Source organism: Rhinolophus sinicus, chromosome 14 (genome assembly GCF_057876585.1).
Source record: "Rhinolophus sinicus isolate RSI-liver-muscle chromosome 14, RSI-T2T, whole genome shotgun sequence".
Taxonomy (NCBI): domain Eukaryota; kingdom Metazoa; phylum Chordata; class Mammalia; order Chiroptera; family Rhinolophidae; genus Rhinolophus; species Rhinolophus sinicus.
The window spans coordinates 63,128,454-63,416,811 of NC_142514.1; the positions used below are offsets into that span (position 1 = coordinate 63,128,454).

At 38.2% G+C, this 288,358-nt stretch overlaps 6 protein-coding genes across 17 annotated transcripts; 2 read left to right on the top strand and 4 right to left on the bottom strand.

Annotated features, from left to right (window-relative positions):
• The first annotated feature begins 5,902 nt into the window (after window positions 1-5,902).
• RPF1 (ribosome production factor 1 homolog) lies at window positions 5,903-55,582 on the top strand. Of its 2 annotated transcripts, XM_019715228.3 has the most exons (10): window positions 5,903-6,032; window positions 38,420-38,666; window positions 40,098-40,154; window positions 42,091-42,171; window positions 50,763-50,858; window positions 51,444-51,597; window positions 53,570-53,652; window positions 54,040-54,221; window positions 54,412-54,538; window positions 55,336-55,582. In XM_019715228.3, the coding sequence occupies exons 2-10, from the start codon at window positions 38,439-38,441 to the stop codon at window positions 55,375-55,377; spliced, it is 1,050 nt and encodes a 349-aa protein (XP_019570787.2). In that variant the 5' UTR covers window positions 5,903-6,032; window positions 38,420-38,438; the 3' UTR covers window positions 55,378-55,582. The 2 variants fall into 2 exon arrangements, with proteins under 2 accessions (XP_019570787.2, XP_019570788.2); XM_019715229.2 differs by lacking the exons at window positions 5,903-6,032; window positions 53,570-53,652 and adding an exon at window positions 51,848-51,885.
• An 837-nt stretch (window positions 55,583-56,419) lies between these two features.
• GNG5 (G protein subunit gamma 5) lies at window positions 56,420-63,881 on the bottom strand. The gene is made up of 3 exons (XM_019715230.3): window positions 63,630-63,881; window positions 59,967-60,110; window positions 56,420-56,651 (listed from the first exon to the last, which is right to left on the bottom strand). The coding sequence occupies exons 1-2, from the start codon at window positions 63,864-63,866 to the stop codon at window positions 59,985-59,987; spliced, it is 363 nt and encodes a 120-aa protein (XP_019570789.2). The 5' UTR covers window positions 63,867-63,881; the 3' UTR covers window positions 56,420-56,651; window positions 59,967-59,984.
• Window positions 63,882-63,913: 32 nt separating this feature from the next.
• Window positions 63,914-133,113, top strand: SPATA1 (spermatogenesis associated 1). Of its 7 annotated transcripts, none has more exons than XM_088791249.1 (15): window positions 63,920-64,048; window positions 65,221-65,290; window positions 70,276-70,455; window positions 72,192-72,298; window positions 73,680-73,797; window positions 76,097-76,150; window positions 76,266-76,494; window positions 82,327-82,438; window positions 83,185-83,245; window positions 87,642-87,753; window positions 88,446-88,571; window positions 91,316-91,494; window positions 93,349-93,447; window positions 95,718-95,805; window positions 102,983-107,232. In XM_088791249.1, the coding sequence occupies exons 3-15, from the start codon at window positions 70,420-70,422 to the stop codon at window positions 103,009-103,011; spliced, it is 1,350 nt and encodes a 449-aa protein (XP_088647375.1). In that variant the 5' UTR covers window positions 63,920-64,048; window positions 65,221-65,290; window positions 70,276-70,419; the 3' UTR covers window positions 103,012-107,232. The 7 variants fall into 7 exon arrangements, with proteins under 7 accessions (XP_088647376.1, XP_088647375.1, XP_088647377.1 ...); XM_088791251.1 differs by lacking the exon at window positions 102,983-107,232 and adding an exon at window positions 107,546-107,582 and having other exon boundaries at window positions 63,947-64,417; XM_074335056.2 differs by having other exon boundaries at window positions 63,947-64,417.
• On the bottom strand, window positions 95,802-114,363 carry CTBS (chitobiase). Its single transcript, XM_074335059.2, has 7 exons — window positions 114,103-114,363; window positions 111,067-111,205; window positions 110,359-110,567; window positions 102,963-103,134; window positions 101,294-101,391; window positions 100,785-100,946; window positions 95,802-97,783 (listed from the first exon to the last, which is right to left on the bottom strand). The coding sequence occupies exons 1-7, from the start codon at window positions 114,217-114,219 to the stop codon at window positions 97,592-97,594; spliced, it is 1,089 nt and encodes a 362-aa protein (XP_074191160.2). The 5' UTR covers window positions 114,220-114,363; the 3' UTR covers window positions 95,802-97,591.
• Window positions 133,114-134,871: 1,758 nt separating the features above from the next.
• LOC148755704 (di-N-acetylchitobiase-like) lies at window positions 134,872-149,675 on the bottom strand. The gene is made up of 7 exons (XM_088791253.1): window positions 149,474-149,675; window positions 145,845-145,983; window positions 145,134-145,342; window positions 140,862-141,030; window positions 138,787-138,884; window positions 138,260-138,421; window positions 134,872-135,165 (listed from the first exon to the last, which is right to left on the bottom strand). Exons 1-7 carry the CDS (start codon window positions 149,588-149,590, stop codon window positions 134,974-134,976), a joined length of 1,086 nt encoding a protein of 361 aa, XP_088647379.1. The 5' UTR covers window positions 149,591-149,675; the 3' UTR covers window positions 134,872-134,973.
• Window positions 149,676-178,418: 28,743 nt separating this feature from the next.
• Window positions 178,419-221,287, bottom strand: SSX2IP (SSX family member 2 interacting protein). Of its 5 annotated transcripts, none has more exons than XM_088791255.1 (14): window positions 221,150-221,287; window positions 201,934-202,053; window positions 201,141-201,310; window positions 200,170-200,382; window positions 196,688-196,798; window positions 194,748-194,883; window positions 192,806-192,881; window positions 192,546-192,723; window positions 189,213-189,363; window positions 187,575-187,711; window positions 186,476-186,649; window positions 183,171-183,285; window positions 182,546-182,711; window positions 178,419-179,275 (listed from the first exon to the last, which is right to left on the bottom strand). In XM_088791255.1, exons 2-14 carry the CDS (start codon window positions 201,962-201,964, stop codon window positions 179,101-179,103), a joined length of 1,833 nt encoding a protein of 610 aa, XP_088647381.1. In that variant the 5' UTR covers window positions 201,965-202,053; window positions 221,150-221,287; the 3' UTR covers window positions 178,419-179,100. The 5 variants fall into 5 exon arrangements, with proteins under 5 accessions (XP_088647381.1, XP_019565755.1, XP_088647380.1 ...); XM_019710196.3 differs by having other exon boundaries at window positions 186,476-186,646; window positions 201,922-202,053; XM_088791254.1 differs by having other exon boundaries at window positions 201,922-202,053.
• Window positions 221,288-288,358: the final 67,071 nt, after the last annotated feature.

Below are 288,358 nucleotides of genomic sequence, written 5' to 3' on the forward strand. Positions count from 1 at the left end.
GAAAGGTCTACCTCCTACTGGGGAGTTAGACAAAGATGCCAACTATGGGGTGATCTGCCCCTGTGGTAGCTGGTTCCTAGAGATGAGGAAGGGGAACCATAAATATCCATCCACTTTTACCAGGGACAAAATAATTTGGCCCCATTGATAGAAAAACAAGACAAAAATAAAACACTGGTCAGATTTCATGACTCATTTACAGCAGTGCCCAGTAGTAGCTCGGGACCACATACAGATGAGGGTTTAATCACAGCCACCTGATGACTCAGGTCTGCATACCTGCAGGAGAAGGAAGAGAGCCTGGAGACCGAGGAGAGCCTGTGCGAAGCTGCAGGGCCTGCTACTTTTGTCTCCACATCTAAGAAGTCAGACTTGCAGCTCCCTCAACTCCCTCCTGAAGCCAAGGTGGAGACCTGGAGGCAGAAAGGCCTGCATTCCTTTGGGCCAGGTCTCTGCATGAAGGCAGCTGAGTGGCTAAACAAGCTGTCCCTGTGTCCACATCTGCTCTTTGGGGATGGCTGGAGCCGCTCTCAGGCCCTCACCCAGCAGGTGTGCATGAAATGAAGGCAACACATGAGAAGCAGGGAGTCAGGACACACAGACAACAGCAGAGAAGTGACAAATGACAGGGTAGGAAGACAGAAGAGCCCTAAATGTACAGCTGTCTGGAGCCATTTAGCACTGGGCTATCAGCCCTGTGGACCTCAAGTGCTGCTGAGGGCATGGCGGTATTAGAGCACTGGACAGTGATTGATGCTCAGTGTGAGTCATCAAGGAAAGGTCAAATTATGTTCAGAACATTTTGTTTAAGAAGGCGAAGTAAAGCACTTGAAAAAATCACTTTCCAAAGTAAAATTTTAAAATTGGCACTCAAGTTTGAGTTATATTATGTTGGCTATCAATAGTACTTCCACTTAAAATATTAGGTATAGTCCATATTACTATCTTAAAAATCCTACCCAATGAGAATTGATTTTTATCTATATAGTCTTACTGATAGATAAATGTATATACACACATATATACCTATTTTTAAATCAAATTCTATATCTTTCTACCTCTTCCAGGACCTGACGCCATTACTTATTTCCTCGCACATCTTCAGCTACCTGCTTCACACATATGCTAGATCTTTCTCTTCAGCATATGTTCAGGTCTCCCCACCTTGAAAACAAAGTAAACAAAAACCTGTGTGGGTCCCTCAGAACCTCACCCTCTCCCAGCACTAACCTATGCCTTTCCTTTACTTCACAATTAAACTGTTAGGAAAAACTTCAAGTCTTATAACCACTTCTTCAATGAATCTTCTCTTGCTAATTTCCAATACTTTCTTTTTTTAAGTTTTAATATTACTGCTCGCATTTGCACATTTGACTGTGCCCCTCTTAAGCCATGCTTTCCTCCAGGTCCCTTTGATACTACTGCTCTGCTTTGTTTCCTTCCTACTTCTGTGCTGCCAGGATCTCCTTTCAAGTTTCCCTTTCCCAGCTCTGAACGCTCAATGTCAGTACTTCTCAGGGTTCTATCTCTGGGTCTCTTCTCACTTGAAACATTCTCCCTGGACAATCTTCTCCCCTAATGCTTTGATGACACCCATATCTATATTTCTGACAAAGTTCTCACTGTGTATGTATATGTGCACATGAGTGTGTAAAACAGGATAGTGAACATCTCCACCGGCATGTCACTTAAAATGTCCCATAGTCAAGCCTCCTTCCTGCTCATCAGACCTGTTCCTCCTTCATTTTTCCCTGTTTGAGAACCCCTCATCCAGGAACCCAACTTTGTAGACACTATAGAGTCTCCCCTTTCCTACACTCTCTCACCCAAAAAATTGCAACCACTCTTGATTCTGTTTCCTTAATAATCTCTCAAATCTGTCCCCTCCGGCCTGCCTCCTGTGTGCTGCCTTGCCTCCACGTTGGACGTGGTATGTCTTCACTCCTCACCTTCACACTTCAGTTCTTGATTTATGACGTTTTTTCCTGTACTCCTTGGCTCCTTTGGAATTTTGGATTTGGTCGTCTGGACTTATTCTCATTCATAATCCAGGACAGGAGGCCTTGGTCCTGGTGTACACTCCAAAGACCATTCTTCCCAAACTCTTACCACTACCTCCCACAAGAGGGACAAAAGCAGGACACTTTCTCCTGATTGAGTACACGCCCCACAAGCCATAGCGCAATCGTAAGTAATTATTAGTCTGTTTTGGAATCGTTGGTCCCTTTGTTGGCCTCCACTTTATGCTCTGAATTATTTGATCATTCTTGACTGCTGTTTTCAATATCTAGATCATCAGTAGGATTGCTTTACTTATCTGCCATTTCTTTGGATTAGCCGCATTTGATTGCCTCATCACAAGTCTACTCGTTTTATATAATATGCCCGACCTTAGGCATAAAAATATAGTTATAAATGAGATGTCCGAAGACAATACTGAACATACTTAGAAGTAAGGGAAGGGACTTGAGTTGGTTGCCTCTTACTGATGGAGATAGTTTTGCCTTATTTAGAAGACATTTCATTGTCTGGTCTCAGATCTGGACAGCAATAATAATTTGTAGGACAAATGATTAAATAGGATTAGGGATGTGTCTCTGGCCATGGTGATGAGTAAACCTACACCTCATGGGAATTAAATTTATTACTTTGACTTCATTAGCACCTCACTTTGAACTTCTGAGTTAACCAACCACAGATCAAATAGATCAAATAGCATTTTCTGTTGGTAAAAACAAAAGCTATTTCATTTGTTTCTTTAAAATTCACTAAAAAACAACAATTGTAATGTTACATGTTAAATTATTTGTTGTCATTTGAAAAAAGAAAGAAGATTGACTGAAAAATATCGACCATTTTAGAAATTAAGTGAATAAAATGCACATTTTTTATCATGCGTAACTAGCTTTGTCTTTATTCAGAATTGTATATTTTATCATTTATTTCTCTTAAAATTCTTACAAAAATATTTTGATGCCATGCTTTCATTCAGGGTACAAATGAGACAAGAGAAAAGCGAACTGGCAAAGTGTTAATGAGGTATATTATTAGATAAGGATGGGTGTGCGTTATAAGCTTTAGTTAAAGCATCATGTCTAATTTTTTCCTCATGAAATGTGTGTGGAAAATAAGAGACACAAACTTTTCCTCACCAAATAACTTTAAGAAGTAAATGATACAAATAGAGCTCTGGATTCTTTATTATTTCTGCTTGCAAGCTATTATTATTCTAAGTGAGTGAGTGGGATGATTATTATAAACAGTATAATACTTTCAGAAAGAATTGTCTTTACCTGTTTACTTCCTATATGTGTATAGATGTCATATGCAGAGGGTGCCAAAAAAATGTATACAAATTTTAAGAAAGGAAAAAACTGTATTAAAATTGTAATACTCAATATATACCAATAACAAAAGATGAATACAAGTCACATTTGACTTCACTGCTGCAATTACAAGAGGTGCTCAGAGTGGTTACCGTCAGCGTAATTTTAATACAGTTTTTTTCCTTTCTTAAAATGTGCATACATTTTTTGGCCCCCTCTGGATAGCATTTCCTCTTCATACAAGTATGTTATGCTAATAAAAAAAGAAATCATGGTACAAAGAGTTAAGTTAAATGTTTTGTCCATAATCACAGAGCAGAATCCAGATGAGAGCCTGGTCTCCTTTCTCTTCCTTTCCATGATTCTGCCACCCTTGCTTGATAGGCTTCATTCCAGCTAAGGCTAGGAAGGACACCATGTCCCCAATTTGATCTTGAGTCGATTTACTCAAACAAAAGGTCATTTTAGACAGAAATCTGGCTTGACTGATTTCTTTCACTGTATTGCTCCGTTTAAATAAAATGAGCAAATCGGTGTCTTTGTTTCTGTGTCACATACACAGCCTAAACACTGACCAGGTGCTGTAACACTAGCCTCTGTGACCCATTTTAAACCCCAGTCTCCTAGATTAAATAAACACCTCTCTCTCTAATTAGAATATGACTGAAAGGCTGGACAGAGAAGAGGAAAAGACAGCAGACCACCCCTTCCCAAGCAAACACTATTGAATTACAAAGCCAAAAAAAGCTATTTTTAAAAATTGCAACCACGAGGGAGCAAATTTATCGATCGTATCATTGTTTTTTTCCTCCTTGTTGCTAGGATATGGTCTATATTAAAGATAGTTGTTGCCTTGGTGAAAATCTTCCCAGAGAAAAGCAGTAGTGCTCCCCCTGCTGACCAAGAAGCCCAGGTTTTTTTGTTTTGTCTTTTCAATTTAAAACAAAACAAAAATATTAGGCAATTAGATGGCTTTAGTACATAGCTGTGGACTTTACCTGCAAAATTATGTCCCAAGGACATTAGAAACTTATTTAAATGATACTGGAAATTTTATTTTCTGCTACATATGATGAGACATATGGCAATTTCTGACCAAGTGCCAGGTTTCTCCCTGCTTGGGGCTATTTCTTTGTTTCCTCTCTTTTACCACAGGGTGAGCCTACCTATGAAGACCATTTTCACCCTAAAATAAATCATCAAGTTCTTTGGGTACCATTTAAATTTTTTAAAAGGCCCAGGCAAAAATAAAAAAATGCTTATAATATTAACTAGTGATTTTTGCTAATCACTAGTTACTTGTCACAGAGGGCAGGGAGAAAGAAAATTCTACAAAGGTCTTAGTTTCTTTCACCATGGAAACTACTGAAACTACTTAATCTAACATTAAGACTGAGATGTGGTAGGGATGGGGTGGTCAGATATGGCCCCACTGAATTTGAAGCACCTGCAATCTATCCAGTGAGCTATTACCAAAGGGAGTAGAGTTTAGGAGAGGGATTGGGAAATAGAGTTATAGATTTAAACATCATCAACCTATATAGCAGACTTGAATCACAGGTATGGGTGAAATCATCCAAAACGAAAACAAAGAAAATGAAGAGGGCTGAGAATGGAAACTTCAGAAACATAACCAATATTTAAAGAATGGGCAGAGAGGAACCATTAGTGGGAACTGAGACAGAAACCTCAGAGATTTTGGACAAAACGAAGAGAAATTTCCAGATTAACCAAAGGAGAAGAAAATTTCAAGAAAGAAGAAATAGTGTCAAAAACCAAAGAGAAGCCTAGAAGAACGACATAATCCATTGGCCTTGTTACTCAAGAGGCACCTGGTGACCCCAAGAGTGTCCCTGCCCTCCCATTGCTCCCCTTCTCTTCCCTCACCATTAAACATGGAATTTTGTTTTTAAATCAGAGCCTAAACTAAATTAAATTTCCTACATCAAGCCTTCCTGATTATCTTCTATCTGTCCTACATTGTCGTGTGGGCCACGTAAATAAAACAAGCTGTTCTTCTCTAACACGGACCTTTCTAAAAATGATCACCATTACCAGCTTTGTGCCAATCCTCCCTCCACTTCCATTAAAGTAATGAAAATGGGCTCAGATTCCTCTGAGGACAGAGAATTGCTATGAAGAGAAATTCAGCTAGATCTTGTGGGTAGAGAGCTGAAGTGAGAATGGGAAATGTTTTGTGTCTTTGCAAACTCACAGGGAACTGCTCTCACCACAGTCATTGGAAAGAACATTTTCACAAGTCTCTATTTCTGATAAATATTTTTAAGAGTGTAATGCTGTAATAAGAGAAAATCTAGCACGTGTGTGAAGACTCGTGGAATAGTCTAAAGGACCCTTCTCCATCAGCCCTAGCCTCGTGACACACACTATGGCAAAGTGTGGTTATGCCTGTCAGGGAACTGGCACCTCACCCTCCAAGTAGGTTGGGGGCAGGGAAATAGCAAGCTCAGGTTCACGGGAACAGAGATCAGACCTCTACGAGGCAAGAGGAAGTACAAAATGAAGCTCTTAGGCAATCCTCATCTAGCAAATAAGGCAGTTTACAGAGGTCTCTGTGGGAGAGTGTTTCTGTGGTGTCTCTGGGCTGCGGTGGGGAATGTGAAGGGTGAGAAGTTGGAGGACGGTGGGGACTCGTTGCCCCTCCATCTAGCACCGCTCTGCTCATTTTATATACTGGATTTCCAAGTAAGTCTCTTTAAGCGAAGATAATGCTAATTAAAACAAACACAAAACAAAAAACAGAAAAGCTCTGAGGTTCTTTCTGGTTCTAAAATATGCTATGATTATAAATCTATGGAGCAGCTACCCCGACAGTGGAATACTGTTATTTGCTGTGGTTTGAGGAGACCTGTAAGGATTTATTTGCTCAAAAATCCATCCTATAAAAATCTAGACAAAGGACTAAAGGAGGAAAGGTAGCGAGGAGGGATTCAATTTGTACTGGGAAGGGAGGGGCTCTATCAAGTGATCCTGAGGGGACTACGAAGAGCCTAGGGGCATCACGGGGTCCCTGAGGGCCTGCAAGGGAGAAGGACCTTGAAGAAAGCTATGAGCACCTAGGAAAATTCCACGCTTCAGCTAAGACTGACCTTAAGCCCAGCTTAGGCGAAAAGCTTGAAATTTTTTTTTTCTGGTTCCCAAGGAAACATAATTAAGGGGACACAGGTGGTAATTCCTCCTAGAATTGATGGCGAAATTCTCTATAGGCTTGAATTCTGGATTTGTGTCAAACAAACAAGCTTGGCTAATCAGAGGGAATCAGCAGCTATGATCAGAGAAGATGAAATAAATGTTTAAGAACTTTGGGCATGGATGGGAAGTGGAAGGATAAGGGATAATATATCCGTGTCTATTCTAAGCCTGAGGAGGAGAGAATACAGTGATTCTCAAATTGAAGGTCAACATAGAAATGATAATGTTCTATATCTGTAATGTTTTATGTAACTAGGTAGGATTCACTTTTAGTTTATGAATAGTAAATGCCTAAGGACACGGGGTAAAGTTGTTATTAATAAAGCAGTATCAACTGAAGGTAGATAATCCATGTATTTATTAGGCCATTTCTTTTGATTCTTGAATATCTGTAACCTCGTACAGCAGCTTGCACATAGTAGGTATTCAATAAATATATGTTGAATGAACAAATAATGTATGCTTTTTGTATTAAGCCACGGGAATATTGGAGGCTTTTCTTACCTTGAGTCACTTACAGATTCTTCTGGGGACATGAGGTAGGTCCTTGAGAGTCCCCCCATCAGTGTTAGTGGGACACTGTCAACACTATTCTAGACTTTAATACTCAAGTCAACACCTGCGTGGGAGGGTGATGTAAAGGATCCCTGCAGATCTAAAAATGTGCTAACCTCCTTACTAGCAGTGTATACAGAAACCACAGTTTGCTTTCAGGGACTATCTTTTGAGGTAATAATAATGTTTCAATTTTCTAAACATTAATTACAAAACTAACATGAATTGAGTAAAGTGGCAAAGCAGGACATTTAAAGTAATTCTAGAAAAGCACAGAAAGTTGCAATGCAAGGAAAGAATTCGCTGTATTAGAGCTAGTACAATGGCTGAGTTTCTATATATAAAACAAAGCAAGTTTTATTCTGTTCATTGTAAAAAGATCTTCTGGGTTGAAATTTTTAGGTTCAATTAACACAGTCAGGAAGGGGCTCATCTCTTAGAGGATGGACATTCCTCAATGTCGTAAATTTCTTTCTGCAGAAGTCACAATTTTGTAAAATGGGGTAAGTTTCTACAAACATGGAATATGAATTAGAATCATATTAGCATTTCTAATTCCCAAATCTAATCATTTGTTTTAGTAAAAATCTCCTTGATGGTTACTGTTAAATATTCTAAGAAATTATTCCCTGCTTAGTGTTCAACTTTTTTTATTATATGGTAACTCATTATTAATAACAAACCTTAATCATAACAAGTGCCTCTATATGTTACTAATAAATTCTTGATTTATGAGGGTATGCATATTCCAGAATAGATGATGGGATGATTAAAATCAAAATTTAGTCTTCTAGCCATGCACTCTATTTTCACCTTTACTTGCTTTCATTCTATTTTATTAAAGAAGTCAGAACATCTCACCCCTCTGCTCAAAATTCCACAATGGCCTAAAATCCCAAATCCTTACAAAGTCGATAAGATCCTGTCTGGCCTCATCCTCTATGATCCACCACTTGACCACTCTGCTTCAGCCACACCGGCCTTCTCACTGTCACTCAGATAGTCCAGGCACACACTTTCTGCTCAAGAGTTTTGCACTTGTTACCTGTGCATGGAACATTTTTCTTGCAAATATCTTTGTGGTTTGTTCTCTCTGCTTTTCCACAGCTTCACCTATATATCACTTCTTTAGTAAGGCCTTTCCTGCCACCCTATCTAATATTGCAATATTATTCCTCATTCTGGACATTCTCTACCCCCTTTCTCTGTTTTGTTTTTTCTACTTAGGACTCACCACCTTCTAAAATAATATATATTTTACTTTAGAATCTTTCTGATTTGTCCCCTAACTAGAATATAAACTTTATGAGGGGTGGGATGTTTCTCTATTTTGTTACCTGCGGTTTCTCCAGCATCCAAAAGAGTGCCTGGTACCTAACAGATGCACATAGATACTTGTTGAATTATTTGCATGATGCTGGACAGAACCAATCTTCTAAATAAGTAGGAGAAAGAAGAGGAAATATATAAAATATATATTAGGCTTTACTACTTTGGATCAACTGCTTTTGATAATGTTAAAACTATGTATTTTCAATCTTTGGAGTAGTGGATTTTTTTTCATTGACCCAAAGGATTCTATTGTCTTTCCCAGAAAAATTTCCAAAACTGATGTAACAAAAATATTGCAGCAAAAATGTTGCTTTGTATTTCATCCATTTTCTCTATTTCTTTCCACTACTTTAAAGGCACAATGAAAGGGATTAGGAATAAGAGCCAAAAAGTATAGATAATGTCAAATTGGGAAAACTGTCGCTGAAAAAAAAAAAAGATGGTTGGCCTTTTGATAGAAATTATCAAACATGAGCACAAAGGAATTTTCTTCAGTGAGGTTTGGGTTGTTTAACCCACTAAATTTAAATGAAATTACTTTTTTGAAAAATTATGTAGATTAATGGACTAGAAGGTAATTCTCATTACACAAGGAGGCAGTGTTGCTCAGAAAAACTAAAGCTTCCACTTCCTTACCTAAGAAATAACTATGAGTCATCATCATATACCCAAAACCACTACAGAAAGAACCAGCATAATTTTCCATATGACTGCTGGTTCAACTTCTCCAAAACTCATTACCCTCTGAATGAGAATTGCTATTGGGAAACAAAACAAAAAAAACACACACAAATGCATTTCTAAAGCCCCACTGGAAGGTGCTCTATATCATGTTTCATATCAGGATTTTGTCTTCTATAACCGTCTTTAAGATTTTCTTTCAGGAACGCATTTAAAAAGGTACCTTTACCTGAGAAAAGCGGACATTCAAATTATGCAGGTTTTGAAGTATTCAACTTCAAAACTGTTTTAGGAGGAATTCAAGGCTTACTTCATTTAAATTAAGTCTGCAGGTATCCAGGGCTTTGTTGCCTGTGCCAATGCTGAGGACTGAGGATTTCCCTTCTGTGCTCTCAGTATTTTATTAATTCACTCTTAAGAGATAAAGGTATTGAGGAGGTATGCCTTGGAGATTAGAGTTACCGCTGAACAGAGTCACAAATCAACTTGAGTAATGGGTTTTGCTTGTAAAATCAGCTCTCAGTTATTCCCTGTGTGGATTACTGTTTGGTAGATTTTCCACATGGAATGATAAATCAGGCTGACTGTCTCTTGTTTATCAGCATTCTCCCAAAGCCTCTTGGTCCATCCCGAGCTGGTGGGTGCTTCTCAAAGTAGTCATTTTATTTTATTTTATTTTTAAAATTTATTTTTAATTATAGTTGACATGCAATGTTGTATTGGTTTCAGCTGTACCACAGAATGACTCAATGTTTACATACCTTATGAAGTGATCACCATAATAAGTCTAGTAATCGTCAGTCATCGTACATTGTTATGATATTGTGGATTATTTCCCTATGCTGAGTTTTTTTTGTTGTTTTTTTTACTTTTAGCTTCCTTACACTTGAAACTTACATAATTTTATTAACCAATGTCACCCCAATAAATTTAAAAGAATTTAAAAAATAATAATCACCATCAAAAATTTTCATTTTAAATGTTAGCGTTATCGAAACTCTGCAAGTAAAGCATATTAACGATCACATAAAGGTATTTTTAAAACGGTAAAGAACCATTGTGGCGACAGAGCCCCAGAGAGCGGTTTCCAGGCTCTCGGCCTCACATAGACAGGTGCTGGCTCAGGTAGTAAATGGCCATCAACGGTGATTGGATGGCCATCAGCTGTGGCTATCAGCTGTAACCAGTGAGCCATTGGCCACTGATATAACTGCTGTGGCTATGCTAGCAAAAAAGATGGGGGCTAGCAAGAAGATGGTGGCTGAGCGAGCAGGAGCGTATTGCAGAGAGGTAGATGCCGCCAGCGAGAATGTAGTGGTATGACTCCCCCATCTATGGCTCCGTGGGTGTTCCTTTTTGGCCTAGCCATGTCCTGCATTCTTGTGTGGGGAGCGGAAGCAGAGAACCCGCAGGCCGCCCCGCATGACAAATGGCGCAGCAAGCAGGGTCCCCCGCACGACAACCATCAAAATGGAAGTTGTTATAATGAAGACTCTTTTTTTCTCAATCCCCCACCTTCCCCTTTATCCCCACCCCACCCCCCATCTAGCAACCCTCAGTTTTTCCTCTCTGTCTCTAAAACTGTTTCTGATTAGTTACTTCATTCACTTATTCTTTTCTTTAGATTCCACATATAAGTGAGATCATATGGTATTTGTCTTTCTCTGTCTGACTTATTTCACTTAACATAATGTTCTCTAGGTTCATCCATGTTGTTGCAAATGGTAAGATTTCTTTCTTCTTTATGACTGGGTAATACTCCATTGTATAAATGTACCACAATTTCTTAATCCAGTCATCTACCAATGGGCATTTCGGTTGTTTCCATGTCTTGGCTATTGTGTATAGAGCTGCAATAAACATAGGAGTGCATAAAGATTTTTGAATTAGAGTTTTGGATTTCTCCGGATAGATACCTAGGAGTGGAATTGCTGTATCATAAGGTAGTTCCATTTTCAGATTTTTGAGATACCTCCATACTGTTTTCCATAGTAGTTGCACAAATCTGCAATCCCACCAACAGTGCACAAGCGCTCCCTTTTCTCCACATCAGTGCCAGCACTTGTTGTTTGCTGATTTATTGATGATAGCTATTTTGACTGGGGTGAGGTGGTATCTCATTGTGGTTTTTATTTGCTTTTCCCTGATGGTTAGTGAGGTTGTGCATTTCTTCATATGTCTGTTTGCCATCTGTATGTCCTTTTTAGAAAAATGTCTCTTCATGTTCTCTGCCCATCTTTTAATTGGGTTGTTTGTTTTTTTGGAGTTGAGTGAGGTTTTTATAAATTTGTGATATTAACCCCTTATCAGATATATCATTGGCAAATATCTTTTCCCGTTCAGTAGGGTCCCTTTTTGTTTTATGGATGGTTTCCTTTGTTGTGAAAAAACTTTTTAGTTTGATGTAATCCCACATGTTTATTTTTCTCTTACTTCCCTTGCGCGAGAGGATATATCAGTAAAAATCTTACTCCGGGTAATGTCTGTGAAGTTTCTTCCTATATTTTCTTCTACGAATGTTATGGTTTCAGATCTTACATTTAAGTCTTTAAGCCATTTTGAATTTATTTTTGTATATGGTGTAAGGAGGTGGTCCAGCTTCATTTTTTTGCATGTGTCTGTCCAGCACCATCTATTGAATAGACTGTCTTTACCCCACCGTACATTCTTGCTTCCATTGTCGTAGATTAAATGGCCATATAGGCATGGATTTATTTCTGGACTCTCTATTCTGTTCCATTGACCTATGTGTCTGTTTTTATGCCAGTACCATGCTGTTTTTATTACTGTAGCCTTGTAGTATAATTTGATGTCAGGTATTGTTATACCTCCCATCAAAGTAGTCATTTTGAATGCTATCGGCCTGAAGCAAATTATAACTAGAAGGGGAAATCCAGTACAGGACAATAAAGTAATGCATCCCAAAGCCAAACAAGTTATTCATTCCAAGTTTTAAATAATTAGCACCACAGTCCTAATTTAAATAATTAGCACCACAGTCTTGTTTCCTATGATACTGAAAAACTGGTTACTAATAGAATCATACCGTGTCTTGAAGACAGATGATTTTTTTAGGCATACACCTAAAGGCCTCCCTGGGTGACCCAATAATTTGCATTTTGACAAGTCAGTTCTGAAGAAAAACAGGGTATATTTAGAGCTCTCCCTGGATTCTTAGAACACTTACCCAAGTGTCTTAGACCACAAGTCCTAGGAGCACTCTTCCAATTGTTGCTTATCTCCTCCTCAGTTCTCCCCTTTATTACAAATCAAGGTTGATATGATTTAATGTGATGAAAAATAGCTTTCATAAAACTTTTCCAATCTCAGGATAACCTGGATATTAAATCTCAGGATAGCCTTGCTATTAAAAAGCAGAATCTTTTTTTAAAAAATTGAACACTCATTTTGTGCGGGAGACCCTGCTCCCTGCACCATTTGTCATGAGAGGCAGCCTGCGGGGTGTCTGGTCCCACTCCCCACATAAGAATGAAGGATATGGCTAGGCCAAAAAGGAAAACCCATGGAGCCATAGGTAGGGGAGTCATACCACTATAGTCTCACTGGAGGCTGGATCACATGACCTGCAACCTGCTGTCCGCTTCTCTGCCTGCCAACCAACCAACCGACCAACCAATGCAGCTGCGGCAGTTATATCAGTGGCCAATGGCTAACTGGTTACAGCTGATGGCCAACTAGGCACAGCTGACAGCCATCTACTACCCGAGCCAGCACCTTTCCACATGAGGCCAAGAGCCTGGAAACTGCTCTCTGGGACTCTGTCCCCACAACTCAAGATACTACAAAATCTACTGAGGACAGATATAATATTTTTTCCTATTATGCCTGAGTAAGAGAGCTTAAACATGTACTCTTGACTAACAACAAAGACTGGGAAACAGAGGGTTTACAAGGAGACCCCGTGGGAACAGAGCCAGGAGTGCAGTTTCCAGGCTCTTGGCCTCACGTGGAAAGGTGCTGGCTCAGGTAGTAAACGGACATCAACGGTGATTGGATGGCCATCAGCTGTGGCTAGTTGTCCATCAGCTGTAACCAGTGAGCCATTGGCCACTAATATAACTGCCATGGCAGCAAATGGGGGCTGGCAAGGGATTGCGAATTGCAGAGAGGTGGATGCCGCCAGCGAGAATATAATGGTATGACTCCCCTATCTATGGCTCCGTGGGTGTTTTTTTTGGCCTCACCATGTCCTGTGTTCTTCTGTGAGAGAGGGACCAGAGACCCCTCATGACACCCCACGTGACAGACCCAATACTTTGTTTCAACATATAAATCCCTAATACTCAAGGAATGAGCCACTGAGTATAGAAATATCCTCGTGACTACTATGTGAGTCCAGGTTGGTGCCTCATTTTTATTAAAGAATATTACCATTGCCCTTTGCACCAATGAGTATGTATCTGACCATAACTATAACATTATTTGTACTCCTGGTTCTTCCTGGAAATACAGTTTTGCACATGCTGCTGCCAAACTCACATTGGCAGCTCACTGACCAGAAATAATATTTAATAAGAGTTACCCCTAAAATATGCTGTCCATTTATTTCTCTAGATCAGTGATGCTTCACTTTTTAAAGGCAAAGATCATTTTCTTGAAAAGAAAACCTATTTAAAATCACAATTTTTAAATAGGTAAAGCAAGGTTACTCTGGTTAAGATGGGAGTGTAGGCTCTGAACCCTTTTCACACCTATTACTACCAGCCCTCAGAACCCAGAAAAACTTCTGTGCACCCCTGGAGCTGTCCAGGGAAGTGTTTAAACCCACTGGTCAACATTCTTACTATTATTGCTGGATCAACCCAAGTCATCATAAAGATATGTATTTGAACAGGGATTTGGACCTTTATAGAATTAAGTGTCTGGAAGTAGTGAAGCAAATTTACTCAAATTGAATTGATGTTCCTTGTTTTTAAATTAAATTAGACTAACTTAAAAAGTAAGCCAAGGACCAAGAGTTACGTTTAACACGGTAGCCAAAACTGTAGATTTTAGAGCTAGACTGCCCAGGTTTCAAATCCCAGTCCTACCATTTTATTAATGGCATTATCTCATGCAAGTTACTTGACTGCCTGTGCCTTTTCTTCCTCATTTGTAAAAAGAAGATGAGGACAATAATAGTATCTACCTCAGAGATGCTGTGAGGAATAGATGAATTCCAAGTATATAAAGCAAATAGAAGAATGCTACTTAAGAAGAGCCATGGAGATTCTTTTCTTTAGCCCTCAGCATTAAGAAAATTTATCTCTCACCCAAAATTGTATATTTTTATTATGAAAACACTGTGATTCTTACAAATGACTATGACTTTGGCTTTATTGTGGCAAAATACAAGGATGTGTCTTCTACCTCCAAGGCTCACTGGCGGCATGACTAGGGGCTCTCCCACTAAAACCATACAAAGTCTCAGAATGTTTTGCAAATAATCTGGGTAGCTCCTAACTAGTTGAAACTGGCATGTAAGTAAAATCTAATACTCTCCCTGGGCTGCAAGTACTCTTTCCACTAAACTACCCTGCATTCCCCGTGAAAGAAACAGCAAGACCAAAGGAGCAAATACAGAGCATGTTTATGAAAGAGCAAATATAAGAAGCCAGCGTAGGCCTTTATTTATCAAAGACTAATATTGACTTATTGTGTGCCGGGCACTATAAAATATTAACTAATAATATTACACAATATAAACTTCATAATAACCCTTTGAGGTTGATAGAATTATCCCTATTTTAGAGATAAAGAAGTTGACAGAAGTTAAGAAACAGGCTCAAGATCACACGACTAGTAAATGGTAACCCAAACCATCCTGCTACAGAAGACAGCTTTTAACCACCCTGCAATGAGGTGTATCTTTGGGAATATGGAAGAGAAAATGTCAGAGCTGGGCTTTAAGAGGATTAGCCTGCTTGCAGGAAGTAGGATGGGCAAGGAGGGGTGAATACAAATACAGTAATACAGTAGTCTCCCCTTATCTGCGAGGAATACATAGATGCCTGAAACCACCAGTAGTACTGAACCCTATATACAAGGTCAGACAATTAAGTTCATGAACTTGTTGCAATGATGTGGCTAACCTTTTGTGATTATCAGAGGGATTATTCATTATGAATTTGTACCAACTGGACAAACAGTTAACCAAGTTTACTGTTTGGAAGTGCTGAAAAGGCTGCATGAAAAAGTTAGACAACCTGAACTTTTCGCCAACAATTCATGGCTCTTACATCACAACAATGCACCAGCTCACATGGCACTGTCTGTGAGGGAGTTTTTAGCCCCTTTCAATACAGTAAACAAGTAACTGTATTGGAACACCCTCCCTACTCACCTGATCTGGCCCCCAGTGATTTCTTTCTTTACCCGAAGATAAAGGAAATATTTAAAAGAAGACGTTTTGATGACTTCAGGACATCAAGGGTAATATGACGACAGCTCTGAAGGCCATTCCAGAAAAAGAGTTCCAAAATTGCTTTGAAAGGTGGACTAGGCACTTGCATCGCTGCCCACAGTCCCAAGGGGAGCACTTTGAAGGTGACTGTAGTGATATTCAGCAATGAGGTATGTAGTACTTTTTCTAGGATGAGTTCGCGAACTTAATTGTCAGACCTCGTATAGTATATTTTTTCCTATATATGCATACCTATGATAAAGTCTAACTTATAAACTAGGCACAGTAAGAGATTAACAACAATAACTAATAATAAAATAGAACAATTATAATAGTATATTATAATAAAAGTTATGTGAATGTGGTCTCTCTCTCTCTCTCTCTCTCTCTCTCTCTCTCTCTCTTTCTCTCTCCACAGTATTTTTTTATATTTTTTCAGTCCAAACCTATTCCTGAATCTATGTAACCATCCCTTACTTGCAATGAAAGGTTTGGTGTCACTATTTCGGGGATCCTTTGCTGAGTGTTTATATAGGCTCAATGTTTTGGGGCACATGTTGCCATCAATCACATCAATTGTCTTCCACCCACAAATTTAATGCTTTTCCATCTTAACTTATCACGCACTATGGCTGTTAACTTCGCTGTTTGAGGTACGACAGCAAAACTAGCATGGATTTCTTTTTTCTTCTTCACAATTTTATGGATTGAAGATTTGTTCTTACCATAGATCTTAGCAACCTCAGCATACAATTTTCTTTCCTTCTTAAGTCAAGAACTTTCACCTTTTCATTTAAAAGAAATGGCTTGTTTTTGGCATATCTGAATTGCAAGTATCACTACCCTTGCATTTTGGGACCATTATTAGGTAAAATAAGGATTACTTGAACACAAGTACTGAGATACTGTGACAGTCAATCTGATAATCCAGATGGCTACTACTGTGTTTCCCTGAAAATAAGACCTAGCTAGACAATCAGCTCTAATGTGTCTTTTGGAGAAAAAATTAACATAAGACCTGGTCTTATTTTACTATAATATAAGACCGGGTATAATATAATACCCGGTCTTATATTAATTTTTGCTCCAAAAGACACATTAGAGCTGATTGTCCAGCTAGGTCTTATTTTCGGGGAACCAGGGTAAGTGACTAATGGGTGGGTAGTGAATACAGCATGTGTATGCCAGGCAAAGGGATGAGTCACATCCTGGGCAGGATGGAGCAGCATGGCAATGCATGAATTGTTTATTTCTGGAATTTTCCATTTAACTTTTGGGGGCCTAGGTTGACTGTGGGTAACTGAAACCACAGAGAGTAAAACCGAGGATAAGGGAGGACCATTATTTGTTGAACACTGATTATGTGCTCTGCACTCTACTGTGTATTTTACATACATTCTGACATTTAATTCTCACAACAACTCTTTGAGGCCAGTACAACAGTGATCCTCATTTTAAAGATAAGGTAACTAAGGGTCAGGGAGATTAAGCAATGACATGTAGGTACTAAGTGGCAGATATAGGACTCAAACTCTGTTCTGCCTGACACCAAACCTGTGTTCTTTACTGTTCACAAAATATGACTTTATTTGACATTTGTGAAAAATAATAGGAATGAAGAAATAAACCTGATGTAATGCATACTGAAAAGAAGGAATCCATGGAGTTTAGCGATTGTTTCAATACATCAAAGAAAGGGGAGGAGTCAAAGATGACTATAGTTTGAAGTGGGGAAAATGTGGAGAATAGCGACACTGTTCAAAGAGACAGAGGAGTCAGGAAGAGCCTGCCTCTGAGAACACATGAGTTCATACGTAGACAACACTCACTCGCGAGCAGGAAAATAGTGTGTGAAACAGGGTTACCATTTACATATTAGCAGATATTACTCATCCATCACATTCTCCAAAACCCATGAAAAGGCCAGGCTAGACTCTTGGTCCTTGCCTGTCTGAAGACAGTTTTTCTGACATAATTTACTATTAATATTTGAACAATGAGCGTGATTTTAAAAGTGAAGCCAGAAGGAAAAATTAAAGACAGGTGTGAGTTTTTTAAAGAACTGGATGATATTTTTCTCCAGGGTTTCTGGTCTGTGTTTAATCCTAAAGCAACCAACACATGCCTCTGCATAACAGCCAGCGATATTTTGAATTGAGATATACAGGGAATATCATAATAGGCAGTGCCATCTTAGCAGAAATATTAGTTCCACTTTTCTGTGAAAACTTCTGTTTCTTCTACACCTATCACCCCTTCCCCCAACCACAACCAAAAGATAATAAGGGAAATTTTTCTGAGAAAAAAATCATGATTGAAAAAAAATCTCAGGTTTCTGCTGGTTACAATAAAGTCCAATCTAGAACTGAGATCCTGATTCTCAATCTTGTGCTTCTCCCACAATAACCCAGTGTTTTTTCTAATCAGCTGGTTTGGAAATGTTTGCCTTGGATGAACTCAGAGTGAATTATAAGAAAAAGAAAAACACACACACACAAAGCCTCACTTACCTGAGCGACATTTATGTGTCCGACTGAAGGTTCTTATAAAATAAAATCCCATAACACTTCAACTGCCACATCAAAATCTTTGACTGTGTAATGTGCTTTTTATAGCCCTGCATAATAGCTAAAGCTTCAGACAGAACTTCTGGTCTTACCACTGCAGACACAAGTCACTCTGAATTCTCAGCTCCCAAGACCACAAAAGGGAGGTGATGGTGCCTTCCTAGTTAGGGAGTGCCCTCGGCCAAGTTCGCATTTGGTTCCCATTTGGCTTTACTGTTGGAGGAGCAAGGGAGAAAAAAAGATGTTCTGAGCTAGGTGGGTAGGAAAGACAGTGGGTGACAGAGGAGACCAGCCAAGTAAGTCCTTCACCAAAATCCCAGGTCCTCATCTTCAATTCCCCCTTTTCTTTAGTGCTGGTCTTAAGAAGGATACAGAAATAGAGGAACAGCAAATACAAAATGTAAAAATAAACACTCTAGTGAGATCGGCTTGACCCTAAGGAGCTGTGTGCTCTGCTCACAACCTCTGTGCTGCGCTGTGAGGTTTAACATAACCAGCTGAAGGGTACCTTGGAGGGTACCTTGGAATTCCTAAGACATCAGCACTAAGTGAACACTGAAAAGACTAATAAATAAAACCAATTCATTGTTTTTATATATCAGAATCTTTTACCTTCTAAAGAAGAGTAACAATGAAAAGATGAAGTTAAGCACACACCTCCTTCAAAGCAAAAAAAAAAACACACAAAAAAAAACCCACCTGGAACATAAAATAGCTGCCCACTCTGATCATAAAGGAGCATACCTCCTCTGACACGTGGGTCCTTCAAGTCTTTCTCAGGGTCCTTTGCTGAATGATAAGCCTCATGATAGTCACAATTCCACGTCCAATATATTTAGTATATTTCTTACTCTAAAATGATTTTTTTTAAATCACACTAATATTCATTCATTTTTCCAACAAATATTTATTGAGTGCCTCCTATGTGCCAGGCACTGTGTTGGGTGCTAGAGATATAGCAGTAAATGAAGTAGACTAACATCCTGTGCTCATAGAACTTATTTGCTGGTTGAAATCTCTCCTTTATTTTCAAAGGGCCCAATTCAATAGATGTTTGTTGAATGAATAAATGACAAATAATATTTGGGGTAGTATGTGAGAATCAGACAAATTATAGTATAAAGATGGGTGTGAGCCATGTAAAACCTAAGACTATACATATATACTTATATTTATATATATATTTGTATGTATATATGTATATTTTATAAATCAATATATATATTGAATTTAATCTCCATTCTTCTTCAACTCTCCTTTTTCTCTTTGACTAGACTGCTACAAAATAAAATAGAGGTAATTGCTAGTGTTTTTCCCAAGGCACCGAGTATAAAATACCAACAAAGAAAAAGAGTCTCTTACAAACAGAAAAGGAGGGAAAGTCGGTAAATATTCACCCACATTTAGTGAAGCCTTACATCTAGAGACCTCACGCTTCCATGCCAAGCACAGAACCAATGAACTGGCATCTCAAAAACCAACACTAAAATAAGTAATAATCTGGCTGAAAACTTACTGTAAGCATGTTCAGAGAGGACCTTCCACAGCTTGGCCTTTGGGGTTCCGTGTTGGTCTAAGTTCCTCTGAACCCAGCGGAGTATTAATGACCTCCAGTCAGTGGAACTTCATTTTCATAGTGTCCTGGGTGGTGCAGCCTGTGGAGGGATGGGTCAAACCCAGGTGTTTCATAATGCTGTCAGGCACAGAACATGTCCTTTGTCTCTGAGAAGTAAAGTTATGAGGAAAAGGGTTAGGAGGAAAGTCACCTCTAGCATGAAGGAATGGCAACAAATATGGAAACAAAGACATCAAAGCCTGGGGAGTTACTAAAATAAATCTCTAAAGAAAGAGGTCCATCATTGATGAAGCCACCTCGCACCCTCCGTTTCTAAGCTGACTGGGTGAAACAAGAAAGATTTATTGTTAGGAAGAAAGGAAAGAGGGAAGAAGGAAGGAAGGAAGGAAGGAAGGAAGGAAGGAAGGAAGGAAGGAAGGAAGGAAGGAAGGAAGGAAGGAAATAAACACCAGGACACCACAAGCACATAACATTTGCTAGCCTAAATAATACTACCTTCTTCTCAGTGTGGCCTCTCCTTAGAAGGCAAACCTATAATAAAAGGAATGAACTAGGCTTTCTTGCCGTCACTCTTGAGGAAAGTACCATTTGTATTATTATCAGCTACATTCATATTCAAGAAAACAGGTGAAGCCAAATAAAAGTTTTCAAATAATACCAACAATATGGAGGTAAAAAGAAATCGTAAAAAAAATAAAATATAAACATGAAGAATAGAAAATTACTTTATGAGATCCAGAGTACAAGCTCACTCCATTCTGAGGAAGTAGTAAGAGACAGGATGAAACCCTGATTCCCTTTTGGATCACCCTCTCAGGAAGTCCCTTCCAAGAAGGATAACTTCACTACTAAAGCAGGTAGACGTACTTCTTTGCTTAATTAGAAGAACCCAAGTAATGATGAGCAATGGCTCTAAACATATATTGAAAGAACATGTTCAAAACCACTGTGACTTTTGTGACATGTCCAGTATCAGAAAGGCTTTGCTGGATGGGAGGGGGGTGAGGACGAAGGAGAAGAGGAGGGGATTAGAAAGCACAAATTGGTAACTACAATATTGCCACGGGGATATGACAGATAGTGTGGGGAATACAATAAAAAATGTAAAGATTTTGTAGGGTGTCAGATGGGCACATGTCTTATTAGGGAGACCATTTCATGGACGGTGTAGATGCCTGAATATTGTGTTGTACCCCTGAAGCTGAAGCTGAAGCTGAATAATATTGTATGTCAACAATAATTTAATATATATATAGTCATGGGATATGGAGTACAGCATAGAGAATAGAGACAATGGAATTGTAATATATATGACGTCAGAGGGACAATAGATTGGGGAAGGAGGGTTATCACTTTTTGAGGGGTGAAATGTCTAACTAGTGCATTGTTTTGTACACCTGAAACTAATATTTAAAAAAAACTACATTGATTAAAATTAAAAAAAAAAAAAAGGCATGCTTGAGAAGGGAGAGATGGATGGTAATGTGGGTGTAGATATAAAATAAAGAAAGGAGGGATAAGAAGTAACATTTAGTGTTCTGTTTTTTGGTTTTTGTTTGTTTGTTTTTTTACTAATTCTACTCTTTTGCTTTTGAATACTTTCAAAATACCTTATGAGTATTGGTTTCGACTTTTCTTTCAAATTTTCATTTTTCTCTCCAGCTTCCTTTACCGGCTTTTTCTCCTGTTGTTGTCTTTTCTCTTCCTCGTTGCCTCCATCTTCTCTATACTGAAAACCTCCAAGTTTCTGCAGAACAACAACAACAACAAAATGAAATGAGAGGGATAATGAGAGTGAGATCAGGATTAAAGGAAGAAACTTTTATCTCCCTTGAGCCTCGGTTCTATGAAAATATCTAAATAACCTGGTGGAAATTATCGCAGAATATGACCGAGTTGGAGAGTTAGGAAAGTAGGAAAGTCCACCATTGTAAATTCCAGTTGTGAAACACGTCAAACACTCACATTCACTTATGGCACCCCCATACATTCCATCACCTGGATTTGATATTACATAAAACCACACAGGAAGGTGTACATGAAAAAGAGGACTAAGGACTGCATCTTGCCAGTGACCCAGTGTTTAAGTGGACAGGCTGTGGCCCAAGCATTTTGAGGGGAAGTGAGCTTCTGAGAGTTCTTTCAGATGATTTGGAAAATGCATGAAGACTGTTCATCTTTAGGCAGAGGCATAATCATTGCTGGCATTACAGTGACTAAAAAAAGCCACTGTGTACCTAGGAAAACAACCCAATACATCCAGTAAAAAATGTTCATTCTCCATCCTTGAATAAAATATAAAATAACACAAAATATACAAACAGTACAACAAAGAATAATAATGAAGATATCTGAAAGGTATTGTTTTTATTGTAAACTACTGGAGTATTTTGAAGAGCTAGTGTCTTTTCTTTTTCCTCTTTTGTGTCTTTTCATTTTTCTTCTTCCTCCAACGTGCTTCCCAATTCAAGCACGTAGAAAATTATGTGTTTATTGAGTCCAAGTAGCTCTGGGGCAAGGTGGAAAGTAGAAGAGGCCTACAAGTCTTTTATTACTCTTCCAGGACCTTAGGTGAACATCGTGATTTTCTGAAGGGAATGAAAGTTTCTTTGCTAAACATAGGAAAAGGGTCTTGGCCAGAAATATAAACGGAAGAGGATATTCACAAGTAGAGGTTCTACCTGTTCCAGGTTGGTGGCTCAGTGGAGAAGAGAAGGAGAGGGAGGGAGGTCTTCAGGTTTTGAGAGCAAAGCAAATCTGAGCCCACTTGTTGCCAGGACACTAGTGCAGCAGCGAGATCCAGGGAGCAGAGGGCTGACTGCTGTGTCTAGACTGGGACAGTACAACAACCTTAGGACCAAATTTCCAGCTGCTTTCAGTAGGTAAAGATAAGCAGACCATCCCCACAAGTGATTGTAATGCTGGGTCTCAGTTCCCCCTCTCAGCAGGTGAACACAGAATATGGTGAGGCCAAAAAGGAATACAAATGGAGCCGTAGATAGGGGAGTCACACCACCAAACTCGCTGGTGGCTGGGTTGGAGACACACGTTTCGCAATCTGCCATCCGCTTCTCTGCCAACCAATCCACCAATCCCACTTGCTAGCTGCTATCCACCATCTGCTTGCTAGCGTAGCCATGGCAGTTATATTAGTGGCTAATGCCTACCCGGTAACAGCTGATGGCCACCCAGCCACAGCGGATGGCCATCCAATTACAGCTGACGGCCATCTAATAACCGAGCCAGCACCTTTCCACGTGAGGCCAAGAGCCTGGAAACTGCTCTCTGGGACTCTGTCCTCACAGTGATGTATAGATTAACGTTCTTAGTTTGGAAGAAAACTGAACAAAAAGGAATGTAGTACCTCAACCAAAAATGGAACTTATTGGAAGGTTATGGGAAAGTTCAAGGAATCAGAAGCAATCTGGGAACACCAGCTTCAGAAAGGAGTAGACTGAGGTAATTCTGGGCATTTTGGTCATCTGAGTAACAGGAAATACGGGCTTCCTTCAGGGATCTGACATCAAGTGGATCAACTATAATCTTTTCCCATCCTTGAGTCACTCCTCACAAAATTTAAATTCCTAGAGGAGTTGGAGGCACCTTGCTCAGATCCTTCGCTCAACTTTTACTGAAGGAGAATAGGATAACTTGTTTGATAGTTTTAGGAAATTGCAGGCATTGTGGGAGGGTTAATCTCTAAAGGAAAACCAAGGTGCTATTACAAAAAATGAAAGAAAGCAAGAATGGATGCTGGGCAGACATAAATATATGCCCCCTTTATATATATATATATATATATATATACATACATACATACATACATCTCACATGCTTGATTACTTTTTAATACATCATCCATGTGTGATAATCAATTGGAAGAAGGTGGAGTTCAATTTGTCAGAGCATTAAATTCACCGTGGCATTCCCTGGCTTACTATTCATTGACTCACCATTTTCTCCAATGAAGTTCCAAATTCCTTCATATTCTTCTAGTCCTTGCCCATCCCTCCAGCTTAATCTTTAATTCCCTTCTTTCTCTGCACCTCACGTACCCATAATCCCATGAGATGTACAGTTCTTTGAACACATTATCCTAGTACATAATGTGAGTCTTCACACATGTCACAACTTCTGTGTGGAATGGGCTTCTTTATTCCTTGTCTGCCCAGCGAACTCACGCAACCAATTCACACTTCCTCTTTAGGGATGCCTCTCAGATACACTTCTCCCTATTATTGTTTCTTCCGCCACTTCTCTTCTGCATCTCGGTATCACTACTGTACATGTTGCACATGGCCTCTTTTTAAATTTATTTTACCGTATTGTTATAATTTGTTTATACGTTGGTCTCCCCTACAGATCTATGAGCTTTTTGGGTAGGTTCTGAATAAATGGTTGTTGAATGAACTAACAAACTTTCCAATATTCACCAAGGGCCCTCTCTGCTTAGAAACATCTATAGAAGGCATAGTAGGGAGTCACGCAGAATGTTTATTAAAGCAGTAATTCCCTCCTGGGGGGATGCAGATTATCAGTGGACAGGGAAGAGCAGTCTAGGACATAAGGTTTTCACTAGAATTTCCAAATAGTCACTCTTACTTCATCCCCATGTCCACTTGCAAGCATAACGCACCATTTTCTGCCCATTTTATTTGCTGATATTACTTTTGCAAATTTTTATTTACCTTACTTTCTGATCTGTAATGGTAAAGTTTATACTCCAAAATAGTATCATATTTTTCATTATTAATGAAACACGTGGCTTTACATGGTGGATCATTTTACAGCACAGCCCCTAATAATAAGGGTGTAGGAGGCAGGTTGCCTGCGTGTGGATCCTGGCTCTGGTGGGGTGACTGGGCAACATTTATAATCTCTCTGTGCCTCAGATACCTAATCTATAAAAATGAGGCCCTTAATCGTACCCAATGCAGGGGACTGGTGAGGCAATTAAATAAGTCCTGTTGTAAGGCACTCAAATCATTGTTTGGAATGTAACAAGTGCTAAATAAATGTGAAGTCACCATTATCATTGCAATAAAATGTACTCCCAACCACATTACCACAATTTTTGTTCATTAAAATAATACAGTGAATGAGAAGTATAATATTATAACAGAATGCATGTAAACATGAGTTTATTTGTTTCCAGGATTCGGTTCCTTTGGTGACGTAAGTATCAGGACATAAAAAGCTATTCAAAACCACTGCAACAGAGAATGACCCTTAAGGAACTGATCAGTGAATAGGGCAAACAAGATAAACACAAATCCACATGCACCCAGGGATATACTTTCTCACACAAGAACTAAAAAACTGGGAAATAATCAAATATGAGTCCAAAGGGGTTACTTAATTTGAGGTGGCTGAGAGAGGAAGGGGACTGCCTTTCAGTTTGGGAAGAAGGCAGGAGTTAAACTTGAACTTGGTGAAAAACAATTTTGCCCCACTTAGCATGAGGTTCTAGAATGAATGAATGAGTCCAGTTAATTCATGAGTTAGTATTTGTATTTTAAGTCAGTCTTATTTCCTGGGATCAGAGCTACAAGATTTACCAGTCAGTCATGTATCAGAACCCTTAGTCATTTACTCCGAAACTGACTTTTGTTAAAGAACATTTAAATAGTTTACCCACTCACTTAAGTCTATAAGTCCAGTTGAATTTGGTGCCATATAAAACTGGTTTTCTAAGCATGCTGATCACTCAGTAAGTTATGTAATGACATATGTTATTATCCTATTGAAAAGTCTACAAATTGTCACCTTGTTTATATGGTGACCTGCTTGAAAATCCAAACTTACTCATGTAGTTTTTATTAGAAATTGATGAAAGACATTGTGGTTTTGGTAGTCATGATAGTAAGTACTGGCCTTGAAGTCCAATGTCAAAGCCACGTGATCTTAGTGATAATCAAGCCTAGACTAGTGAAATAACTGAAATGCTGGGGGTGCCAAAACAATGTACATACATAACATGTATTCATCTTTTGTTATTGGAATATTTTGAGTATTACAATTTTAATATAGCTTTGGCCTTTCTTAAAATGTGTATACATTGTTTTGGCACCCTCTGTATATTTGCCTCCTCCCTAATCTCTTAGGGTTTAGCTTTGGTTGGGGGGTGTATTAATGAGTAAAATGAGATTACTGGCTATAGAAGAACAACTGTGCTATTTCAGCATGTTTGGGATAATAAGTGAAGATGTTTTGGAGGGCGAAAGAGACATGTTACGTTGGAAAATGTGCCTCTTCACCTGTAAAAACTACTAAAATTGTGGTTACCAATGGAATAGGGTGTAGGGAGAGGAGATAGAGTGATGGTGTTTAAGGGTACAAACTTGCAATGAGGAGTAAACAAGCCACGGAGATCTAAGCACAGTATAATGAACACAGATAATAATATTGTACCATAAAAATTAAAAACAAAACCTGTGTTCCTAATCATTATAATAAATTGCTTCAAAAACACAGGGCTCTCCATTTAACATCATAGCAAGTACTGAAAGATATAACCGTCTAACTTCTACAATACTGTTCTTTTCCAGTGTTATTTAATACCTGGATTGAGGTATAAGGTCTCATGTTGTATGTTTTGATTCTTCATTGTATTTTAACTTCCTTGCAGAGATGGGTCTTATGTTGTGTTTTGCTTCTCTAGCTTCCTCACAAGGCCATGCTTTGTTGTGATGGTTAACAAGTATTTATAGATGAATGAATAAATAAGTACTCGAATCATCTTACTTAATAGCTTATAAGGACTAAATGGGCTATATTCATTAAATACAATTCCAAATTTAGGAAGACTTCTATTTTTAATGAAGATGCTTATGGAGCAATACCATGACTCCTATTTAAATGTGTGCTGTGACAAGATAACATTCTTCTGGAAAAGATAACACACTATTTTTCCTTATCTAGGACATCAAACCCTGACCACGCTATGTTAAATGTTAGTTTCACAACAAATGCCGAAATGTTTATGCTAATTTGAGATAAAATATGAAATAGGTAGTATCTTTTATCAGCTATGTAAAGTAGATTAGGTGTATCTTCATTTTGTATAAGGCACAGTCTCCTAGCAGTTCAAATGGCAAAGCTCTTATTAGCAGTTCAAATATTAAACCTCCCTATGAATGGTTTCAATGTGAAATCTAACTCAGGTATTTGAAAACTATTTTATTCCTGAGAAAGAAATCTGGAAGAAAAATCAATAATTCTCCTGGCCTCTGACCAACAACTTTCAATTGTGTCAACCAAATAATTTTCAATTTATTACCTCACCTCAAGAAATCATAAAGATAATTCTTCCCTACCTCCTATAATTGGGAGCCCCTGAGGTAAGTCTCCCTAGTATAATTATAGTTATGGCAAACAAATACATTTTTTGCCTAAACTCATTTGTCCAAAATTGTGTCAACCTCTACCACCTCTGCAAAAAAAAAAAAAAAAAAAAAAAAAGCAAAAACAAGCATGGATTGAAATAGCAAAATAAAAAACAAATATTGCTGTTACATTTACTGCTCCAAATTTTATGCATCTGCCTCTTTTAAAGGATCTGCATTACACTTCAAGTGCTTTGTTCCTGAACATACACTACAGAATCAAGAAAAGAAAATCAGTATATGAGGTCTGACAATTAAGTTCATGAACTTGTCACTGTGCGCTTACATTGGAAGCATTATACAAGCGGTTCAGTAAGGTTTCATAACCTTGATGTATCAGTGTCTCACAGCTGTGTTCGTGTCCACATGTGGCGGTGTCTTGCTGAGTGGTGTTCATTATTGTTGTTGCATGTTTTTGTGTGCCATTACGAGAATGTCTAAGCTTGAATCAGAGCAATGAACAAACATTAAATTCTTTGTTAAACCTGGCAAGAGTGGAAGTGAAACTAAGGACATGTCAGTCCAAGTTTATGCGGATAATGCCATGAAGAAAACAACAGTGTACAAATGGATTAAATGTTTTTCTGTGGGAAGAGAACGCATCAATGATGAGGAGAAGTCAGGGTGGCCAGTAATGAGCAGAACTGACGGAAATATTGCAAAAATTCATCGAATTGTGCGTCAAAATCATCAGCTGACTGTGAGAAGCATAGCAGACCAAGTAAACATCAACAAAGAAACAGGAAAATCTTACCTGAAAATCTTGGCATGAGATAGGTGTGTGCAACAATGGTCCCTAAGGAGCTCACCAATGAACAAAAGCAAAGAAGAGTTGAAGTTTGCCAAGAGGTTTGGGAGAGGCGAGACGATGTTTTAGGCCGTGTTATCATGGGTAATGAAACATGGGTGTACCAATATGACCCTGAAACAAAGTGTCAAAGTGCACAATGGAAGTCAGACAATTCTCCATGACCAAAAATTTCCGTCAGTCTAAATCAGGAGTCAAAACAATGTTGCTAACCTTTTTTGATGTCAGAGGGATTTATTCATTATGAATTTGTACCAACTGGACAACCAGTTAACCAAGTTTACTATTTGGAAATGCTGAAAAGGCTGTGTGAAAAAGTTGGATGAAAACAACCTGATCTTTTTGCCGACAATTCATGGCTCTTGCATCACGACAATGCACCAGTTCACACAGCACTGTCTGTGAGGGAGTTTTTAGCCAGTAACTAACTGTATTGAAACACCCTCCCTACTCACCTGATCTGGCTTCTAGTGACTTCTTTCTTTACCCAAAGATAAAGGAAATATTGAAAGGAAGACATTTTGATGACATTCAGGACATCAAGGGTAATACGACAGCTCTGATGGCCATTCCAGAAAAAGAGTTCCAGAATTGTTTTGAAGGGTGAACTAGGCCCTGGCATGGGTGTATAGCTTCCCAAGGGGAGTACTTCAAAGGTGACCATAGTAATATTCAGCAATGAGGTATTTAGCACGTTTTCTAGGATGAGTTCGCGAACTTAATTGTCAGACCATATATGTAGATGTATGGGGTTGACTCACTTAACAATTTGCTGTATGTAATACGGATCTAAGGGCATGACACAGGATTAGTTGAAAAAGAAATGGCCTAAGAATTACAATTTGTAGTTTCCTCTGGGTGCTGTTTTTAATCTCTTTGAATTTCCATTTTCCTACTGGAAAAATGGTGATAATTTCTGCCTTGTATCTATTCATAGGAATTTTAGAAGGATTGAGATGATACATTGGAAACACTTTGAGAATCTCTGTTAGATGTATCATAATCCTTGTCATTTTTAAGTAGCTTTGGTTTTAGTTTACATAGATACTACCGAGGAAGATCAGAGATAAACTGTTTCTCCTATTAGGTTACTTCTATCAGAATTTCTCCACACATATCAACAGCCAGAGCAAGATAATATTTGTGATCCTTGATTACCTTAAGAAACAAAATACAATAAAACAAAAAGCATGAAAGAAGACTGGTAACTTTCTTTTCAGCCCAAAATTTATTTTAGAAATGTTAACTTCACCACGAACTATTCACCTCCAATCTTGAGTGTATCTCATATGGATGATTAAAATTTTTTATATTCTGCTTTCCACTGACAAATTCTGCATTTTGACAAGTTTTGATGAAGTCTATTCAATCTAGGAAATTTATGCAAACCTAACTTGAATAGTTGATTTTGACTTTATCCGCTTGAGTTCCCAGAACTGCCCTGATTAAATTTTAAACTATAATTACAGGTAGCATATTGAGTCAGTTGGTTAGTCAGAGAAATCTGAGCTCTGAATGCCTACTTCCTGCATTAAGTGCTCTGGAGGAGGCGGGGGTGGATGGGAACAGTCATGCATGAAATGATTTGAGGATTATTATTAAAACAACATATCACCAAGTGCAAAGTACTGAGTGGAAACTATATATAAAAGTTCAAGTAATGGAGAGTAAAGGAAGCACCTTTCCTGCTGTAATTGCCTGTCCTAGATATTTAGCAAATGTGTTTGTGACGATTAATAGATTTGTTGGCATCCCAGCAAATTAAACAATTTCGGTCTACCTACAAATAGGCAGGTGTAGAGCAGTTAATTTATTTTACTCGGTAATACTTCAACACCTTTGTTAAGTGACGGGTCAAGGAGAGATTTTTTTTAAAGAAATTTTTATTTTGGAATAAATTTAAATTTATGGAAATGTTGCAAAAATAATGCAGAGTTCCTATATACCCTCACCCAATTTCCCTTAATGGTAACATTTGACATTGCCATAGTACATTTTTCAAAACTAAGAACCAACATTGCTATATTACTATTAACTAAATGTTGAACATTATTCATATTTCATTTGTTTTCCACTAATGTCTTTTTTCTGTTTCAGGATTCAATCCATATGCCACATCGCACTTAGCAGAAAGAGGCTTTACTGTTTTACTGCTGATATTCAAAATTCAGCCATGTCTGGGCAATAAAAAGAATCGCTGTCAAAATAATAATGTGAGCAGTAATAAAAATGATTTGAGTCTCCAAGAGCCACCTGTCAGATTCTTAACTAACTTTTAGCAAAAAGCAAACATGATCTATAGCGAGTTATTAATCTTTTATTTACCTAAAGATGATGATTATATCAATACAAACTCTACCACCATTGCTAGAGTATTTTTTTTATGCGAACACTTTGATAAAACAGTTCTTTTGGTATCACCTAGTAGATACCAAAATTTTGGTAGGCCAAAATTTAGGTAGTAGGCCACCTAAATTTCCCTATATATAGACACGGGAAGAGGCCGATTTGGTTGCCAGTTCAGGAAGCTTGCCATAGACTCTAGAAAAACAAAAACCTTAAATAGTCTGCTTGTATGTATCAGAAAATAATGGATCGAGACCAGTGGGTCTCCAACTTGGGTGTGCATTAGATCAGCTGAAGGGCCTGTTAAAATAGATTTCTGAGTCCCATCCCCAGCGCCTCTGATTCAGATACTCTGAATCAGACAACTGCCCTTCTCACAAGTTCCTAGGGGATGTGGATGCTGCTGGACCTGGTACTACACTTTGAGAATCACTTTCATTGATATTGCTTGAAAGAAAAGTAAAGCCATTTTGTTCTCTCGAGGTATAATCATAGGTCTCTGGATTGATATGTTGCTTACCAGTGAGATAAAGAATCTATTAAACCTCATTCCAAGTCCGTGAAAGTTCTAAGTTAGAAAATAAAACAAATACATTAGTTTCCCACAATAGTTCTCACTAATCTGTCTTTCCTTCAAGCAATGCAACCATTTTTAAAATAGTAAAATGCTGTTTTTAAAAATATAACATTGTTATAAACAACCATAATTTTTGGCTCGAAACAAGGCCTCTGATTGATCAATAGAAATTAATAGGGATGAGGGATATAAGACATCTTCTTCAGAAGTGTTTCTTAAACTTTTTACAAAGGTATGACAATTAAGTTCATGAACTCATCCTAGAAAAAGTGCTACATACCTTATTGATGAATATCACTATGGTCACTTTTGAAGTACTCCCCTTGGGAAGCTATGCACCAATTCCAGCGCCTAATCCACCCTTCAAAGCAATTTGGGAACTCTTTTTCTGGAATGGCCATCAGAGCTGTCGTAGTATTACCCTTGATGTCCTGGATGTCATCAAAATGTCTTCCTTTCAATATTTCCTTTATCTTTGAGTTAAGAAAGAAGCCATTGGGGGCCAGATCAGGTAGGTAGAGTGAGTGTTCCAATAGAATTATTTGTTTACTGGCTAAAATCTCCCTCACTGACAGTGCCATGTGAGCTGGTACATTGTCGTGATGCACGAGCCATGAATTGTTCATGAAAAGTTCAGGTCGTCTAACTTTTTCACACAGCCTTTTCAGTACTTCCAATTAGTAAACTTGGTTAACTGGTTGGTTAGTTGGTACAAATATAATGAATAATCCCGCTGATATAAAAAAAAGGTTAGCAACATCGTTGCAACAAGTTCGCGAACTTAATTGTCAGATTGCCTGTGTGTTTATGAATCACCTAGCATCTTTCAGTTGGTCTCGGGTGGACCCCAAAACTGCATTTCTATCAAGCTTCCAGATGATGTCATTGTTGCTAGTCCATTGATCATATTTCAAGTAGCTCTATAGGCCTTTTGAAGGTTTTAGCAAATACAAGATGTTCTAGCATTTAGTGATCCCTAGAGAGCACTAGAACTTCCTAACATGTCTCCATCATAGAAACAATGCCTTTAACTAAGGCAAATTTTGGAATATAATAATCTATATCCTGAACTCTTGGCTTTAGAATACAGAAGGAAAAATTGTAGGGAACCAGAATCAACAAAATCTTCCTTGAGTCTACTGGAACAAGGTGGAAACTTGGAACCTGATCACTTACTAGGGATATTTTATCCCTAATCTCATAGGGACAAAATAGGGAGGATAAGAGTGTAAATCTAATTCTGTAGCTTAAGCCTATATCACTACTGTTAATGCTTATCTCACAAACACATCTTCAATTCTTCAGACTGTTCTTCCATCTTATTACCTTTCTTTCTCTCTCCTAGAGACCCCCTGGGCTCATGATGGAAATTTCAAGAAATCTACTGACTTGTTACTCCCCCTAAAAGTAGCTTAGCTTTATTTCATTGTTTTGTGCAGCCAAAGATCAACATTATTATATAAGTAAGACCTTATAATCTCCATTAGAGTGTAAAGGGATAAAAGGAATCTTTTATCTGTATTTCATCTGGTTGCTATAGGGGGAATAAAAGAAACCAGAAAAATTAAAAAGGTTTTTTGATTACCTCAAGGAGGAGAGGCTGTGAGAATGCATTCTTTTCTATAGTGTGTTGGAAAAGAAAAAAATCCTTAATCAGAATCACCAAATAGTGTAACTTTTACTTCCCAAGATGCTGCTGTAGGATCCATCACATGGTGGGTGGTGGCTTGCATCCTGCACAAACGAGTAGGGTAGAAGGACCCCACAATGCACCCCTCTAATTGCCTCTATAAGCAGACTCCCAGAATACATTCTGGCTTTACGATAAAGTTGCTCTTGCTAACTAATGGTGGCGGTGGAAAAGTAAGCCAATAATCAAGGGTCCACAACCGAAAAGCTAACAGGAAGATGGCTTGGCCTGAGAAATAGCCCTGGGAAGAGTACATGAACAAGAGGCCCTCATCACCCACAATTCCTCACTCTCCTAAACCCCTGCCTCCACCTCCTGCATTGCATTATGGACACTGCCATCAGTGACCCAAAGCCAAGGAAGCCTCTATTAAAAGTGAAAGTCAGAATTTCAGAAAACTTGTACTCATATCCACCACGGTAAGCTTGACAGCTTACCAGTGATTGAAGACTTTTCTGATGAGATTAGCAATGATTTTAAGAAATGTGATTTTTTGATATTATATAATGAAATGCGTCAATTTTGGAAGATATGCATAAGTCAGTGAACCATTATTTTCCAAATAGCCAATGAATGCATGATACCTGTGGGTAAAAGATCCATTCAAAATGCAAGACAGGCCAATAGATTTTAATGTAAGAGCTCATTGATATGATTTCACATTACACATTGCAACTAACCTTTAGGAACCTTACAACTTCTCAAATTTTGGTGTAATATCAAAGAATAGCCAGTTACCTAAAAAGCTCTTAAAGTACTCCTCCCTTTTTCAACTACATACCTATCTGAGGCCAGATATTCTTCATGTACTTCAACCAAAACGGTATGTCACAGGTTAAATGAAGAGGCAGATATAAATCCAGCTATCTTCTATTAAGCCAGATATAGATTTGCAAACCAGGTAAAATAATGTGATTCTGCTCATTAATTTTTTTTGTTTTGGAAGATATGGTCATCTTCATAAAGTATGTATCTTATCATTTAATAGGTTTATTGGTATTAATTTAAAATAAATACATACCTAATTTGTCCTCAATTTTAATTCATATATGGTAATACTGATAGATATAACTCACATAAACGAAAGCTCTTCGGGGTTTTAAGAGTGTATGGGGTTCTAAGAAAATAGTTTGAGGACTGCTGGTTTAAGCTAAGGATTATGCTTCATTACTTTTCATTTTAAATATTGTGTCTCTGATAATTGTATACAATGTTTGCCAGATGATATAGTATGTTTTATTTCATATAGTAATTCTTTGACTCTGGAAAATTAAAACATAAATATGAGGAACAATAGACAGTATTGGCTGAAAACAAAAAAATAACTAAATATTTGTGTCTCTGGCATTGGTGGTATAATCACCACACATGGGTTGATTTCTATGGAAAATATATTCTGAGCTACCAACAGGTGACTTACAAATATACCTACTCTGGCTCTTTGATGAAGACGCGAGGTGTAATTTTAAATTGGGTCTTGATTAAACAACCAGGTAGTGGCCATAGAACCGCTCACAATTTTTAGATTTGCTTTGGTCCTTGTTAGTCTCTTCCCACTGGAGTTCCTTGGGGGCACAGAATGGTTATTTTTTAACTGCTAGAGCCAGAGGATCCGGTATAAAGTATGACTTAATAAATATTAGTTGAATGAATGAATCAACAAAATAAATACTTAGACACACACAAGTCATTCCAGACTATTTATAGTATTTATGGTTCCTTCATAGTCAGAAACCCCAGCCAGAAGCAGCATACACCTTCCAAAGATATAAGTAAAAGTTCCTTTGATGAACTCAACCAGAAATCATTTCAGAAGATGGTACTTTAGTGAAACCAATTTGATTGTGGTATTGCTTTCCCTGGTCAAGTAAGAATCAGAAATGCATATCAATGGAGAAGAAACATGTGGAACTACATTCTCTGCAAATATTAGCAGGCAGAAAAAAATCCTGTTTATCAAAACAGCTCACCTATTGCTAGGGGTTAAGCTACTTGGAAAATATAGTGAGGTCTGTTCTTGCATCTTATACCATCATGGCCAAGTTTAGAGTGTACTTAAAAAAGTTAAATGCCTCAAAAACAATGATTAGAAATTATTCCAAAAAGACAATCTGAAGACTTATTTCTGGAAGCAAACATCGCGCTTCCTAATGTATTTCTGGTTTCTGGAAAGGCCATCCCATGCATTATGTCTATTTCACAGTGTGGCGTACATAGAGATGATGGTATTCACCACACAATGACTCTCCAGGTTTTCAATATCTGAAGTCTTCATATTTCAGTCACTCTAATTCGTTTTGGGGTAGAAAGGTGTGTGGCTCTAATATCTCTTCACAAAATTGGATTAATTCTATTCTTATTGACTTCAAGTTCTTTTGAAGGAAAGTTGACACTGTGAGAATTACTACTGACACTGTAAATCCCTGTGATAACTTTTCAACCAACTTCCTCTGTATAGCCTGGAAACAAACCTCATTAATCATTAGGATAACTTAAGGTACAGAATAAACAAAAAAGAAGAATTTCAAAATTCCATGAGATAAGTAGTTTAAGTGTCAAAAACAGCTCTTGGATACCAGTGAAATATCCACTGATGAGAGGCTAGTTATGTAATAGTTCTGTTGTTCTGTCAAAAGAAGATTCAGAGAGCTTTACTTGATATGAATCTTTTATTGAACAAGAAACAAAATGCTCACAAACAGGGAGACTTAAAGCTGAAAGCAGTTAGAAGCTCGGCTTTTAGCAGCTGTAGCTCAGTTACAAAGCATTAATAAAAGAGTACATTGTTTTTGTCATTGTGACTAGTCAGTAGAAACTTACAGTCTTTTTACTGTGTAAGCTTAGTTGTGTATAGCTGATTGGCTAGGAAGCTATAGGGTCACAATAACATGAAGAAAGCTTAAGTTTGTTTAAGGTCAGAGTCAGCATTTGGGGAAAACAAAACAGTTTAAGTTTTGGTCACATGACTATAATAAAGTTTCGTCTTTAGAAACTGTGTTCTCCATTTTGGTTTTCCTTTAATAGTTCTTACCTGTCCTAACTGTATGACATAATTCAAGCTCAGGAAGCATTCCTTTGCTTTGTGTTTTTCAAAGGGTTATATCACATTGCAAATAAAAAATCTTCCAAGACCAAAACTGGTATCCCTTATTCTCAAGCAGTGGATTAATATTTTTACCTTTGGAATTATTTCAGTAATTTAAAGAGCTTAAGTCATACTGTAAATTAGTAGGTCAAATTTTCCGAACAGAATGTTGGTCATATTTTTTGGTTCACTGAACTCATCTAGTGTCCCAAAGTTGGATTACAGGGTCTCCCAAATGTCAGAACTAAAACAAATAAGCAAAAAATGTTTATTAAGTATTAAAAATAAGTGCTTTACTTTACGAATGGGACTGAAAATACCAATGAAGCAATTAGTGAGAAAAAGCAAATGGATGAAATAGACCGTAAGTGAAGGAGCACTCTACACTGACCACTCACTATTCAATCCTCCACTAGATTGTTCCACTTCTGAACTGTAAGCTACTTGAGGGCAAACATGATGTCTTTTTTTTTCTCCACAATGTTTAGCATAGTCTTTTATACCTACAAGTAATAAAAACAGCTACTTAGTATTTGTTGGGTGTTTCTTTAGTATATATTATCTCAACAACTTATGTGGCAGTGTAATTAGCTCCAGTTTACAGATGAAGAAATTGAGGCTCACAGAGATTATGTGATCTAATTGAGATTTTATAGCATCTAAAGGACTGAGTCAAGATTTGAACACACTGTTTCCATCATATTCATTCACCCTATTAATTTATTGAGTACCATAAATTTGCTGAATTGATAATGGTTTTGTGACTTCTTCAGAAAAGGACTTTATTTGGATCATAGATATCCTTTCATTCAACTCACACAACTGTTATTACAAATAAGCCATAAAGAAAAAAAAGGAAGTCTCTATGTTAAACAGCTTACGGTCTCATTTATATAGCACTTCTGAATAAATTTAAGACAACTATCTAAATCCACTTCAGCATTGAGTTCTTGTGAGAAAACAATGTATTATGTGTAGGGAGATAAAATATTAAGTCTAGAAGAGATTTCCAAAATATTTTTTCAGCCTATATTTTTTAGATAAAGGTTGGTTTGTCTCCTCCTGCTTCCCTTCTTCCTCCTTTTACCCTCCTCCTCCTCGCTGCTTTTGATCTGATTATTCCTCTTTAAATAAACTATATAAAATTTTATGATTTATTGCAGTCAAACCCATATGTCAGTGGTTTTTAAGCTCAACACTATTTTTCCCTTTCTATTATATTGTAAAATTCAAATCTAGTTTTGGTTCTAAACATAATGGTTTCAGTTTTCTAATCAAAATTTTGGAGTAGGGGCTTGAAAACAGGTTTTGATGGGGCTTTATCCTGGAAGACCTAGTATTAATGTTTTTAATATTCTGTTTAAAACAACTTGAACAGGTGAGAAATGCAGTATGACCACCAAAATATTAGATTATCAGAACACTGTGTCAATACTGAAACATGCAATTTGAAATTAAGGCAACTTCTGGAAAATTAACTCCTAATAGTAAGGCAAAAGGAAGTCTTTTGTCTCTGTTTGGAGGGTATTTTCATAAAATTAAAATGAGAAATATAACAAAATTTAACCACTGGGGAAACACTTTCTTCACTTGGCTTCCATGACACTTCTATTTCCCCTTCTCATTCACCTTTACTAGATCCTCCTTTTCTCTCCAGCTCTCCACGTGGGGCTGCTCCTTCTACACGCCTATAATGGTTGAAATACTATCTCCATGCTGATGACTCCCAAGTTTTGATCTCTATCCCACACCTCTTTCTCCTGTTGCAGAATCATACATCCCAATTGACTACTTGAAATCAACAATCAGATGACTAATAAGTGTCTCAAACTTAACATTTCCAGAACTGAAATCTTGAGCCTACCCTTCAAATGTGCTCCACCTGAAGTCTGTCCCAGCTCAATCAATGGCAACTCCATCCTCCCACTCAGTTCACGTCTTGGAGTCATCTTTGACTCTTCTCTTTCTCTCCTGCCCTTCATTCAATCGTCAGGAACTTTCAAAAGAATCTGATCACTTCTCGCCACCTCCACTAGAAACACCCTGGTTCAAGACATTGTCATTCCTCCCGTCTTTTCGCTTTCTCTCCATATAGTCTGTTCTCAAAAGAAGAGTCCGAGTAATGCCTTTAAAATTTAAGTCAGGTCACGTTATTGCTTTTCTCAAATCCTCCAATAGATCTGCATCTCACATAAAATGAAAACCAAAGTCCTTACAAAACCCCACACAATCTGTCATTCCTAACCCCTTCCTCCTTACTCTCCTCCTTTCTCATCTGACTCCTGACCTTTGGTGTTTCCCGAACATGCCAGGCTTGCTATTGCCTAGGAGCTTTGGAGCTGTATGGTTCCTTTGCCTGGAGTTTTCCTCAGATTAGCAGCTCTTTCCCCAAATAACTGCATAGTTTACCCCATTATCGCCTTCCAATCTTTGCCCAGTGTAACTTTTCAACGAAGCCTACTCTGATTTCCTATTTAAAAGCCACAACATGCCCCTCTACCCTCTCTACTTTTATCCTGTTTCATTTTCTTCCATACCGTGTATTACTTTACAGCTCACCACACTGTTTACTTGTGAGCTCATTTAAGGTCTTTCTAGTAGAATGTAAACTCTATACAACAAAGATTGTTTTGTTCCAATGTTTTGAGGGCTCGGCACATAGGAAACGCTCAATAAAGGATTCCACGAATTCAACCTTGCACTACCCATACCGCTGGGCAACCCCCTTAATTTTCCTCAAACTTAAGTTTCAGCACCTTCTTAAACGACTACAGCTCTCGCGGCGCTCCGCATTTTTCTTTAAGACCTTCCCGCCCCGGAAGTAAAAGCCTAACAGAGAAGGTCAGAAAAGGGAGCTATTTCCGTTTCCGTACAGCTGCGAAGGAACAAACACCATGGCGGAGGCCGGGAATAAGAGCGGCGGCAGCAGAAAGAAAGGCCTGAAACGCAAAGCCGCTACCGAAGAACTTCAGGAGGCTGCAGTCGTTGAGGATGGGGCGACGGACAGCGGCGTCCAACCCCGGAAAGTGGCTGCCTTTCCTCCAGGCTTCAGCACTTCGGAGATTAAGAACAAACAGCGGCGACACTTAATGTTCACGCGGTGGAAGCAGCAGCAGCGGAAGGTATGAGAGGGGCGGGAGCGGCAGGGTGCGTGCGCACTGTGCTTAGCTCGTGGGAAGTGGGGCGGGGGGGGGCGGGTTGCACATGCGTGGTCACCCCTGCCTGGGGTCCCGGGCGGTGGTGATTAATCCGGGAGGCTTGAGGCGGAGGCTCGTTTATCTGCATCCACTCTCCTTGCTTTTTGCCTAAGCCTCAAGGATTCCCTTCCTTACCAAGCTCTTAGCTGGGGTTCCTCGGCTGAGAATGAAAGCAAGAAGTCGTGCTTTCTTAGTAGTGAAAATTACTCCCTCCTAACCGTCTCTCCACTTAGTCGGGTCCACCTAGCACTGATTAATTCCTAGAATCTGTAATACAGGCAATGTATAAATCCAAAGTGATGCTTCTGTGATTCCTGCAGCAGGTCTTACCGAGATTAGTACTGTAAGGTTACTAGTCATTGTATTTTCTCCTTACGGCGTTATCCCGGTACTGTTCTGGGAGGTAAACTAGAAGACACACACACACCCCCACACACTCACACTCAAAACCCCTAGGTCACAGCGCTTATTTGTGGTTAAATTGCAGTTGGAAGTAAGCATTGGCTTATTCTTAACCATCGTAAAAGTTCACACACATAATAAATACTCTTACATCCCTGCCTCTTACTAGTCTTTTTGAGGCCCTATACTGAGTTATTCATCTTAAGTGCCAAAGTGCTATTGGAGTACATGGAGCATCTAACCATTTGTGGTGTGTGAGTGTGGGGGAAGGGTGTCCTAGAAGACTTCTTGAGACTATAATTTCTCATCTGAGACCTGATGGATTATGAGTTTTATAAGCACTGGGGGAAATATTTTCTCTTTGATCAATCAAGCATTCTGTTCAGAAGTCTCCAGAAGATACACATTTACAATACAAACACTCCTAACTCACCTTGCAAGTTCTTAATAATTGTAAAAGCATATTTTGATTATAAAATATATGGATAACTAGTGATGGTTTTTTGGAAGCAACCTGAAAACCCATCTCCCATTCCCATTTATTTTTAGTACTTTCCAAGAGAAGCAACCAACACAGCTATGGTTTTCTTTAGGACACAACTTGTTAGGAATGTAAAACAATACAACAAAAACTTGTTTAGATGTACATTTTGCACATTTCACTTAATTTAAGGTTTTACAGTAAAAGATAAAGTTGATGATATTTTAAATATTCAGACTTGACCATTTTTATTTTTTTGAAGGAGCAAGACCTTTGTTGATATCTTAGTGATTGGCCAGTTCATTTGTTTTACAATAATTTAAGTATGAAAACCTCTGTCAACCTATTTATTTTAATACATTACAAAGACTGCTCAGTGTAAGTATTCATAGTATTGGTAATTTGTGGTTTCAGTATGTGTGCTATAACTAGTGGTTTCTCAATATTGTTCTTTTTTTTTTTAAACCCTTTAGGAAAAGTTGGCAGCTAAGAAAAAACTTAAAAAAGAAAGAGAGGCCCTTGGTGATAAGGTAAATAAAATTTAGCCATCTGCTTTCTAATATTCAGGAATGCTCCCTGATACTTATGTTGAATGACTTGCTCTTAAAATTTATTATGAAATATTTCAGATGTATAAAAATAGCATAACAAACTCCTTTCCTCCCTTTTACCCAACCTAAGAAAAAATGCATTAGCATATAATGTTCAAAGTCCCTCGTGTGCTTCCAGATTGCTTTTCTCTCCAAAGATAACCACTCATGAATTTGTCCTTTATTGTTCCCATGCACTTCTTTATTACCTGTAATATGCATGTTTGTGTCCCTGAACAGTAAACACAATGGTGATGTTTTGCATGTTTTTAAAATTTCACATAAATGGTATGTGTACTTCAACTTGCTTATTTTACTTAACTTTTATGTGTTCAAGAGGCAGAGACACATCTCCCTGACTTTGGAAATGGGCAAGCTCCCTAGGATAGGTCTGTAGCTGGAGTTCTTAGGACTTGAAGCAAAGGCTCTTTGTCAGGCCAGGCTAGGGAAAGGCAGGACAGAGGCTCTTGTGTAGTAGGGTTGGGTATGTAAGAATGAGAACTGACACAGTGTGAATCTGAAGAGTGAGAGTGGGGGGTGGAAGGAAGGTGAGATACCTGTTATGGCAAAGAAGAGAGCAGAGAAAATGCATCAAAACAAGATTTGGCTATTTTTCTGGTATTGACCAGAAGTAAAATCTTTCTATTGAAAATTTTAAAAAGTACTAAATACTTCCATATTATTGCACAACTAAGTTATTTTCATTTCATTTCACTTTATTTATAGTTCTGGGTTATGATTTATACTTGCAAAATTTTGAAAACAACTCTTCCCCACTCCTGTCTCTTAAGAGGCGATACCAACTAAGTGTTTTTGAAGAAGGGAAAAATATAAAGACTGTATACAAATGAAACACTCTGCTTTTTCATGCATTCTTTTACTAGTATTAGGTTAAATAACATGTAGTTGCTAATAGTAGACGATTTTGACCTGTAAAATTCTATCAAGCAATATTAGTCTCTTTTTAACTCTCAGTAATCAGTCAATTACAGCAAATAGATATTATTTTGATCAGCAAATAGCTGATCATCATTTGAAAATATCACCATTCTTGTTTTTTGGACTGAAAGATGACTTCCTAGAACTAACTCCTTCAAAAAATTATTTATAACTTAATATTTATTTCATAGAGGAATGAAAAATAAAATCCTGAATAGCTGATCAGCTCGTATTTTGTCATATCTCTGCTAGTGTACACATATTTTGAATTCATTTTAGTGTATACTTACAGTTCTGTTCCTGCTCCGTTTCATTCACACAGTTTTTGGGTCAAAGCTGAGTATGCGTGATTGCTGGTTCTCACAGTATCCCATTAGGTTGAAGTGCCATAGTCACTACGCTGTTGGACATTTGCCCTGTTTGCTGCTCATTTCTACTAACAATAGTGATACTACATATTTCTTTATGTAAATTGCTCCCCCCTTTCCTTCCTTACTGTAGATCTCCCAAACTAGAATTACTAGTTCAGCAGACAGAAACAGATTTGTAGCTATTAAATATTTCTGAATAGCTTTCTGGAAGTATTGGAACAAAGCTACATGTATTTGTACTTACGTAATTTTTTCCATTTTGTTTGATATTTTTCTTAGTGGATAGTTATTTTGATCTCAATTTCTTCTCTCTGTTACGTCTGTCTAGTTTTAAGCCATTTTATCAAATGTTGGCAGTTCTTGCAGTATGTGTATGTTTCTGCTTAGAGTGTTAAAAAAAAAAGCCTTTTACTCAGTAGTGTTAGGATTGATGGAGCAGTGGATTGAAATGAGGAACAGATTGAGTTTTGAGATTGTTTGCAGATTTCTATTGTTCTTCCCTAAATATAATGCAAAATTATTTATGTAAAATGCTTCTACAACTTAACCTTTTTTCTTTTATTTAGGCTCCACCAAAACCTATACCCAAGACCATTGACAACCAGCGAGTGTATGATGAAACCACAGTAGACCCTAATGATGAAGAGGTAATGTTAGAAGTCTTAAATAAATTTGGATGACCACACTTGAGAAATGATCTATTCATATGTTGATCTTTAACTTAAAGTACTGGCTGTTGAATTTGTATTATGGACTGATTCAGCTATAATGTTGGCATATTATGTTATTTGCTATAGAAAAAGTCAGTGATTTCTTTTTCTAGAAATGTATTATATTTATGCCTAGGTAAACTTTCTATCATTTAATCTCTGTGTAGTACTGGTTTTATATCATTTCAAAAGCACTTCTCATATATAGAATTTTGTAGTATTTGTTAAGACATTTTGATGCCTAAGGACAATATTTGATGGTATTTTTTTGTGTCCTCATAAAACTGGACTTCAAAATAATCTAATTTTCACATTTTCCCTTTAAGTACTTTGTAAGCATACAATGAGAGAATCAACATTTTAAAAACTTTGTATATGTTTTTTAAATTTTTATACAGGAAACTTGGTTTTGTTACGTTTACTTTCAAACAATGCTGCTATCAACATTCTTTCATGTCTCTCCTGGTATAGTCATTCATTCATTGTGTCTTTCACAAAATGTTTATTGAATGTGTATTATGTATTGAGATCTTTTTTAGGAGCTTGGGATCCATCAGTGCACAAAACACTCTCACACAAATGCACACAAAATTTCTGCCCACCCAGTGCTTACATTCTAGGAAGAGAGACAAACAATGAACATAATAAAATAAATAATTTATTATATGTTAGCAGATGATGGGTTACTAGAGTTAACAAATAGGTAAAGGAGATTCAGGATTACCTGGAGTAGAGTTTGCAGTTTTATATATAGGCGCTTGTGTGTGTATGTACATTCTATTTTGACATAATTTCAGACTTAATAGAAAAATAGGAATTCATATATACCTTTCACCCAGATTTCCTAAATGTTAAACTGTGCTACACTTGCCTTTCATTTGTATTCTGTCTGAAAGGCTTGAGAGTAAGTGGCAAACATGAAGGAAGCCCCTTTTACCTATAAACACGTGTGTTTTTAAAATAAATACAGTATAGTTATCAAAATCAGACAGTTAACACTGATATACATTATCTTTACAGCTTATTCCGATGTCATCAGTTATTCCAATGATGTCATTGTTTAGCAAAAGAAAAATCCAAGCTCATGCATTATAATGACTCTTTAGCCTCCTTTAATTTGGAACAGCTCCTCAGACGTCCTTTACTTTGAATGACATTGACATTTTTGAAGAGTACCCACTAGATATTTTTATAGAATGTCACTAAGTATGAGTTGGATGTTTGCTCATGATTATATTCAATTTACGTACTTTTGACTGATGTTCTTTATAGCGCCTCTTATTCGGAGTCAGATTTGTTGGTTTTCCTGTTATTGGTTATGTTAACTTTCATCACTTGATTAAAGTATCTGCCAGGTTTCTGCATTATAGCTGTATTTTTCCCTTTATAATTAATTAATAAGTATTGGGATACGTTGAGATTATATAAATATGTATTTGTTACTTTTCAAACTTTCACTCAAGATTTTGCAATTACAAATAATTTTTTCTAGTCTGATAGGTGAGAAATTGTATCTCAGTATAGTTTTTTTTGTTTTTTTTTTAAGATTGTATTGAGGAAGGGGAACAGGACTTTATTGGGGAACAGTGTGTACTTCCAGGCCTTTTCTTCCCAAGTCAAGTTGTTGTCCTTTCAATCTCAGTTGTGGAGGGTGCCGTTCAGCTTCAAGTTGTTGTCCTTTCAGTCTTAGTTGTGGAGGGCGCAGCTCAGCTCCCGGTCCAGTTGCCGTTGCTAGTTGCAGGGGGCACAGCCCACCATCCCTTGCGGGAGTCTAACCGGTGGTTGAGAGGACGCGCTCCAACCAACAACTGAGCCATCCGGGAGGCAGCTCAGCTCAAGGTGCCATGTTCAATCTTAGTTGCAGGGGGCGGAGCCCACCATCCCTTAAACGGGACTCGAGGAATTGAACTGGCAACCTTGTGGTTGAGAGCCCACTGGCCCATGTGGGAATCGAACCAGCAGCCTTCGGAGTTAGGAGCATGGAGCTCCAACCGCCGGAGCCACCAGGCCGGCCCCCTCAGTATAGTTTTAATTTGCAGTTCTCTTGTTATGAATGGGGTTGAACATCTTTCTTTTTCACCAATTATTAGTTCATGCCCATTTTTGTTGGTTAGGGTTGCAATTTCATAATACAGTGTTCAGGGTAGTCTTCATTGAGAAGAGCTTTTAGCAAAGACTTGAAGGATGATAAAGAAATTAGCCATCTTTGGGTAAAATGTGCCCTAGGATGGGGCAACAGCCAGGGCAAAAGCTCTAAGGCAGGAGCATGCTCAGCATGTTTTTGAGGAACAGCAGAGAATCAGCATGCTGAGATAATATGAGCAAGGGGGGAGAATTGTAGAAGAGGTGCCAGAAAGGTGTGGAAAAGGGGAGAGGCCAGATCAGTGACTTTGTTGGCTATTGTGAGGACATTGGTGTTTCCACTTAGTGAAATGAGCCATTGATGGTTTTGAACAGAGGAATGATGTGATTGGACTTAATTTTCTAAAGTAATTGATTGCTGTACTGAGTATTATTAAGGAAGTAAACAGACTAGTTAGGAAGCTACTGAAGTAATCCAGGAAAGCATGACGCTGATGACTCGGACAAGAACGGTTACAATGAGTGTTGAGAATTGATGGGATTGAGTTGGTTTTTGTTTGTTTGTTTTTTTTGTTTTCTGGGTATATTTTGAAATTAGAGCTACTAGAATTTCTTGATAGATTGCATGTGGGGTGTGACAGACGATCCGAAGATGATATTGAGTTTTTTAGCCTCAGCAATTAGAAGGATGGAATTGTCATTGAGGAGATATGGAAGAGGTCTTGACTGGAGATAAATTGGGGATCATAGGCATATAGAGGCTACATATATGTAAAAGATTCCCTAAATATTTGCCTAGGGGAGAATTTGTTGGGTCATGGGGTGTGTAAATGTTCAACTTTACATGATAGCGTCAAATGTTTTGCAAAGTAGTGTGGTATCATTTTGTACACTCATAAGAACTGTTCCTGGTCATCCACATTCTGACCAATGCTTGGTATATTCAGACTAGTGATAAAGGGCTAACTCATTTTGGTTTGAGTTTGCATTTCCCTGATTCTTAATGTGGTTGAGCATCTTTTCATATATGTGCTGTGTTTTCAATAGAGATATGCCATCTTACGTCTTTTGCCCAATTTTCTATCCTGTAGATTATTTTACTGATTTGTAGAACTTCCCTTTGTAATTTGGATACTAATGCTTTATATGTGTTACAAGTATCTTCCAATTTGTAGATCCTCTTTGCACTTTCTTTGTATGCCTTTTGATGAACAAAAGTCCTTACGATAGTTGGGTTTTTTAATTTTTTAATATTTAATGCTTTTTGTCATATTTGAGAAATCTTTATCCTTTGATCATATATTCTCATTTTTTTCCTAAAAGAATTGAAGTGTTGCCCTTCACATTTACATAATCATCAGGAGTTGATTTTTCTGTTTGGTGAGAGAAAGGAAACCAATTTCTTTCTTCCCCTGTCCTCTTTCCCCACTGTATACAGAGGGTGCAAAAAAAATGTATACACATTTTAAGAAAGGAAAAAACTATTAAAATTGTAATATTCAATATATACGGTAACAAAGATGAATACAAGTCAAGTTTGACGTCTGCAATTACAGGAGGTGCTCAAAGTGGTTACCATCAGGTCCACACACCTCTGATTACAGCGAACTACTGCTTGACTGACGTTGACCAAAGTGTCCACTTGTATCGTTGTGCATATCATTTCAATTTCTTCCTGAAGTACTGCCAGTGTAGCTGGTTTTCTATTGTACACCACATCCTTTAAGGCCCCCATAGGTAGAAGTCAAGGGGTGTTAAGTCAGGAGAACGTTCTCGAGTTTCAAACACCACTTCAAAATGGTGTTGCACTCCTCAAACGACAACCGTGCTTCCATCATTTTCTTTGACTGTCCTGCCTGTCACATTCATTTGATTAACACCATCTTTTGAGCAAACATCATACTACAGATTGTTGTCGTAATTCAATTCAACTTCGAAAAGTAATACATAGATAACATCTCTTATAATATGTATACATTTTTTTGGCATCCCTGGTTTAACCAGTTTGCCCAGCACCATTTTTGGAGTAGTGCAACCTTTCCCCAAAGTGAATTGTAATGCTGTGTCGTATATCAAATATCCATAAATGCTTGGCTTTTTCTGGGCTTTCTATTTGCTTGGTGAATTTGTCACTGTATCACTTTAATTATTTAGCTTCATGGTAAGTTTTGATATCTGTTAGAGCAACATGCCCCACCCAACCCCCATCCCCAAATGCCTATCTTTAGAAGTGTTCTTTTTCCTGCACTTTTGGTCTTCCATATAGAATTATATAAATTGCACCCCCAAATCAGGTTTGGGGGTCTCTGTATATATTGTTTTTATTTAGGTTGTCTTTAAATGCTGAAAATGTATTTCAGTGAATTTCATAATTTTCTTCATATAAATTTTACACATAAATTTGTTAGCTCTATTCCTGGTTATCTTAGGTTTTTTCTTGTTAGTGTAAATCACAACTCTGAAAATTGTTTTATTTGATTTATAAAAATGCAATTGATTTTTGGATAGTGATCTTCTAACCACTTTACCAAATTCATTTATTTCTAATTATTTGTCTGAATATTGTTTTCATGTTTAGATAAATCATTTCTGCAAGTGTTTTTTCTTCCAATCCATTGTTTGTTTTTATTCTCACTTTGTGCTGACTAGAATGTACAGCATAATGTCAAATAAATAGGAAAAGCAATAGTGCCATCCTGATTTTAAAGAGAGTGCCTCTAATGTGTCATCACTAATATTTGTGTCATTAATGGTATATTCCTTATGCCTTAAGGAAATTCAATTTATTTTTTTTTTTTGCTGGGTTTTGCTTGTTTTATCATGAATGAATGTAGAATGTTATCAGATGCTTTTTCCGCCAATGATGAGATGAGTGTACAGGTTTTCTCCTTTGTTGCATTAGCACAGTAAATGAAATAGATTTTCTAATGTTAAACCTCTTTGCATTCTTGGGATAAGTCCAGTTTAGGTATGATGTTTTATCTTTTTTTATATATTGTTTTTGTTTGTTAATACTTTTGCTAAGAGATACACATCTATATTCATGAGTGAGTCTTCAGTAATGTCCCCTTTTCATTCCTAATATTATTTATTTGGGCTTTTCACCAATGGTATATCTCTTTTGATATTCTTTTTAAACTACTTGTTTTTCTTTGATCTTCTCTATTGAATCTTTGTTTTCTAATTCATTTGTATCTCCCTTTATTGTTTCTTTCTACACTCTGAGTTTGTTCTGTTTTTATTTATTTGATTTTTCATCTTCTAATATATGAGCAGTTAAGGCCACAAAATTCCCTCTAAGTACCACTTTTGGTATATCCCACAAATGTTAAAAAGATGTTTACTTTCATTATTGTTCAAATCTTAGCATCTCTCTTAATAGAGTTGTTGATTTATTCTTGTAATTTAATTAGTTTTTTGCTTGATGTATTTTTATTTAATTAGTTTTCCCCCTGCTTACTTAGGGTTTCATTTGCTCTTCTTTTCCTAGCTTCTAAAGATGAAAGCTTAGATTATTGATTTTATACTTATTTCTATTATAAGCATATATAGCTCTGGTTTTTCCCGAGCACTGCTTTAGCCACATTCCATAAATTTTAATAGCTTTTTTCATTTCCATTCTGTTCAAAGTATGTTCTAATTTCTCTTGATTTCTTCTTTGGCTTGTTTATTTTTAAAATGTGTAATTTCCAAATATTTGAGGATTTTCCAGATTTCTTTCTGCTGTTGATTTCTAATTTAATTTTCATTGTGGTTGTGGAACATACTTTCAGTCCTTTTTAATTAAAGAGACTGTTTTATGTCCTAGCCTATGATCTGCTCTGGAGAATGCTCTGTCATATGCATTCTGCTATTTTAAGGTGGTTATAAAAGTTGTTTCAAGTTGACTATGTTGTGTCTTTTATTCTTGCTAAATGCCTGTGTACTATCCGTTACTGAGAGAGGAGTATTGAACTCTCCAGCTATAACTGTTGAATCGTTCATTTCTTCCATTTCTTTTAGTTTTGCTTCATGTCATTTTGGGGGTTTTTATGTGCATATACATTTATGATTATATATATATCTTCTTGGTATAATATTTTTCCATGTTTTTACTTTCAACCAATTTGTGTCTTTGAGTTTAAAGTGTCACTTACAGAGAGTGTACAGTTGGATATTGCTTTTTTATTCAGTCTGACAAACTTTATTAATTTTTATGTAGATTTAACATCTGCCATTTTGCTTTTTTTCACAACATACTTTATACCTTTATTTTTATTGTTCCTCCTTGACTGCTTCCTTTTTTATTAAACAAATATTTTTAATATGCTATTTTAATTGTTGATCTTTTGAGCTATAGTTCTTTTTTTAGTGGTTGTTCTAGGAATTACAACATGCATTTTTATCACAGTCTGCTTCAAGAAAATACACAATTCTGGTAAAATACAATAAGTTTGTACTAGTGTAGCTTCATTTCCTCCACTATTATTCGTGCTGTTATTGTCATATGTACCACTTCTGTTTATGTTGTAAATCCAGTGTTGTAATAACTGCTTTAAACAGTCTGTTATTTTTTAAAGAAATTAGGAGTGCACACACACACACACACACATACACACAGTCTTATGTGTTTACCTTCATATTTACCATTTCTTTCTTTCCTCTAGATTCAGGTTACTATGTAGTGTCATTTTCTTTCAACTTGTAGGATTTCCTTAAGTCTTTCTTTTTATAGTAGGTTTAATAGCTCATTATCTCAGTTTTTGTTTATCTGAAAAATACGTGCTTATTTTGCCTTCATTTATGAAAGACAGTTTTGTAGGATACAGAATTCTTAGCTGATATAAAATTCGTTTGTTTTTTTAGTATTTGAACAGATTCCATTGTATTTTGACATGTATTATTTCTGATAAGAAAGTAGCCATTAATCATTACTGTTCCGCTGTACATGATTCATTTTTCTTTTTTCACAATTTTCTCCGATTTTGGCTTTTAGCTTAAACTGCTGAAAGTTAAACTCTCTGATATGTTTAAGTATCATTTCTTTTTATCCTACTTGGTGTTGCTTGGGCTTGGAGAACCAAGTTAGAGTTTTTCATCAAATTTGGGGAATTTTCGGCCATATTTCTTCAAATATTTTTTTTTCGCCCTGTTCTCACCTCCCTCTCTGGGACTCCCCTTTCACACATTGCTGAAATAATTAACATTGTCCTACAAATTTCTCCAGCTCCGCTCCTTTTTCTGTGATTGACTTCTGTTATTCAGATTGGATATTATTCTTTTTTCTAGTTCATTGATTTTTCTGCCATCTCCGAAGTGCTAGTAAGTCCGTATTTTCAACTCCTTGAATATTATTATTATAGTTACTTTGAAATTTTCACTAAATTTCAACCTCTGGGCCCAAAGTCAATTTTTATAGACTGCTTTTTTCCCTTATTATAGGTCATATTTTCCTGTTTCTTTACATATCTGATTTTTTGGTTGAAAACTGGACATAATAGACAACATATTGCAGTAACTCAGGATTGTTTTATTTTTAAGGGTTATTGGTGTTTTTTGTTGTTGTGCTAGTAATTTGCCTAGAATTGTAATCTGTCTTCCTGACAGTAGCACTGTCTCTACGCGGTTTTTTGTTGTTGTTTTTTTAAAACTCTCTCCCTAGGGATTTCTCCTGTTTGTGTGGCTTATTGGCCTGCCAGTGATTTGAATAGAGGTTAAGATACCTTGAGCCACTAAGACATACATAGCTTCTGCCAGCTAAGCTGTGTGTGGGTTAAGGAACGTATTCAAAGTTGCAACCAGTTTTTATGTCTCCCTTGCCTTTCATGTGTGCTGGATTCCTTCCCAAGTCTCTTGCAGCTGTCAGCCAAGGAGTTGTGGAGAGATTATGTAAGCCTTTCCATGGCTCTTTCCCTTCCAGAGCTCTCCTTTAAATTTCTGGCTCCTTCATATTTCCACACCTACCCTCAACTGAGCTTGTAACCTTGGACTGGCCAAGCTAGGGTTTTCACACACACATACACATACACCCTGACCCCCTCCCCGCCCCCCCGAATTGAGTCCACCACCTCTGGATTCAAGATTGCTGGTTCTTGCCTACTATCAGACTTGAAGTAGGTAAAGTTACTATTTTCACCAACCAAGTTGATGGGGGAAATGGAATAGCTCTAGCTGAGATTCCTGATACTCTTGGCTAGAGCTACAGCCATTTTTCAAGAATAAATGCATTTCAGTTTATGTCCTGAAATTGTTTTTGACAATTTTTTCCAGTTTTATTGTATTCTATAGAAAGGAAAACAGCCAACTTCTTCATGATGCCATTAACTTAAGTCCCTCCTAGGCCTTCTTTAAATCTCCTACCAGCTAGGTAATCAGTAGCTGGTAGATCATAGAATCCTTCTAGAACTACTTTAAAAATCCTGGCACAGTAGCATATTCGATGTAAAATTATCTCTTTCTGTTCTTAGGTTGCTTATGATGAAGCTACAGATGAATTTGCTTCTTACTTCAACAGACAAACTTCTCCCAAGATTCTCATCACAACCTCAGATAGACCTCATGGGGTAATAAATATATTAATTAGTATAATTCTTGAATTCTTAATTTTCTTTTATTTCTTATAATATTTAAAGGAACTCTATTCAGAAGAGTTAAATTATTACTAATTGCCTTAGATGATGCCTGTAAATAAGCTAAGTAAAATGTAATAATGGTGATGCAATGTAGGTTCACTATGCATGATTCTTCAGGATAGGGTTTCTCAACCTCAATACTATTAACATTTTAGGCTGATAATTTTTTGTTATGGGGTTGTCCTGCTCAATATAGAATGTTTAGTGAGTATCCCTAGCCTCTGTCCACTAGATACAGTACCAGCCATCCCCTGCCCCCAGTCATAATCACCAAAAATGTTTCCAGACATTGCCAAAGGTCTCCTGGTGGAGCAGAATCACCCCCAGTTGAGAACCACTGCTTTTAGGATTATCATCCTTTGGTAAAGGATGAAACACTATTCAGATTTGATTCTTTCCCTAGCCTTGCTCTCTCTTAACAACATTATCTTATAATAATCATTACTCTTTTCCTTATAAATATGTATCACGTGAGATTTTTATTTTCACTTTGAGGGTTTTTATTTTGTTTTACAGAGAACAGTACGACTCTGTGAACAGCTCTCCACAGTTATACCAAACTCACATGTTTATTACAGAAGAGGACTGGCTCTGAAAAAAATTATTCCACAGTGCATCGCAAGAGATTTCACGGATCTGATCGTTATTAATGAAGATCGTAAAACACCAAGTATCCTTTGTTTTTTAAAGGACTCCTATTTTGCATGGTTTAAGAGATGAGCAATAACATAAGCCTTTTTGTACAGTGCAGGTACTTAGGAATTGATGTTTGGATTTTGTAGTTTGCTTTCGACACAAATCATAATTTAGTAGGAATGTTTTAGAAAGGATTCAAGCCTTGATTTAGTTTGTAAGAAATCACCTTTACCTCTCTTAACCCCCTTAAGATTTTATGATTTCTCAATGTGTAAATGATGCAGAAATACTTCTAGCTGTGCCTCATGAAGTTGAACTTGTGGTGAGTCTTTGGGAAATAAAGCAAAGAATTCTAATGTTTACTGCTAATCTGCTATGTGGACGGCACTAATATCTGTCAGAAACAGATTTGTCTTCTACGAGCTAAGATTAATTGAGAAGAATTTACACGACTATAACTCAAATAAATGACAAGTGCTATAGTAACAGTAAGATCTGAGATTTAGAGCTTAATATTGACTGTAAAAAGAGGTAACATTTGAAGTGGGCCTTAATGGATGAGTAAAATATTGCAGGTATTTGAAATAGCTCAGGCAAAAAATACGTAAGATTAACGTGTGTGGTGTATGAGAGATGGTGGTCAGTGCCTATCAGTTAGGAAACAGCATAGGGAGACATTAAGGGAAGACAGGTTAGAAATGGTAGTTTGGAGCTACATGAGTGCCATACTGATGTCTATTCTGTAGGTGAGTCTGTGGTAAGAGTGGCTTGAAATTAATTATAGCTGTTAAGACTCAAAAATTAGATATCTAGTTTTTCACTTAGCACATGAGAAACTGGTACAGATATAATGACACAGCCAAGTCCCATAGCTTATTACTTAGAGAACCAAGGCCTGAATCCAGTCTGTATTAGAAGATGTCCTTGAAATGGTGAAGAGGTCAGACCAACCAGGATACTGTTTCAATAACCTAGATAGAAAAATCTCAAAGCCCTCAACTAAGACAATAACAGTAAGGGAGAGGAGATATAAAAGTGAGGAACTTATGAAAAACAATGAATAGGATTTAGTGGGTGAGGAGGAAATTGAAGATTACCATAGCTTCTACTCTGGATGAATGGGAGTGTGATCCCATTGTAAAGATGGTGCTGTGTTTTGTAAAACTCTTCGTGTATGCAGATATACTTGAAAACAGTCCAATTCTGATCTCCTTTTAAGGTTCAGTATTTGAGTCAAGTTGAACTACAAAGACTTCAGGAATGTTGTATAGGTAGTAAATCTTATTTTGCTGCATCCAGGATTTTTAAAGCCCTGGGCTGCTGCTAACCCTGCTGGGTAGGTAGGTAGGTGTCTTATATTTTAATTGTAGTGTAGACTGTGTGGCATTATTCTCTGTTTATGGTAGACAATCAGTAAATCATTACTGATTAGTTGATTTTAATTTGTGGTACAGTGGTCCCAAAAGTAAGAGCTTCTCTTGAGAAACACTAGTAACTTTAAGAAGAGAGTTTAGAAGTCTCTGGTTTTGTGGGATGATACGCAAAGTTGACAGAATATCCTAACCTTACAAACACATATACAAACATAAAGTGTGCATTTTCAGTGTTTATAAGGTCTCTAACATGGAGGTAAACTTACATTGTTTACAATGCTAGTTACTCTAGAACCCCGTTCTGTCTTAACCATTCCTGCTATAGTGGACATTAGATAGTTCACTGACTTTAGTTGAATGCTCAGATACCCTAGTGAGAGTGATGATGAACTGTTTATATTATGAAAAGAGAAAAGGGACATGGTTAATCTGTTTTTGTGAAAGATTTGGGTTGCCTTTTGTGTCTCGAGTTTGGCGTATGGTAGGAAAATGTCCATTAACCCACAGGAATATATGCATCCACCTATTCACCGAACTACAGATTTTAGGACCCTGAGGGCATATAGAGGACCAATTATTTAAACAATTTAAGATATAGATTACAGTTTAGTATGTTCTTAGCTTTATAAACAGATGGATTAATACTGAGTCACTTGCCAAGTGGACCAACTGCTCATTTTAAAATGAGCAGTGTTCGTCTGCGTAAAGAAATGAAGGTAAGTTTTATGCATTCCTTGATTGGCATCGGTCTCATAGTATTTGCCAAAGTAGATGTTGTAACTGATTAATTTTAATATCCTGATTAAAGCAAAGTTTTATCTACTGACAGTTTCTGAGACTGTCATAATTGAATTATGTGTAGACAGGCAGTAATAGCCTCATTACTATGAAACATTACTTTTCTAGTAAGACTTTTTTCGTCCATCCACAACATATTAAAATACTTTTAGATACATCTTATGGGTTTGATAAGCTATCTGTTGTCTTTAAGATAATTTAAAATTTTTCAAATTTGTCATATAAATTATAAAACTTAAAATTGCAATGACATAGTTTTGCCCATTAAGTTAATTCACTATTGTGATTTTTCATCATTTTTGTAGAGAAGAGGCAAAGATCCTACAGAACACATACCTGAAATAATTCTGAATAATTTTACAACACGGCTGGGTCATTCTATAGGACGAATGTTTGCATCTCTCTTTCCCCATAATCCTCAATTTATTGGAAGGCAGGTTGCCACATTTCACAATCAGCGGGATTATATCTTCTTCCGATTTCACAGGTGAGGAAGGTACTTTTAACTCCTTGGACTTGGACATCAATCATGAAATACATTAACGTAACCTGTTTTCTAATGTATTGTGACAGGTATTGTAGATAAGAAATAAATTGTTTGAACCCTATCATAATGTTAAAGAAATAACATTTGGGTTTATGCCGACTAATTTCCATAACTTTTTTTGTCTTTGAAGATATATATTCAAGAGTGAAAAGAAAGTGGGAATTCAGGAACTTGGACCACGTTTTACCTTAAAATTAAGATCTCTTCAGAAAGGAACCTTTGATTCTAAATATGGAGAATATGAATGGGTCCATAAGGTATGTGCTTACTCTTTGAGAAGCCATTTAGATGATTTTAAAAGTATGTAATCGGAAGGAAACCTAAGCTTTGGGTGTTTATGTCTTAAGTTAGGCTTCTGAATTTCTTCACCCATGAACTACCCGTGTTTCCCCGAAAATAAGACCTAGCCAGACAATCAGCTCTAATGCATCTTTTGGAGCAAAAATTAAGGTATTAAGACCGGGTCTTACAATGTAGTTAAATAAGACCAAGTATTATATTAATTTTTGCTTCAAAAGATGCATTAGAGCTGATTGTCCGGCTAGGTCTTATTTTCGGGAAAACATGGTAGAAAGAATCATTCGCTGATGTGGTGTTTGGTCTGGTGATTAATCCTGGTTTGTTTGAAGTATCCTAAAGATCAGTGGTATCAAAGTGGGATCAGCAGCATCACCTAGGACTTAAAATGGAAAATTGCTGGGACACAGACCTACTGGATCTGAAACTTAAGGAGTGGGACCCAGCAATCTGTTTATAAGCCTGTATTACCCTGATTCTGGTGCATGCTGGAAAACTATTGCTATCAAGTTTTTATAGAAGTTGGGAGATGATCATAAGTCATAAATGAAAACATCAATATTTTAAAATATATTCTTTTCTACCTAGTAAAAAGTTATTCACTTAAGTGATTTTTACTTTAAAATTATATATATGTATATATATATATATATATATATATTAATCACACATACATATATTTGAACCATAAGTTCTAATACCTTTTATATTAGACATGAAAACCAAGATTGTTTACTAACTTTTTTTCCCCTTTCAGCCTCGGGAAATGGATACAAGTAGAAGAAAATTCCATTTATAAAGAAAGACTGAGGGAATAGTATTGGATTTTGCTGAACAGGTCTATCTTGAATTTGTGACAGAAGACCCTTTTTAAAATGGCATTTACTGATTTCATAAACCTTCTTTCATGTCTGGACAAATTACCAAATGCCATGAATTGCCACTCACTATTTCTGGAGGAAATACAAATAAAAGTCATTTTGGTAAGAGTTTAGAAGTTGCAATTTAGGTTTCCTGAAATTTAGTTCTTTTATTTTGGGTAATTGTGAATAATTTAAGTTGGAATCAAGATTCAAACTAACTTTCCTATTTGCACTTTCATGGATCACATGGGCTAGAGAAAAATACAGTGCTTGGTAGATTACAGTGGAACAAACCCACTCGTTTTCTACCATACTAATCTTGCATCTGGCACATAGTTTTTTAACTCCCATTTCCTGAATGATTGGAGGACAGGTTTCTGGGATGTTTTAACATTCCCTTAAGCCTTTCAGAAGGGTAAAGATTTTAAAGTAAAATAGTTTACCAAGAACTTAAAGCAAAGTTGTAGATTATAGAAGCTAATCTTCAGTGTTTTTTTTTTTGTGTGTTTTTTTTCCTGGCTCCTGTGTGTGTACTTCATTACATTGTACTATATATTCCATTCAGGAATTGTCTCAAGCTCTGCAGTTATTCTTAAATCTTCTAATGCAATTCTTACATCTAGTCTTTTCTCTACTATCTTTATTAGGAGAGCCATCTGTTATGAGGTAACTTTAAAGTGTAATGGTAATACCCCTACAAAGGAGTTTATCATAAATATTTATTAAAACAAAGTTAACCCTATAAATAACTCATGAACAGAAACTAATAGCCTCCTCCTGACCCTTAAAAGAATGAAAGTTGGCATCTCACCTTTATTTTCTCTCGTAGTCTTGCAAGTGTATGGCATAAAATTGTGTGAGAAGAGTTGGTAAAACAAACACTAAAAACTTAACCCATTGGACAATGGGAAAATTGCCATTTATCTTAGGTGTTCAAAACAAATTGTGTATTTAATACCAATAATTAAGCAAAAAAAATCCATTTAATACTATTAAGTATTTTATTGTATGCTGCTACCAGTGTATATAAAATAATTTCCCTTATGAAATAGAAATTCATGAAAATTCAGAGAGGTAGATGTTAAGGACTGACAAAAGCAGAAGTTTGTATATAGTATGGCACATGTTATAGGCAGAAGCTTTTTGTACAGGCATCAGATTTAGCTCTCCGGTGAATATTCACTGGTTCATGAAAAGTGGTTTAGAAAACCTGAAATGGAGAAACAAAGGGAATTAGGGTAATGTCAAAGAACAATCGTTTTTTCTGAGTAGCAAGCAGTACATCTTGTACTACTTTCAGGGCATTCATCTGAATGTCAGTTATAAAGTACTTTCAATTAAGCTACACCTATTTAAAAAAAACACAGCATTTCTAGGAAAAAATGAAAAAGAGGATGGGACATGACTATGGTGTAAAATGTAACTTTCTCTTATTTTTCACAACCAGTCTGAAGTATATATATATATCATTCATGGTTCATAAATAAATAGATTTAAAGATTAACTTGCCAATACCATTGCCAAAATACACTCTGTATCTTAATAAAACGGTTCATATAAAAATTTCTTTAAGTTCAGAAAAATCTGAACACCCCTAGAAAATGAGCAGGAGTATTTCAGAGAATAGTTTGGCAATATCTATTAAGGTAGAAGATGCAAACCTATACAAACACTACTGTTTACCTATTTACTTCTATTTACCTATACAAACCTATACACAAAAAGAAACGTGTATAGGATGTTGACTATAGAAGTATTAACAGCAAAGAACTGGAAATAGCCTAAATGCAACTCAACAGGGGAATGGATAAGGTTTATTATACATGACGGAATACTATATAGCTATTAAAATGATAAAATCTACATGAATCAACATAAATCTCTCAAAAGTAATGCAACAGTGCCTTTAAAAAAAAATGAGTTATGTTTTGGGGGCGTCCAGATGGCTCAATTGGTTAGATCACAAGCTCTCAACAACATGGTTGCAGGTTCAAGTCCCACATGGGATGGTGGGCTGTGCCCCCTGCAACTAAGATTAAAAACGGCAACTGGACTTAGAGCTGAGCTGCACCCTCCACAACTAGATTGAAGGACAATGACTTGGAGCTCATGGGCCTTGGAGAAACACAATGTTCTCCAGTGAAATCGAAAACAAATAAAACTAAAAAATAAATATAAAATTGTTTTAAAACTACAAAAAAATAAATATATGTCGTAAAAAGTAAAAACGAGCATACCAACTTCAGAATAAGTTACCTATGTGGAAAGGTAGAAAAAGTATCTTTTATTTTTAAAAATTAAGGTAAAGCATTTAATTCAGGATGGTAGATACAGGGTTCATCTTTTTTGTTCAAGAGTCGTGTAAACAAATCAATGGTGGGAAAAAATATTTAATCTCACTTAACAAATTTGAATCAGTGCAAATTACAAAACACAAGATAGGCAGAAAATAGCAAATAGGCTGAGGTCGGTTTGGCCAGGGCTCAGCAAAAAAGCACTTTCAAGCTCCAGGTAAAACAGCAAAGTTTAAGACTAGTGTTATGAAATTTTAAATGTCATTCTTGAGTAATTTTACTTCTGAAAATGTAGCTTAAATAGAGAGATAAAGTATACATATAGGTACCAAGATATTCACTTCAGTGTAGCCTCAAATTTGGAGACTTCCATATTCGATGAAGTATAAGTAAGTTCCAGTACAACCAGTGAACATCTCATTTACAAATATTTAATGAAATAAGAAAATTCATTGTGCAGAGTGAAAAACTACATACTATGATCGATCCTCATTTAAAAAAAAATTTTCTCTTAAAACATCTGCCAACAATAGTTATTTTTAGGTATGCCGATCATGGTAATTTCTATTTTCCTTGTACTAGCTATTGCTAAATTACCTATGCTTTTTTTTTTTTTTTTTTTTTTTTTAAGTTATAAATAAACCATGTTTTTAAAAGCTATGAGTTTAAAGACTCAAATGTAGGTTCTCTGCATCCATGCCACTCATTGTGGGCCTAGGACCACCAGCATCAGTATAACCTGAGAGCTTGTAAGAAATGCAGATCATAGGGCCTTCCTCCAGACCTTCTAAATTAGGTTTTTAAGTGATTTGTAGATACACTGAAATTTGAGAAGAAATGCTTCTACATCAAAATATTTTCCTAGCTTCAAATCTTAATAAACACAAAGCTGTTTTATTATACTGCCAGGATTAATAGCCACTATTTTATTTCAAAATCTGGGTGGTTATTACACTCATTACGCTGAGCAAATCATTTAAACCCTTATCAGTAGACTCCTATGAAATGTAGACTCCTATTAACAGTCAGTTAAGAAGCCAAACTTCTTATCAGTATTTTATATCAAATGAAAAACCATTTTGTAAAGTGACTACAACTAAAACATGGGTTTAAAAAAGATCTTTAATAAGCTATAATAATATGAAATTGCCAAAAGCTGCCATGAAGTATTAATATTGCCAGAAGCAAGGAACTATTAAATATGAGACAGACTGTTAAAAAGAATTACTTCTTTATGGAAAACCTGTTATTTAAAGGGTCTTTTTTTCCCCCTGGTATTTCAAAAGTCTTAACCAATCATTGTATTTACTGGAAACATACCGATTTCCTGGACACTCCCAAATCTACAAGGCTTAATTAGGGAGGGCACAACTATGTAACATGGTATTTTAGGAAGCAGCTTCCTGGACTTTGAAGAGTTAGAATGTTTGTAAAGGGTGTGTGCCATTCAGAGGGCTTTTTTGTTTGTTTTGGTTTTTTTTAAGCACTGTTTAAGGTTGCTTCTCAGGTCAAAACTGGTGAGTATGCTGCACTCTTGACTATAGCAGGATGGATTTTTAAAAGGTAGCACCATTGGATTGCATTTTAAATTATATACACAGCATGTTTCTGGTCACATCTCTTTTGGACTAACATGTTTTTGCACACACTGACATATGATTTGGAGGGTGCAGATTAAAATATACAAGTCAGTTTATTCAACTATCTCATTTTCTCTTCCATTCACAACTCCTAAATCTTTGCTATGCTGCCTTATAGTTGGGTTCTATTAGAACAATATCAGAATTAATCTAAATCAATTGGTAGTACTTTAAAAGTCATCTTCTTAAACACTGCAGATTTTTAAAAACTGTCTAAATATGTATCAGGCACACAATTATTAAACTAGTATTTAGGGACCCGAAAATACACCATTAGGCCAATGCTATAAAAAAATACCATGCTTCTCACAGCAATGGAATTTTCCAGTAATTCTATATCTTCTTTATGGCTTATTAAATCCTCTATTTAAACCTCTTCATGGTAAAACAGAAACAATTAGCCTTCATGACTACCAAATCAGTGAATTTCACCAATCCTCACTTTCACAAAACAACAAAAGACTGGATACTTGGAAGTGCCGAACAAAAGTACATGGGATGATCTTTGTCAACTTTTAAGTGCTACAGAGTAAAAGACTTGACTAGTTATTTCTGCTGTGGGGTTTGTTGTTTTAGTCTAAAGAAACTTACCTCCAAAGATTAGTTTCACTACAAAAAGGAACAGACTTTCTGGGGTCTGAAGGGATTTGTACTTGAAGATACTCCAGTCAGCAGGGGATCATGTTGAGCATTCTGCAGACAGAATTGTTTCAAATCTGCAGCTGCCTGGGAAACCTATAAATAACAAAGGGGAAGGGGAGATAGGACCTGGTGAGAATATTTTAAGGAAGGTTTTCTCAAATCTCTCAAAATACTTGCAATAAACACTTAACTCAAAGGAAGATACATACTAATTGAGGGTCAACAGTCATATAACTGAGCTCTTAAAACTACATGTAAATAAGATTAATTTGTTTTCTAACTAAAAGCATCAGATGATTCTGTGCAAACGGTACAATTCCATTTCTCTGTCAAGTACTGGACATCTTGCTAGTTTATTAATAGGCTGTTCAAGTGCAACCTTGAGGGTAGGCAACATCTTGTTTACTAAAAGTAAACAGGATATTAGAGGTCAAGCAAAAAGTGTTAAAAATTTTAGTAAACTATTACTTTGTCTTGAAAGCAGTACTACTGGAAAAATGCTACTGTTAATGAACATAATGTTCTAAGCCTGAACCATTCAGGTCATTGTTTTGGTACGTACCATCAGCTGTTTAATGTTACAAGCTGGACAGTGACAGCTTTCTGCTAAGTGTCATGTGACTGAAAGGCTGACAGCAAACCAGTTAAATTTAACAACTTCACTGAGCAGCCTTTAAGGAATTGTATTATTTGCCTTAAATGTGAGTCAATAATTTTCATATGTGTATGCAAAGCCACTCAAATAGAATATAAGGAATTTATATGGCTTTATAGTTCTTTTGTTTACATACCGTTTTGTTTATATACCGTGAACACTTAAACATCTTCTATTTGTATGTATTCTGGTAAGGTGATGCAGGATGCAACAATGAACTGAGTGGTTCAGATGTAGAACACGAATGGCTAAAAGATGCCCCAAATGAATAAAATACCCTAAGTCTTGAATTGAGGTTTAGGAAGATGGAAAAAATAATCACTTATTCTCAGTTTTAACTATCACCAAGGAGGGTGAGGGCAGTTGTCCAGTCCAACTGGGTATCTGTCCTTTGAAAGGGAGGTAAGAACATCACAAACTCTATACCAAAAAATCCTGCAGATTTACAGCTGTACCCCAGACAACCTGATAATAGGCTCCATTATCCTGACAGGAATCTAGATTCTGTTCTCAGAATCTATTTTACAACAGTCCAGGGTAATGATTCCCATAGGTTTATTTAGCAACTGTGTAAAGTTGTTTCAACATACCTGGTACCAAGTACTGTGACAAATGTCCGTTCTGCTTACCCCCAAAAGAAGGTATAGAGGTCAAGTAGGGGAATGGGTATCATTTTTCACAATCTTATAACTTGATTTTATTCTCATTAACCAGCAGTAAGAATAAAGTATCTGTTAATTTTCTGTCTAAAGTATAGGTAAGCACCAATTTAACTCCCTTTCACAAACTTCTCAAGCACCACTATATGCCAAATACACTTCTAGGCACTCAGAATACTTAAGAGCAGCCAGGTCCCTGCTGTTATGGAGCTGACAGTACAGAGGAAAAGACAGACAAGGTGCTCTGCAGAAAAAGAGTGGTTTGTTAGATTGTGACCTACAGGAAGGTGTCTCTGAGGAGATGACATTTAAAGAGATCTCAATGACACGAAATCCAGCCAAGTAACCATCAGTGAGAATTCCAAGCAGTGAGAAAAAACAGCGAGACAAAGGCTCTAAAACTAAGCTGCTAGCCTGTAAGGCACTGTAATAATCACCAGCCAGGAGGTTGAAACCTTATAATCCTGGCATAATTATTAGTGTCGTCTTTCACTCAAAAGTTGGCAATAAAGTTTATGTCACCATACATATGGGAGAATTGGTCAAGCATTTGTGATAATTTCTATCAACTATACTCAAATTTGTTTAAACAGTAAACTTACGTGTGCAAGATTAAAAATAAAATATCACCCCCATAAAGGCATCTACCACAGATGGTTTACCACAGATGGATAAAAAAAGATGCATAAAATGAAATCGAATTAACCACATTTTGCAACTCATCTAAAGAAAAGCTCATTTCAAGTCCCAAGGTGGGATGTGCCCCTCTGCCCCGCCCCCTACAGCCAAATTCAGAATTAAATCCAAGTCGTTGGTGGTGGCTTTAATAATCCCGACCAGAAGCCTCCTGAAAAATTAAGTATAAGAGGCAGGCATCATGCTGGGGAGTTATTGAAGGGTCTAAGGTTTTCATAAAGCCCTCAGAGTACTTTAGTCTGAGGATTTCATCTCATTTTCCTTGGAGACTAGAGCTAAGTACCCCTACTTAACACTTACTGCTTTCAACCAACATTTTTTTCTTTCCTGGGACACTCCAATCTATGGTAAAGGCACACCTGAATAATGTAATGGTTGGCAAAGCAATACATGATTTCAAATTTCAGAGTTAAATCCAGACAAGACTGACCATCAACCACTGAGATGAGGTTAAGAATCTGGAGATTAGAGAAAAGGATTCAAACAGCAATGGAGTCTACAGCATATAAAGGTCAGAAGACAGGGGAAACCCACACCAAGACTGATGGGAATTTCCCTCCCCTCTTGAGGTGAACACAACTCAGTCAGGTCCCACTACTATTTAAGGAAGTAGGTAAGTGGGAGACCATCTCCACAAAACATTTCAGAGAACTGACACTAGCCTGATGAGTCCAGACATCATCTTGAAAATTGGCTGCTGCTTTCAACAGAGTACATGGTTTACACTGTGTTCCTTTTAATTATAAAAAGTGTTTAACATGTAAGCTGACCTGCACCAGAAAGAAGTCAATTCACTTAGGATTTTAAAAAAAAATCAAGAAACTTGGAATAGCACTTGAAGGGCAGGTTGTCGTATCAACACACACAAAAGCTTTCTCCCCAAATAACCAAAGACAAGGTCAATACTAACCAGACGCCAAAATAAATAAGACTGGTCCACCCTAGTCACTTTCTCGGGTACGTGGACCAGTAGAAAGCCCCAAGGTCAGATCATGGCAAACTGCCAAACAGGTATGAAACGAACGATTTATTCGAGGCTGTGCACCTAAACACCGAGGACGTTTCAAAAACAAACATGCTTCTTTAACCTACAGTCGTAGTTATGCAAGAATTCGTTCTCAAGTATGTGTTCGGTGGACGAGAGGAGCTGGAAATAAGAATCTACTAAACGGAGTGGGTCTGAAAAGTTCTGACACGAAAAGAGAAAATACGCATGTTCTAAATCAAAAGTCGGATAAAACCCTACCCAGTGCCCAGAAACAGTGGCGGCTGGTAGAAGGGTGCGGACCGCGCGCGGCTGGCGGCTAGGCCAGCGGCGAAGTCACTGCGAAGGGAGGGAGCGAGGGAGGAGGGCCGGAATGCGGAAAGCCGCTCTTCAGTCCAGGGGCCAGCCCGCTTTGGAAAGTTCTGGGGCGGAAGGGCGCACGAACCGGCCCCCCGAACCACAACGCCGACCCGCGCCACGACGTCTCTAAGGTTGGCCGCTCCCGGGTCGCGGCCGCCCAGCGCGCGTCCTCCCCAGGGGAAGCGAGTCCCGCCCGCCCCGGCCAGCTCGACGGCTGGATACTTTCCCCTCCCCCTCGGCCGCCCGCCCCCGCTCACCTTCACGCGGTTGAGCCCGGCTTCCAGCCGCAGCTGTTGAACCACCTTCTTCATAGCGGTGACGCTGGAGGAACCAGACATGGCGCACGCGAGAGCCTGGCAGGTTAGTCGGTTGTGGGTCGGTGGGTCCTGGGTCCGCGGGGCCAGACGGCGGGGCAGCGAGGCGAGGGGCGGGGCTCGGAACTTAGTCTCTAAGTTTCCGGTTCTTTTCCCAGTGGCTCCACCCTCGATGCGCATGCGTGCCCTCCTCCGCTTGCTGGTTTAGCTCCTCGCGCGGGTGGGAGCAAGAGCCTGAGGGAAGTGGGGAGGAGAGCAGAGCAGGGGCGGAGCACACGGTGGGCGCGGCAGCTGCGGACTCGAGCGCGACAGGACGCCCAGCCTCTCCTCCCTCCCTCTCCCGAGAAGCTGATTTGGGAGAGGTAAGGACGGAGCTTGTCATTTCCCGCCAAGACCCGGGAAGGACTCTGTAGAGGACCGGTGAGGGAAAGTCAGCCGCTAGACGGAGTTTATGAAAGGCCTGGTGGCGGGGTGACACGGAGGTTGCAGTTTTCCTGACGGGGTTGGCGGCTGAGATTCAGGCGCGAGTCAGTGGCACCCAATCCCCATATAGAGACGTGTCTCTAAGTGACCCGAGTTTGTGCAGCGGGCGGCCCATCCGCAGCCCGTTTCCTCACGGTCAGACCCCCGAAGCCGAAAAAGGGCGCGGAGGTCGCTGTAACCGACCCAAGAGAGCCGGGCGGCGTGGAGCGGGGGCGCTGGTTCGCTGGAGAAAAGAGGATCTTCTCAAGGTTTGGCTTCTGTCGCCCTTACCTTTTGGTGTTCTGGAAGAGGTTGTGAAGAAGCTAAGGTGCTGGCTGAAGATGACACCTGTCTCATCCATTTCATTTGGGAGATTATCGCTTACTTTAAAAAAATAAAACGTCTTTTTGTGTTTCGGGAAAGTTTGCTCTTTTGTATTTCAGTTGTAACTTACTACCGCTGCTTGAAATTGATCTTCAAAGGGGTTTTCTAGAGAAATAGTAAGATCTAACAAAGCAAAATAGGCTCAGTCAGTGTCTGTTTCACCCGTGGAAACGTTTGTGTTAGGTCACAGCATTTAGGACAGATGTTTCCTATTCTGTTAGAATAGTCCATTAACGAATATATGTTCTATAAATATGAACAGTTTCATCAATACATTGCAAATGTTTGTATAGTAAAAAATTCCATGTATAATTTGCTTTATGTCAACCAAACCTAATTTATTTACTAAACAATTTAAATCATTTCACAAAAATGTACAGTGTATTTTCAGTATTTAACTCATACAGTGGATGTAATGACTAGGACAAAGTGGGGTTTGAATTCTGGCTCTGTCTGCCCCTGGTCTCCCTGGGCAAGCACGTAAACTTTGCTCAGCCTATGTTTACTCATTTCAAAATGAAATAATAAAACTTAATTCCCATAGTTGTTTTTGAGAATGAAATGAAATTATATACGTAAAGAATATGACAAGTATCTCAATAAATGTCACTTCTCCCTCCTTCCCAACAGTATTTTAAATTATTTCACCTTTGGTGACTTGTTGACTAATCTCATTCATACATTGCAGATTTGGAAAATATCTTCACTGAAAGAATGTTTCATTTCAGTAGTTGTAGAATATGCCTCTAAACTCGAAGGTGCGAAATGGTAGTGCTAGAAGGGATTTCAGGAAATATCGTTTCCCCAAAAATAAGAAAGACCTAGCCAGACCATAAGCTTTAATGCGTCTTTTGGAGCAAAAATTAATATAAGACCCGGTCTTAATATAATATAAGACCGGGTCTTATAATATAATATAATAAAATAAAATAATACAAGGTCTATAATATAATGTACTATAATACAATATACCAGGTCTTATATTAATTTTTGCTCCAAAAAACACATTAGAGCTGATGGTCTGGCGAGGTCTTATTTTCGAGGAAACGGTACATAGTTCAATCACCTCTTCTGTGAGGAAGAGTGTTAAGGAATAAGTAAAGCTCATTGTTATAGACATAGAAATTCTCAGAAAAAGCTTTTTGGTTTTTTAAAAATTATTTCAGAGACCAACCACAGAGTTTGGATTGCTGTCTCAAATGAAGATACTGTTCTTAGTTTTTGTAGTGTCCCTCTAATAAAGGATTCAATTTAAGATAGGAAGGAGGATAAAAAACATTGAGTTCATTTGAAATTCAGTTGCATTGGAATTAGCAGTAAATAGTTTGTGAACTATCAATAATATCTCCGAAATAAGCCATGTTCTTTGACCTTCCACAATGATTTAAAACAAAGACTTTACCAACTTTGCAGACATCGAATTCGCATTTCAGATAGTTAAACACAGGCCCTGTTGTAAAAACTGTTAACACCAAGAGAATCATTATACTAAGAATGAATGACAAGAAAACACAACCAAGAAATCTGTCACGTTTTTTTTTGTTTTGTGAGCAGAATATAGTGAATTGAAATTTACCTGGGATCTTCACCTTATTGGATTAGGACCCTAAGTTCTTTAGTTTACTAGGTTTATATTCAGTATTTGAATACAGAAAATACTTTGTTTCAAGTTCCTTGCTTTGTAATTTAAAAGCTGAATATTTTTAAGGGGAGGCTCACAATTCTGACTTCTTTTTCAAAGAGTGAGTTTATATTACTCTGTTTTTGTAGTCTCTAAGCAAATTGAGATTTGCAGGAGATAGGTGACTTGCCCACCATTATACAGTTACTTTGTGGCAGAGACAAGACTAGAACTCCTGATTTTTATACCATTATATGTAGGTAATATATGTGTTCGATGGAGCTGCCCATATATTACAGTAATAATTAGTTTTCCTAGTTGGGTATAGAACTATAAGGAAATTGGGTTATAAGAAACAACAAATAGACTTAAGGTATCCAGTAAAACTGTCATGACTTTACTGTACTTTATTTACTCAACAGCTATGGATGTGAGGAGGTACCATTAAATACCAGTTCATTTACAATTTTACATTTTTTCTATTACCTTTTCAGTTACCTTATGTTACCCTTCATCTCAGTAGTTATAATTCTGTCCAAAAAAAACGTCAAATAATTTTATTACTGTGCTTTGTCCCCTTTTGGAAAATTTCCCAGAAGTAACATGGAGAACTGAAAGAGCAGTCTTTGTTTCATAACTAGACATGTACATAGTTCAGAAGCTATATTCTTTCGTAGGGAAAGAAGGAGAAGGGGGGCATGTATTCTTTCTCCCTCTTATAAACCCATACTGTGCTTTAATTTTCTGTTACTAATACCATATTGACTGGTACTTAACAATCAGGAAGAATGAGACAAGGTTTTGTTTTCTGTGTTCAACTGTAAATATATTTGAAGCCCAGTCTTTTCAATCTTGAACTCTATTTTTGTTTTTGAAATACAAACTTTGAGTTCTCCCTGACCAGACATTCAAATACTATTTACCAAGAGGAATATTGTAATGTGCATTTTAAATCAAGTTTTATTCTGGGCGAGAAGGTATCTCTATCTCTTTGAAAACTTAAGAAGTAATTTTTGAACAGAACAGAAAATTGTTTAAAATGTTCTATTGTTGTTTTATGATTATGAAAACTACACTTCCTTTAAAAAGACCTTGAAGGTATGTATATATGAATAAAAAACATAGCCTATAATTCCTTTTCGAACATAGAGTCTAATTCTGTATTATTCTGTTATTCTCTGGGAGACCAGACCCCACTCTAAAATGCCCCTGCATATACTGAGAATATCCCAAACCAAGACAAATATGCCATTTTGTCTACACTAGAACCTATATGGAAAACAAACTTCATTCCTATATTGGTCCTACAAGTCTAAGGACTATAAAATGCTTAGGAGTTCTGGAGTGATCCTTTAAATGGATTGATTTATTTACAGGTTAATCCGTGAACTAGATAGAATTCTCAAGACATATATGTATGTAAACTGAATTTATCCTGATCAGATAGACCTCTTGCCTTGGTGACTTAAGAATCAGGAATTATGTCAAGAATTTTAGAGCTGTAAAGGTCCAAACCACTTCATTTACAGACTAAGAAACTGAAGAGTGAATGAATGGTCTTATATAGGACTAGAAACCTGTTTCTTTCCCAGGTTTCTTTCCCCTGTTCTATCCCAATCCATATAATTACTTTGTGTGAGATTCTACTATATTGGTATGTTTAAATATAGCCCATTTAAGGTTTCAAATTTTAGTGTTTATTTAGAATTTTCTAAGTCCAATGAGCATCTCTTTGTATGCCTTATTATCAAATCATGCAGGAAATAAAAACCACCAGAATCCTTATTTCCAGGCACTGAACAGTGTACAGAAATTCTTAAGCTTGATTTTCAGCTCTGCTACTGACTCCCAAAATCATTTTGGAAAAGTGCAGAGAAAGCATGATAGCTAATTCTCTTTAAAGTAGAGAGTAGATCAGAGAAGGCAGATAGGTGATATATCTACCAACACTTACTACTCCCAAACCCATGGTGGACTTGATAGTCTATTTCTGAACTCTCCTTCTGAGGCCTGATGTGGCCTTGAAGCAAAATTGTGTGGTAAATGAGAGATTAGACTAGAACTCTATAATCCTGTTATCTTTGGCTATCAAGCTATCAATCTTTCATTTATAGTGCCGTTATTTTGTTCACCAGGTAATTAATAATACGTAAGGAATTTGAAAATACCAAAGATTATATGTTAGCAGTTAGTACATGAAATGTGATTTGGTTAGGATAAACTACAAATTCTAGCATGCTTAAACATGCTAAATGAAGCCTCTTTTGGTTTCCATCGCAAAGACTTACTCAGGTTTCCTCAAACAATGAAGAGATTATTGTCAAGATCGACAAAGAGCAGTAGTGGAGACAGTTATCCCATTGAAATCCAGAAAATAAGAACTGTTGCACTGATAGGCCAGACTTGGAGTGGATGCAAGGCTATGTAGGGACCTCAGCAGGGCAGTATTTTGCCTCCTCTCTAGTGCTTAGCTATCAACATGAATCACCTATGTATCTCTGAAGATTCCTTCTCACTACCAGTTAGTCATTCTCTCTATTCTTTGTCTCTTTTTCTATCTTTGTTTACAAATAATTATAGCTTTCTCATAACATGGGCTTGCTTCATTGCTATGATAATACTTTATGACTTCCCTTACTACATTCTTTTTGCTTCAATATCTACTAACTACATACTTGATTCTTGAGTTCTCCCAATTCTAATTCCTAAAGGCTCATCTTTTCATGCCAGTCTATTTTATTTGTCTCTGGCCAGCCAAGGTTTCGTCTTCAGTCTTGATCCAGTCAGAAATGACAAAGGGAGTTATAGTTCAAAAAGGCTTCTTTGCTGTTCCTTAGAAGGGATAACATAGTGGGGCAGTTTACTGTAGACAATAGTAAAGCAGGTCTTGATTGATCTGTGTTGAGTTTGCTTAATTAAAAATTTGTTCTCAATTAAAATATCAAGTTTTTTTTAAATGCTTTCACAGGAATTAAAAATTCTAGCATACCAATTTGGATAACAGTTAATGTACTGTATTATAATTACCACTAATTCTTATCTAATAAGGAAGTTACCATAGCTGAAAATGCCAGGAAATAATACACAAACATAACCTGAGTTGTGCTTCGTTTAGGTTCATAATTGACACTAATATTAGTACAATGGCAGAAAGAGCCTTGGGTAGATATAGAAATGGAAAGATCTAAATGTTTTCTTAATATACTAATGTATTTAAAATAGTGTTTGAGATGGTTAAAATAAGAAAGCACATTTTTTAAGTTTTAATTATTGTAAGAAATTTATATAGGGAACAATATGTAAAACTACATGATTTACAAGGTTGTATGTCCCAGGATATAATCTTTTAATTTTGATACCGTTAGAACAATTAGTGGTCTCTGGTAGGACTTCACAGAGCTGTAAACAGTATCAAATCACAGGATTTTTATGTTTTGTTGGATTTAAATCACATTTTAATAAAAATCAAGTTGGAGCAATGCTTTGAAATCTTGAAAAAGCTTTTACTCTGCTCTTGGTATGATAGTGTATCCTGAAGGATTGTCCAACTTTGATAATTCCTTTTTAGCTTATTTTTCAATTTTTGTTATGCATATACCTTACATTTTATTGTCTATTCTTGTAAACTGCCATAAATCCTCTGAAGAAAATGCCAGGAAATAATACACAAACATAACCTGATATACTAAAAGACTGGCATTTTCATCTGGAATGATCGTTCACATTATTATTAAAGTATCCAAGCCCAGAAAGAAATGCATATGGTAAAAGTTTTTAATCATTCTACAGCCATTTGTATAAATTTAGTCTTCTCATTTCCAAAAGTATATTTCTACTTGATGTGAAATACTATACTTGTATATATTTTATCTTAATTTTTGGCCAAGAGAAAATGAATTGCTTAAAATATGTCCTGGTCTCAGTTTATTATAATTTACCACTTATTTGTACAGGATGTATATTCATTTCATTGCAATTACTGGCCATATTTACTAGTAATATATCTACTTGAATTATTATAATAAGATTGTATATATTCCTAGGTTGTCATTTTGAGTCTTATAAAGCCTTTTGTGTGTGTGTGTGTGTGTGTCTTTTTTATCTACTTTTTGAATGAATCAGGGACCAGAAATTAGTGGAATGCTATCTTAAACAAGTCAAAAATCTGTTATAACCGTTATACTATTTAAATGAAGAAAGATTTTTAAAAAGAAACAACCCACATAATTTCCAGCTGATAATTACCCCATTCAGACACTGGTGAATATGTCCCTCAATCCAAGTCGACCTTCCTCATCAGAGGTAAGAAAATATTTTTATACTAAAATATAAGAAAAACCTGCTTATTGTTTTTGAAAAGATTTGATAAAGCAAAAAATATGGATTGTATAAAATATTAGATACTAACTTCCCTTTGCACCCAACTTCGTGTATTCTGTTGTCTGATTATTGTTCTTATATCTCTAGCTCACTTCCTCTAAGTACCCTGATTGAACTGGGACCTCTAATGCATTGATCCTATCACTTTTTTTTTTTTCATTCCTTACTTCATGATGCCCTCCATAGCTGACTTACATACCATAGGATAGTCTTTCTCACTCTCTCACACTATCAACTCTTTGCCCCTCTCAATTCATTGTATCCTTGGCAAAACAAAAACCCTGGTTAATCCAATTCTTCACCTATTTTACACTTAATGCCTATAGCAGAACATGGCTGGAAAAAAATATACCAGCATAAGGACTATTCTCACTTTAAATTCATGACCATGAATCTCAAGTGGAGTCTTCTGCTGATATGTAGTCAGACTGTCTTCCACTCATTCATTCACTCTTCCACAATTCTAGGCAACTGTTTCATATCTTCTCCCCATTTTCTATTTAAACCAACTCCAACCGAGCTTTTCTTTTTTCCCCCCAATTTCTGTATGGTTTTACAAGTATTTAATAGTGTAGCTACTAAATATATGGTATTAATAGTACAAAATAATATTAGCTATTAATATATGGTATAGCTAGGGAATGTTCTTTTAAATGCTCTGGTGTTCAAAATACCATATAGCATATGGCATGCTTCACTATCAGAGCTATACAAACATCTTAAATTGTCGGTTAATATTCTGTCATCAAAAGTATAGAAGTAATTTACTTTGTCTATGAAAACAACTTGAGGAAAGCATCCAGGTCAAGAGCCATATTTATCTCCTATAAAAATTACTAATATTGTAGGTCATATTTACTTCAAAATTTGAAAGTTTTTTCCAGATATTTAATATTTTAGAGTATAATCATTCAAATGTTTTGACTTGTAATATGCCATGGATATCAAACTTAATTAGATTAAAAAATAAGATTATATTTCTGTAATTGTTCTGTTTCTGTTGTAGTAATCTAAGTATTCTTCTAAATAGAAGGATTCTAATTGAGGTCATAACAAAATATTAATAGAAAAGATAGAATATATAAGCACAGACAAAATAAGCTTACAGTCATGCCCTATTTAAAAAGAACCATTCGTTTCTTCATCACTGGTCAGGAATAGGTTCTTCCTAGGGTTCTTAGAAACAAAACTATTCCCCAAACCACAGTATGTACACTGTTGCAGGTGCTGAGAACTAGCAATCATCACAACTGTGTTAGGGAGACAATGCATAAAGGGTAAGGAGTCCACAAGGTCACCTAAATGGAACTGAGTAGGTAGGGACTGGGGGAGGGGGAAAGGTTGGTAATAAGAAAACTGCTCTTAGTGGTCTAGTATTCTTACTGCAAGCCACAGAAAAAGCACTGCATGTCAGAGATGTTAGGGTAATCTAGGACCACCTCTATGACACTGTGTCTAAGGGAAACTGCTCCAAGTGCCAACTAGTCAACTTAACAAATTTTTGTGTGTTCATTTCGTTTTTTGTGTTTGTTCAGAAGGATGCATGTATTACATGTTTACTTCAATTATGTTTATTAAACTTAAAATTTTAGAGAAAATCAGTTGAGTTTCTTTCACTTTAAAAATATTTTAACTGACGTTCTTCTCAATTTATTCAGTTGGTGGAACTTCATGTTTTTTATGTCCCTGAAGGATCGTGGAACTATAAATTAAACACCATTTCAATAGAAGTTGTTAACAAATTCATTTCAGCTGGATTTATAAGGCAAGTATTTTTGGAGTCATGTTACAGCATGTCTGAAAAAGCAGTCTTTTTTTCTGCAGAGAAAAATGCTTTCTGGAAATTTAAAAACTATAAGTGAAAAATATCCTAGCTATGTGATAGATCCAGTTCCGAGCTTAATGAATACTATCAATAAATAATGCTATATAACAGTTAAATAAAAAAGTGCTGTAGGAACAGGTGTCGCTTAGCCATAGTACTGCCACCCAAAAAACGGTATAATCTATACATTACATCTTTGTGAATGGTTATACACAAAGAGAATTAAGAGAGAATTTATCTGAAATTAGAAACCTATTGAAGAGATGTGAATGGTAGTTAAGCCAGTATACCAACAAAGACTTTTTCACTGAACTGTTTAAAGATAGAAACGGAATATATGTATATGTACACTTATATGTATGTATGTATGTATGTATGTATGTATGTATGTATGTATTTTCACATTCACAGAAACATGACACTATGCGACCTGCCTGTTATTTCTCTTGTGTGTACCTCAGTCTTCCCCATCACTTTCTTCAAGCACAGTAGCCTCCTTTCTGTTTTGGAACACATCAGACATGGCCCTACCTCAGGGCCCTTGTGCTTATTCCTTTTGTGTCGAATGCTCTTTCTGCCTTTACATATACTATCTCATCTTCTTCAGGTCTTTACTCAAATATTACTTTTTGTTTAGATCTTCTCTGATCATTGTATTTTAAATTCCAGCTACCCTCCGTCAGTTTTGTTGACTGTTTTATTCCCATTTATTAGAACAGTGCCTGATACATAGAAGGTGCTCAGTAAATATTTGTTGATTGAATGATGTTATATAATGTTTCCCAGGAGATCCTAGGAAAACAAGAACTCAGAGCAATAGCATAAGTGATGGCTTTAAATTTTGGATGTTGAGGTATGAAGTATCTCTCATAAGCAAAGATGTGGAGTCTGACAATGTTTGATCATCAAAGAAATTTTTAAGCACTAGCTAATCCTGTCAAGCTTCCAAAATAAATATCTGTGGCTAAATCATTCTTTAATATATGTATAAAAGTATATAAATTCCATGGCAAAGTTTTGCTTTAACAATAAAATTGGAGGTGGATAAGAAAAGTAGACAAGTGTTTTCCTTTTCAGTATAAAGAGGGCTTTTATAAAGTGTTCATTTGCATAATTTTAAAAAGGCAGGCTTTTAATCATTTATTTTTAAATAGTTACAAAGGCCTACAAAATGCCATGTAATGTAGAAACACGACATGTTAAGCTATATGTGATACATTAAGTTAGTATTTATCTGAGATAGCTGAGTAAAGTTACCAGTCTTTAGTATAGCTGAAACTTCCTTCGTTTTACATTATGAGGTAATGTCATGATATTTCAGAGTATCTCCTCACCTTACTTTACAAGCCCTGAGGGAGCGTCTCAGTGAGTTTCTTGATGAAGATGCTGTTGCAGAAAAATTTTTATTTCTGAAATGCATTGGAAATAATCTAGCTGTGGTAAGTTTCTGTGTTTCCCTTTTGATTACAGAAAAATGTACCTTAACAAATTATAATTTTTAAATGCTTGTCAACTCAGCATCTTAACATACTATGAGATATGTAATCTCAATCATAATGAAATGGAAATATCACTAAACACACAGATCATCAAGAAAACATGGGTCTTATTGGCATATTATCAGGCCCTAAAATGATGGTATTTTTGCATGTGAATTTCCTTGGGAAGAAAAGAAAGACAAATATAAAATGTTATCATGTAAGTAATGTAAATTTTTAAATGTAAATGATAGTGTTTAAAAGCTTTTTAAACAAGTACTTGTGTTCTGAAGAAAAATGGATCCAGTTTCATTTCTTTGCATGTATCTGTTCAGTTTTATTTATAGACTGTCTACCCCAATGTAAAGTCTATTTACTTATTTATTAAATAGACTGTCTACCCCATTTATTAAATTTATTAAATAGACTGTCTACCCCAATGTAAATTCTTGCTTCCTTTGTGATAGATAAATGACCATATAAACATGGATTTATTTCTGGGCTCTCTGTTCTGTCCCAGTGATCTATGTGTCTGTTTTTATGCCAGTATCATGTTGTTTTGATTACTATAGCCTTGTAGTATAATTTGATATCAGGTAGCGTGATACCTCCAGCTTTATTCTTCTTTCTCAAGGTGTTATCTTTCAAAAGGGCATTCTCCTACCACCTAGTTTTTAGATATCCTTTCTCTAAGTTACTCTCTATTATATCATTCAGTTTTATTTTCATAAATCACATATCTCTATGCTAAATCATGTTTATTTAAGATCTGCACTCCCAAGTAGAATGTATGCTGCATGAGAACAGGAACTTTGCCTGTTTGCCATTGTATCCCCACCATATAGAACACTGCCTGACACATAATATACCCTCAATATTTGTTGAATGAATGAATGAATGAATGAATGACAAATGAGCTCTATGTGTTGAATGTTTAGGAAATAAAGTATACAAGGTTGAAATCTGGAGCCAGATTACCTGGTTTTGATTCTCAACTTGGAAATTTTCTATCTATAAAATCTTGGGAAGTTACTTAACTTCTCTTTGCCTCAATCTTGTCTGTGAACTACAGGTAATATGTATCACATGGAATTGCCTATCACATGCAATTGTGAAGATTAACTCAGATAATATACTGGGGGTGCCAAAAAATGTATACAAGTGGACACTTTGGTCAGTGTTGCTCAGGTAATAGTTCGCCATAATCAGAAGTGTCTGGACACTGATGGTAACCACTTTGAGCACCTTTTGTAATTGCAGAAGTCAAATGTGACTTGTATTCATCTTTTGTTACCGATATACAAGGTCTGACGATTAAAGTTCTCGAATTCATCCTACAAAAAGTGCTACATACCTCATTGCTGAATATCACTACAATCACCTTCGAAGTACTCCCCTTGGGAAGCTATGCACCAATGCCAGTGCCTAGTCCACCCTTCAAAGCAATTTTGGAACTCTTTTTCTGGAATGGCCATCAGAACTGTCATGACATTCAGATGTCCTGAATGTCATCCAAACGTCTTCCTTTTAATATTTCCTTTATCTTTGGGTAAGGAAAGAAGTCATTGGGGGCCAGATCAGGTGAGTACGGAGGGTGTTCCAATACAGTTATTAATTTACTGGCTAAAAATTCCCTCACAGACAGTGCCGTGTGAGCTGGTGCATTCTCATGCTGCAAGAGCCATGAATTGTTGGCGAAAAGTTCAGGTCACCTAACTTTTTGACGCAGCCTTTTTAGCACTTCCAAATAGTAAACTTGGTTAACTGTTTGTCCAGTTGATACAAATTCATAATGAATAACACCTCTGCTATCAAAAAAAAAAGTTAGCAACATTGTTGCAACAAGTTCTTGAACCTAATTGTCAAACCTCATATATTAAGTATTACAATTTTAATAGTTTTTTCCTTTCTTAAAATGTGTATACATATTTTTGGTACCCTCTGTTTTGTGTGTGTGTGTGTGTGTGTGTGTGTGTGTGTGTGTGTGTGTGAAATATCGCTTAGAATAGTACCTGGCACATAGTCCAGGCAACTGATAGCCATACTTAACTATTATTAAATGACATAGAATTTCTATTATGCTTAGTACAGCAAATAGAAATAGGATTACATTTTACATTTTCTAGAATCTAGCCTTAGTTACCAGCTTTTAGATTTGATTTGTGTTGCAGATATGTGACTTCTGCAAAAAAAACGTAGGGGTAAAAAATAATTGAAAAACATTACAAAAGCTTTAATTTTTTTTCTCATTTATTTCTAGGTAAAGGCAAAGCAAGAATCGGAACTGAAACTCAAATCATTTGCTCCTCCATATGTATGTAATGTGACGTTTAAAACGTGTGCTTATTTTTTAACTTACTGGCTAACTTTTTTAACTTGCTGGTTTTTAAATTACAAACTAATTATTTTAAATTTCCTATGTATTTTAGGCTCTTCAACCAGAATTGTATTTGCTTCCTATAATGGATCATTTAGGAAATATTTATTCAGCATCAACCGTTTCTTTAGATGAAAAGCAGACTCATAATAGCGTTGCTGAGGCTGATGGGATAATCCACAGACCAGCCAGTGTAACTTTGTCAAAAGAAGAACCTGGAACAGATCCCAGTTTTTTAGATAACACTTCGAAAGAGTTTCTTAGCAAGAATCAAGAAGAAGGTGATTTCAATTGGAGTGGGAAAACCAAAGAGGTTTTTATAGTATTTTAGCAGTCAGGTCTGTAAGCAAAGTCTGGGCAAATCTAGCCTTACAAATATGGGCAGTATAAAAGGAAAGCTACAATTCAATTTGGGTGTTTTTAAAAATAGTTTCACTAGGTGGGAGATAAAAAACAATTTAAATACTATTTTAAAATGAAACCAAAATCAAAATACTTACAGCACTTAAACTCTGCCACCTTTACTTCTTTTATAATAGTTTCTGAGAAAGTTAAGGCTAAAAGTGAAAAGAAAGGAAATGGTGAGTGCATAAAACCTTGGTATTATTATTTTAAGTCCAGGAAGATCTTAGCCAGGACAACAGTATTAAATCAAAGCAAAATGACTAATGTTGGTAGACATTTGTATTTCAAAGATTTTAAAATTGTTTTATCTGATTATACCCAACAATTTACTGATGATTCAGTTCTTAAGTGGTAGGCAATTTAAAAATCAAACTTATAAATATATAAGTAAAGCTGGTACTACACTCTAAGAATTAACTGAAAAAAATTATTTAAATTATTTTCCCTTATTTCATATAGAAAATAAACTTTTTGTAATGAAAAAGCAAATATACTAAATATTTGTAAATGAACTGAATCACCCATCCCAGACTAAAGACAACAGCCATTACAGCTACAAAATGTACCTGTTCTTAACTAGTTGCATTGTTTTCCATCTTCAATTATAGCAATTCTTATATTCTAAGTTTATTTTATTCCCAGTGATCTTCTAAACTTAGCACCATCTTTAATCTTAGACACATTTAACATTTATTGTTCTGATGCGATTTGTTATTTCTCATGAGACATATGAATGAGATCCACCTATTTTATTACTTGATGCCAATGAGATGGTTGGTGAGATTCTTTACCTCCTTTATGTAGGCCTTTCTCTGCATTGTTTTAAATATTGCTTTCCTGTCATGATTTCACTTAAAGGTTAAAGGGAAAAAAACATCTGGGGAAAAGTCATAGTGGAATCCCAGTATTTCTGAAAAGTACAAGGTCAAGTGGCTAATGAAGTGGGCAATTGCCCTACATAAGGCTGTGAATAGTATCATATATCATACTTTGGGCTACTGGCCAGATTCCTGAACTGCTACTTGCACAAAATCCAAAAAGTCTGTGGCGGGAGTATTTAACCCTATGATATCTGTGCAAGAAGAAAATAAAGATTAACAGTATAATTCCACCAGCCAAGATAGTTTCTGCTAGGATTTTGGGGTATTCTTTCAGGTAGTTTTTAAAGTTCTTGTATATAAAATATTTTTTAACTTTTAAAAATGAGGATACATGCAAACTCTTTTAAAGCCTCTTAATTTTAGACTGTATCGTAGATATTTCATACCAATAAATATAGATCTACATCACTATAGAATTCCATAGTGCTGTAAGCAGCATTTTTCAGAAAACAGCTTCATGCATTTGTCCTGTAATTTTCTTAGAAGTTAAAATGCTGTTTCTAAGGTAATGTGGTTTTTTTCTTCTTCTTTAAAAAGAACTTTGCAATCTTGGGTCTCTCTTATCACATCTTCTTCCTTCCCCAGTAGAGATAACTACTACTTCGAGATAATTGTTTTCTTGCTTTTTTTGTAGTTTTACAACCTGAATATGTGTTCTTTAGTTCAGTTTTGGCTGTTTTTAATTTTATTTGGATGGCATCATATTGCACGTATTTTATTTTGGACTTGCTTTTGTTACTAAATATTGTAATTATAAGACTCAACTATGTTGTCATATGTACTTCAATTTCTTTTCATTGTTGCAAAATATTCCATTATATGTCTATGTCATAATTTGTAATATTTACCTATTCTGCTCATAGACATTTGGTTTGTTTTCGGTTTGGGGCTATTATAAATACGCTATTATGTATATTCTTGTACATGACTTCTAAATGTACATGTGCAAGAGGATTTTAAGGGCATTTAGCTAGGATTGACATTGTATGCATATGTTCAGCTTCACTTTTATATTTCAAGAAAGTTCATGTGTTTTCCAAAGTGGTTATACCCAGCAGCAGTATCTGAAAGTTCCTATTGAACCATATCCTTTTAATTCTGTCAGACATTTTCTGTCCTCTTGTTTCTCTGCTTTACATTCTGGATGATTTCTTCAGATCTTTTTTCCAAATCTATTTTACTAATTCTCTCTTTAGCTATGTCTAATCTGCTGTAAATGCTTACACTGAATTGTTAATTCCAAATATTTTATTTTTCTTTTCTAGTAGTTCTTTTCAGTTGAACATTTTTTCATACCTTTAATGGCCATTTGCATTTGCCTTCATTCAATTGTTTTGCCCATTTTCTGTTCTTTCTTTTAAATATTGATTCATTATGTATACATATATATTTTCTGCCATATCTTCACACACACACACCTGTGTGGTATAATTAATTATAGATTTTTTAGTTTGTGGCTTGTCTTTTTATTCTTTTATGATTCTTTGAATAAAAGGAATTCTTAAATTTGTGAACATGCTCTAACAATTACAGAGAGAAGAGTGTTGACGTCTTCAACGATCAGTTTTGCTTTATGTATTTTAAAGCTGTTACTACATGCACATTTACGGTTATTGTCTTCTTGATGAATTAGCCCCTATATTATTATTTAATGTTTCTCTTTATCTCTGGTAATAGTCTTTATTTTGGAGGTTCCTTAATCTGACATTAATATAGTCATTCTATCTCTTTTTTGGTTAGTGTTTGCGTCGTATGTCTTTCTCCATTCATTTACTTTTATCTATGACTTTATATTAAAAGTGGATTCCTTTTAGAAACATATATTTAGATCTTACTTTTTAATCCAATTTGATAATCTATGTCTTTTTATAAGGATCTTTAGACCATTTCCATTTAATGTAATTATCAATGTGGTTGGTTTTAAATCTATTATCTTGCGGTTTGTATTCTATTTGTCTCATTTCTTCCATTTTCTTCATTTTTATGTTTTCTTACCTTTTGTTTGGATTGAGTAGTTTTTTTATGACTCAGTTTTATCTCCACTATTGGCGCATTAGTTAATCCTTATCCTAAGAAACTTTTAGTGGTTGCTATAGGGTAGAGGGCAGCAAACACCCATTATTTTCATATTATTTTATTTTAATCCATGTCCTATGGCTCTTTTTTAATCAATAAACTTTTAGTGAAACACAGTCATGCCCATTACAATAATAGAGTTGAGTAATGTGACAAAGACATTATGGTCCATGAGCCTGAAATATTTGCTGCTTTGCCCTTTAAGAAAATGTTTTCTGACTTCTGCACTAGGGTACACATTATACACCTTTAATTTGAAGTTTATTTTCAAATTATGTACAACTTCATATATAGTATAAGAACCTTACAGCAGTATACATCTATTTCCTCCCTCAAATCTTTTGTGCTGTTGTTGTCATACATTTTACTTACACATACATTATAAACTGCACAATACATATTTACCATTTTTACTTTACACTGTCAGTTATAATTCCAAGAGTATGCGCAGTATGTTTCACGATTCCTTTAATGAAGGAAAAAAGAAGTACAGTATTGCTTTCCCCATTTTTACGTCTCGAAATGGGTATTCCTTTTCTTTAGTCATCTTCTGTTCTTTCCCATGGGTCTGTGCTACACATCTCTATATTTTTGACATGCCTCAACTTTAACGTATTTAATGCTCAACTCCATCATTGCCCCCAAACCAGTACGCTTTCTTGATTTCTTTCTTTGCTTTCATCATTCTTCCACTTGTTCAGACTTTAAGCTTTCAAATTTTTCTTATTGTAGAATAATAGATTTTGAGGGTAAAAGAACCTCAAAAACCATTGTGAGTAGCCTCCTTGCTTATAATCTCCTTTCCAATCTATCCTCTAGAGCGCTGTCAGCCTCATCATTCTTGTTACAAGTTGGATTATTTATCTCCCTGCTTAAAAACCTTTGAAAGACTCATTGTTTGCTACTGAAAGCCCACATTTCTTAAGATGATGTAGAGAACCCTTCATGCTCTGACTTCAAACCCAGGGTTGTAAATGTTTGGCTATGCAGATTATTCAATGCCCTACTCCAGAAGGCTTCTTTCACGTAGATCATGATATGAATGGAGCTTTCAGGGTTAGCTTAATAGCATAGTTGGTTCAATAATTTTTAACTATCAGTAGTAGTAGTACTACTATTACAACTTGGGGTTCAGAAGGGGAGGAAAAAGTACCTTGAAGTACAGCTAGAGAGGTAGGTAGGGACTTGGACTACAAGAGCCTTGACCACAAAGCTGAGGAATCATGTAGGCAGTGGGAAGCCATCTGAAGTTTTTAGTACGAGTGGCATGATTGGATTTAAGTTCCAGAAAAACAACTCAGGTGATAATATGGAGAACAGACCGAGGTAATTAAAAGCTGAACTGGAAAGTGCAGTGGTATAGAAATCAGAATTTGAAGAGACTTCTAAGGATTGGGTACTGTGCTGGGCGCTTCACATGGACTATGCCATTGTAGAGATAAGGAAACTGACGTTAGAGAAATAACTTACCTCAGGTCACACCTGCTGTGACTATGCCAGGACTTGAACCCTGTAGTTTGACTGAAGCCCATGCTTTATAACACTGTGCCAGAATCATACTTTAACTTTTCACTGTTGCCAAAAATGCTACAAACATTAGCACTCTGTGACCTGCAAATGCCATTTTCTTTGTTTAAATTCTTTCTTCTTTGGGAGGCAAACATCTCACAATTCAAAACAGTTTCACAGTTATCGCTCCCATTTTTGTTGAAAGGTGCAGGTCATTATGCTCCAAACTGTTACTAGGAATAAGAGATACATGTCCTATGTACCTATCAAAATATAATTCAGAATCAACTGAGTTTTGCAATGTTTCTTTTTTTGGGTGGATTGGGGGAGTGGTATTTTATTATTAGCTTTTAAACAGCTGACATATGCATTTTTTTGTGTTCATTTTGCATTGAATATACCTTTTAGAAAATTTCTGTTTGTTGTCCTTAAATGATTATTCCATTGCCAGCTGAGAAATAAATCATAGCAGCCAGACTAAAATTAAACCAGTATGGCCTTCAGGTTGTAAAATATTGTGGCAATCCTTGTAAAATGATTTTTCAAGTATTAATATGACTCATTAATTTTTTCTCAATTGAAAAATTGATTTCTCCAAGCGGGGAAAAAATCTACATTATAGCTGCCAGGTTCATGGATCTTTTGTTCATATAGATCATACAGAACATTAGTGTTTTAAAGACACATTGTGTTTTTTTCCTATATGGAAAAATTCTGTTAAAATGAAGAGAGATGTTATCAATGGAAAGGTAATGTGAAATACAAATGACATTATATGCTTTGTGTTTACATCAGCAATTTCTGGAAAAGGTTCCTCAGAATATTACTTGAAAAGCCAAAAGCTTCCTGAAGACAATTAAGTTTGAATAAAACCCAGCTTACCCCCCTCTTGCAGTTTCATATTATACATAAAAACAGAGACATCTTGCAATAAGTAGGGGTATGTGTGTGTGTGTGTGTGTGTGTGTGTGTCTGTGTCTGTGTACAGGGTTGTGTTCCTGTTAGAGTTGCTTACCCAATTTTTCCCAAACTGAATTGACCAAAGAATTCTCCTTTCACTTTCATGAAATACCTCATGAAATTCACTTTGGAAATAGTTGCCTTGTATTATGTCGGGCAAATCTCTTGGATATTATGAACCACAGGACAAGATAATAGCATGTACATATAAAAACAAACTTTTTTTTTAGTATTTTATTAACGTTATGAACTCTGTTTGCCATGGATAAACGTCAACATCAGCTGAGGGAAAAGACATTCCAAAAGAAAACCAGCCTGGAAAAAACCAGTTCGGAAATTCTGAATTGCCAGGATCATTGGAAGATTCAAATGATTATGTTAGCAACAAAAACAGGTAATTAGTATAAATATTGATCCCACATGTCATAATCTGAACTAAAAGAAGAGTAAGATATCCAGGGATATAGGGATGTCTAACTAGAACAAAGATGTGAGTGAAATCAGTGATATTTTAAATTAAAATTATCTTGATTCTGATTTTTGCTGTTATATTTCAGCATTCCTCTCCAAAAAAATGATGGATATTTTATCAATTAAATTTATTTTTGTTGTAAAACTTACTATTAGGGGCAACCTGATGAGAGAAAAATTTCTGCATTCATTTGCATTTCTTAGAACTAATTTTTCAGCCTCTCTTATTAGATTGTTGGTTATGGGTAAACTAGTATGCTCGAGTTTCACATTGATATCATTTCATTCAAAATTATAGTACTTAAGCAACAGTTCTGCATATACTCATCTTTTTAAGTTAATATAAGGAATTTTATAAATAATTATTCACAGAAGATCCACAAATAAAATGTTTACAAAATTTCCACTTATTTACCTTGCAGTAGACATTGGACTCTGATATTAATTTAGCTATAATATAATAAAATATGATTTTATTACTGATATTAAATGTAGTATATGTTGATCGTTAATGAGATTGAAAGATTATATAATTGCCTCAGGCTGACTTTAAAAAATTGTAATGTTATGTCTATGTTTACAGAATATTAAATAAAATATATAAAATATGAAAAGCTAATATTTATGGGATCATTTTTAATATTTTAAAAATCTCTCATTCCCTTTAAGTCAGTTTCTTTGGAAAAATGAAGATGATAGAGCTAATATCATTAGAAGAGATGACAGTCAGGTATGATTTTAAGATGTTTCTTAAAATGTGGTATTGAAACCTAATATTTATACTGAAATTCAAAATGAAACTGAGATTAAAATGTCTAAATTTTCTAACATTATTGGTTAGAGAGTGGGAAAAAAGCCTAAAGAAAGTTCAGGAGCCTGTCAATTCAGTGAAATTCCTGAGAGTTCCATGGTCTGGGATCTGTTGAGGTATGTACACCTTTTGAGGTGAAAGCCAATGTGTTCACATCTTGCCCCAGCTACCACTGACAACGAGTCACTTGATGGACCTCTGGGATTTGGAGAGAGATTTAACACATTCAGATGTGCTGCTCCAATCTTTTTGTTTTTCAATTGTGTAATCTAAAAGACTGCCACCTGAGTGGGCCCAAAGCAAGAGAAGGCTCACCAGGTGATTCAAGCGGACTTGCAAGTGGTGCTGCCACTTGGGTTTTAATGTCCAGCTAATCCAGCGATGCTTGATGTGTTGTGGACTGGAATGCTGCATGGAGTCTGAGACAAGCCCAGGGAGGGGGATCACAGCTCTGAGCCCTACAGAGCTGTAATTACGTATGTTTTGGAGCAAAGGCATGCCATCTTCAGCAAATCATTGCTCTGTTGTTGCTGGATATTAATAAAACATGCTGTCTTCAGGCTTTAAAAAATGTTGTCAGTCTGGTGGATGCTTAATGCTATTTCACTGAGGTTTGGATTTTGATTTCCTGGATTACCCATAAAATAGGATCATGATTTTATATTTTATGGACTCCATTTTGATAACTTCGTTTGGAAGTACCTTTTCAAGTATTTCTATAGGTTGTCTACCATAGATTTCAGATTAATGTGAATTTTTAATATACTCTGAAAGATGAGTCCTTTGGTGCTTATGTATGTTGCAAATATCTTCCCCTCTTGTGTGCCATGTCTATAGTGTATCTTGCTGACTACATTGTTTAATTATTCCATATCCTTATTTTTTTTCCACATTCTGCTATGTCTTAGACTGAAAATGGTATAGTAGAATCTCTTGTTATTAATGTGTTACTTTTTATCCTTACATCTTCTGTGGTTTCTGATTCAATTTTGATTTGGCACAAAGTTGTTTTTAAGTGAATATTAATACCACTTTTGCATTATGAAGTATCCTTCTTTGACTTATTTATGTTTTTTGGCCTAAATTCTTCCTTATTGTATATCACTTTCTGCTTTCTTTTTGTTTACATTTTTGTTATGCCCACCATCTTTCTTTCCCAACTTTTGCCAGCCTTTCTGAATTGCTTTGTTTTAGGTATGTCGTTTACATACAGCTTAGAATTGTGAGTTTTTCTTTGTGAGCTTTGTAAATCTTTTTCATTTAATAGATGAGTTATATCCGTTTATGTTATTGATGGAACTAATATGTTTGATGTCAGATTTGTCTTTTTTTTAATATTATAGTTAGTACGTGCTACTATGTGGGTTATTTGGACTTTTCCCCTCTTCTGGTATTTAATAATATTGTATTTTTGTTCTTTTTTTTACCTTTATACTAATACATTCATGCTAGTATTCTTAGTCCTCTCTCTCTCTCTCTCTCTCTCTCTCTCTCTCGCTCTCGCTCTCTTTCTCTCTCTCTCTCTCTTTTTTAATGATGCTTCTCCTTTTGATTTGTTACCTCTAAAATTATTCTCTGACTCCTACCTGTTACATTCAGGGTAATCAAAAAATCACCCTTTTCCCTACTTTCTTCTCATGTATTTTTAGTTGTGTTATTTCTACTTTGTCAAAGAATATAAAATTTATATATTGTGCTCCTAGTTTTATCCCTGTCACCTCTGTTTTAGTCTCAGATCTATAACTAAATATATCCAACACTTACTGCCAGTTCTTTTGCGGAAGATTTTTCATTCTCTTACTTGGATTAAGCTCAGTTTATAATAGGAAGATCTCCTATGTACAATATTCCCTTACTTCTCCCACATTATAAATTTTGTCTATAGTAGGGGTGGGAAAACTATGGCCTGCAGGCTGTTTTGTGAGGCTGCCACCTACTCATGTTTTAACATTTTTGAAGAGTTGAGGAAAGAATATGACAGTGATCATATGTGGCCCACAAAGCCTAACTTATTTACTCTCTGGTCTTTGACCAAGCCTGCTAACCCCTGCTCTAGAGCCTGGATACTTGAAGTTTGATCGGCTATAACATCCTTGGCTTATACCTTTTTTCTCAGAGTTTCTTTAAAATGTTGTTTTACTGATATCTTGTTTTATGTGTTACTATTAAAAAGTGTGATGCCACCCTGATTTTCTTTTCTCTGTAAGCTGGCTTGAGTATTTCGGTCTGGAAAGCCAGAGGATCCTGTAATGTGTAGTAATTTACCAGACTGTATCTGAGTTGAGAATTCTAGGCCCAATTCTTCTGAAAAACAGTGGGCCCTTTAAGTATGAAAATCAGGACTTCTTTTGTTTTAAGAAATCAATTATAGTTTTAGAAAACACTTTAAACAGCAGATCCATCCAATTGGTTTCTTTTTCAGGGACCACAATTAGTCTTATCTCAGATCTTCTTTACCTTTTATATCTGTTACTTCTCTGATGTATTTTGTTATTTTCTTTGCCCCTTTTATTTCGGTTCTCCATTATCCTTACTGTATATTTGGTCATATCTTTTCCTTCTTGGGTACCTGCTAATTTATTCATTTCTAAGACAATTTTGGTTCTTCTTTAATTTCTTTCTTTAGTTTAATCATCTTCCATTTCACATCTTCCTGTTTTCCATTTTCATTCTGAGTTATTTGATATTAGATTTATGGGTGTTTGTTAATATCTACAAACGACTGCTTAATTATTTTTAATCTAGGTAAGGAATGTTGTTAAATTTTTCTCTGCTTTATGGCTTCCTGTTTTTTTTAATTTTGTTTTAGTTCTCAATTTTGAGGGTTTTTAAAAAGTAACTTTGTGTGGATGCTAGATTACTTTGTAGGTAATGTTAGTACACGTTCATTTGTGTGGATTTTTCTGTATCAGTAATAACAGGTGTTCTTATAGAGGAACAAGGAGTAGTGTTTTGGTGGCTTTTCTGCTTAGATCAGGAGGGCCCTCTTCCTCTTTGTTGTTACAGTGAAATGCAGTTATTTATTTTTAAATAAGTGTGGCCTTTTTGGGAAAGGGCTCTGTTTTCTTTGTTTGTTTGTTTTCTGCTAATTTAATTCAACAGAGCTGTTATCATGGCTACTCTCTTCCTTTTCCTTACCACGTAACCCTGAAGGAATACCTCTCACTTCCAGAGCGTTTTCTAGTCTCTCAGAAGCTATGTCTTCCCATGGTTACCATCTCTGGCCCCCTACGTTTCACAAGTCCCTTTCTTTGGATTCCTCATAGAAAGTGCTCTGATGTACTAGAGCTTATTCTTACTCTCAGTATGTCTGCACTGCATGGAGGGGCTTCTTCTTCCAGACTAAACTGTGGTGGTTGTTTTTTGTGTTATGTGTTCACAGTTCTCTAATGTATCGTCACTTCTGACAGCTCAGGAATCAGCTCATGAACACACTCTGCTGGTCTAGGGGGTTTGTTTCCCCACTTACATGTAAATTAAAGCGTGTGTCAATTAAAGGATTCTATGTCCTAGTTATGCTGTAGGCATAAATTATGGGTGATTTTATTTGCTTTCCTTTATAGTAGTTGGGATGATGTATGGAAAGATTCTAATTTAGGTGGTTGCCATTATCCTTGAGAACCTGACTTTTATAAGTTAAAAAAAATAACATAGACTTTAAAAGGAGTAATAGAGCGAAGTAGTAGTAAGGGCTTAATAAAGAGAAATGTAGAAACTAGTAAGTTACAGAATTTGAAAACCCTAGCAGAACTGAAACAATTCCAGATCTATAAAGTGGTAGTGGGAGAAACATCAACATTGGTAAGGCTTGAGGTAGTTTATCAAAAAAGAGCAGATATATAAAAATTTGGACCAATGAAGGTTATATAAACACAAATATAGAGTAGATAAAATATATGAAAATAATACGTATGCTAAAATTTGAAAATTTGATAGGATGCCCCAATTTTCTAAGCTAGTATAAATGATCAAAATTGGCTCAAGGTGAAAAAAAATCAGTGGCCATCTTAGAAGAATTTAAATGTTGCTAAAAGAAGTAGCTAAGATCAGAAATCTAGAATAAAATCATTTAGAAAGCAATAATTTTTTTTTTTCAACTTTAAGTTTGAAGTCCCTGTGATTAATGTCTATCTAATAGTGGAATGGAGAAGCAGGAGCACAAAAAAGAATCCATAGGTATAAACAGAGATTTGGGAGCTCATCACCACATAAGTGAAAAAATGCATCGCTGCTGTACCTTATCAAGTGCTTACAGGTGGATGAGAACTAATATGTCGTCCTACCAAATCTTACTGCATTTCATGTTTTCTTACAGATAGGTAAAAAAGAGTGCATCTCCCTGCCAGATGTTATTGATTTTCCTTCACTTCCTTGGAAATCTGCTTTTACTCCAGGAATAACTGAAATTTCTTTATTACAGATTGAAAGTAAGTGTGATAAAACTGTAAGAACAGATGATTCTGTGAAGTAAAATTAAATGATGTTAATGAGGAGTTACTGTTTGATGAGAAGAGTTTCAGTTTGGGAAGTTAAAAAAAGTTCCAGAGATAGATGGTGGGGATGGTTTCACTACATTGTAAATGTACATAATTCCATTGAACTATACATTTAAAAATGCTTAAAATGGTAATTTTATTAAGTATATTTTACGACAAAAAAAGGTAAATTGTTTTAAAGTATATGAATTGTATGTTGATTACTGCATATGTTTAGTCAGTAATATTTCTTTTAAAAATATATTCTAAAATTTACATTTTCCATGTAAGATTTAAGTACAATATCTTAGGCCCAAGATAAATTTATCAAAAGAATTAAAACAAGAACTATAACTACTTGAGCTTTATCTAGTTTTACAAATACATGTAAATTCAGATGAGACATACTGTATTATCTACATACATGTAAATAATGTAAATTATGTTTCACTCTTAGAATCTAAAATGACTACTCAGTGTTTTCCACAGGGGCAAATGCTATATTTATTATAGGAAGAAAAACAGAATTTAGGTAAAATTTATTTTTGCTGTTTTAAGCACTTTGAAGTTTTACACACTATATTTTTTAGGAAATGAAGCATCTTTTAGCTTTTAGACATTGATAAATATGGGTTATATTTTAGGAGAGAAGATTATCAAACAAATAAAACAAGTAAAGGAAGAAAGAAGATATTTGGAAAGAATTAGAGAAGAATTAATGAGAAAAGTTGAAAAGCTATCTGGACAAAACAAATCGAAGCCATATCATGGTAAAGTTTATTACATATCTTTTATCACTATAAAGAAAACAACGTGGACAGTATTTATGCTTTTTAATGTTTGCTATTTTACTGTTGTGATTTCAGTGGTACACTACTAAGTTCAATACAGGAAACATGAAATCATTGCTCAACTGTTTCACATTGGGTGTTTTTTACTAAAACTCACACATTTATCGTAAGTGACATTCATTTATTTATTTCTTTGTTGTTCAGTCCATTTACTGAATACGTATTTATTAAGTGCCTACTGAATTTCACCACTGTTCCACGGGCTGAGGAGATACTGAGAGGCAGACACAATCTGGTCACTGTCCTCGCAGAGCTTACAGCCCCCTGGGGAAATGATAATCCAGTTAAGCAGTAATGATACAGCCTGATGGACACCATGATAACGGCACCACAGAACGCTGTGCATAGGAACACAGAAGAAGAACACCCAAGTTAGATGGAGAGATCGAGAAAGGCTTCCAGGAAAAGATGTGCTAGCATCTGAAGCGTGCCTCCTCTTGGTTGCAGGCCTTCAGGCACACGTTTCCCTCTGCCATCTGCATCTGCCTGTCCTCTCTTCCCCTTCTGTCCCCATCTTCCCAGTTCACCTGGCTATTTCCTACTAACCATTCTATTTCAGGTTAGATATCACTTACTCTAGAAGCCTTCTTGCAGTCCCTTAGTCTCCCCCAGGTGCTGAATTTGTTGGGATGTCTGTCTGCTTTGCTGACCTGAATGAAGGAATAAATGAATGAGAGAATTAGGTAGGACAAGTAGGTAGTTTTCTTAGAATACAATCAGAAACATTGTTACTGGAACTGGTGGAAATGGAAAAAATGACCCAGTGCGGAGAAAGTATAGGATAATGGTTTGCAAGGTGCTCAATGATTTGACAGGCCTGCATTTTGGGTTGTTCTTGAGAATTATAAGGGTTAAAAGATTTATATGGAATTAACTGGTTTAGGATTCTCAATTTACAGAAAATTATTGTTTCAGTACTGTAACTGCCTGAAGATTTCAGACACTGTCAGGAGATATTTCTGAGGGTTCTACCTCCTAATATTAAAGTGTATCCTGGAAGTGGTGGCAATGATAGCCTTGTTGTAATGTTAAACAAGCAATTTTATCAAGCAAGTTTGAGCAATGGACTGGAAATCACAGCACCAGGATTCTCATAGCAGATCAGCCTTTTATTAGGCAAGAAATTTCTCCTTTGTGCCTCATTCTTTCTTTCTATAAAATGAGAATGAGCAGTCATTTTCTACTTCAACAGGAATATTTCCAGATAAAGGCATGTATCAGCCGTCAAACACGAGTATTTATGGAGCCTACTATGTGTTCAATTCCCAGCATTGTTTTAAAAGCCTAGGATACAGCAGTAAATAAGACAAATGTGGCCATGCCCTTAGGGAGCTTGCTTCTAATGGGGGTAGGGGAGCAGACAGACAATAAAAAAGTAAGACAACATCAGCTACTGATTCGAACTGTGAAGAGCATAATTTAAAAGATCGTAATACAGAGTGTTAGGGCAGGAGAGATGCTTTGGTTCCAAGGACACCATTTCTGTGGAGACATCACTACGATTTAATTAATAAGGAGGTAGGCATGTAAAGAGAGGGAAAAACAGCCTGAACAGAAGGAACACTAAATGTCACGGTCCTAAGATAGGAATGAGTTTGCAGTCTTAGACCTGAAACAAGGCCAGTGGGTTGAAGTCTGTGATAAACAAGCAGGAATATAGAGGGAGATAAAATTAAAAATTCAGCAAGGAACAGAGGCCAATTCAAGGAGTTTGGATTTTATTCTCAGTAAGGTGGTAAAGCCATTGGAGGATTTTTAAGCTAAGGATTTACATGATTCTTAAAATATTTTAGAAAAATCAAAATGACTGCTATATGGAATAGCTTGTAGAGAGGCCAGAATGGAAGCAGAGAGACCAGCTAGGAAGATAGTGCATACATACTATATAGTGCATGAGGATTCGATACAGGGCAGAAGTTCAAATTTTGAGTTAAGTTCCGTGTAGTTATATAATTTTAAACAAATCACCACATAGAACTTCATGTGGGGTTTGATTTTTTTTTATAATCTTAAAAAAGTAAACAAATCTGGAATGCTAGCATGTAGTTTGTGTTGCTGTTAAGTTTGTACTTAGAAGATTCTCACTGGTGCCTAAGTGATTCCTAGCTGGCAGTACTGAATTTCTAATTAAGGATCTCAGGTTTGAGAAATTCTGCCCCACACAATTTTGCAGATAAGTTCGGAATAATTTTGATAAATGATGAATCAGATTCAGCCGACATCATAAAACATAAGTCATTTGGGGAGCTGAAAAAAATAAGGAAAAACCTAAAAAAGTATATTATTCCTCTTCACAGTTATAGTTACATATATAAATAACTATTCCATAATCAAATCATATTATGGAATGTAATCAAAATAAAAATATACACATTTGGCTATTGGTGGTTATTTTAAATAAAGGTGTTCCAGAAATGATTACAAGCTTAAAGAAGAACTTGGTTGTGGTTCCTGGATTTACACTATTTGCTTGTATTTGTAAATAAGTACTTTTATTATCCAATAAACATTTTGTTCTTAGCTCTGATTTCTTCAGCATGTAAGGAAGAAAGAAGAGGGGAGTAGACGGGTTAAATTAACTCTCGGGTCCTTTCCAGGTTGAAAAGTTTAATCCTCTAATCAGATTCAAACTATAGCCTTTTCTTTTTCTTTTTTTTATATAGCTTATAATGGTTGGAAGAAAAAGCACTTTGAAACAAAGAAAGTCACAGCATCATTGGAGGAGGTTTTAACAAAACTTCGAGAAGATTTAGAACTTTACTATAAAAAATTGCTCATGCAACTTGAAGCCAGGGAGATCAAAATGAGACCAAAGAATCTGGCAAACATCACAGACTCTAAGGTGCTATAAAAGTGTTCACATTCTATTAGAGAAGTTCTAGTCAAGATACATGCTTTCTCATTGTTAGTATTATCATATTTTGGATGCTGGGTACAAGTAGCAAATCCTTGATTTAACCTGGTTGAAATAAGAAAATTCATGATCTCATGTAATGGATGCTAAGGAAATACATTCAGCAGCTTACTGATGTCTTTAAGGGACCAGGTGCTTCTGATATTTCTCCCTATTATTTTCAAGTGTTGGATTCATTATAAGAGGGCTTTCTCTCATGGTAGCAACAGAGTTGCCAATGGTAAGTAGGGCTATCTCCCTCCATACCCAGAGAGAGCCTCTTGCAGATGCATGGAATATATAAAATGTTCCCTTTTGCTTGTTGGGGCATTAACCAGGCCCTAACTTAGACCAATTAGGATCAAATCTGTACCTGAGGCCAGCGTCACTTTTCTTATTTATGGGGGAGATGAACACGTGATGCAATAGAGAGGGGCACGAACATGTACTACACTCCTCTTTTTCAGTGTGTGTGGGGGTTAATAACACCCACAGAATCAGGTATTGGTTTTCTAAATATTAAATTGTGTTTAACTTTCATCAATTAATTTTTGGAGATAGTCTTGAATGTTGAACACTCAGAGACCTGAAGTTTATTTTTTCAGTCGAGTAATTCTGCCACATACTTAAAGAACAAATTCCAGAGGCCACTTTTCAGTTTAACTTGAATGATTTGATTCCACTTACCAAAAAAAAAGATTTTATGGTAATTACCATTAAAAGTATGGTTTTAACCTAAGACATATTGAATCATTAAAAGTTTATTCCTTTATATTTCCGCAGTTTTATTGAGCTATCAATGACATAATGTATTAATTTAAGGTATATAACACAGTGATTTGATGTAAGTATATACTGTGAAATGATTACCACAATATATCTAGTTACCATCTATCGCCTCACAGTTACTTTTTGTGTGTGTGTAAAGAGAACTTTTAAGATCTAGTCTGTTAACTTTGAAATATACAACACAGTATTTTTAATTCGTTTCTGTGCTGTACATTACATTCTAAACTTATTTATATAATAACTAGAAATTTGTACCTTTTGGTTCCTCCACCTATTTCCTCCACCCACCATCCCTGACAACCACCAAAAAGGTCTCAGTTTCTATGAGTAAAAGTTTACCATTTTACATAAATTTAATGTAAAATCCTAATAGGCTCACGTAACGATTTGTCCATATAGCTGATACCTTTTTTTTAGCATAGCTGATGCTTTTTGTCCTACTATTTTATTAGTTTTAATATGCAGTGTTTTTTCACAAACACAGTTTAAAATTTTAAATAATTTCTGTGGTGACCATTATACCTCATAAACTTTTTGAACAAAAGTAACCAAAAAGGCTTCTTATGTTAAATGGGTTCTCTTGTATTAAATAAGTTTCTTTATATAAACTATACTATTTAATTATTAAATATGTATTTTAAAGTTATTCTAATAAAGCATTGTGCCAATTTCAAAAGCATTGCTAATATCTTAAACCCAGCATATACCTTTGACAGTAATAGTTGTTGGCTTTTATGGTACTAATTTAATGGTTACTTTTACAAATATCTGTTTATTTTTATAATACGTGAATAATAAGAGTAGAAGAGAAGAGAAAGTGGTCCCTAAAACTTAAGAAATCAACTGGTCAGTAGTAATTTACTCCAAAGTAATAAATTTGTTTTATGGAATAGGTTATTTTCATGATTTGCTCTTTTGATATTTGTTATCACATTGCAGTTTGTATTAGTAAGTTAAAAATAAAAATGTATAGATGTTATCCTTAGTAAAGATGTCTTTATATATCTCACACAGAATTACCTTATAATCCAGATCACCGAGGTACAGCATGCAGTTGACCAACTTAAGAGAAAATTGGATATAGACAAAATGAATCTCATCATAGAAGTTAAGGTAATTTACATTTGTCTTAATCAGACTATAACATTTATCGTAAAATAGAATATTTTGGTGTTTTAACTTTGGGTGTCAATAGCATAAAGGTAGTAAGGATTGACTGTCTTAAAATTGTTCCCTTAACAACAAAGAGCACAAGTGAAAAAAAAATTCAATAACAACAAGTAAATCGTGAAAAGATGCATGTTATAACAAGTCCAAAGTAAAATTTAGGAAAATTCCGGTAAAAATTAAAAGAAAAGGACCCTGTGAATCAGTATAAAGTGTCCATAAAGTATTTAAAGAAGTGGTTTTCATGTATTGAAGTCATTTGTAAATATGTCTGACAACCACTGAGCTTTCTGAGCTCCCACTGAATTTTTTCCCCATTCTTGGGTGATTATCTCATTCTCTCTGATTATTTTCATATATATATATATATATATATATGCGCATTGTGTGTGTGTGTATATATATATGTATGTATATATGTGTATATATATATACATACATATATATGTGTGTGTGTGTGTGTATTTGAATGCTCTCAATTCACCTCTTTATCAGAAATAGCCTTATGACGCATAATAATGACCCTTTTCTGGAATCAGCACTGTCCAAGAGAACTTTCAGTGATGACTGAAATGTTTCATACCTGCTCTGTCCCATATAGCAGCCACTAGCCAAATAAGGATATTGAGCACCTGAAATGTAGCTTGCTGGGTGACTAAGGAACTGAATTTTAAATTGTAGTTAATTTAAATTTAAATAGCTCCATGTGGTTATTGGCTACTCTTTTGCACAGCACAGTTCCAGATTCTTTTCCCTAGCAGCATTCTCAAGGCTGAGCCCTGGCTAAATTCTACGCACTGATAAGCTTAAAATATAGAAAAGGAAAAGGGCAAAGAACAAATTTTAACAAAATGTGAATATTTAGCATTGTTATACAGTATGCACTCAAAAAAATTACTCATTTGATGAATGAAAAGTGTGTATACAAAAAATGAACAGAAAGCCAATGGGAAATGTGTGTACTTAAGTATATAGTTGGGTGGGAAAAAGGGAGTAATAGAAATACCCCCATCGCCTTCAGTTATGACTCTTGCAATGTTCTGCTCTTCTGGAAAGCATGCACATTACATCTTACCATCTTTGTACATTTTAACCTTATAAATATCACTTATGAATTGTTTGGACCCATATTAGAATAATTAGTACAAAAACAGGAGAGACTAGTGAGAAAAAGAGAACCAAGTTCTCAGCTTGGGGGAAAGTTTTTAGACTGGGGGAAAAGAATCCTACTTTTAACCATAATGCCGAATTGGCACATAGTATGTATTACTGATTTCCCGAATAATTTACCCAAAACTTACCTATAAGATTCAGAACTAGGGGGCAGAAAACCTAGCCTGAGTGTTTTGCAACCATATTCAAGTTAGTATAGCATAAGCAGTGCTTCAGTGCTTCTGTAAGTTTAATGTGAAATCACGTGGGGATTCTTTGGAAGTTAGCAGGATCTGAGTCAGTAGGTCTGGGGTGAAGCCTGAGATTTTTCATTCCTAAGAAGCTCCCAGGTGCTGCGAATGCTTCTGGTCCACAGACAATACATGGAATGGTAAGGATTCTGGCACCAGATGATTTGAGTTTGCATTCTGGTTATGCCATTTACTAGTTTTATATCTGGAGCGAGTTACTGAACTTCTAGGCATCTCAGTTATCTCAGCTGTAAAATGGAGATAAGTAATAGTATCTGCCTCAATAAAATATTCGAAAGAATCAAAGAGGTTAATCCACTTAGAAGAGTGCTTGCCGCCAAATAACACTTTTTTTTTTTTTTTTCTCAGAATAACACTGTTGTATTACTAGAGTACCTGTTCAGTTTCTAAGGGCTGGGAATTAAGGATTTTTACAAGTTTGTTTTTTGGGATATGGGATTTTTTTTTTTTTTACTATTTCTTTACACTTGAAAACAGCAGATTTTGAAGCTTGAGCAAAAGATTTCTTTTTTTTCCTCTCTGGCTTTTTACAACAATTTAATTGTATTATGACTGTATACTAATAAATGAAATTATTTAATAGCTTATCTGGCAGTAAAGAAGCATGCTTATTCAACATGACTTTTGACCTATATATTTACCATAATCAGTGGGAGTGAAGGCACTGAAAGGAAATGAGAGAATACAGTAAAAGCAGTTAAAAACAAAACAAAAAACCTTTGTTTACATGACAATTACTTAATTTTAAAGGGGTGAAATGAAATTCATTTTTGAAAGGTAATTCTTTTATAGATGAGAAAGCAAGCAATTTCAGAAGTACGCACATTGAAAGCTGAACTGGCACAAAATAAAATGAATTTGTCTTTACAGCCTCAATTAGGTATGTTAATTTAAAATTTTTATTTCTCTGAAAATTAAATATTTATTTGAAACAGATTTGTTTAACCTTTGTTCTCCTTGGCAATGTTTCATGTAAATCATTAGGTTTACATCTTTTCACTTTCCATGTATGTATTACAAAGGGTTTCAGGAAATGCTAGATATATAAAAGCAAAATGGTAGTAGGTATTTGGTTATTTTTAATGGTTTCAAATCTGTTACATATAGTGACAGTACTATATTTCATACTTTTCATTTTGAAATAGTCTTAAAATTTAATAACTGTACAATTGACTATAAAATAGCTGTAAATATGACTATAAATTTTAATCATTAAAAAACCATATCATTTAGTAAATATTCACATATTGCATGTAAATAGAGACAGTTTAATTTATTCATTGTATTTTAATTAAAACAATCTGGAAATATAAAACAATAGGGATATTGAACTTGCATCTAGAGCTATGATAGAATTTAGTGTCTAAGAAGTTAAATATTTTTAGTAATTTATTTTGGAAATACAAAGACATTAGAAATTCAGCAAATGTATAGAAAATGGTTGGTTCCACAATGCCGTAAATAATTGTGTAAGTATGAAATGAAATATTCTCATAAAAAAATGACTGAATCATCATTTCTTTAAATTTGGAGGGGAAAAAATGTGCAGGGAAGGCAGAATTTATGTAACTCCAGACTTCAAGGATGCAATCTTTTAATCTAAGAATTTATAGGGAAAAATGTAAGTACAACACAGTGTTCTTCTAAATTGCCTTGAGAAAGAAAATAGAGACCTCTGTACATTTAGAAAAGTTCTTTGCACAAAAATGTCTTAAAGTTTTAGAAAGCAACTACTTGAGAAACCAATGTCTTTAAATAGTTAAAAGTAAAATGCAGACATATAAAAAAAAATTTAACTATGAAAAAAAACTAGCCAAGAAATAAAGCATAGATGTCCGTAAGTAAAGGAATATGAATAATGGAAGAGTAAATGATCATGGATAGAATCAGGTTCAGCAGCAAGCTTTTCCTGTTTTAAGTAAATGTCAGATATAACCTGATGAAAAATAATATAGCTGGAAAATATTAGGTAGCTCTAACCTACTAATTCCAAATAGTACCAATTTGACTTTTTGTATTTTGTGAGTATTTTAATCCTTATATTCTTTTTTTTAATTCTCTTCAGAGTTAAGTGAGTTTAATTCAAGAGAATGTGAGTACTATACAGAATCAGGGAGCATAAAATTATTTCAGGAGTTCAACTAACCTAAAAAGGATACACTTAAATGGCAGGTTTTAAATTCAGATTTACACCCCCCACCCCAAAAAAAAAAAATTGCAGAACAACTGATTCTCAATGACTAGGTTTTAAAAAATCTATTCTAGGCAAACATACGACTTCAAATTTGCATATTTTAAAAATTAGGATTGATTTTTAAGCCTATATTTTAGTATCATTGGGAAAAATTTAGCATACTAAAATTCTCAAAGCAATTGTTCCTACTTGATTAAAATACATATTAAAAACATATACTATTTAAATACATAGAGGAATATTTAATATGATAAGTTGACGTATTTATTTTATGTTTCTGGACACTGAACATACATGTATATATATTTCAAATTTAAAAAACAAACAAAGAATATATTTGTTTTTGAGTACACTAATAACTACAATATATAGCAACAAGAAAAAATGTGTACATTTTTTATTTCTTTGAAACTAGCTCTGTTTATACAGATAATATTCTAAATCTTAATTGTTTAACAAAAGATGTTCCTGTTTATATAGTTGGTTTTAAGGCTTTCCACATTTCTTCAGATTGCTGTTTGGCTACAGCATCTCCAGAGTAGTCGAGACAGTTTGCATGCCACATGCCAATGCCGCGTAAGCCACGCGTTTGTGTATACGCTGCCTTTAAAGAAATGCTCTGCGGGTTATCATACCACACTTGATGGATACGGCCAGCAGCATCCTATATGAATAAATGAAATTGGAAATTTTAAGTATTAGTACAATAAGACGGAAACACATTTCTTAAATCTAATGATTCAAAAAGGATACAATGAAATCATAAAATTTTAGGGCACAATACTTTCCAGCTCTAGGATTCCATGGTTCTACATGTGATGCTTGCTAGATATCATCACTTGTGGCACTTTTACAACAGCAGAGATTACACAAATGAACCTCCTAACATATTTCATTTAAGGCCCTTCTCATGCCCTAAGAGTCCTTCCTTCTCTGGTCTGATGATTATCAACCAAGATGTACATCTGAGTCACTTGTGGAGCTTTTAACAAATACAGATTCCCGGGACCCATACCACACGGAACCTACTGAATCAGAACCTTCCAGGGTCAGTGCTAGAACACGTTTGTTTTGCGTTTTATGTTCTCGTAGGTAATTCTGATGTGCACCACGGTTAAGGAGGACCACTGCTCTGGTCCTGTGATGCCAGCTTATACACTTTTTTGTAGTCCCTACAGTTCCTGGAAATATGCTTGGTTAGGAGCTCAACAGATGCTTTTGTTAATGACAAAACAGTTAAATCAAAAGGTAATGGCAAGAGACGAGGAAATTAACTCCTTTTCTTGGTCTTACAGTATTGATTCTAGAGCCTGTCAGGTCTGGACTCCATGGTGCCTTAAGCTCACAGCTGATGAAGAACCATGAACTAGAAAATGGTCTTCAGCTCACCTTCCACCTATAAAGTCCTTTTCCCAAACAACACCTGCCTCCATCTAGTAATAACACAGCCTCTCTTAGAAGGTATAGAAGTTATGAGATAAGGAAGAAAGGAAGGAGGAAAGGAGCAAATCTAGGCAAATAGAGAAGGGAAAAAAATAGGACGCAAAAAATAGAATGACCTGTAATTAATTAAAAATAATTACTCCGTTTTATATACATCTGCGAAAGTTTTTGTTCTCAACAAATACCAGTAACATTGTTTGCATGGTAGCACCACTGGAATTAGAATAGTCTCCTGAAATGACGACTTTGAAGGGCAATAGTCACTGGGTAAATGAATAAACTGTGGCATATTTTAGTAAACTCATTACATACAAGCATGTCTTATACTACATCTTATATTCCGTTCTTTAAAATAATACTTAGAACTAGAAAAAGCCATGCATGCTCTAGTAATAATTGTGATTCACTATTACAAGGCAACTGGTAGAACTTGCACCTAAATATAGAAATATTTATTTTTGAGGATTTGGGAGCAAACCCAAATACATGTACTTTTCAATGTTGCTTGCCATCGTATTAGCTAGTACTTTGAGCCTTTTGATACTGGTAAGAAATTTCAAATGTCTCAAAACAGTGAATGATCAAAGGATGCATCACTGAGTATAAATAAGATAGATACACACACGGTGAAGGCATAGATGCCTTCAAGAATATCAAGTTCAAGATGAAGTTGCTATTGCCAAGACAGCATAAGAAGGCAGAATGAGTCTCTTCAATCACAGCAGAAACTTGATTTTAGTGGCTAAGAATTTCACAATGAATAAAAGAGGAACAAAAGAGTTATAACTAGATTATCGTCTAAAGTGCCATTGAATGAATGGCCTTGAAGGCCGATCAAAATGTTTCCTGAATTATAACATCTTAAAGAAGGTGTCTTCTTATTCATTAAGGAAAAAAATACTAAGAAATATTAATTTCTAAACTATAAATGGTTACATACAGTCTTTACCAAATTGATATCCATGAAACACTCTTCCTCATACATGTTTCTAAGAGGGCTGGGAAACAAGGTTCTATGTTAAACAATTAAATGGTTTATGTAGTACATCACTTTTCAAATTCTTTAATATAATGTTGTACATTATAAATCTCTAAGAAGGACATACAGTATCTCTGCATTGTTTTCAAAATATTTGGCCATGGTATATGTGTGTATATTTCTGTGTGTCTATGTGTGTAATACTAACAGTTCCCAGGACTGAGTTCTATAAATACTTTTGGGCAAAGATAAGGTTACAGTATGCTGTAGCTTAATAAATAAGTATATACTTTAGATTCTAAAGTTAAGAAGAAAACTCTACAGTAAAGCTTCTTATATAATTCATATACAGGCATATATAGATGTATATCAATTATAATTTATTAAATGTGTACATTTGCAGTCATTTTTTAAAAAAGTACTAGACCATTAGTTAAAAATACAAATTCACAGGAATTAACTTACAGCATATTATCTTAGAGATATTTATACAGTAACATAATCGAAAGTCAATACAAAGATGGTCTGTATTTAGGTTTTCGAGATGTGGAAAAGTTTTTATTATGCTAAAGGTAAATTATGAAAAATACAACTTTTCTTTGGCTCTTTGGTATTGCAATTCCTATTTATCAAACAGTAACGGACAGAAATGCTAATCATTCATTCACTCCATTTATTCAAGTCTGTAATGTTTCAGTCTCCAATTTTAACATTGTTTGTAATTTGTCTAATGTCACGTCGTTTGACCAAATTATGAAATAATTTTGAAACGATGCCATTTTCCATTGTACAATCCACAATGGCACATCTCTTGTCCTCAGCCTCATTCCTCTCTAATAAGAGCCTCATCAGAGTCTTTATCTACTTTGAAATGGAGGCTGTCAGAGCTGGCAACCAGTTTTGGCCCAAAGCTCTTTTAGAAGCCACAGTCGTCATACATGTTTGTCAAGTATTAAGGAAATCCTGTTTGTGAAATGCGTGTTTTTATGATGTCATTTATAGTAACAAGTGGCCTATGCAGAGCAGTTCCACTATGAGCATAACTTGAGTTGCCCACCAGGGAAGTAAGAAAGATTACTGATTACACAAATGAAAGGCAGGTTTACTCATGTAAACAGAAGTTTGTATACTATACCCTAAAAGAAAACTAGTAGAAATTCTCCATAACTAATATGTAATTATGAAAATATTCGATTATGAAAACTTATAGAAATAAATGTTCATAACTTATGAGAAGTCTTACTTTATAGTTATAATAAGGAGCCTTTTGACCTTCATCCCACTGGATTCCAGAAATAGAACTGTTTACTTGCTTCATAATCATCTTATAGGGCACCTGACGTCCTGCTGCATCACTACAAGGAGCCCCCCGGAAAGGGACTTTTGCAATGGTACAAACATGATCCTAGAAATGCAAAAATGTTCTTGTTATAGGTTATCAACTAAGAATATGTTAAAAGATAAATCAGAAAATATAGTCAAAACTATTTATTAAAAATATATACTGTAAATAGATATCCTGACTATACAGTATAAAAATTAAATTTTATTATTAAATGAAATATATAACATTCAGAAACTTTCATGGGATTAAACAATAATAACCTCTCTACGTTTTAGTCTAAAACTGTATTTCAGAAATTCTAAAGTTTACATATTCTATATAGAGAGAAATTTATATATATGAAAAACACAAGTTCTAAAAAAGCAAAAGAAAGAGAAAAAAAATCACAAGAAATGAGCTGTTCTTACCTCCGATAAAGTCAGGCAGGTATAATCATAACCGTACCAGGGAACACCCATTACAAGTTTCTTAGGGTTAATGCCCATCTTGATGTAGTCATCATATGCTAATCAAAGACAGACAGAAAAAGCATATTTTTTTCTCTTCCTATGTGTACTAATGTGTTTATTCAGGCTATGCAACCACTCAGAATCTAAGTTTGTAAACATAGTATGTTTATGCAAAATAGTAACGCAGTGTTTCTCTAATGTGATTATAAAAGTCATCTTTAAAAACTTTAAATTCTAAATCACTTTCTAAACCATTTCTTTGGACTAATAAAAGCATTCAAAACAATTAAGATTAACCTGATGCAAAAGTTACAAAATTTAATTCTGGGAAGAATGGCACATTTCAGAAAGGCATGCTCATTATGTCTATTAACTGCTAAGACATGATATATTTCATATTCTGGATTTTAAATTTTCAAAAAAGTTCTGTAAGTCTTGAAACTTTCTGTCTGGGATGACCTCAGAATTTCTTACAGAAAGCACAAGTGTTTCATGTTTTACAAATATCCTGTAAGGAAGAATTACACCTAGGGATAAGATACTCTGTACTACATAATCTGTAGTTATAGGAAACAGAGAAGAAAATGAACAGATTTCTAGAACTATCAATTCCTTTCTTGCCCAGTGCTACAAAATGTTTTCCTCCCAAGAGAAGTTCCAAGACAATCTAGAATGTTGAGAAGTAAATTTGCTACTTTTCAGAGCCTTTAAAGTCATTGTGTACTTAAATATCCAAGAGAGGGGTGAGGTATTTGGGAACACTATATTAAATAATTACTTTTTAACTGTTACAGAATTAAATTGTTTTTTCAAATTTTTCATAGTATGTGCTTGTGATGAGACTATTCTGTCCAAACAATTATGACACGATAAAATGAGGCCAGGTCCTAAGATTTCACCTCTATATGAAAAAGAAAAGATTTTTTATTTATTAACCAATCAACACTTAAGTCAATGCCAGCTACCCCAGAAAATTTCACTTGAGTGCAAAAGATAGCAAGCAACCTTTTATTTAATTAGCTGATGTGCTACAAACCAGTCCAAACTGTGGGAAGGATAATGCAAAGTCCAACTCATATGAATGACGGATCAGAAGTACCTGTAATTCTAATGATATCATTTTTAATATAGCTTGGGTACTAATATAAATGCCAAATAAGATAAAGCCATCCTATCATGTATAGAAAATACATCAAACTATCTTTGCTTTTAAATTATTTATCATTGGTTATTTCAACAAAAATATCCTGTCAAATTCTAGATAAACAAATATCTTCTTCTTGTAATTTTGAGAGAAGAGAGTTGACTTGAGGATAAACACATGCTTGAGTCCCAATTATATAATATTTAATAGCTGTGCAATCAGGAGAACTTAACACCCTCATCTCATCAAAAATAGATGGTTGGTAATAACATACTTGTCCCACATGATTTTTAGAAGAATTAAGTGAAAACTTTAAAACTTTTTGTAAACTTTAAAGGTCTCTAAATTAATTGCTTTTCATATGTTTCAAGAAAGCGTTACAAATGGAAGAGGTATACAAATGACTTAGCAATACTAAAAGATATATTAATGTCTGAGGTTATGGGATTAATATTACTAATGATCATTTTGGTGTATTCTTACCAGTTAATGTCTGATTATAGGGAGCATTGGCTGCTGCAATACATTCTGACCAGACCTGACTTTGTTCATCATAAGACATGACAAAGAGAAAGTCACAAGCGTCTGCAATTCCAGTATAATTATAGCACCTTCTGTCTATGCACTTTGGAGACCAAGCTACATCAAATGTTACCTGTGGAGAAACGCATGCAGTTTTACGTGACATGGTCAAATATGCATTATTATATCAGATATTTTGTTGAATATATATGTTCTTGCCTCATACTACCCAAGAAAACAGAACTGCTTACATATATAAATGTAGAATTTGAACACAGAGAACTAAAACTAGAACAGTTCTAAGAAATATATTTTTAGCCAACAGGACTGACCCAGACATATACTTGGACAATGATTTAGACATATATTGGACAATGGACCTATATTTGGACCCAACATATTGGGACATATACAGTGACCAGGAGCCAGAGTGCTGTGTAGAAGAGGATTTTTAAACTCAAATATCTTCAGAGGCTTGACTGGTAACTCAGCTGATGGAAAGAAACAGGTGTAATGACAGTAGGGTAGGATGAGGCCTGTAAGCAACTGGGAAGTAAAAGCACACTAGAAGAATTCAAATACAACAGTTTTTAAAAATATACTGGCTAAAGTGGACGTTTGTTGGCACAAGCTGACTGGCCTGTGTGGGAAGATTGAGCCCCTGATTTATAACTACATCATAAGTTAGTTTCAGTCCAACCTTACAGTGGTGTTTTATAGCTACATGTGTAGATAGTCAACTCGAAATGTTGAACAAATCACTTAAATGGTCTTATTTTATGGAACTATTCCAATAAAATTTGAGTGATACATTCTATTATTTTGAATGGTGAGCCAGTCTGCCACAAGATATTTTTTGCTTTTAAGATATTTATTGCCTTAACCAAATATTAATCAGTCTTATTTTATATGTGTGTAAATGTTCTAACGCTTCATTAAAAATTTTTTTTCATAATTTGGCTCTCAATAAACCCATTGATTAATTATTACAAACAATTGATACTTCAGTTAAAATTTTTACACTTTGGCAAGTTTATGCTATTCTTTTTAGGACTTTCTCAAAGTTCTCTCTATAATTCTCTGAGTATTAGCACTAAAGGAAGCTCTGCTTTACAAGCGTAAGCTTTCCTTAATAGTTCTCCAGCAAAATAGTTTATAAAGTGAAATATTTACATATGGACCTCATTTTATCACAACCTCCTATTACAAAATGGAGCCATATATACTGTCATAAAGGAGAAACTAACAAGCTGGTAAGTTTCAAATCCATTTTGTTAGCCCTTATCTATCTCCTGAGTATTAAGAGTTATTTTCACCTCATTTCATAGTTCATCTCATATTTCTGAGAAGGCAATATTAATATTTCAGACAAGAAATCAAGACTTTGTTTCTAATCTTGGCTCTGTTATAACTAAATCTATGTAACATAAAACATCTGAATGTGTGTTCCTACCTATAAAAATGAGGATGTAGAAAGAACTCAAGAGCGTTTCTAGCTCTTTAATTCTCTGACCACAATTCTGTAATCTTAAATTATCTTTTCTCCAAAATACATTTCTCCTTCCAGAGTCTTTTTCAGTCATTTATTTTCTGGCAACCAGTTCAAGAACCTTTGGGCCATTTTCTGACTTCTTTTCCCTACACACCATCACTAATCTCACATTTTCCTTTGGGTGGCTTATCACAATTGGTTAGCCCTTCCTTTCTACTAACTAATTAATTCAATAAACATTTACTGAACACTTGCTGAGTGTTAGGGTTATGCCATCATCCCAATCCAAACCACAAAACCCGGTATTGTTTTACGAGATTAGTCCTTACTTTCCTTAGTCCTTAGTCTCCCTTTCTCCTCTAGATTATTTTACAAACTACTATACAATATTCTTTCCACTTTGTACACATGTAACTTGTTACTTACAGAATAAAATGCATATTCTTCATTCTGATATTCTGGATCTTCCACAATCTGGCCTATCTTGGCAACTGTGCTTCCCACTAATTTACCTACGTAACGTGAACTTGACATAGTAGCCCAAATTTGTCTGCTTGCCCCTCAAACATGGAAATAGATATTCCTACTGCAGAGTCTTTGCTCAATCTCTTCCTCCTTACCTTTTCACTATAGTTTAATCAGTACTAGCAAATACGAGTAGGTTATTTCCCACACTAATTCTAATCCATTAATAACAGCAATCTAGAGAATGAGGAAAAAGATTTTGAGACCAAGCTATGTGATGAGAGGAGTTTGGTAACCTGCCTACCAGGTATTTGCTTTTCTTGATCTAAATTGTACTCATCTGAAAAGCTGAATTCCACACTGACAAAAACTTCCCTACTTGCATAAAGTCACAGAGATATTAATCCTATCATTTATTATTTTCCCAATGATTCTCAAATTCATGTTGACTGTACCAGAATCAGCTAGCACAACTTGACAAAAGCACAGTTCCTAGGCTCTCTCCCAGACTTACTGAATCAATCACGGGGATATTTTTTACAAGCACTCCCTGGTTAATACTATTTATATATTTTACATATATATGTATTTCCTACTTAACTAGATTTTAAATATTTGAAAGGCAGGTAGCATTCATTCACTTTAAACAATTTTTAAACATTTTATAGACATCAAGGAGCTGGTGCCTCTCTTAAATAGAAATCACTGTCTAGCCTAGTAGGGTCTTTTTAGTTTTATTGAGGTATAATGACAAATAAAATTATTATACATTTAAAGTATACAATTTGATGATGATATGTATACATATTGTGAAAGAATTCCCATCATTGAGTAAATTAACACATCTATCACCGTACATATTTACATTTTTTGTAATACTTAAGTTTTACTTTATTAAGAAATTTCAATTATAGAATACGGTATTATAAACTATAATCACTATGTTATATAAACTCTCAGACCTTAGTCATCTTACAACAGAAAGTTTATACCCTGTAACAGCCTCTCCCCATTTCCCCCAGCCTCTGGTAACCACCTACTCTCTGTTTCTTTGAGCTAGAATTTTTTTTTTTTTTTAATCCATACATAGAGAATGCTGTGCAATATCTGCCTTTACCTGTCTGGATTCACAGAGCCTCATGCCCTCCAAGTTATCCATATAATCATAAATGACAGGATTTCGTTCTTATAATTGATTGCTAATTTCACACCACTATAGTCAGAAAAGATGCTTGATGTGATTTCAATCTTCTTAAATTAACTAAGACTTATTTTGTAATCTAACATACGCTGTATCCTGGAAAATGTGCCATGTATGCTTGAGAAGGATGTGTATTCTACTACTGTTGAATGAAATGTTTTATGAATGTCTGTTAGGTCCCATTGATCTACATGCAGTTTCCTTACTGATGCTCTCCTATTAATTATCTGTCTGCATGATGTATCCATAGTTGAAAGTGGAGTACTGAAGTCCCCAGCTATTATTGTATTTCTGTCTTCAGTTATGTTAGCATTTACCTAATATGTTTGGGTGCTTTGATGTTGGGAGCATAAATGTTTATAATTGTCATATCCTCCTGATGACTGGACCCTTTAATAATTATATAATGACTTTTTTGTCTCGTTACAATTTTTGACCTGAAGTCTATTTTACCTGATATAAATACAGCCATCCCTGCTTTCTTTGGGTTTCCATTTGCATGGAATTTGTTTTTCAATCCCTTTATTTGAGTCTTTATGTGTCCTTAAAGCTGAAGTGAATCTCTTACAGGCAGCGTATAATTGGATCTTATTTTTATTTATCCATTCAGCCACTCTATGTCTCCTGATTACAGAATTTCATCGATTCACATTTAAATAATTATTAATAAAGCAATTATTGATTGTAGTATTTGATAGCAATTTACCATGGCCGTTTTGCTAATTGTTTTTTGGCTGTTTTGTAATTCCTTTTTTCCTTTGTTTTCTTCCTCCCTTCCTTTGTGATTTGATGATTTCCTGTAATGACATACATGCTTTCTTTTCCTTTATCCTTTGTGTATCTGTTACAGGTTTTGTTTTGTGGTTATCATAAGGCTTACATAAAAAAAAAAATTTTTTGTAACTATATATGGTGATGGATATTAACTAGACTTACCAGATGATAATTTCACAATATATACAAATATCAAATGATGTCATAACTTAAACAATTTATAACTAATACATATAACTAATATAAATGTTATATGTCAATTGTGCATCAATAAAAAAATTTTTAATTTTGAAAAAATCTTATACAGTCTATTTTAGGTTGATAACAACTTAAAATGCATACAAAATCTCTACATTTATTTATCCTCCCACATTTTATGGTTTTGGTGTCACAATATACATCTTTTTTAAGTAATGTATCTGTTAACAAGTTATTGTAGTTCTAGTTATTTATAATACTTTTGTCTTTTAACCTTTATGCAAGAGTTATAGGTGACTTACCCACAACTATTATAATATTCTGAATATATATTTAACTTTATATTTACCTTTACCCATGATGTGTATACTTTCATACGTTTTTATGTTACTAATTAGCATCCTTTTATTTCAGCTTGAAGAAATCCCTTTAACATTACTTGTAAGCTGGTCTAGTGCTGATGAACTCATTCCACTTTTGTTTGTCTGGAAAATTCTCTCTCCTTCAACACTGAAAGACAGTTTTATCAGGTAGGAGTGTTCTTGCTTGGCCATGTCTTTCTTTTAGAACTTGGAAGATCTCAATCCACTCCCTTCTGGCCTGCAAGGTTTATGCTGAAAAATCCACTGCTTGTCTTATGAGGGGGTTCCTTTGTACATAAGTTGCTTTTCACTTGCTGATTTTAAGATTCTTTCTTTGTCTTTAGCTTTTGACGATTTAATTATAATGCGTCTTGGTATAGGTCTCTCAGGACTTCCTGAATCTGGATGTTTATTTTTTTCCCCCGGTTAGGGAAGTTTCCAGCCTTACTTCTTTGAATAAACTTTCTGCCCCTTTCCCTCTCTCTTCTTTTTTGGGAATCCTTTAAAACATATTTGTCCATGTGATGTGTCTCATATGTCCCTGAGGCTACCTTCACATTTTCATTCCCTTTCCTTTTTACTGCTATGATTAGATGAAATCCACTGCCTTTGAATTTGCTGATCGTTCCTTCTGCTATAGTCTGGTGTTGAATCCCTCTGTTGAATTTTTCAGTTTTCTTATTGTTATTCTTCATTTCTATGATTTCTGTTGAGTACTTTAATATTTTCTAACTCTTTGTTGAAATTCTCATTTTGTTCACGCATTTCTCTGCTGACCTCGGTGAGGCACTTTATGACTTTATTTTGAAATCACTATTGAGTAAATCACTTATTTGATTTTCATTAAAGTCTTTTCCTACTGGTTTATCTTATTCTTTTGTTTGGAAACATATCCCTTTGTTTCTTCATTTTCCTTGACCCTCTGTGTTTACTTCTGTACATTAGATAAACAGCTACCTCTTCCAATCTTGAAAAACTAGTCTTATGTAAGAGATGAAACTTGTCATCAGTCTGGCGTGAGCTCCTGGGTCTCTCTCAAACCTTGGTGATTGTCCAAGTTGCTGTCTTTGTTCTTCTCACTCCCAGTAGGCGAGGGTGCTCCAAGACCCACCAGTGTCCCCCAGGGGAGAATCCCAGTGAGAACCAAGATGCAGGCTGATTAGAAGGTAAACCCTTCGGCTGCTGGGAAAGTGTGCAGTTGAACCCCTTCCCGGAGATGGATGCTTCTTCTTGCTCCCTCTGGGTGGACCCTAAGTGTATAACCTTGGGGGTTCTTACCCCATTTAAAAACTGCTTCTTTGTTTGCTGTAATCCTATGGGACTCATGCATGCAAAGCTTGCTGGCTATGAGAGCTGGGTGATTTAGGGGCCTGTCCCTTGAATGGCAGCCATAAGGTTGGGATGCTATATGTGTGGACATGTTCCTTTCAGGGAGATAGTGGTGACCTGGATTTCGATGTGGTCATTTTCTTAGCCAGCCCACTGCTGGCTCTTCTGAGGCCTGGGGAGGATCACAGTCACTACCTAGATCTGTGCTAATTAGAAGCTAGAAGCTCAGGCAGCAGCTTGGGAAGTACGAGGTCAAACACTTCCAGAAGAAGACTTGGAGCTGCGTGCCTCTGCCTGCACTTCGTGAGCTAAGCCCTGGGGGGCTATCCAGTGTTGGTGCTCAAGTACCCTGGGAGCCTCTTCTTTGTTTGCTACAGTCCTGTGAGCCTCATGAAGGCAAGTCCTATTGGCTTTCAGAGCTGGGTGTTTTGGTGGCCCATCCCTCATGTGGGAGCCTTAAAAGTTGGGGCACTAAATGTGCCCCTCAAGGAGACGCTGGGAGTTGGAGGTGCCCCCCTGATCATACGGTGCTATGTCAGGTGTGAGGTTTCTTGGGAAAGTATGTCTAAACATTTCCCACTAATTGCGATGTGGTCATTTTCTTAGTCATCTGACGTGTAGGAGTCAGTCAGCTGGATTCTGGATTTCACTCTAAAGAAGTTGCTCCATTTGTAGCTGTACATTCTGTGCGTCCATGGGAGGAGGGAAATTCAGGAGCCTCCTATGTCTCCATTTGGTCCAGGATCTCCTAGCCTCGTAGTTCTTAACCATAATCACCGATGAAATTTTTAAAAAATACGGACTCTGGGCTTACCCCAACCTTCTGAATAATAATCTCTGGGAATGTGTTCCTGAGTGTGTGTGTGTGTGTGTGTGTGTGTGTGTGTGTGTGTGTACCTTTTCTAAGACTCCTTGTTACCTTCATGTATCTTGGCCAGGATGGAGAATCACTTATCTGGGGACACTGTATCCTTTGTTACCCATATACTGCCTGGCATGATGCCCGGTGCTGTGATCTGCTCTCCTCATTCTCCCACTGGCAGTGGGGAAGCACCCTGCCTTGTCATAGTTCTGACTAGTTCTATGGAGTTAGTCCTTTGCACCTTAGTGGGCCTGGGGGCTTTACAAGTAATTCAGAGTCTATGGAACATCTGAGACACTTCCCCAGAACTACCCCTCTCTTAGCAAGAGCCATCCCTGCTCTGCACTGAGGAAAGCAGGGCCTGGACGGCTGAGCCCTTCCTGATTCTTGCGGATACTTTCCCTATCAAATACTCCTAACCCTGAAGTAAGCATAAAAGGTGGGGTAATCCACGTTGTATCTTGATGTCCATAGACAACAGATTTATCACACTAAAAATCTGTAAAACTTTTTAATATAACCTCCGAAATTCCAGAAATCTTTTCTAGGACTAAGTGCTGATTTTTTTTCCCACTCAATTACTATAAAACTGAGATTCTATTAATCGTACCTTCACGAATACATTTTGATAGGGATATTACAGGTTTTCCAAAAAATATCAAATGAATTTTTACCTGTGATCCCTCAATTTCACGATGGAAAGAATCTGTAGTTTCTTTGACTAAAGCAGTTAGTGCATGATATTCAGGTGATGAACGATTAACTTCTTGCTCTATGTCTATATTAATTCCATCCATGTATTGTGTTTTGCACAAGTTCACTTGTTGAGCTATCCAGGATGCTCTGAAACTAGGATCAACGATCTCCTTTACCGACACGTCTCCTGGGGAAGAAACATACATCTTCTGTACATACAGGATTTTCACAATTTAGTGACATTTACTTCCCAAACCCATTCCAGGAGAGCAAACCGTCCTTAAAACATCTCTTTATTTTGGAATACTGAGCTGCCAATTGAAATTTTTCAAAGGGAGAAGTAATATACCAAAATAATAAAAAGTCATTATAAATCTCCAAAATAACCGCTATGAATAATTAGTAAAATCATTCTCAAATTAGAAGCAGAAATTGTGGATTAGAATAACCTAAAGGTCATTATGGTAATTAGGAGTCATATTTTCCTCAAAACTATGCACTGGTTTATTTGTTTTTAACACTATCTGTATATGTGAAATGAATTAAAAAGCCCCCAACATTAATTTTCGAATGTTAAAAATATACCAGATGATGTGAAAAGGGAATTTTTTGGATGGTCAGGATAGTAAATGATTCAAGTAAACTTACCAATTGTCTGGACACATCTGGTAAAAACTGCCACTCACCTTTTAGCACCACTCTGGCCCCTTTTGAATGAGCATAGCACATAAGTTCTGGGTCATATTTTCCAAAGACTGCCACAGTTGTAATCTGTGACCAGTCATAAGATTTCCAAGTTTTGTCACCAACGTGAAACACAAAGACCTGCCAGGACAACAGGAATAAGTACCATCACTTAAACCAAGCAGAATATCAAGCCGAAAACCTAAAATAACGTCGATTAAACATCAACCAATGCCAGGCACTGGTGGGCACGGAGAGTACAAAGTGAATAAGACATATGGGTAGGGGGCCATATAATTGGTAGCAGGAGAAATTAGCCAGCCTGGAAAGTAGGGAAAGGTAGGCTAGGAAGAAACAGTGGCAAGTGCCAAGGCCCGAGGCAGAGAGGACGGTGGTTGTGTAACTGAATACTGAGTAGGGCTGAGGCCTAGAATGTGGATTGTGACAGCAGGGGTGAGGCAGACAGTGGAAGGCAGGGCTAAATCATAAAAGGCCTCGAAAATCCCCTTTTGAAAATAGTATTTTATCCTGAAGCCAGTGGTTTTAAAGGAGAAGTTGCATGTTTGCATTTTAGGTATGCATTTCTATATACATTTGAGACAAATCCCTTCAGTTGAAGTAGAAATGGATTCAGAAGAGGCTAAAACTGGAGGCAGAATATCTACTATGGATGTTGTTGGAAGAATCCAGGCAAGAGATGATGGTGACCCAGCCAAAGCTGGGGCGAAGCAGAGACAGGTGAGATAAATGAACAGGTCTGGAAGACCCAGTGGAGCAAATTTCACAGGACTTTGTGACTATCTGAATGAGTGAGACAAGAGAAAGGAAGGAGGTTGGTGACACTCAGGATTCTGGCTGCTGCAGGTGGAGCCATAGATTCTGCATTTCTATGAATGATTTTTGGTGAACTTTACTTTTTAGAATAGCACTCAAGTTAAATTCCAACGAAGCTGATGTTGTTTCTTCAGTATTTTTCCCCACAGAAAATTTTAGAAGCACAGAAGGCTAACTGATCATTTTTATTTATTCCAAATAAGGTGTTAAGTCAATTTTTCAGCAAATACTTATTGAATTCCGTTCAAGTATAGGGAATGTATATTGCTAGGCATTAGTGACAAAGAGGTTAAAAAGAGAGACCAGGTTCATTATTTAATTACAATAGTATTCCGGGCTCCATCAGAATGCAGGGGGGCCATGACAGCGTATAAAGGTTGGGCAGGAAAACTTCCCTGAGGACCATGTACTTAGGATAGGACTGAAATCTAGGTAATGACCTGGACAGAATGAAGGATGAAATCTGGGGAATTGACCTGGGCAGAATGGAGGAGGGGTACCTATGGATAAAAAGAGCATTCTCAGCAGAGGGAACGAAAAACGGCAAAGGTCTCAATTACTTCAGGAGAACTCTGAATTTCTGGAAACAAAAGAAAGTCAATGTGGCTGAAGCACAAAATACTGTAAGTACATGGACTTGGATAAAACTAGTAAGGTAGGTGGTGCTAGGTCAAACAAAGCTTTGTTAGACAACCAAGAATTTTATATTTTACCCTGAGGTCAATGGGAAGCCATTAGAGTATTTTAAGCACGAATGGAGCCTAAACTAAGATTTGCCTTGAGAAATAGGAAAGGCAAGGAGGGGAGGGAGAGAGACAAGGAAGGAGATCATTGGGCCACTGAGTAGAATAGATGGGGAAGGTTCGTGGGGAGATCTAGCTATAAAAATGAAACCGGACATTTCTCAATTTTCCAATCTTGGGAGTTTTTTCTTTCGTTTTCTTTTCACAATTTACTGCATAACTCATTTCTGTTAAGCAACAGTCCACTGATACAATAAAAAGTACAAAATGTGAAATTGAACAGTTCACTGTTTTTGGAGTCACATTTCCATCATGAACCTTTCTCCTGTTTTAATTCTGATAATTAAAATTAGTTTTAAAACATTCTGAGAGCTTGTCATATAATAGAAATCCTGAAAAATATCTGGATGATCCAATTGAAAATATAAGGGAAAAGAGCTACGGAATCTCGTCCTTGTGTTTGAAAAGTATAGAAAATGTCACTAGAGAAAAAGACCATTTACCAGGAACATGCAAATGAACACAATTTTGCTCGTTTGCATAATTGGTTTTCCAAATGCCTACAGACACTGCCTAACCCACTAACAGGTATTGGTGCTACAATAAGTCTTACAGATGTTATGTTTCTACACAGCAGGTTCTCCATAAACACTATCACCACTTTTACTTCATCTCCTAAGCAATGTATATATACTTTTTTTACTGGGCATTTAAATGCCCCAGCCTGAAACTTAATCTGCTAGATTGAGAACTGGCAATTGTCCCTGTCACTACAAAAGAATTGCTCTTTGGACTAACTAAGCCTTTTGACCTGCCTGATGTCCAATTCCTGTGACAGTCATCAAACCAGGCAGTCAGGTAGTTTTCATGTTGCCTCCAAAACAGTTTAATTGAGGTTACTAGAGGCCTTATAAATCGTTAGGTGAATAGAAGTAAAATGGACTGATGGGCCCATTTTTACCACCTTCTTGCGTGGTTTTGAGGTGCCTACAGGAAAGAGCTGGTGGGCACAGCAAAGCCCAGGGAGGCGAAACCTGCTGCCTTCCAGTGTTCCGTTGGAGCGCTGAGATTCTTTCTAACTGAATCCTTCTCTAGGAAACCGATGGGTCTTGCTGCTTAGGGAATACTCGTTATCCTAGCTCCTTGCTTGTAAGACAGAGTGCACTGCAGAGACACAGCGGGTGATGAAAGCAGCTTGTATTTGGAGTCAGACCTGGGTTTGAATCCTTGACTGCCTCTTGCAGGCAGACACTTACTGTGAGACGTGGGAGGAGTTAGTCAACCTCTCTGAGCCCAAGTTCCCTCATCTATAAGATGAAGCAATCCGGAAACAGAACAGCCCGCACGAGTGGTGAAAGTTGGTTTCAGCACCCACACCACCTCTTTTTAAGGCTCGGTTCTACTCTAACTTCTCTCGGGCCTAGAGGACCAGAGTCGGAGCGACAGGCAAGAGGCGCTTACCTCGAAGTCGGGGTGGTGGTGGATGGGTTGGCAGAGCGCTGGATCCTGGCACGGGCAGTTGGCACCAGCCGGGAGCGGCAGCATCAGCAGCAGTGGCAGTAGCAGCAGCGAGGCCATCCCAGGGGCGCTGCTCCGCGGGCGGGCGAGGAGGCGCCAGAGCCTGAGCGCAGGCCTGGACTTGCCGCGGGATCACCTGGCTGTGCGAGCAGGATCCTCAGGCCAGAGCGGGCGGGGACTGACCCTCCACGAGCCGGGAGGGGCGGGGCGGGGAGGGTCTGGGCTGTAGCCAGGGCGGGGTGCGTGTGGGTGGATGAACGTGGAAAGGCCGCTGTGAGTGCTGCCCCCTACAGACCAGTGCTTCGCCTCACAGACGACCAAGTAAATATAATATGTACCGTCTATATGCCCTCTCCCCAACACTCTGTCCCTGTCTTTGGCTTATTGTGGTAGTTGGTGCAATCCTTGTGGAGTCTGAAGGTGAAGCCAAACTGCAGAAGTAGAGGGCCTTGGAAAGAGGCACTGAGCAACATGGTTGGAACGGCCAAAAGATTTTTAAAATACGAATATTCGTTCTGAGTTAACATTGATAGTAATACGATCATCTGATTTCGCTTTTCTCGTGCTTTAAACCTCTAAAATCCTAAGCCCACAAGGACAAGAAGACGACAGCAACAAAATTTCGGAAGCTGGAAAGCACCAAGTATGAGAGGGAAGTGCCCCAAGCCCCAACAATGGGGAAAGCTAAGAAACAACCCAATTTAAACCATCGACTCCTTGAAAGTTTGTGGAACTGCAAGGGGTGCTACGGGAGTTAGCATTGAAGGGGAGGTAGGGGTATTTCTGAAAATAAGGGGAATTAGGTGAAAACTGCTTTCGAAGCAGTTTTAGATCTCTAGATTTTTTTTCTCTAGACTTATGTCTCTTGGCAGCTGCCCCTTTCCACCTAGGCTGAAGTTTTGAGGTGGAATTCTCTGGAGAAAGTAAATGCTCTAGTAGGTTCTTGGGTACTATACCTAAAATGGGAAGTACGTGACCTTACGCCTGACCAAAGATATGGACATAGGGTTCTTCTCGACACACCACCCAGATCACTCTGAAGTGAAATTCAAAGTCAAAAGCATGATCCACCCACCCAGAGCTTTCTCCCTTTTTACTTTTTATCTTTTTTAATCATAGAAAACAAGAAAATTCAATAACATAAAAAGAAGAAGCTTAAACAACAGAAAAAGGAATATAGGGGAAACAGACACTGCAGGGTGAAAACTTCAAAACACTCTCAGTAATATTCTCGGAAAGATAAGAGAAGATGAAGCCACAACAGAAATGCAATAAAATAGGAGAGGGGGGCTTGTGAGGAGTGGATAAATAGAGTGTTCTCGGAAATTACAGAAAAAGATAGCAGAAATGGGGGGGAACTTACAGAATATTTAAGGAAAATAAAGCAAAAATACTCTTCAAAGAAGAAGGATAAAATTGAAAGAACAGTCCAGAGGGAAAAAAATCAAGTAATTCAAGACAATCTTCCAGGACTGAAGGACATAAGTTTTCAGAATAAAAGAGCAAAGAATAGATCCTAAAAGCTTCCAGAGAGGAAAAAAAAAAGTCACAGAGGATAGAGAATCAGAATATCACAGTCCTCAACAGAAACACCTGAAGCTCAAAGACAATGAAGGAAATCATTTGAAATTCTAAGAGAATATGATTTCCACTTAAAGTTCTACCAAATTACCAAGTAGGAAAGTCATGCAAACTTTCAAAGTATTTACGTGTCATATATTCTTTCTCAGAATATATTTCTGTAATACAGAAGAAAACACATTTCTACCTGTGTTGGGGGTTTCCAAGACCTCTTCCAAGTTCAGTAATTCACTAGAACTCACAGGACTCAGCAAATACTTATACTCACAGCTAAGCTTTATTACAGCAGAAGGATACAAAGCAAAATTAGCAAAAGGAAAAGGCACATGGAGTGATATCTGGAGAAAACCAAGCACAAGCTCCCTGTGGAGTAACATAGAACATACGTACTCCAGCATCAAATTGTGACAATACTTGTGCAGTGTCCTATACCATGGAAACTCATTAGAGACTCTGGAAATGATAGGAACCAACTAAAATCGAACTTCCCAAAGGCCAACCAAGAGCCAAACTTGGAAGCAGGCCTTTCTAAGGATGGCACTCTCAAGCCTGTTGTATTAACTCTTTTCTACACACTACCCAAATGAGGACTTCTTATGTATCTGTATATGCATAGGAGATACATATACTTCTTGGAAGGATTCATAAGAAGCTAATGACATGTTTGCCTCTGAGGAGGGAAAAAGTTGGTGCCTGAGAGAAAGTGGGATGAGGGAGACTTGCTTTTCACCGTTTACCCTTTTGTTCCTTTTGCAACTCATGTATACAACAGAGCAAGATTTAAAGAACTATATGTTAGGTACCTTTAACTACTTAATTTTTGTTGCTTCTCTAGATGTGAGCAGGACAAAATCCTCCAACTTGCTCCAATCCGTTTCTTAGAATGGAAAACTTCCCCAAGGGCATATACAGGTCTGTCTGGAACTTGCAGCTGGAGAAGTTTGACATTCAAAATCCCAAGCAGTGTTTTCCATAGAGTCTCTAATTAATATGTGGTGAAACAAAAACAATCTTGAATACTTCTAATAAAATTGCTTTGAAACCTGTAAGTAGCCTAGTTATCAATAGTTACATAAATAACCCATTCAGATGGTGAGAATGCTCAGATTGTTTCACGTGGCCTGTTGTAATCATCTTCTAGTTTTCTGGGCTCTAGATTTTCCTTCCTTTAACCCATCTAATAATTATATGGTTTTCAAACCTTAGTCTTGATAAGAATAACCTGCCAGTCTCAAAATACAGGGTCATAGGCCCTATTCCCAGAGATTCTGATTCACAGCGTCTGGATGGGGCCCAGGAATGTGAATGTCAAGCAAGAGCCCCAGGTGATTGTGACGCAGGTGGTTGTGACATATAATTGGAGAGACACTGGCATAATGAGTGTAGTGCTTTCAGAATCTTTCTAAAGTACAGGGTTTGGGGTTTTGTTTTTGTTTCTCACATCTCACTATCTTTTCAAAAATCTTTCCTCATTTAGTATGGCAGAATTTCTTAATCATATGGGAGCTCACAATTCCTTCTGAGGATCTAAAACTATGCACTCTCTAGAATAGTGTATATGCATGTTCATACAAATTTTGTGTACAGTTTTTAAGTTTATCTATGGACCACTAGGGTCCTTGATCTTAGGTATAAGGCTAAGAAGTGATTATTCACATGTACAGTCCTCAAATGGCCTTCATAGTATTTCTTTTACTGCTCAATTCACTCATGCCCCATTTTCCCAAAGCTTCCTATGTTCAGCTCCTTCCCATTCCCCTTACCCACTGCTATCTTGTCATTTCCACCAATAACATGTAAAAGGATCACATTTTCCTGAACCAAAAATCAGGATTCTGTGCAAGTGATGACACTTGGTGCAGATGGTAGAAAACTCTGTCTCACTCAGCCACAATCTCCGCTGGTTTTCACAGCCAGAAGTTATGGAGACTTCTGTTCCCAGCACTTGAACCCTGGACTACGGAGCCTGGTGTGTGGCTGGGGCCCATTATCCCTCAAGAGAACCTCCAAAGCCAAGATAGCCCTCTTGATTTTTAACCGCACACACAAGAGTGTGGGGCCAGCCTATTCCGTGTCCTGCCCCTTCTCCCAGTCTTGACATGTCTTCTTCTATATATCCTTAATTACAGGACTTCTGTTCAGCTAGACTTCGGGCAATTCTCAGTGATGGTTGTTCTGTAGTTTAGTTGTAATTTGGATGTGGTTGTGGGAGGAGGGGAGCACAGCATTTACTCATCCATCTTGACCAGAAACCCCTCTTGGTCTAAACATCCTTGTGCAGATTTTTGTGTTATAATATTTGTAAACAAAACAAATTTAAATTTACTTTTGCAATTTAACTAAATCTAATTAAATACTTTTTCTAAAATAGAACCATTCACAATTCTATAATTGCATGTCCCTCAAGTTAATCTACTGATCTACAAGCGCATGCCATAGAGTAAAAAATAAAAATTACAGTAGCAACATAAAATATCAAACATATGCAATTGAATTGAACAAGTATGCAAGATACAAGACCTCTATGTAGAAAAGTATAAAACATTATTCAGAAAAATGGGAAAAGATCAGTGAAAGAAAAGTATTCATATTGGAAAGGAAGAAGAAAAATTGTCTCTGTTAGCAGATGACATGATTGTATATATAGAAAACCATGAAGGCACCACCCAAAAAATATTAGAACTAATGAAGAAATTGAAGAAAGTCGCAAGATATAAAAATCAACATGCAAAAATCAGCTGAGTTTCTATACATTCACATTTTCTTTTTAAAATTCAAAATTTATTAGAATTAATATATTACAGCATTCATAGTTAAGGTCATTCTTTTCCAAGTTTCAAAACAGTTTGTTAAAATAAAACAATGAATTGGATGGGATAATATTACTTTCATATTACCAAATATCCAGTTAAATAAAATCTATGACTCCCAGTAAAAAATAAAATAATTATAAACACAGTGGTCCAATGGTCTAATCTCGTGGATTTAGCTTGATACACACTATTGCATTTTACTACAGGAACATGCTGTGAGATTTTGACTAAATCCTCACACCTGTGGTCTAGGTTCCTCTGCTCATCAACACCAGTGGATTCTAGAAGAAAATAACATTTTGAAAGTTAATTTGTGCATTTAGGGATTCTCCTGTTTAAATATCAGTAGGCAGCTAATGCAGGTGTCTGCCCGTGGGCAGTTAAGTTAAAAATGGAATATAAAATATGTAGCAGTGGACTCTGTTCAAAGTATGTACTAGCATCCCTCTGCTCATTTAATTCTCACAACAACCTACGAGACAGTTTCGATCACTGTCCTCTCTAATTTACAAACAAAGGGGCACTGGAGGTTAAATAACAGTTTTGCTCAGATAGTAAGGCATGGAGCTAGGATTTAAACTGAGGCAACGTGGCTCAAAGTCCATGATTATACCAAGTACGCTATGCAGTCTCCATCTCACCACTGGGAAGAGCAAGTCTAAGGCTGGGCAGGAGTGTGGGAGCCCCATCTTTTCTGGCCTTTGAGCAAGTGTCTATCAGGTCAGATGGAACAGCACAGCTTCCCAGGACCATTTTCAGCAACCAAAGCAACACTATTTTAGCAGATGGTCACTTAAATTAGATAACGAGACTATATGCTGTTTGCTGGGATGGAGAAAACAAGTCACCACTAAGGTGACTGTGGGGACAGAGTTCCAGAGAGCAGTTGTCAGGCTCTCGGCCTCACGTGGAAAGGTGCTGGCTCGGGTAGTGGATGGCCGTCAGCTGTGACTAGTTGGCCGTCAGCTATCACCGGTTAGCCATTAGCCACTGATATAACTGCCGTGGCTATGTTAGGGATTGGTGTGTTGGTTGCCAGAGAAGCACGGCGGATTGCAGCTAGCAAGTGAGGTTGGTTGGCAGAGAAGTGGACGGCAGATTGCGGATCATGTGGCTCCTGCTTCCTGTGTCTCCAACCCAGCCACCAGCGAGAACGTAGTGGTATGACTCCCCTATCTATGGCTCCATTGGTGTTCCTTTCTGGCCTCACCATATCCTGCGTTCTTATGTGGGGAGCGGGACTAGAGACCCCGCATGACACCCTGCATGACAGTGACATAGCCCAAGATTGCCAAAAAGTGAGCAGCATGGGCCAGGATGGCTTCTGGAATCTGCATGAGCCATCCTTACCATACCTTTGAATAGCAGCTCTCAAAGTCCCCCCTTACACCTGTCTTCCCCTCCTGTAAGAGATGGTGTTCAGCCTTTTTTGTGGGTCTTCCAGTATAACAAGCTCACCACCCCACAAAGCAGCCGGCCTGTTTTAAGGAAACTAATAATTACAAATAGCTTCCTAAGCTGAGCCTGAAATTATCTACCTTTACCTTCATTGGTCCTGGTTCTTTCTCTCGTGGACCTCTAGAACACCTACAATCCCTTCCTCACCTGGTACCCTTCATGTATATGAGGATAGACAACACATATTGTCTCCTCCTCTGCTTCTCAAATCCTTCCTTTTCTTGGCTAACTAATCAACTTTTGTCAATGTTCCTCATATAACATACTTTCCAGACTTTTTACCATCCCACCCACAACCCTTTTTGATGAGCTTTAAGGATATATATAAGTTGAATGTTTGCATTCCAGGTCAGACATGATCTGGCCAACGCAGCGTACAACAGAATTGCTAACTTCTCTGAGCTGCAATGCCTAATGCTTCCTGCACATGAATGGTATTCCCTAGCTTCCTGGGCAGCAGTAGCCCTCTTGGCTCATAGTAAATTCACGATAACTAAAACCCCTTTGCTACCTCTGTTTGACGGGAAGTATTTTGCACCGGATCTCTTTCATTTAACTGTGCAGTCAGTTTACTTAAGAAACGACTTTACATTCATCCCTTGAAATTGTGTCTTATATGAGCCAGTCCATCCTGAATACAAAGAGACAGTGTGGCCTCATACATTCCACTTGGATTTTGAAAACAAGCTGTCAACCTGTAAACATGGCTTTTGTCTCCATGGACCACCACTGAAAAGGTGTCCATTACCTATTATCGCAATCAGGCTCTGAGAAAACGCCAGAGGCAGAACTGAGAAGCAAGTGGAAGCTTTCATTTCATAGCCTATGTGTTTCTCATCTTTATGACTTGTTTCTGCAGTCCCCCTCCACGGAGATACACACAGTATTTCATCTGGTGTCTGTATATAGTTTGCTAGAGCTGCCATAACAAAGTACCACAAATCCAGTGGCTTAAACAACAGAAAGTGATTGTCTGATAGTTGTAGAGGAAAGAAGGTAATGGCAGGGACAGTTCCTTCCGAGGGCTGTGAGAAAAGGATCTCTTCCGGGCTTCTCCTTGGCTGGTAGGTGGTCATCTTCATGTTTCCATGATATTCTCCTGCTCTGCCAGTCTGTCTCCTTTTTTATAAAGGACACTATACAAATGGGATCAGAGCCCACCCTAATGACTTTATTTTAACCTACTAAAGACCCTATCTTCAAATCGTCACGTCCAGCGCAACACAGGCAATGAGAGAACGAGAAGGGGCGGAGAAGGATTAAGAGAGAAACAGAAATCAAGGAAGTTATGAAACAGGGGCCAAGGGTCTCCCAGCCTCATAGGACTGAGAGCCCCGAATCGGGCCACCTTCTGGCTTTTATTGATGTACACACAAGGAAGTAGCATTGTTTTCTCCACGGTCTGTGAGTCTCATACATCATAGCAGAAAACTGATTCAAATCAATCACCCTTGCCTGCAAACAGCCGGAACAGAAAGTCCCATGACATCTTAACAATTATGGTATGTGCCTCCCCAGGGACAAACCCTTTATGCTGAAACTTATTGATAAGAATGGAAGGAGAACTGATGTTATCCCATCATTGACTCACTTCCCAAGCAGGTTGTGGGAAGGGATATAGCTACATAGGCAGAAGCTCTCCTTAGCCGGGGGAAGGTGGGGGGCTGTGCCCACCTCTATCGACCCCGTGAGTTCTCCTGGTGGTCCCCATGTGACTGCATTGGCTTGGATTGTTCCTTCCATCAGGAATCTTACCCATCATTGACTGACCAGCCATCTTTTGGGGCCCAAACAGAGAGACAGGAGGTGTAAGCACAAAGGTGAAGCAAACTCCCTGAATGGAACAGTCTCACAGACTCTTCTTTCTTTAGGGGCAGGTACAAGGGGACAGTTGGTTAGGCTGCTGTGTGACAATACAATAATGCTACATTCCTAGGAACTGGGGGGTTAGGACTTCAACCTATGACTATTGAGGAGACACAGTTCAACCTGTAACAGTGTGGATGTACCAACCACTTTGCAATGTCCATTTCTTCCACAGCGTTCAAGATACAGACAGGACTCTCTCGTATTCTGGTTGATATACTGGTCTGCTCTGGTTGAGAGCAAACGTTTGAAATTGCTCTCGTGGTCACATGGACTATGCTGACATGGAGCTGATGAGGACGGTGATTACGGTGGCCATGGTGGCACTGGTGGCAATTTTGCCAAGAGAAACTGCAGTTCAGTATCATGCACACAACCTGCTCTTGTTAAAAGAACTGTCATGTTCCAACATACCCCACATGTCTGCACAGCCAGAAACATACCTCCCCAGACGTCAGGGGCCAGATCAACTAATGAGACGTAATTTAATAGGGAGCTAACCTGGCCTCCTGATGACAGCCCTGGTTCACAGCACATTGATCCTGTTCGTCACCATGATTCTATTGGGATCAGTGCTGCCCTTTCAGCACTTGTGATTTTGGACAGAATCAAAGGACCTGAATTCTAATCCCAGGTTTACCTCTTTAAAACTATTTGGCCCTAGCATTATCGCTTGTCCTCGCTGGTTAATGAAAGGTAAAAAGAGAGAAAGGAATTGGCCTTCTGGAGGAAGCACAAGCCATTTCTGGATTCAGTGTGCAGGAGCCTGTCCCTTGGAGGCTGTTCCCTCAGGGTCACTGAGGAGGTCAAGCGGAGCCTCAGGCAGGCCAAGGCCAGGCCGGGGGCAGTAACTGCTCATCTGCCCTCTGTGCTCCAGCCTGAAGAGAGGCAGGTCTCCCTTGCTGACATGGAACCCGAGTCTCCCGTGGGATGTTTAAAGACGGATAGCAAGACCCAAGGCAGCCTACTGCACACATCTCTACCACAGGGGTGTCCGTGTGTTTGTTCCCTGTAAACTGGTGGTGTAGCTTCTTCAGAATTATGCTGGACACAGCCTGTCAGCATGTGAGTCGTGTTGCAAAAATGTACAGTCATAATCTGGTGAAGGGTCCTGTTATATTAGCTAAGCTGATGTTTCTCAGGAAAGTTAATGTTCTCTTAGTACACAAGAAGCCATTTGGGATATTGGCAACTCCAGGCTGAACAAAAGTACGTTTCCCTTCTTTCCTGAATTACAGGAACCACGTGCTAATATCACAACTGGGCCCTGGTCACTGCCCTTTAGCTCAGTAGTTGTCGGGCATTTGGGATTCTGATTATTTTCTTCAGCCTCATTTTCCACAGGTAGCATGGATTTTTCCAGTCATCTAAGTTTTCTAACCTTCAAAGTTGGAGGACTGAGATAAGCCTGAAGAAAGTTCAGGAGCCTGCCAATTCAGTGAAATTCCTGAGAGTTCCATGGTCTGGGATCTGTTGAGGAATGTACGCCCTTTGAGTTGAAAGCCAATGTTTTCGTATCTTGCCCCAGCTACCACTGATAACGAGTCACTTGATGGACCTCTGGGATTTGGAGAGAGATTTAACACATTCGAATGTGCTGCTCCAATCTTTTTGTTTTTCAATCGAGTAATCTAAAAGACTGCCAGCTGAGTGGGCCCAAAGCAAGAGAAGGCTCACCAGGTGGTTCAAGCGGCCTTGCAAGTGGTGCTGCCACTTGGGTTTTAATGTCCAGCTAATCCAGCGATGCTTGATGTGTCGTGCACTGTAGTGCTGCATGGAGTCTGAGACAAGCCCAGGGAGGGCGATCACAGCTCTGAGCCCCACAGAGCTGTAATTACGTATGTTTTGGAGCAAAGGCATGCCATCTTCAGCAAATCATTGCTCTGTTGTTGCCGGATATTAATAAAACATGCTGTCTTCAGGCTTTAAAAATGTTGTCAGTCTGGTGGATGCTTAATGCTATTTCACTGAGGTTTGGATTTTGATTTCCTGGATTACCCATAAAATAGGATCATGATTTTATATTTTATAGACTTCATTTTTATAACTTTGTTTGGAAGTACCTTTTCAAGTATTTCTATAGGTTGTCTACCATAGATTTCAGATTAATGTGAATTTTTAATATACTGTGAAAGATGAGCCCTTTGGTGCTTATGTATGTTGCAAATATCTTCCCCTCTTGTGTGCCATGTCTATAGTGTATCTTGCTGACTACATTGTATAATTATTCCATATCCTTATTTTTTTCCACATTCTTCTTCTATGTCTTAGACTGAAAATGGTATAGTACAATCTCTTGTTATTAGCGTGTTACTTTTTATCCTTATATCTCCTATAGTTTCTGATTTATTTAGATTTTAGTGTGTTATTTGGAACAAAGTTGTTCTTATGGGAATATTAGTATTACCACATTTGCATTATGAAATGTCGTTGTTTGACTAATTTAATGCTTTTTTGGCTAGAATTCTCAGTCCTGCATTTCAACCTCTGCTTCTTCTTGTTTACATTTTTGATATTCCCCATCTAACTCCCCCACTTTTTTTCAGCCTTTCTGAATTGCTTTATTTTAGGTATGTCTTTTATGTACAGTGTAGAGTTGGGTTTGCTTTGTGAGACAGTCTGAAAATCTCTTTCATTTATTTAGTACATGACCTATGTCTGTTTACATTATTGATAAGACTGATATGTTTGATGTCACATTTGTCATTTTATTTTATGCTATAGTTGCTATATGTTGCTATGTGGTAGTTTGCATTTTTACCCTTCCTGATATTTAGAAAGGTTGTATTTTTGTTCTAGTGTTTACCTTTATACTAATACATTGATATAGTATTCTCAGTCCTCTTTTTTTTTTTTTAATTGGTACTTCTGCTTTTGATTTGTTAGCTCTAAAATTACTCTTGACTCCTACCTGCTACATTCAGGACAATCAAAAAATCACCCTTTTCCCTACTTTTTTCTCTCATGTATTTTTACCTGTGTTATTTCTACTTTGTCAAAGAATGTAACATTTATATATTGTGCTCCCTCATCTCTGTTTTAGTCTCAGATCTGTAACTGAATATGTTCAATACTTACTGCCAGTTCTTTTGCAGAAGATTTTTCAATCATCTCTTGCTTGTATTAAGCCCAGTTTATAATAGAAAGATCTTCTATGTACAATATTCCCTTACTTCTCCCACATTATAAACTTTGTCTAGAGTAGGGGTGGGGAAACTATGGCCTGCAGGCTGTTTTGTGAGGCTGCCACCTACTCATATTTTTCACATTTTTAAAGAGTTGAGGAAAGAATATGACAGTGATCATATGTGGCCCACAGAGCCTCAATTATTTACTCTCTGGCCTTTGACCAAACCTGCTAACCCCTGCTCTAGAGTCTGGATACTTGAACAGTTTGATCGACTGCAACATTCTTGGCTTATACCGTTTTTCTCTGAGTTTCTTTAAAATGTTGCTTTACGGATGTCTTACTTTATGTGTTACTATCAAAAAATGTGAGGCCACCCTGATTTTTTTTTTCTCTGTAAACTGGCTAAGGTAATTTGGTCTAAAAAGCCAGAGGATTCCTTTAATGTGTAATAATTTTACCAGCTTGTATCTCAGTTGAGAATTCTAGGTCAGATTCTTCTGGGTACACAGTGGGCCCTTTCAGTATGAAAATCAGGACTTCTTTTGTTTCCAGAATGTTTTCTAAAATAAACAACAACACCATTCATTGTTTTGTTTTTCTTTTTCAGGGACCGCAACTTGTCTTAGCTTAGATCTTTTTTTATCTTTTATTTCTGTTACTTTCTTCCATTTTACTACTCTGTTTACATTTCATTTTCTTTGCTCCTTTACTTTTATTCTCTGTTATCCTTACTGTGATTTTGGTTGTATCTGTTCCTTCTTGGATACCTGCTAATTTATTCATTTTTGAGACAGTTTTGTTTTTTCTTTAATTTATTTTTCAGTTTGGCGAGCTTCCAATTACATCTTCGGTTTTTATTCTGAGTTATTAAATTTTCAATTTATAGTGTCCATTCATATCTGCGAAAGCCTGCTTAATTATATTCAATCTAGTTAGGGAGCGAAAGTTCTCCGTTTTATGGCTGCTTGTTATTTAATTTTGTTTTAGTTCTCAATTTTGAAGGTTTTTAAAAAGTAACTTTCTGTGGATGCTAGATACTTTGTAGATGCTGTTTGTATATGTTCATTTGTGTTGCATTTTTCAGTATCAGTAGTAACAGGTGTTCTTATAGAGGAACAGGGAGTGGTGCTTTGGTGGCTTTTCTGCTTCTTACGTTATGAGCGCCCTCTTCTGTTGATATACTGAAATGCAGTTTATTTATTTTAAAAGAAATGGGGTGTTTATGGAAAGGGGTCTGTTTTCTTCTGGATATCTTAGCCACTTTCTTCTTACCCCGAAGGAATACCTTTCGCTTCCAGAGCATTTTTCTCTCTCTCAGAAGCTACGTCTTCCCATAATTATCATCTCTGGCCCCCTACGTTTTACAAGCCCCCCCTTTTCTGGATTCCTCATAGAAAGTGCTCTGATGTACAAGATCTTGTTCTTACTCTCAGTATGTCTGCACTGCATGGAGGACCCTCTCCTAGGCTAAACTGTGGTTGACATAATCTGTGTTATCTGCTTATAGTTCTCTTTAATAAGTACTGTTAGGTTGGTGCAAAAGTTATTGCGATTTTTGCAATTATTTTTAACCTTTTAAATCGCAGTTACTTTTGCACCAACCTAATACGTGTCTGACTGCTCAAATGTAGACTCCTGGGCACACTCTACTGGTGTTGGGTGTTTATTTTTCCACATACATGAAGTATGAGTAAAATCTGTATCCTAGTTATGCAGTAGACATAATGTGGATGATTTTCTTTGCTTATTTTTATGGTAGTTGGGAAGATGAGTGGAGATTCTAAATTAGGGGTCTGTCATTATCCTGTGGGATCCTGACCACATAAATTAAGAAAAGAAAAGAAAACAAACTAGAAAAAGAATAATACAACAAAGTAGGAGTAAAGGCTAACATATCTTTCAACACAAAAAGGAATGTAATTTATACAGAATTTCGCTTTCAGAATAAAGAATAAAATTATAGTTAATATTTACTGTTTTGCTATTATGATTTAAGTAGTACACTATTGATATAAGTTCAATACACAAAGCATGAAATTATAGTTCAACTCTTTATTTTATACAATGCTTTATGGTATGGAGGCAATTTTTTTATTAAAATCAAATATTTTTATGTGACATTCATATATTTGTTTCTTTGTTGTTCAGTCCATTTACTGAATAAGTATTTATTAAGTGCCTACTGAATTTCACCACTGTTCCACGGGCTGAGGAGATACTGAGAGGCAGACACGATCTGGTCACTGTCCTCGCAGACCTTACAGCCCCCTGGGGAAATAATAATTCAGTTAAGCAGTGATGATACATCCTGATGGACACCATGATAACGGCACCACAGAACGCTGTGCATAGGAACACAGAAGAAGAACACCAAAGTTAGATGGAGAGATCGAGAAAGGCTTCCAGGAAAAGATGTGCTAGCATCTGAAGCGTGCCTCCTCTTGGCTGCAGGCCTTCAGGCACGCGTTTCCCTCTGCCATCTGCATCTGCCTGTCCTCTCTTCCCCTTCGGCCCCATCTTCCCAGTTCACCTGGCTATTTCCTACTAACCATTCTATTTCAGGTTAGATATCACTTACTCTAGAAGCCTTCTTGCAGTCCCTTAGACTCCCCCAGGTGCTGAAATTTGTTGGGATGTCTGTCTGCTTTGCTGACCTGAATGAAGGACTAAATGAATGAGAGAATTAGGTAGGACAAGTAGGTAGTTTTCTTAGAATACAATCAGAAACATTGTTACTGGAACTGGTGGAAATGGAAAAAATGACCCAGTGCGGAGAAAGTATAGGATAATGGTTTGCAAGGTGCTCAATGATTTGACAGGCCTGCATTTTGGGTTGTTCTTGAGAATTCTAAGGGTTAAAAGATTTATATGGAATTAACTGGTTTAGGATTCTCAATTTACAGAAAATTATTGTTTCAGTACTGTAACTGCCTGAAGATTTCAGACACTGTCAGGAGATATTTCTGAGGGTTCTACCTCCTAATATTAAAGTATGTCCTGGAAGTGGTGGCAATGATAGCCTTGTTGTAATGTTAAACAAGCAATTTTATGAAACAAATTTGAACACTGTGTAAGGCTTGCGGCGAGATAATGAGGCTAAGCGAGTCAGGCGGGTTGAGAAAGGTGAATACTTTATTCTGCGCTGTCCGGCGAGGTTCACCGGTCCGCAGATGGGGCCGGTGAAGTCGCGCCCAGGGCAGAGCGAGGGAGACATATATGCGATTTTTGGGGTGGGGGTTGGCTGAGTGAGGTGGCAGTTGAGCAGGCCCCCCCAGCGCAGATCGGGCATGAGCAGCTGCATCCGGGAGTTGTTTATGGCACCAAGGTCTGCTGCCTTTTCAGGGAAATGCCAGGGGCCCCAGTTTCCGTCTTGCGAGGAGGGGTCTGGCTTGGCTCCTGGCCGCTTTGACCATGCCCGTAACTGACCTAACACAATGGACTGGAAATCACAGCACCAGGATTCTCATAGCAGATCAGCCTTTTATTAGGCAAGAAATTTCTCCTTTGTGCCTCATTCTTTCTTTCTATAAAATGAGAATGATCAGTCATTTTCTACTTCAACAGGAATATTTCCAGATAAAGGCATGTCTCAGCCGTCAAACACGAGCATTTATGGAGCCTACTATGTGTTCAATTCCCAGCATTGTTTTAAAAGCCTAGGATACAGCAGTAAATAAGACAAATGTGGCCATGCCCTTAGGGAGCTTGCTTCTAATGGGGATAGGGGAGCAGACAGACAATAAAGAAGTAAGACAACATCAGCTACTGATTAGAACTGTGAAGAGCATAATTTAAAAGATCGTAATACAGAGTGTTAGGGCAGGAGAGATGCTTTGGTTCCAAGGACACCATTTCTGTGGAGACATCACTACGATTTAATTAATAAGGAGGTAGGCATGTAAAGAGAGGGAAAAACAGCCTGAACAAAAGGAACACTAAATGTCACGGTCCTAAGATAGGAATGAGTTTGTGGTCTTAGACCTGAAACAAGGCCAGTGGGTTGAAGTCTGTGATAAACAAGCAGGAATATAGAGGGAGATAAAATAAAAAATTCAGCAAGGAACAGAGGCCAATTCAAGGAGTTTGGATTTTATTCTCAGTAAGGTGGTAAGCCATTGGAGGATTTTTAAGCTAAGGATTTACATGATTCTTAAAATATTTTAGAAAAATCAAAATGACTGCTATACGGAATAGCTTGTAGAGAGGCCAGAATGGAAGCAGAGAGACCAGCTAGGAAGATAGTGCATACATACTATATAGTGCATGAGGATTCGATACAGGGCAGAAGTTCAAATTTTGAGTTAAGTTCCTTGTAGTTATATAATTTTAAACAAATCACCACATAGAACTTCATGTGGGGTTTGATTTTTTTTTATAATCTTAAAAAAGTAAACAAATCTGGAATGCTAGCATGTAGTTTGTGTTGCTGTTAAGTTTGTACTTAGAAGATTCTCACTGGTGCCTAAGTGATTCCTAGCTGGCAGTACTGAATTTCTAATTAAGTATCTCAGGTTTGAGAAATTCTGCCCCACACAATTTTGCAGATATATTTGGGATAATTTTGATGAATGATGTCTCAGAATCAGCTAATATCATAAAATATAAGTCATTTTGGGAGCTGAAAATGATGAGGAAAAATCTGAAAAAGTATATTATTCCTCTTTTTTTCAATTATAATTATATAAATAACTTTCCCATAATCAAATCAGATTTTAAAAGTAATGGAAAAGTAATCAAAATAAAAATATATGCATTTGGTTATTGGTAGTACATTAAATAAAGGTGCTCCAGAAATGATTACAAGCTTAAAGAAGAACTTGGTTGTGGTTCCTGGATTTACAGTGTTTTACTATATTTGTAAAGTACTTTTATTATCCAATAAGCATTTTGCTCTTAGTTCTAATTTCCTCAGCATGTAAGGAAAAAAGAAGAGGGGAGTGGAAGAGTGTAATATAACTCTAGGGTCCTTTCAAGGATGAAAAGTTTAATCCTTTAATCAGATTCAAACTATAGCCTTTGCTTTTTTTTTTTTTTTTTTTTTTTTTAGCCTTTGATGGTTGGAAGAAAAAGCACTTTGAAACAAAGAAAGTCACAGCATCATTGGAGGAGGTTTTAACAAAACTTCGAGAAGATTTAGAACTTTACTATAAAAAATTGCTCATGCAACTTGAAGCCAGGGAGATCAAAATGAGACCAAAGAATCTGGCAAACATCGCAGACTCTAAGGTGCTATAAAAGTGTTCACATTCTATTAGAGAAGTTCTAGTCAAGATATATGCTTTCTCATTGTTTCTCATTAATCATATTTCAGATGCTAGGGCACAAGTAGCAAAACCTTGATTTAACCTGGTTGAAATAAGAAAATTCATGATCTCATGTAATGGATGCTAAGGAGATACATTCAGCAGCTTACTGATGTCTTTAAGGGCCCAGGTGCTTCTGATATTTCTCCCATTATTTTCTAGTGTTGGATTCATTATAAGATGGCTTTCCCTCATGGTAGCATTAGAGTGGCCAATGGTAAGTAAGGCTGTCTCCCTCCATACCCAGAGAGAACCTCTTCCAGATGCATGGAATATGTAAAGCTTTCCCTTTTGCCTGGTGGGGTGTTAACCAGGCCCACCGTGGACTGCTGGTAGTTACCAGAGAGTGCTATGTGCTGACTTAGACCAATTAGGATCAAATCTGTACCTGAGGCCAGCGTCACTTTTCTTATTTATGGGGGAGATGAACACGTGATGCAATACAGAGGGGCACGAACATGGTATGCACTCCTCTTTTTCAGTGTGTGTGGGGGTTATTTATACCCACGGAATCAGGTATTGGTTTTCCAAAGAAATTTTTAAATTATATTAAATTTTGATCAACTAATTTTGAAATAGTCTTGAATCTGAAAAATCAGAGACCAGGTCAACGTTTAATTGAGTAATTCCACCAGATATTTAAACAACAAATTTCAGAGGCCATTTTTCAGGTTAATTTTGTTGGTTGATCCCACTTATCCAAAAAAAAATTGTGTAATATGTTAGTTATTATTAAGAGTATAGTTTTAACCTGAGGCATATTGAAATATTGAAAGTTTACTCATTTATATTTTCCAGTTTTATGGAGATATAATTGACATAGTATTGTGTCGATTTAAGGCGTACAACACAATGATTTGATATATGTGTATACTATGAAATGATTACTCCAATATATCTATTAGGTTGGTACAAAAGTAATTGTGATTTAAAAAATTAAAAATAATTGCAAAACTGCAATAACTTTTGTACAAACCTAATAGTTAACATCTATTATCTCTCAGCTACAACTGTTTTCTTAAAATGAAAACCTTTAAGAGCTAGTCTCTTAACTCTTAAATATACAATAGATATTGTTAACTATAGTTACTAGGCTGTACGTCACATCCCCCAACTTATTTATATTATAACTAGAAATTTGTACCTTTTGGCCCATTCACCTATTTCTTCCACCCACCATCCTTGGCAACCACCAATATATTCTCGGTTTCTATGAGTAAAAGTTTATTTTAGATAAATTTGATGTAAAAACCAAACAGCCTCAAGTAATGTTTTCTCCATATTAGCTGATACTTATTTAAAGCATAGTTGATACTTTCTGTCTTACTATTTTATGAAGTTCAATATACACTAGTGTTTTTTCACAATGGCAGCTTAGATTTTTAAATAATTTCTTTGTTTATCATTATACCTCAGAAACTTTTTGAACAAAAGTAACCAAAAAAGCTTATTATATTAAATATATTTTCTTGTATTAAATAAGTTTTCTTATGTAAAACATAGTATCTCATTATTAAATATTTTAAAGTAATTCTCATCATATTCAGCTGATAGAGCAAGAGCATTATGCCAATTTCTAAAGCATTGCTAATATCTGAAACCCAGCATATTCCTTTTATAGTAATAGTTGTTGGCTTTTATGGTCCTAATTTAATGGTAACTTTTACAAATATCTGTTTATTTTTATAATACATGAATAATGGTAGTAGAACAGAAGAGAAAGTGGTCCCTAAAACTTAAGAAATCAACTGGTCAGTAGCAATTTACTCCAAAGCAATAAGTTTATTTTATGGAATAGGTTATTTTCATGATTTGCTCTTTTGATATTTGTTATCACATTGCAGTTTATATTAGTAAGGCAGTTAAAAATAAAAATATATAGATGTTATCCTTAGTAAGGATGTCTTTATAAATCTCACACAGAATTACTTATAATCCAGATCACTGAGGTACAGCGTGCAGTTGACTGACTTAAGAGAAAATTGGATACACACAAAATGAATCTCATCATAGAAGTTAAGATAATTTGCATTTCTCCTAATCAGATTACAACATTTATCCTGAAATAGAATATTTTGGTGTTTTAAATTTGGGTGTCAATAGCATAAAGGTAGTAAGGATTGACTGTCTTAAAACTGTTCCCTTAACAACAAAGAGCACGAGTGGAAAAAAATTCAATAACAAGTAAATCGTGAAAAGATGCATGTTATAACAAGTCCAAAGTAAAATTTAGGAAAATTCTGGTAAAAATTAAAAGAAAAGGACCCTGTGAATCAGTATAAAGTGTCCATAAAATATTTAAAAGAAGTGGTTTTCATGTATTGCAATCATTCATAAATAAATCTGACAAACCACTGAGATCTCTGAGCTCCCATTGAATTTTTTTCTCTCGCTTGCGTAATTATCTCATTCTCTGTGGTTATTTTCATATATATATATATATATATATATATATATATATATGATACATATATATGATACATATATATGGTTGTCATCATATGTGGTTACCATCAGTGTAATTTTCATACACTTTTTTACTTTTTAAATGTATATACAATTTTTTTTGGCACCCTCTGTATTTACCATAATAATCCAGTGGCAGTGAAGGCATTAAAGGGAAATGAGAGAAGACAGTTAAAGCAGTTAAAAAAAAACAAAAAAAAAACTTATTTACATGACAATTATGTAATTTTAAAAGGGTAAAATGAAGTTCATTTTTGAAAGGTAATTCTGTTTATAGATGAGAAAACAAGCAATTCCAGAGTTACGCACATTAAAAGCTTAACTGGCACAGAATAAAATTAATACACTTTTACCACTTCAATTAGGTATGTTAATTTAAGATTTGTATTTGTCTAAGACTTTAAATATTTATTTGAACACATTTGTTTAACCTTTGTTCTCCTTGGCAATGTTTTATGTAAATCATTAGATTTATATCTTTTCACTTTCCGTGTGCGTATTACAAACGGTTTCAGAGAATACTAGATGTACGCATATAAAGGCGGCACGGTGGTTATTTGGGTATTTTTTATGGTTTCGAATCCATTACATATTATTTGACAGTACTATATTGCATAATTTTCAGTTTTAAATAGTCTTAAAATTTAATAGCTATTGGTGTATATTTATTAATTGGAAAATTACCTTTTCAAATTAGTTGATAATGAGAATGATTATGCTTACTGTCACTTAGACAGTAGTAAATAGTCAATCCAAAAAAAATTTAATAGCTAATATGACTGTAAAATTTAATTATAAAAATAATAGTTTAGCAAATATGAATATAAAGAGGGTGCCAAAAAATGTATACACATTTTAAGAAAGGAAAAAACTGTGTTAAAATTCAAACAATATATGCCGATAACAAAAGATGAATACAAGTCACATTTGACTTCTGCAATTACAAGAGGTGCTCAAAGTGGTTACCATCATTGTAAGTTTAATACAGTTCTTTCTTTCTTAAAATGTGTATACATTTTTTTGGCACCCTCTGTATTTGCATGTAAATAGAGACATTTTAATTGGTCATTGTATTTTAATTAAAACAACCTGGCAATATAAAAGACTAGGGATATTGAACTTACATCCATAGCTATGATATAGTTTAGTGTCTAAGAATTTAAGTTTTTTTAGTAATTTAATTTAGAATTACAAAGACATTAGAAATTCAGCAAATATATGGAAAATAGTTGATTTTATGATGCCATGAATAATTGTGTAAGTATGAAATGAAATATTCTAATAACAGATGACTGAATCATCATTTATTTCAATTTGTAGGGCAAAATATAAGCAGGGAAGGCAGAATTTATGTAAGTCCAGAGTTTAAGGATGCAGACTTTTAATCAATTTATTGGAACTAATATAAATGATCCTGGATACAATTAGGTTCAACAGCAATCTTTTCCTATTTTAAAATGTCAGGTAAAACCTCACAAGAAATAATTTATTGGAAAAATATTAGGTAGCTCCCACCTAGTAATTTCAAATATTACTAATTTAGCTTTTTGTATTGTATGAGTATTCTAATCTTTATATAATCTCTTTTATTTATTTTCTCTGGAGGTTTAAGTGAGTTTAATTCAAGAGCATATGAGTACTATACAGAGTCAGGTAGCAGAAAATTATTCCAGGAGTTCAATTAACCTCAAGAGGAGACACTAAATGGCAGGTTTTAAATTTAGATTTATTTCCCCCTGCCCCGCCCCCCCCCCCAAAAAAAAAAAAAAATACAGAGCAAATTGATGTCAAAGACTGGATTTTAAAAATCTATTCTAAACAAAGAATTTCCACTTCAAATTATACATATTTTTAAAATTAACATTGATTTTTGTAGGCATTATTTTAATGTTATGGGGGAAATTAGCCTAATAAAATTCTCAAAGCAAGTGTTCCAACTTAGAGTATTAAAACATTTTTTAGAGGAATATTTAATATAAGTTGACTTGCTTCTTATTTTTGTTTCTGGACACTGAAGATATCTCTCTATTTCTTTCCAATTCAAACAAAGAATCTCTTTATTTGTTTTTGAGTACACTAACAACTACAATATATAGCAACAAGACAAAAACGTGTATATTTTTTATCTCTTTGAAACTAGATCTGTTTATACAGATAATATTCTAAATCTTAATCGTTTAACAAAAGATGTTCCTGTTTATACAGTTAGTTTTAAGGCTTTCCACATTTCTTCAGATTGCTGTTTGGCTACAGCATCTCCAGAGTAGTCAAGACAGTTTGCATGCCACATGCCAATGCCGCGTAAGCCACGCTTTTGTGTATACGCTGCCTTTAAAGAAATGCTCTGCGGGTTATCATACCACACTTGATGGATACGGCCAGCAGCATCCTATATGAATAAATGAAATTGGAAATTTTAAGTATTTAGGACAACAAGACGGAAACTCATTTCTTAAATCTAATAAATCAAAAAGGATACAATGAAATCATAAAATTTTAGGGCACAATACTTTCCAGCTCTAGGATTCCATGGTTCTACATGTGATGCTTGCTAGATATCATCACTTGTGGCACTTTTACAACAGCAGAGATTACACAAATGAACCTCCTAACATATTTCATTTAAGGCCCTTCTCATGCCCTAAGAGTCCTTCCTTCTCTGATCTGATGATTATCAACCAAGATGTACATCTGAGTCACTTGTGGAGCTTTTAACAAATACAGATTCCCGGGACCCATACCACACGGAACCTACTGAATCAGAACCTTCCAGGGTCAGTGCTAGAACACGTTTGTTTTGCGTTTTATGTTCTCATAGGTAATTCTGATGTGCACCACGGTTAAGGAGGACCACTGCTCTGGTCCTGTGATGTCAGCTTATACACTTTTTTGTAGTCCCTACAGTTCCTGGAAATATGCTTGGTTAGGAGCTCAACCGATGCTTTTGTTAATGACAAAACAGTTCAATCCAAAGGTAATGGCAAGAGACGAGGAAATTAACTCCTTTTCTTGGTCTTACAGTATTGATTCTAGAGCCTGTCAGGTCTGGACTCCACGGTGCCTTAAGCTCACAGCTGATGAAGAACCATGAACTAGAAAATGGTCTTCAGCTCACCTTTCACCTATAAAGTCCTTTTCCCAAACAACACCTGCCTCCATCTAGTAATAACACAGTCTAGTAATAACACAGCCTCTCTTAGAAGGTATAGAAGTTATGAGATAAGGAAGAAAGGGAGGAGGAAAGGAGCAAATCTAGGCAAATAGAGAAGGGAAAAAAAATAGGACGCAAAAAATAGAATGACCTGTAATTAATTAAAAATAATTACTCCGTTTTATATACATCTGCGAAAGTTTTTATTCTCAACAAATACCAGTAACATTGTTTGTATGGTAGCACCAATGGAATTAGAATAGTCTCCTGAAATGACGACTTTGAAGGACAATAGTCACTGGGTAAATGAATAAGCTGTGGCGTATTTTAGTAGACTCATTATATACAAGCGTGTCTTATACTACATCTTATATTCCGTTCTTTAAAATAATACTTAGAACTAGAAAAAGCCATGCATGCTCTAGTAATAATTGTGATTCACTATTACAAGGCAACTGGTAGAACCTTTACCTAAATATGGAAATATTTATTTTTGAGGATTTGGGAGCAAACCCAAATACATATACTTTTCAATGTTGCCATCTTATTAGAAAGTACTTTGAGCCTTTTGATACTGGTAAGAAATTTCAAATGTCTCAAAACAGTGAACGATCAAAGGATGCATCACTAAGTATAAGTAAGATAGATACACACACAGTGAAGGCATAGATGCCTTCAAGAATATCAAGTTCAAGATGAAGCTGCTGTTGCCGAGACGGCATAAGAAGGCAGAATGATTCTCTTCAATCACAGCAGAAACTTGATTTTAGTGGCTAAGAATTTCACAATGAATAGAAGAGGAACAAAAGAGTTATAACTAGATTATCGTCTAAAGTGCAATTGAATGAATGGCCTTGAAGGCCCATCAAAATGTTTCCTGAATTCTAACATCTTAAAGAATGTGTCTTCTTATTCATTAAGGAAAAAAATATTAAGAAATATTAAATATTTCTTTTTTTTATTTTATTAGTTTCAGGTGCACAAGACAAAGCAAAACTTAGACGTTTATCATTTATATCTCACACTGTGTGAACCCACCTCCCCCCATCCACTATCCCTCTGTACGTTCCCCAAATTAATTTTCAAAACCCCGTGGCCATCTTCTGGTTACCGACTATTTTCTAAACCTCTCACCTTCCCCTTATCCCCACCCCCACCCCCCGCCCCTCTAGCAACCCTCAGTTTTTCCTCCATGTTGCTAAACTATAACTATCAAACTGATATCCATGAAACACTCTTCCTCATACATGTATCTCAGAGTGCTGGGAAACAAGGTTCTGTCCTAAACAATTAAGAGGCTTACACAGTTCTGTAAATACTGTTCAGCAAAGGTAGGATTACAGTATATTCTAGTTTAATGAATAGGTATATACTTTGGATTCTAAGATTAAGAAAACTCTACAGTAAAGTTTTCTATATAATTTATATACAAGCATGTATAGATAGATAGATATCGATTATAATTCATTAAGTGTGTATGTTTACAGTCAATTTTTATAAAAGAGTAGCAGACCATTAGTAAAAATATATAAATTCTTACTGGAATTAACTTACAGCATATTATTTTAGAGATCTTTATACAGTAGCATAATCGAAAGTCAATACAAAGATGGTCTGTATTTAGGTTTCCGAGATGTGAAAAAGTTTTTATTATGCTAAAGGTAAATTATAAAAAATATAACTTTTCTTTGGCTCTTTGGTATGTCAATTCCTATTTATCAAACAGTAACTGACAGAAATGCTAATCATTCATTCCCTCCATTTACTCAAGTCTCTGTAATGTTTCAGTCTCCAATATTAACATTGTTTATAATTTGTCTAATGTCACGTCATTTGACCGAATTATGAAATAATTTTGAAACGATGCCATTTTCCATTGTACAATCCACAATGGCACATCTCTTGTCCTCAGCCTCATTCCTCTCTAATAAGAGCCTCATCGGAGTCTTTATCTACTTTGAAATGGAGGCTGTCAGAGCTGGCAACCAGTTTTGGCCCAAAGCTCTTTTAGAAGCCACAGTCGTCATACATATTTGTCAAGTATTAAGGAAATCCTGTTTGTGAAATGCGTGTTTTTATGATGTCATTTATAGTAACAAGTGGCCTATGCAGAGCAGTTCCACTATGAGCATAACTTGAGTTGCCCACCAGGGAAGTAACGTTCCTGATTACACAGATTCAAACAGAAGTTTACTCATGTGAACAGAAGTTTGTATATTACACCCTAAAAGAAAACTAATAGAAATATTCTTGATACCAAATATATAATTATGAGAATATGCAATTATGAAAACTGATAGAATGAATGTTCATAACTTGTAAAAAGTCTTACTTTATAGTTATAATAAGGAGCCTGTTGATTTTTATCCCACTGAATTCCAGAAATAGAACTGTTTACTTGCTTCATGATTATTTTATAGGGCACCTGATGACTTTTAGCACCCACACAAGGACCCTTCTTGTAAGGGGCTTTTGCCGTGGTACAAACATTAGCCTAGAAATACAAAAATGTTCATGTTATACATTATCAACTAAACATAAGTTAAGAGCTAAATCAGAACATATGGTCAAAACTATTTATTAGAAATAAAATATATACTGTAAATAGATATCCTGACTACACAGTATGAAAATGAAATTTTATTATTAAATGAAATATATAACATTCAGAAACTTTCATGAGATTAAACAATTAATAATAACATCTCTACGTTTTAGTCTCAAACTACATTTCAGAAATTCTAAAGTTTACATATTCTATATATAAGTTTATAAATTCTAGAGTTTATATGTGAATAAAACAAGCTCTAAAAATACAAAAGAAAGAGGAAAAAAATCACAAGAAATGAGCTGTCTTACCTCCGATGAAGTCAGGCAGGTATAATCATAGCCGTACCAGGGAACACCCATTACAAGCTTCTTAGGGTTAATGCCCATCTTGATGTAGTCATCATATGCTAATCAAAGACGGACAGAAAAAGCATATTTTTTTCTCTTCCTATGTGTACTAATGTGTTTATTCAGGCTATGCAACCACTCAGAATCTAAGTTTGTAAACATAGTATGTTTAGGCAAAATACTAACACAGTGTTTCTCTAATGTGATTATAAAAGTCATCTTTAAAAACTTTAAATTCTAAATCATTTTCTAAACCGTTTCTTCTGAATAAAGAAAACATTCAAAACAATTAAGATTAACCTGATGCAAAAAGTTACAAAATTTAATTCCGGGAAGAATGGCACATTTCAGAAAGGCATGCTAATTGTGTCTATTAACTGCTAAGACATGATATATTTCATATTCTGGATTTTAAAGTTTCAGAAAAGTTCTGTAAGTCTTGAAACTTTCTGTCTGGGATAATCTCAGAATTTCTTATAGAAAGTACAAGTGTTTCATGTTTTACAAATATCCTATAAATAGGAATTACACCTAGGGATAAGATACTCTGTACTACATAATCTGTAGTTATAGGAAACGGAGAAAAAAATGAACAGATTTCTAGAACTATCAACTCCTTTCTTGCCCAATGCTACAAAATATGTTTTCCTACCAAGAGAAGTTCCAAGACAATCTAGAATGTTGAGAAGTAAATTTGCTACTTTTCAGAGACTTTAAAGTCATTTTGTACTTAAATATCCAAGAGAGGGGTGGGGTATGCATCATTTCCAAAATATATTTGATAATGAACCTTTTCTTGAAAGAACACAATTATTACCTCTTTGATGAAACACAATTTGGGAACACTATATTAAATAATTACTTTTTAATTGTTACAGAATTAAATTGTTTTTTCAAATTTTTAATAGTATGTGCTTGTGATCAGACTATTCTGTCCAAACAATTATGACATGATTAAATGAGGCCAAGTCCTAAGATTTTACCTCTATATGAAAAAGAAAAGATTTTTTATTTATTAACCAATCAATACTTAAATCAATGCCAGCTACCCCAGAAAATTTCACTTGAGTGCAAAAGATAGCAAGCAACCTTTTATTCAATTGGCAGATGTGATATAAACCAGTCAAAAATGTGCCACATCATATGAATGACAGATCAGAAGTACTTGTAATTCTAATGCTATACAGGCACACCCGCTTTATTGTGCTTCTCTTTATTGCGCTTCAGAGATACTGCATGTTTCACAGGTTGAAGACAGACTCTCCACCAGCAAAAAAGATTATGACTCGCTTTATTGGTCTAGAGCTGAACCCACAATATTTCTGAGGTGTGCCTGTAATTTGTACTAATAGTAAATGCCAAATAAGATAAAGCCAATCCCATCAATCATAGATAGTAGATGCTCACATCGTAACTATCTTTGCTTTTAAATAATTCAGTATTGGTTATTTGCACAAAAGCATCCTGCCAAATCCTAGATAAGCAAATATCTTCTTCATGAAATATTGTGACAAGAGTTTTTGGCTTGAAGTTAGAACATCTGCCTTTGTCCCAACTATATAATACTTAATAGCTGTGCAGCTCGAGAACTTAATATCCTTCATCGCATCTGTAATTGAGAGCTAATAATAATATACCTATCCCACAAGATTTTTAGAATTAATTGAAAACTTTAAAGCTCTACAAATCAAGTGCTTTTTATATGTTTCAAGAAAGCTTTACAAATGGAAAAGATATACAAATGACTTAGAAATACTAAGATATAATTTAATGTTTGAGATTATTGAATTAATATTATTAATAAATTATTATTTTGTGGATTCTTTTTTTTTAATTTTATTTTATTAAATTTATTGGGGTGACAATTGTTAGTAAAATTACATAGATTTCAGGTGTACAATTCTGTATTACATCATCTATAAATCCCATTGTGTGTTCATCACCCAGAGTCAGTTCTCCTTCCATCACCATATATTCGATCCCCCTTACCATCATCTCCCACCCCCCACCCCCCACCCTATTTTGTGGATTCTTACCAGTTAATGTGTCAGTATAGGGAGCATTGCTCCCTGCAATACAGTCTGCCCAGACCAGACTATGTTCATCATATGACATCACAAAGACAAAGTCACAGGCATTTGCAATTTCAAAATAATTATATCGCCTGCCTGTGTACTTTGGAGTCCAATTAAAATCAAAGGTTACCTATGGAAAAACACACACCATTTTAGGCAACATGATCAAATATGCATATGATGTCAGATATTTTGTTGAGGCATTATTCTTTTGCCTCATACTGTCCAAGAAAACAGAACTCCTTACATATATAAATGTAGGGTTTGAACATATAGAACTAAAACTAGAACAGTTCTAAGAAATATATCTTTTGCCAACATGGACTGACCCAGACATATGAGGTCAGGTCAGACAATTAAGTTTGCGAACTCATCCTAGAAAAGGTGCTACACACCTCATTGCTGAATATCACTATAGTCACCTTCAAAGTACTCCCCTTGGGAAGCTATGCACCAATGCTAGCACCTAGTCCACCCTTCAAAGCAATATTGGAACTCTTTTTCTGGAATGGCCATCAGAGTCATATTGACATCACATTACCCTTGATGTCCTGAATGTCATGTAAATGTCTTGCTTTCTATATTTCCTGTATCTTCAGGTGAAAAAAGAAGTCATTGGGGGCTAGATTAGGTGAGTTGGGAGGGTGTTCCAATACAGTTATTTGTTTACTGGCTAAAAACTCCCTCACAGACAGTGCCGTGTGAGCTGGTGCATTGTAGTGATGCAAGAGCCATGAATTGTTGGCGAAAAGTTCAGGTCGTCTAACTTTTTGATGCAGCCTTTTCAGCACTTCCAAATAGAAACTTGGTTAACTGTCCAGTTGATACAAATTCATGATGAATAATCCCTCTGATATCAAAAAAGGTTAGCAACATTGTTGCACAAATTTGGCAAACTTAATCGTCAGACCTCATATACGCGGACAATGATTTAGACATATATTTGGACAATGGACCTATATTTGGACCCAACATATTGGGACATATACAGTGATCAGGAATAGAGCACTGTGTAGAAGAGGAATTTTAAACTCAAATGTCTTCAGAGGCTTGACGGAGAGAAACAGTTGTAATGACAGTAGGGTGGGTTGAGGCCTTGAGTAAAAGCACACTAGAAGAATTCAAATACAGCTGTTTTTTTAAAAAATATTTAGAACAACTTAAAATGGATACAAAAGCAGCTCTACATTTATTTATCTCCCACATTTTATGTTTTTGATGTCACAATATGTATCTTTTTAAAATAGCGTATCTGTTAACAAATTACTATAGTTCCCCTATTCCTTATTCTTCTGCCTTTTAAACTCTACACTGCATTTATATAAGTGATTTATCCACAACTATTATTATACTATTCTGAGTACATATTTAACAATGCATTTACGTTTACCCATGACTTTTATACTGTCATATGTTTTCATGTTACTGATTAGCATCCTTTTGTTTCAGGCTGGTCTAGTGGTGATGAAATCCTTCCGCTTTCATCTGTCTGAAAAATTCTTTATCTCTCCTTCAACTCTGAAAGACCGTTTACCAGGTAGGAGTACTCGTGCTTCGCCATGTCTTTCTTTTAGAACTTGGAAGATCTCCCTTCTGGCCTGCAAGGTTTATGCTGAAAAATCCAGATTGTCTTATGGGGGATTCCCTTGTACACAATAAGTTGCTTTTCACTTGCTGATTTTAAGATTCTTTCTTTGTATGTAGCTTTTGACAATTTAATTATAATGTGTCTTAGTGTGCATCTCTCTGGATGTTTATTTCTTCCCCCAGGTTAGGGAAGTTTTCCAGCCTTACTTCTTTAAATAAACTTTCTGCCCCCTTCTCTCGCTTCTCCATCTGGGAAAAGATGTATATTGGTCCTCTTCATGTGTCTCATATGTCCCTTAAGCTATCTTCACTTTTGTAATACTTTTTTTTTTTTTTTTTTTACTGCTCTGATTAGATGAATTCCAGTGGATCTGAGTTGGCTGATCCTTCCTCCCGCTTGCTTTAGTCTGCTGTTGAACCTTCTGTTGAGTCTTTCAGTTCAGCCATTGCACTATTCAGCTCTATGACTTCTGTTTGCTACTTCTTAATATGTTCTATCTCTTTGTTAAAATTCTCATGCTTCTCATGCATTGCTTTCCTGGCCTCAGTGAGACATTATTTTGAACTCTCCATTAGGTAAATCACCTAACTCCCACTCATTAAGGTTTGTCAAAGCTTTTATCTTATTATTTGGTTTGGAACATATCCCTTTGTTTCTTCATTTTCTTTGACCCTCTGTGTTGATTTCTGTACATTAGATAAAAGAGCCATGTCCTCCACTCTTGATAGACTAGTCTCTTTTAAGAGATGAAACTAGTCAGCCTGGCCTGAGCTCCCGAACGCCTCTCAAATATCTGTGACCGTCAAAATTGCTGTCTTTGTTCTTCTCACTCCCAGTAGGCGAGGGTGCTCCAAGACCCACCAGTGTCCCCCAGGGGAGAATCCCAGGGGAGAATCCCAGTGAGCACCAAGATGCAGGCTGATTAGAAGCTAAACCCTTCAGCAGCTGGGAAAGTGTGCAGTTAAACCCCTTCCCGGAGATGGATGTTTCTTCTTGCTCCCTCTGGGCGGACCCTAAGTGTATAACCTTGGGGGTTCTTACCCCATTTAAAAACTGCTTCTTTGTTTGCTGTAATCCTATGGGACTCATGCATCCAAGCTTGCTGGCTATGAGAGTTGGGTGATTTAGGGGCCTGTCCCTTGAATGGCAGCCATAAGGTTGGGATGCTATATGTGTGGACATGTTCCTTTCACAGAGATACTGGTGACCTGGATTTCGATGTGGTCATTTTCTTAGCCAGCCCACTGCTGGCTCTTCTGAGGCCTGGGGAGGATCACAGTCACTACCTAGATCTGCGCTAATTAGAAGCCAGAAGCTCAGGCAGCAGCTTGGGAAGTACGAGGTCAAACGCTTCCAGAAGAAGACTTGGAGCTGTGTGCCTCTGCCTGCACTTCGTGAGCTGAGCCCTGGGGGGCTATCCAGTGTTGGTGCTCAAGTGCCCTGGGAGCCTCTTCTTTGTTTGCTACAGTCCTGTGAGCCTCATGAAGGCAAGTCCTGTTGGCTTTCAGAGCTGGGTGTTTTGGTGGCCCATCCCTCATGTGGGAGCCTTAAAAGTTGGGGCACTAAATGTGCCCCTCAAGGAGACGCTGGGAGTTGGAGGTGCCCCCCCCCCCCCCGATCATACGGTGCTGTGTCAGGTGTGGGGTTTCTTGGGAAAGTATGTCTAAGCATTTCCCACTAATTGCGATGTGGTCATTTTCTTAGTCATCTGATGTGTAGGAGTCAGTCAGCTGGATTCTGGATTTCACTCTGAAGAAGTTGCTCCATTTGTAGCTGTACATTCTGTGCGTCCATGGGAGGAGGGAAATTCAGGAGCCTCCTATGTCTCCATTTGGTCCAGGATCTCCTAGCCTCGTAGTTCTTAACCATAATCACCGATGAAATTTTTAAAAAATATGGACTCTGGGCTTACCCCAACCTTCTGAATAATAATCTCTGGGATTGTGTTCCTGAGTGTGTGTGTGTGTGTGTGTGTGTGTGTGTGTGTGTGTGTGTGTGTGTGTACCTTTTCTAAGACTCCTTGTTACCTTCATGTATCTTGGCCAGGATGGAGAATCACTTATCTGGGGACACTGTATCCTTTGTTACCCATATACTGCCTGGCATGATGCCCGGTGCTGTGATCTGCTCTCCTCATTCTCCCACTGGCAGTGGGGAAGCACCCTGCCTTGTCATAGTTCTGACTAGTTCTATGGAGTTAGTCCTTTGCGCCTTAGTGGGCCTGGGGGCTTTACAAGTAATTCAGAGTCTATGGAACATCTGAGACACTTGCCCAGAACTACCCCTTCTCTTAGCAAGAGCCATCCCTGCTCTGCACTGAGGAAAGCAGGGCCTGGACGGCTGAGCCCTTCCTGATTCTTGCGGATACTTTCCTTATCAAATACTCCTAACCCTGAAGTAAGCCTAAAAGGTGGGCTAATCCACGTTGTATCTTGATGTCCATAGACAACAGATTTATCACACTAAAAATCTGTAAAACTTTTTAATATAACCTCTGAAATTCCAGAAATCTTTTCTAGGACTAAGTGCTGAATTTTTTTTCCACTCAATTACTATAAAACTGAGATTCTATTAATCGTACCTTCACGAATACATTTTGATAGGGATATTACAGGTTTTCCAAAAAATATCAAATGAATTTTTACCTGTGATCCCTCAATTTCACGATGGAAAGAATCTGTAGTTTCTTTGACTAAAGCAGTTAGTGCATGATATTCAGGTGATGAACGATCAACATCTTGCTCTATGTCTATATTAATTCCATCCATGTATTGTGTTTTGCACAAGTTCACTTGTTGAGCTATCCAGGATGCTCTGAAAGTAGGATCGACGATCTTCTTTACCGACACGTCTCCTGGGGAAGAAACGTACGTCTTCTGTACATACAGGATTTTCACAATTTAGTGACATTTAGTTCCCAAACCCATTCCAGGAGAGCAAAACGTCCTTAAAACATCTCATTATTTTGGAATACTGAGCTGCCAATTGAACTTTTTCAAAGGGAGACGTAATACACCAAAATAATAAAAAGTCATTATAAATCTCCAAAATAACCGCTATGAATAATTAGTAAAATCATTCTCAAATTAGAAGCAGAGATTGTGGATTAGAATAACCTAAAGGTCATTATGGTAATTAGGAGTCATATTTTCCTCAAAGCTATGCACTGGTTTATTTAAGCTTTTAACACTCTCTGTATCTGTGACATGAATTAAACAGACTTCAACATTAATTTTCGAATGTTAAAAATATACCAGATAAACGTCAAAAGGGAATTTTTTGCATGGTTAGGATAACAAATGATTCAAGTAAACTTACCAATTGTCTGGACACATCTGGTAAAAACTGCCACTCACCTTTTAGCACCACTCTGGCCCCTTTTGAATGAGCATAGCACATAAGTTCTGGGTCATATTTTCCAAAGACTGCCACAGTTGTAATCTGTGACCAGTCATAAAATTTCCAAGTTTTGTCACCAACGTGAAACACAAAGACCTGCCAGAACAACAGGAATAAGTACCATCACTTAAACCAAGAAGAATATCAAGCCGAAAACCCAAAGTAACGTCGATTAAACATCAACCATATGCCACGCACTGGTGGGCACTGAGAGTACAAAGTGAATAAGACATATGGGCAGGGGGCCATATAATTGGTAGCAGGGGAAATCAGCCAGCCTGGAAAGTAGGGAAAGGTAGGCTAGGAAGAAACAGTGGCAAGTGCCAAGGCCCGAGGCAGAGAGGACAGTGGTTGTGTAACTGAATACTGAGTAGGGCTGAGGCCTAGAATGTGGATTGTGACAGCAGGGGTGAGGCAGACAGTGGAAGGCAGGGCTAAATCATAAAAGGCCTCGAAAATCCCCTTTTGAGAATAGTATTTTATCCTGAAGCCAGTGGTTTTAAAGGAGAAGTTGCATGTTTGCATTTTAGGTATGCATTTCTATATACATTTGAGACAAATCCCTTCAGTTGAAGTAGAAATGGATTCAGAAGAGGCTAAAACTGGAGGCAGAATATCTACTATGGATGTTGTTGGAAGAATCCAGGCAAGAGATGATGGTGACCCAGCCAAAGCTGGGGCGAAGCAGAGACAGGTGAGATAAATGAACAGGTCTGGAAGACCCAGTGGAGCAAATTTCACAGGACTGTGTGACTATCTGAATGAGTGAGACAAGAGAAAGGAAGGAGGTTGGTGACACTCAGGATTCTGGCTGCTGCAGGTGGAGCCATAGATTCTGCATTTCTATGAATGATTTTTGGTGAACTTTACTTCTTAGAATAGCACTCAAGTTAAATTCCAATGAAGCTGATGTTGTTTCTTCAGTATTTTTCCCCACAGAAAATTCTAGAAGCACAGAAGGCTAACTGATCATTTTTATTTATTCCAAATAAGGTGTTAAGTCAATTTTTCAGCAAATACTTATTGAATTCCGTTCAAGTATAGGGAACGTATATTGCTAGGCATTAGTGACAAAGAGGTTAAAAAGAGAGACCAGGTGGCTGGCCCAGTGGCTCAGCGGTTAGAGTTCCATGCTCCTAACTCCGAAGGCTGCCGGTTCGATTCCCACATGGGCCAGTGGGCTTTCAACCACAAGGTTGCCAGTTTGATTCCTCGAGTCCCGCAAGGGACGGTGGGCAGCGCCCCCTGCAACTAAGATTGAACATGGTACCTTGAGCTGAGCTGCAGCTGAGCTCCTGGATGGCTCAGTTGGTTGGAGCGCATCCTCTCAACCACAAGGTTGCCAGTTTGACTCCCGCAAGGGATGGTGGGCTGTGCCCCCTGCAACTAATAACGGCAACTGGACCTGGAGCTGAGCTGCACCCTCCACAACTAAGACTGAAAGGACAACTTGAAGCTGAATGGCACCCTCCACAACTAAGATTGAAAGGACAACAACTTGACTTGGAAAAAAGTCCTGGAAGTACCCACTGTTCCCCAATAAAGTCCTGTTCCCCATCCCTAATTTAAAAAAAAAAATTTTTTTTAAATAGCCACTTTAAAAAAAAAAAAAAGAGAGACCAGGTTCATTATTTAATTACAATAGTATTCCGGGCTCCATCAGAATGCAGGGGGGCCATGACAGCTTATAAAAGTTGGGCAGGAAAATTTCCCTGAGGACTATGTACTTTTAGGATAGGACTGAAATCTAGATAATGACCTGGACAGAATGAAGGGCGAAATCTAGGGAATTGACCTGGGCAGAATGCAGGAGGGGTACCTATGGATAAAAAGAGCATTCTCAGCAGAGGGAATGAAAAGCGGCAAAGGTCTCAATTACTTCAGAACTCTGAATTTCTGGAAACAAAAGAAAGTCAATGTGACAGTAGCCAAAATCCTGAAACTAGGTAGAAGCAGATAAAACTAATAAGGTAGGTGGTGCAAGATCAAATAAAACCTTGTAGACTATGGAAGATTTTGTATTTTATCCTGAGATCAATTGGAAGCTATTAGAGTATTTAAAGCAGGAGTGGAGCCTAAGATTTGTGTTAAGAAATAAGAGAGATAATAGAGATAAAGATAGAGGTAGAGATAGAGGTAGAGAGATACAGAGATGGAGGTAGAGACAGAGACAGAGACAGAGACAGAGATAGAGATAGAGATAGAGGTAGAGATAGAGACACATAGAAATAGATATCACTGGGACACTTTAAGTAGAACAGATGGGACGGTTGGTGGGGAAAGCTAGCTATTAAAGTTAAACTAGACATTTCTTAATTTTCTCAATCTCCTTTTTTATTTTTCAGATGTAACTTTGCATAACTCATTTTTCTGCTAAGCCATTGCCCACTGAAATAACAAAAATGACAAAATGCGATATTAAACAGCTCACTGTTTTTAGACTCATATTTCCATCACAAACCTTATCCCCTAATTTGTTTTAAAACATTCTGAGAGCTTGTCATATAATAGAAATCCTGAAAAATATCTGGATGATCCAATTGAAAATATAAGGGAAAAGAGCTACGGACTCTCGTTCTTGTGTTTGAAAAGTATAGAAAATGTCAGTAGAGAAAAAGACCATTTACCAGCAACATACAAATGAACACAATTTTGCTCGTTTGCATAATTGGTTTTCCAAATGCCTACAGACACTGCCTAACCCACTAACAGGTATTGGTGCTACAATAAGTCTTACAGATGTTATGTTTCCACACAGCAGGTTCTCCATAAACACTATCACCACTTTTATTTCATCTCCTAAGCAATGTATATATACTTTTTTTACTGGTCATTTAAATGCCCCAGCCTGAAACTTAATCTGCTAGATTGAGAACTAGCAATTGTCCCTGTCACTACAAAAGAATTGCTCTTTGGACTACCTAAGCCTTTTGACCTGCTTGATGTCCAATTCCTGTGACAGTCATCAAACCAGGCAGTCAGGTAGTTTTCATGTTGCCTCCAAAACAGTTTAATTGAGGTTACTAGAGGCCTCATAAATCGTTAGGTGAATAGAAGTAAAATGGACTGATGGGCCCATTTTTACCACCTTCTTGGGTGGTTTTGAGGTGCCTACAGGAAAGAGCTGGCGGGCACAGCAAAGCCCAGGGAGGCGAAACACGCTGCCTTCCAGTGTTCCGTTGGAGCGCTGAGATTCTTTCGAACTGAATCCTTCTCTAGGAAACCGATGGTTCTTCCTGCTTAGGGAATATCTCGTTATCCTAGCTCCTTGCTTGTAAGGCCGAGTGCACTGCAGAGACACAGCGGGTGATGAAAGCAGCTTGTATTTGGAGTCAGACCTGGGTTTGAATCCTTGACTGCCTCTTGCAGGCAGACACTTACTGTGAGACGTGGGAGGAGTTAGTCAACCTCTCTGAGCCCAAGTTCCCTCATCTATAGGATGAAGCAATCTGGAAACAGAACAGCCCGCACGAGTGGTGAAAGTTGGTTTCAGCACCCACACCACCTCTTTTTAAGGCTCGGTTCTACTCTAACTTCTCTTGGGCCTAGAGGACCAGAGTCGGAGCGGCAGGCAAGAGGCGCTTACCTCGAAGTCGGGGTGGTGGTGGATGGGTTGGCAGAGCGCTGGATCCTGGCACGGGCAGTTGGCACCAGCCGGGAGCGGCAGCATCAGCAGCAGTGGCAGTAGCAGCAGCGAGGCCATCCCAGGACGCTGTGTAGTGGCCTTGCCAGGGGGCGCAGGAGTCTGAGTGGTTGTCTAGACGTGCTTGAGGAAGTCACCAGGCATGCAGCTGGAGCCTGATTTTCTTGAGGAGCCAGGGGGGCGGGCCTACCTCATGGTGGGTGGGGGGAGGTGCGGCAAGCTGGGTGGTGCTCCAGGGACAGGAAAAGGAGCGGCTGGGCCCTAGCCATGTATGGGGATGTGCGGGCTGGGTGAGGAGAAAGACCATGGTGAATGTTTACACCACTGAGCCAATGCCCCTGCGGCACACAGCTGACCAACTGACACAATCAAGTGAGTAGCATCTGTACTGCCCCACCCCCCAGCACTCTGCAGCAATCTTTCGCTTATTATGGTAGTCTGTATAATCCTTGTGGAGTCTGAAGGTGGAGGGAGCCCCCAAATGAAATAGGGGGTCTTGGAAGGGATGACTGAGCAACATGGTTGGAATCGCCAAAAGATTTTTAAGATACTGACTGATATCTGTTCTATCTTACAATGGCGGTTTGAATACAGTCATCTAATTCTGCTTCCTCACATGCTTAACCCTCAGTACAACCCTAAGCCCACAAGGGCAAGGCAATGGCAGCAACAAAATGTTGGAAGCTGGGAAGCACAAATATGAGACCTAAGTGCCCCAAGCCCCAACAGTGGTTAGGAAAGAATGAAGAAATAAAATGGAGTTTTTATAGCCCAGCAAACAAAATTACTTAAATCAGTATAGCTGAAGCATGAGCAATAGACTTTTTTTTAATTTAGCTAGACTTAGTATTTAAACTTTGAGCTTTTCAGTTGTGTATCAATGCCTGGAGATATATATACATACATATATATATATATATATATATATATATATATATGTATATATATATATATATATCCTCTAGATAACTCTCTAATAAACTTAGGAAAGTATGTTTATGTATCCAGACCACCTGACATCCATTATCCAGACCACTGAACATCTGTCTGGAGGACCATCTCTGACCAAACCAGAGGCTAAAAATGCAGGACTGGTTCTTCTCAAGAATGTACTTTTTACTATAAGAATTCTCAACTTTTCTGTGTCCTTCGGAACACTCTGGGTATTACTTGGTAGTGTTTCCAAATTTGCAAATCTTAAGATTCTTGAGTAAAATGTTGTCATTTAATTTTAGTGACGCCTCCTGACTCATTTACATTTGGTCAACATTTATGGTGTCAGAAGTTGAGGATTCCAAGAACCCACCTCTTCAATTCCAGGGCCTCCCTTGGATTTGAACAAGGTGTTTGCTTAAGTCCTTTTGTGTTCTGAAATTTACCCAACAGCTTTGGGATTCTAGTAATGAATTCTTTGGGTCCATCAACTTCCCTCCTTTCGTTGAGGTTCACACAGTTCATAAATATAAACTAATTTAAAACTCTAATGACCATTCAGGAAAATCTTTATTTTAAGTCTACCTCAACACCTCCCCGCTTTAAAAGGAAGGATTCCTAACCTCTCAGGGACAATGGAATGAATTCTTTGATTGATATGCAGAAGCTTCTAAAAGACAAAATTACTTCTAAAAACAGCTTGTGTAGAGCGCCCCTGAAATGTGTTTTTGCATGAGCACGACTGAGTCCATTTTGAATGAGTGAGAGTTACTCCATTTTGTGTGTCGAGTGCCAAGTAGAAACTCTGAGAAGTAAACAACTTGTTTATAAAAGTAAACAAGTACCAGATGGCCATGAAGCAGCTGCATGGACTGATGGGACAAGTCTAAAGAAGTAAACAGGTCTAAAAAGGTAAACAAGTACCAGATGGCCGTGAAGTATCTGTGAGGATTGATAAAATGACGTCATATGGCTCTACTGAAGTGCATAAGAACTCAGGACTTTCACAGCTCAGTGAGCCAGTCTCACTTGCGAGGTGAACGCGCTGCTCCTCTGCTCTGAGAACCTTCCCCTCCGCTTCAGACTCGGACCTAACCTCTCTGCCTGACTGACCTCGCAGACCAGTAACCCCGTGCACCGGATTCCGATTGGCTCTTGGACTAGTTCATTAGCAAAATACTTCACCAAATTGTTATTGCTATATTGATGGTCTTATTGCTGATTGTATTGTAGTGTGATGTTAAGGGGGCTGTTGCTCCCACTGCATTTTTTGTGTGAAAAAATGAGCATATGACAGGCACTAGACCTGTGTGTTTGCCTTAATTCTCGCTCCAAGTCATAACTACCGTGGAGGCCTCAGTCAGTGCCAGGTAGATCCTGGGGGTCTGAGAGTCTCTCGAGGGTTAGTCCCTCTGACTGCCAGGAAGAGACGGCAACACGGACTGTGAGCCTAGCAGACGCTCACGACACAGCTCTAAAAAGATCTGAGCAAGTTCTTGAAAAATTTTTTGTCTCCTGCCTGAAACATGACAAGATATTTTTTAAAATTTAATTGGTTTATGATTGGAAACTTAGCAAAATTGGAATTGAAGAGTCAGAAGCTGATAAGAAATTTTTTTGAAAAACCTTCTCCCCAAAGCTGAAATAAAACTATGAACCCAGAGGGAAAGAAGTAAGTGAGGATTGTTGTGGATGGATGATTAGATCAACCTATGAGGTTGCTTACGTTGCAACTCAGTTCTTTGGGGAATTGAGAGCAAATGTCCTTATCTTATAAATTTTTGAAAAACCAGAAATGCAGCTCTAGAAACAGTTTAAAGCCCAGCTATCTCTACCATCCTCAGTTCCTTAGACTGAAAAAAAAAAATTTGTTTTGGAGAAGAGAAAATTTAAAAGAACAGGCAGCTGAAAAGGTTCCCTTACTTAAGCAGCACCCACTCCTTAAAATTAAAAAAAAATTTTTTTTAAATTACCGTTGACATACAATACTATATTATCAGGTATACAACATAGTGATTAGACATTTATATGACTCACAAAATGATTACCCCAGTAAGTCTAGTACTCTCTAAAATCATACACAGCTATTATAATATTATTGACTATATTCCTTATGCTGTACTTTACATCCCTGTGACTATTTTTATCCGACAATTTGTACTTCTCAGTCCCTTTACCTTTTTCACCAACCCCCAACTTCCATCCCATTTGGCAACCATCAATTTATTCACTTAATTTGTTCTGTTTATGAGTTTATTTCTGTTTTCATTATTTGTTTTTTTAGATTCCACATATAAATGAAATCATATGGTATGTGTCTCTCTCTGTCTGAGTTTTCTTTCTTTCTTTTTTATTGTGGAATATTGGGGAACAGTGTGTTTCTCCAGGGCACATCAGCTCCAAGTCGTTGATGTGGGAATTAAACCGGCAACCTTCCTGTTAAGAGCTTCTGCTCTAACCAACTGAGCCATCCAGCTGGCCCTCCAGTGGCTCAGCGGCAGCTAGTTGTCTTCAATCTGGTTGTGGAGGGCGCAGCTCACTGGCCCATATGGGAATCAAACCGGCAACCCTGTTGTTCAGAGTTTGCGCTCTAACCAACTGAGCCATCCGGCCCCCTGCTGAGTTATTTCACTTAGCATAATACCTTCTAGGTCTATCCATGTTGTCGCAAATGGCAAGATTTCATTCTTTTTTATGGCCGAGTAATATTTCTTTGTATGTATGTACTGCTTCTTCTACATCCATTCGTCGATCAATGGCCACTTAGGTTGCTTCCATGTCTTGGCTATTGTAAATAATGTTGCAATGAACATGGGGTGCATATATTTTTTTCAAATTAGTATTTTGGATTTCTTTGGATAAATACCCAGAAGTAGAATTGCTGGGTCATATGGCAGTCCTATGTTTGTTTAGGAAACTCCATACTGTTTTCTATAGTGGCTGCGCCAATTTATAATCCCACTAACTGTGCCTGAGGGTTCCCTTTTCTCCACACCCTCACCAACACTTGTTTATCAATTTATTGTTATCATTATGACTGGTGTGAGGTGATATTTCATTGTGGTTTTAATTTTCATTTCCCTCATGACTAGCCATGACGAACATCTTTGACTAGTGATGACGAACATCTTTTCATGTCTGTTGGCCATCTGTATGTCCTCTTTGGAGAAATGTTTGCTCAGGTCCTCTGTCCATTTTTTAATCAGATTGTTTGGGGGTCTTTTTGGCATTAAGTTGTATGAGTTCCTTATGTATTTTGGATATTAACCCCTTATCAGATATATCATTGGCGAATATCTTCTCCCAGTCAGTAGGTTGTCTTTTCGTTTTGTTGATGGTTTCCTTCACTGTGATAAAACTTTTTAGTTTGATGTAGTCCCATTTGTTTATTTTTTCTTTTGTTTCCCTTACCTGAGATATATCCCAAAAAATATTACTAAGAGTGATGTCACAGAGTTTACTGCCTGTTTTCTTCTAGAAGTTTTATGGCTTCGGGTCTTACATTTAAGTTTATTCTTTTTGAGTTTATTCTTGTATATGGTGTGAAAAATTGATCCAGTTTTATTCTTTTGCAAGTATGGGTCCAATTTTCTCAATACCATATATTGCAGAGACTGTTTTTAGTCCATTGTGTATGCTTGCCTCCTTTGGCACAGATTAATTGACCATATAGGCATGGGTTTATTTCTGGGCTCTCTGTTCTGTTCCATTGATCTATGTGTCTGCTCTTATGCCAGTACCATGCTGTTTTGATTACTATAGCCTTGTAGTATGATTTGATACCTCCAACTTTGTTTTTCTTTCTCTCTATGTATGTTTTTTTTTTTCCTCTGTTCAGTGTCTTTTGTGGTTCCATATTAATTTTAGGATTATTTGTTCTAGTTCTGTGAAAAAATGCCATTGATATTTTGATAGGGATTGCACTAAATCTGTAGATTACTTGGGGTAGAACACCCCTCCTTAAGAATTGTTTGTCAAGGACAAATGCAAATTTTAAAAGTCTTCTCTAAAGTAGTAGAAGCCTGAGCCATCTGAACAAATAAGCTGAATTTATTCAACTGTTATAAATTAGTGAGTTTTTACTTTTTTGTCTTATTGGAGAAATTGATTATATTACCAAGGTTTGACTAGAATGTCATATTTGAGAAAGATATGCATAGACTCAGATGTATCCAGACAGATTTAGGAAACTAAGATTGATTTATGGAAGCAAATAAAACCCTTGGAAATATCAGCCTGGTACCTTGCTCACAGGATTCCCAACATCCTTACCAGGTAAGTAAAGAAGGTCACTTCCTGACAGGTGCAGTAACCTCAGGATATTCTGGGGACTTCAGAAAAGAAGAACTCACCCAAATTTGTAGGTATTATAGGCAGAATCTAAAGGCAAGTTGTTGCCTTAGCTTTTCTGGCCTCAAGAAGCCTTTTAAAGTTCAATCTGATTTCTTATGAACAATCTCAGCAAAGCAGATTTAAAAGAGCCTAGATGGCTAATTACTACTCTTGCTTCTCCTGTGTAAATAACAAGCCAAGTTTATTGAAACTGACTTATTTTGCTAGCAAATTAGTCTTAATTTAGCTATCTTTGGTAAAACTTAGAGCAATTTTAAAGAGAAAAATCTATGTGTTAGTAATACACCCTTATGGATATTAGAGTCTAATGCTGTTCATTGTTTTTTGTGGCTTTGTTTCTACCTATAAACTGCACTGGATCCTGAGTTTTTCTAGTTTCTTTCAATATCTGGCTATGACTCTCCAAACTAATGCTTCGAATTTTTCTCCCATCCTTTGACTTAAAATCCCTGAGAACTAAAACTGCCCTTTTATTTAAAGCCACGCAAGCTAAAGTGGGACAACTTAATATAAACTCCAGAGAAATCACCGTAACAGCTCATATATGGACAATCTTTGTGCCTGTTGCAGAAAAGTCACCAGATACATTTAAACTGCAAACCAGCAGAATCTATCAAATTGTCACTGCCTGTCTTTACTCCATCTGAAAATGTTTCAAGCCTGACATTTAGAAATGTTCTCAACTGGCTGCCTTCAGAACTCAGAAACTGAGATCATAGTCTGATCCACTCATTAACCATTGTTTTTCTTTTGTTTCTATCGAGATACCACTCACTGATACCTGATTGCTTGCACCATAGGCCCCAGTTTGGGACCCCACCTACACCATTGTCCTGAAATGAGACACAACTGTTTCACTGAACTGACCTATTCTCAAGACTAAGACTGGTTTCTAAAGCTGATATGTAAAAATAATGTCTTAATTAAACTTTTAGTACTGTTTCAACCAATTTTCAAATGGGCAACAACATCAAGGTGGCTAAAAGACTCATTTATGACAAATATGTCTCTAACTTATTTCTCCCCCTTGAAGGACATGACGGGTCCAAGGAAGGCATTGCCCCCTTGGCTTCGGGGGACTCTAACGCTTGTTTCTTTGATCTGTGATGTTTTCTAAGGAAAAATCTTGATCAAAAGGGGGAAATCAAGAAATAATGAAGAAACAAAAAGGAGTCACCATATCCAAGCTAACAAAATTACTTGAATTAGAATGGGCTGAAACATGAGGACTAGATGGTATTTTACTTTAGATGAAGAATAGATGTTATTTTACTTTAGCTGGAGGACTTAAACTTTTGAAGTTTCAGTCATGCTTCAATGATTGGAGATAGATGTAAATCCCATAGATCAATTTCTAAAGAACTTAGGAAAGAATGTTCATGTGAAAAACTTGGGAAACAATGTTCACCTATCCAGACCATCTGACATCCATTATCCACATCACCAAACATCTGAAAGATTCCCATCTCGGACCAAACCAGAGGCTAACAATGCAGGACTGATTCATCTCAAGAATGTACTTTTTATGATAAGAATTCTCAGCTTTACTCTTTTATTTGCAACATTTTGGATGTTAGCGGGTAGTTTTTCCAATTTTGCAAATCTTAAGATTCTTGCATAAAACTTTACCATTAAATTCTAGGGAAGCCTCCTAACTCATATATATTTGGTCAAAAAGAGAAAGCAGAAAACAACCCAATTTAATTCACAGAATCCTCAAAAGGTTTTATAACTCAAAGAGGTGCCTTAGGAATTAGGAGTGATAATAGGATAAGGAGAGATGTTTGAAAATAAGAGGGATTTTACATAAAAGATCCAAGACTCTATCTAGAAAAGTATAGGAAACGTTAAAGCTTTTGTGAGAAATGTTAAAGATTTAAGTAAATTAAAAGTGCAATTAGGCAAGAGAAAGAAACAAAAAGCATCTAAATCAGAAAAAAAGAAGCAAAATTGTCTCTGTTAGCAGATTGTAAAAAACTGTATTAAAACTGTAATACTCTATATACCGACAACAAAAGATGAATACAAGTCACGTTTGACTTCTGCAATCACAAGAGGTGCTCAAAGTGGTTACCGTCAGCATAATTTTAATAGTTTTTTCCTTTCTTAAAATGTGTATACATTTTTTGGCACCTTCTACACACATACACACACACACGCACACACACACACACACACACACACACACACACACAAACACATACTCATATATGTCCCTGAAGAATCCACCCCAAAATTGTTGGAATCAATAAAAAATTCAGTAAAGTTGCAGGATACAAAAATCAACATACAAAAATCAGTTGCATTTCTACTCACATTTTCTTTATAATTCAAAATTTATTGGATTTGACACACTTAAGGGCATTCTTTTCCAAATCTCAAAACAGGTTGTTAAAAAAAAACCAACAACAATGAATTGGAAGGGATAATATACTTTCACAAGCTGGCAACCTGTAAACATAACATTTTAAAATGGCTTTTGTCTCCATGGACAACCACTGAAAAGGTGTCCATTACCTATTATTGCAATCAGGCTCTGAGAAAACGCCAGAGGCAGAACTGAGAAGCAAGTGGAAGCTTTCATTTCATAGCCTATGTGTTTCTCATCTTTATGACTTGTTTCTGCAGTCCCCCTCCATGGAGATACACACAGTATTTCATCTGGTGTCTGTATATAGTTTGCTAGAGCTGCCATAACAAAGTACCACAAATCCAGTGGCTTAAACAACAGAAAGTGATTGCTTGATAGTTGTAGAGGAAAGAAGGTAATGGCAGGGACAGTTCCTTCCGAGGGCTGTGAGAAAAGGATCTCTTCCGGGCGTCTCCTTGGCTGGTAGGTGGTCGGTCATCTTCATGTTTCCATGATATTCTCCTGCTCTGCCAGTATGTCTCCTTTTTTATAAAGGACACTATACAAATGGGATCAGAGCCCACCCTAATGACTTTATTTTAACTTACTAAAGACCCTATCTTCAAATTGTCACGTCCAGCGCAACACAGGCAATGAGAGAACCAGAAGGAGCGGAGAAGGGTTAAGAGAGAAACAGAAATCAAGAAAGTTATGAAATGGGGCCAAGGGTCTCCCAGCCTCATAGGACTGAGAGCCCCGAATCGGGCCACCTTCTGGCTTTTATTGATGCACACACAAGGAAGTAGCATTGTTTTCTCCACAGTCTGTGAGTCTCGTACATCATACCAGAAAACTGATTCAAATCAATCACCCTTGCCTGCAAACAGCTGGAACAGAAAGTCCCATGACATCTTAACAATTATGGTATGTGCCTCCCCAGGGACAAACCCTTTATGCTGAAACTTATTGATAAGAATGGAAGGAGAACTGATGTTATCCCATCATTGACTCACTTCCCAAGCAGGTTGTGGGAAGGGATATAGCTACATAGGCAGAAGCTCTCCTTAGCCGGGGAAAGGTGGGGGGCTGTGCCCACCTCTATCGACCCCGTGAGTTCTCCTGGTGGTCCCCACACAGCTGAATCTGGCTTGAGTTGTTCCTTCCATGAGGAATCTTACCCGTCGTTGACTGACCAGCCATCTTTTGGGGCCCAAACAGAGAGACATGAGGTGTAAGCACAAAGGTGAAACAAACTCCCTGAATGGAACAGTCTCACAGACTCTTCTTTCTTTAGGGGCAGGTATGAGGGGACAGATGGTTAGGCTGCTGTGTGACAACACAAATAATGTCACATTCCTAGGAACCGGGGGGTTAGGACTTCAGCCTATGAATATTGAGGAGACACAGTTCAACCCGTAACAGTGTGGATGTACCAACCACTTTGCAATGTCCATTTCTTCCACAGCGTTCAAGATACAGACAGGACTCTCTTGTATTCTGGTTGATATTTAAACGTTTGAAATTGCTCTCGTGGTCACATGGACTATGCTGACATGGAGCTGATGAGGACGGTGATTACGGTGGCCATGGTGGCGCTGGTGGCAATTTTGCCAAGAGAAACTGCAGTTCAGTATCATGCACACAACCTGCTCTTGTTAAAAGAACTGTCATGTTCCAACATACCCCACATGTCTGCACAGCCAGAAACATACCTCCCCAGAAGTCAGGGGCCAGATCAACTAATGAGACGTAATTTAATAGGGAGCTAACCTGCCCTCCTGATGACAGCCCTGGTTCACAGCGCATTGATCCTGTTCGTCACCATGATTCTATTGGGGTCAGTGCTGCCCTTTCAGCACTTGTGATTTTGGACAGAATCAAAGGACCTGAATTCTAATCCCAGGTTTACGTCTTTAACACTATTTGGCCCTAGCATTATCGCTTGTCCTTGCTGGTTAATGAAAGGTAAAAAGAGAGAAAGGAATTGGCCTTCTGGAGGAAGCATAAGCCATTTCTGGATTCAGTGTGCAGGAGCCTGTCCCTTGGAGGCTGTTCCCTCAGGGTCACTGAGGAGGTCAAGCGGAGCCTCAGGCAGGCCAAGGCCACGCCGGGAGCAGTAACTGCTCAGCTGCCCTCGGGCTCCAGCCTGAAGAGAGGCAGGTCTCCCTTGCTGACATGGAACCCGAGTCTCCCGTGGGACGTTTAAAGACGGATAGCAAGACCCAAGGCAGCCTACTGCACACATCCATCTCTACCACAGGGGTGTCCGTGTGTTTGTTCCCTGTAAACTGGTGGTGCAGCTTCTTCAGAATTATGCTGGACACAGCCTGTCAGCATGTGAGTCGTGTTGCAAAAATGCACAGTCATAATCTGGTGAAGGGTCCTGTTATATTAGCTAAACTGATGTCTCTCAGGAAAGTTAATGTTCTCTTAGTACACAAGAAGCCATTTGGGATATTGGCAACTCCAGGCTGAACAAAAGTACGTTTCCCTTCTTTCCTGAATTACAGGAACCACGTGCTAATATCACGACTGGGCCCTGGTCACTGCCCTTTAGCTCAGTAGTTGTTGGGCATTTGGGATTCTGATTGTTTTCTTCAGCCTCATTTTCCACAGGTAGCATGGATTTTTCCAGTCATCTAAAAGAAATGTTGGGTCTTTGTTGTTTAAAAAAGGACAAAGAGAAGAAATATAATTATATATTTTTAACAAGCTGACAGCCATAATAATAATAATATGTAATCCAAATGGTAATTGTAGAGGAAGGAGTAGCTTGCATGTGTTTCCATAGGCTCTTAGTATGAGACTGTATTTCTGATGCTCAGCTGGCACATTGAGCTTTATATGGAAGAAGAAAACAATTCAATTGGAATAGTTGGATTCTGATATTCCCTAATATGTCCCTATTATGTTAAGAAACGTTAGATGTTATAAAATGTTTCACTGCTTAAAAAAATAAAATTTGAAAGCTATCGGGCACCTGGGCCTCTCTACCTTGACCAACCATCTTATAACTCTTGGTTTTTTTACGTGGTCTTTTGCTCTAACACCCCCTGCATACACATGTTGGACACAGGTACAGTCTGAGCTCCACCTACTTTGCTGTCTCCAGAAGAATGTGATTTTCCTGCTGCTGCTGGGGCGGTTTGGCTGACACTGTTCTGGGTGTGTGTCCATGTGCTGTGGGGGGTACTGTTGGCATGGCCTCTGCTGCTGCCAGTGTCAGAGCTCAAGGTGTCACTGCGGCCACTGCTGCTTTGGCTGCTACTGATGCTACTGTTTTTGCCACTTGCTTTGCTCCCCACATCTTCCAGTTTCGAATTCTAGAATAACCCAGATAAATTTCAAAACACAAAAGGACACAGAAGCTTTTCTTAGAATTTACAGAAATGCCTCTAACTATCTGCAAATGTTTCTCTGGCACCCTTTATGTGTACATGTCAGATGAGGGTTGGTTTCAAAGCTTCCAGAGTGTAATCTCTTATTCTTAATAAAGACACACTTTTCAAAAATAATTGGGTTTTTACCCGATATAATGTCAAACCTTTAGAATAAACAGTTTATTTATAATGGTTTCCTTTACTAGGCAATACAAATATTTTACAGTGTTACACCATATTGTTTTATTCCAAAACTGATTTTAAAGTTCTTATTTTTTATGCCTGGAAATTATGAATAAAATAATAAGTTACCTAATTCCGGCTCATAGCTTTTTTTCTCTCATATTCCTTTCCAGTGTAAGAAAAAAGTACCATGAGTTGTTCTGGCATGAAGGAGCCTAGACAGCAACGGCTCTAACTGTATAGTTTGAAACCCCTTCTCTCTTGCCTGGCTGACCCTAGTTAGGGCCTGCTTTCTTCATCAACGGAAGATGTGTTCTTGCAAAATTAGAATTCACTTTTGGAATAATACCTAACCTATACTTGTGGAATGATCTGAATTTTAATTGATGGATCTCTGGTATGTCTGAACTAAAGTAAAGAAACTAATATTACCCTTTGATGAAATAGAACCGTAATATTCTATTCTATAGAACGGGGTGGCCTGATGGCTCAGTTGGTTAGAGTGTGAGCTCTGAACAACAGGGTTGCCAGTTCGATTCCCACATGGGACAGTGAGCTGCGCCCTCCACAACTAGATTGAAGGACAACAGCTTGGAGCTGATAAGCCCTGGAGAAACACATTGTTCCCCAATATGCCCCAATAAAAAAATTAAAAATAAAAATAAAAAATAGAATCTTAAACAAACAAACAAAAACTTACCAAATCTCCTTTAAAAAGAAAGAAAAAGGAAATAGAACTCTATACTGCTATCATTTTAAGTGGAGACACAAAGCACAAGCTATCATAGATCAAGTAAAATTTTAAAATAATGTCCACACTATAATCAAAACTGAAACTTCATTAAATGCTATCTAACAAAAACATAAAGTAGGATGTAAAGGGAAACAATTAAAATGATGATGTGAAGAATTTTGAAAGCAGGCTGACTCATTCTGGAAAGCACAGGAATGGGTAAAACCAAGCAACACAAACTGATTAGCCTCATTTAGCCCAGGTTTATTTGATAAAGTTCAGTTGGTCATCCTTGTAAGGTAAATACCTTACCATATGGAGATTATTCACAGAATTTAAAAGATAGGAAATGGGCCCTATTTAAATTACGTATGGAATTAATATAACCAAATGACCAAAAGTCTCTTTGGTATGCATAAATAGAAATGACACTTTTAATTGCCAATAATATTATATTGTGATCATTATTATATCATTAATAGTAACCTCGTGAATAATTATTTTTAATTGTGATGCTGCTGTTTATAAAGCACTTTAATACATATTACCTCATTAAAACATGTCCAGTGAATAATCATAGATTTAGATCTTAGTAACTATGTAGTATATTCCAAATAGATTTCTAAAGCCCAACACTTGAATCTGGTGGCATGAGTACTACCAAGTGTCATCTTTTGCTTCTGTGAAGATGCCAGCGAATTCCCTTTTTCTCCTAGCTCTCCCCATTCCTGAGGCTGGGTTTGCTTGTTTGGCTCCCTGCAGCCATAATGCTGCTGAGAATACTTTCACCCCCTTGACTGCACCCATGTGACCACAGATTCTTTTTTTGTTTACATTCATTATTGTATTTGCCGAAGAGTGTGCCTCGGGCTTAAAACACTCCCTTACATGGAGATAAGGAGTCCTCATGGCCTATGCTGGGCTGATCGCTGTGTTTGAGAATACCTGTCCCTGATCTGGGTTTCACTCGTACTTCCTCATTTTGCTTGAATTGTGTGCACTACATGGGGACCTGGCCAACCCCACTGGTATATCTGTTCCTGGGGAGGGGGGAAGAGCGTTCTTTACCTGCAGCAAAAAGGCGGAGGGGGCTTGTAGACTATCTCCCTGCATCGGCTCCACAGAAAGACCTACTGGCCACCAGGGCTCCTGGGCAGATCACATGGGACTGTGTAGGACATCGTTTGAAAATCACTGATCAAATCAGTATGATTAATTCAGGAGAGAGGGCGCCACTTTCTCTGTGATCAGGAGCAAGAAGCAGACCACCCACAACTCCCCTGATTCAACTTCTCACGTGCCTCCTGAAGTCATGCGCCCTTAAAATCCACTGTGCTACCTAGATCTGATTGTATCCTCTGCACTTAAGACACTTCTGTGGTTTTTGTTGCCATTGGTGTTGTTTATAAAATTTAAACTCCTGAGCTAGCTTGTGAAGCCCAGCTCCACTTCCCACCATTTCCTGCTCCCACTCCCACCCCGTGCTCTGGCCTCCCAGAGCTCTCAGACAGTGGTCCCAGACCAGCAACAGGAGTACCACCTGGAACCTGTTAAAATGCAGAATCTCAGGCCCTACCCCAGATTTAATGAGGAGCGCAGCAATCTGCATTATACCAAAGCATCCAAGGGACTAGGATGCAGGCCCAAGTGTGAGGACCATTGGTCTAGTCTACTGAACCCCTGGCTGCTCCCCAACCCAGCTGGGTGTTGGACACCTCCGTGCCTTTACACACGCTGTCCTCTCACCCAGAAGCCCCTTCTCCCTTCCACTCCTGTTTTCAGAGCCGTCTCAAGGTTCACAACCCTCTGCAAATCATCTCCTGACCAGCACTCTCCCTCCTGGGCTTGCATGGAAACTGGTGAGAATGTCTATTATTTACATGCCACACTTCTTTCAGCTCATGGGTTAGGTGTCTGCCTCTCCAAAAGCCAGTAAGCTCCACAGGTAGCAACTGTGTTTATCCTGACACAGTGCTGGGGCTCGGAAAATGTTTGCGTCAAAATGATATTAAAGAGCAAGTACAGAGAGAGCCCAGAAAAAGATGGAAAGTGGAGAGTATGCAAGAAATCAACGACAAAATGACAATAGCTGACATTTCTTAAGTTCTATCTGTGTGCTGGGTATTGTGCTAAGTGCTTCACATGGACGGTGTTATCTAATCCTCCCAACAACCCTGTAGGTGTTACTGCACTCACTTAACAGAAATGGAAACTAAGGCACAGAAGGGCTCCGTCATATGCCTGAGATGCCCTGAGCTGGTCCATGGTAGAGCCAAGATTCACTCATAGGCGGTTCTACTCCAGAGCCTATACTCTTAGCCCTACAGTTTGAGCGAGGAGATGCTTTGTCTGGAGTCATTATCAGTAGTCACTAGTTCAGCAAACATTCCCTTAGCTCTTGCTCTGTGCCAGACTGAGAATACAAATAGGATGCAGAGGAGGGCACAGATGTGACAGATACAATCCTGCCAGGAAGGAACTCACATGTTAGCAGAGAAGAGATCTGTAAACTAATAAGTATGATTCATACTTACTGAGGAATAGGCAATGTATTATTCAGATCCAGCTGCAGCAGGGTGGGTCTGCTCTGCCAGGGGTGGCATTTGTTTTGAAAGATCAGGATAAACTTACTGGCAGAGAAGTGAGGGAGGTGGAAAGACAAGCTTCAAGGCAGAAGGAAATGCAGAAATGATGTAAAGGAGTGAATGAATGTGTTGGCAAGTCTGAATTATTCCTCAAGGCTGGATTGAGGCGTGGGAGCCGGGAACTCAGGGCTTCCTTTACATTCATTCCCAGCACACTTGCCTGTTCTGCAGAACTGGAAATAAAGCCACATTTCCAGAATGCCTTGAAGTGATGGCTCTGGATGTGATTCTGCCAATCAGATAGCCTTTGCAAAACCCACCAGTCTGCCATCTGCAGTGGCAGAACAGTCATTTAAATAATCACATGTGGTCACCTGGGAGAAAAAGTATCTATGGAAACCAAAAGGATGTTAGGCCAAGTGGCTATGGTGAGAAACCCTATGGCAAGAGTACAGAATTCAAAACCTGTGAGGTTGGCTGACTTCTTGAGGCCCTATGGAGAGCTTAAAGAAAGAAAAGACAAGCAGAGGGTCACGTGCAGCATCCCCTATCCAGTAGCAAATTCTTTCAGTCAGTAGTAGGCTCAGCAGTACAGGGCAGAGACTTCGAATAACAGTGGCTTAACCAAGTTAGAAGTTCATTTCTCACAGAAAATTCCAGAGGGAGGCAGTTAGGGCCGTGGCAGCTCTGCTCCATGGCACCTTCCAGCGTGCTGCTCCTCCTTCCCTTGGGTGTGTCCTTCGTGGTCCAATTGGAGCCATCACATCTGTGTTCCAGGCTGGAGGATGGAGACGGGAGCAAATAAAAAGGATGCGTGTCAGCTCCATCGGGGAAAAGCTCCTACATGATACTTCTGTTTACATCCTATAGTTCTGTAGTCTCATTCTATAACTATATTCTATAGTTCAACTTCTATAGTTTGTCACCCAGCCACATCTAACTTAAGAAAGACATGGAAACGTAATCAACAATTGTTATTTCAATCAGGAAGGAGAACCTAAATTGGGGAACGGTATGTAGTCTCTCCCACAGGACGCATGCTGGAGTGTCAGCGGAGGACACTGGCATGGATGGGAGCCAGACGGAGAAGGGCTTGATGTGACGTGTCATGTAGTGTGACCTTTTTTCTACTAGTGAGGAACCATCAGATCGGTTGAATCAGGAAAGAGATTAAAAACTGAGATACGTTTACAAAGAGCTCCCAGAGAGCTATGTGGATAGGTTCTGAAGAAGAGAGAAAAGCTAAGATTCTTACAGTCAAGACTAACTTCTTGAGAAGAATCAGTCCTGCCTTCTCAGCCTCTGGACTGTTCTGAGGTCATCCTCTAGATAACCGGTGGTCTGGATACGTGAACATTCTTTCCTCAGTCCTTCAGTGGGTAACCAGAGGGCTGGCTATCTAGAGGTTTGGTGCATATCCAGGCATAGACACGGGACAGGGGAGTTCAAAAGTCTGAATTCCCAGACTAGTTAAAACAAGAATAGAATCTTTCCTCATGCCTCAACCTATGTGATTTTAGTAATTTAGCAGCTTGACTACAGAGACTCCATTTTATTTGTTCTATTTCTCACTCCCAAGCAGGAAAGCAGGAGATGTGAGGAAGAGGTAGAGGAGCTCAGACTCAGCTCTAAATGTTCAGCAGTGGGAGGATGAGGCGGTTATTCATTATGCATTTAGAATTTTTGTAATCACGCTCTTCACATGCCATCATAGAGCTGAACATGCATTCAGAAGCCATTCAAAAATTCCATTCACCAGAATTTCAAAGTAGAGAATTTAATAGGCTGCTGCTCTGTTAAATGAGTCACTTGAAATTAAGAGTCTATGTTTCTCAGAACTGCTGGGATGATTCTCTCTCTCAGGGACTCTTTGTAAAGATGCTCTGACCTAAACCTTTATAAATATCGAGTGACTGGTTTGACACTGAACACTTTCTGGTCTGCAGACTGCAGTGTTCTTGGATAGTTTCAGAGACTAAGCCCTGAGCTGGGTTAGGGCACAGAAACACTACACAAGATTCAGATTTTTATACTTGAGCCCACAAAAGATGGTCATCTAATTTTGATCCGGCTGGGCAACTAGTAAGAATTTTTCATTAAGTCACGTAGTTTATGACTTGCCTTATTCTTTTTTAAAATTAAATTTATTGGGGTTAATAACATTGGTTAATAACATTATATAAGTTTCTAGAGTACATTTCTGTAACACAGCATCTGTATATCACATTGTGTGCTCACCACATAAAGTCTAGTCTCTTTCCATCACCACATATTTGACCCCCTTTACCCTGTTCATCCTCCTGCTACCCCCCTTCCTCTCTGGTAACCACCATATTGTTGTCTGTCTGTGTCTATGAATTTGTTTGTTCATTTGTTGCTTTCTGTTTTATATCCCACATATGAGTGAAATCATATGGTTCTTGTCCTTTTCCGTCTGACTAGCATATACTCTCAAGATTCATCCACGTCGTCACAAATTTGTGCACAAGGTGGCTGTTTACACAGTACACACACAAACATAAGAGAATTTCATCCCTCCTGTTAGCATAATTTGATTATATTATCCTAAAAGGGCAGATTGACTACTGCCAGGGCACCTATCCTCTGCTGCCCCCCACACACACCCCCACATTTCTCCTGGGGAGCACATGGGCAGGGGGAGATAAGCCATCCAAACTAGAAAACAAGAACCAGAAATATTTAGAGATGACTGTTGGGGGACAGGACAAGGTGAAAATGCAATGCACTGGGAGCAAAACTAAATGCTAGAAATGAGTTGTTTTGGAAACCTGCTGGGGATTTTATTTTTGCCTGTTTATTTCAGTTACCTAAAGTGAGAATTTTCACATTAAGATTGAATCGTTTCTAGAAAAGAGAAACGGAAGTGAGTTCCCAGATGCAGAGGAGGGTAAATAGCGCTTACTCCCCGGCCGAGTGCTCTGTTGTGTTCAGGGGTAAATCTTTCAGGCTGTGGCTCCTGTCCCTATGACTGTAGGTTTAAGGACCAGTTCTGACACCCAGATGCTGGGAATGGAGCGCAAACCACCCTGCATGATCCGTGGGGGGACAGCTCTTCTGCTGCAGGCTTCTCAGAGAGCACCCCCTTCTGAGCTCTCTCTCTAGTCAGTGGGCAACACTTGGGAGAGAGAACTCTGCCAGTACAAAGACATCGTGAAGTATTGCCCTGCGCTTGGGGAGAGAAGAAAAGGCGGCCCCCACAGCAAGGCCCACCAGACTGAGCCAAGGCTAACTGCCTCTACTTCCTCAGATATTAAATTGATCCAATTACATAACACAGTAATTCATCTTCTGAAAATTCACTCAGCTTTGGGGATATTCCAGCTGTGGGTGGAAACCACTGGCTTGGTCTACAGGATTGGGTTTCTGCTCAGAGGCACTGGGGACAGACTGGAGTCTGCCCATGGGCCTCGGGTCCTGACCACCCACACAGGCTTTGCCAATTCCTTTTCTCTGTATTTCCAACTATAGATTGGCATCTTATTCTGTTGGGGCACATTGATAATGGTCTTCCAATGGTTTGTTACACAAGCTGCCAAATTCTCCTTTGCCTAAGTTACTTCCAACTGGGTTTCCATCATTTATACACAGGATCAAACATGCGTTTGCTATGATAGGACTGAAACTCCTAGGATGGCTTTGAGGTCCAGTCTAGCAGCTGGGATGGTGACGCCTTGCCTGGTTAAGTTCACTACTGTCTCCCTCAAAAGACTGTTTTGAGGTCAACAAAAATTATATGAAATTCTATTTCAGAGACCATAACTAAAGTTTTATATTAGCACATTTTCATTCATTTACACATTTATGACTGCTTTCATGCTAAAATGACAGAGTTGAGTAGTTTGTGACAGGAACCACATGTGACACTCTTATTGCTTTGCACTGCTGCTCACTTATAACTGTGATCTACTGTGGGAACAGAGTCCCAGAGAGCAGTTTCCAGGCTCTTGGCCTCACGTGGAAAGGTGTTGGCTCAGGTAGTAGACGGTCATCAGCTGTGACTAGTTGGCCATCATCTGTTACCAGTTGGTCATTAGCCACTGATATAACTGCTGTGGCTGCGTTGGTGGGTTGGTTGGTAGAGAAGTGGATGGCGGATTGTGGATCATGTGGCTCCTGCTTCCTGTGTCTCCAACCCAGCCGCCAGCGGGAATATAGTGGTATGACTCCCCTATGTATGGCTCTGTTGTTCTTTTCTGGCCTCACATTATCCTGCATTCTCGAGCAGGGAGCGGGACCAGAGTCCCTGCGTTACATCTACAAATTACAGTTATAACTTAACATGTCAAGTGCCACAGGTTTCGCTCTACTCGACATTTTAAAATTCTGTTTATTGCCTGTGCATTCCCATTGTGGTGACAGAGTCCCAGAGAGCAGTTTCCAGGCTCTTGGCCTCACGTGGACAGGAGTTGGCTTGGGTAGTAGACAGTCATCAGCTGTGACTAGTTGGCTATCAGCTGTTACCAGTTAGCCATTAGCCACTAATATAACTGCCATGGCTAAGCTAGCAAGTGCGGATTGTGGACTGCAGAGAGGCACAGATTGCAGTTAGCACTGCGGATTGCAGTTGGCAAATGAGGTTGGTTGGCAGAAAAGCAGACAGCAGGTTGCAGACCATGTGGTTCCTGCTTCCTGTGTTTCCAACCCAGCCACCAGCGAGAATATAGTGGTATGACTCCCCTATCTATGGCTCCGTGGGTGTTCCTTTTAGGCCTCACCATGTCCTGCGTTCTTATGTGGGGAGCGGGAGCTGAGACCCTGAATGACACCCTGCATGATACCCATCATGACAAAACAAGAAAAGTGGACTTTGAATATTATACTCTTGAGGTATAGTGGAATTTTGTTATCAAGTTAGATAGCAAAGCACAGTTTTATTACACAATAACACTATAGCTGTGTTGAAAGAATACAATGTGTGTTGACCTTATTAGATAAGCATTCACCACAGTATTTCCAACTCACAGAAAAGCAGTGGTCGAAAAAAATTAGGAAAACTTAAAATGGAATATCTTATAGCAGAATTTCTTCATAAAAATAAAAAATGGAAATGAGGCTGCAACCAAACTGTTTCCAAGGAGTTCATTTGTTAACCAGGCAAAAAAACTGCTTATTGATAATGGCGAGTTAAAAATTTTGATCGTTGCAGCAGAAAAAATGCGTCCAGACACAATGAATGTGTTTAAGACTATTAGCTTTATTGGCAACAACAGTTACTCAAGGAGCTGAGGACCGTGGGACCAGCATCAGTAGTCAATTTAAAAACCAAGGCAAGTGTTTCTGAGCAGTTCTCCAGGGCTCCTGATGAGTCAACAGCTATTACTGCTGCTGCCCGGTTGTTTATTTGAGTCCAAAGGCGTGTTTGTAGTGATAGAAGAATTAGCTTCTATGAATAGCTGGCTTGGAACAACTACAGGTGAGAGTATTTTCAAAGACATTGAGATAACATGAATTCAGTACAATCTAGAGTAAAATCTGCAAAGATGTGTTTCAATGGATGGTGGTCAATGTGTATGGAGTAGCAGATACTGTACAGAGAGATTTGAATCTATTTGAATCTATTATGCAGTGACACTAGAGCTGTGTTATTGAACCAGTGGCCCCAATGGGGAATCACCTTCATTCTCGGGGACTTCACCACTGTCAATTCTGTGAGCGTTTGTCAGAAGTAGGAGCTCAATATCCTGACTTTTCCAGTCACACAGCGGTTTGATGGCTTAGCAAGGGAAAAGTCTCGGAGTGATTATTTGAGCCCAGAGCCAAGACTGAAATTTTTCTAAGGAGGAGGAACCACCCTTGCCCACAACTATTGAATACTGAATGGTTTCGTAAATTAGCTTTTGCTGTAGACTTGAAGTTTCTCAATGAATTCAACCTTTTTTGAACTTCCTTGAAATTCTCTCCTGCCCAAAGACGGTTGATGACAACCTATCTTCGATATTCACTCTCAAAATCCTATCTCATCTGCTTCCACAACTGCCTTTTAAATGCCAATGATATGCAAGTCTCTACCTTCTGCTTCTTATTCGATGATCTCTTTTGGACCTCATGTATGCCCATAGCTTCAATAACCACTTATGTGTTGATTCCCAGACCTCTGTGGGTCCCCAACACCACTCTTAAGCTTGATGATTCACTAGGACAGGCACCGAAAAGCTGCTATACTCAGGGTCATTACTTAGTACAGCAGAAGGTATGGATTAAAGTCAGCAAAGGGAAAAGGCACATGGGCCAAACCCAAAGGCTCAGGAGAAACCAAACACAAGCTTCCAGGTATCCTCTATCAATGGAGTCACAACAATGTGTGACAATACCTGTGAAGAGCTGCCAACCAGGGAAGCTCATCGAAGACTTGGTGTCCAGGGTTTTTACTGGGAGTCAGTCACATAGGCAGGAAGCACCCATGTGACAGATCTCAGCTACTCAGATGCCAGCCCAGGCTTTTATCATAAATTGTGAGGATGAACTTAATGTGGTCACACTGGTACAGCACGGCCAAGGCCTCAGACATGCAAATCCACTCTTTTTTAGGCAAAATATTCCAAAGCTCAGAGGTTATTTCCCAGGAGCCAAAGGCCAGTCCTAAAGACAGAAACTTACACTGTCATCCACCACTACCTGAGCCAAAAATCTCAGCCGTGTTGCATGGAACCCCAACATCCAATCAAATTCTCCCTGTAAATCCATCCACTCCTTGCAATCACTTCTCACTTGGATCACTGCAACCTGGTCTCATCTCCATTTTGCTTTCCTTCCAGAAATTCTCCATATTGCTTCCATCTGGAAATAAGAACTGTGATAAAAGCTATGACAGAAGTATACACAATTAAGGCATTTGTAATAATGCTTTAATACAGGAATGCTCATGGTGCTATGACAAGGAGAGTGAGGAAACAGCCGTCTTGTGTTGCATCTGTACTTGAATTACTCAGTAGCATCACCAAGCCTTTTAGGCAAATTCAAAATCCCTTGTATCTGAGACCCTTTTAGCCTGGCCCCTGCCTACGCCCCACTGGTCCCCTACACGCTTTACTCTGTCCCAAACAGAACCATTTGTAGCTTTCCTAAAGGTCGTATGGTTTCACACCTCTGATCTTGTCTGTTCTGTTAGGGACAGAATGTACCTGGAATGTCTATGCTTCGATATTTAGCTCAAACATCTTCTCGGATGCCCTACCCCTGGTTTGAAAGGCGGCTTCCCTTCTCTGCTCTTCAGAGCATTCTGACACCTCTAGCATAATGCTTATCCAACTGCCTTCAGTTGTTCATTTACTTGTTTCCCTCCGTGGATTGTTAGTTTCTGACAATAGCCAAGTCATCTTCAATGTTATAGCCCCAGTGTCTAGCATTGCAATCCTAATAGGTACTCAGTAAAAATTTGCTAAATGAATAAAAAGAAAGTTAGTTTAATTCTGAGAGCAGAGAGGTGCCTGCCTGCTTACAGAATCAGGGAACGCTGTATAGATGTAATGACATTTAAGTTAATATTAAAGGAAAATAAATGCTTATCAGATTAAAGGAAGAATATGCCAAAAAATAATTTTAATATGAATCCTGTGTTCAAATGGCAGCTCCCTTACATATTAGCTGTGTGACGCTGGGCAAGTTTCTTTAACTTTCCTTGCTCCAGTGTCCTCATCTGTAAAGTGAGAATAGCCATAACTTCTACCTAGAGAGTTGTTGGAAGAGGTAAAAGAAATTGCTTATTAAAGTTCAGTGTGGTGTCTGGCACACAGCAAGGGCTCAGTAAATTTAAAAACATTTTTTTAGCACAAGAAAATAACAAATTTAGTACCTACCTATGTATGGAAACCCCGCATACATGACAGTCAGAAACCCCATATGCATGAGAGGTTCAGAGCTAGACAGGGAACACATATATAAGACATCCTTAGCTAGGGATGAGGGAATGCACCTTGGGGGCTTCAAAAGGTCATTTCAGGATGATAAGAGCGGCTCAATGCATTTTATATACTTATTTGAAATTTGGTAAGTTTCAGCCCTGCAAATAATAGTATGTTACAGATGTGTAGACTGACGAAAATTGGCATGGAATTCTGAGAAGTTATCCAGCAGTCAGTGTGTTATAAATGGGGAGACAAAAGGCTCCTCTTTTCCATCAGCTTAGCTTTCATACAATATAGCACTCCTAAAACTCACCATGCTGTGCAGAACTGCACAATAAAAACCACAGGCTGCATGGGGAAAATAGGGTTGGGGGCACAGTATTCAAAAATTTCGTGACCCCCCCCCAAAAAAAAAAAAGGATCCTAATAAAACTGATCACAGTTTTATACACATTAAATGGTTAAGTAACACGTACACACTACAACAAATACAGCACTTTACCTTGAAAAAGACCGGAAGTTTGCTTGTGGTAGTGGGTGTAGGTAGGTTGTAGCTTGTGCATTATTGCGAAGTGGTGGAAGGAGGGCTGTGAAGTTTAAGGGGAAAATAGGGATGGGCATCGCTTAAACACATGTGGTAAACTGAAGTAGCTGGTAGGTATTGGATATGTGTGAGTACATGTGTTTTGTGTATCCCTACCAGCTCAGTTAAGCTGGGTGTAGTTTTCTGCATTCATCTAGCTTTTCTCACAGGCAGAATCATGCATAAGCAAATGGAAATTCTGCATCATGCTCAAATTGTTCCCTAATATATCAATGGCATTGGGACAAATTGTGGGGGTTTTTTGTGTGTGTTTCTAAAACAAGTGTTATAGGAAAATTTACTGCACGCTGGGATAGACTACAACTTGATTCCATGTTTTAGAAACCATATCTGAGGCATGAATTAAAGGGAGTTGTTTTGGGGGTATTAAGGCTCAACAATCAACTCGAGTCCGAGCTCTGGTTACTTGGAGGAGGAAGCCTTCGACCATACACTTGGCGACCATTCATCCCACTTTACAACACCGATGGAATGTGCCTAATTATGAATAGCTTCCCCTTTCACTGTCGAAAACTTCTGAGTTTGGGTAATAATTTATAGATTTTTATTTAAAAGCATGTATCAGTCATTTCTTCAGATCTTTGCCTTTGATAAAAATGAGAAATAGTGTTTTAGAAAAAAAGGATCAAAGCTGAATTTTAAATTCCAGTTAAAAATTTCCATAGTTCCTTTAAGGTCAAAAATAGTTTTTCTTAAAACTAACATATGCCAAGGCTTGTGTGGCTAGTTGATGGATTTCTGTTTTTCATTGGGGCACTAAACCTGGTACAAATAACTTGGTGTCCTCGGAAAGTGTCGTTTCACTGAGATCAAATTAATTAGAGAGATTTTATTTTTAATACTTTTTGGTTAAAAAGGAATTAAACTACCAAAAATAATCTATAAATTAATTACTTTTCAAGGTAAAAGAGACTTGTAAAGGAAAAAGGCTAAAACAGTTTGATATTTCACAAAAGCATTACACTTCTGGGCTACTCTTTGAGAATTACACTTGATTGATCCTCTTCACTAATAAAAAAATTAGAAAAAAAGAAAGGTTATTTTGAGTCAGTTCCAGATTGAGAATTACAGGGGGAAAAAATCTCAAGGTATTCAGATTACGACATTCTAATCAAGTAGTAACTACACTTAGGGGCTGTCAGAGCTAAGAATTAGCAGTCAGACTCCATCCCTGGCTGGCATGCACCATTTTCACCTCAGTTTAGACATCAGATAGAGAATTGGCGCCAAAGAACTGGAATGAAGGGCTTTCGGGAATATGCAGTCTACTTTTTTCTAGTCAGTGCACGGGGCCGGGACAAGGCTTGCTTTAACAGGGCACTGTGACCTAGAAGGAAACTATCTTGACACACCAGAAACAAGAAATCTAAATGCAGACGCAGCCGAGAAACTAGAAAATCTCAGCTGCCCTGCAAGCAGCTGTTCTTTTTAGAGTAAAAATATTCATACATGTTATTTAATTCCCACTGCTTTAGCATTTATGTTTCATGATGAAATATCTACAAAGGTAACTGGGCCTTTGGACAAAACCGTTTCTGGTCACTGTGACTTGCCAGAGGGACACAAGGCGGGAAAAGCAGGCCGTCTAGGTATATTTTGGGATTTACTTAGTGGCCTGTATTTTTTGCTATTATGCTATTTCAGTTAGAGCCTTAATGCTCTAATCTTGAAATGGTGGAGGTCCAGCTCTGAATAGGATTGCCATGGTAACCATTCACAAAACAAGGGTGAGCCTTGCACGTGGATCAAACGATCAATACCTTTTGGTGTAGATTTCAGGGTGGAGGATTACAGGTTAATACTGTGTTTCCCCGAAAATAAGACCTCGTTGGACAATCAGCACTAATGTGTCTTTTGGAGCAAAAATTAATATAAGACCCACTCTTGTATTATTTATATATTATATTTATATTATGTAAGATTGTAAGAGCTGGTCTCATATTGCACTAAAATAAAACTGGGTCTTATATTAATTTTTGCTCCAAAAGATGCATTAGCGCTGATTGTTCAGCTAGGTCTTATTTTCGGGGAAACACGGTAATTGAACGATTTCACTTAAAAAGGCACAGTCTGGAGTAAGTTAGAAATTTAGGAATCAGAAAATCTGGGTTAAGTTTTGATTTTGTCACTTACGAGTTATGTGACCTTGGGTTTGTCACTTAATATGAGTCTGTTACCAACTCTGAAAATAAGGTTAATACTCTCTCTCACAGGGTTATTGAAAGAAAAAAAAATGGGCTCTATAAAATGTAAGATATTTTAGTTAATGTGTACAACTACCACTTGAACATTTTAAAACTTAAAATATTATGAAAGTTATTAAAATATTATGAAAAAAAAGCCTTAAATACCTCCTTCCAAAAATTAAGAATATTTGCTGCCTTTATCATCAGTAAATCCTTTGCAGAGTACTATTTTGCTGGTTATTTTTATAAATAATTGATTGGATGAAATATCAAGCACCAACTGCATTACATAGCAGAGACTGTCAGTGCTTACCAAACAGCTGTTTTCTATATCCCTGCCTTCTTTGTAATTAGGCTAGGGCTGTAGGCCCAAGTTCTTGGCAAAGCAATGAAGATGGAAGTATGTCTCTTTCAGATCTGGTCCTTGATATCCAACATTATATGCCAGTCTGCTCTTTCCCCGATTTACAACCTTGGGGGCCATGTGTTCCAGAGAGCATAAACATGGTGGAACACTGCCCAACCGACACTGGGCGTTTCATGAGCAAGAATTAAACTTTTGTACTGAGCCACACCAACTCAGTGGTTTTTATTTGTAGCATGGCCTATTCTATTCTAATACTCTGTGCAGGGAGCCAAGTTAGATAGGGTTGAAACTACAACCCAAAATTCCTACCCTCCTGAGAAAGAAGAGTTTTAGGATTTGGGCCTTAGAGTCCATTCATGCCAATGAAGTGATGTGCTGTTTGCTTCATTAGTATTCTGTTTCTCATTAACAAATATTATGTGCTTACTGTGCGGTAAGCATACTACGTACAAATATTCCTGAATCTAAAATATATGAACATTGTGGATCTTTCTGTATCACTGGCACTACAGTAACTCCTGAGACCTCTGAAATCAGTTATTTGCAAATGTTAAAAATTTTAAAATCTTAACCAGTCAAGTGAAAGTTTTTATATAAATTGATTTAATCAACAGTCCACTCCACTCCAAATTTACATCCTGCCTGAAAATAAACTGTATTTAGTAAAAGGACGAGAATAACCTATTTCATTATCCTTATCTCTACGGCCCGAAGCTTTGTAAATGCTTTTTCTATTAGATAATAATACATGTTCTTATGGGCAGAAAATCTTATACTGCTTTGCAGGTCAATATTTTGACTGTAAAAAATAAAACCAAAACAAGGATATATTAATTACATGTTACTTTCCATAGGAAACAAAGCAAAGACGAACTGGAATGGAAACCTAGCCAGGTCAGTTATGGAATGGATCTGTGGTCCTGGGGCAGAATAATCAGTCCAAGTTTTATTAACAGCCTGAATGACTGAATAGCATTTACCACTGTTACTACAATTTAGCTTTATGGAACTGGCCTTCCATTCAACTCAGGAGATTCTCAGTGGAAGCGAGTGTGCTTAGATGCCTTTCAATCTCCACTGACTAGAATGTAGAAATAAGTCTTGACATTCAGCAGATACTTCATAAATGCTTGTCAAGATTGAAAAAAATTAAGGACAACATAGGAAAAAGTATACTTACTAGACTGCCGTGACCCGTATTTACTTTAAATCCAATCTAAAAGAGCATGATTTACATTAGGCAACATACTTGGGAGATTTTTACAACAGGGCAATCACATGCTAACTTATAGGGTCCCAGGAGTACACGTTGCAAAACCTCTCCTGGCACCCTGGGTGCTTTCAAATGCTCCCCCAGTGAAGGTCAAGTCTGGATTCCAGGGCGCTCCCCCTCTCATCATGCACCATGGAATGTGTTTTCCCACAAAAACCATGTTATCACAAGTCTATGAACAAGTCTGGTAAGGTAAGGTAGGTAATACGGAACTCTAAGTAACAATAGTATTTTAATTATACCATCAGGAAAACAATGTGCCATGGATTGTTCTGTAAATCTAACCATTTAATACACTGCTTCTACAAGAATATACCTATTTATTAAGTTAAACTTTAATCTTAATTTTCTGGCATGATTGTTCTATTAATTTTTTCATCATAAATTGAAGATAACAATTTAAGAGTAGGAAATAAAATTTTTCTCTTAAGTTTTGTTTTGCCAGTTTTATGCTCTAAAAATTCAAAAGGGATGTGCAATGTAAAAACAAATCTGAGGTACAAAATATTTCAGATTTACATATTGATAAACAAGAACACGTAAGAATATCAGGCCTTTCAAGCTGAAGCACACTGTAGTACCACCGTCTAATGGCTAAACGTCAGACAGCAGCACAGCTGTATTACTAATACATTGCAAATACCTAGAAAGGGAAACAAAACTCTAGGAGTTTTATGTATGGAGTCAGACAGGAGTTTTTCAACATGGAAACCACTTCCACATCCTGGGACGTTTAGTGTGACTAGGAATCACTTTGGAGTTGGAATGTACAGTAAAGCAAAACTGACACTGTTAGATAAAACACAACTTCTAGCAGATCTATGCTGACTTTTATCAAAAGTACCATGAACCTGCCTTTCATTTTACTGCTTCTTTCACACCTTAGATTTCAAGGTAAGTCTCAAGAAATTTTTCCTCCAATATGAAAATTCAACCAAATTTGAGATACACAACAAAAAATATACTATTTTGTAAAAATCCATTGTCATGGATTTTCAATATTGGCAATATTCCCTGAAGTAGGAGATTTACTTTAAAAATTAGAATGCTTGTTTCTGGCAAAGTATATCAGAGAAACCCCTGAAAAAAAAATCACTATTTAAAATTTCTTGATCATTTGTCTTTGATCACATTATTGCTCAATAGCAAAAGAATTATATCCCAGCTGTTTCTTTCTTTGGAATATGGTACTGTCTCTGAAATGTGTCACTTCTAATATTGTAAATGGTAAAGGTGTGACCATGTATTAAGCTGAAGGTAGTGAGTGACTAATTTGGTTTTGTTCAAAAGCCAGATTTTGAGACTATAAATATGGTTCCTTTCTCATAAGTAGTTACATTATCTTATAAGATACTCAATGATATAACTATTAATGCTGAAAAATGGCTGTTGTTACTCAACTCCAAAGAGTTATACTATATATATACAGTGAATGGATGACAAAAATACTTTTTTTTAAAGACATGACAAATTTAAATGGAACAGTCACATAGGGTGAGTATATGTGAACTGATAGGAAATAGGCCTAAACTACAATACCTACCACGGACTGGATCTATGCAGGCTTCTACGTACAGGGACAGTAGGGTTAGGCACTTAAAAGCTTTTTGACAAAAATCCTGGAAAGAGCCTTGGTCGACACATATTATTATTACTATCAATAATAACAATATACATGAAGAAACATGCAACCAGTTCTGAAAATGAAATGACACAACTTTGTCCAGAGTATATCTGGATTGTCAATCCAATGCTTCTTTCTACATTGTCAGATTCCATTAGCTGGTGCAGCTGTTATAATACTGGTACCCATCTGGGTAAAAAAGAAATAAATGTGTATCACTGTCCAGACATCTTAAATACCTTAATATCTTCTACCATCCAAATATCTTAAGCCAATATTCTTAAATTGCTTTATTCAAAGGTACTTTTGTTGTCTTACCTCTATTATCTTACAGTCAATAGTCCTTTGAAAAATTGTAATATCCTACATATATAAAAAAATCTAATGCGGTAGAAATCCTGAAAATGTAATGTTAATAATGCTAATTATCTAAAGAACTCAGCTTCATGGAATAGCTTTCGAGTATTTATTGCTCAGATGGGTTCAAAAAATTCTTAAACATCATGTGGCAAAGGCTCTAATACATCTGTAAACAGAACACCACTAATAAAAATTTTATTGGCATGAAATACTATAATTATGCATGTGTAAAATTTTTAAATCTTAAAGCCTCTTAACATAATCATGTATATCTATATACAAAACATACATAAATTTCACTTTATTTAAAACATATGAAAGAGGAAATTTCAAATCACACTAAACATAATAAATATAGAACTTGCTTTGTTAAAAATCTACAGTATACATTCAAGTAAAGGCTAAACTTTCAATGCCAACTATATATGGGACAAAATTAAAACATTTACAATAATCAGTTTCCTAAAAGTGCTATTTTTAATACCTATAAGAGGAAACTCCTTCTAGTGCTTTTGCTTCCATCCAAACATCTATACATTCCTTTATTCACAGAACCAGATGCTTCTGTTACTAAAAATACATATCCAAAGCTTTTATATCCTTTTAAATAGATTTAACATTTTAGCTCTTTGGGGAAGGAACAGGAAGTCCAAACAAACAACTCGGACCATCTTAAAGTATTAGAGGTGATTGACTTTATGACACACCCTGTTTCAATTTAGATGTGAAATTTGATGAACATGAATGAAATAAAAAAAATTCTAGTCCACATGTCTAAGGTAAGTCATCTTTTTCTACATGAGAACTGGTGTAGGTCCAGGAGCATCCACTATAGCAACCTTCCTGTGACCCAGGTCTCGATGCCACGCTCCATTTCTGATTTGCGCTTTCTCTTCCAATCTGATTTGGTTTGGTCTCCTCAGGAGCTGTATTCAGCACATTGACTGAACTGTCGGGGAAAGAAAGGTAGATCTTAACACTCCTCTCCTCCTCCTTTCAAACTCTGGATCTGCCTCAATGTCTAAAGGCTGACTGATCCCTTGCCCCACCCCATACTAAGTAAATTTTGAGGACACACTAAGTATTTTAAAATGGCCTCATTTATCACTTTTATCTTATCTAGCCATCCATTTATTTATCTGTTTAGTCTATTTTAAAGCCCCCTTGCTGCCCAACTAAGGCCCCAGAGAACATGTGGGTTTTGAAAGCTAATGTTCCCCATATTCCCATCTTTCTGCCACAATTTTCTAGTCTCTTTACGGTTTCTTTCAGTACTCGTCCATTTGCTCATGTATGCTTTCATCTACTCATCTGTTCACCCACACAGATATATTGAAATGAGTGCCTACAAAAGTGGTTAAGAGTCCAGACCCTGAAGTCAGATGGTTTATATCCATACCTCAGCTGGACCACTTCCTATGTCACTTTTGGTAAGTTAAATCTCCCTAGTTACATGACTCCTCAGTTTCATCCTCAGAGGCCCGTATCTGTGAGTAGCTTAATTAAATTTCTTTAAGCTCCAAAAGTTTCTATGCCACTGATGTTATATAGTGCAGCCCTCAGAATACAAGAAACAGAAAAGTATTTTTATAATCCATTTATGTTTACACATATTTTTATTTTCATAGCCTGTTACTAAAGGTTTACACTGAACCAAGTACTGTTTTAAGGGCTTTACATACGAGGTCTGACAAGTAAGTTCGCGAACTCATCATAGAAAAAGTGCTACATACCTCATTGCTGAATATCACTATGGTCACCTTTTAAATACTCCTCTTGGGAAGCTATGCACTGATGCCAGTGTCTAGTCCACCCTTCAAAGCAATTTTGGAACTCTTTTTTCTGGAATGGCCATCAGAGCTATCGTCATATTACCCTTGATGTCCTGAATGTCATCAAAATGTCTTCCTTTCAGTATTTCCTTTATCTTCAGGTAAAGAAAGATGTCATTGGGGCCAGATCAGGTGAATAAGGAGGGTATTCCAATACAGCTATTTGTTTACTGGCTAAAAACTCCCTCACAGACAGTGCCGTGTGAGCTGGTGCATTGTCATGATACAAGAGCCATGAATTGTTAGCAAAAAGTTCTGGTCGTTTTCGTCCACATTTTTCATGCAGCCTTTTCAGCACTTCCAAATAGCAAACTTGGTTAACTGTCCAGTTGGTACAAATTCATAATGAACAATCCCTCTGATATCAAAAAAGGTTAGCAACATTGTTGCAACAAGTTCACGAACTTAATTGTCAGACCTCATATAATGACACTTAATTTCACAACACCCTATGATTAATGTAGGTAGTAAATGTTGGATTTTTTATTAAACACAAAACTATGTCTTAAAAAAATGTATGTCAAATATTTCATAACGAGAATTATGAAAAAAGCTACAAATTTCAAATATGTAAAAATAATTGAGGAAACTCTTTTAGATACAAAATGCATTATTTGTAAATGATAACTAGAAGTTGTGTCTAAATTTATATACTTAGTTCTCATTGGTCAAATTTGGGTGTTTCAATAATATTCCATGTAAAAAAATACTCTGAACTTACATTATTCTTTTTATTGTTAAATAAACTTTCACTTCCTATATTCAACCCATCAGTCAACCTACTGACTTGTAACTGCACAATATATCCTAAATCTAAGCACTTCTATCTTCATGTTATGACCCTAGTCCAAATTACCATCATCTCTCACCTCAGCTCCACTAAAGCCGCCTCCTAAACTGGGTCTCCTGGGTTGTATTTCTGACGCCTACAATCTGTTTCCCACATAATAACAGAGTAATCTTTTTAAACCTTAGGTTTTTATTCTCTCCCATTTTAAATCTCCAATGCTTTTCCATTGCCCTTAGAACAATAGCTGATCTATAAAGACAAACTAAAATGTTTTACACATTTACTCTCAAGTGTATATGTGTGTGGGGGACAGCAGAATGGGTTTATATGTGAACAATAAATAATGTCATGAGCTGATAACTGCTGAAGCTGGGTGATGGGTACACAGGGGTTCCTGACCTTATCTCCTCTACGTTTGTATATGTTTGAACTTTTACATAATAGAGTTTTAACCCAATCTACTCACCCAGGGCCTTAAAGGATGTGACCCTCTGCCCACTTCCCATCCTCACATCACACCTCTTGGTCTCGCTCACTAATTGCACTCACTGTACACAAAACACACCACTGTGCCCACCTTGGAGCCCTACGCTTGCCCGGAGGGCTCTTTCCTCAGCTCTTCTTTGCCCTCATTGTTTACTTCAAGTCCCAATCCTTTTGAAAGTCAACTATAAATCAGAGTGTCTTGCCCTTTTTAAAAGTTTCGTATTTTTAAAATTCTTCTGTTTAACACTTATTGATCCAGGGGCTAGCTGGCTTCTTTAGCCTTTACTCCACACCTGTCTCTCGCTACCATAGGCCAAGTGTGCTTCAGGCCTGACTCCTGCTTTTGAAGGTGTCTGCCAAAGTGATGGGCCCTCACGCCCCTGTCTCCCACGTAAATTAATAGGAAAGAGATCACCAGCTCGCTTTCTAGTGTACCCCTTTGCTCTTTTCTACTCCTCTGCATCACACTAGGAATGTTCTGTCTATCTGCTTAGTTCAAAATTAATCTTGGAATAGGCTCTGAGGTAGAGAATCAACATTATACCTTAGAAAATGATTTAACAACTTGAGACCGAGGAAAATGTTAAAATGCAGCAGTTCCTAGCAATACATGGAGTGCTTAGGGCGGGGAGCAACTGACATCTGTGGGCACAGACCCTCCTTCCCAGTCAGGGTGAGGAGGCTTTCCTCAGTTCTTTGCCCTTCAACACCAATAAAACGGGCAAACCAAAAGAAGTTTTAAAATATGTTCTCTATAAAAACCATCCAAACAATATCTTCCTATTTAATCAAATTTAAGTACTTAAAATATGAAGTGATTCCTGTAAATGAAACTGTATTTTCACTTACATTTTAGATGCAAAATAAAACGAATCATATTATTTAGCTCCCAGAAGACAGGGACCAGATCTACCTGTTCACTACTGTACTGACAGCACTTAACAGCTGTCTGTATCTATTGGATACCCAATAAATATTTGCAGAATGAATGAATCAATCTCCTAAATTCCTGTCCAACACCGCTACTGTTGCTAACACTATAGACATGCCAACTTTTCCTCAGCAATGCAACTCTCGCAATGTTACAGTGACATGAGAAGATGAGCACTACCTATGTTCAGATACACAGGAACGTGGCTGGCAAAAGTCTGAAGTAGAAGGAGAAGCAGGAAGAGATTTAGCAAGTTTAGAGGTGCAAACTGGAGACCCGTTAGACATGGTGTGGGGCTTCTTTTGTCGTGGCCTTGAATGCACTGTGGGATTGTCCTGATCAGAATCTGTTAAAAAAAAAAAAAGGAAGGTAAAAGGGTAGTCCATATGGTGAAGTATTAAATACATGACAGTAATTAATTAGGATGAATCATTTATAGTTCTGAATAGGAGTGAGACAGAATAAATTAATTTCAATAAACACTCTAGCTCTATGACTCCAGGCTATCTCACCTTGCAATCTTTGTTATGCAGATTCCACAAACATTTAGAAGGATCTAGTTTTAAAAAATGTCTGTTTTGTGAACGTTTAAGAATTTGACATTATTACACTCATGAAAAAGTTGTCTTTGGTATGCATAGTCCTGCTATCATTTCCATTTTGACTGCAATAAATAAAATTATTAAAGTTGATTTTTAGTTCCAATTAGAAAGCTCCTACTGGTGCTCCCCAAAGTTTTATATTAATGATTTACAGTATTTTATTTACATGCATTTTCAGATTATAGAGTTTAGAGAGTACTCACTTCCTGAGAAGGCACTGAAAAGTCTCCCATTTTCGGAGTTCTGGTGATCAAAGGTCGTCATATTTAAAAACTGCTGCTTTAACCAACTGGCTCTTTCTTCTTCAAATGCCTTTCTCTACCATAACAAGCAAACCAAAGAAATACTGATTAATATTTCAACATTCACATAGTTGCCACTTCACATGACTTTTCTAGCTATTTGTGTTTGCCTTCTGGCTATCATACATATTTCTTAAGTCAAATGAATTAACCTAGAAAACTAAGAAACATTTCACTTAAGAAAATTATGTTTAAAAATAAAAATTTACCTATTTCACCTATAGACCAACTAATCACTATTTTTTTTCACATCAATTTTGAATAAATTTAAACGGACAGTGCGAAAAAAAAATATTAGAGTAACTTTTAAATATACAGGATATTAGCATAACTTTTGAACATACAGAACCTTATAAATGTATAATTACAGACAAAAGAAGAAGACTACACTGTAAATCAATCACCTGAAAAAACGGAGATATGGCTTTATCAAGCATTGCTGTCATCCTCCAAAAATCTACCATTATTAGCAGCCTCCATTAAACCACAAGAGGGCATATGTCAAAACACCCTCCTACGAACAGCTGATGAATCCTAAATTCTTCCCCACCACTCAGTTCTCATCCTTCTTTCCAGTCCTTCACTGGTGTCCCCAAGTGACCAGAGGCAGACAGATTCTGAGAGTGGTATGCAAAGTAGCAAGAGTCTCTCTTAGAGTAGGGAGGAGGTATGGGCTCAGAAACAGAAGTAATCCCATAAGACAGAAAATGCTGGTGCGAATTGTTTTTGTTTCCTGAGGAAGATAGCTATTGATGAAACAGACTTTCAAAAACTCGAGAAAGTCCATGTCAGCTATTTAAAATAACCAACATATAGTCTTTCATTCATAAATATTATTACAAAATCATGCATCACCAGACATTTGAAGAAAACTAATAGCATAAGAGAAAAAAGGCCAAGATAAACCATGGATAAGAGTTCAATATAGAAGAAATCTTTTTTAAAAAATTGTAACACAAATTATCCAACAGATTTATGGACCTCTGTAAAACATAATGCTATTCAATGAAAAGCAAAAAATAAGGACATTAAAAAACATGAAAGATAAATTCTGAAATAAAAACTCAGTAGATGAAGTGAATAATAAAACTGACCTTGCTGAGTACCAGGTCAATGATGCACAAGATCAAGGTGAGAGAATATCCTCAAATTCAGAACACAAAGTCCATCTATAGATACAGTCAGAAGGTCATTTGTCTAACAGAAGTTCCATATGTGAGAGAAGTCAAGGAGGAAAAAATACAGAATAGAAGAAAATATCCCTAAACTGAAGAAATATAGTACCTTCAGGCTAAAAGGAGCTACCTAGACATGTTCTGGTAAAATTTTGGAACATTAAGAATACAAAATTCCAAAAGCTTCCATAGAGAGGGGACAAAACAAAACATAGGGTATCTATAATGTAATGTATTATTATATTATCGTCAGGATTCTCATTAGCAAAACCAAAACCAGAAAAAAATAGAATAACTCTTTCAAAGTTTCAAGGAAAAAAGTTAGAACCTAAATTCTATATGCAGCCACACAAGTATGAATACATTTTTGTATATTCAAGAATTAAAAATGTTTTTCACTCACACCCTGCTTAGGAAAAAATTAATAAGATAGTATATGAAAAAGGAACCTAAGAAAGAGGATAACATGAGATATAAGAACCATGGCAGCATAAAGGAAGCTATAAAGAAAGTCAAAGAATTCACTACATCAGGGGTGTCCAAACTGCAGCCCATGGGCCAACTGCAGTCCGCAATCCATTTTTCATTGGCCCGTAGCAAATTCCAAAAATATATTTAGTTTACTTAAATAAACCAGGTGAGGCAATATATACTTCACCTCGAGTGAGTGGCCCGGCTGTTTGTGTATTTTACCACATATGGCCCTTGGTAAAAAAACGTTGAAAAAAGTTTGGACACTCCCGCACTACATAGTGATACATGGAAGGTTCTCTTCCAGGTGGCAAAGTCTTAATAATATAGAATATTATCTATGTGTCCAAACATATTAGTTGGTTATAAAATGAATAATATTTACATAATCATGATGTTACCAATGTTCTTTCCTGGTTTTTAATTATTAAGTCTCAACCTTACAGGAAATACTTACACCTGGATTTTATCACAGGACCAAATATTAAATGAGGTAACAGTTGACACTGAAACATAATATCACAGACAAAAACTGGGAAGCACAGGGGCAAGAGAAGTGGAACAGTGTAAGTAGGAGAATGTCTTCCTCTTTCAGTGCCAGGATAAACTGATACTGTCTGAGGCTGAGCAAACATGAAGTAGAAGCATTAAACCTTTTCTTCAAGTAAAAACGGCAACAGCCAGAAGAAACAATTTAAAAGAAATAGTTTAAAAACGTTAATAATATTATGAAGGAATCAGGTGTAGATGAGGAACAGTGCAGATGGTAGATGTAAGGACATTAAATGCCTTATTTTTCATAGTGAGGAATCAATGGTGTCAAGAAAAAAAGGTTGAAATATATTAAAGTTAAAATAGTACTTCCCGGAAGTACAAAGAGAAACTTGTGACAATGGTTATCCCTGAGGAATGACACTGGTGATGGAGGGGAAAGGAGGAAATTTTCTCCCTCTATAGCTTTTTGTATGGGTTGAGTTCTTTTTTTAATCCATGTGCTGACAATATTCTATAATTTTTGAAAGGGAAATACGTGGTAATACATTGCTAAGTAAAAAAGCAAGCTGTACAAGTGTATAGACAACAATCTGATTAAACTGTTAAGGCATATACATCCCTGAGTGAGAGACTGGAGAGAGGGAGAGCTTTATTTTTTAACTGTATTTCTTTTTTGTTTGTTTTAATCCATAAACTTGGTTGTACTGTCTTCTGACACTACACCTACTGACAACGGAGAGATAGATGACAGATGCCCAGGAGATCTCTTGGGTAAAGCTAAACACTCAACACTAGAAAGCTAATCCCAAAGGAATAATAAATGCTTAGTTGTTTTGTTTTGTTTTTTAATTTTCAAGTCCCAAATCTGATAAAGGCAAAAAGATATCTTTCTATAGTTCATGTCCTCAGCATCCCTTACATTTCAAGTTATTTCTGAGATCATTGGTAAAATAACTTTAGAAAAATAAAACAGATAGCAAAGAAACACAGAACTTAGGTGCATTCTACTGAGGCCTCCCCACAATTCACACAAATTTTACAAGGAAAGCTAATTGTTTAAAATACCTCCATTCCCAGGCGAATGGCAGCTTCTGTAAAGCTTCGTCTTTCTTTCTCAAAATTCTTTTTTTGCTCTTTAAATAGGGACCACTCTTCTTTGAGGCGTTCCTTTTCTTCCAACAAATAACAGTCCCGTAGGAGGGAAGTGGTATCGTCATCACATGCAGTAGCGAGCTGCTGCTATTAGATTTTAAAACACAGTAAGTTCCAGAAGGTCCCTGCAACACTCCAATAAATTGACATGAAACAAGGGAAGGAAGGTCAAACTTTAGGGGATGGACAGAAATTATGAAGAATCAGAAAATCGACTGAGGAGTCTCATTTCCCAAATGCTTCTACTCTAATTGACAAAGCACTGACTAAAGAATGGTATGCAATCTATCTGTTAGCAAGCAGAGAACTTCATTTAGATCAGAAAAATGTCAAATACCAATTTGTACTTCCCAATCCTTTCACCTTTCTCACCCATCTCCTCAACCTCCCTCCCATCCTGCAACCATCAGTTTGCTCTGTGTCTATGTGTCTATTTCTGTTTTGTTTGTTCATTTATTCTGTTCTTTAGATTCCACATGCAAGTGAGGTCACATGGTATTTGTCTTAATCAGTACAAATTGGTCGTTACAAAATAGTCATGGGGATGTGAAATACAGTGTGGGGACTATAGTCACTAATATTGTAATTATGTACAGTGTCAGACGGAAACTAGATTTATCTGGGGGGGGGGTCACTTCATAAATTGTATGAATGTCTAACCACTACGCTATACACCTTCAACTAATATAAAATAATACTGAATGTCAATTATAATTTAAAAAATATATAGTCATGAGATGTAAAGTACAGCATAGGGAATATAGTCAGTGGTATGTAATAGCTGTGTACGGTGTCAGAAGGGTAGTGGACGTGGATCGGCTATCACTTTGTAAGGAGCGTAAATGTCTAATCACTATGTTGTTTTGTACACCTGAAAGTAATAATAATTAAAGAAAGAAAAATGTCAAATACTACAGATTTTATGAAATAAAGGAATGAAAAGCTAGTAAGATTCAGTAACATTCTGGTCCCTCTCAGGAGACAATCGTTTTAAAAGGTAACTCACATTTACCTGTAAAAGTTGCTGCTGAGTTTTAATCATTTCTTTACACTGCTGAATTTCTAACTCAAGTTTTTCAGTTTCCTGTTCGTGGTCTTGTCGTGAGATTACATCTTCATCATTAAAACCTTCTAGGTGTACCTTTGAAACTAACACAAAACCCGTAATTTGACATAAGCTTTACAGTCACCATCTAGTTTACGGTGTTTTTTGGACATATATTTAAAAATCAAGGTTCTCAGAACTTTTCTCTGTCTGGAATCTCATAGGTTTTCTAAAAGGTAGTTATTTCCTTTGCCCTTTAAAAAATTCATAAGCTATAATAAAATTAAATTTCTATTACTTTTAACACATGAAAACTTTAAAAAAGCAAAGCAATTATATGGAGCTCATGACAACTGTAAATTGGTCCTCTTTCTGGATTAAATGATACCCTTACAAATTGAGCTCTATTGTCAACATTTAATTTGTAATCCACATTTATTCAAGATTATATCCTAATTTAAAATGGAACCTATATTCACAGAAGAGAAAAATAATTAACATTCATAAACTATCCTCTTTTGACACTTCCTCAAAAATCAATGCAGTGCTACATTCTTGCTCTCTGGTATTAAACTCAACAAACATGACATCTGAACATATCTGCTACTTACTAATAGGCAAGATGATTGAAATCAATAAAATCTTATATAAATTAATTTGGGCACTATAATAATTTTTATTATTGCTCTTTATTACTGAAGACAATTGGCACTGAGTTTGTTAATTTTGACAATTTAGAATAATTTTTTAAAAAAACAGACTTCATTTACTGAGCAGAAACTTAATTTTCTTGATATAAAAGCATATAAAGTTTGACAAATGTAAAATATTAAGGGTATGTTCATCAATGCAGATCTATCTATACTATCTATAATAACAGGAACATCTATCTAAAATAATACACAGTTAAGTGAAAAAAACAGTGCAGAAAAAAATACGTAATATTCAATTTTTGGTTTCTTATATATTTTTAAATAAATATTTTAAAAACACAAAAGGAAAAATCTGAAAAGATATGTATTAAACTGTTACATGTTACCTATAGGGAATAAAGACCTGAATATTCTACTTTTATGTACTTCCTAATTGATGCAAAAACACTGAACATCTATTATTTTGAAAATAATTTAAAAATGGATTATTAGGAACCTAGGAATATGCACATATCTAGAAATAATAAGCACAAGGTTCATATTGATACGATCTTATGGTGTTTTTTGATTACCGAGATTTAGTACGAGACTCCATTCACTTTGCCCAGTAGAATACAGCACTCAGAGCAGATGGATCTCATTATCCTCTCTCCAGAGAAAGATTCACTCTGAGACCCAGCCATACTTTCTCAGTGAGATTCCCTATCATTTCAAGTTATCTGTGAGATCACTGGTAAAATATTTTACTGGTTCCATCAAGATCAATATTGGTAAAATAAAGATCACTGGTTCAAAGCTCATGTCTAGAATTGGGCAGAGTCTTGCTTTTCAAACAACCAAACCCAGCTAAAGTTACTTCAAGTCTGAGCCCATAACATGGCTTTTTAAGTGACTGAAAATTAAGTTTACCGAGTGTCACAACTCACTTTGCATGCATTTAGGCAGCAGTTACCTTGATTATCAAGTTTTTCTACATGACTTTTCAAAATTCTCCACTGTTTTCTGATGCTGTTTGTAAGCTGCTCTCTCACAGTTTCACAGGAAAGGTCCCACATACTCTCTCTATTCAGTTCCCCGGCATCTTCTTCAAAATCAGAGATAACCTACAAGGATGAAAAGGAAAGACCAGTATCTTAAAATGGCTTTAGATACTTAGGAAGTAGTAATCAGATTGATTGTCAGATACTTATCAAAATCATTTCTGTGCTGCATCTTAAACATATATAACCCAGTACTTAACATAAATATCTTGAGAAAAGGAAATTAATATTGGAGGTAAAAGTTCCTCTATTCAGGTCTCTTCAAATGTGAATTTGAATCAAAATACAGTGAGTCAGCAACAAGAGTCATGGAGTTGTGTGAGGAAGTTATTCACTACCTGTCTCATGTTAGATACTTTAATATGTTAATTAACCCTCAAATCATGTTACAATGTGGGGAAACTCAGGCTTAGAGAATTAGAGTACCTTGCCCAATGTCACACAGCCAAGAGGTAGAATTGAGACGAAGTTAGATCAACTTGTCTCCAATCTTAGGCTGCTTAAATAAACCTGTGAAATAATCTCTAAAGTAAAAGCAACTGTTAGTCGTATTTTTCTCATATAATTTTTAAAAACAAAACTGGAGATTATTTTTCTGGTATTCTACCAAGACATTAAATCGTAGGAAAATGTAGCAAACTTAATTATTGACATAAGATCATATAGAATCAAAGGAGGAAAAAGAATATAGGAAACAATACTAAAATGAGTATCCCAATAATCTGCATCTACATAAAGTGGTCTTAACTGAGTCTAAAGAACTATGTCAATAGTCTGAGGTCAGCGACAGGCTAGCAGATGTCAAGGTCTCCCAGGCGGAGCAGGTATGGAAAGGCCCAGCGTGTGGCTCACTGTGACTCTGGTCACAGCCAATCAATCTCTAGAGCTATTTGCCAGTAACTCTTCCAAGGAGCTACACCCTCTCTTCTATATATTTTAAGAATATTACAAATCCATTATTTAAAAAAAAAATGAAGAAAACTGCTGTACTTTTCCAGACTAAATGAAACTCTAAAACCACACAATGAAAAAATTCATTTGGCTTGAATTTTGAGTATATATTTTGGCTACAATTAAGCAAGCAAAATAATAAATGAAACTAGGATGCTACCTGGCTATTCCAAGGTTATATCTTATTCCTCTTGCTATAATGCACCAAAATTTTTTTTAAAAGGAAAACACGGTTGAATTACATAAATTTTAAGAGAAAAAGTATCTAGAAAACCAGATACATTTTTATGGATTAAAACAAACAAAAAAGAAATACAGTTAAAAAATAAAGCTCTCCCTCTCTCCAGTCTCTCACTCAGGGATGTATATGCCTTAACAGTTTAATTAGATTGTTGTCTATACACTTGTACAGCTCTTAAAAACAGAAAATATACTTAAGAGACTTTCTCCAAGCCTAAACATCTGAATTATGAAGAATTATCCTACCCACTGGCTGAGTAATGGAGGAGTGAGGGGATTTAATTATCTGGGAAAGAGCTCCGTGATTTACTGCCTAATTTTGCTGACTAAAAGCTGGTAATGAGGGTAGTAAAGTTGGGCCAAAAACTAAAGAAACCACAAGAGTAATAGAAACTATGCTAACCCTGGGGAGGTGTTAGTGAATGTTAAGAAATGACCAGAAGTGACAAACTTTGAGAGAAAAGGTTAACTAAATATAAGACATCAAGCAGGCCCCAAATTGTAGAATTTAAAAGAACATTCAGGTGATTTTTTTTTTTTTCCTTTTAAGAGGGAAAAAAAGGTCAGAGGTGGGATGGGCTTATCAGTTGGACTGAAATGTGATATTCCAAAACACAGGTTTCCCCCGCTATGTGAAAATAGAGCATTCCTATGAAACCTTTCATTAGGCTGAAATGGCATCAAGTGAAGAATCAATTACCATTAATTTAAAAACAAAAGTCCTCTTCGGATTTCTTTTGGTCAGCAAAAACAGGCTAGGTCTTTCATAAAAGTGAAATGGTGTGATGCAAACATTCGAAAAGCAGGGGACACCATAATCCTCAAATATAGGTTTAAAAAAAACAAGTTCTGATAATTAGCATTTTCCATCAACATTGTTATTTTCAGATTTTAGTCACAAATGTGAAGTTCCCTGAATCCACAATTTAAATTTGTATGTAAAGCAATTAAGTTAGAAGAACTTTTCACCATTATGTGCCTTGTTTTTTCAGACCTTTGCTCTTATTATTCCCCCTTCGTCCAATGCTTTCCCCGTAATTGTTGTTTTATACATTGTACCACCCTATTACAGCTCTATAATAATTATAAAATTGTTACTTCTCTACACACATTATTCCCAAAAGGAACTTCTTGAGGAATGCAATGGACTGAATGTTGTGTTCCCTCAAAAGTCCTATGTTGAAATCCTAACCCCCAATGTGATGATGTACTAAGAGGTGAGACCCTGGGGAGGTGATTAAGTCACGAGTGCAGCCTGCAGGAACAGGATGAGTGCCCTACAGGACGAGCTCTCTTTCCGTCATGGAAGAACACAAGAAGAGGCCCTCATGAGCCACCGAATCTGCTCGCACCCTCATTTTAGACTTCCGGGCTCCAGAACTACAAGAAATAAATTTCTGTTGTTTATAAACCACCCAGTCTATGGTATTTTGTTATAGCAGCCCAAACAAAGACAAGGGGAAAAGTCAAAATATTTTTAGCTTTTTCTTTCCAGGGACTAAAAAGAACATAACATACACTCAATAAATTTATGGACCGAATGATTATTTGGTTCTTAAAGTTAACAAAAGTTTCACTTTCTGAAATGTAGAGCCTGCTAAGTACAAAATGCTTAAAATACTTAAAGAATATTCAGCACAGCAGTTAACAGCATGAACTCTGGAGTAAGACGCACTTGGATTCAAATCCTCGTGCTGTTGTGTGATTTTGGGCCAGCTACTGGGCCTCAGGTGCCTTCATCTATAAGATGGGGATAATTATAGTATCGAAAGCATCAAATGAAAATAAGAATAAAATGACACAATGCTTATAAAAGTGCTTATCATAGTTTGTGGCACACAACTATGTGGCACTTCTGCGGCACACAAGTCCTCAGAAAGTCACCGCCCTCATTTCCCAGGGCATGTCTGGTGGTCTCAGTGACTGGGGGTAGCAGAGCAGGGAGTATCCTTCCCAAAATATCAATAGTGTCCCCACTGAGGCGGCCTAGCTAGTGTTTCAATTGTTCTAATTCGCAATCTGAAGACTGTATTAGAGAGGAAAGAGCCACTTACAGTTCCTGTACTATCATCTGCTCTTTCTCTAGGTTTCTGGTTTTGGGGAGAAAGAAGAGAAATCATTTCCTTTTTCATTTGCTGAAGAACCTTCTTAAGTTCAGCATTTTCCATTAGGATTTGTTTCTGACGATATTCATAATCATTCAAGAGAATTTTATACATTTCATCTTCATTCCTGAGAAAGAAACTGTCAGTATGAAAAATGCAGTCTAGAAAGAAAAGTCTGATTAAATTTATCAGTTTAAATTGGACCTTACCTGGCTTCACTTTTACCAGTCCTCCAAGAGCCTCTTTTTCCATCAGCTCTCCCCACATAATTTAAAACTTCCATGGCTACAAACATGAACACACAAATTCTTACCATATATGTTTAAGTGTTTAAAAACCTAATATACTATATAACACATCATGGACATAAGTCAACCTGGTATATAGATTAGGATTTGGGCTCAAAAAGCCCAGAGTTCAAGTTAGAGTTCCACCATCTATAGGCACGGAGATCTTGGCAAGTTATTTAATTTCTAAACCTGTTTCTTCATTGATATAGTGATAATAATGAAAGTATCTACAAAGAGTTGTGAAGAGCAAAAGAAATGTTAAAGCACTTAACATGTTATTTTGTTATCATTATTAATTTTATCATCCGGGATTGGAAAACTGAGACCTGTGGACCTGCTGCCTGACTTTGTAAATAAAGTCTTATTAGAACACAGCCACGTCTTTTGTTTCTATATTTTCTACAGCTACTTTTGCACTACAATGGCAGGGATGAATAGCTGTGACAAGAGACCACAGACCCCTACAAATCCAAAAATATTTACTCTTTGGACTTGTACAGAAAAAGTTTGCCAAACCCTGTATGTCATCATCAAAAGGAGTCAAGAGCACCCACAGTATTAATGCCTGTTTTGCCCCAGGTGGAGATGGAAGCAGTTGGCAGAGGAAAGAAATAAAAATGGGAATAAGATGTTGTAATTACAGAGCAGATTAAAATCATTATGAAACAATCACTTCCAAATGGGTTTGGACCAGGAAAACAGCCACACTCCCCAGAAAATAAGGGCTCTGTTACCAGAGTATAATTTTTAATAAATTTCTCTAATTAGGTGATACATTTTATACTTCTAACATTACATCCTTAAATATTATTTCTTCATGAATGAACACAAGGTTAACCAACCTTAAAAACCAATGAGTTTAAGATCTATTAACACAGAATACCTAAAGATTTTCAACCTTGTCTTAATTGCTTATTACGCTTTCATTTTTCAATAAAATGTTGGAATAACTGCAGCATCCCTGCTGTACAGAATGACAGTGGTGCAGTCAACACTGAACTGCTTGCTGGTAGCGGGCAGAGCCCACCATGTGAGAGCCTGAACATCTGCTCCTCAGCGGCTGTATGCAAGTTCAAGCTCAGTTTAGGAAAGCCAGTTTAGGGGACTGACTGTATACTGTGGGTTATAGGATTGACTATCATCCACTTGGAAACCACACTTCAATAAATAAATGCACAAGTTTCCCATTCCCTGAATCTTATTAGGCCAGGAAAACTATCTTGTGTAGCTCTACTGTTGTGTGTAAGTGGATCTACTTCTTAATCTAAATCTACACCTACGCTATTTACTTGAAATTATGCACTGATTTGGACGAAACACTCGTTGTAAGTTAATTTTCAAAAGAATGCTAGAAAAAAAGTATCTCTTAGACACAAATATAAGCATAACTTTCATAATCCATCCTTTTGACTAGCTGCTTCACAAATGCACAGCTAAACTTATTTAAAGGAACTCAGACATAAATGATTGGTCTGATGAATAATTTTCTGGAGTTAACTCTAAAATCATACTTCTACTGATACTCAGAAACTGGCCCTCATTTTTAACATTATCAGTTCTTTGCTATGGAAGATTAGAGTGTCTGCTGGCTTAGTTTTTCTCTATGGATTACTCTTATACCTGTCATGTTAACAAACAAAAAAACCGCAATTCTTATAAGCAACTAATAAGCAAAGCAAGATTACTATTTTTCACTAACCAATTGTCTCAATTTCTAATTTATATGACTGTATACCAAAAACAATTGTACAAAGCATAAAAATAACACTTCAGGAGTTACATTCATTTTACGTTTATTTTTTAGCATAATGTTAGCTTATTTATTATTCCCTTTGCTCTATCTTAGCCAGCTGCTTCTTACCTATTTTTTTATCCTTCTTGTTCATAACAAGTTGATGCAGACGTTCTTTTAGTTTATTATATTCACGCTCTTTTCTCTTCATATCATGATTATATTGAGTAGCTCGACTTGCAATGATATTTTGTAATTTTTGTACCTGAAAAAAGAATTTCTATCAAATGGGTCCCTTTAAGATTGATACATCCAGTTAAAATTCACAAATTCAAAAGAGAAAAGTCCTAGCATTCACCTTCCCATATATAGTTTTAAATAATTCTAGGATTATTCTTCCTTCTCCATACCCACTGGAAATCACTCTTTAAAAATATCATTTAAATGAATTACATCATTTTTATTTTTTAATTCTGAAATTTCCACTGTTGCCAATTTTCTAAATTATCTTCTGTGCCTTTCACCCTACATACAGACTCTTGATCATTGAGAAGCCAGAAGCTCTTATGGAAGTACCATATTTCCCCGAAAATAAGACTGGGTCTTATATTAATTTTTGCTCCAAAAGACACATTAGGGCTGATTTTCAGGGGATACCTTATTTTTTCATGTACAACAATGTACATTTATTCAAATATAGTCATGTCACCTTTTTCTGGAATATTGTCATAAATGTGTCCATCTGGCTGACGATCTTAATTGGGGCTTATTTTCGGGGAAACACAGTATTAAAGTGATTAAAGCTTCATCTGAAACAAGTAGAATTCACCTGATCATTTGTAGTTACTTCGTTATAGGACTGACTTGAATCACTTTATTCTTTATCAATCTGTGACCAGGCAAATTAGCCAGGTTCATTTTTCTCTGATCATACAACAGTTCTCAAATTGAATAAGTACCAACAGCAGACAGAACCTAGTTCAAACATATGCTGAGTATGTACTACATGCAAGGCACAATTGGTCAATGTTTATTTATACTACGGTTTCTCAGGCAGCCCTTGATAGGAAGTATATTCTATTCTATACAGACAGCTTTAATGTCTGCTCGAGCTGATCATGTTTAACTTAATCCTTACTAAAGATAAACTATATTCAAACCACTTAAGTGTAATCAACAGATTGAGTCAAAATTTTATGAGAAATAACTCAAGGAAATGGATAAGCAACCTTGTGGTTTAGTTAAGATACTTCATTAACCGCTTTCTATACACTACTAAATAACCAAATACGTATGGTAGAACAAATCTGCCTAAATCACCACACGGTCCTTAAAGAAATAGGCTCCCCTAAAAGTCTTTTTAAAACAACATATACAACACTGAAAATAAGCATTATATTTTTACATTCATCACATGATCAAGGATCAAATTGCAGAGCAATAAAAACATAATGGTTTCATCTTATATAAATTAAAAAATAATAATTTCTAATGCACTAACTCTATAAGTCCAAATATTAAGTAACTACTAAAGCAGAAATGAGATCAGAATTATGTCTTTAGCCAAAGAAATGAGATTTTTAACGTGAGTTGTTGTTTTAAACAATAAGTCTTTTGCTCATTTAGTCAATTAATTGCTTGACTGGATGAACAATGTCAATATTTAAGATAGTGCAGGAAGATGCATGACAGCTATTAAGCACAGGTACAGGAGAAAATAAAAGATCTGCATATAAAGCACCCTTGTGCTGAGAAAAAGTGACAGTGCATGTGCATCCAAAATGGATTGTCCAGGACACTGGCTGTCATGAGCTATGGACTAATATACTAAGCCACATGGATCCACTTGGGGGAGGGGACTGTGTGTGTGTGTGTGGGGGGGGGGGGGGGGGGTTCCTGACCTCTCAGTTAAATGTGATACAATACTGTACACAGAGGTCCACCATATCAATTTGACACAGGACGAGTAAGTTGTTCTTTCTTGTTTTAAAGTGAAGTGGCTCTTATGGGCACCTCAAATTATTTTTTAAAAATTACTTAAACTTTATCTGCAATAGCTGACAACATACCTCATCTTTCTCATTTTTCAATAACTGATGCAAATTCCTGTTCTTGCATTGTAACTGTCTGTCTCTTTCCTGAAGCCCAATCATTTCTCTCCTGGAGGTTTCCAGTTGTTCCTAAAACATTCACATGCAATTTTGATTAAAGTTAACACAAGATTCAGAGCAATTGAATTCTTAAAAAATTAGGGAAAACAAGTTACACATACAAGTTAGCTAAAACTGAAGTTTAGAGGTACGCAAAATGTTCTTTTTAAAGCACTTATAAAGCTCTATACTATAAAGTTACACTATTTATATTTAAATACCAAATTTTAATTTACATATAACCTTTTTTATGTACATACAAAAGAGCCTCAAAGTGGATTCCTTGAAAGGTTCTTCACTTATACCAGTGATGTTGCCACTGAACATTCAAACATTTCTTTTTAATAGTTTTTAATCCTTCTAAAGCACACTCTTGAAGAAAGAGCCAAAAGTGATTCGAAGCTAAGTCTGAGGAGACTAGTGAACAAGGCAAGCGGAACACTTCAGGTCAGAAAAGGTGGGACTACAGCAGGAAACCAGTTCTCCCTTGCACGTGGTGAACTCAGAAAAGTTTTCCCAGAGAGGAAGGGTAGCATTGCTGGAATCAGTACGGGATACAATGCTCACTTTCAATTAATTCCACACACTTCCAGAGGAACTGTGCCAAGTTCTGCATGAAGCGACTGGGCTATTTTTAAATCGTCTCTAAAATATAAAAGCCACTCAAGTTATGACTACAAACGACAATTTACACAATCTCTGTAACAATGGCTCTGAAGAAGACACAGAAATTTAGGACTATAACTTGGACAACTCTAAGGTTGTGAAGAATTTGGGGCACCCTCTCCTTTGGCGCGTGTAGAACTTCCTATCGTGCCAGACCATTTTGCGCAGATGAACTTAAAGGCCAGTTGATATGTCCTATAAATGTCAAACCAGAGATCCACTGAGTCACTATCAACACTTTACTGATCTCATCGTCCCTGCAAATCTCTACGACCCCTCCTACATTTCCTATCTCCGTGAACCATACCACCGTCCTCAGTCATCGGAGACCTGAGTGGTACCTTACATTCATGACTCTTATTTCTCAAATTCAATTTTTCATAAAAATCTACACATTCTACCTCCTAAGGTTTCTTCATATCTCACTCTTACTATCTCCATTGGCACTGCCTGAGCTCAAGTCCAAAACCTCTCCGGCCTGGGTGACTGCTAAGGCCTGCTAACATCTGTCCTTTTCACCAGGCTTTCTAAGGCCCCTACTTCCATCCAAAATATAAATCTGTACCTTCCCCTATAATTTCTCCACTCTATTGCCAGATTGATATTTACATGATGTCTTCCTCCTGTTTACGTTTCCCGATGACTCTGGGTTTCTGCACAATGTCTTTTGTATCACCTGGGGTCTGGGTCCCAGCCTTACCACTCACCACTCATCAGGCATCATATACTTCAGCCCCTATAGAGCCATTTGCTGTTCCCTGAAAGTAAAATGCTCTCTCTGTGAAGGCTTTCCTTTACCTCCCGCACCAAGAACAATTAGTGAAGCTAATAATTATGGGTTGATGTGTCTCTTTCCACTGACTACAATCTCCTTGCAAGCAGGGACTGGGTTTCATTCATCTTTGAAATCCAGTGCCTAGTACATAAATATACTCAACAAATTTTGTTCAACAAATTGAATGAATCATATGCTAGATCCAGAAACTCTTCAAGGATGGATAAGCAACTTTTCCAATTGAACACACATTTCTGTTCACAGTTCTGTTCACCCCAAATACCTGATTTTGGCCCAGGTCAAATCCCAAATTCGAAGATATCATGGAAAATACTCTATTCTCTGGATAGTCCTAATAAATGATCTCTTCTTACAGGAAAGGCTCAATAGCCCCAAATTACCAATATCATTATGTAATTATTCACTAGCTACTTACAGCACACTTGGCCAAAGGTGCCCAGATATGAGAAGTTTTAAACCTTAGTCTCGGGTTTACAACTCTGGGTCAATTTAATTCATAAGACTTATAGGTTTCTCTGATTAAGATTAAAGTAGTGTCCACAACCCACAGCCTTTTGATAAGCCTGGATGGTATCACCTACCCCCTCCAGCCCATCACAGTTCCCCAGTCTGCCAAGACACAGAGTTGGATAATCTCTATCCCTTAGGCATATAGGATACACAAAACCCTGAAAATATTATTAAAGAGAAAACATACTGTCATCACTGTATATGAGCCAAGAAGACATTATAAAATAGCCTCAGGCAATGACGGGCTGGTAGGGGCAGGTGCTGCTGAGAAGTCAAGATGCTTCTCTAAATCAATCCTCAAAAACTCCCAGTGTTCACATGTAGGCCAATCCCAGGCCACTTCTTTATTGTACAAACCTTCTAAATTACATACAGAGATCCTATTATTCTCCAAAAGAGCTCAGGGATTCAAGATACTGAGTTGTTTTGTTTTGTTTTTAATTGTTGTTATATGTTCTTGGAGGAAGCGGGGTGGAGAGAGAATACAGAGGAAGAAAAGTAAGTAGAGAAGCATGGGCCAACAGGTGAAAAACTAAAAGGAAGCTGATCTTCTGAGAGTATGCAGATTCAAAAGCTTTTATTTTCACAAATAAGGAAACTCAAAATAGAATAGTATATTTAGAAAAATATTTGCCTTGATTATATTACATCCTTCATAATATATAATCATAAATCCCTACCATACTGTGATTTTGGATACCTTCTTCTCTCTTCATATATATATATATATATATATATATATATATATATATATATATACACACACACACACACACACACACACACACACACGCACACACACACACACTTTTTTTGAAAACATAAAAGAATGAAAGCAAAGTAGAAGCCAGCAACGAATGTTCTAGATTTTAAGGTAGCAGGTCAATGAACCTGTGAAAAATATTTCCCTTGTTCAGAGAATCAAGCAAGTTTGCGAAAGCATTCTTTTATGGTATTCTCTAGAGCCCCAGGGACTTCTAAGAGTTAAAAGTTATCTAACCTGCTTCCACTATTGAGCTTTAGCAACTCTGGCATAGATGCCCTCTAGAATATTTTTCTTGGAATTAACTGATACAGCTTCTCACAGTAAGACTTCTTTAAATTAAGCATCTACTTTATTAAGCAAGATTGAATGGGGCAGGGAAATCCTATTTTCCTCAGATAAAAATATTTCTTAATCTAACTTTTTACAGATTTCAGCAAGTCACTAAACAGTTCATAAAATCAATGTTGTCAACATAGATATTAGGAAGCAGTACAATGGATTAGCACAAATTACTATAAGTCCACTTTGACTTACCAGTTAAAAAAGAAAACCTAAAACTTAAAAAAATTAACCCTAAAATTTGTTTGACAGTGCCAATGAAAATTTACAGTATCAAATTACATAATAATGGCATTGAAATACAGATTGACATATAGTTTCTACCTTAAGTTTTGCATAGCAGTTCTGCAGATGGTCCATATCACTTCCCAATTTCAGATTCTGTGTTTCCACATTTTCCTGAGCTAGAAGGTTCTTCCGCTGAAGTACAAGTAGCTCATTCATACAATTTAAAACAGCAACTATATTTAATTCTCTCTTTGTCTCTTTACCTTTGGATTCTTCGTATAATGAAGGAAAACCGAAAGTAGTCAATTCCTGGTAGGAGAAAGTTTTCCTGAAAGTTGGTTACCAGACAACTTAGTAAAGAAACAAAAGACAGAAATCTTTTCTGAGAAAGAAAGAAAACTATCCTGAGATAGTTAAGAAAGTAGCAAATATCCCAAAGGACAAAGAACTGAGTGAACTGGGCTCTTTTCGCCTCTGCTCTGCAATCACTTACAGCAAGGAACTCAGGTTTCCACATCAGTAAAATAAGGTGAGACTCCCAGTGGAGGAGCCCTGGGCTGACAGGAGGCCAACTGTTCCCGATAATATGTTTACCTTGTATCTAGTAATAGACAGGTGGTCACCAAAGTGCTTTGCAGATCTAATACCGTGTTCCCCCGAAAATAAGACCTAGCGGGACCATCAGCTCTAATGTGCCTTTGGAGCAAAAATTAATATTAAGACCAGGTATTACATTATAGTAAAATAAGACCTGGTATTATATAATATTATATTATATTATATCCAGTATTATATATATTATATATTATATATTATATTATACTATATTATATTAGACCCGGTCTTATAGTAAAATAAGACCGGGTCTAATATTAATGTTTGCTCCAAAAAACACATTAAGGCTGATTGTCCGGCTAGGTCTTATTTTCAGGGAAACACAGTATAAGTCCTGGACCAATACACAACAATATACTTGTACTTGACAAGCGTTTTTCTCATAACGTTAATATGTTCTATTATATAGCATAATTTGTGATATTGCTCCTTACAAAAAAAAAAAAAGTTACCTGATCAAGATAGGAAATACTTTGTTCAATATTCTCCTCTGTGCAAAAGGCACTGAAAAAACTGTGCACATTTTTTGATAAAGGTATTGAAGAACATAGCACTTGCTGTGAATATAAACTTGATGGAGACATCTTTGTTTCTGAGGTATATTGAGATATATTTTTGCTTTCTGAAAGAATCAACAAAAGGCATTTATGTAAATAATTTATAAAAATGCATGCAAAGGTAACACAATCTCCAAAACCAAATATTTTGAATTGTATAAATATTTTAAGTATTTTCAAATTAAGGCAAATCTGGGTTTTGTATGAAAACTATATACTTTCTTTCCAAAATGATACAACTATAAAGTGGTGCCCTTAGTAGACATGTTAAGCTACGATATGCTGCCTTAATTTACACTGATTTAGATTTATGAGCGTTACAGACAAAAATCACTTCTCTATGCACTCACAGCTTTTGTGATTACAGGAATAAATCAGAGAAATGCATTGAAGTAGCTAATGAATTTATTTCTAATGCATAAAAATTTCCTCACAAATAGTAACAATCAAGTAATCTATTATTCATCCAAAGGATCTAACACCACTAATTATGGCTCAATTCTTAGCTCTCCCTGATAATTTTACTCAAGATGGAAATTGGATATTTTACAACTATTTATGTCTTGTCTCTCTCTAGTCACACCTTCAATATTTGCGGTCCTTATTCCATAGTTTCATTGAAAAACTCACCTTTACAATGACTGCATTAGCTTACAATTATTTTAAATTCAGTTACCTGAAGACAGACCTGTATCTGTAATAGTCATCCAATCTCCCATAGCAGTTGCTGGAGCCAGGATACCTGAGGAACCAGTTCAGCAACGAATCATATGGTCCAGCTGCTGTAACTCTTCCATGTAGGCATCTCCTTAAAAAGCAAATCATAGAATAACAGTATCTAATTAAAAATATGAAAGCAAATAGAAAACCACTGTGTAAGACTTAGGTGTTAGGTACATCAAAACAGAAAGATGTTGCGTTATTTACCCTCATGTACACTCACATAGAACATAGCAGAACTCATAATTTCTGTGTTGGCGGATGTGTGTGCAAGGGTGAAGGTTAAAGCCTTCTCCAGTTATACTTAGGTATTCACATAACTTCATATACAAAGTACATGGTACGTGATTTCACTCACAATTTACATCTAAGGTACAGCACTGTTGTAAGTAATATATATTTCTATTTTATATCCTTTAAAATAAAGTATAATTCATATTTATGTAGATGAGATGAAAAAAATTCTTGGCCAGCATTCCCATTTTTTGTTTGTTTTTACAAACTATATTAGCAAAACGTGTATTTCTAATTACAGTTTGCAGTATAGACATAGACGTAGAGAAAAAGAATATTTCCATACATTGCTCTCCAGAAAAATTATTTCAATTTATACTACTACCAAGCAATTTGGTAAGATTTTTCAAAATTCTTAAAAATGAAAAAATATTTTAATCCAGAAATTCCACTTCTAAAATTTTATCCTAATAAAATAACAACTTGTACAAAGATTCATCAATAAATTGTTTTTACAATGTAAAAAAACCAAAATGTTTCATAGTAGAAGACTGGTTACATAAATGACACATTTATGCAATAGGACACTGTGTAACCTTTAAACAACCAAGTAGAATTAGGGTGGCTAACAAATACATAAAAGGCAAGAAATGCATAATTATAAGAAACACATAACCCTTTTAGTCTACCATTCATGTTTTCACTTTTCTATAGAACTATTTCTCCATCATAAAAAATGCAAATAAAACTATAAATGGGAATTGAGGTCAGGGACAGAAGAAGGAGAGGTAAAGACTGCAGGCAAACTGGAGAACACATGCCAACACTTTGGACGGCTGTTTCTCAGCTATAGCAAATTGTCTCCAAAAGAGAACACAGGTCCTGTGTTGCCACATCTTTCCATTTTTAAAGAAATGTTGAAATTCTGGATTTTTATGAGAAATCTCCCAAGTTTTAAAGTTAGAAGCTAACTTAAAAGATTATTCAAGTATCTATAGGAAGGAGGAGTAGTTGGGAGGGGGATACGAAAAAGCCTTCTGTATCTTGATCTGAGACACAGTTATAGGTACACACATTAGCACAAGTAATCAAACGGTACACTTAAGATTTGTGCACTTGACTACATGTAAGTTATACCTCAAACAAAACTTTTTAATAAGCCAAATAAAATGTGTCTTTAGGCCAGATCTGGACTGTGGATCAAGAGTTCACAAACCTTGTTCGGAATATTTTAAATTGTGGGGAAATGTTCACAATATAATGTTAAAGTGAAATAAAATTTTTCATTCATCCAATAAAATTTTAATTGTATTACTATGTGCCAGACACACTATTCTAGGCACAAATTAGGCCCTGCTCTCTATTCCTAGTGGGGGTAGAAATAGGTAAGTAAGGAATAAACTAAATTACATTAACTTAATGCTCAGAGGGAGATGAGAACTATAAAGAAAATAAAACACAGTAACACGAGAGCACAGGGGTGAGTGTACCTAGATTAGTCAGAAGGCTGCACCGAGATGCTACACTGGAACTGAGATCTAAACGACACGGACTCAGCCACAAGATGCTCAATGGCCAGAACAGCCCAGGTAAAGGAAACAGTAGGTGCTAGGATGTAAGGTGGAAAGGAACTTGGTAAGTAGGAGAAACATAAAGAAAACCCGTTCGTTCAAAGCACAGTAAGCAAGGATCAACGGCAGGCAGTTGGACTTTCTCTAAATTGCAATGAAAAGCTACGGAAGCAGTTTCAGCAGGAAAGCAACATGATCTCCTTTAGGCTTTAAAAAAGATCAGTGGCTGCTCTACCCTTTGCATAGATTACAGGTGAACAACAGTGGAGAGGCTGGGAGGAATCAGGCTACTGCAATAGCTCAGGCAAGACTAGTGTTACACCACAGCTCTAACAGTGGAAGCAGACAGATGGATAAAGTAGGGATTTTTTTTTTTTTTTTTAATTAGGTTCCTGGAGACAGAACCTTCCCGACTTGCAGATGGACTGAAATATGGGCAAAAGAAAAATCACAGATGATTCCTAGGTCATAGAGCAGCATACGATACAACGCAAATGACGCTGTGTGTGTAGTAGTTATGACGTCACACCCACACCCACACAGAAGGCCACCAGTCTGGCACTGATCTTTTCCCATGTTTTGAATCACGTGCCTCGGTAAGAGCACCCTGAACTATTTTGTACTTCCCACTGCCCTTAAATGGGTGCCTTCAGCAACAGGACAAGCGGGATGAAGGTTGAGTCTGCACCAAGGCAGACAATGATTTTACTTTCGGCTTTCAGAGATAGTAGCTATATGTAAAACAGGATCCAAGGGACAATAAACTCATCTATTCTCAGCCAGCTCTGCTTCGGGTAAGTTACTTAACCTCTCCAAGCCCTAGTTTTCTCACTGGTAAATCGCCGTTATAATGGCTCGGACTTCAGTTTCCCCTGAGGCTTACGTGAGATTATGCACATAAAGTATTTAATCACACTGCCTGGCATACGGGGCACATGGAATTAATATCAGTTATCATCATCATCATCATCTACATACAGATGTGACTTTTGGTATCAATGACAGGGTTCTAAAACCCGTAACAAAATGCACCGTAGCTCTTTATAAAAACTAAACATAAATCCTTAGAAGATCTCGAGACAGACATCCTCATAAGAACACGTTAGGCAGCGGGTTAATTCTTTGTAATCGCAGGTTAGCAGTAGGGACTAGATCAGACCAATACAGAAATAGGCACATTTCCAAGTCCCTTTTTAAAAGATGTTTGTAAATAAGACACAATAGTGCTCTAAAGGCCTTCTCTCCTCATACAGAAACATCCTCAAACACTAAAATGTTGTCTACTACATATCCATTCTTTAAGTTATAATTTAAGTCAGGTACTCTTTCTCTGTGAATTTAGCTGTCCAGTGGCCACAGGTTTAGACTTTCAATTGTTGCCTGGCCTATCGATTAAAAAAACAAAACAACAACAAACCCTGTAACATATTCAGTTAAATGTTCACAATGAAAATGAAAACTCCATTTTGAAGTGCTATGAAACAAAAAACCTTACTAACAGTTTATGATTTCATAAAATCTAGAAGTTTCTAAGTCCTCTTCTTTTCGATGATGCAACTAATTATATACTCCAGGGCCTGTGATAAAAGTTAACCAACGAGTTTTTCCAAGAAACGAGACTTAAGACTTAATCAACATACTCCCCAACCAAGAGACTAATTTAAGAAAAAAGATAACAGAAGCATCTCTGCTTTGCATAAATCTAACACTACCACAAGTTCATTTCAACTTGAAAGCTTCAAAGGCAGCCAAGGACTCCATTAAAACCTGGTGCTGAAACCCTGAATTAAACTCCATATTTTATATGCATAATACATATTATATATTAATAAAGTCACATCAACCATTATCTAGTGGACATGATTGTCCATGACAAGTTATATAAAACAAACTTGGTTATACCAGCATTGTTACTATAGTTTCACTACAGAAGAAAAGAAAAAAGCTAATAATGAATCGTGTTCAAGTAATTTGTAATCCTCAATTCTCTATATATACCATTGGTTGTGACATCTGCCCAGACTCCAACATAAATCAAACTCATGAGTGAATTTCATTAGCAAAACTTGAAGACCAAAGAATGTAAACATCTTGTCAATGTCATTTCATTCACCTAAGATTGTTAGGGAACAATCTTGAAATAAATTAAAGCAAATAAAAACCTATATGGTATTCCATAAGAATTCCTTCTCCTAGTCCCTATATCAGAGAGACACAGTTTTGTTCCTTATTGGTAGATAATTTGTATGTCGGCATCTAATAAACCCCTCATGCAAAGTATTTCTCTATGTACATTTCAATAAGTAAGTCTTCATAATAGAAAATCTTACTAATTGCAGTAAAAGAGCAACCATTTCAGTGTAAATGTTATCTTACTATTTCTGAGAAACTGGCTTCCCTCTATGCTGCTATGGGCCCCAAAGTACCAATGCCATGTACTCAAAGGTAAAATGAGCAAGGGTACTCTGGTCTGTTCTGGGTAAAACGCTTTTGCAGAACATAATCATCGAGCATTTTCTAGGTTAGAATCCTGACAGAAAATTGGGAAGCGGTGACATATTTAAAGTTAACATAACTGTACCCTTTCTGAAAGAAAATGAAGATTTTAGTAAGTTTTATAAATCTATCATTCTTCATGTCAAAGTATTTTTTTTCATATATATTTATCTGTATTAGAGACAGAAAACTTGGGCTCAGGGACGTCAATAGCATTATCTGAGTCACATTTCTAATTGGTTGTGAAACCTGGTCACAGATCTCAGTCTCTGAAACTGTGCCCTTTTTGCTCTATCACCAGTCAACCCTAAACATGCATCTCTCTCTCTGTCTCATGTATATATGAGATATATATTATATATAGATCGATAGGTAGATACAGAGATATGTATTAAAAATAGAATAGAATAAATATTTCCATGAAGTCTCTTTAAAAACACTTGCGTTCCCATAAGTCATTTTAAATGATTTCATTCAGAGTACACAATTCTTAAAGGAACTTACCTATCACTTAAATTGAGGCACACATAAACTTGTTCTTTGCGCTGCCACTAACAGTAGCCTTATTCCATTTACAAACACTTTGCTTTGAAAAGGTATAAAAACAATTCCTAAAAATGAGATCAGTTCCATAGAAAGTTTAACAAGAGTGGAATTAAATAACTCATTTTACCATATTCTATCCCAGAGTAAATATTAAGACAACATCAAAAGTAAGTAGATAGATCTTTAGCAACATTTGTGGTTCAGATTAATTACTACTGTTTCTTTCCATCAGAAAAGTTCCCTGGTTGGTTTTTCCTCTTTCTCTTCCAAAGACTCAGGGGTTCTCTATCTACATCAATCACTTGTAGAAGTTTGGGAGAGGCAGCCTCTGGGATAGCCCTCTATTATTCCTGCTTCCCGTTGTACCGTGTTTCCCTGAAAATAAGACCGGGTCTTATACCGTATTTCCCTGAAAATAAGACCAGGTCTTATATTAATTTTTGCTCCATTGGGGCTTATTTTCAGGGGATGTCTTATTTTTTCATGTACAACAATCTACATTTATTCAAATACAGTCATATCATCTTCTTCTGGAACATCGTCATAACGTACTAAATGCGTCTGTCTGGCTGACAATCTTAACTGGGGCTTATTTTCAGGGTAGGTCTTATTTTCGAGGAAACACGGTACATACCTTTGGGTTATTCTGCTCCTTGAGTGTGGACTGGGTTTAAGGACTAGCTTCTAACAAATAGAATACAGCATAAGTGATGGCATTTCATTTTCAAATTTAGATCATAAAAAGACTGTAGCTTCTGTTTGGGGTTGGTTCTCATCTGCTGTCCCTTGAACCCCTCTTTTGGGGAAAGCAAGCTATCATGTTTTGAGCAGCCCCATGACAGGCCAATGTGGCAAGGAACTGATGTCTCTAGTCAACAGCCAGTGAGGCCCAGAGGCCTTCCAAGAGCCATGGGAATGAGTATGGAAGTATCCTCCCCCAGTCAAGCCTTGAGATGACCGCAACCTTGGCCAACACCTTGAAAGCAGCCCAGGGAGGGACCCTGAGCCAGAGGTACCAAGCTAGGCCACGCCCACAACAGAAATTGGAAGATAAACGCTTGTTATTTTAAGCTGCTAATTGTAATTTGTTATGCAGCAATAGATAACATAAATATATATATATATGTATATATATATATATATATATATATATATATACATATATATATATACACACACACACACACACACACACATACATACATACCATACATACATACATATATCTTAATTCCTTCCACAATTTACGTCTCGTGATGAAACATAACTAAAGTGATACCATACACTACAAAAGCAACTAATTAGGTGTTGTCAAGAGGCTGCCTGTCCGTCTGTCCCCCCCTTAAAAAGAAAGAAGAGTCTGTGAGACTAATCCTTTTAGGGACTTTGCTTCACCTTTGTGTTTACACTTATGTCTCCTTGTTTGGCCCCAAAGGATGGCTGGCTAGGCAATGACGGGTAAGATTCCTCAAGGGAGGACCGACCTAAGACAGGCACAGTCGCGTGGGGACCACCAGGAGAACTCACGGGGCTGACAGAGGTGGGCACAGACCCCCACCTTTCCCCAGCTAAGGAGAGCTTCTGCCTCTGTGGCTGTATTCCTTCCCACAACCTGCTTGGGAAGTGATTCTAGATATGATAACATCAGTTCTCCATCTCAGCAAGTTTCAGCATAAATGTTTTGTCCCCTGGGGAGGTACAAACAACAATTACTAATACATCATGGGACTTTCGGCAGGCAAGGGTGATTGGTTTGAACCAGTTTTCTGGTTTGGTGTATGGGACTCACAGACCATAAAAAAAACAATGCTACTTCCTTGTGTGTGCATCAATAAAAGCTACAAGGTGGCCTAATTTGGGGCTCTCAGTCCTTTGAGGCTGTGAGACCCTTGGCCTGTGTTTCAAAACTTTCTTGATTTCTGTTTCTTTCTTAACCCTTCGCCACCCCTTCTCATTCACTCACTGCCCATGTTGCGCTGGACGCGACAATTAGGTTTATGACAATTATGTCATCCAGTATTAAAATTAATCAAATCATTATAGTTGGATGCCTTCCCCAGTAATTCACATACTTCTACAGGGTAGGGAACGTACATATTCATTTTTGTATCCAATAGGTCGTGAAACAGCAGGTGCTCAGTAAAAAATGTTTACAAAATGCACTGAGTCCCACATACGACACACTCACTCCAGCCTGTGTGCTCCACCTATGCTTTCTTCTTTCACCTACCCCAAACTAAAGCTTCTTCAAAGCCCCACTCAACCACCATCATCTCCTCTACACAGCCCATGAAACTCCATTCTCTAGGTCCTCCATACACTTGCAGTTTGTTTCATCTTTCCCAGCTAGACTCTTTAAGTACCACACATTTTACATTTCTGTACCTTCCCACTAATCTTAATAGAATAATCAATGAATACTCAAGTGAATAACTGATGATAAGTACAACATGTTCAAACTAGAAAACAAAAGTAGATAAAGTAAACAGCAATGGAAAAGATGCATAAGATGTGAATCCTTTAGAGAAAAGTTATTCTTCATCTCCCAAAATCTCTCCTACACACCTACCCACTGAAAGAGAGCTGAGAAGAAACATAAGTAGTACCACGATTACAAGACTTCCTTCACACAGAACACTATTTTAAGTGTTCTTTTCAAGTTAACACAGAATTCTAACTTGAGAAGGCGCAATTGTCTACCTAACCAGAATTCTAAAACAAACTTTAATCAAGTGTCAGAAAATAATAGTTTTTCATTATACAGGAATGTGGTAACATTATACCATCTGGGCTTCTAAATATTGCACAGGATTTTTCACAAATAGCTAACTATAAAAGTCTTTGCTAAAATCTCAAAGTCAGAGCTACCAAATTGCTAGGTGAAAAAAATAAACTTGTTAAAACTAAGCCTTTAAACAGTAGTCCTATCTTACAAATTCAGTCATAAAATTAAAGAATTTAGTTAATCAGCATACTTTAATAGATATTATTACTATAAAAAACCGAATATATTATGATTACTAAAAATATTAATACCATCTTCTACTCTAATTTTGTTCCAGAGGAGACTATAGTTTTTAATTCCATTACAAATGCCTCTGATACCTTAAACAAAACCATTAATTAAGATATGCATATCAGTATAAAAATACACTAAATTCAATCTCTTAGGAAATCTACTTTTTACAAATTTAAAATCTAAATGATTTCATCTGAGTGGTATAATTTAATAGTATAGATATTTTCCACAGAAATAAATTCTTCATAAATTAAATTTTAATATATAACTGAATGGCTGAAACTCAAAATTTGGTATGTATTTCCTTAATCATCTGCCCCCTACTAAGTTTGCAGCTGTGAGGAGGATTTACAGCTGTGGGGGGTGGAGGTGGGGGTGGGAGTGGGGTCTAGTGCAAACAGTGCAAGCCTCACAGGCCTGGGTCAGACAGCCTGGGTTCCTATCCTAACCAGTCTCTCTCTCTGAGCCAGTTTCCTCACCAGGAAAATGGGGTGAGACTATCTACTTCGAAGGATCCGTTGTGGTTATTTAATGAGGTAGCAGGTGAAAAACTAAGCACAGTATAACTAGGATATGGGTAGTGATTTAACAAACACGTGCTAGGTGCTGTTCTAAATGCTTTAATACATGTTATGAAGTCAATCCTTACAACCACCCTATGTGTTATCATATTTTACAGATAAGGAAATGGAAGCACGGCAAGGTTAGGTAATTTGCCCAAGGACCTATAGCTGGCAAGTGGCAGAGCCGGTGGATATTTCCCAGCCCAGACTCCAGAGCCCATTCTCTTAACCATCATGCATGGCGGCTCCAGTGGATGAGGCTCAGGAAGCAGTACCTCTTACCACCACTCATTACCTCAAATCCCCTAACTGGGCCAAGACTGCACAAAATAGCGTGAAGACACAAGTATGGTAAAATATTTCATGTGTGTCCCTTTGGGTTGAGGGATACAATCTCAGTGAAGCTCCACGCCAGAATTTCCCATTAGAAAGCTATCATCTTAGTACCTCAGGGAGTAGGAAGCTACATTAAATTCCTTATATACACCCTTGAATCAATTGTTGCTGCAGCATGAGAAACTGTGTGCTACAACGGCTAAAAGCACAGGGTCCAAAGTCAGACCACCTGGGTTCAAAGCCCAGTGCCAGCACTTGTAAGGTAAGTGGCCTGAACAGAAATCTCTGGACTTCATTTTTCTCATCTGCGAAAGGAGTGTAAAAACAGTCTTTACCTCAAAGGATTATACTGTGGTTAAATAAATTTAGCTTTAAAATTTATTGAACAATTTTATTAAATAAGTTTATGCATGTAAAAGTCTTAAAACAGGGTCTTGGGTATATGGTAAGTGCTCAATGTTAGCTATTATTAGATATTTTATTTGGAAAGATTGCCATGACATTTTGTTAACTAATAAAGAAAGCTGTAGAACAATATCTATTATCTTATTTGGTCTTTAAAAAATTATATATGAGTATATATTTACAGGTATAAATTTTTCCCTATAAAGACAGAAGTTTGTATAAGAACAGAAAAAAAAGACAAGACCCACGTGGGAATATAAAAGGGAGGGGGCAAGGGAAGCACTTCTCATCCCTTCTTCACGCATTTTCACCCACATGAAGACCTTATGGGTAATCTTTACTTTTTGTATGTCTTCCAACTTTTCGATAAGTGAATTGTTTTTCATATAATGAGAAAAAAAATCCATGTTTTTAAAGGACATTACAGTGATAAGCAGAGGCAATGGGGATGAACAGTACCACTTTCAAACACCAAAATTAACGAGAATGGCATGAGTAATAAAAAACATTTGTTTCCAGATTAATCAGTTTACCTTCAGTATTTTAGCACACAAAGCCATGTTGGGCAACACCTGGTTAGAAATGATACAAATGTCCCAGAGTTATTCAGATAATCAATTATGTAAAGGAAACAGAACATCACCAGAGGTTAGTGTTTTGTAGTTTATATGGGAATCTTGCAATCTACAAAAATTTGAAATGCATAAATCTTTCCACTGATCAATCGTACTTCTGTTACCACATATTCAATCACACAAGTAATGACATGCAAGGATACTGTTGACAGCAGCATTATTTGTAATGGCAAGAAACGGGGGACAATCTAAATATCCACCAATAGAGAAACAGTTAAAAACCAATCCCTTCTTTGCCAGAAGAAGGGATACTCTGGGAGTATTAAAGTGAAGCAGATCTGCATGTGTAACATGAAAGAAAGAAGTCACGGATGAGAATAGCATGATCACCGTCTTTTGCTAAATCAAACTGTCTAAATACACTTAGGAGAAAGGTCTGGAAAAGCCACAAACTGTTACCAGTGACATCCCTGGGGAACGGGATGGGTGGGTGTAGTGGGGGTGGGCCAGGACTGCTTTGACATAGTCCACAGCACACCTTTACATACGGCAATGTTTTAGGGACACGTAACATTGTGTAAAAATTTTAGAGACAGGATTCACGCCAAGTTACCGAGCTAATGAAAGTGGAAGCTCTCCCACGGCAGTGCAAGCAGCAGCACCCGGCCCCTCAGTGGAAATAGCAACTCAGACAACCGGTAAACTCTCTCCACCAATCAATTACGTGCCTAGCACCGACCGCACGCACGTACGCAAGCATCCAAGTGAGCACAGATGAAGCCGTCTCCACACTGACGCCCTGCTATGCCAGGGTGTGTCTGGGGGGGTGGATCTAACCCAGCGGGGAGGCAGACATTGCCCCCATGTTTTGAAGAGCAAAGATACTGGCTGACCTAGCCAAGAGGGCCTCTCCCTGTGGCTCCGTTATAATCTAAAGTTGTCAGGAGGAAAGATGGAGGGAGACTGACTCTGACTTATAACTATTAAGATTCTTTTCAAAAAAGTGTTAATCTATCAACCTTCTATGACTCAAGCAACTACCAGTAATAAGGTGCATTTCTCTGCATCAAGAGAGCAGCTCAAGAAGCCATATAGGTGTGTACTTATAGAGTCTACGCTGCACCATCTGGCATTTTATTATACACAGTCTTTTTATTGCTGATGTTTTCATCTATTTTGGTCTTGGCTGTCCAATTAAACTTAGATTTTTTTCAGGGGACTGTCATTTCAGGGCCGCTGCATAGGGTATTGAAGGAGCAGGAGACCGAGGGTAGAGCTGCAGTTCTCAGTGTCACTGCTATTATTTACGGAGTAACCTTTAGCCCGTCATAATTTCTTTATTTGCAGTATCCATATCTGTAAAATTAGAAGTTGAACAAGATGGCCTTTAAAGAATTTTCAGTTCTATTATCTATGATTTTCACATTTCTCTTGGGACCTAAAGTGAAATCGAGTGCAGCTATTTATATCAAAATTTCTTCTTCAGATTTTTGTACCAGAATGTGCACACACTGTCTTCACAACCGTGTTTAGCAAATGAGATTCAACCTAATTTTAACAGTAAACTAAAATGGATCACACCTAAATCATTTACTTGGAACAAGTAAATTTAAAGCATTTTACGTGCATTAACTCAATTCAGTCTCAAAATAACCCAAATAGTTATTTCCCCCTATTACAGACGAGGAAACGGAGGTCCAGAGTTTTCTTGCTCCAGGTCACACAGCTAGGATGTGACAAAGCCAAGATTCAAACCACAGTAGTCAGCACATTTAACTATTTTACCCTACTGTCTTTATTGTAGGAAAGGTGGGAACACACAATGTGAGCTGCTTTTCAAACGGAACACATACATACAGGTACTCACTTCTCTACCACCTCACCTTGAGACTAAGTTAAAATCAGACAGTAACTATGCCCATTGAGTAACTGAAAGGTGAACTGCATAAAAGCAGACAAAATACTGAATGTTATAGCAGCTCAGAAAAACATTTTTGAAAAAGCTAGTGAATATAGAGACCAAATTTCTAGCCTTTCCCCAAACTGCTCTTTTCTTCTCTTTGTGCTTCCAGAACACTTTATATTAACTCTATTACAGTACAGATCTAATTGTAATGAAACTTCTCCCTCACCACCTAATTTGAGTTCCTGGTCAGCAGGCCTGTCATACTACTGTTTGTACCCTGCATTAGTATGAGATGGCATAATTGACCCATGATAGGAACCCAATAAAGTTTGCTGAATGAATGTCAATGAAGTTCGATGATATATTAGTGTGAGTTGTGCTACTGTCATATTATGACAAATCAGAATCTATACCTTAGCCATGCTGCAACTTAGAAGGGCTTTCAGTCAAATCTTGACTGGTGCTGGCTAGAGAAGCAGCAAGATGATTTAGTGCATTAATTAAGAGTATGACAACTTGGAGACAGTATACCAATTTCAAATTCTTCCAGTGCAGAGGTAGGAATAGCAGCAATCATATTCTTACATGAAGATTACAAAGAACAAAAAGGAAGTACTGTTTTTAAATCTCTCTTACTTTGTAAGGTTGAAAGTCAGCTAAGAAGCCCAAATAAATTTTTTTTAAAACTACTATTTATTGGTATTTCATTCCTAAAAGAATTAAGTAGCAGGTAAAAAGTTTACTAAAGGCAATGGAAATAATCAACTAAACATAATTCATGAATCTGTTCTGGAATACTGTAACCATGTATCTGTAGTAGTTAGCCCAAATTCAATCACTGATTACAGTTCTCAAATTGTGGTCCCAGGACCAGCAGCATTAATAGCAGCTAGAACTTCCTAAAAATGCAAATTCTCAAGTCCCATTTCCGACCTACAGATTCAGAAACTTGGGCGGTGAGACCCAGAAACCAGTGTTTTTACAGACTCTCCATGGGATTCTGATGCAAGAAGTTTGAGAACACGGCTAAACGGCTATACTCTATGAAAATGTGGTCCAGTATAAGTTAGTATTCTATTTTTGCAGTTTAGATAACAGAATACCAAAAAGGAATTGTTTCCTAAGGGTGCCACAGAATGGATTCCAAGAATAATGAAAGTGTTCCGAAGTACTAAATGAAGGTTGAAAATAACAGGCCTAAGGAATGCCTGGCTAAGGCTTATTAAACCTGGAGGGCGGGGAGAACCTTTGAAAAACAAACAATACGGCAGTTTAAATTCATATATCCTGTTCACATACTCTAGCCAGCCCACTTCTAGGTATATATCCAAGAGAAATTCTTGCATGTGTACACCAGGAGATGAGAACATAAAACAGCAGCCCTCTTCACAACAGCAAACCAGCACAAGAGCATAAACCTGGAAGCAACCCAAACACCCATCAACAGGAGAAGGGATAGACTATGGCATTTCTGCAAAATAGAATATCATGCAGCAATCCGAAAACTTCAGTGACACACAATATAGACAAATTTCAGCGATATAATATTAAGTAGATGAATTTCAGCATTATAAAGTAAAAAAAGTCTCAGAAAATAGGGCATGTAACATATATAGTTTTTGATTGTGTACATATTATGGAAAACTTATAGATGCAATAAAACTGTATTTAAAAAAATACCAAGGAAATGAATATACGTAGGATTCAGTAAATAGTTGCTTGAGGTGAAGGAATTAGAAAAAAGGTATGCAGGGGCACATATGGTTATATAGAGGTTATTGTCAAGGTCATAGCTTTCTGTTAGGTAGTGCCTATTATATTATTAAAACTAAATAAATGTTCCAATTATGAGAATGTGTCATGAGCCAAGGAATATAACTAATCTGATTCTTGGCACCTAAAGCCCTTTAAATTTTTTTAAAAATATATATACTGTTCCTCAAATATTTCAAACAATTCTAAATTCTACCCAGTCTGGCTAACAGACACCAAGAGCCCTGGGTCCTAGGGCTGACTACTGCCAACTCAGGGGTTAAAGTGTTTGGGGTCAGAGAATCCAGAGCCAATGACTCTCCCCCCTTAAAAGTATAAAAACAGGCAATTTGGGCTACAGTTTTAGAGGATCCATGAAGCCATCCACAAATGTGCAAAGGATCTATGGAGGGGAAGTGAAGAACTCCAGTACCAACTAATGACTTGAAACTGGTGAGAGAGAAGAACTACCTCTCTGAGCCTCTATTGCGTGCCAGAGGCGGCTCGTCAGCTATGTCATTTATCCTTACGATGGCCCTAGGACGATTAGATATAACATTGTTTTACTGATGGAAGAATGTGAGGCTCAGAGACATTAGTTAATTTATCCAGTTACAAACCGGCAAGACAGGAATAACACCCCAGCTATTTCATCTGGAAGGTAAGAACAAAAACTAGCTATCTACAACTCCAAAGCCTCACAGACCCTGGGCTCCCCTTGGCACTCAACAAGTATCCAGACCAAATGATATAAAGTCTCTGAGCCCATCTTCTCATTATAAAATAACACAGCTAATAATGGTTTATATTTACCGATGATTTCTAAGATGTCTTCTTGCTTTTACATGCTTGGTTCTACACAGGGTATTTCTAAATTTGTATCCAGAAAGAGAAATGTTGAAGGTGCTTTTACATAGGAAAGGACAGACAACTAGATTACAATCAACTGGCAAAAGACTGACTAACTCAAGACTGGACCTTTGTAACCTAGACCACTAACTCTCAGGTGAAAGGTATATGCAATGGCTGATACCCATCTTGGATTATACTCTCTACTGGCCACTCACTAAACTCTGTATATGATTTTAAAATCATATGCGTGTTAAAATTCTTTAACAATATTCTTCTAGCAGTCTCCTCCTATCATAATATTTCTAAAATGGGTTCCATTTTCTGCAGCTCTCGCACAAAAGTATTGTAGCAAACTGGGCAGTAAGTGGCCAGGGGCTGGCTGGCCGACCTTAGCCAGTAACAAGGAGGGTAGTGAAGGGTGGGCAAGAAATACTTCAGAAGCGGAACTAACAAAAACGGTGACAAGTGTACAAAAGGGAGGCACTCATTCTCTCCTGTAAAAATCTGACTTTGGTACGAGACAGACAACAGTGTCACTTAAAGAGAACAGAGGAGTGAGGTTAATAAAACTGGGTTTGGTTCAGTGTGTGGAGATAATGAGCTCAGTGTTGAACTCACTGGGTTCAGAGAAGCTGTCAGGAGACGTTCAAACAGGGATAAACTAGGGCCTGGAGATCAAAAGACATCAAGGCAGATTTAGGAGTCATCGGCGTATGTGTGGTAGTTGCATCCATACAGAAAAAAGGGGAAGCAGAAAAAACCCCTTTAAAGGACATCAACATGTAACAGGTGAGTGAAGGTGACCTAGATGTAAGAGATAAAAATGGGGTGCGCGAAGGGGAACAGACTTTAAAAAACCCAAGGGAAAAAAGTTTTAAAGAGGGAGCGGTGAACAGCAGCAAATGCCACAGAAAGTGCAAGACCTAAACGGAAAATTATGTTGGATTTGGTGATGAGTGACTTTATGACAAAGCTGGGGGGTAAAAATGGAAACTGGCTTTCAGAAAAGTGATCAGCAAATAAGAAAAGGAAATAAAAAACAAAGCTTAACAGAATGTATTTGGTTTCTATGAATGTACAGGTTTTATCGCATCCTCATGGATAGATCCACTAGTGACAAAAAGAAATCCTCTCAAGTTAGTTCTTACTCAATTACAGCGTTTTATATCAAATAGAAATATTAAGTGCTCAATAAATGTAAGCTACTTTTCCAGGCATTGTTCTGGATATTAACATATTTTCTTATCTAATCATCACAATCCTATGAAGTACGTATTATTATCCCTAACGTACAAATGAGACAACTAAGACACAGAGAAAATAAGGGCCAAGTAATAACTTCTTCAAGGTCCCACAGCTAGCAGTATGGTGGGCAAACCAAACATTTCACTCAAAAGGGTAAGAGGGCAATGTATAAAGGGGTTAATAGATGAGAATTGTAATTGTATAGTTAAGATTGCACTGACTGTTTAACGGCACCCAGTTTAATTTCTATTTAAGAACCATTTTTAACTTGAATTTCTGTCTTCTCTCATCTCAAAATTCTGCACTGCTAGGTCCTGACATTTTTATGCCTCTTATGACACTCAGATTCTGCACTGCATTATAATTGTGTTATCTCTCCTACTAAATTGCAAGTTGCTTGAAAATGGGGCTGTATCTTATTTATCTTTGCATCTTTATTTCCCCAAACTTAAAAGTAGAAGATCCTAGACTTACTGAGAGCATCTCACAATATATACAAATACTGAATCATGTTATACACCTGAAACTAATGTTATGCCAATTATACCTCAAAAAAAAAAAAAGAAAAACAAAAAAGATACTGAATAAAAGTTATACGAATAATCATTTTTACTTTTCTAAAGTTTCAAGGGCTTCAATAAAATACTTTCAAAGTTTCTAATTGCTGTGTAGGACTGCTGTTTCTCAAATATTACTTTGTTTAGAATACTTTTGGAGCACTCAAATTACTGATTTGGGGGGGGAAATACCCTTCTAAAGTAAAAATCAAATAAAATAGAATTCCCCTGAATAAAACCTTTTAAAGATTCCTTATCACCTACTGATCAAAGGTCACAGCCATATTCTCCAATCTTATCACTAACCCACTCCACCTGTTTTAACTATCAAACCACCTGCACCCCCTAAAACAGTACATGGAACATATCAATATGTGTTCACCAGGTGGACGCTGCTGCCGTCTTCTCCCACCCCGTCCTCCGTCAGGACACAGCTGAAATTCTCTTTTCTAAAGACTTCTCATATTTGCGATTTTTATTTTCTATTTTCGCTCTTTCCCTTATTATACTATAAATTTCCTAAAACAAACTCCACAAAGCAACACTCATCGTTTTTGTCTTCAGATCTGGCCAATAGAGGCTTAGTAAGTATTTAATAAATATTTCTTGAAAGAATAAATTATTAAAACTTAATTCAGAGGCTGTCCCGGTGGCTCAGGCAGTTGGCGCTCCGTGCTCCTAATGTGGAAGGCTGCCGGTTCGATTCCCACGTGGGCCAGTGCCAGATGGCTCAGTTGGTTGGAGCGTGTCCTCTCAACCACAAGGTTGCGGGTTCGACTCCCCCAAGGGATGGTGGACTGCACCCCCTGCAACTAACAACGGCAACTGGACCTGGAGCTGAGCTGTGCCCTCCACAACTAAGATTGAAAGGACAACAACTTGACTTGGAAAAAGTCCCAGAAGTACACACTGTTCCCCAATAAAGTCTTGTTCCCCTCCCCGCAAAAAAAACACAAAAAAAAACAAAACACAATTCTGCTGGTACTATATAGTATTGACCCACTATCAAAAGTAAAGATTTTTGGTAGTCTTCCATTATCAACAACGGTGTACTTTTCTATTCTATTTTCTATTCTATCTCACCCTATAAATTTGTGAATTCAAGATAACTTGTATCTTCATCATCAGCTAATCACGATCACCATCAACAGACGCAAAACAGACCCACACAGCACCAAAACCTCTCCGTGATCTGGTCAAACCAATAAGTCATATTCACAACTACTGGTAAATGATATGGAAAAACATCACTTAAAAAGCTTTGGAATTGCTCCAATGTACGCATGTGAAATGTATTAAAATCACACAATTCTGGGGCAGTATCTTTTTATCTCTAGATGCATATTACATAGAAGACATTCAAACGTCTTTTATAAAACCTGTGTCATAGCCAGCTTTGTCAAAGAGCAGCTGTGTCAGATTTTTGGATGGGCCTAATCTTGTGTTGGCCTTGAGGCCTTTGGCAAATCATCTGAACAGTTAACGTTTTAGTTTTTTCATATAACACCTCAGCAGGTTTGGAACATATTATGCTTTGGCATATTAAGTCTTGTCACAAGGCGCAATGTGTTATGAGGAGATCTTCACATTTCATCTTAGAATAACTAAGTCCTTGCAGTTATCTTCAAGCTGCTTCACTCATGATACTTAATCCTAGGGCTTTACTATCTTCATTGTACACATGGGGAAAGAGAAGGAAAGGGAGGGTATAAAATTACTTGGCTGAAAGGACCCAGCGAGTCACTAAAAGAGCCTTCATTTTAACTATCAGTTCCTTCATCCCGTTTTCAAAGAACCATTTTGAGAAATTTTCACTGACAGCAGGCAGAAGTGTCAAATTAGTTATTAGCTTTTACTTATTTAATTTGAATGAATAACCTAAGCTTCCTAGGCCTGCAGTTTAAGTTTTGCTGACAGAATCCAAGCTCAACTTCTAAATTTCAAGATAGTTTGACCTAAACTTTAACTCTAAAGGCATTTTTTTCTCTCTTCGGATCTCTAATTCTTTTCAATTTCTGTTCAGTCTCCTAAATGTGTTACGTCATACCTAGCTTTCCAGGTCAGGGTCAAGGCTGCCAGAATTTTCTTCTACTTAAAGAGTAAACCAATCCCTCCTGAGTCGTGAAGGGTTCCAAGGCACACATCATTCACGGCCATCTCTAGGCCTAGACTCCAATCTGAACTGTCAGGGGAGCCCAGCTATGTCAAATTCCAGGAAGTCCCCTCTTACACTTGTGAACCACGCTCGGAGGAATGCCTCTTCTAATCCTCACCCCATTATGGGGTCCAGAAAAGGGAAATCTCAATTCGCTCAGATCCAACAACAACAGCATCCGCCTTGCAAGTAATGATAATTCGGCAATCATAACTACGGACCCTTAAGTGGGGCAATAATCTAAAGATTCCCATATTACACATGCTGAGAACGAATTATTTAGCAGATTCCATTTCCTGGGCCCAAGTGACTTGCATAACTGGGCGACCAGCATAGGCTCAAAAGAGGACAGGGAGCTCATAATTTAGCTTTCTGTACGTTACTATAAAATTCTACACCAAAATATTCTCACACATTTCTGCCTCTTAGATGATGTAAGTTCTTCCCCTAGACATTTAACTATCACTGGGATTCTCTTCCACTGCAGCGGCCACGAGCCACCCAGTAACTCATTCTAACGACTGCCTCTTGCGGCTCGAGCTAACAAATCCCGAAGCCCGCAAGCCCCGCAGCCTCTGCTGAGACACCGCAGCCCCAAATTGGCCATCCCCGCCACCCCCACGTCCCCGCCTCGCTCGTCACCCCACGCCAGGCGCCACCCTCTCTCCATCCTGCAGAGGGTTTGGGGCTCCAAAGGCCGGAGCCCTCCCGAGGGCACAGCACTGCGATCACCCGCAGGAGTGGTCCCCGAACTGGCACCTACCTCCCACCGCCTCCTCCCGGCATCGCCGGGGCGAGAGGTGGTAAACGCCTGTCCGCCTCCACCAACGGCCCCAACGGCCGCGCCGAGCTAGGTGCCGGCGCTCACCTCCGCGCCTGCCTTCCCGCCCTTCCCCGGCGTCTACCACCCGCCGGCGCCGTCGCCCGTGAGGCGGACGCGTCATAATCCCTGCCGCGGGGTCAGGCTCTCACCCGTCACGGTTCCCGGGAGAAGCGGGCAGGCACCACTAGGAGTCCAAGACCGGTTCGCTCAGCCCGGAGGGCCGGCACAAGCTCGGCTTCACGAAGCACCGCGGGCCGGCGGCCCCGCCTCCGCCTCCGGCTCCCGCCTTCTCCGCCCCCAGCCGGGCTCCGCTCCGCCCCGCGAGGCCTCCTCCCCGCCTCTACAGGTCCGCAAGGTTCCCACCCCGCCCCCGCGCCGCAGGCCCGGCCGCCTCCCATTGGCTCCGCCAGTTGCTAGGCGATGAACAACCGCGGCCTGCATTGGTTCGGTGGGGGCCTCGAGCCTCCTCCCCACCTCCAAAAAAAAAAAAAAAACCTCAGAGAAAAAGAAAACCTTATCCCTGGAGCCCAGCAAGATGCGGGCGCAGCTGCGTCTGCGGCACCTGTTACGCCCTGTGATTCACCCGGCCCGGCTCTGCTCCCTGCCCCGCCTCACGCCTGCAGAGCTCGGGGCCTCGGACTCCCTGGGGGAAGGGAATCCTGGCTGCCTTAAAGCACGTGTTCCGAGCTCCAGTGAACCCCAGCACCCACCGTAGGAGCAAAAGTGAAGCTCCCTGAAGAGCCACGTGCGCTTGCAAAAGTGGAGAAGTAAACCAAACAGCCGGCCCCCAGAATTAGGTCAGGCCCGGGGAAAGGGATGTTCAAGCGTCGGGAATCGTGGATGAAACGACCCAACCGGGAGAAAGTTACACGTAAAATTAGGGCAGAGAAAACGACCTAGGCGGAAGACTAAGAAATGGCACTAATGAACGAGAAATTTATGCAAAAATATCCCACACCCGCCCAGCAAAATATGTGAAAAGAAAATGTACGCCTGCTGCACCGCAGCCGGGGTCAGGCCAGCTCCTCCCGGGTTCCTTGTCAGCCTAAAATTCTCCGGGTAAGAGAAGAGACCGGAGAAAGGAAAGAGATCAGATGGTGAAATCGCAAGCATATGAGTTGTTACAAACACAAAGATATACTTCGATGATTTATTTAACTTATTTTTTTGGTGTGTAAAGCCAAGGGATTTACTCAAGAGAAAACAGGTTTGGTGTTTTAAGGAGGCTCCTGAGAGCACGTTGAAACCAAAATACCACAATAATATGAGACAAAATAAGAAATATTAACAATGAATAACAAGGGAGGGACTAGTGCCTTCTTCCCAATTTACACGCACACATCCCCAATCCTGGATGAAAGATCGAGGCAAGAAAATGAGCAAGCCATGGCGACAACTTCAGAGTCCAACGAAATTCTCCAGTTTGCCTTTGGCCTAAAGGATCAGGAGGACGGAATGGATGCTGTTGAGATTAAATGAATGACAGCCAAATAACCCGTTGGGGCCCACCATTGTAAAGAGGCTATTAGTGCAGGGCTGGTGGGGAGGAAAGAAGGCAATTATTACCAATGATTACATTACTTTCTAACAGACTAATGATGGAGTGGGAGTAAGTCTTTTCCTTACTTCCTACCTTGGCCACCATCCAGTGAGCATGAAACCCCTGCTCCCTAGAGGAGTTTTGAAATTTCAATTGTCCACCCCCTAAAATCCCACACCTCTTCCCATCTTAAGAAGAAACTTAATGTGCCAGTTTTTCTTTGAAATAACACCTAAAGCTTCATTTTGACCATTTCACTTCCAGTTTAAAAGCAAGAGCTCACTCTCTGATTAGCTAAAGGAGTTGAGCTCAATTTAATAAGCAGGATCTAGAATACCGTGTTGTGACCTAACTACTTACAGAGTAGGATTTTAAGACGGTTTGGTTCAGGTTGAGGTGAGCTCAGGAAATTTCAGCCCCGCCCCCAGCTCCAAGGATGAATCAGAGCTGTCTGAATAAATCAGCAGATTTTAGTCTTTTGACCTTAGGACCCAGTTTTCATTCCTAAAAATTATTGAGGGCCCCAAAGAGCTTTTGTTTATCCTCGTAAACAAATATCCTCATATTATCTATTGATGTTCTCATGATACCAGAAATTAAAACAGAAATTTTAAAATATTTGAAGAATAATAATAAATAATAATAGTAAAAATTACATCTTAAATAGCACATTTTAATGGAAACTAACACTGTTTTCCAAAAAAAAGTAAAGCATGGTATTACTTTTAAAATGTGCAAATTAATGTCTGGCTTAATGGAAGGCAATTGGATTTTTCTATCTGATGCATTCAGTCCGTTGCACTGTCTTTGGAAAACTCCGCTGTACTCTCCTAAGAGAATGGGAGGAAAAAACAACATTTTAGTATTGTAATAAAAATAGTTTTGACTTTGCAGACTCCCTGAGATGGTCTTGGGGATCCCCCTCCACATCTCCTCAGATTACACTTTGAGAACCACTGGTCTATACCTGTCTTGGTAGGTGGTTGTTTCCTTTGTCAATGACTGGTTAAGGAGCTGAGCAGGTGATATGATTCTGTGAACACAGTGGAAAGTGGGTGGTTGGGGGGGGGGGGTGATTTCAGGGAAAGAGTTTTATCCCTGAGAGCCCACAAGAAGTCTTTTCCTTACTTCCTACCTTGGCCATCCTCCAGTGAGCATGAAACGTTTGGAGCTGTGGTGGAAACAATGAGAGAAAAGCAATAATTAATTAATTAATATATAAATAAACAAACCAGGAAAGACAACCCAGACGTCCCCGAATGGCTAAATTAACCTTTCTTGGCTCTGTATATCTGGACTGTTCACATGTGAGCTAGTAAATAGCCTATTGCTTGAGTCACTATGATCAGGTAATCAGTTACTTGCAGCCAAGAAGATCCTGAGTGATATATAGGACAAGATAAAGAATTTGGCTGCAGCCTGAAAATAGTCTAAGGAAACATTTAGCACAGGGCTAAAGGAATTGGGCTTGATGGTACTTCGCTATGGTATGGAAAGATAAAGGGGAAAGGATACAATCTGGAATTCTTTTTTAATGCTATACTTCGGCTTCTTTCCCCTCTTTTAGCACAATTAAGGGATGTGACTATCAAGTGTTGTTGTTTTCTAAAACACATCAAAACTTCCACCCTTATTCCTTTATAGTCTATTTATATTACAGTGGTCCCAGTAATTCTTTTTAAATATAATTAATATCATGTCACTTCTCTGCTCTGGCTTGCCTCTCTCATTGTTAAAGCCAAAATTATTTTTCCATGGCTAGAAGTTTCCTTCCATCTCCTCACCTCTCTGACCTCATGTTCTACAACTCTCTCCTCTACTCACCTAACCATTAATCACCTCACTGTTCCTCAACCTTGCCAGGCACTTTCCTGCCTCAGGAACTTTGCACTGGCTATTCCCTCTGTTTTAACGTTCTTCCTCTTAACATCTATATTACTTACCAATCTGCTTTCTAGTTTACCCCAAATCACCTTCTTTGTGAGGCCCAACCTAATAACAGTTTTAAAAATTGCAACCCCCATCCAGCTTTCCAAGTCTCTTACCTTGCTTTTATATAATCTTCAACCATAATACAGAGTTTACTGATTTTTTGTTTGTTTGTTTAGTCCATCCATTTACTAGAACGTAAATGCAGCAGAGGGAGAGATTTTGTTTGCTTATTCACTGATATATCCCAGTGCCTAAAATGGTGCCTGGTACTTAACGGTTGGTGCTCAATAATTATTTGGTGAATAAGTGAACATAACTTCAAGTAAGTGTTTTTCATTTCAAAGCAATCACCTTGGCAGGCTCAATACATATTTTAATGATGCTACTCAAAAGTTATCACCTCAGTAGTTACTGACTTTGTTGAAAAGAATTCTTCCTTTCAGAAGGAATCTGATTTTTGAGACAATCCAAAAGCAGCATCAAATCTGATGAACACATTCTGGAGCCGTGTTAAAGTATCAAACGTGTGTTTTCCAACTAAGTTACTACATTTGGGTGGATAGGGAAAGGTCAAAAAACAAGATATTTGATTTTCTAAGACAGACAGTAAACTGACTCTGAACATAATTTCAAAGAGTAATTATGTGTGTGTGTGTGTGTATTTGTGTGTATGTGTGAATGAATCTCTTCCAATCTGTCCGCAGACTTCCACTCTTGCCACCACTATGTCAGAGTCTTTCAAAAATGAAAATCAGATCCTCTTCCCCACCCCCCTGCAATTAAGAACCTTTAATGGCCTCTCATTGTATTTAACATGAAATTGAACTTCCTACAAAGATGTGCACACATGATCTGGCTCCTATCTCCATCCTGGAACTCGCAGTTTGACACGCAAAGTGCCAGCCATAGCAGCCCCCTTTTTTTCCCCGTGGACCTTGGCATCTGCCATTCAGTCAGCCTGGAAGGCTCTTCCCATAGGGTTCAAGACTGATTCTTTTTCATCATTTGGATCCCACTTCCATATATAGAGCAAACGTCCCAGACTTGCCTTTAGATATCTATTTGTTTGCTTGCTTATGGTCTGTCTCTTCCCACTAGAATGTAAGCCTCATGAAGGCAGGGACTTTGTTGGTGGCGTTTGCCTTTGTAGCCCCAGCCCCTCCATGCCTGCACTGGAGGGTTGTTAACCAAACTGTTACTACTGAGAATGGGTAGGAGATGGATAGGAGGAAAGGAACATTCACTTTACATTTGATTAACATATTAATTTTTACAGGTGTATATGATTGTAATTTTAAAATATTTTAATTTTGCCAAAATAAATAGGCTCATACTTTAATATGTATTCAGTTAATAATCTACACTTATTTCCTCATATGAGTTGTTCAGAAACTAATGTTTCAAATACCCCAGCAAACATTCAGGCCACACAACTTCTACTAACATATATATTCAAATCTGGGTCCTAATGAGCTTTTATGAATTACAGCTTTCTGTAATTCATAGCATCTGAATTATTTCAATAGTAGCAACAATTTCTGGATCTAGTGGAGAACATTTCTTGTTAGGGCCTGCGTGCTATGACAGATGAGAAGATGGGCTGAGTCATCTCTCCTTACTGGCCCCGCTTCCATTAATTCTGTGTGCTGACCAGGACAATCTTTCCAAGGGTGGCAGGATGGGTACTGTACCAGGAATTTTCATATCCATGACCTCATTTATAAGATCAATTTAAAGCTTTTAGTAATTAACTAGAAAATAGTATAGGACAACATCCAAGGACTATAAGATCTCAGAGTCCCACATGTGGGCTGAAGTCCCACGGAAAAGAAAGAACTGGAGTAGGGTCTTGAGACAATCTTCACTTTGTAAGCCTAGCAATACCAGATCACCAGCTCTGCTTCCCGATTTCTAAAGGTGGCCTTACACTCAGCTGCGCTTGGCTCCTCTGTCTATTTGAGTGAATCTCTGCATCATGCTGCATTTCCAAAGATGATTCACTTCTGGCCAGTCCCTTTGGTTTTGGGCCAGTAGTAGTCCCACTTGAAATGACAGTCCTGTGCCACCTTACAAAGTGCTGGCTGAGTTTGCAGGAAAAACAGACCACTTCTGTTCCCTTTTCCTCCCACCTCCGCCCAGGTGAAAATTCCCAGAAAGGAAAACCATCCTTGCTCTTTACCCACCCTGCTCTATCTCACCCCTGCAGACATAAACACAGAGAATAGCAGACAAATGCCGATCCTCATCCGGGTATTCCATTCTTAGTGCTTCAGATTTTTGTCTGGTCTGCTGAGTATTTTGCCTTACGATTTCTTTTGAAAGAGTTCTTTTTGAGTAAGAACACCTGATGAATTTTATCAAGCTCTGATACTTTGGTTTTCAACTCTCCATTTGTCCCCCACATTGATTTATTAATTTTAAAACATGCCATGTAAAACTGGATTATGTATATATCACTTAAACAGTTTATAAGGCGCTATCATAGAAAAATGGCCAGGTGTCAACCAGAGTTCTCAAATCCTGTATTTCCAATGCAGTGAACACATATGCTATGTGCACGTGCACACACCTTAGACAATCATTGTGAGCATTCAATGTCCTGAATTCTGAAATAACACGTCAACCATGTTAACTCAAGTTCTTGACACAAACTCACATTCTTCAGTATCCAATCATAGTTAGTATAATGGTTTTTATATTTTTACTGAAAACTTACAGAATCCCATCACACAGCGTATAATATTTCACTTTTTAAAAACTCACCAATCATATGTACATTGTCTCCTCTTAGGTCTCTCCTTCAGTAGCTCAACTCCACCTTCCCTTCTAGTGCACGTGCGCACACACAGGACAAAGCTAACTTTGCTGACTAGTGGCCTCTAAATTTTTCTCCTACAGAACAGTTTAGCTCAGTCTACTCTTCCACACTTGCAAATTTAAACTCAGAGCATTGATCAACCAACAAAAGACCCTCCAAGGAAGTGGAGGGACTATAGATGACCCAAAATGTTTTCTTAGTTATACCGAAATCTATTTAAAAACCACAGAACACAAAGATCAGCATCAACTTGAGTAGTTCTAATTTAATTCTGCACCAAAGCACCCTTTTATTTCACATAGTCTTAGTCTCTCCCCCTTATTTGAAATTTTCCTCAAGGGTTTAATGAATATTTATTGAATGATTACCATATGCCAAGCATTGAGGGATACAAAGTCCCTGATCGCCACAGAAACTCTGAGTCTCCCAAGAAGATAGAATAATGAGTCTCAGTATTATAGAGAAGAAGTAGAGTGTACCATACACGTGGGAGTCAGTGCCTGGGTGGAAATACTGCCTCAGCCTCCTGAGTTCCTGTTGACGTCACTGAGCTCCCAAACCAACCTGGGGATTCCTTCCTCTGGGCATTATGTTTAGTAAACAATAAATCCTTTGTGGTCTAAGTCACTACTAGGTAAGTTGTTGGTTACTTGCAGTGCAAATTATCCTATCTGATAGTATACCAAAAAAAAAAAAAATTCTCATAAAGTGACCTGAGGGTGTGATATTTTGTTTTATTGTTACAAATATACTCAAGTGTCACAAGTGGAAACAAAGCCAAGTAAGCAAAAATGTCAGTGAAAAATGAAGTATAGGAATGATTTAAGACACACTGATAGACTAGAATAATTAAATGAGAAGCAGGGAAAATGTGGAACTATATCTATGTTTTGAATTATAAATATGTATCCATGATATTAACATTTTTTCTAAATTATATATATATTACCAATTTAATTAGGCCAGAAAATTAAAACATATTAATAAATACAACTTTTCACAAAATGATTTGCTATTCTGAGATTTTTCAGACCACAGTACTATGCTTTCTTGCTAGTACTTGCTTTATGTTATAGATATTTTCCAGCAAAAGTCATATGTAAATAATATATTTAGAAATCAAATCATATTCTAAATGTACTAATAAAACTACATGTTTAAAAGAATTATGATAAATCTTTTTTGCATGAATGACGTCTTTGTAAAACAAATAATCTATTTATCATTTATCCATTCTATAAGATTATATTTTAATACATTAGATTTCCTTAAAAGAGTTTCACCTATCATTTAAAACCCAGACTTTTATGCAAATATTTTAATGAGTTTTCTGCAATATGAATCGCACTACAGAAGGCTGGAGTGTTGCAATCAACAAAGCAGTTCAAATCTTTTTATTCTTCAACTGGCAATTCTATTTTATCTTAGTTATAAATTTCACTTGATTCTTTATTTATATTTTGATAAGCAAAGTTTCTTTTTCTGCATTCTCAGTAAAGAACAAATCTGGAGGCTTAGTTCCTGGTGGATTTTATTTTCTGCTTTGTAGACCTCTATCAATGATGTCATCAAATAATTGTTCAAGTTGAAATATAGTGGAATAGAATCCTCTATATACCAGGTAAAACACCTATGAAAAATTCAGATTTGGAAAACTTTGATATCAATTAAAATGTGCTATTGATTTAAAGTAACCATTTAGGACTTAAAATCATATCTGCCTGCCCCTTTAAAAAGAAAAGCGATTGGGTTCTGGTTGCTGAGCTCTCTTGGATTTATTTTATCTTAGCAGCTGTTCCTGAAGTCAATGTTATTCAAAGGATGGTTTTCAAGCTCTTTGTTGTGTTTTTCAACTTCTGGTATATGTTATCAAACCTAAAACCCAAATTTAGAATGGGGTGAGATAGGGACATTTAGAAATACTGGAGAAATCAAATAATATTGAAAAAAAACTTTAATTTTCACTTAACAAAGATGACGCTGTTGAACATGATCTGCCTAAAGCCCCTGTAACAGTAGGAAGGCAAAACCCCTGAACCTCTGAGCACCAAAAGTTGGATGATATATTTAGTCATAAGTGTATGTGTAGGGGGAGGAGAAGTGTCCTAAATGGAAATAATGGAACTTCCTGTGGTCATAGAAAATGAGCAAAAAGTACATCAAATACTTTTCTTGCCGCTCTGAAATAAGCATGTGATAAATTTTGCCGTACATTAGTCAACACTTTGATCTAGAAAGAATAACTTTATAACTCATATACCTTCTGTTTAATTTCTTTTTGTTGCATTTGTGTTTTGAGAGTCAGCACAGCAAGATCATTAAGAGTACAAACTCTGGGCAAGAATCTTGGCTCTGCCCCATACTTGCTGTGGAGGCCTGTATATTTAATTTCTAAATTAAACCAGTTAGCTTCAGTAATTGCAAAATATATATGAAACTTTTACTTAGGAGTTATTGCCCTCATTTTTATGTCATATATTATCAGTTCTTAGTATTCATGCTAATAATTTATTGAATGATTACTAATTGTCGATCACCATTCTAAGTGCTTTACGTACTAATTAATTTAGTCCTCACAACAACACTATGAGGTAGGTATCGTTATTGTCTTTATTTCCTGATTAGGAATCCAGAAGGCAGAGGTTAAATAATTTGTCCATGATTACCCAGCTAGTAAATTTCAGAGCTAGGGTTTACAGAACTCTTCTCTTAACTACGATGTCATCACCAATCTGTGTAGGGACTGCCTTAATCTCTGTTCTCCAATTGCTTTTGTTCAAATGCATGCTGATTAATGAAGAGAAATCACACTGGGAAAACCACCCTCCGCCCATATGTATATAAAGACTCTCTGAGTGGTACTGAGCATGGATAGTTTTAAGGGAATCAATTTCACATCCTCAGTTTCATTCCTACACTTTACCAAAAACGTATCTGCCTGAGAATTTGCTTGTGGTCTGTTTTCCACCCCTTTTCACAATTACCCTTTTTCCATGTAACAAAAGGAAGTCATTCTTCTCACAGATCCCACATCTTACTATGACCCCAGGTGCACAAAACATAGACAGTTAAAAGTCTGTGCTAGTGTTGAGAAAAGGAATGACTATGATGATTGGGGAACAAAAACTCACCTGATAGACCATTAAAAATCATTTAAATGATAGATTATGACATGGGTTTTGGCATATAATTGAAAGGAGTTCAAGGAACTGCGTAACACTGCTACAACAAATTCCTTCCGTTACCATGTACTTATTTCTGTGAACAAAATGCCTCAGCATTTATATCTATAGGAACAAATGCAGGTCAAATGCATGAATAGAATTGGGGCAGAACTCAGCCTCATTCTCGCCATAAGTAATATCCATCCGCAAATCCACTGGGAAAGAAAAAGTTCCTTCCATTTCATTAACAGATGAATTTTCAATAAAAATCTTACTTTTTACGTTTAAATATACAGTTATTAATTTGCAATATAGCCACTGTTTGATCAATTGTGTATTACTAATAATTTTAATAATTCCATCCAAAGACATTTTTAACACCTCGAAGCTTAGAGTCATAGAAAAGTAAATTTATATAAATATGTAGCTATAATGTCTGTTGTAAAGAATGATGTAGTGATTAATAAACGTTTTTCAAGCATGAAAATATGCAGTAAGATAGCATTCTGAGAGGAAATGGAGTGCAAATGTGAATTCAAGAAAAAAGAACAATGTAAATTTTCCGACTGTTAAAGAAGAGCTAGTTCATCTACATTTAAAATGAATGTTGGGTAACATTATATGGGGTTCAGAGTCTTTGGAATATATTTTTTATTAAATTTATTGGGGTAACATTGGTTAATAAAATTATATAGGTCTCAAGTGTACAATTCTATAACACATCACCTGTACATTGCATTGTGTGTTCACCACCCAGAGTCAAATCTCCTTCAGTCACCATATATTTGACCCCCTTTACCCTCGTCTACCTCCCCTGACCCACCTTTCCCTCTGGTAGCCACCATACTGTAGTGTGTCTATGAGTTTTTGTTTGTATGTTTAAGTTTTAAAATGTAACCTAACAGCTTTTTTTTAAATATCATGAATTGCAATAAGCTGGAAATCACACCCTTTGCAAACTTATGATGAAAAATTACAGGTGGAAACATAAAGACATGGAGGGATACAAGTTTTTCAAAATTCTTTCAGGGAGGTATGTGAGCAAAAGTTTGTTGATCACTATCTTGAAGCTCACAGACCTCCCCAGGGTATTTAAAATCTGGTCCAGGTAATTATTAGCACTACCATTTACACATAAAAAATGGCTGCCGTGTAAAGTATATGCCCTTGTTCACTGCTCTGTATGCCCCGGATATTCAGCAAATGCTAACAAATAAGAACTGAATATACCTCTGAGTGAACATAGGCAATTGTTCCTATGCTATTCTTTCATGGTGTGTGGCTATGACTAACAAACTTGTGCGTGTTTCAGGAAATCAGTAACACAAAACACAGCTTTCATGATAAAGAAACACACTAAAAGATTTTCCTGTGATATCTCTGTCAATATAATTCTGGTCTAAGAGTTACTTAGGATATATGTTTTCCAAACCCAAGTATTGGACCCATGATCTGATATATAAAAAGTGTCGTTTGGAGGTTAAACTGGCAGCTTACTGGAAATAAGAACTTTCCTGAAAATCCAGAGGCTCAGGTCAAAATAAGTAGGTATAATCCACATCACATATATCTTCAAGTGAAAGTCTTATAACTTACTCTAGTGCCTAACTTGGACTCTAGAGAGTTGGATTCTCATTTTATTCAGCTAATACTAATCCTTAATAAATCATCTCCCTGGGCCTCATTTTCTTCATCTGTAAAATAAGTGGGATTATTTACATATCTTTTGTTTTCCATCTGAGCAGAAGTTCTATTCATTCATTAATTCAACAATCCTTTACGGAATACCCATATGTACCAGAGGGAAATCCAGAGGTGAATGACACAAAGTCCCTTCCCTCAGGGAGCTTCCAGGCTATGAGGTCGTTAATACTGTTAACTTGTTTACAGATAATTACAATATAGAGTAGAAATGTGGAAGGCACAGTGATGGCTCAATGGAGGGAAGCGTCAAGTTAGGGAAGACTACACAGAGGAGGAAACACTTAAACGTATCTTTTTTTTTTTGTCCATATGATGCTTTAATTTTTTTTTAAATTTTCATTACATTTAGAGATGAGGCAATACATTCACATAATATTAAGTTCAAAATATACAAAAGTGCGTGATGTAAAAAGTTTCCCTACTACCCCTGTCTCCCACAGCTTCCCAGGCCGCCCAGTTTCCCTTTTATGGAATAATCTGGACTGCCAGTTTCTTGTATATTCTTACAAAGATTTGAATTACGAGTATGTCTTAAAACAACAAGTTCAAGATAATCAAGTGAAAAAGTGGGACCACGCATTGCAGAGATAGGGAACAGCCCGTTGGGGATTTGGGGTCACTGAGGCTTCAGGATAGAAGAAGAATCAGCTCCTTGAGGGGCCTTCCCATGCAAAGGAGTTTGCATTTTATCTTAAAGCATTAGGACAGCCACCAGTGGATTTACAGCAGAGAAGGTGCCTGATCCAATGATTTAGAAAGAGCACTCTGGTAGAAGTGTTGAGAATGGATTGGAGAGAGCAGAGATCAGTGACAGAGACCAGTTAGGAGGCAGTCGTAATAATTCAGGGCAGAACTAATGAGGACCTAAGTCACACAGAATCAGTGGGGATTGGAAAGGGGACCAACTCGACTTATTAAGGAAGAAGGACATATAGCATTTTTGGATCAATCAGATTCTGATGAATTTAATTCCAGTTCTCACCTAAGAATTGCCTAAGTTCCAAGAATTATTAGAATGAGTTATCCCCTCTAGTAAGCTGCCCCCAGGGCACCCCATCTTGTCTGAAGTGCTTATTTCGGTGACCTTCAGATGTACAAGCTTCCCAGGTCAAATTTCATCACTGAAATCCTTATCCCCAAACTGCTCTGTCATCAGAAAAATGTCCTCTACCCATGCTCTTCTCTGAATAGCCCCTACACCTTCTAGTTCTGAGGGAAACTTGGCTTTGTCCCGAGGACACTGAATTCCCTGCAGTCCTTCTGAGTGGTGGCCAGCTTTCTCTCACGTACCACGCACCACTGGGCCAAAGGTGACATGGGTGTTCTTGCTCCACACTTCCACTTCCAAACCATTGTCACTTGCTTGTTCTCTCCATTAGCTGATTTGAGCTCATATCATCAGACTGCACGGCCCTCCAGACCTCCTTGCCGTGGATCTTCCCTTGTCCTCCTGGTCATTCCCATGCATTTCTAGAACATTTCAACACTGGGTTTACTGTCTTTCTCTCCTCCATTCTCCTGGCATCATTCTTGGTGATTTCAACATCTACATGAATAGTCCATCCAGTCTCATGGCCTCTCCATTCCTCAACCTCTTTATTCCCAGATCATATAGCCTAGCCTGGCTCACCTACTAGACTCCTCTGCCAAAGGCAGCATTATCACAATCGGCAGTCCCACCAGAACCAGGTGGCGTAGAGGAGGAACAGTTAAGGGCCTGGTGCTCTTACCAAAGAAAAAGAGATGCAGGATAAAGCAAAACAACAGATGGCCCTAATAAAGTTCCTAAGGTGGAACAGGCACCTGGAAAAGTGGATGGCAAATTCTAGAAGATGTGACTGTAGTATATTTAGATTACAACTTATTCCATAACAAAACTGGAGATGGTGAAGTAAATTTCAATGCCTCTGATTATCCATAAAGTATAAAATATAAAAAATAAAACAATACATAAAATACTTTCATAAAACAATATTTTTTATAAAACAATATTAAGCAAAGACCCTATAAAGTAAAACTCTGAAAAAGATAAATGGAATCTAACTTAAATGTTGCAAATCAGCAACACATGAGACACATATCTAACCAGAGCAATACCGTTCACTTTTTATTTTCATAAGAAATGAAGTTTTAATTTAACGTACTTTCTGAAAACCTAGTATAGGAAATAGAAACACGAACACACGCTAAAATATTCAAACATAAACTTAAGAAACAAAAATAAGCATTTGAAGTTTTCATCTATAGAGAAAGTTTTGTTATATCATCCATTTAGTATAGAATAATTGTTGATAATAAAATATCCTCTTTTTGTCAACTATACAAAACAAACAAACATGATAAAACAGGAAAATCTATGAATGCTGCTGGAGGTTTTGAGTGCTCAAGTTCTTAGAACTGCTGTTCGCACTTATCAAATATGATGAACTATTTATAATCCCAACATTTTCAGAATTCAGCATATTTCATTGCTGCTACCTGATTTTAGAAGCCAAGAGATTTAAGCTAGAACTGTAAGCATATGGGTAGAATAGTCAAACCCAGACCAGATGGCTCTTTAATGCTTTTGAAGTAAGTTGGTGGGAACATGGTGTTATCTGAGGACCCAAAAAAAAGCACTTCAAAAATATCTCCCTTATCCAAGAGTCTTGGTGCCTGAAACTCCACCTTTAGCAATTGGGGAAGGTAGAAGAAGACATCTCATGCTTTTGCCTGCCCAGCGTCTCATTTATTCCTTCTTCTAGTGGTAACATCCTGGTTTCCTTAGGAAAGCACCTCTCCCCAGCTCTTCTTGAAGCTATGAAGTGGAGTTGATTCTGACCCTAAATTTGGAGGTGGGCATAAAACCCGGTATTGACCAAGCACATTACCACATCCCTCTGGCCACAATAATTGGTTAAGGGACAGACATATAACCCAGTAAGCTTCATTCAGGGGATTATGGATGGAGGGACTGAGAGACAGTACACCTTGCCCCTGGTAAGCTAGCAGTGAGTGTTATATGCCTGGTATGCCTGGGGCCATTCACCCCTCTCTTCTCCACCTCCCCCATCCTCTCACTCAGACTAACCACTGTGGTGCTGGGATTGGGAAAGCCTTTGCAGACTCCACAAACCAACGCTGCTCCCTGTTGACATTTTCCAGCTCTTTGTGATACTGTAGATAAATTTATTGACATCTATAAAGTATTGATTTCCATGTTTCCCACACAAATCTCAGAAGACCTGCTCTAGGAGAACCATGTTAACCCAAGTAAATGTGTGGTATTAATATTACTGCTAATATTCATACAAGGGGGGAAAGGGAACCATTTGAATTTTCTTCTTTGGATCTGGCCTCTTGGAAATGAACTAAATGGACATTCAAGTTTTCTAATTACAAAAATAAAGTATAAATCTTGAGTTTACTGTATATATGGTAAAGGTATCCTAGATATTGTAAAGGTCTTACAGTGTTACAGTCAACAAGGACCTCTGAAATGGATCCATTCTCTTCTACTCCTAGAAGTCTTCCATGGTGACTAACAAAAACCAACAAAAAGGAGAAAGGCATAGTAAGATTATTCCTCTGAATATATTCCACCTCTCCCTCATTGCCAAATCTGGCAAAGTTCCAGAAGGAACCGTCTGCAGAGTAAGGGGAGGTGGCTAAGCAATAGGCCCATCTTATAAATATTTAGGAGTCAACTGACCTGAGTTGTGTATCTGTTCTGCTACTTCCATTCCTAACCTTCCTCCAAAATCATCGCTTACTGTCTGTCTACAGTGAAACAGAGGGACACCATGTGACAATGTCCTAGATCAGGAATAGAGCAATGAAAAAAAGACAAATAAGACCCTTCTCTCATGGAGCTTATACTTGCTGTTGGATGACACAAAAATAAAACAAATTAATCAGTAATGTAACTTCAGAAGGCATTAATAACATACAGAAAAGAAAAGAAAGTATGTGACAGACAGTGATGGGCAGGTGGGATGCCTCAGGTGGGGTGGCCTCTGGAATTTCAGGGCAAAGCACTCTGGGCAGAGGAAACAAGTACAAAGGCCCAAAAGCCAGAACAAGTTTGGTGTGTTTGAAGCACAGACTAGCAATGATAGAGTATGTGCTAATTTCCTATTGCTGATGTAACAAATTGTCAGAAACTCAGTGACTTAAAACAACACATGTTTATTGTCTTAGTTCTATAGATCAGAAATCCATCATGGGTTTCAATGGTCTGAAATCAAGGTAACTACACGGCCACATGCCCTCCTTGCCTTTTCCAGCTTCTAGAGGCTGCCTGCATTCCTTGGCTTATGGTCCCTTCCTCCACCTCTGAAACCAGCAGTCTAGCATCTTCAAATCTCTCTGTGACCACCCCTGCAACCCCCACCCCCCACTGTCTCCTTCTTTTCCTTATAAGCACCCTTGTGACTACAGGGGGCCCCCTCAGATAATCCAGGATAATCACCCAAAAAGCCACGCTCCGCCTCAAGTTCCTTAACCTAATTAAATCTGTAAAGTCCTCTTGCCATGTAAGGCAACAATTTCATAGGTTCCAGGAATTAGAACATGGGCATCTTTGGGGGGGGGGGGCATTATTCTGACTACCACCGAGTACAAAGGAGAAAAGAAAGCGGTGGGGAGTTTGAGCTTTGGTGGGCTAAGTAGGATGGAAAGCCATCAGGGTAGGGAGCTGTTCTCATAGAAATTTTAACAAGATTACTCTGAATGTTGTGTGTGAAATGGAAGAGGTGATGCCAAAGTGAACGCAAGAAGACTAACGAAGATGCTATTACAAGAATGCAAGAGATGAAGGAGGCACATGCTTCGCTTCTCTGTGGCTCAGGAGACTTACCATAAAGTCAGGGCCATGTGGAGCGAGCAACAATACATGCAACAGATTCAGTACAGGATTTAATTCCAAACAGTGCTCAAGAGATGGTAGCTATTATTTTCATTATGCTTTAAAGTTTAAGTTTTAATTTAAAAAAAAAAAGAGCATTTAAGTAATATAATAAAAGAAATCTTAAGGATTAAGAAAATGAAGCCCAGTGAGGAGAAGCAACTTGCCCAAGGATACACTGTAAGTCAGCAGATAGGAATTATGCAGTGCACCAAAGGGAAGTACCGTATTTCGCCCAAATTGTGTATAATGTGCACTTTTTTGCCCAAATTTGTGAGGGAAGAATAAGGATGCGTATTATACATGGGTAGTACTAATTCCATATCTATATAAATGTTTTTAATCTTTGATTTATACTAATGAGTTAAAAGTATAACTCTAGAAATCAATAACGGTGTCTGTATATGAAATAATGCCCTGGAATACAATAATCGGTTTTGTTGAACTTACCACGATTTGCAACTACGAAGAGCTCTTGGATTTCTATGATGTGTAAATATTGTAAATGTGTTACCGGTACATAAAATTTCTTGTACCTTGTATTTGTTCTTGTGTTTTGTAATTATTTGTTACATAAAATTTCTTGTACCATAATATGTTTTAAAAAATGCTAAAATTATTTTACAATATAGAAAACAAGTACTTAAATGTAAACAAATAAAAATTTGAATCAACAAATTAAAATGAAAGATTTTCTTCCCCTGAAAGTTTGGGCAAAAAAGGTGGGTGCTCATCATACATAACAAAATAGGGTAAGGAGGAAGAGCCACTTCCTGTCCTCCTTATAGGAACCAGAAAAGGCAACTCAGAGCTCATCGGGAATCTATAGGAAGGGCATGGGGAGACTAATAGTGTGAAGCAAGTAGGCTCTGTGGTGGGGGTGGGTGGGGGGAGCATGGAAAGAGAATCCGAAGACCTACTTTCAAATCCTGTTACTTACTATGTGATTTTGGACAAGTCATTTAATCTCCCTTTATCTCATTTATTTTTCTTAAAAATGGGCATAATGTCACACTCCACGAGGTTGTCTTGAAGTTAAAATGAGAAAAGATGAGCGTTTTGTAAATTGCCAAGGCTATAAAATATTATTATGCCCCGTCTCTTAAAAGCCTACTTTCCATTTCCCTCCAATCTTTAAAGGCATGGAGGAGAGGGGGCCATACTTATTTTAAGTTGTAGAGAAAATCTCATCTTTTCACAAGGGTTTTAGACTAAGTGGAAATCTTCTGATGTCCCTGTCTGGATAGTGGATACAGCAATGTTCACCAGTACATCATTATTTTCCTTCTAAACCTGACATTTAAACACAACATGTGCTTTCTTCAATAATATGGTTCTAGATTTTCATTTCTCCAAGCTTTTTTCTTCTTGCAAATTCATTTGTTATAAACTGGAACTTGGATGCAGTAGAAATAACTGTACTCTCCAAAAATATAAAATAGATTTGAAGCTACACGCAACTGGGAGTTGTTCGCAACAAAGCCAGTTTAGGATGCATTTAGCCGACTAGCATGTACATGTCTTACATAACAGAGCTTGGAGAAGCTTTAACGGGCATTAGAGATGACAGAACTTTGAGGCCAAATAAGTAGCATATATGTCAATACTACTATCACCCAAAAGGCCAAATCTAAAATAATAACCGTATCTTTCAAAGTTCTTACCCTGTTTCCCCGAAAATAAGACCTAGCTGAACAATCAGCTCTAATGCATCTTTGGGAGCAAAAATTAATATAAGGCCCAGTACTATATTATATTTATTATATTATAATATAATATAATATAATATTATAACATAATATTATATTATATTAGACCCGGTCTTATAGTAGAATAAGACTGGGTTTTATATTAATTTTTGCTCTAAAAGACGCATTAGAGCTGATTGTCCAGCTAGGTCTTACTTTCAGGAAAACACAGATCGCATGAGCTATACTGTATCAGCTTGTGCATGGATTATCTGATTGTTAAATTGCAACTACCTGCTCTGAATACAACACAACACCCTTGCCTTCCCTCCCTCACTCTTTGTTTTCAAGAGTTCTCAGCTGTGAGTATATCAAATGCTGTCTAGAATCAGGCCCACCTTTTCCCAGGGGACAGTCCACTGTCTGTCTTCTCCACAGAGACCTGAATAGAAATAAATCAGCCATTCAATATGTCTAATCAGATGAAAGCCTGTTCCTGGAGGGATGATCTCAATCCCTCAGTGAATGGAGAACAGATTAGCATATTGCAGGTCCCAGGGCACCAGGCATTGTCTGCTAAACAAAAAGAAATTAGAAGCACAGAGCAGAACACAAAAGCCAAGACATATTAATGTTTTACATGTGGTTATGTTTAGCTTTGCTTAAATAAAGATTTTTGAGACAAGTGGTTAGTCATCTGTAAATAAATGTCTGGTTAGACCAGTGTTGGGTGGAAGGTGTCAATGCTTATTCAGTAGAACAGAGTGAGATTTAGATTACACAGGTGAAAGCTTTAGAGTCATTGAAAATAAAGATGGCTTCCTCCTACCATCAAACTTCGTTGTACAGCGATTTGGTTTTTAGTCAGGGCTCTATCATGTTGTAGGTATATGTACAGCTGAAAGGATGGAGTCAACAGACAAAAAATGATACTGAAAATTAGCAATAGCTACAAGAATCAACAGTGATCAGGGGAACATGCGAAATGATTAGATGAAGATCAGCAAAAGTCAGAATGTGAAAAAACCTACAGGACAGATGACATAGATTTCCCAGTAAATAAAATACAAGCAAAAATTAATAAAAAGAGGAAAGGGAAACCTAAACAATAAAAGAGACACGAAAGATATATCAACCAAATGCAATGTGTGGACTTTGCTTGGATCTTGACTCAAATACATGTTAAAAAAAGGAATCTATCAGACAATTGGGGATACTTGAACACTGAATATTTGATGAAATAAAACCTTATTTTTTAGAGATACACACTTGATATATATAAATAAAATGGTATGATGGCTAAGATTTGGTTCAAAATATGAAATATGATTGATTATCCATGGTTAATAATTATTAAGGTTGGGAGATGGGTACATGGGGGTTATTTATACTATCTTCTTTCCTAGCTGTTAGAATTTATCCATAATAAAAAATTCTTTTTAAATGAGCAGTCTCTGAATAATGAAACAAATTATCCTTGTCAAATATAAATGATAGTACTTCTAATCTTCTTATATAAGGGCACTGTAAAAGTCAAATCAAAGTTCATGACCACAGAAGCTCTAAAGCACTTAAAATGATGTTTGGTATACTACATGATGAGTGTTCAATAAATGTTAACCAGTTCTTATTTTCTTAAGTATAGTGGGTCTATTTCTTAGCCCACAAATCCAAGTGTATAAGAAACAGAGCTTTATTTTTTTACAGCCGAACATAATCTCTTTTTCAACCTCATTTTCTACACGGGTGGTAGAAGAAATCTCAGTCAGTCCTAAGAACCTCCCAAACTTTTACTTGTAATTGTATCTAAATTGCAGAGGTGTCTAGAGATCCAAGTGTTGGAGTTGGGGGCATAGGGGAGAGTCTGGTCTGTCTGATCCTCATTGTATTCTGTTCATACCACCTGCTGAGACATCCCTCATTCCATATGACCCACTCACCTTTGCATTCTCTCTTTTCCCCATCTTTGGGTTAGGTAGGTCTCTAACCCACTTGCAGATCAATCTTAGGCCCGTGGGACTCATATTGCTGCTCCCATCTCAGAGGGCCATCTGTGAGACTCTCCAAGGCCATTTCTTGTTTGGGATTTTCCTACTTTCTGAGGATCTATCTGGGAGACAAGACTCTGATCTCTCCTTTGGAACGTGACAAACCTAGGTGGGGTTTTGCCCAGCGTCATCCCCCTCCATTGCTTCCCAGTCCAGGCTGAACCCAGGAGCTGGGACTTCTTTCTCTGAGACCCACCCAAACAATTTCCCACATGTCTATCATTTTCCCTCCAAACCTCCTTCTCTTGCTTAGAAGCCCTTGTTCTTACTCAGCTATATTCTCTCACCTAATGTTCTGTGTCACTTTGAAACTCAAGTGCTGGGAAAGGGTGCCTTTTTCTCTCCTGTCTCCTGTCATATTCCTTCTCTGAGGAAATAATTGGAGAAAGAGTAGCTGGCTAAATGGAGAAAGGAAACGATGGGGGACTATGTCCTTAAATATTTCAGTTATTTTTCCTTTCATTCCAACAATGCACGAATGGAAAAGGTACACAGCTGAGTTACTTAACCTTTTCAAATTCCCATAATTAATTAAGACAGCCTTGGCTATGTTTCAGAACACCCAGACTGGGGATCATATTGGGGTATCTGCCCTCGACCCAGTCCCCAAAATAACAGAGGGATTCTCCAATGTGGGCTTACAGGTACAAAGGATATTCCCCCTTCAATATTTTCCAAAAAACATAAAGTTTATGCCAATAGAACTAGTAAAAGTGAATAAACTCAGACCAAGAGAAATGGGGCCAGATAACAGTCCCTGATTGCTGCACTTTAAATTTTAAGTGGAGGTTCAAGTTTCAGGAAAGCCTGTATTTTTTTTTTTTTTTTTGAAAGACTAGAAGCTAGTACAAGTAGATTTTGTGCTTTTAGTTCTGTGTTGTCCCATTCTGTTGTACATTTGGAAATCATGCCAGGCTGGTAGTTTCATGTATCCAGTTATGCATTCAGTAAATATTTATATCTATGTGCCAGGCACTGTACTAGGAACTCAGTCGCTACTAAAGGTGAGGCTGTCTGGCCTTTCACTAGTAGTATGTATTGGGCTTTGTTTCCTAACCCAACTTGACCCGTCTATGAATCTGAATTTGAAAAATCATTAAACCAAGGTTTGGGCCAGAAATGCTAGTTAATATAGGCTAAAGAATGTGTAGTTAGGAGATGTGTGACTAAAAAAAAATATTAACAGTGGCTTTTAGCTGAACACGTGAAGAAGTGAATGAAAAGGCCCTTTATTAGTGTGTATCTGTGCGACTAGAGCATGGTGATGAGGGCGCATTGTGCCATCTCAGTATCAGGTTAAATGCCACTGTGTTATTACTGATCTAATGAATTTTAAAAGTATCATTCTAATACAAATCCGGTAAGCAACAAAGATAAAGAAATTCTGCTGCCACTGCTGAAAACATTGCCATTACGAAGGCACTTTCTAAGCTGGCATACGTGCAGACTAGATTACACTTTGGACCCATTAGAAATTCCTTCCTCAAAACAAACATTTCTTTGAACTTGGAGTTCTTAGCTAAAGACCAAGAAGAAAAGCACTAATTGTAATCTAACAATTAAGGTACCAAAAGATCATGTAATCTGCCTCCAGCTTCATAGTTTCACACATTCCCAGAATTTCTAGCTCACTAAAAGTAAAGAAATTGTTACGTTTTTTCCTTACATATTACCCATTTTCTCCAACAATATGAAAAGTTGAAACTTCGTTAAATTTCAGTGAATTAGTGATCATTGTCGGGCTTATAACCAGTTAAATCAGGTCATTGGTTAAAAAGAAAGGTCCTGTTATGGAAATTACTAGGGTTTCTTTTCTTGCTATGGCATAATGTTATCATTTTTCAAATAGTTAAGGGGTGAAAGTTTTTCCATATGAAATTTAAACAAAGTGGGCATTCAGGTGAGATTTCTTCTGGGGATTGGTGACTTTGAAAATTCAGTACAGATATGTTGAAAACAAAAAACAAGAAGAAAGACACTTTCTCATACACTTAATCTATAGTGTAAGAATTAACCCTATTTTACAGACACACATCTATTTAAACCTCATTTTTGAGATGAAAACTTGTCTATGCAAATTTCCACAGGAAAAAGTATAAGAAGGAAACAGCTTCTTCGACTAAGAGCCATAAAACACCTCCCTATGTTTGTAAGTACCTGGGGAACCATATTCCCGGCTGTACCCACAGAACCACAAGACCCTCTTACAGAGGGGAGAGGCTTTGCTGATGCAGGGTCTTCCTGTTTCCCCCAGGTTAGGCCCCCTGCCACAAGGTCCCAGGGCTTCACTGCATATCAAACTGGCTCATTCTTAGGCAACTCTTACACAGACCGTGGAAATAAACACTATGATCTACTTACAGCCTTCAATCCAACAACTAAATTGCAATTGATTATTTTGTTTTCTATTTTTCCAATTAGCCCAATGTCTGGATATTTATGGCTTTCTTCCATTTTGGGCAGTTGCCTATTGCTTCTCTGAAAAAAGCAGGAAATCTGCCTCCAGCTTCATCCTTTTAACATTTTTGACATGTAATTATGAACTTCTAAGGAAAATCATCTTAGAGAGTTTAAATTAATCATCGGAAATCCCTCTTCAAGTGTTTCCAGGCTTCACTGGAGAAGGATTAGACTTTTTCTTTCTACTGAATCTAAGGTCTAGCATGTAAAAGGTTTTCAAATATGTGCACTATGGGCATCTTTCCCTGTCTTTGTAAAGTGATGAAGCACCAAAATCCACATTTACATCACACCTCATGATGAGTATGACCTTACCTAGCTGTGTCTTCCTCACCCACAGTTCTACGTACATCTTCTCGGTGTAGTTGGTTGGTAGTTTTCTCATACAGCTTTAGTGTGGGTAATGCACAGGAAGCCAGGCTGTGTGGCTGGAATTAGAAATCCTGGCCACATGAAGGTTAACACTAAATCCTTTCTCACCATCCATATGGAAGTAATCAGATATCACTATCTCCCACAAATGCTGGCATGCCACAGGGTACCACCTGGTCTCTTTTTTACTAGTCAATTTGAACAGCATGGGATAAGAAATATGTCAGCCAATTTGATCCCTTGCTGAAGCCGAGGGTGGTTCCTCCTCTCCCCACACCTGTCATTGCATTAAGGCCTGCCAAAGTTCAAATGAATTAAGAGATAAGATACAGGAGACACAAAAATGGCTTTAGATTTGTGGCAAAACAGACTTGCCAAACTCCTTCTTTTTGTAAAAGATTTATCCACCAAGTCACAGGCTCAGATGTGCAACAGGAATAAACCCTGTAACTTATAACAAATAGGAGAACTGACAGACATACCCTGTAGAGGCTGGCAGCTCGGAAGAAAAGAGAGAGAAAGAGATTGGGTCAGGTCTGCTCAGTTTTATCACCAAATTCACTGATGAGGTAAGTGAATTCACCGCCCCGAGGAGGAGGTAGTGAAGGACAGAAGGAAGTTGGTTGTGTTCTTTTCTTCTGGATGACGGAGTGGAAAGTTCTTTCCCTCTATGGGCACACGAGCAGTGGGGACTGAGCGTTCTCCCCCAGCACAGTCATAAATGCTGGAAGACTTGAAGGAAGGGAGCAGGCACATCTAGTTGTGTTGTCCAGGCTGCTCTTGCCCAGATGGGCATGGCTGGGACTTATGGGAAAGGAGGGTGGCAGAGCTACAAATGGACTCTCTCTGGCCTTCTTCCTGGCCAGTGGTGCCTTGGCAATGAGTAAATCGTCTTTCCTTTTTCCTCTTTCTTCTGTGCTAGACTTTGGAACTCATGACTACCTATGCCAAGATAACTCTCAATAAATAATTTCTATCTTTAGAGGACAGTTTTCCCATCTCGTAGCTCACTCTCCCAGCCCCATCCCATTTTATTTTTTTTTATTTTTATTTTTTTTATCACAAAATGGGATCATTTTTATTTTATTTTTTATTTTTTTATTGGGGAAGGGGAACAGTACTTTATTGGGGAACAGTGTGTACTTCCAGGACTTTTTTCCAAGTCAAGTTGTCCTTTCAATCTTAGTTGTGGAGGGTGCCGTTCAGCTTCAAGTTGTTGTCCTGTCAATCTTAGTTGTGGAGGGCGCAGCTCAGCTCCAGGTCCAGTTGCCATTGCTAGTTGCCGGGGACACAGCCCACCATCCCTTGCGGGAGTCGAACCAGCAACTTTGTGATTGAGAGGATGCGCTCTAACCAACTGAGCTATCCGGGAGCTCAGCGGCAGCTCAGCTCAAGGTGCCATGTTCAATCTTTAGTTGCAGGGGGCGCTGCCCACCATCCTTTGTGGGACTCGAGGAATCGAACTGGCAACCTTGTGGTTGAGAGCCCACTGGCCCATGTGGGAATCAAACCGGCAGCCTTTGGAGTTAGGAGCATGGAGCTCTATCCGCCTGAGCCACCGGGCTGGGGCCCCCCATCCCACTTTAACTCAAAGGACTAGCTAAGAATGTCTGGAGCAGACCCTGCACACCTGACCAAACCTGATGATGGATTGTTGCCAAGATGTCAGGCCAGGGCAGAAGGTCTAAACTCCTGCCGTAAAGGCCCTGCCTGCTCCTTGATGTTGCTAGAATTAGCCTAAAACAAACAAACAAACTTCGCAGTTTAACCTATAAAGTCCTGTGATTCTTCTTCTCATTCAAACATCATTCAAATATCCTTTTGAATTTTTAGAAGTCAACTATTGTAAGAACAAGAAATTGTTTCTATTTCCAAAAGGAAGAAAAATTTAAAACTGAGGAACATATTTTCAGAGAAGTAAATCATGTGTGTAACCTCAAGTTTGTTTGTTTGTCTGTCTGTTTGTTTGTTTTTTAAATCTATTTAGCTATAAAGAAGGAAAGCCAAAGGGAATCCTATCGGGGTTTTTTGGTGGGGAGGGCGGGGGGTGGGGGGCAGAGAAATCACTCAAAGAACAGTAAATGGGATGCTGACATACGCTGACAGTTGTTAAAATCCCCACCTCTCCCAGCACTTCCCACATACTCTAACACAACCCTAGTGGATCCCTCCTCAAACTTACCCTCAAAACTCCTCTACCCTCTAGCATTACATTGTTTAGACTATTTTAGTTGTAATCCAGTAGTTCCTATTTAATACTAAGCAAATATACACTTAGGAAATATAGAACTTCCAAAGAGAGCTGGGCTTGGCCGTAGAACTCTGCATTAATGAGCTTTCCAGAGGCTTCCAATGGGGGAAGGAGGGCCCATGAAGAGCAAAGGGAATTGCATTTAAGAGCACCAGGAGCACCAGTAAGCTGAGAGCTCTTTCTCTTTTGTCCAATTGTTCTCCTATTTTCCATCACAAAAGCCCAAAAGAACAAGTTTGTCAGAGATGGAAATCTCAGAGGGTGAAGAGAGGAAAAGCTAAACTGGCAGAAATCAAATTCTCTATAGAGAGAGGTAAGGAGAATAGGCAGAAACAGAATTTTCAGGAAGGGGTGGTAAATAAATGTGAAAATCCAAATATAAATCATTTTTGTCTGGTCACATTTGTATCTGTCACTTATTTGTTTACTCTATTTGTTTTCATTATTGAAAATACCAGTCCACTAATGCATACCAAGGCAGGAGCCTAGATATAGGAATTCAGCAGTCAATGAGGCAGAGCACAGTCGGTCACCTCATTGTGGGGTCCCCTCCCACCCAGTATGCCTGTACCTGCTGCTCTCTGGGTTCGGTAGCTCCAGTCAGCTGAGGTGTGCTCCTGGCTGCTCTCTTGAACAGCAGCAGACACAGTGAGCAGATGTCCCCAGTAGCTCCAGGTGCTTGGTAGCGGCTTCCCAAATGCCTGCTCCCATCAGTAGCTTTCTTACTGTGCTTGTTGACTCTCAGCATTTTGTAAAGTCCTTGACCCTTCGTACCGGGGCTGAGTATCGCAGCATCACCTCCAAGGAGACTGCTTGTGGTAAGTTAGTTGCCAACGGGCAATCGCAGTGCTGGGTAGGTCCCTCTTTAAAGGCCCTTGCTGAAAACCACTGGACGAGGTCGCTCAAACTTCAGTACTGTACAGCCTCTTAAAGGAAAACGGAACTTACAGCCCCTAAGAATGTGTCTGCAAACTCCAAGCTGAGAAATACTTTCTTAAACAATGGATGATGCTGTTAAATTGTCCTTCAATGACATATTATCATAGAAGTTCTATTAATATAATTTACAAAATTATTTCTTCTTATAGTATCATCGAAATGAAGATAGAAAAATATTTAGAGACTTCAGAGATCACCCAGAATATATACCCATTAGCTCCCCAAGCTGGATCCCACATCTATGCCGAGGAAGTGAACCTCACCCCACCCTATATCATTTCACTCCTTCTGGGACACCCTGAAGCAAGGCACAGAACACTGATTCTCTGATGACTGAGAGTGACAGTTAAGTTTCCCAAAGAGTCCTCTCAGGACCGGTGCGTTCAAAGGTAGGCAACCAGGGAACTGATAAAAGCTGAACTGTTTCCTTTGCTAATTCCCTCCCTGCCCATAGAGGGCACAGGGACACCCACACGATTCATGTCCCAGAAACCACCTCATGGTTCCCAAACATAACTATGGGGATCAGATACCGCTAGCAGCCTACCTAATATCTGTACTCCTCTCCCTTACTACAAAGAGATTCCAGTTTTGTTCAAGGTGACCATGTATCCAACTGCTTTTCCTATGTAGCTAAGGGTGATGTAGGGACACGGTTTTAACCTTCATCTAGAGTTGTAAAACAGAGTTGCTGGGCAGAGCTTCTGGAAAGCTCTTAAGAGGAAGTGGGTATAAGTAGTTTTTGCCCTTCACCTTCCCCCCTCTCTGGTATGTGGTAGCCATAGAAGTAGAACCACCGTAATTTTCCAGGAGCCGGCCATGAACCTATCAATAAAAGTCTCATGCTAATGGTGGCAGAGCACTATGTCTGGGAGAAGCCTGGGTTCCTGGTGTCCTTACAAATCCTTCATTCCAGCCCCAGATTCCCTACCTCCACACTTTATTTCTGTGATAAAAATGAACATCTGATTTGTTTAAACCGCGTTTTTAGAAGTTTGAATTACAACCAAACAGAATCTCTAACTGCTACACTAAACAAAAGTTGCATGTTACCCTTGCAATGGCACTTCAAGCAATATTTCTTCGAGATTATTCTGAAAGCACGTTGAGTCTTCTCTCTTTTGAGACTTGAAAGTATTTTGAAAGAATCTATTTTTCTTCTCTATCAAAATGAAAATTAGATCCGTATGTCATATATCTCAGTTTTATTGACATAGAGTAGAATTAAAAACTCAGTATTTCTAAAGTGGCTCATACTACTTTGTTTTTTGTTTATGGGTTTGTCTTATTCAGGACTCTCCAGAGAAATAGAACAAATAGGACATACATGTACATATCCCAATATACGTATGTATACTGGCTCATACAATTATGGAAGCCCAGATTCTGCAATGTGGAGTGGCAGGCAGAGACTCAGGAGAGCCGATGTGTAATTCTAGTCCAAAGACTGGTATCCTGGAGAGTTCCTTCTTGTTCAAGGTGGTTGGTCTCTTTGTTCTATTCAGGCCTTCGACTGAATGGATGAGGCCACCACATTGAGGAGGGAAATCTGCTTTCACAAAGTTCAACAATTTAAATGTTAATCTCATCCAAAAACATCCTCTAACGTATAAAATTAACCATCACAGGGTTTATTTATTTGCTTATTTTTTAGAGCAGACTACCTTTGGGATAAATGGAATGTAATGTGTGGCTTTGCCAAATCCCTGGAGCTACTTAATTTTTTTTCTTTAGGAATATAAACAAGATACAAAACTCACAGCTACCTCTTAATAATAATCATATTACTCCAGGCTTTAAGGAAAAGTTAACATAGATATATAAAAAGTTCCAATAAAAACTGCATGAATTGAAATTCCCACTCCCCTCAACAATTGCCAAAATGGCAAATTCCAAAGTGAACATCATTTACCATTAATTTGTTGCTAACCAATAATAAGAGTACCCACGGGCTCAAAATACAGCAGGGAGCTCCAGTAATTAATTATTTACCATAGGCCTGACATTCTAATTCTGGAATTCAATGACATCACACATCTTTTTTCCCTGCTTCCAAAAAATAATTTAAAATATCATATAGTTTTCTGCATCCGAGCTGTCAAGTCTCCTGGGAGTTTTTGTCATTAGTATACCCTTAAAATCAATCCTGCCTGCTCTACCCACAGAAACAGAATCATGTGTTCTACAGTGGATTTGGGATATCTTACCAAAATATATGTCATATATATATTAAAATTATAATACAATGAATGATGTTAGCGTTCATTTGATTAATGCCATCTTTTGAGTGAACGTCATACTACACATTGCTACCGTAATTCAATTCAACTTCGAAAGTAATACATAGATAACATCTCTTAAAATGTGTACATTTTTTGGCACCCCCATATATATACATGTATATTATATATACATATATTATGTATACATATATTATATGTACATATATATTAAATATATTTTTGATATACCAGGGGTGCCAAAAAAATGTATACACATGACTTGTATTCATCTTTTGTAATTGGTATCTGTTGAGTATTACAATTTTAATACAGTTTTCCTTTCTTAAAATGTGTATACATTTTTTTGGCACCCTCTGTATATATACACATACACAAAGAGACAAATTTTAAAGAGGAGTTTGAACAGTAGGAGGATAAGAAAGTCAGAGGTAAAATTATCACACAAAATTTTACTCACATATTTTTATATGTTTGCTAGAGATGGGCCACAGATTTGGTTCTAATACATCTAGTGGTCAAAAGAAAGTGAGAAATTCAATCAGTTAGGGATTCAGAATGCTCCATAAGATAAGAGGAAAGTTAAATGTTCTAGGGAAGAATAGTTTTCCTTGATTTTGAGTCTTCTACAGACATGAAAGGTTATGGATAACACCTTCATAATATTCCTACTGAAATATATTAATTTATGATTTTCACGCCACTTTTTATGATAGGATAGCATAAAATCCTAACTCTGAAAAGATGAAATTCTACAATGGAGCAAAATAATCCAGTCTCAGTATGTCGTTCTCTGCAGTTTATCCAAGGGCAAAATTTGACTGTAGAGTAATGGTTTTCAACCATGCATCCTGGATACACTTGAATTCCAGAGAGGTGCTTCCTGGATTGCGCTGGTTGGGGGAACAGAGCTGAGTCTGAGGGATCCAGAATCTTGTTATCATTTATTATCCTTTTATGTGTTTTTGGATTTAAAATTTGCTAATATTTTTGTTGAGGCTTTTTGCATCTATGCTTATGAGGGATATTGGTCCACAGTTTTCTTTGCTTGTAATGACTTTATCTGAATGATGCTGGTCTTATAAAATGAGTTGGAAAGTGTTCCCTCTTCTTCTATTTTCTGGTAGATTGTGTAGAATTAATGTTATTTCTTCCTTAAATATTTAATAGAATTCACTATTGGCAATAACTCATATTTTTCACTTCTTATGCAAACTTCACGTGGGTAAGGTTGACAGATAAAATACAGAATTCCAGGTTAAATTTGAATTTTAGGTAAATAACAGTTTTTAAATATAAGTTTGACCTATGCAATATTTGAGCCATACTTATATTAAAATATTATTCATTCTTTATCTGAAATTGAAATTTAACTTACTCAAGAGAATTAAAAACGTGTTCACACAAAAATTTGTACTTGAATGTTCATAGTAGCATATTTTTAATAACTAAACAGTGGAAACAACCCAAATGTCTGCCAACTGATGAACAGATAAACAGAATGTGGTATATCCATACAATGGGATAATATTAGTCATAAAAAGGAGTGAAGTACTCATTCACGCTTAAGTACTCATTCACGCTAAAGCATGCATGAACCTTAAAAACATTATGCTAAGGGGAAAGAAAACAGACACAAAAGGCCACATATTATTTGATCTATATGAAATTTCCAGACCAGGAGAATCCATTAAGACAGAAGGGAGATTAGTGTTGCCGGAGCTGGCGGAAAAAGATAATGGAGAGTGATTGCTAATGCATACGGGTTTTCTTTTGGGGGTGATGTAAATACTCTGGAATTAAATAGTGGTGATGGTCACACAACTTTGTGAATATACTGAAAAGTACTGCATTGTACACTTTAAAAGGGTGAATTTTATCTCAATAAACATGCATATAATAAAAAATTTAACTGGGTATCATCTTGTATTATTTGCTAAATCTTGTGCATCTGATTGGTGAAGCCCAAGTTACATACCTCTGCATTCTGGCTGCAAGGGAAGTTGGAAAATTTTGCTTTGGGACCCCTAACGTGGAAAACTATCAAAATAGAGAGACTGTTTGAAATATGTTGAACAGCCTCAAATGGCAGATGCTTACTACAGATTCTAAAGTCAAAATGCCTGTGTTTGAATGTCATGTCCACCACTTACCAGCTGTGTGAGTAGAGAAGTTTATATAACCATCTGTGTTTCAGTTTTCTCATGCATAAAGTTTGTCAGTAATGGTGCAATTGTTTCCTAACTGGTCTCCCTGTTTACCTCAGCATTCTCCCCGGTAGTCTGTTCAACAGAACAGCCAGAGGGATTCTTTTGAAACATGAGTCAGACTGTATCACTTCTTTGCTCAAAACTCTTCAGTAGTTTCCCAGGTTACTTGGAGAAAAAGACAGGGACTCGGAATGAGTAGAAACTTCTGGGAGTGAAATCCAAGATGGGCAGAACAGGGACAGTAGAGATAAAGTAGAGAGGTACAGATAAAAGTGCTGGAGGGGAACAGAGCCAGGAGACCTCAGAAAACAAACCATCATATTTTCTAAACCCTAAGTGAAAAAACAAGTAAACAAAGAAACAAACAGAAGCGGGAGCTCGGTGATGTTAGAATGCTACCTCAAACTAATTTTAAATAAAAATGAACCACAGAAAGGAATTGAGATCAAAGCCAAAGTTATTATAAGTACGAAGAGAATAAGGAACAGAATTACACCCCGCAGTCAATAAAGCGTACAAGAAAGGTAGTGCCTTTAAAATAAATTAAAACTGTGACCTATTACTTCAAAACATGAGAGAACAACAACCATTCAAATTAGTAAAACACAGAAATGAGATGACAGAATTTAAGAACTCAATATGAGAAATTAAAAAAAAAAATGTATTTTAGATATAAAGTCTAAACCAGAAAGAACACAGAAGCAAATAAACACAATAAATAGTCTTTTAAAAAGTTGAAGGTAAAAAAGAGAAAAACGTTAGAAATCAAAAAGATGCAATAGAAAGTACAAATACTGAAAACAGGCAAGAAAGACCTGTACAGATAATAGGAGCCACTGAAGAAAAAACCCAATGCAATAGAAGAAATTCTAAGAACTATAATTCAAGAAAAAAATTCTTGAAATAAAAAATGATTTGATAGTATATATTGAAAGAGCACATCATTTAATGTAGAATATCAACCCAAGATAACCAACATGGCATGTATAATTACTGCATTTAAATGGGGAAAAAAATAAAACCTTTGGACATCTAGGAAAAAAATAGCAAGCGCCTTGTAAGTGAATGAAAATTAGATTGTCTTCAGACTTTTCAACAACAACACTTCATGCCATCAGAACTTTGAATAACATATTTAAGATATTCAGAGAAAGAAAATGTGAATGAAGAATTTTATATCCAGCAAAATGTCTTTCAAGTACAAAAGGCACAACCTGTTATCAACATACAAGAACCGAGAGAAGAGTGTTTACCTGAGCCCTTCCTCAGACGACAAAAATTATTTGAGACATTGCATATGGATGGTGGTGGGTACTAAAGATGCAGTTGCCAGTAGCAAGAGGGCTAAGAGGGACAGAGCATCATATGTTATAGTTGTATGCTTTGACAATGTAGATATAAAGCAACTGCATTTTTTTTAAAAGACAAGGAGAATGGAAATAGCATTTGCAAAAAAGTTTTTAGGGCCGGCCCAGTGGCTCAGGTGGTTGGAGCTCCATGCTCCTAACTCCGAAGGCTGCCAGTTCGATTCCCACATGGGCCAGTGGGCTCTCAATCACAAGGTTGACAGTTCAATTCTTCAAGTCCTGCAAGGGATGGTGGGCTCCGCCCCCTGCAACTAAGATTGAACACGGCACCTTGAGCTGAGCTGCTGCTGAGCTCCCAGATGGCTCAGTTGGTTGGAGTGTGTCCTCTCAACCACAAGGTTGCCAGTTCGACAGTACTCTCCACAACTAAGATTGAAAGGACAACAACTTGACTTGGGAAAAAAAAAGTCCTGGAAGTACACACTGTTCCCTGATAAAGTCCTGTTCCCCTTCCCCAATAAAATCTTCAAAAAACAAAAAAAAAGTTTTTAACTGTTTTCAGTAATCATAATTGGTGATGATAGTGTTAGTATTGTCATTCTGAGACTGTAATGTGGGATAAAGTGAGTGAATAACTATGAGATTATCATCCACTGTGTTCTTGAGAACCAGAATTCTCATCTGAAAGGAGTTCTGAAATTTGTAATCTTAACATTTGAACGGGAAATGTCAGTATGAACACATGAAGTATTTGAAAAACAAATACGTGTGTGTTTATATCTTTGTCTAAATCTAAATCTATCTCTATCTATATCTTTATCTATATCTACCTACATCATCTATATCTATATCATCTATATCTATATCTATATCTATATCTATATCTATATCTATATCTATATCTATATCTATATCATCTATCTACTGAAAACCTCTAGCAACAATTGCCATGAATCCCCTAGTGCCCAGATTGTGGTTTTATATACTATTTCAAAAAACAGGGCTTGTTGTCCTTGGAGAACTGGCTGATTTCAGGTGTAGGCAGAAAATGTACAAAATGAGCTTGGAACATCCTGTCATTCCAGACAGCAGGGAAGCTGTCAAAGACTATAGGGTCATGTCAAAAAGACTCAGAGCCAACTTGAAGAGGTTCCCGCTGGCCAGAGAGTAATTTGAGCTTCAGAAATAATAACTACAATGGATTACAACACATAAAGTATATTTGAACTGATGAGTTTATAATAATATTTTTAAATATAAAAATAAATGGTCATCTTTGAAACTGGTTATCTTGAAAACTGGGAAATAAATGGAAAAAATCAAATATTTATCCTGCCTTTTCTATGTGAAGTTTACCTTGTGTAACCAAATAATACAGAAGGAAAGCCTCTCTTTATAAAATTATTCCAGCTGATAAATGGGAACTAAATTATATCATTTGACTATCACTGCTTTGCAACTACTAATGAATTAATGAACCTAGGAAATGAACATCAATGGCGGCTAACAAAATTAAAAAGAGCCATCCAGACATTATATGCCTTCCAATAAAAGATCACACAACCTATATTCTTGCCAAAGAAATAGAATCCGAGTCTGCTTAAGCCTCCAGATTCAGCATCCAATCTGCAAGAAACACAGAGGACAGTTGGACTTATTGAATGCACCATAAGAATGCAATCAACATAATCATAACTGGAAAATTCCACAGGTCAGTGACTCTCAAAGTATGGTCCTACAGTAGCCACACCTACGCCACCTGGGAACTTGCTAGAAATGCAAATTCTCAGGCCCCACCTGACCCATTGACTCAGAAACTCTAGATGTGAGTTCCAGCAATCTGTATTTTAATGAGCTCTCCAGGTGACTCGGACCAGGCTGATATTTGAGAACCACTGTTATAGCTCAAATGTCCAAGGTTCTTCAATAGAAGTGTAAGAAAAAGAGGATGGGAGAGAAACCTACAGATTAAAAGATACATATATCAAATGTTTTAAAATGGGCAATATTAAATCATAGTGTCTAAGGATATGCATTTGGGTGAAAAATCATTAAGAACCATAGGGAAGTTATTAGTTCAAAGTCAAGAGTGTGGTTACTTTTAGAGAAATGTAGGAGGTGTGACTTTGCTTAAGTCAGAACATATGGAACATTCCCTGGGGTGCTGGCAAACTTCTATTTCTTGACCTCGGTGGTGATGATAAGGGTGTTTGGCTTCACTAAGCTATGTATTTGTTTTGTGCGGTTTTCTGTATTTTTGTTTTATTTAACAATTAAAAGCTATGAAAAATTACTATTGGTTGAATGACACTATTTAAACCTCTTGGGCCTTAGCTTCCATGCCTGAGCGGTGAAGATACAGCTTCATGCTCACTCTGGAATTTTACTTTACAACCCAAATAATGTTGACCTTATAATAGCTATTTGTCATGGTTATGGGAAATGACTGCCTACGCTATAGTTCTCCAAGCCAGTGCTTAAATCACGCTTGTGGAGCGGAGGGAGTGGAGAGGACTGGCTTTATTTTAGCAATAATTACCTCTGCAGTCCCATTTTCTCTTTACAACTGCCTGAGAAATACATTCTCTAGCAAGGAGCCCATTAAGGAAAAGGCGAAAGGTGGAAAGGTGGGATGCTCGGAGGCAGTAAAACCTCCTTGCTCCTTCTTTCTCTCAGGAAGATGTATGTGTACAGTGATCATTCCACCATCCTGCTTATGACCGGGGTCATCACACAGCCGGCCTGCTGAGAACTAACATGGGCTTCAAGGCTTGGTTTCTTGCAGCCCAAATAAAGGGGAGGCTTGGCAAGAAGGCTTCAGTGATGCTGCTTGGCAAGGTCCAACCATTCATGACTGAGGAAAAGACTGAGTTGTTGCTGATGTGGAGAACTCATCAGATGAGGAAACCAGGGCAGAAAGTGTAGAGAACCTTAACAGACGGACTGTGAGCGGCCACACCTCTGTGGCTGCCAGGTCAGAGAAGCGCGTGCCCAGGGCCCTTGGGGTTTGTGTTTAGACAAAGGGAATTATGAGGGACCTTGAAACTACTCACTTGGTTTTTAGAACATTTACATCCCTTAATTCTCTTCCTTCCTCTTCCTTCCTGTTATAAATAAATGTTTCAATGTCTTTGTTTTCTATTTAATGTTTATATTAGTTGATTTTTATTGTACTTCACAGAATGATCAGTCTGTGACTGACTAGAAATTAAAAACAACAACCAAAACATGTGCCTGCCACAGATAGTTTGAAAAGCATTGAAAGAGACTATATTAAAATCAAGAAATTCTGTTCATTAAAAGTCACTGCAAAGAGTAAGAAAAAAACAAGCCACAGATAGGGATAAAATATTTGCAACACAAAACCATCAAAGGACTAGCATCTAAAATACATAAATGATTCATATAAATTAATTAGAAAACTGGGCAAAAAACCTTCAATAGTCACTTCGCATAACGGCCAAGAAGCAGATGAAAAGTGTTCAGTTCATTTGGAAAATGAATAAAAAGTGAAAAGGACATAGTCATCCGATCGGAAAAAGAAAAAAATTGAAGTCACCGATTTCTGAATATTGGTTGAGGGTACAGAAGCTCTCATGTATTGCTCATGAGAATGTAAAATTGGTGAAATCACTTTAGAAAACTCTTTGACAGTACGAATCTGCCAAAACTTAATATACACCTGTGCTATGTGGCAGCCACTCCACTCCCAGACATGCCACGGATACTCTTACAACTCTATTCTACTCATCCCTTAAATCTCAGCTCTACACAAACTAGCCATGGGGATGTCAAGCACAGCATCATGAATACAGTCAATAATAGGTACCGTGTTTCCCCGAAAATAACACTGGGTCTTACACCGTATTTCCCTGAAAATAACACCAGGTCTTATATTAATTTTTGCTCCAAAAGGCGCATTAGGGCTTATTTACAGGGGACGTCTTATTTTTTCATGTACAGCAATCTACATTTACTCAAATACAGTTATGTCATCTTCTTCTGGAACATCGTCATAACATACTAAATGCATCCGTCTGGCTAACGATCTTAACTGAGGCTTATTTTCGGGGTAGGTCTTATTTTCAGGGAAACACGGTAATAACTATGTATAGAACCAGGTGGGTTCTACACTAATCGGGGGATCACTTTGTAAATTATATAAATGTCTAACCACTATGCTGTATACCTGAAACTAATATAAAATAATATTGAATGTCAGAATATTACATATGAATGTCAACTGTAATTTTTTTTCCCTTTTTTTTATTAAATTTATTGGGGTGACAATTGTTAGTAAAATTACATAGATTTCAGGTGTACAATTCTGTATTACATCATCTATAAATCCCATTGTGTGTTCATCACCCAGAGTCAGTTCTCCTTCCATCACCATATATTCGATCCCCCTTACCCTCATCTCCCACCCTCCCACCCCCTCAACTGTAATTTTTAAAAAAAGTAAAAGCAGCTCTCTAGCCATCACCCCAAGGTAATGCCTTCCCCGTGCCACCCTGGGTGGGGATGAAGTACCACTCCTCTGTGTGTTTACATCACCTTTCCATTGCTACATCAACCACAATGCCAGTGGGTACATAATAAGTATTTGCCGAATGGATGAATGAATAACCAATTATTGAGGAATGAAGGTGATACTCAAAAGTGGTCTATTTTGCTTTGGGTGGGCACAGTGATAAAGGTGTGAAACTAATTTGTGAAGCTGGGAGATTTGACAACGCTTTGCCCTTTCTCTGTCAGCACAATAGTGATGAGTTAGCTGCACTCTCTCAAGAGAGAAAGCTTTGTCCTTCTCCACACACAAAGTTACAGCCTTTCTACCCACAATGAGCGAGCCCTCCTGATCACTACACACCTTACAGGAAAAGGCTTGCAGCGCCCTCAGTCTCCCACGGAGGGTCTCTCCTCATGGTCCCCACTATTTAAAGAAAAGCTTCAGATTTTGCTTACAAACTGTATAAGGGGAAAGGATTATATTTGCCAACGCTGTGCGACAAAGTGTAAAATGTTATACTTAATTACCGGAGTGAAAATTAATTTTCAGTTGTCTCCCCTGTGCTGCAGACTGCTGCATTTTATAACGTATGTTTGTGACTGACTCACTGTTGAGAATAAACATCACTCAGGAACAGAACACAGATTAACAGTCTGCTGTAAATCCTGTTGGTTCACAGTTTGAAAACTTGTTTTGCACAGATGTTAATACTAGTGTGTGGCTTTCAAACACTTCTTCTATGACGCCAATGTTTCATTCCAACATCCCCTGGGGAGGGTTTTGTCTGTTGTATTACCCAACTCCCTTAACACCAGTTGTCACCTGATGGCAAGAAACACAGTCCACACTCTAATATGCCAGATCATGGGGTGGGGGGGTGGAGGGAACCTCCCTTCTGAGTTAGAAAAAGGACTACATTTGTGAGGGGAAAAAATGTACATGTCAATATTTATAAATAATAGAGTTTTACACAGTGTGTATTAATTTTATCAATCAAAATGTAATAAGGATCTGTGATGTGCAGATACTATACTAGGATGCTGGGTACATGACATTGAATAAGCTGTGGTCTCTAACTTCAAGCTCTAATAGTCTAGAGAGCAGTAGCCCTTGACTACTGACGAGTGATGTGACTTACAGCTTTTAACTAATCTTTCAAAAGTCCACATTTTTTATTTAGATTCATCACTCACATCAGCATTAGTCTCTTCTTTTAGATTATGAGAAGGAAAAGCATCAACTTGAATTTCTGACCTTTCGCTCAGTCAGCAGTAATTCCTGAGACCTTTCCCTGAGGTATCTTCATCTAAAGAAGAGCAAATGTGCACACATGGCACGGATGCAGCAGCACCCCCATATCCGTGAGCAAGTCAATACGTTATCCTGTGATCACAATGGAGAAATAAACTGGGGTTTACAAACAATCACATTCTAAGGAAGGCGACTCTTGTTAACAAGCCATTGTTTTCAGTTGAGGCCTTTCCTGGGAGCTGAATTGAGAAGTAGGGGTTAGAGAAAGTTTAATGGTTTTGCATGACAAAGTAGGAAGAATTGGAAGTTCCCAGTGACCTGGGGGGGGGGGGGGGGCGGAAGTAGGGGAGAAGGAGAGTCAAAGGAGAGAAGAAGCAGAGGAGGGTGAGGAGGGTCAGAGGAGGCTAGGATGCCACTTAGGGCGAAATGGCCAGGGACCCACCCTCAGTGTGGGAATGACCAAAAGGATGAGGTCTGAGATTCACTCCGAAGTGCTTGTGTGGCTGCACTGAAGCACCCCTCCTTCCCTGATGCCTTCCCCACCTGCTACCCGTACACAAGACTGGGCGTGGTGCTACATGGTGAGCAGAATAATGGCCGCCTAGAACCTGTGATACGTGAGCTGACTCTACAGATGTGATTAAGCTAAGGCTCTTGAGGTGGGAAGATTATCCTGGATTATTTGGGGGCGGGGGGCTTGATGCCATCAGAAGGAATGATGTGCACTTTTTTCATCTTAAAAGTGAAATAGGGAGGCAGAGCTGGAGAGTCAGAGGGCGATGTGACTACAGGATAGAGGCACAGAGCCATGTGACGTTGCTGGCTTTGAAGATGGAGGAAGGGGGGCAACTTTAGGAGCTGGAAAAAGCAAGGAAACAGATTCTCCCTTGCAGCCTCTAGGAGGGGAACTAAGTAGCCTTTGTCAACACCTACATTTTAGCCCTGTGAGAACTATGTCAGACTTCTGATCTCCAGACTTGTACGATAGTAAATTTATATTTTTAAGCCACTACATTTATAGAAATTTGTTACAGCAGCAATAGAAAACTAATCCAGGGTGTATATCAGGGAGGGAGCTGAGTGCAAAGACAGGAAAATGTAGTATGACTTAGGGACAGTCATTAGACCAGAGGAATGCTGGGGGGTGGGGGAGGAATAATAGAATTTAAAGACAAAAAGGTCAGTTTGAGTCAGGCGGTGGGGAGCCTTAAATGAGAGATTAATGAGTTTAGACATGATCTTTGGCCACTGGAAAGACACTGACTGGGTGCAGAATGGAGATTTAATGAGCAGAATTTTAGAAATGCAGACCATGACAGCGCTGATGGACCCACCTGTCACAGTGCACTCTTCAAAGATGCCCAGGGACCTCGGCTGAGCCCGGGGCCTTGGCTGAGCCGGGGCAGTGATCTGGGACTACCTACCATCCCCACTTCTCTGGAGCACTTCGCTTTGTCCCCTGTTTCATGTTCTGGGCTTCCACTTCAGATTTCATTTGAACAAGGAATTTATATCTAAATAGTAAAATGAAAACATGGAATGATTTGCTGTGCAGAGAGGTAAAGTGTCTCATTCCAGGTCACCTGCCTGGAAGGTGGGAGGACAGGGTTTGTTCCCTAGGAATCTGGGCTCCCAGTCCTGGGCTCTTCTGGTGATGGGCTGGAGGGATTGGAAGGGGTGGAGATGAAGCCATGTGTTAGGTGACCCCGAGTCATGGACAGCAGAGCTTTGAGCATGAAAGGAAGGGCCTGGATATGAAAGACAAGTCCCCAGAATCAATGTGTCTGGAAAACTCAGTGGACCCAGAGGCAGCAGCGTTTCATCCTCACGTCAACAGGTACCAGTGAGAAATACTAACTGGCCCCTTCCCAAGTCTGGGAATCCACAGACAGAAGGAGGTGGACACGTTAGAGCTCCAGCATGAAGGAGCGTCACATCGACAGACCCCAAAGAAGCCACACTGACGATGCAGGAACGATTTCACGAGGAGGGTTCCAGCCTTGGGTTAACAGCACAAGAAAATGAAGGAAGTGATAGAGCAGGAACCAGAGACTTGCACTTGGGCTTCTGCTAGTGACTCCAGAGGAATTACAGCCTGGTCTGTTGACCTCTTCAAGACTCTGCTTCCTGGAAACTTGTAACATCATAAACCAAGCTCTGTGAGGGCTCGAAGCGAATGCTTAGGACCTGCGGTTCTCTGAGCATGGCTTTTGATGATCAGGGCGTTATCACTTCAATAGGAACATTGTAATTACTTTTGCTTTGTTACAATATCCTAAGTAATTTAAGCAGTGAAAAGGCTTTAATGAATTAGTAGTTCTTTCGATTCCTACAGTTTTGCAGCTCATGTGCAGACACCTTTTAAAAGTTTTCAGATTCCAGGAAAAGTTTCTATAGCTCTTACCCAGATTGTATTTTTTCTGACTCCAAGCCTATATATCTACTGCTTTCTGGACATTCCACCCAGAAGTCCCACCCTCATCTCCAACTCAACTTATTCAAAATTGAAACTCATCCTCTTTTATTCCCAGCTTGCTCATCCTCTGATATTTTCTATCTGGGTGAATGGCCCTTCCACCCATTTGTCATCCAATTCTACCACTTTAGGAGTCATCTGCATTCTTCTCCTGTCTCCTACCAGGACCCTTTACATCCATATAACCACCACCACCACCACCATAACAATAATAATAGTGGTGGCCACTTTAGAGTGGCCTATTATATTTTAGGCACCTCAGATACATTATTGCTAATCCTTATAAATCCCGCAAAATTTATGTTATCATCTGTCCTTAACAGTCAAATATCCTGAGGTTCAAAGACATTATTTCAGCAAAGTCCACTTGCTAATAGATGGCAGTTGGGGTCAGGATTTGAACCCACATCCGTCTGATTCTAAAACACATGCCCTTTCCACTACCCAGGGCTGCATCCAATAGATCACCAATAGTTCTGCCAAATTTTCCGGTTAAATATTATTAAACCCCGTCCCTCCAACTTGTCTCCATCTACAGGGCTGTTGGCTATTTCACTTTTGCATTTCTTCTTCTTACCAGGACTGATGACACAGCCTCCTCACTCCCTCTAGTCTTGCCATATTCTCAACTGATTTCTCTAGTGGCATCTTGGTAACCTGACTGGTCCTGCATGCTCACCCCTGGACCTACTAAATCAGAATCTCCAAGCCTGCAAGTCAATCTTAGTAACAAGCACCGCCCCCTCTGTTAATTTATATGATCAGCCAGTGTAGCCAAAGAGATCTCTAAAAGGGAAACCCCCTGCTTACTCAAAACCTTCAGTGGCTCTTGGTCCCCCACAGGATAAGTTGAATACGCCTTAACCTGACATATAAGGCCTTTTATGATTTAACTACAACTTATCCTTTTTAGTCATGCTAGCCCAGAGAAGTCACTGAGTAAATTGATACACAGTGAAGTATGCAGAATAATGGACCCCCCAAACTGTGCATGCCCTAATCCCCAGAACCTATGACTGTATTACCTTACGTGGCATAGGGAACTTTGCAGATGTGATTGAAGTTACGGATGTTGAGATGGGGAGATTATATCCTGGATTATGCAGGTGGCCCAGTCTAATCACATGAGTGATTAAAACCAGAAAAGCTTTTCCAGCTGTGGTTAGAGAGAGATATAATGGAAGAAAGGTCAGAGATCTGTGACGTAAGGACTTGAGCTGCCATTGCTGGTTTTGCAGATGGAGGAGGGGGCCATGGGCTAAGGAATGTGACAGTGTGTAATAGCTGAAAAGGGCAAAGAAACAGATTCTCCCCAGAGCTGCCGGAGAGAAACGCAGTCCTGGCAGCACCTTCATTTTAGCTCCCGTTGGACTTCTGATTTCCAGAACTATAAGATAGTAAATCTGTGTTGTTTTATGCTGCTGAGTTTATGGTAACTTTTTGTATAGCAGGGACAGAGAACACACACACACATATTTTTCTGAAAGTGACCCACTCATTCACACTTCCTGCATGTACCACTTTCTCTGCCTGGAGCGCCCTGTTCTTGGAATTTGGAAAACTCCTACTCACCCTTCAAAATGCAGCTCAAATTGGCTGTTTCAGACAGGCATTCATGAATTGCTCCTTCAACTCGGATAGCATCCAATATTTACTCATGGTAAGGACTAACATCACTTTGCTTTGTATTTATTGTTTACTTATCTACACTCCCCATTCTCCTTAGGGCTGAGATCTTGTCTGGCTCATTTTGTACCCCTAGCCTGGCACAGTGCCTGGCATTTGGTGAGTGCTCACAAGTGTTCGCTGAGTAATAACTATGGAGATATTGAAGGAATTGTGTTATAGAAGCACCGCATGGAAGCCAGTCAATGTTGGGTTCTGCGAATACTTAATAGAACATCAAGGTTTTGAATATCAAAGGTAGTGATTCCAAAATGAGACTCTTTGAAATTGACAGTTTATATTACCACCTACACTTAATGACTCTCGTTGGAAATCAGATTATTTTTATTTTCCTTATATGGGAAGGATTTATTTCTAATATTTTACTCCAGGCAGAAAAAAAAAAAAAATTACCTTGATTAAAAGCAAGTCCTGTATCCTGATGTTATTATTAAAGTTGAGTTTACACATCTTCCCAGGAACGTGAGCCCACTGGTCCCCTTGCCATGTGAAGAAGTTAGGAGCTTTGCCCGGTTTCCTCCTTCGGTGAGAAAGCCCTCGGTAGCTGGGATAGCCCTACCTAGACCCCAGGGAGAAAACCAGAGGCTCCCAGAAGGAATCCAGTGGTTTCATTTTGCAGCCGCTGGCTTGGCCCCACTTGGTGTCAAAGGAGCCCAGGGCCCTGTCCCATCCCTGCCTCAGGGACGGGACTTGGAGGTGTCACCCAGGCTTACTCCCCTAAGGTACCTGGAGAACTGTTATTGTTTGTTTTCATGCTTGGTCCTCAACCTTGGCTGCAAATTAGAATCATCCGGAGAGCTATTAACAGATTCCTGCGGAATTCTTATCAACAGGTTTGTCATAGGACCTGGGACCTGGTGTTTCTCAAAGCTCCCAGATGATTCTGATGCACATCCAGGCTTGTGGTTCTCACCAGGCAACGGTTTTCAAATTTCAGTTGGAATCAGAATCAGCTGTCATGCACCAGAGCGCGAGGGCTCCCACGGGTGAGCAGGGCTGGGTGGAGCCTGGGAGTCTGCTGGTTTAATCAGTGGGTCCAAGGAGTCTGAGGCAGCCCCTGCAGCCTGCCCAGGGGATTCAGACACTGTCTATAGCTGCCACGTAGAAGCTCCCAGCCCCACCCACTGCCATGGCTGAGACACTGTCCTAAGAAGCAATCACGCTGGGAAGGAACCTTGGCTAGGGTCCCTAAAACAGACGCTGCAATTATTTGCAAGCACAGTGTCTACACCATACTGGCCACGTGAAGGGGAGAGGAAAAAGTGGGAGTGTGCATTCATACAGAAAACACCTCTCCTTTCCCACCAACGACAAGAGCGGATCAGGCCTTTATGAATTCCTCCTTTCCCATAGTCACCACATCCTGCGATCACATAATCACATCTTACATTTCAATGGTAAATGATAAAGAAGAGTTCAGTGAAAATCCACACAGGGACTCTTACCTACACTGCCGACGTCCAGTAGTTTTAGATTCAGCCAGCTTTGTGTTCATCTGGTTTTTACTCACTCAGCTTAAATTTTGTAACAAAAATGTTTTGACTTTACTGACATAAGTAAACTGGAAATTTGTGAGTTTGTCAGAGTCAGGGACAAGCTGCTGTCAGGCGGGTTAGCTTTGCTCGGTTTTCTATGGTTTCATTTCAGAATATTTACGTAGGCAACCATACTCATCCAGGTGAAGCAAACATTTCCTGACTGAGGCCAGAGAACACAAACTTCCGCAGCGCTCACGCTCACTTTTCCCAGCCTCTTGGTTGAGTGCAAGATGGTGTAGAATGAGTGAGTCAGGTCACCTTACCTGCGGAGACCAGTGGGCTTCTAACACTTCCCACGCACGCATAGGCCTCTGGATGGATCCAGATAGAGACTTGAGGCAATGACACAAGAGTGGGTCATCTCTAGGTCACCTCTGCTTCTGAGAACTCTGGGATGGTGAGCAGGCAGCACTTGGGTTGGGGGTCCTCTGTGATCAAGCTCAGTGATGCCAGAGTTTGCTAAGATCCAAGCATTTGGACTAAACTGTTCTTTGAATCTCTTATAGAAAGACTCAAGAATCTTGAAATGGAGGTGGAATTGGCTGATGGTGAGGGGTCACGGTGTTCAAGATGGGTTGACGTGGCCTGGCATCTACTGATGTTCCCAGCCATCTAACCCTGGACTTGACCCACAGTGAGTGGTTCCAATCCAGTCCTTGTGGGTGAGTGTAACTACGGCTACCCTAGGTCACACTCTTCCCCTTCTCCAGGAGAGGCTCTCAGTCATTAGGACCTGTATCTTCAGAAAATTATTCCTGGGATATCTGAAGTTAACAAAATTTCTAGGAAATCTGAAAGTGTGAAGATTTGACTAATTGTTCATCTGAATCCATTTCACCAGCGTGTTAGTTGCCACTCCCTGGCAGCCAACACTGATAAAGACAAATCCTGACTCTTTCCCTCTAGAATCTTACTGGCTGGAAGTTGCTCGCAATTTGCGGGAACAATGTAAGAACTATAGGCAGAGGAAGGACGGGAAGCCATTGCTGCACACACATGCCTGAGGCTCAGCTGCATTCCAAATTCCCCTATTGTGTTTCACACAGCATGTAATGTACTTTTGCTTGTTAATACTTGAGGTTAGTTTGGATCTTACCTAACGGAGGGCAACCACTTTAAAATGGCTACATGATATTGCCTGCACTGCTGACGCTGTGATAGAATCTCTAAAATGCCTATATTATGCTCCATAATTCCATCCCGAAAAGGAAAAGTGTCACAGTGACTTGCTGAATTCTCAGTGTGACTTGAGTTTGCTGAGGGCAGAGACCATGCTGGTCTCTCACCGGATCTCCAAAGTGTTTTGCTCTTACTGAGCCCTTGAAAATGTTCATTGAATCAGAGAATTAATCAACTAATGCCAAGCTATATACATTAGTTGGTTCTATCCAAATTTAATTGTGCTTTGAGGGCTTCAGAACCTAAATTTAAAGACTTCTATGAGACATTAACGAAGTTGAAATTAGTAGCTTATGGTCTCTGACTAAAATGTGTTAGTGGCAGAAACCACATACTTGCAAACAATTCTAACAAAATGGAGGTACTACTTAAAAAGTCTCCATGGCTCTGTGAAGCTATGGCTGACTTTCTGGCTCAAACATTTTCTGGTATTTTGATTTGTAATTTTCTGCCTGATGAAGCACATTGCTCAGTGTTGGCAGAGCACATGTAGTACACAGATGTTGAATTATCATCTTGTACACCTCAAGCATATAATGTTATAAACCAATGTTACCTCAATAAAGTAAAATTTTAAAAAAGCTTCTTTGGCCAGTCTTGGGAGGACACGTGCCTACATACATGCACAGATGGAGGACTGAGAATATTTTAGTAGCGCTCCAGAAAGGACATCTTTTTTCAAAAACATGTTGATGTTTAATACAAAACTGTATTCTAATTCCACAAAATTACGGCATGACTTTACATATTCATGGGCCCTAGAGGAGACCTAAGTTTAAATTGGGCGCTCTCGCCTCAATTCTAAGAAAGGTTAGAAGCACCATGCAAGTAGGATGCCAGTACTCTGGCAGAGAAGATTGTCCCCTGGAGCCTCTAGGAAAGGACCACCTAGCAGGGCTGCCACCATTCACACATCACATTTAACTGAGGTAAGGTTTCACAAAAACATACTGCCCTTACTATGCAATGCCCCTTAATTCTATTCTATTCCATTCTACTCTATTTTTTTAAATGTTGGTCACATCCACTATATTGATTACCTGACTCACTAATGAACTGTGATCTTCAGTTGGAAAAATACTGCAGTGGAAAAATGAAGCGTGCCCCCAAACTAAAGGCTCTAACAGGCAGTCACAAAGACTGCTTGAGAGGTTTGGGAAAGTTGTGGTCCCAAACATCCATCCTCGGAACATACTCATCAACGGAGGCTCCTGGTCTGGGAAGCTGGGCTGTCTGAATGCACTGGCATGGCGGCCCCCGGACCTCACAGAATGGGGACGAGGGACAGAGCAGGACTTTATGTGCTTCCTCCTTCAGCACAGCATGTTCAGGGACAAGCCCACTTCCTCTTAGCGGAGGCTCTTAGAGCTGTCATCCCGGAAGGAAACCTCTCCTCCTTTGGGTTAAAACTCAAGTGTCATTTTCCTGAAACAGTCTTTTAACTCTTATAGTTGAAAGTCCTCTTTCCCTCTTTTCAACACCTACAGCACTTAATCCACACCTCACTCTAGGTACATAACACTTTCTAACCTGTGGATTAGTTATGACTTGGTCTTATCTCCTTCATGGACTGTAAGTAAACGGAGGACTGTTATGATGTCTTACTCACCTTTGCGTTCCTGCTCGACACGGTGCCTTGCACATAGTAAGTGCTCGATTGATATTTGGTCCATACACAAGGAGGCCAGAGAAATGCTTTCTCGTATATCTGAAAATTGAAAATGATTTATCTTTGAGAAAGACTCATTAAAATTCTGCAGGACACTCACTTATCTAGTATCCATCTAGCCATCCAATCATCCATTCATCCATTTCTCCACCCATCTATCCATTCGTTGATCCATTTTTCATCTATCCATCCATTCATCCATTTGTCCCTCCTTCCATCTATCCAACACTTATTGAGAGTCTTCTGTGTTCTTATGCTAATCATCGTGGTAATCACCGAGATGGGTAAGACAGTCCCTGACTCTGAATCCCAGAGTCTCGTGGGGCAGAAGACAAAATAGAAAGCAAGGACGACATAGTATGAGAAGTACTACGAAGAGGGGCCGCTAACCCAATTTCCTGACTCACATCACAGATCAGTGCTCTCTCACCAAAAGCTTGTCGGCTTTTCTCAAACTTCTTAAACTCTGCCTCACCAGAAAAGATTTGGTTCAGCTTTAGATCATATAATTTGTATTATGAAAACCAATCTGTGTAAAATTGTTACAATACTGAATATGTTTTTTTAAGTGTTTCCATATATCTAAAGCAAAGATGATAAAACAGGAATTACAATACAGCACGAAAAGCTGTACAATACAATAAAGCAAGAAAAACTACTTCAGTTGAATAACCTCACTTTACTGCTGAAACTCTTCAAAGGTTTCCTTTTGCCGGAAGAAGAAATCTGAACTGAGGTCTTACCACGTATGATCCACCCTCTACCTGCTTATGGGTTTCCATACTCTTTTCCTTGCTGTATCTTAGCCAACGTGTTCCCCTACTGTCCCTCTGCTTGGTACATTCTTCCACCTTTTGTGGTGGTGGTGGTTGGAGGGGGAGCGGTTGTGTACAATCTAAAAACTCATCAGAAAGGTCTCCCCTGACCACCTTGTATAAGGGCAGTTGCCCACCATTATTTTCTCTCATAGGAGCCTAATCTTTTCCTTCACAGACCTAATCACATGTAATTATTTCACTTGATTACTTGTTCATCTTGCTAGACTATGAGCTCCACAGAGACCCACATGGTTTCTGGCACATGGTAGATGCTTTATAAATATTTTTGAATAAATGAATGTTAACGGCGGTTCACAGAAAGAGCAAAGGGAAGCTATCTTTCAGAACAGCACGGGAAAGGCCTCTGCAGAACCCATCAGTGGTACAACAGCGCCGCCAAGCGGCCAGTCACCATTACCTAAGGCATCTGTTCCTTCTCAGGAATCTTGGCATTTAGAGTGCTGCTGTTCCTGGGATTTAAAGGAAAATTATAACGCGCTAAGCTTGTTTATGTATTTATTTTAAAAATTAAAAACTGCCCTCAAACCTCTTCCACCTCTCCCTTCCCACAGAGAGGGACATTTGAAGGCAGGTGCAGGCTAGCTAGCTAGGAGGACTTGGGAGTTGGGGCTGTAGTAACTTTTCCCCGTTTTTGCTAATCATTTGGAAACCTTACATTTTCAAATGTGCACGCTTTGAAAAGGTCTGCTTGCTTCTAGTTTGTTTTTCAAGCTTGGCTTTGATTTACCGTGTTTAATTTGCTTCACCTCCTAATTTGTTAAATGACATGTTGTTAAAATCCCCCAAGGAGTCAGGAATGTGCGCCTCTGAGAGACAAAAGTGCGTTCTGGAAGCGTCGGTGATTCCCGTCTCAGCACCCCTTCCAAGGCTGTGAAAACGCATTCCGGCTGGGCTGCTGTGGACAGAGTCAGCATTGGACTGGAAGGGGCAGCCGGCAGATCAAGTTTTTGGGTGATGCTGGAGGAGCCTGCTTCACTCTTCATCTCCCGCCGTCAGCGCTTCGTTCTAGGCTGCTGCTGGTCCTGCTGCCAAATAAGTGTCCCTGATTGCCCATCGCACCTGCTTGTTTTCTCTCATTAGTCATCCTACAAGACAGGGAAACAGAATGTCCCGTGCTCCAATAGAATGACGCTAATATGTGCCGCTGAGGTCTGTCCATCACAGATACGAAAGGCATGTAAGCAGCAGAATGTGCTATAGGAGGTAATAGCCCGGGCCCTGCCTCAGACTCGGGAGTGGGAGAAAGACGGTAATTGAGGAAGGCTACATAACGCAGGACAGCATTGTGGGCAGGCAAACAGAAGTGTTAAGTAAAGGAGACACAGGTTACAAAACAGCTGCTAATGTTCATAGTCCTACAAGAGCTTCCGGGCAGAATGCGAGGGGTTTTTTGTTTTTTGTTTTTTTTTTTCATTATGAGAAACGTAGATCCCAGCTCCCTCTGAAATATCTTGTCCTTCAAATAAAAGGGATGCAACTTCTTCCAGCAAAGATGAAAGCCTCCTCAGCGCCTTTTCTGTTGAGTGATAAAGTGTTTCCACCCAATCCCTATTTTATTTTTGAAGGTGGTAAATGTGTGGTAGTTACTTTCCCTGAATGCGTATCCCTTATAAAAGGGAAAATAAATCAAATAGCACAGAATTATATGTAGAAAAAAGGCAAAGTTGCCTCATCTTACTCTCTTCTACTCACCTCTCCATAGGGGGGTTCCTCCTGGAGCAGTTTGAAGTGTTTTCCATATATTTAAGTGTGTGTGTGTGTTTTTGTGTGTGTGTACACACATAGACAATTTAGGTGTACGGTGCTCTTGTTGGGCTATTTCCAGAGTGCAGTTTCTATGGTTGCTTTAATTTTGGTCCAGTTTGAATCTCATGCACAGGTCTCCTTGGTCTGGAGCTGCTTTTTCCTGCCGCCAGAATTTGACTCCTGCCTCCCCCTTGGAGCGGGCCTCCCTATTTGTCATGCTGTACTCTTTGCATGTCGGATCCGTGTATCTGGGGCAGGCAGTCTGGATTTTGTCCATACCTTTCTGCCACCTTCCAGTTTTCTTTAAAAGTCCAGTTCCCATGCTAACCACCATGCTTTCCAGAATTGTTTCACCTGAGTAAAAATCCGCCCCCCTTTACCTTCAGCATCATAAGAGTTCCACAGCAGCTTCCGTCTCCTTATCTTTGGGTGTGACACAAAATTCCAACCAACTTCTGTAGGGTGTCTCATAGACCCTACACCTACCTGAACTCTCTCATCACCAAATTTGTTATCTTGCTTCCTTAACATCAGGCTTGGTTCTTTCAACGCTAGGGTTTCCCAGATTTGGATAAACGGAGGGCACATCCATTTCACATTCAATCTGTCTGGTTGGCATTTTGCATGACAGACATTTTTGCTTAAGAATTGTCGGGGAGAAAGTGACTTTCCTTAAGCCTTCAAGATACATAATTAAAGCTACATGACACAAATTAGCAAGAGAAAACAAAACTTGGTTATGTATGTATGCATACATGTGGGAACCCAATATACATGAGAGAGACCTCACATACATGAAAGATTCAGGGACCGACGATAGAACAAGGTCTATATGGCATTCTGAGTACGGTGCCTCAGGGTTTCAGAGGGGAGCAAGGTCATTGCCAGACAGAAGAGCAAATGTTCACTATTTAGTAGCTTGTCCTACTATACAGATTAAGTCAAAAAGGTTATGTCTGATAATCTCTTACTATTGGCAAGGCCTCTAGTTTAAAATCTTTTAGGTAGTTAAGGGGAGGCAGAAGTTTCTCTTGAGTCCAAAGGGTCTCAGTTGCTTTTAACTCAAAACAATCCACATACCACAGAGACACATCTTGGGGTGACTCATGCTTAACCCGTACAGAATAAAATGAGGGGAAAAATAAATCTTTTTTGTAAAGTTTGTCACAGTAGCTCCACAGTCAAATCATTTTTCATTTTGCTTCTAAGCAGACTTGTGCTATCTATTGGGTGGCTACTACGTCTGCCTCCTTTCACATTCTTTATTTTTACCTATAATTTATTTGACATCGATTGAGAAAGTAGTTATTCAGAGTTTAATCGTGTGATAGGCACTGTAAGAGATATGAAAAAGCCACGGTGCCGGCTCTTTTAGAAAGGTGTTAATTGGATTTTTTTCCCCATATAAAACCCCCCATAGCATTTTATTTCCTAAATTTGCTTCTCACAGTCAACTTCATTTGCCCATTTAATGCAATTTGCTTCTCATGATAAGATTCTATTAAGTGATTATTAAGACATTCTGCGTTACTTCAGCCAAGCACATCTATAATCATTACCTACCTCCTGGGGGCGATGCGAGGTGTAATTAGTTAAAGCTCACTCTTACCTCCCAGCAGCCGGAACTACAAACAGAGACCACTTCCACACAGCCAATCTGTGAGCCCTGAACTTATGCTAACAGCAGGACTAACGCAGTCAGCTTGCAGTTACCTAAATCCCACAGATCTGTGTTTAACAACAGTCAGTGTCAGATCTGTGGAAATAGATAGCATACCAAAGGGGGCTCTCTCCATGGATAGCAAATTCTACCCCTAAGGGTTGATTTCTTTTGGTTTCTAATTCATATTACATAATAGTTCTAATCTTACTGTCCATAAGACAAACAAAAGACCTACCACTAAAAACTGAAATAGGTTGAAACAAATCAACCCAGTATAATCCTCCAACCTCTCATTCTCATTTGGAAACACTTACTGGCCTCTTACTGTACGGGAAGCACTGGACTCGGATCTAAGGCTATGATGATGTTGAGAAAGAAAGTCACTGCTGTCAAAGAATTTATCATCCGTAAACTACACAAATGGTAATGGTTTTTGGCAAACCAACCTACCTGGTATTAAGAAAGGGTGGGGGTGGGGTGGGGGGGATGAGAGAGAAAGAAGAAGAAATTGATGAAAGTACTTGAGTTAAGTAACAAAGGCCCCAGAGCTAGGTTTTTAGTCCGCTGTAAGATTAGAAGCATTTAATTAGAAGGGGGCAGGTGGGTGAACATGCAGACAACAGTGAGAAAGGACACACGTGACATCCCTGTAATAAGGGATCAGGCAGAAGAACTGAAAAAAGAAACAAGAACTCATGGCGCATTGCAGTGCAGGGGCACTTAGTGTGAGGGCAAAGAGGTCTGTGCACTCCAACAGCTCCTCAGGGTTGTTTCGCATTACAGCACAACGCAATCCCTAATTTTCATAATGACTCTAACACAACAAGAAAAGGTGACAACATGGCTGCCGGGCAGGGGAGTAGGTAATAGATGATGATTTCCATCAAAAAGTGTTTCTAGAAATTTAAATCAGTTCTGAAAATGTGTTACATCCATTCTTAAAGTAATTCTTCAGTAATGAAATGCAGAAGGCATATTCTCGTTCAATACACAGCAACGTTTTCTAGCAAGTTTAGCTGCCCCTAAATGGATTTGGCTATTGTGATAGGTGGTGAGTGTCCTGTAGCTTAGAGGTATTGAAGCAAAATCTGGGCAGCCTGGGGAGGCTGCCAAAGGATTTCCAGTGTCGACCTGCCACACGTTTTGTACAGCCTGAGAGCTAACAATGGTTTTTACATTTTTAAATGCCAATTGTAAAATGCCAAAGGTCTATTAGCTTTTCAGGGAGAATGGACTCTCAATTTTGCCTCTCAACCTGGCAAGACTAAAATGTCTACTCTCCAGTCCTTTCCGTGAAAAGTGTGCAGACTCGTGCTCTGAGGCACTGTTGTTTGCGGGCTTTGAGGTGCTGGGATCTGAAGCACAACACATTTTCTGATGAGGCCTCAATCCAAGTGACTTGATAACAAAACTGCTTCACGATGGAGCACAGACATGGAGAGTCTCCAGAAACAAACCTCCATCTAGTATTAGGGAATGCTTGTTGGGATATGCAAATACTAGCTCTCCTCCTTCTCTCCTCTTTCTTACAAATTGTTTTTTATGCTTGCAGATCTTATTTATTGTCTAGAGAGAAAGACAACTCAGTGAGCTCTGCAGGGCAAACAGCAGGAACAGGGTGTGTGTCAAAGTCACCCAGACCTCCCCTCACATCGGTGCCAATGGGACGTTTCCCAGAGCACCTGCAAATAAGACCCGAGATCCCTGGACCCCCCTAAGGTAGAGGCAAGTGGCAGAGACCACCATGTTATTTTTCCCCTGAAAGAGAAATACCCTTAAGAAAATGAAAATGGACAAATTTCTGTCATATTTTTTCATTTTTTTTCTCTAAGTCTAGGGGAAAACAATCTTAGCCTCGAGAAATGCCATTTCCACTTGTTCGGCCTCTGCTGAGGGATTAGAAACCCTTGAAAGGCTCTGGTCTCCAGGCATGCCGGGAGCAAGAAGAAAAGGGCTCATCTTGTGATTATCACAGATGTGAGGTGGGGGGTTCAGGAAGGTGGGTGTGATCCCTGGGTCTCCCAGAAGAGGAGAAACACAGGCAGAGAAAAGCCTGACACACCCCAGTTAATCTTAGCTTAAGGAAAGAAATTCCACTGCTCGGAATTTGAGCCAAGAGAACGACAGTCTGCAGGAGATTTCATAATCTCCAAGGACAAATACGTGTTTCGACTTGGTTTTTTGAAATGTGTGTCTAAGTGTTTCCTCACACAGGGTGCCTAGACTTGGCAAGTCACTTTGGGCACAACGGCATGCAGTACATGCATTAAAAGTCACACATTCTAAGTATTCTTAATTGCTTCAAGGAATTGCGAGTGTGTACGCGCGCGCGCACACACACACACACACACACACACACACACACACACACACACACACACCAGCTCTGGGCTCTGTGACTTCTGCTGCTGCCTCCCACTCTGCTGCCTATCAGATGACCAGGGCACAGAAGCAGTTTCCTGCCCAAGAAGGGCTGCACTAGTGCCACAAGCCTTGTGTGGATTGTCCATGTCTTTCATTTCAGAACCCCTCAGCACGAGAGGATTATGGTTATATCACGTTGAGCTAAACATTACTTTTGTGACCCACATACATTCCTCAAAACACAGTTTTCAGCTGCTGTGGGTGCCTTCACTGTGCCTGTTTTTATATACAACAGTGAGAGAGGCTAGAAATATCAAAATATCTTTTGGACTTAAATTGTGGTCAAGAAACTACAGATAGCTTCACTCGTATGTCTAAGCTTCCCTGTTCCCTGCTCCTCCTTTCCCTTTCTCTTTACACCCCTGCCCTTCACCTCCTTTTTTTCTCGCACATACCATCTCTAGCTTCTCTGGAGAAGGGACTTGGACTATATAATGAGTGGCAATCTGGCCGGGCACATTTCCTCCATCACAAACTGGGCACACTCTCTATGGAAGCCATGCTCCTCTCCCCTCCGCTGCTTCCCCAGGCCCTGTTTCACAGCTAGAATTCAGCGCAGAGTGAAGAGCTGGCACTCAGCAGATGGCTGCCGGCCGTACCTTCGCAGAACCTGGATGCCCACTCCTCAGCAGAAAGAACCCAGAGCGCCGTATGTTGGAACTGCTCAAGTTGCCAGCAGAAGGAAGCTTTGTTCTTTTGTTGGGTTTTTTTTGAAAGGAGAACATAAATAATATACACCCACTATTCCTTCCCAAGCAATCTGGGCAGAACTTGCTGGCAGTCCTTGCCGTGGCTCGGCATGCCCAAATTGTTCCCTGAACGTGGCTGGGTACAAGTGCCGTCCTTGGCCACCCAATGGATCCAGTCTGATTAATTGCCAGTAGTAAACAGTCTCCTATTGCTTTGCTCATGGTTAATCAGTGAATGGGTGTTTTGCTGAAGCAATCATGTTTCCCTATAAAAATTAAGATCTTTGTTTTCACACAACCCAAAAATCTTTTTATAAAGTCAATCGGAGCAATGGATGTCCCCACCACCTTGGCCAATGCGGGTCTGGGGGGAGGAGAAGGCTGTAGTAGGGAGTGCATGCAGGGGGGAGGGCGGGCGGCTAGGGTCTGACGTTCTCAAGTCTCCTGAGAAGAGTGTCAAAAGAAGAAACCTACAGGTCTGTTCTGCCTTCTGCCAGATAGGTTTGTTTCTCCTACAGAAATCCTAGATGCTTCTCAAAGTCACTCATTTCAAGCTGTGACAAGTGTCTGAAAGCTCAGAGAAGGCACTTTAGCAGTGCTGGGCATGTCATAAATTCTCAAAAAATTTCACTAGGTAAGTGAATGAGTGGTTAAATGAATGACTGCTTTAGATAAATTCTTGACAGCTTAAAATGTGTTTTGGAAACACATTTAATGTGTGTGTGTGTGCGTGCGTGTGCGTGTGCGTGTGTGTGTGTGTGTGTGTGTGTGTGTGTTCTATAACTGTTCCTCAGTCAGTCAGTCTCTGCTAACTGGCCCTCCAGTGTGAATCTGTATTGACCCCATTTGCCAATACAGTGACATTAACGGGACTTATGCAAACACCATGAGAGGAGGCTGTCAAGTGCCTTCTGAAACACTGCCACCCCCTAAAAAATGATGTTCCATGCCGTTGTCGTGTAATATGGATTTTATTTGAAAAAAACAATGTTTATTTTGAAGTCAGTAATCTCTATATGCTTGTCACTTCCTTTAACAAACTATTTGAGAAACGTTCATGGACCAGGCACTCAGTAAACAGGAGAGGCAGCTGGAAGTTTTTGTAGCTGGTGGAGGGGTCAGGGGACAGAGTTCATCCTGTCTTTGCTGCTCACAGCTCGGTAAAGTAGGGGGAAAGTAGGGCTGCAGTTCCTCCACAGTAAACAAGACAGAGCTGGCTAGGTATGGTTGCTTCGAGCTATAACATTCCACACTCTGAGGTAACAGCACCTTTGGAGACAAACGGGGCAGCCAAGTTTTCCCCAGAGGCAGGGGCGTGTAATGAGTTCACACCCCAAGGATTTCTAAAGCTCAGGATCTGGAATGATGGTGTGGGTTTACCTATTATTCAGAATATTCTTCTTGGAAGGAATGAGTGTGAACTGGGTTTTGTGAAAATTGAGGAGAGAAGCCTTTCTCTTCAAGTGAAAGGGGATCAGAGAAAGGAGTCTGGGAAAAGTCTTTCCTGAGTAGAAAACATCGGGACCTGCTCAGCTAGGGGTGCAGTAGGGGTGTATTTAATAAAAGGAGAAATATCCTACAATGAATTAATTCAACAAATATCTGCGTAGCACATGCTGTGGGCCAGGAACAGTCTGATACTGGGATGACGGGGGACTTCTCCCTGGTCCTTGCCCTCAGGGAGCTGGCAATCTACTGGTCAAGCCTAGAGCTGGACAGGTCACTAGAGGCCTCCAGACTTTGGGGAGAATGGAAGCAGTAGAGGGACTCCCGTAGCTCAGGAAGAGGCATCTAGAACAGTGTGAAGCTCATCAATCCAGAAATGAGCTGACCATAAGGCTCTGTAATGTTGGCAGGGAGGAAGGGAGATGAAGGGATTACATCCTTTCCTTTAAGATATCTGAGTCCTTTCTTGGGCTCACCCTGTGTAAACCCTCCTGCATGCTGCCAAAACAGTTACCTTTCTGAAAACATGGACAGCCTTGAGTCACTCTTCACAAACCATCATCTGCTCTTCTTTTGCTACAGGAAGCTCCTACGTAGTGTGGCAGCTGAGGCCCTTTACAGAATGACTCCAGCTTATTTTCTTGGCCTCATCCTTACATCTCCTACAACAAGCCAGGAGTGTACTTTTATCCCTAGATTGTTTAGGCTCTCCCTTTCCGATGGTCTCCACCCCTACTTCCCCTTAAAAGGCTAACTCAGATATTATCTTTCCTGGGAAGATTTTCTCTATCTTACAAATTCATTCCATTTAGCTCAACAAAACATCCATTGTATCTGTTTTCTCCCAGTGCCTGGCACATTGCTCTAGGCACATTGCTCTAGGCACATTGCTCTAGATGTGAAGGTAACCTAAGGAGCTAAGTCCTCAGAATCTGAAGGGATTCTGAATGAAATTGCTAATTTGAAGATAGAGTTTTATCTTGCATGTCAGGCTCTGTCCTCTGACTATGCAGAGAAGGATTTTAATGCAACATTTGTGTGTAGCAGCAAAGGGATGGTGATCGATTAATGCTGTCTGCCGCTGTCACAAGAAGGAAGGGACAGCAGGCATGACATTTTTTCATTATTTCACTAGAAGCTTCCAAAGTGCACATATGTCTGTTGTTGTTGATATGATATGATATGATACGATATAGTTTTTGTTCATATAATATTTTTGTGGTTGCTTTTCAGCTGTCTGTTGCTCTTCCAATTGACTCCACATACATTTGGCCCACAGATTCTCAGAAGCTTCCCCTTGTATAAAAGTTCCTATCATCCTATAACTCTGGCTAAATAATGAGAAAAAGATCTTAAAAAGAAAATGCAACTGGATTAAACACCATCCATTGACATTTGGAATTATTAAAGCATTATTATCATGTGGAATCTTAGTTTTCAGTGTTCTGAGCCTCCAATGCTGCTGATTGTCTGAATAGCTAATCTAGCCTAATGCTGTCGTCTACATTCAATTAATCGCATTTTCTGGTTGCTTAACAATGAGCACAGTATGGTTTTCATCCAGCAATTTGGGCAGCAAAATGTGCTTGTAAAAGACCAACTATACCTGTTTCCATCCTTATTTGACTGGGTGCCCACACTGGGGAAATCTGCCTCAGAAGCTTGAGACAGGTCCCCTGTCTTTGTTCAGACTCCCTAATGAGGTTTGTGACACAGTCAGTCCACTCAGTGCCCTGTGATCACAGCCAACTCAGGTAAAACAAGGGAACCTCCTGAGTTCAGTCTGAAAATAGGTTTTATTCATTCTGGGTGTTTTTTTTTCACTTTCTTTATAGGCTTTGAGAGTGATTATCTTCTAAATCAGGGAACAACCACTGCAAAAAAAAAAAAAAAAAAAGCAATCCTTGTAAAGCCCAAGGGCACACAAGTTTCTCTAACCAATAAAGCAACTCACAATGCAAAGGCCACCTGGGGTGTCTCCACCACCAAGGGACAAGGGAGGGAATAAGAACAGAGCCAGGAGATGGCTGTCATTTGAACTAATGCTTTTGAAAATCTCCTGCTGGGGAGAATTGGGGAAGTGCTAATGGATACAATGAACCAAGATTCCTGGGGGGGCGGGGGAAGAAAGCAGTCCCATCAGCCAAATCATTTAAACTAGAGCAAGGAAAACACTTTGGAAGAGAAACACAGTGGGGCCAGTCAGTGGGCCCAGGAAATGGGCAGGAGCCACTGAAATCACAGGCTAGTGATCAGGCCTTTAGCCCTGAAAGAAGTTATTGTATATATTTCTAGCCTAGAGACTAGAGGTGGGTGATTAGCTCCAAACAGGCGTGTCCCACCTGCTTTGGGAAGGCGTCTAGGTGGTAAGAATAGTTTACACACGGAGACCAGTGGAGGGGGAACTTGGAGAGCCCAGGGCGGCTGGGACTGTGTCCTCACTCAGACCCCCTCCCCCTTTTCCTGCCTCTGTCCACGTCACCCAGACCATGGCATCCTTCTTTGAGGGCATTCAACTGGGCACCTGCTTCCACCTTGGCCTCTGTATTAGTGTCCTACTGCTGCGGTAACAAACCACCAAACTGAGTGGCTTAAAACAAAACGCATTGATTCTCGTACAGTTCTGGAGATCAGAAGTCCAGAATGGGTCTTATTTCGCTAACATCAAGGTATTGGCAGGGCAGCACACCTTCTAAAACTCTAAGGGAGATGCCATTTCCTTGTCCTTTCCAGCTCCTAGAAGGTTCCTCCATTCCTCTGTCTTCAAAGTCAGCAGTACATGATATTAAAATCGCTCTCTGATCCTCCTGCAGCCCCTCCCCTTTGTCTCATAGGGACCCTAATGATTAAAATGGGCCCACCTGAATAATCCAGGATAATGTCCCCATCTTAAAATCCTTAATCTCACCTGCCAAATCTTTTGTCATGAAAAGTAACATGCTCACCGGTTCCTGGGGTTAGGACTGGATATCCTTGGGGAGCCATTCTTCTGCCTGCCACATCCCCCTATCGTCTAACCTCAGAAGCCCAAGTGGCTGAAGTGCCAGACTGTCTCAGGAGCTGCGGCGAAGGTGAGCTAGAGAGGACTGGGAGCTGGAGAATCTGTCCTTCTTTACCAGTTAGGTTGTGTGGGTAGCATTTCTTTACTCTAGCCACTTAATCTACGAGTCCCATGTGGCCCACTGTCACCCTGGTTCCTGAGCTGCAGCTCTGGGAGAGTCTGACACTGCTGTTAGCTTTTGAATGGACAAATTCACCAGGATCTTGTACCCTCTCTGCCCAGACCCATAAATTCAGGTCCCCGGAGGCATAATTCTTCCCTGTTATACCTCCAGCTGGGCTCCCCACCTCGGACTTGACACATGTAGAGTTAAGTTATTCCCCCACCCACTCTTCCTCACTCACTTGCTAGAAGCACTTGAATTACCATGACAACAAGAGGCATTTGAATCCTAGGAGCCTGTCAGAAATTAAAATGTATTTTCCAATGAAAGCAATATGGAAAATCATGGAGAGAAATCAATGAAATTGTACTGTGCTCAAGGTACATTACGTGTTAAACAAGTTTGTGGGGTGGCTGAGACCTGACCTTCAACTTAAACTTTATTTCTGTGGCAAAAATGCTGCTGAATAGCAAGCATTCATCTGCCAGCCCTTTCTGAATAATAGTTTTCCATCTGCTGTGCTGAACTTAACATGTCACTACATTACCTAGTCCACACACATGCCTCCATCACCCCTCTGTAAAATTGCTCCTTTCCTAGGCATTTTATTTCAGTGGTAGCTTCAGTTCCATCACTATGCTGGGGAGACACACATGTGACTCTTAACCTTAGAAAGAATTTACAATATTGGACTTCAATGTAAGGTTAATGGGAATAGCAGGGAAATACAATGAATGGGCAATTTGTTAAACTTGATGCAGTCGTGTACAGCAGATGAGGGAAGTATCCCGTGGTGCTTGAGTCCATGCTCAAGATCAGACCTTCCTGAATTTCAATACAAATTCTGCCATTTACAACTGTGTGACACATTGGGCATGTATAACTGTAACTTCCTCATGTCTCAGCTTCCTTGTCTATGAAAGGGAGATAATAGTAGTACGTGCCCGACCCCATCTTCCTTGCCTGCCTCAAACTAGAGGTTGAGTGTAGCAGACACATGAACTTGGGGAAATAGTTTCCTCTATAATAAAAGGCATGGGAGTAGATTCTTCTTTCCTCTCTTTCTGCTTTGGATGCTGTCAGGTGAGAACGTGATGTTTGGGCCTTTCATAATCATGTCACCATGACATGAAGGCCAGAAGAATGTGGAGCTGCTCACCCGGTGACCTGGCATCAATGAGCTGCTGAACTAACCCTGAAACTGACCATCTTTCTGTTGGGTATGTTGAATGAACACAGAAAGAGTCTGGAGGCTTTGGCTAGAAATAAATTATGAAGATTTATTCAAGGGTCTTAGGATTTGGAATCTGGGAACACATCTAGGCAATACCCAGAGTTTCCTGAAGAAAAAAGAAAAGCTAAGAGTTCTTATAGTAAAAAGTACATTCTTGAAAAGAATGCATTCTTAGCCTCTGGATTGTTCCAAGATAGTAATCCTCTAGGTGACTGGTGGTCTGGATAAGTGAACATTCTTTTCTTATTCCTTCAAGGGGTAATCAGGAGGTTATCTAGAGGTCTAATGTATATTCAGACATTGATGTAAGATTGGAAAGTTTAAAAGTTTAAGTTTCCAAGCTAGTTAAAACAAGAATAGAATTGTTTCCACGTCTGGGTATTTATCTGAAGAAATCCGAAACATTAATTCGAAAAGATATAAGCACCCTTATGTTCATTGCAGCGTTATTTATAATAGCCAAGATATGGAAGCAACCTAAGTGTCCATTGATAGATGAATGGATAAAAAAGATATGGTACATATATACAAGGGAATATTAGTCATAAAAAAAGAAAGAAATTTTGCCATTTGCGACAACATGGATAGACCTAGAAGGTATTATGCTAAGTGAAATAAATTAAACAGAGAAAGACAAATGCCATATAAATTCACTTATGGGTGGAATTAAACAAAACAAAACAAACAAACAAAACAGACACAAACTCATAGATACAGAGAACAAACTGATGGTTCCCAGATGGAAGGGGGGTTGGGGAGACTGTGTGAAAAAAGATTAAGAAGTACAAATGGGCAGTTATAACAATAGTCACAGGAATATGAAGTACACTATAGAGAATATAATCAATAATATTGTAATAACTACGTATGGGACCAACTGTGTATTAGATTTATCAGGGTGATCACTTTGTAAGGTATATAAGGGTCTAATCTCTATGCTTTATATCTGAAACTAACATAATATTGCATGTCAACTGTAATTGAAAAAAAAATTTTAAATAGAATCATTCCTCATGCCTCAACTTACTTGATTTTTATAATTTAGCAACTTGACAATAGTCACTATTTTCATTTCTTCACTCTATTCCTTAGGTGAGGTGATTGAATGACTCTGTGGTTTAGGACCCTGAATACTCAGCTGATATTCAGATTCTTCCAACTTAAAGCAATCTAACTGATACAAATTCCTATCTTGGGGGAATGTTGTAAAGATGAACTGAGATAGTGCATGTTGAGTGCCTGATACAAACCTAGCATTCCATAAGTGGTAACCTATAATTATTACTGTTAATGCCTGGGGAAAATAAGGATCTATTACTATTTGCTTTTTAACTTTCTACTTTTCAATATCACACTAGCTCACTAGTTTATGTGTGCACTGTAAAATGAGGTGAAGTCTTACGGGCTCAACAACATTTGTTGAGTAGTTCATATCCTTATTTAGGCTCCTGGAACAGGAGCTCCTCTAGGCAAGGGTCTTATTCATCTGAGAGCTCCATGCCTGGCACATCAGAGATGTTAAGTAAGTTACCCAAGATCACACAGCTGTGAGTGGGATTTAAATTCAGGTGTGTTTTATGTCAGTGCTTTTCCTACTCTACTGTAGGTTTAGTGAGTTCTGGGCTGTCTCCTGAAAATGAAACTAGCCCCAAGCTGACATCCATAGATGTGGGGGTCTGCCCAGAACACACCAGCCCCAGCCTGGTGGGAATCACTGGTTTTAGAGGCTGCTCTTGGCCCTTTGCCAATCTGCATTATGGAAGCAGGAGGAGCAGTAGAAAGGTTCATCATTGATCTGGTCCTCAACCTCAGTGCTGCCTAACTGCTTCCCCACAGTGGCACATGTGAAAAATGATAATATCTATACAGCATGGGGGTAAGAGAGGCTGAACCAGGCCCCTTCCTGCCAGAGGCTGAGGGCTCCACATGTCTTGTCCCCTGTGCCAGAAACACTAGGCTCTTTTTCTGTTCCCGGCTCCAAGCCAGGATCCCACATTCCACTTAGTTGTCCTGTCTCTTTAGTCTCCTCCAATCTATGACAGCTCCTAGATCTTTCCTAGCCTTTTGTGTCCTTGACTCTTTTGGAGAGTACTGCTCATTTTTTTTCATAGACTATCTCTCAAATTGGGCTTTTATATTTTCTTATGGTTAGATGATTGTCACACATTTTTATCAAGAGTACCATGGAAATGATGTGCCCTTCTCAAATCCATCATCTCCAGGGGTATGTGACGCTGGTATCTCTTATTACTGGCGATGATGACCGTGATGATTTGGGTAAGGTGGTATCTGCTGGCTTTTCCCACTGCGAAGTTATTTTTCCTTTTACAATTAATAAGTGTCCTGATGGATATGCTTTGAGACTAACCTCCTTCAAATAACCTATTTCCCTTCAAAACTCTGCCCATCAATTTTAGCATCAGCCTGGGGGTCTTGTCTGTGGTGTTCTAAAGGTGATATTTTATGTGTCTCTCATTCCCTCATTTATTAATAGTAATTCTTCTGTAAAGAAGATTTGTCCCTTCTCCCCCATTTATTTATATTTAACTATGTATTTATATCAGTATTGACTCAGGGGTATTTATTCTGTGAATTATTATTCAATACTATCATTATTTATTTTACTGCTCAAATTATTCCAGCTCTGGCCATTGGGAACTCTTTCAGAGCAGCTTCCATGCCCTTTTGACACGGCAGTGTCCTTTTGGATGTATTTCCTTACTTTCTGGCACCAGCAAAATTCTCCAGATTTATCCCGGATTTTCCCTGCTTCATCCCTATAATCGACCACTTTTCCAAAGGATCTCTGGTTCCTTTTATTGGAGAATGATATTTAGAAAACAAGATCTGCATGCTAGGTGGCATTCTATATCACTGTAAGATAGTCTAGAATAAAAATATGATTCCAATTTTAGAGATGGGAAGTATAGACATTAGCAAGGTTACATGATTGCCCCATGTTACCTACGTCATTAGCGGCTGAAAAAGTTCAAGCCAGGACAAATCCTATCCTCTGAACCTTGTCACTAGTACGAATGCCTCATTTATTACAAATATGAATTACTACTTGGCAGAAAAAGTACAGATGTGCCAGATATACGTGATTTCTGGCTGGTGGCATGTCAAATAAAGTAGAATCATATACAAAAACAAACTTGGCATCCGAAAAATATTTTTGGATCCATTTTGTTCAATGAATCATCATTATCATTAGATTTCTCGATCTCTAGCCCTAGTAGTAAACTATCCCAACTGTTTAGTTGTACTTTAATTTCTTTCTAGAACATGGTAGGGCCTATGTAAAATAATAAAGAACACAGAAAAATAAAAACAATGGCACGTTCGCTTTCTGGATCCCCAGGGTCTTGGATGGGAATCTGCTGGCAGAGTTTACCCTCCCTTTCCCATGTTGCTTTAGTAAGCTAGGAAACCAAGGCTTAGGGAAGAAAAGCTTGCATCAGGGAGTGGTGAACAGAGTAGAGCTTGCGTTGAGGTCTCTGGGCTGGATTCTCATCTGCTTTTGACCCTCATGATCTGACCAATTACAGCTCCGGGTAGGATGACAGTAGCCCTAGAGTTGTAGGTGGGCAGGACCCCACGACTTTCTGGACCTTGTGGTCCTGGCCCTTGGTCATCTGTGAGGCCTGGTCTACTCTGCTGGGGAAGGTAAATAACAATTCTAACCCCTTCCTGTTTTTCTGTATTTAATTCTCAACACCAAAGCTGTCTCCTGTTTCAGTAGTGGCTTAGAATCTACGACACACATAACTAGAGAAAGGAAAACGTGATGGCTTGACTGAATGTAGGAGACCTGGTTTTTAATCCCAGTTTTGCACTAACTAGTTGTTTACACCAGGCAAGATCTTTCCTCTTTCTGAGCATCACTTACCTGGCCTTAAAATGATAGGTTTGGACTAGATGACCTCTACGGCCATATCCTGCTTTATTTGAAATTCTTGAAAGCTTCAAATTCCTGTTCAGAATTTCTCTAAAAGGCCCTTGGGCCAGCCTCCGTCTCTTTGGTAGAACTCTTGCGCCACCTAGTGGCCAACTCAGAGGCCTCTTTCTCCCTAAAATAACTTCCCCTCACAGGTCTCTCTGGCCTCAACTGAAGCAAGAGAAGGAAGCCAGTTCAGCCCTTCCTTTGCAGGCATGTGGCAAACTGCCAGACCTGGGAGAAACACATGTTTAATTCATGTCCTAGAAAGATATTTTCTGTGAACACACTGCTACTTCCTATGGCAAAGGCCTCGGTGTGGTGGGCATGTGATTACAAAGCCAGGCTTCAGATGTCAGGAACACCCAGTGAGGTGTCCTGATAAATGCAATAGGGAGGAGATATGTTTGGGTTACTCCCTGCGCGCTAATCTGTTACATGCTGGTCCTTAATGCTTTCAGCTGCTCTCCAGTTAACACTCATTAAGCATGCATTCAGTGCTTCCATCCTTGGCCTTCCCCTGCTGTCAGACCTTCTTTCAGACATCTGAAGCAGAAAGAGGAAGAAGGACCCCTGGGGTCTCCTGCTGACCCTGGAACAATCCTTCATCATTCGGGAAGGCCCCTCTGGGTTTTTCCTTTCCCATCTAAATAAAGACCACTTCTGAAGCCTGCCTGACCCTCAGTTTGAATCACCTGAGTCGTCCTAGAGCTGTGGTGCATTATCTCACACATCCCAGCATTTGCCAAACGTTGCCACTAATCCCAGATGACAACCTGATTGCTCAGCACCCTCTCCTGATGACTGCTGTTTACCTGGAGCAGAATGTTCCATGTCTTTTGCTTTTAGTTCCTATATCCCGGTGATGCAAGTACAGACAGCGTGACTGGTGCCCATTGTACAGGCAAGGAAACCAAGGTCAAAAACATTCTCCCCAGATATCCAAACAGAAAGTGGTTGTCATGCAGGGTGGCATGCGGGGTCTCACTCCTGCTCCCCACATAAGAATGCAGGCTGTGGTGAGGCCAAAAAGGAACACCCACGGAGCCATAGATAGGGGAGTCATACCACTACATCCTCTCTGGCAGCATCCACCTCTCTGCAATCCACAAGCCACAATCTGCCCTTGCTAGTCCCCACTTGCTGCTAGCATAGCCACAGCAGTTATATTAGTGGCCAATAGCTCACTGGTTACAGCTGACAGCCAACTAGCCACAGCTGATGGCCATCCAATCACAGCTGATGGCCATTTACTACCTGAGCCAGCACATTTCCATGTGAGGCCGAGAGCCTGGAAACTGCGCTCCTGGCTTTATCCCCAAAGTGGTTGAGTTAAAAATGAAAGAGTTCCGACTCCCTGTTCAATTATGGAGTGTTTGGGGATTTGTTTTTTATGATCTCAGTGAGGGGCCATTGGTTAGTTTATTTTCACCACAAACACTATTGAAATCCATTAATTGCCTGTGCCTTAAGTAGCTGTTTTTTGTTTGTTTGTTTTGCTAAAGAAGACGATGTAGTCAGTGGGTAGAAAGAGCCCTGGGCTGGGAACCAGAAACCATGGGTTCCTTTTGGATGTGGTCGCCACCAAGGAGGGGCACCAGGAAGTCAGAACCACCGTGGCTTTCATTTCCTCATCTGTGCAGTGAAGAGGCTGGACAAAGGCTCCTTGCCTTCCAGAACGCCTTGTGTGTAAGAAAAGCGCACTTCCGATTTGTGAGTTTCAATAACCCTGGATCCATCTGAATAAAATGTAATTAAGTATCATTCACCTGGCCAGTCCAGATTGTTCAGGTGGGTTTATTGCTTTATTTTTTAATCACCTCTCTCTCTCTCTCTCTCTCTCTCTCTCTCCCTCTCTCCCTCTCTCCCTCTCTCCCTCTCTCCCTCTCTCCCTCTCTCCCTCTCTCCCTCTCTCCCTCTCTCCCTCTCTCCCTCTCTCCCTCTCTCCCTCTCTCCCTCTCTCCCTCTCTCTCTCTCTCTGTTTTTCCCCAAATGGCCTGACCTGAATATTTGGCACGAGATTCCATTCCCAGGTAATAAATTCCATTAGGGCAGTGATAACACAGGTTACCACAGGTTACATCTTGAATGCCCTTCAAATCAGTAAGCATTGGCTGTTGGGAGCTCGGTGTTAAGGTTTCTGAGGCCACGTTCTAAGGCTCTGTGGGGGAGTGATCGATTAGCCACGTCTGCCATGGACATGAGCTGAGGAAATGCAGGAGGTCAGGCTATATGTACGATAGCAGTGGGGAATTGGAGAGGAGCGAGGGAAACCACACCATGCTCAAAGGCACAGAGCTGCTTAGAAACAGAGCCACGTGAGACTCTAGCTCTCTTCCATTCAAGTGCAACCATGTCCCACTCAAGTCTCCCTCTTACTGGGTGTCATGGCAATCAGGTGCTTAAAAGATGCTTTTTTGATGATGATGATGATGATGATGATGACGATGATGATGATGAAATTGATGGCACTGTGGCAAAAAGCTGTCTGCCTGCTCTCTCTGAGTTGTGTATACCCCACAGATGTGTTTCTGCTTTTCTGTGGCACGAAAAGCCTTAATAGTTGACAGGAGATTGACCAGGTAACATTAATGAATGCTCTAAAGACTCATGCCCCCAATAAAATACGTCTTTCTTCTCCTGGCCAGTCTCAAGAGAGACTTCTAAAAATCTTGTACAACTGACAGGGGGCAGCAGGAAGAGAGCATCCCAGCCTGCGGGTGGGAGGACAGAGGAGAGAGGAAAGCAGGAAGACAACGGAGCCAGCCTTCTTGCCCCCACAGAGGGGCATCTGAGTGAACAGTGATGGCTCGTGGCCTTCCAAATGGCAAAGGCATAGTCCCAGAGAGGCCGGCTGTGGAAGGGCACCCCGCCCAGATGGACTCGCTGTACTGTGAAGGAGCATTCTGTGTTCCCTGGCTGGCAGCGAGCGCCCAGCCCATCAGCTGCCCCTGACTGCACACTGAGGGCCCTGACAGCTTTCTCACGGGGCACACCGGAGCTTCTTCCCAGAGCAGATGCCTGAGCTTTATGTTCCCACAGAGTAGGCTTGCCTGGGGCGGGCCATCCATCTTTCTCGCCTTCATCTGGGAGGCAGCGCGGCTGCCCTGAGCATGTGCATGGAGCTTTTCACCAGGCCTCGGGGGCGCGGAGGATGCTGCCTGGGTGGAAAAGGCAGCCTGAGCTCTGGGCATGGGAGACGCTGGGGCCCATCCAGGGCCCTGGAGCCTGAATGCTCTTTTGTTTGCAATGGAATAAAATCTACCCTTTTAAAAAGCATCCACGTTGCCAAAATTTCAGGTAAAAGGGATGTAGTTGACATGCTGCTAGGGAGAAATTCCTCAAGCTCTGTGGGACATGACCCCTCTCCAGGGAAGGCCTGGGTCTGGTTCTTAGCATAGATGAGATTCCCCCAACACACTCCTCTCCCTTTACAGGCAGGCAATTGCAGAATGAGGAATCCTGGCCTTAGTTTTGGGAAAGACATATCTTTTCTGCAGCAGTGTGCCCTTCCAGTCAGAGCTTCATGGCAAGGCCTTTCCATCCTCTTCTCCTCCATTCACACTCAGGGCCTACCCAGCTCCCACCAGACTCTCCTCTAACAAAGTAACAGCCTCTACAGGCCCTGATGCTGACCCACCAGGAAATTCAATGACAAAAGAAACCCAGTTACTACTGAGTCTCCAAGGTACCTTGCTTTTCTTCCGCAGGGTTATTCCTTTCTTTGCCACCATCAGCACACATTCCTTAATCAAGGAAACCCCGAGAGGCCAGTGTGTTTATTTCTTTACCATGATTATCACCACAGGATTAGAAGCCAAACATGAGGTGGATCCTAAAGGACTTTAAACATGGTCAAAGTTGAACTCGGTATCAGTCAGCTGAGACCTGGGCCCAAGTTTCTGTCTCCAAGGATTCCAGAGAGGACTGTGCAGGAGAGAAGGGGATACTCCATTGTTCAGGCCCTCCTTGCTCTCGGGATGGGATCAGGAGGTTTTTGTAAGCCTTCTTGATCCAAGCTATCTTGTCGGGTTTCTTTATCCACCTGGCCCCATTTTGTGCTCAGATCCATCATGCATCTCTTTGCATTTTGTTGTAAGCAGCGGCTGTTCCTGTGTAAAATGCATTCTCAGCTACGCTCAACAGGAAGGGTTCGCAGACAAATACGTGAACTATTTATTGAGTATCCACTATGTTCCAGGCACTGTGCCAGACTCAGGGTCCCCCATGGGTCCTCAAGAAAAAAAAAGTACAAAATGTTACAGGTGCCATGCAGAAGGACATATTGGGTTCAGTGGGGGCACAAAGTAGGAGCCATTATTTCCTCTGTGGGGAAGGGTTTGGCA

Coding starts and splice junctions, on each gene's coding strand:
- RPF1 (XM_019715228.3), top strand. CDS start 38,439: ATGGCGGAGGCCGGGAATAAGAGCGGCGGCAGCAGAAAGAAAGGCCTG. Junction 42,172..50,762: donor TAGACCCTAATGATGAAGAG/GTAATGTTAGAA, acceptor TTCTGTTCTTAG/GTTGCTTATGATGAAGCTAC. Junction 51,598..53,569: donor TGAAGATCGTAAAACACCAA/GTATCCTTTGTT, acceptor CTTTATAAACAG/ATGGATTAATACTGAGTCAC.
- GNG5 (XM_019715230.3), bottom strand. CDS start 63,866: ATGCGCATCGAGGGTGGAGCCACTGGGAAAAGAACCGGAAACTTAGAG. Junction 60,111..63,629: donor CCGGGCTCAACCGCGTGAAG/GTGAGCGGGGGC, acceptor TGTTATTTATAG/GTTTCCCAGGCAGCTGCAGA.
- SPATA1 (XM_088791250.1), top strand. CDS start 70,420: ATGTCCCTCAATCCAAGTCGACCTTCCTCATCAGAG. Junction 83,246..87,641: donor TTAGAAGAGATGACAGTCAG/GTATGATTTTAA, acceptor GTTTTCTTACAG/ATAGGTAAAAAAGAGTGCAT. Junction 88,572..91,315: donor CAAATCGAAGCCATATCATG/GTAAAGTTTATT, acceptor TTTTTTATATAG/CTTATAATGGTTGGAAGAAA.
- CTBS (XM_074335059.2), bottom strand. CDS start 114,219: ATGGCCTCGCTGCTGCTACTGCCACTGCTGCTGATGCTGCCGCTCCCG. Junction 111,206..114,102: donor ACCACCACCCCGACTTCGAG/GTAAGCGCCTCT, acceptor TTGTCCTGGCAG/GTCTTTGTGTTTCACGTTGG. Junction 101,392..102,962: donor CTATAATCAGACATTAACTG/GTAAGAATACAC, acceptor GTCTTTGATTAG/CATATGATGACTACATCAAG.
- LOC148755704 (XM_088791253.1), bottom strand. CDS start 149,590: ATGGCCTCGCTGCTGCTACTGCCACTGCTGCTGATGCTGCCGCTCCCG. Junction 145,984..149,473: donor ACCACCACCCCGACTTCGAG/GTAAGCGCCTCT, acceptor TTGTTCTGGCAG/GTCTTTGTGTTTCACGTTGG. Junction 135,166..138,259: donor CTCCTTATTATAACTATAAA/GTAAGACTTTTT, acceptor TTATTCATATAG/GATGCTGCTGGCCGTATCCA.
- SSX2IP (XM_088791254.1), bottom strand. CDS start 201,964: ATGGGAGATTGGATGACTATTACAGATACAGGTCTGTCTTCAG. Junction 196,799..200,169: donor ACTGCTATGCAAAACTTAAG/GTAGAAACTATA, acceptor TGAATGTTTTAG/GAACAACTGGAAACCTCCAG. Junction 192,724..192,805: donor ACTGGTAAAAGTGAAGCCAG/GTAAGGTCCAAT, acceptor TTTCTTTCTCAG/GAATGAAGATGAAATGTATA.